The sequence below is a fragment of the Pinus tabuliformis genome, chromosome X (genome assembly GCF_031772625.1).
Source record: "Pinus tabuliformis cultivar Carrire ecotype Pingquan chromosome X, CPIR1, whole genome shotgun sequence".
NCBI lineage: Eukaryota > Viridiplantae > Streptophyta > Pinopsida > Pinales > Pinaceae > Pinus > Pinus tabuliformis.
The window spans coordinates 291650159-291938516 of NC_142308.1; the positions used below are offsets into that span (position 1 = coordinate 291650159).

At 37.6% G+C, this 288358-nt stretch overlaps 1 protein-coding gene across 1 annotated transcript; it reads left to right on the forward strand.

Moving 5' to 3' along the window:
- The first annotated feature begins 272808 nt into the window (after positions 1-272808).
- Positions 272809-274133, forward strand: LOC149139543 (uncharacterized). The gene is made up of 3 exons (XM_089449682.1): positions 272809-273098; positions 273373-273435; positions 273530-274133. The coding sequence occupies exons 1-3, from the start codon at positions 272925-272927 to the stop codon at positions 273941-273943; spliced, it is 651 nt and encodes a 216-aa protein (XP_089305808.1). The 5' UTR covers positions 272809-272924; the 3' UTR covers positions 273944-274133.
- The last annotated feature ends 14225 nt before the right edge of the window (positions 274134-288358 follow it).

A 288358-nucleotide genomic window follows, 5' to 3' on the forward strand; every position in this document is an offset into this window, starting at 1 on the left:
TGCGAAGAAGCGATGCGAAATTCATCGCATCGCATATATTATGAAGCACTCTTAAATGAAAAAACTTAAGGAATCTCCGACGGCCGATATGCGACGTCGCATATCGCAACATCGCATAAGCAACACACAATGATTGGATGACTAATTGCAATTTACGATCTGCGATGTTGCGATCTGCGATGTTGCGATCTGCGATGAATGCGATCATCAATTTCTGCGATGACACATCTTGATGACGCGATCCTCGATACTGCGATGCGAGTCGCAGAAATCACCCATCGCAAAATTTCCTCGGCACAGTATTCAAGGAAAGCTGTCTGTAGACCAAAATTGGGCGCGCGCCTTAAAAGAAATTAATGATTGTACGCCAAAGTATCCAAGAAGGATTGTGTTGTGTTTTTCGAAGAGTCAGTTCGTTATGGGTGTCATGATTATGCATTCATTAGAGCTTAAAGCTTTCATGTCAATCTTTATCATCATTACTCTTTTCCTTTGCGTAAACTGTAAGACAGGAAATAACATAAAGCAATGTGCAGGAAACATCTAAGGAAAAGGGGAAAGCGTCAATGCCCGGAGAACAGAGAAGAGATGCCTTCACAAACGGATGTCGCGTGCAACAGGACCACTGATTCTATAGTATCACTCAAAAGATACTGATGTCAATAGGCCATCCAAAACTCAGAATCAAAGGCGCACAAAAGCAGCATGTTTGCAAAATATCCTGAAGCTTATGCCCGGTAAAGCAAAAAGAAAAAAGGCGCTAAAGAGGGAAAACGCACCAGAAAAGCCTGGAACAAAGAACAGAGGCAGTTTTCAATACAGAAAATTGTTCAGAGAGCAAAGTCCCTAACTTATTCAGTAATTCACAAGGCCAGAAACCGAAATAGCAAAAGCAGAATCAGTTTGAGAGGAATTTGGGTTATTACCAAGTATACACACAGTGAATACACCAAGCCAGAGGAAGATTCTCGAAAATATCTTCTAGTTTGCCAGAAAGTGGTGCCATCGCTTGTTATTTCTATTTTCATAGCTCAAACGAAAGGAGAAGACGACCAGCTTACTCTTCCCAGGCGAATGTTGCATGCTTGCAGCACTAAGGAGCAAATACAGAAACGGTTAGGAATTAGATTCAATTTTTAGAAATAATTTTGCTTTAGTAGAAGGGCGGTCATTTAACACCGTATCCTAAATTTATGTAATTAAGATTAATTAGTTAGCAGTATTTAAACCCTTCTCAGGCATTTGAGAAGGGTCCAGAAATTTGTCAAAAAACTTGTCCTCAGAACATGCACTTTTGCACCCTCGGAGGGGGTTTTTGATGAATGGTTGGATCGAGATTTATCAATGTTTGCATTTGATATCTGCTACTGATGTTGCACTTTTGTACTCTTAGTATATGTTAAAACAAGTAGAGATAAATCGTTGTTGCTTGAAGCTTATGAGTAGGATTAGTCGTAAATGGTACTTTTATCTCTTGACCATTTCTGCTTATATTCTTAAAGTGATATACAGTTTACAGTTGTTTATATGTTACTGCATGAATGTATGGGTTACCATTTGGCACTTCTGTACGGTGGAGTCATTCATTTATGTTTGATATATGAATAACTTATTATGCGATATGTTGTTCACAACTGTTTTGCTTAACTTTTTATGCAAAGTGGTTTATCTTAATTGATTTCTATTCTTATGATAGCTGAATGATCTTTATTACCAGTTATTGTTTGAAATCTCTTTAGATTGCATAACAGAAGAAATGCATCTCGGGTTAGCATAGATTAGATGTGTTCTTTCTCATTAGATTGCAATAGCATAGAGTTAGTTTAGAAGTTTGAATTAAATTAGTTGTAAGTACTCTTAGATCAACATCATCCAACTCTACACACACACACACACCCTTAAATTGGGAAACTAGTCCCATTATCCCCAGTCGGACCCGCTATACCAAACGGATAAGGAGCTGCCAACCAAGGTCCGGATCGGGTGGGTATCCCCCTTGTTTTCGACCCGATTTTCAGGGATTCAACAGGTCCTCGAGTCTTTATTTCCCCTTTAGAGGCTTAGAGTGACTGCTTCTGTTATAAACAAAGAAATGATGCAATACTATAAAAATCCACCCATTCCTGTTTCTTCTAGACTTCAATAGTCTTCGAATATGGTTTGTTCATCCATCGGGTTCACCCTTGGGGTCGCTATCGTAAATCGCAAGTGGCCTGACCTTGTGTTCCCTTTGTATTTTCTAAATACATAAAAAACTTTGAAAATCATTGAAAAATGGCTTTTTGCAGATCTGAAATATTATCTATTTCATTTGGTCTTTATTGCATCGGCACTGCCCAAGGCTCTTTGTATTTCATTATATAACGTAATACATTGAAAATACATTAAAACTGCCCTTCCCGCAAACCTAAAATTTTATGCAAGATTATCTATAATGCTGTCAGGTCTGGTCATCGAGTCGCACCGGGCCAAGTTTAATGCTCCTTAATGTTTCTCCGATAGTAATCTGACGACGCGATGTGTTCCATTGATCTGCATGCACAATTGACTGTCCATGTTTAATCATTGATCGCAATTGCTCATTCCACACTGTCTGTGCGGATTCTTCCACTGATACCTCTGCCAATGCAACCCACTGATAGCGACCCGCTAATCCGATCATCGGCGATTGCTGATCAGTGGTGTCTTGTGCCCAACCTTAAGTTTTCCTCTCCGATCAGCTGAATAAGATTTGCCACTTAGATATGGGCCATTGATCAGCCAGATCTAACGGTTGTGGTGCTTTGACTGTGTAAGCCTACAATTCATGGTTTTTCCCTTTCTTCTTTAGTTTTTTTCTCCCAATAGTGATTTTCCACCCTTCCAAGGGCTCTTGGCATGCAACTGTTGGGATTTTTAAATGATCCTTAGGTGAATTTCGAAGCCTTCAGTCATATTTTGGATCCATTTTTGGACCAAATGCTTCCAAGGCTAACAGTGGCTCCTTCTGGGGATGAAATCCTCCATGTGAGGTTTCAAGAACTACAGAATAATGTCTTTCCTGTAAAAAACAAGATCAAATCTTCCTCCTAGTGTTGCATTTGGCATGGAGTCTATTAAGCATGAAATGAAAACTTGAAAAAACATATTTACAATACCAAGGCTTGAAAGCCTTAATTGAAATAAAGTTTGAAGAACAACCCATTGATTGGGCCATCAAAAACATCATCTCCTTCCTTTAATGCATCCCTTTTGAGAAAACAGTCACCAAACTAATGATTGACCCTTTTTACCTTTCTATCAAAGGTTTCTTTCTCTTTGTCAATGTGCATATCAGCAAACTCATCAAAGACTTGCAAAAGCCTATTAATTTGATCATCTAATTCAAAAACTTTCTAGCATTTGACATTATCAGGCAGCGATGGTCTATATTTCACCTCATCTCTGTATGCTTTCAGCATTAGACATTTTGCTTGGAAGGTTTTGCACACCTACTGAATGATAAGGTTTGCTTCATACTCTGATGTGTCATTTCTGACCTAAAAAGTTAATATAAAAGATGAATCAATGTGTTCCTCTGTGATCTGGCAAACTAGTTCCTTAAGCTAAGTAGAGGCCAACTGAGACTTTTCAATCTAAAGAAAACAAGCTACAAAGTTAGTGTTAACAACATAGATGGGATGATTGGTGGGATTCCTTTCATCATTGATTATATAAGCCAACTGAGCTTCTCTGTATAACCTCCTTATTTCACCTCCAAGAACTGGGATAGTAGCATAAGATAGATCATTTTGCAATGTTCTACCTAATCTCTTGATCTAGCCTATGGAAAGTAACATGCAAAACTTGGGGGGGACATCTGCTACCACAATATCCATCATTATGCTTTTCATGGGCAGCTGAGAAAAAGTGATGGCTAGATCCTTGATTAATCCCACACATTCCACTTTTCTAGAGTCAAAAGAAAATAGGTCATGGAAAGGCTTAGTAATGTCAAGGCCCAATTTATCCATGACAGTGTTGGGCATTAGATTATGGCTAGCTCCTGTGTTGAGAAGGCAATTGTGAAGGATTTTATCATGAATGGATAGAGAAACATAGAATGATGGGGAGCTGTCTTCACAATTTTCAATCATTGGGCTGAGAATAACAACTGGTTGGTCATTTTGCAGATTTACATAGTCAGTGGAGGCTTGGATCGCTTTAGGCTCAAGAGCCTCAAGGATAGATTTCTTGAAGGAATAATTCTTCACTAATTCAATCAGAGCCATAGGCATTCTTAGCTTCTGAATTTCTGATTGAAAGCTAAAATAAGAAGGGGACTTGTCAAGGCCTCTTACCACTATGGCTAGAGCTTTGAGGATGATAGGATCAACTACTAGTTGCTTCTACTTATTAGCTTGTTGTTCTACAAGGATAGTAGCTTTATGAACAGGTGTTTCCTTGACATTGTTCATCTTCGACCTCAGATTATATTTGTGCTGATCTTCAGTTTGCAAAACAGCTTGACCGTCCTACTCTTGGCTAATCTGGTCATTGAATAATGACTTTTCATAGGTAGCTTTGATAAAAAAAGTGGTGTTTCCTTTGTCTTCCATACAATGGATCTCATCATCTTCTTCAAACTGCTCCTCTTCCATGACTACATTTTGGGAAGGGGTCTTCACTCTTTGGTCTTCATTGGCATATTTTCTTCTTTGCAATATCTGCAAATGGTCATTTTCCCTTCTATATGGATTTGGATTTGGACGAGCAAAGGTGTTAGGAACTCTTCCTTTCCCAGAGTGCTGCTCAACCTTTAATTTAGAGATCTTAGAGGCTAATGATTCTATCATCTTGGTCATTTTATTCATCACCGCTTTGTCTCCTTTTATCAACATTTCCCTTGAGCTTTTCTACAGCCATGATGTTTGATTCTACTTCCACGGCTACATCTTGCATATCAGCCAAAGAAGAAAATCACCTCTCCCTCAACAGTAAACAAAATTAAACATCAAAGGCAGTAGCATAAATGAGTCTAGCAGAGGTAGTGGTGGGTTTTGCCTCAGCTGGTATCTTGTTGTACATGTGGTTAAATCTCTTATTAAAATGAGAGAGCAGCTCATCATTTTCCCTCTTTAAGTTCCCAAAATCAGTGTGGTAGTAAACGAGATCCTTCTTATCCCCCCAATGGTTTAGAAATGCATCATCTAAAGCCCCAATATCTGCTATAGATCTTGGGGTCAGTTCTCTGAACCATTTTCTAGCCTCTCCATCTAGGCTTTGGACAAAGACACTCATCCAGACATCATCTTCACTAATGTCTAGGTTATCAACATAGCTATAGAATGACTCAAGATGTTCTTCAGATATAACACCTTTAGTCCCAGTGAACTTAGGCATATACTTTTGATATTCTTCAGTAGGGATGGCATTCAAAGGAGTGGGCAGTATTAGAGGTCCATACCTAGCAACTATGATTCTTTCCATTTTGGTGGGTGTTTGTGGACTTGTCATAGTTGTGGTGGCTATGAGGGTACTCGCAGTCTAAATGATAGAGGGCTAAGGAGTGACTGACAAGACTAAAGGAGTATGATTGATAGGAGGTGAGGTTTCCTTTGGGCTTACAATAAAAGGAAAACCTAAAGAATAAGGAGCTTTATGAATCTCTGAGAGTCTTTCCTCGCTGCTAGTATTAGATGTTATACTCCCAACATGTATTTGTTCTATTACAGACCTTTCTTGAAGAGATATAGAAGATTTTTTAGGTTTACCTGAACCTGATGCTCCTTTATTCAATGCCTTTCCTTCTTTGATGATTTTCTTCAGGGTCAGGTACTGGGTCAGCTTGTGACTTCTGAGGATTTCTTCGAGTATGCCTCACAAACTGATCCAGAACTATGAAGTGGAATTGCCAAGAGTTTTAACCTTTAGTAGAGTCGCTAGATAGATGATTACAACCAAAAAAGTGCCCAGACTTTGTATATCATCAAAGTTGGATTTGTGTCATTTCCTAGGGAAGCTAAGCTTCATTTTCCTCTCCCTGGCAATGGCGCCAATTATGTTATCACTCCAAGACACTCTCCTAGGTTTCATCTCGGAGATGCCTAGTAACATATAATATTTAATATTGTTCTCTGAACTATTGGAATAAATGATGGTTTGGATCAATCCATATAAACATTTAAACTATGTTTTTACTCAATACATGCATGAACACCCTCATCTTACAAGGCTTTAGACTGGTAGTGCTCAATAGTTTGTAGATTCAATGAATAGATGGAGAATACTGACCATACCAGCAGATGCATATATATAATAACACATATGAATGGCTAGCTATAGGAAGTAAAGAAGCTTGCAAATCTAATTTATCAACGCAAAGATAAGATGACAGTTACCTGGCATTAGATATAGAAGAAACATGAACAAACCGTTCAAGTGCAAGCTTAGAACAAAAGAGAAAATGAACATTGAACATATAACAACAAAAGAAGCTTGTATTACTAATGAATGAAGATGAGAAGCTTGAGTATCAAAGTCTCAATATTCTCGAGAAGTCAGACCCTTGTTACATTTAGTTTTCAGCCTTTTATAGGCCTTTTACAATGCTCCTAAGCTCTCAAAGGCTTGGATTCTTAATCTGTATTCTCTGTCTTGTTAACTAATTGATGCCTTGGCTGGGCAAGCATTGATCGGAGGTTTTCTCCTTCTGATAGAGGAATAACCACCTTCAGGTAGTTTGATGCACTGTCTTGGAGCTCTCTCGTGCTAGAGATGCCCCATGATGTTGGTTTTGATGAGTTGAGCTGGGCTGTTGATGCTTCTGTTGTTTTGGGCAAGCTACACTATCTGCTCCATGACCATTCTGTTTGTTTGGACTAGTTGCATGTGCTATGGCTCCATGATCACTTTTTGGCCTCTGTTTTCCCAGAAAACTATCTCTCAAACTATGTTGTGAGGTCGAAAGGGTCCTCGGGACTCTGTTTCCCCTTTAAAGGCTTAGAGTGATTGCTTTCTGTTATAAATAGAAAAATGATGCAATACTGTAAAAATATACCCATTCCTATTTCTTTCTAACTTCAACAGTCCTCAAATATGGTTTATTCATCCATCGACTCCACCCTTGGGATTGCTATCGCGAATCGCATGTGCCCTGACCCTATGTTCCCTTTGTATTTTCTAAATACATAAAAATTTGTGAAAATCATTGAAAATGACTTTCTGCGGATCTGAAATATTATCTATTTTATTTCCGAACCCTTTAAGGTCTGGGTCTTTATCGCATCAGCGCTGCCCAAGGCTCTTTGTATTTTGTTATATAATGAAATACATTGAAAATAAATTAAAACTAGCCTTCCTGCAGACTTGAAATTTTATTCAAGATTATCTATAATGTCGTCAGGTCTAGTCATTAGCTTGCACTGGGCCATGGTTAGTGCTCCTTAATGTTTCTCCGATAGCGATCTAGCGATGTGATGTGCACCATCGATCTGCACACACGATCGATGATAGCCTTTTTTTCATTGATAAACAAGAGAAACCATAAACATACAAAAACCTAACCCTAGGAGATGAAGTGCCAAATGCTTGTGGACTCCATTTGGGTAAGTTGGAACATCAATTCACATGGTCATAACTTTGGCATATGATCTTTGTTTCCCTATCATAATACCTCGTTTTGAGGATCTTAAAGAGTGGGTCCAAAAAAATTGAATATTCTATTTGAAAATTTTCTTGTCTCTCTGTTTTCCCTAAAAATGTATATTAGACCCTCAAAACAGCTATGGAAGTTTAGGACCCTAAAAACCACGAAAAATAGTAAGTTGTGCTACAATTAAGGAAACTGAAAAGAAAAAATGGTGGGGGTCCAATCAGAATAGGCGGGTGGGCACCAATATCCACTTGGATCACTCGGAAATGATCACAAAGCTTCAACTCCTTTTGGTTGTGTGATTTCAATTACAACAATATTTACATGATTATAAATTTGAACGAATTTTCATATTGCAGGCATGCATTTTCTTGAAGTCCATGTTGTGACAAAATTTCATAAGAATGGTGTGCATAATGCACAAAATTCGTCTATATATATGAATTTTCAATAAAAGTATGATTTGAGGAAGTTATAATATAAATCCTAAGACAACACTTTACATTTTTCACTCTATGGCATGCATTTGATCACATTCCCTAATTTCACGTAGAAAACACACAAATTATATTTTTGAGTGTGCATCTTATATTTAAGGAATACATATGTTCTTAAGGAATGCAATACTAATAGCCTATATATCCATTTATCCGTTTATATTAAAATCACCATTTGGACTACATCTCCCTTATGCTAGTGCTCATTTTTAAAGGCCAATTTAAACAAATTGTTTTCATATGACCAACTTTAATAAATTGGCCCTTTCATTTTACAAGGAATCTTTTAGCCTTTATGCATAACAAGATTTTATTTTTCTAAAAATGTCAATATAGGCTTATACATTGGTCTCAAACTACAAATTACACCTTTTTAAACTTGAACAATTCAATTTAAGTAAAAATTGAGACTAGACTATGAATTTTGCTCTAAGGTAGTTTTTCCTTCAAATTCATTTGAAATCTCGAATCGAGGTGCATGAAAGAATCTTCTCTTATTCTTCAATTGCAGTTTAAATTACATAAGTAAATTTACCATATATCTAACTCCATCTTCAAAATTATTAAACATGTCTTTGGAGCTACAAGAAAGGCAAGGGAACATTTTAATTTAGTCGCATAGTATAGTTCTGGCCTTCCAAATTACAAGGGAAACTTTGCCTCTTTTGCAAAGAAACCCATTTTAAGCTTAAAATCGAAAATTAATACTATGAGTAAGTATAATATGATAGTCCAAACTCCAAACATTTTTTACAACTCTAGTATAGGGCATATTACGCCTTGGAGTACTTTTTACAAATAGGGTAAACATTTCTAAGATTTTAGTAGGAATCTCTTGCCTACTTTTGCACAAAATGGTAATTTTATGACTAAAAATACAAAACAAAACATATAATATTATGTAAAATGATTTGGAAAGTAATTTACTATTTCAAACAATTTAATTGACTAGGTTTTGAAAGGTGGGCATGCGTTTTAGTGTAGACTTGTGCCCTTTGGTTTTAGAGATTTTTTTTTAGAATTTATGCACAACAAGAAGGCTTTGGTCTAGAAATGCCAATATAAGTTTATATATAGGTGTGAAATAGAATATTATAGTTTCAGAGGATTGAACAACTGAATTTGGATCAAATTTGTGACTAGGTCATGCATTTTACTCAAAGGCAATATCTCCTTCAAATTTATGTGAACTTACAAATCTAGGTGCATGAAAGCAACTTGTCAGGTTCTTTGATTTCACTTCAAATTGATATGTAAATTTAATATACATACATACATACATACATACATACATATATTAAAACTTTAAAAACAAATTTCTGACCTACAAGGAAGCTAGCGTGTGCATTTTAATTTGGTCACTTAGTATGATTTAGACATTTCAAATTACAAGGAAATTTTTTCCTCTTTTGTAGAATAACCCTTTTTTAAACTTTCAATTGCAAAGTTATCATTGGGAATAGGTATAATATGATAAACCATACCCATATCCTCTTTGTAAATGATGGTTGTATGTGAAAATTCAAAGTTTATAAGAATTCCAAACTTTTAGTTTATGAACTGATGTGATAGAGCTAAAGGGATGTCTTAGAAATAGAATATTCATAATTTAGACATTATTATAAAGATGCATTAAAATATATATATTAAATATTACAGATATTAAATGCTAATGATCACAACAAGTAGCACATATAGGACAAGCATGAGTCAAAACAATATTGATATTCCATTAATTCCTCATAATAGCAAGATATTTACATAACAAAAATCACAATTATAATGTCCATTACAAAGTGTTGAAAAATGAAGTAAGAAAATCCCAATTAGCCTAACTTTAGTCTAACTCAGTTTTTTCTCAGTTAACTAATCAATTAGCCCAAAATAGCTAGTGCATGCAACAAATTCTCGTTCACTGGTTGTGGAGGAGATTCCAAGGCAGTGTAACATTAGTTGTAGACTAGTCTTGAGTGTACAAGTGTTTAATGCAATTATATGATAAACCTCTGGGAATCATGCAATAATTTTGGAGGAAATTCCTAAATAATAGGGGCCTAATTTCCTCAGGAATGGTGCAAGGAAATAGGGGCTGAAGAAGAGCTAGAAATGTACTAAGTGTGGGTTAGAGATTCTTAGTGAGAAGAGAGATAGATGATTCAATTGCAGGTTTTGGTCAATTGAGCAAAGCAAGTGTAATACATCTCTATTCATTAGATTAACGCAAGAAGGAAAAGTGCTTTTATAGAAGATTTCTTTCCGCTAGAAAAATACTATGTGCATGTGTGTTATTTCTCATTGCATGTTTGCGATTGATATTCTAAATTGTGAATTGAATTCTACAGAGAAGTAAAGTAGGTTTGTGTTTGTGATTTGGATTAAATTTCATGAGAAGTTTCAAATATACATCATATTTTCTACATCGTATCAGAGTAGGATTCACATTAGAACAAGGATTTCAGAGTTGTTTCTTAGGAGTTTCAAATTTGCAATTCAATGTAGCAGGATTTCTTGAGAGTTGGGAAGATAACCTTCAATGGGATGATAATAAAGTATGCTTGGGAATCCATATCTAAATTCATTTCATGAAAGGATCACATGGAGGCAGTGTTTGGTGATAATGGCTTGCTAGAATATATCAAGAAAGATCTTCCAAAACCAATATAATCCAATGCACATAACCTAGCCTAATCAATGAAAGATATAGCCAAGGTGAGGAGAATAATATTAGAGGGAGAATGAGACCACATTGCCTTGAATATTCATAGGAAAGAAACTCCTTTCTCAATGTGAAACGTACCAACATAATTGTTTGAGAATAACAATGAGCATAGGAGATTGGAACTCAAGGATAAACTTTGAAATATCAATATGCAAAAGAATGAAACTATCTCACGGTATCTGAGCATTTTTACACAAGTTTGTGATCAACTTGGTGGGGCTGGTGTTAATGTTTTAGAATATGACCTGGTAAGCCTAGCTCTTCTAGGCCTTCCCAAAAGTTGGCATAGCTACCAGGACTCGGTGAATGGGAGGGAGAAATTATGAATTTGGGAATGATTATGATTCAATTTGGTACAAGACAAGATAATGAAGAATGCAAGAGATGGAACCTCATCCAAGGGCAAGGATGAAGAAAATTTTGCATTGGTTGGAAAGGGAAAGAAGGGTAAAAGGAATAAATTTCAAACCAAACTAAAAATTGGCCAAGGGGGAAGAAGAAATATTTGTCCAAAATAAAATGCTTCAATTGGCATGAATTCAGGCACTACGCCACAAAGTTTCCACACAAATATTCGAGTAATAAGACCCCAGGAGGAGTAGCAGGTGAAGCCCTAGCTTCACAGTTCAATATTCACTTCACCCTTATCAAATGCATGACCAAGACAATGATGGGGATCGTGTGGTACTTGGAATGTGGTGCCTCATTCCACATGACATGGCATAGAGAGTTTTTGAGTGACCTGGAGGAGGAATGTCTCCATGTTTGTATTGAGTTAGGGGATGAAGAAAGGTACAATGGTACCGGGATTGGTACAATCACCTTTTAGAGGGAGTCAAGATCCTCTCTTAGGCTCAAGGATCACATGTTTATTATAGGTCTAAAGAATAATCTCATCACTATAGTATTTCTGGAATACCATGACTATGATGTGATCTTTAGCAAATTGGAAGAATTCTTGAGACACATAGAAATGGGATAGGTGAAGCAGATCAATGTTAGTATGAATAATTGGTACAAGTTGGATGTTGAATATTATGCTACATCAAGGAGTAAGGCTGAGAAGGTGAAAATTTGCGATGTCGGTGATCTGTAGCACATAAGATTTGGCCTTTTGCATCATGGCACCCTAAAAATTATGAAACAAAGAAATACTGGTCTCCTTAAAGGAGCATTTGAGTAGTAGGATGTGTGCAAGGTTTGTAACTTAGGGAAGTATGTGAAATCCATATTCCATGATCGAGACAGAAAGGTACATGAAGTCTTGGAAAGAGTCCACTCTGATGTTATTGGACCCTTCTCAAAAGCCTTCATGTACATACATAAGTAATATGTTATATTTGTTTTTTATTTCTCGAGGAAGTGTTGGATGTTATTCATGCAAAAGAAAAATGAGATATTCTTAAAGCTTGTAGAGTTGAAGGGATTGGTTGAGAAAGATACTAGCAAGTTGCTAAAGGCTCTTAGGAATGACAATGGAGGTGAGTATGTTTCAAAAATGAGATATTCTTAAAGCTTGTAGAGTTGAAGGGATTGGTTGAGAAAGATACTGGCAAGAAGCTAAAGGCTCTTAGGAATGACAATGGAGGTGAGTATGTTTCAAATGTCTTAAAGGATTTATGTGCAAAATAATGCATTCAAAGAGAGTTGAAAACACCCCGCAACCTGTAGCATAATGGGGTTGCTCAGATAAAGAACCACAACATTGTTGGAGTCACACGATCTTTGCTACATGACCAGGGTCTACCACTCCATTAGTGAGAAGTGGCATGTAACATAGAAGTCTAATTTTAAAACCAGTGTCCTCATTGGGTTCTTGGTATGATCACACCAGAGGAAGATTTCTTGGGGATAAAGTCAAATGTCTCGCACTTTAGAATTTTGGCACCATTTGTTTACTTCTATGTCCCCAAATATTTGAGGAAGAAGCTTGAGTTGATAGCATATTTGGGACTATTTTTGGTTTACATAGAAACTCCTCAAAAACTATCGTGTGTACTTACCATCCATCAAATTGATAGTTGTGCGAAGGGATGTAAAATTTTATGAGGAGAAAGCAAAATGATGCTATCTTGAGAGGGAGATTCATATATCACCAGAAGAGGATCTCTTAGCTCCAAAGGACGAGCCTTAGGAAGTTGTGAAGTAGCCACAAATTGAGGAGAAGAGAATGGAGACACCCAATCAAGCAGAAACATATATAGAATGGAGAAAACAATCATGGAAGATAATAGACTTGTGCAGGATGCGAGGGTGAATGTGGGAGCTCCATCAAATTTATGTAGACAAAGGACATCACCTAAGTGGTACACTAGCTACATGGCTCTAATGACTGAGCTTATAGAGAATGAGCCATCGTCTTTTGAGGAAGTTGTAGAGAAAATAGTTTAGGTTGATTTAATGGTGTAAGAATATGATTCCATTATAAAAAATAGTATTTGGGAAGTGGTCCCAGGACCAACAGATAAATCGGTTGTGGGTTTGGGTCTTAAAAGTAAAGCATGCAATAGACTAAAGCATAAAAAATTATAAGGCCAAATTTGTGACCAAAGGATTCTCTCAAGTTGTGGGAATTGACTATGAGGAAACCTTTGCTCCTATAGCAAGGTATTCATCCATTAGATCAATTCTTGCACTGGCTATGCAAATGTGGAGGAATATCCACCAGATGGATATAACAAAACCATTCCTCAATGGGGTTATTGAGGAGGAGGTATACATTGAGCAGCCAAAAGGTTTTGGGACATTTGATTAAGAGTCTCATGTGTGAAAACTCAAGTGAGCATTTATAGTCTAAAACAAGCACCCTGTGCTTGGTACACCAAGATTGAAATTTATTTCACTGGTTTGGGATTCACCAAAAGTGAAGTAGATCTGAACCTCTTTCATATCTTGGTAGAAAGTAAATTTATTATAATTATATTATATATTGATGATTTTATTTTAACTGGTGACGAGGATCTCATCAAATCTTGTAAGGAGGAACTTGCAACAAAATTTGAAATGAAAGACATGGGTCTCATGCACTACCTCCTCGAGTGGGAAGTATAGCAAGGTGATGTGGAGCTTTTTTTGTCTCAAGGAAAGTATGCAAATGAGATACTTTAGAGGTTCCACATGGAGATTTATAAACCCATGGAGACACCTCTAGAGAACAATAGGAGGAAGGAGAATGCCACTTTAGGTGAAGAGGTGGATGATACCATTTATCAGCAACTGGTGGTTTCACTAATGTATTTTGTGAACACATGACTAGATAAGTGATATGTAGCCAACCAGCTAAGCCAAGCTATGGTTAGGTCGACCAGATTATTTTGGCTGGTGGCTAAGCATCTTTTACGATACCTCAAAGGCACTACCCAATATGGATTATGGTACAGACAAACAGAGTGAGTGAAGTTGTATCACTTCATAGATGCAAATTGGACAGGGATTTCATCTGACCGAAAGATGACATTAGGTGGATCTAGAAAATCTTGTATATTCACAAGATAATGTAATTTGATAAAGAAAGAGACAAGAATATACTTCTACTCTTTACAGTGGAAGCCCATAAACATCGAGCAAACAATAATCAATAGAGGAAGAGAATCAAAGGCACATAACAAAATAAATATCCAGGGAAAGCCACAGCTCAAAATGCCACTATCTATTTTGTATTAATCAAGAAAAAAAAGATAAAATTACAATACTTGTTCTCTCAAGAACAATCCTACAACTCAACAAATTCAATCTCCAACTCATAAGCAAGCTCAAGGCCAAAGCATAGGCTCTTAACAAGCTCTTCAAGTATCTATTCCAATGTGTAATTCCTATGAGGGATAGCTTGTATTTAAAGGGAAATAAAGCCTCTAAAAATAGTGCAATCCCTCATGGATCAATTCTTGAATGCATGCACTATCAATGCAAATCAAAAAAATATAAACTGTAGATTCACAAACTAGTGTAATTTGCTAAAACAAGAGACAAGAACATACTTCTACTCTTCACAGTGGAAGCCGATAAACATAGACAAAACAATACTAAATAGAGGAAAAGAATCAAAGGAACATAACACAATAAATATCTGGGGAAATCCACAGCTCAAAAATACACTATCTATGTTGTATTAATCCGGAAAATCAAGATGAAATTACAATGCTTGTTCTCTCAAGAACAATCCTAACACTCAACAAATTCAATCTCCAACTCATAAGCAAGCTCAAGGCCAAAGCTTAGCCACTTCACAAGCTCTCCAAGTCTCTATTCCAATGTGTAATTCCTATGAAGGATAGTTTGTATTTAAAGGGAAATAAACCATCTAAAAATAGTGAAATCCCTCAAGGATTAGTTCCTGAATGCATGCACTATTAGTGCAAATTAGAAAAATCTAAAACAAATAGTATGATGTCCCTACACTATAGTCTCAACTGGGTCTTTCTTAGAATATACATGCATGAGTTTCTGATGAGTAAATATTTAGTTAACTACAGTAACACTGGTATAGTTCATTAGTGTCACCATTGACTGTTAACTTAGTATTGGTTCTGTCAATCAATTTGAGAACTAATCTAACTAAACTGACTCATGAAATTGAGTCTTCCATTTTACAACTCACAATTAACTAACATTGGACTCCTACAAAGTAGGGATAACATATACATGACTTACAAAATACTTCCAACTCCAATTTGCTAACTTAAGTATGTTTAATAAAATTAATTTAACTATTTTAAGTTTCTAGGAGAATAGAATTCAAATTTAATTGACAGTTTAATTCAAGGACAAATTAAACTGGAATTTCTTGTTTCCATTTCTCAACACTCCCTCTCAATAAGAAATGGATTATAAACTACCCCGATTCTGTCTCTGTGAAACTCAAATTTACATCTTGACAATGTCTTTGTCAAGATGTCAAAATATTTCTCCTCTGTGGGAATGTAAGCTAACAACATTATCTGACTCAATACACAATCTCTGAGATGATGGTACTGGATATCAATATCCTTAGACCGATGATGAAATACTGGATTTTCAGAGATTTTGATACAACTATTATTATCACAATAAATCACTGTCGGATCCATCTATTGACCAAGCAAACCAACCAAGATCTGCTTCATCTATATAGCCTCACATGCTGCCTTACTTGCAGCCATGTACACTGCCTCTGCGGAACTAAGTGCAACCGATCTTTATTTCTAGTTGTACCAAGAAATTTTCATTGACCCTATACTAAACATCCCTCTTGATGTGCTCTTCCTTTCGGATGGACTCCTTGCCGAATCTGCATTGGTGAAGCCTTGAAGCTTCACTCCCTCTATTTGTTTGTACCATAACCCAAATTGAGTAGTTCCTCTGAGGTATCTCAATACATGCTTTTCCGCCTTCCAATAAAGATTGGTAGGCCTAACCATCGCTTGACAAATTTGGTTAACTACGTAACACATATCCGGTCATGTGCTCACCAAGTACATGAGTGAACCCACAAGCTGCCTGTAAATAGTAGCTTCCACTACTTCCCCTAATGTAGCATCCTCCTTCCTCTAGTTACCACCTAGAGGAGTCTCCATGGCTTTACTGCTCTCCATGCAGAATCTCTTGAGTATTTCATTGGCATACTTACCCTGAGATACCAACAACTCCCCATCTCTGTGCCATACCACCATGCTAAGAAAGTAATGCATGAGCCCCATGTCCTTCATATCAAACTCTCTTGCAAGGTCCTCCTTGCAATATTTGTTGAGCTTCTCATCACTTGTCAGTATGAGATCATCTACATAAAGTACAAAAAATAAACAACTTACCTTCCACCACTATGTGATATAGGTTTGTATTTGCTACACACTTTGTGAAGCCCAGCCCAGTGAAGTAGCTATCTATCCTAGTGTACCAAGCATGGGGTGCTTACTTTAGCCCATACAACACTCTCTTGATTCGGTACACATGCCACTCACGCTCCAAGGTTTCAAAACCTTCTGGCTGCTCTATGTATACCTCTTCCTCAATCATGTCATTGAGGAAGGTAGTCTTCACATCCATCTGATGGATATTCCAACCCATGTGTGCTAATAGTGAAAAAATAGATCTGATTGATGAGTACCTTACAATAGGAGAAAAATTCTCATCAGAGTGAATTCCCTCTACCTATGAAAAGCCACAAGCCACAAATCTGCCCTTTTGCTTCTACACACTACCATATGTAAATTGATTTACCTTGTGAAGTTAATGGGAGGTCACAAATTACTTGTCTTGCGGTCTCAGGACAACATTCTAAACACTGTTTCGAACTATGGAGTTATACTCCACCATTGCATCAACCCAGACCGGCTACTGCACTGCTTTCTGAAAGGAAGATGGCTTTGTCACAACACATGCACCCATAAGTGCCATGTATCCACTGTACCTCTTGATGAGCCTCATCATTGGGTAATTATATGGGCCTTAATTCACCTCCCAGCTTAGTCAAACCAACTATTCTCATAACTTATTGCATACTTTTGATTATATTTTGTTTAAGAGATGAGTTAGAGTTGGATATTTTTCTTTGTGGTCTAATGTGCATTTAATGCAGGGTTAAAGGATAAAAGCAAGGAATTTTGGAAAATGCCATGGTAAAAACTTGAATGGGACAACGGAGATGTATTATAGGATGTAAATCCTCCTCATTTACTACCCCTCCATTTGAGTATTCCTCCATTACCTTGGAGTTCAAACAACGAAATCATGAGGACTAGAAGGCAGCCGAGCAAGTGAAAGACAAAGCACCAATTTATCTCAAGTTTGGGAGCCAAGCCTCCCTAATTTTAAGGACATCATTGGAGACTTTAGATGTATAAGTAGAGAGGCCTAGAACCTCATTAGAATTTAGATTTTTTATTGTAAAACTCTACTCTATTTTTGAGCTACAAGACTTGTGACAGTTTTTAATGTAATCCATTGTTTTGGTAATAAGAATGAGTTTTGTTTTGAGCTAGCATTGAGTTAACACAGAGGGCTGAAGCTCTTCGATTAGGGTCCAACCATAGTAGCCAAGGCTCTTGTTTACTGTACATGTATGCTAGTATAGATTCATAGTTTAATTGTTCATGTGCTTAGTAGATGCATTTCCATTACATCGGTGTAGATTAGATTGGTTTTTTGATAGTTTGCTTCCATTTTTGCCTTCTTTCAATTAGAAGGTTAGCAAGGAGAAAAAGGGATCACCATAAGGTTGTCAGCAGGTGTCTTGCCCTCACTTCCTCCCTCTATGGCCATGACTTGAGGAAGGGACCCTTCAGCAGCCCCAAAAACACATATTTATAGTTCTTGCATGAGATTTGAAGTTTGTTTTCTTCGATTCAGTATTTGGTTCATGTTGCAAGGATTATTTCATTTTCATCTTTTTCCATATCCATTTCTACAATAAGATCTCACTCATGTTTTCATTCCCTTCAGCAACTTTCTTCATGCATAATATAGAAAATTGATTCATGTTTTTCTAGTTTATGAAAATGTTTCCTGTTGTATAGTTCTTGGAAGATGTTTTAAGCAGAGCAGGTACTTCAGGAGGAGTCCCAAAATTCATCACCAGCATCCACCTTCCACTTCATCCACCTTAGCCATCTCCTATTCCACCATCACCCTCACTAGTTTTTTTATCATTTTTCATTAAAATTCCAATAGATACATTGAGTGAATCTAGCCATCTCTTATCTTGGATATTGACTCCTGAGTGCTCCTAGACCTTCTAACACCCCATTCCACTCATCGCCCACCTTTTTGAAGCTTCCCAACACCTCCAACACCTCACAATTATCTCGGCTGTATCCTATAGGTTTCCTGTATTTCCTACAGGATCATCCTGTAGGTTTCTAGTACATCTTGTAGGTTTTCCTGAAACAACTTGTTTTGAGTCTGAACTAATGGGAAGCCTCTAGGAAATCATACAAAGCCTTCTAGGACCCTTCCACACCATCCAACCACTTCATAAACCTTCTATCCATCCTCCATCACCTTCCGTCCACCTATCACATCCACAAGAACAATTAATTTGCATACTTGATTTTGCCGAAAAAAACAAAAAAAAGTGAAAACAGATTTAGTTTAGTTCTTTGCTTACACATTAGTATGGTTTGATGCTCTTTATTTCTGCATCTTAGATAGTAGTATTTTTTTAGTGTTTATTTAACAATTCTGCTTAGCGTAGCTGTTTAAATGGTTAATTAGGATCTAGTGTGATTTGGCATTACATATTGTTTTCTTCACTACTACAGTAGAATAGCTCTCTTAGAGTAGATTTTCTCTTCTTCCATTAAAGAATCAAGCTTCTTCTAACTCTATAGAAGTCTGGATTGAAACCCCTCGGGTCTCTCCTCAGATAAACAGTGAAAACGGGGATGACCTTCACTTTTACTTGTGCATACAACACTATCACCTCCAAGTTTGTATGAACCCCGGGTTGATAAGTAAAGCTAGTTATTGGCACTCATCACTTTTTGGCACCATTGTTGGGGAGGTGTCTGAGTAGAATGTGATTACTGCTTTCTTTTCTTCTATCTCTTGTCTTCAATATTTTGTCGTTAGTTTATTTCTGCAAAGGTAATCTAGATTGCTTCCTTCCTTTCATTTCTCATTATCTGATTTCCTTTCTGCAAGTAGGATTTCAATTCAACAAGTAGCTTTTTCATTCTGTTAGTGATTTTCAATCAATCAACAATTTCATTTCTGCAAGTACTTTCCAGTTTAAAAAATACAAAACCAACCCAAAAACATTTCCTTTCATGCCTTGTAGGAATAGGAACAACTTAGGGAAATTTTTTCCAAATACCCCCGCTACATCCAACAACCAACCTTCTCTCTTTTTCGGTGGCTATGAATTGGAGGGACCTTTAGGTGAGCAACCTGACATATTTGAAGAACCTATGGGGGAAGAAGAAGAAGAGGCACCCATTCCTACTGAACCAATGGCTAAAAACCAAAATGATAGAGGGAATAGAGAGAGAGTTGAGGGTGCCTTCCCCATTAGGGAAACCAACAGGGACAATACGATGAAAAATATTAGCCCCTCTTCCATTCCTCATTTCCATGGCCTAACTATAGAGGACCTCGACACTTTCCTATTTTAGTTTGTTGTTATATGTCAAACCTATGACTATACAGATGATGAGAAAAAGTTAAAACTATTTCCATCTCCCCTCAAAGATGCATCATTGCGCTGGTTCATGGGCTTAGCTGGAGATAGCATCGAAACTTGGGCTTAGATGTAGCGGGCCTTTAACAACAAATATCGGGACTATTGTGGGTTAAAGGATACTAAATAAGAAATTTTCAGGATGGCCATAGGCCAGGATGAATCCTTAGAAGACTACAAAGAAAGATTCCAACTCTGTTACAAAAGGGCCAGGTGCACACTTGACCCTGAGTCACTAAATCTAGTCCTTCTGAGGGGAGTAAGAAAAGATCTTCTGGATACCTTATAATTGTTAGCAGGACGAGGTATCTACCAATTACCCTATCAATATATCAAGATTTTCTTTAGAAACCATTGTATGGCAGCTAGGAAAAAGGGTAGGGGTGGTCAACCTATAGCCAGTACATCATCTTCCAACTCATCTATCAAGGGTGAAATTGGAAATATGTTGGAAGATTTCAAAACTGAGATGTTGCAAACCCTTGCATTGCAAATGGACACCATGAACATGAAAAGGACATAAGAGGAAGCACAGAGATCCTTGGCCACCTTTTGTCCTAGATGCACCAGGAGGCATCCTAGGAGTGAATGTCCATTGAAATGTATTGAAATTTTCTCAGTCCGTGAAGAAAATCACTTCACAGATAAGTGCCCTTCTTTACCCGGACTCAAAGTTGTATATCGAGGAGCTGAAGGGGTCACTGAGAAGCTTTGATACACTAACCAAAGGTGACCTGCTTGGCCTAGACCATACCAATAGGGCATGCAAGGGTCATCCCATGCATATTACAACCCCAACCAAACCACAGTTATACTTTCTTGGAGACCCCCTGCTCATCATTCCTGGTCTACACTCCCTCCTTGGTCCTATGCATCTTAGTATCATTCCCGACTAGATGGCCATGTTGGATTGTGTTATATTCTTTCCATGACTAGCCCACATAGTTAATTGGGGGGTTAGAATGGGGGTGGAGCCTCTCCTTCGTTAAGCCAATTGCGTAGCGAGGGGAGTCACAGGGGGCTTGAGGGGTGTAGGTAAGCCCACTTTATGGGGTCTGGGGCAGCGCCCTAGAAAATTTTGGTTTTGGACCCTATATTAGGTTAGGCGGACCTACCTATGGTTGTGTGCATGATTTTCGCACATGGTTTTCGATGCGATGGTTTTCGGTCCATGGTTTTGGACGTGATGGTTTTTGGTCGATGGTATTGGATGCTTAGGCATGTATAAATATGTATTGTAACATTGAAAGAAATACAATGAAAAATCAAGCTAGTAGTCCCATTTTTGAGATCCAGTAGAAAATCTCTGTGTATATGTGTTTTATGTGTTATGCTCTTGCATTATTTATTTTCTGTGTTTTAGAATTCGTATGCAGGTAATTTTTGTACGGGGTTAAAACCTACATTTGGTATCAAAGCTATTTTGGCTTCAACGGGACGCCTTTGTTGCTGAGCGGTTTCACTTAGGCTTGTGGTAGACCCTGTTCAGTGGGACATCTACGAGATGGATTTTGGTGGTGAAAGAAGATGGCGAGTAGTGGAAAGATAGAGATCGAGAAATTTATTTGTCAGAGTTTTGAGTTGTGGAAACTCAAGATGGAAGATTTATTGGTGGATCAAGATTAATGGATCATGGTAGATCCAGGTACTAAACCAATGGGAGTGTTCGATGAAGAATGGAAGAAGTTGGATTGGAAGGCAAAGAGCACAATACGATTATGTGTCTCAGATTCAGTATTGTTGAATGTATCAGGGGAAGCTACGGCGAAGGCTTTGTGGGACAAGTTAGGGACTCTGTACCAATCTAAGTCTCTGGTGAATAAAATTTTCCTACGGAAAAAGCTGTATAACTTGAGGATGAAAGATGGAGACTCAGTGACAGAGCATCTGAATGCATTTAATACTATGGTAAGTCAGTTATCGTCTGTTGATATCAAAATTTTAGATGAAGATACAAGCATTAGTTTGTTGTGTTCTCTACCAGATTTGTGGGATAGTTTGGTTAATGTAATAGGTAGCTATGCAACTGCCTTACAGTTTGATGAAATAATCTCCTTCTTGTTGACCGAGGAGATGAGACAAAAAAATATGGAGATCCAGAACGGTGATGCCTTTTTTGTACGAAGACGGTCCCAAAATAGAAACAAAAATAAGTCATCGAGTGGGAGTTCTAAATCTAGAGGGAGATCTAAATCTCTAGGAAAACTTGTAAAGGTGGTTTGCTGGAAATGTAGAATGGAAGGGCACTACAAAAGGGACTATAAATCTAAAGCTCCTAACAAAGGAAAGGGATCTGATGATGCTCCTTCTACAGAGGCAAAAACCACCTCAAATGAAGGTGGGGATGTGTACTTGGCTTCTTCAAGTACACATGTAGATCATGAGGCATGGTTGATTGACTCAGGTGCATACTTTCAGTTCACTCCCCATAGAGAGTGGTTCTTCTGTATGAGATATACGATGGTGGTGATGTCTTATTAGGGGATGATAGGAAGGCTAGAATCGTTGGTCGTAGAAAATTAAAGTTGAAGTTGCAAGGTAGAAGGGTTAGAACACTTACGGGTGTTCTATATATTCCTACGTTGGCCAGAAATCTGCTTTCTGTAAGCAAGCTGGATGATGCAGATGTAAAAATAGTGTTTGAGAAGGATACCTGCAAGATGGTTTAGGGAGCCCTGGTATTGATGTGGGGAGTTTGGAATGGAACTTTGTACAAGCTGCAAGGTGGCATTGTTATTGATGGGTGCAACAATTATGTGGTTCCTGAAAGTGGAGCAGAAAATCTAGTGGTATCTGGAGAGAAGACCATGTTGTGGAATCAAAGGCTTGGACATATTGGAAAGAAGGACCTTCCAATACTTCATGGTAAAGGTATGGTAGAAGGTATCAGTAATAGCTCTCTGGATTTTGATTTCTGTGAAAATTGTGTATATGGTAAGTAGAATCAGGTGAGTTTCCCCTCTGGTAGTAAGAGGGGGAAACAAATATTAGAGCTTGTGCACAGTGATGTGTTTGGACCTGTGAAGGTTCCATGACTGGGTAAGTCTATGAATTATGTATTATTTATGGATGACTTCTCAAGGAATACATGGATATATTTCCTTAAGAATAAATCTAAAGTCTTTGACAGGTTTAAAGAATCTAAGGCTCTGTTGGGAAACCAGAAAGAGAAGAACATAAAGGTGTTGAGGACAGATAATGGTGGAGAGTTTTGCACTAAGGAATTTAAAGAATTATGTAAGAAGTGTGGTATAGCACGACAAAAGACTACCCCATATACACCTCAGCAAAATGGAGTTGCATAAAGAATGAACAAGACGTCGATGGAAAGGGAAAGAAGCATGCTTAGTGGTGTCGAGTTAGGATAAGAATTTTGGGCAGAGGCAGTGGAGATAGCATGTTACCTGGTCAACAGATCACCTTCATCAGCGTTGTAAGATAAGACTCCACAAGAGGTATGGACTGGTAAGAAACCCTCTTTTTCACGTCTGAGGGTATTTGGATGTGATGCATATGTACATGTTCCAAAGGTGAAATGAACCAAGTTGGATAATAAATCTAAAAAATGCATATTTATTGGGTATAAGGATGGTTTAAATGGTAATAAGCTTTGGAACCCAGTAACAAGGAAGGTTGTGTACAACCGAGATGTGGTGTTTAGAGAGATGAAAGATGTTATTAAACATGAAGTTCAACCAAAGGAACATGAGAAGATAGAGTTTGAGCTAAGAGAGGAAGAAGCGACCTCTACAGCAAAGGAGGAATCAGAAGATGAAGGGCCACAATCTCCGGGTGTGAAAATTTCAGTTCAAGAAAGAAGGCAGCAAGAAAGGTATAGTCCATCTGCTTTCTGTTCAAATTTTGTTTTATCTATTACTGATGATGATCCCATAATTGTGAAGGAAGTAGTAGATTCAGAGGATGGAGTACTTTGGAAAAAGGCCAAGGTTGATGAAATGGCATCGTTGCACAAAAATGAGGCTTAGGATCTAGTGGAGTTGCCGGCTGGAACGAAACCTGTTGGCAGAAAATAAGTGTTCAAGAAGAAGACAAATCCAGAAGGAAAGGTGGATAAATACAAAACTCGGTTGGTAGCAAAAGGTTATTCCCAGGTGCCAGGAATTGATTTTGGTGATATCTTTTCTCCTGTTGCCAAGGTGACTTCTATTAGTTTACTTTTATCTGTTGTTGCTGCTTTTGATTTTGAGGTAGAACAGATGGATGTGAAGATAGCATTTCCTCATGAGGATCTAGAAGAGGAGATCTACATGAAGCAACCTGAAGGCTTTGCGGTGAAGGGTAAGAAATAACTGGCGTGCAAGTTAAGGAAGTCTCTGTATGGGTAAAACAATCACAAAGGATGTGGTATCAGAAATTTGATACATTTATACAGTGAATTGGCTTCACGAGAAGCAAAGCCAATCACTATGTGTATTTTAAGTTAATTGGTGACCATGTTATTTATCTGGTCTTGTATGTAGATGATATGTTTCTGGTTGGAAATGGCAAAGAAATTATTCAAGACTTGAAGACCCATTTGTCCTCCAAATTCAACATGAAAGATCTTGGTGCTGCAAACTATATTTTGGGAATGGAAATTAAAAGAGATCAGACAAAGAGGAAGCTCTGGTTAAACCAGAGGAATTATGTCAAAACAATATTATAGAGATTTAATATGTAGGATAGTAAATTGGTGAAGGTTCCTATTCCTGTAGGTGTAAAGTTATCTGCTAAACAGTGTCCAAGGACACAAGAAGAGGAAGAGGACATGTCCTGTGTTCCATATGAAAGTGTAGTCAGTAGCCTAATGTATGCGATGGTCTGTACTAGACAAAACATTGCACATGCAGTGGGAGTATTGAGTAGGTTTATGTCAAAACTAGGGAAGAAGCACTGGACAAAAGTGACGCGGGTTTTCAGGTATTTGCATGCCACTAGTGATTATGATTTGTGTTACCAAGGAAGATGAGGATTGGATAAAGTGTTTGATATTCGTGGCTTTGTTGATGCAGCTTGGGCAAGAGATCTGGATCAGAGAAGATCTACAAGTGGGTATGTGTTTAACCTACTTGGAGGTGCAGTCAGTTGGATGAGTAAGAAACAATTTGTAGTGGCACTATAAACTATAGAGGCAGAATACATGGTAGCTACTCATGCAAGCAAGGAAGCAGTTTGGTTGTAGAGATTGTGTTCAAATACGGGGTTAGTATAGGGAGCTATAAGAATAGACTGTGACAGCCAAAGTGCAATTTTCTTAGCAAAGAACCCTACATATCATTCAAAGACAAATCAGATCGATGTTCAGTATCACCTTGTGAGGGATATGATAGAACATAAAAAGGTGTTGCAAGTAAAGGTGGACACTTTGAAGAATACTGCAAATGCATTGACAAAATCAGTGGGTTGTGAGATGTTCTCTTGGTGTAGAGAAATAATGGGCGTTGCAGGGCTGGATAAATGACTAAGCTCTCTTGTGGCCCCCTATCGAAAGAAAACAACAAGTGGGAGAATGTTGGATTGTGTTATATTCTTTCCATGACTAGCCCATGTAGTTAACCATGGGGGTAGAAGGGGGATGGAGCCCCCCCTTTGTTTCACCGATTGCATAGCGAGTGTAGTCACAGGGGGTTTGAGGGGTGCATGTAACTCTACTCTATGGGGTCTAGGGCAGCACCCCAGAAAATTTTGGTTTTGGAACCTATGTGGCAAACCTACCTATGGTTGTGTGCATGATTTTCGCACATGGTTTTGGATGCAATGGTTTTCGGTCCATGGTTTTGGACGTGATGGTTTTCGGTCCATGGTATTGGATACTTCAGCATGTATAAATATGTATTGTAACATTGAAAGGAATATAATGAAAAATCAAGCTAGTAGTCCCGATTTTGGGATCCAGTGGAAAATCTCTGTGTATATGTGTTTTATGTGTTATGCTCTCACATTGTATATTTTTTGTGTTTTAGAATTCATATGCAAGTAATTTCCATATGGGGTTAAAACCTACAGGACAGTCATTTCAACCTTACACTCCACCGCAACCTCAGTGGAATACACCACTCCAGGGGTGGAGGCCCCAATACAACAATGCTCCAGCTCTATTGCCTCCACCACCTACCCAATCACAACTCCTAGACTTTGCTCCACCCAAGCAACCCCAGATGCCTACCCATCCAAATCCGAACCCGAACAATAGGCAGGTTGAACAAGTATATAGTGGAGAAACATGATATCCAGCTTATGCTATAGAAATCAAGGAGATTAACTTGAGAGCTGGGAGATTTCTCCGAGATAACCAATGCTCCCCCTCCACCTAGGGAGGTTGAGGAAGAAAGAGAGGAAAGAAACCTTAAAGTAAATCCACCCTTTCCTGAGAGATTAGCTCGACCACTCTAGCCTACCCCAGAAGAAGCTGAACTTTTGGGAGAATTGAAAAATCTATGTGGAAAGATCCCCCTTCCCTAGTCAATAAAATATGTTCCCATTTACAATAAGTTGATTAATTATAGATGATTCAAGAATCCCGGGAGGTGAAAATGGGATGCCCCTACCATTAATGTCATTGGGCAGTTGTCTGACTTAATGCTGGGGCAGGTAATATGCCCAAAATATTTGGACCCAGGAAGCCCTATAGTAGATTTGTACATCAATGGCACCATTCTCCCACACACTCTAATTGATCTTGGGTCTACCATTAATGTGATGAAAAAGGACACCATGCTCAAGCTCAACCTCCAAGGGTCATTAAGGAAGACCACAATAGTTTTGCACCTAAGGCTAAGCTTACTGGTTATCCTCTCATCCTTGGGAGGCCATGGTTGGCCACAGCTAATGCTTACACTAGCTACAGAGCTCGGAATATGACCGTCAAGAATGGTCATATGACCAAGCATTTAGTCCTATACCCTCCTGCTCAACCTTCTCTAGAGCATGATTTACCTTTATGGTTGGAGGAGGAGAAAGAAGATGAGGTTTATTCTTCCCAACTTTATGCTTTGGAAGCAACCATGGGAAGAGGATAGCAAGATGACGATGACTTGATTGAACACCTTTTCCAAAGTCCAACTCTTGGTTCATTACCATCAGAAGAAGAAGTAAGGGAAACCTAGAAAAATCATCCAATTGACTTATGCTTGGCCAATTCCAACATACTCCATGTTAAAACCATAGAATTCAGCCTAGAGAAAACCTTGAAAATTAATCCATCTCTTTCTATTCTCGAAGAGGAGAAGCTATGCAACATGTCAAAGGAAAACATAAAAGCCTTCACTTGGAGTTGCAAGGAAATGAAGGGAGTACACCCCTTAGTGTGTACTCACCACATATACATCAAAGAAGGTTGCAAGCTAGTCCGACAACCACAAAGGAGGATGAATCCAACTCTTAAATATATAGTCAAAGAAGAACTACAAAAAATTCTAGATGCAAGATTCATTTACCCTATCTCCAACAGTGAGTGCGTCTCCCCTTTAGTGTTAGTTCCCAAGAAAAATGGTAAGTGGTGGATTATTTTCCATTACAGGGAGTTGAAAAAAGCCATAAAGAAGGATCATTTTCCTCTACCCTTCATTGATCAAGTGCTAGACAACCTGGTAGGGAAAAGGTTTTTTTTCCTAGATGGATTTAGTGGGTACAACCGAGTACAAATCTGCCCAGAAGACCAGGATAAGACCACATTCACCTATCATTCGAGTACTTTTGCCTATAGGGTCCTTCCTTTTGGCCTATGCAATGCTCCTTCCACTTTCCAGGGAGAACTCTTGAGTATTTTCACCGATCTAGTCCATGATGTGGTGGAAATTTATATGGATGATTTTACACCTTATGGCTATGATTTTCAAGAAGCCCTGACTAACCTAGGCAAAGTACTACACAAATGCATTGAAATGAACCTGTCTCTCAGTCCTGAAAAATGTGAATTCTTAATGACTAAAGGGACCGTGCTAGGTCATTCAATATCTCAGCAAGGACTGTAGGTGGACCTGAACAAAATAGCCATCATCCAAAGGGTTCCACCTCCTTAAAAGAAGAGAGACGTCAGGAGTTTCTTAGGGTTAGTTGGATACTAGCGAAGGTTCATAAAGGACTTTAGCAAGTCGCCCTCTCCTTTATTTGGGTTTTTCGCCAAAGATTCTAAGTTTATATGGTTAGAAAGCTATCAAGAGGCCTTAGACATTCTAAAGGGTAAGTTAACCACTACACCCTTTCGCTAAGGCCCAAACAAGGCCCTCCCCTTTCATATTCATGATGATGCCTCACACAAATCCATAGGAGCAACCCTCGGTCAGGTAGACGAAAAACTGCCTTATGCCATCTATTTTATCAGTAAGAACTTGTTAAAGGCTGAGCTAAATTATACAGTGACTAAAAAAGAACTCTCGGTTGTTGTGCATTCATTAAAAAAATTTAGGGATTACATTACAAGCTATCAAACATTTGTGCATAATGACCATGTTGCAATAAAATATTTAATGAAAAAACTAGAGGTGTATGCTCAAATTATAAGATGGTTTCTTTTATTACAGTTGTTTGATCTAACCATTGTTGATAAGCATGGTAAGGAAAATGTTGTTACAAACTTTTTATCTAGGGTAAATGTGCCTGCAGGTGAAGAAGGAATGGTGGATGACCAGTTACCAGATGAGCATTTGTTTGGTATTTTAGTTCTCTCTCCATGGTTTGCTGATATAAAAAACTATTTCGTATTAGCACAGTTCCCACCAAACTTGCCCTCCGAAGAAAAGAGAAATATAGTCAGGAAAGGCGCCCCCTTCACCTAGGTTGCAGGCAATATTTTCAAACTTGGCCTAGTTCAAATCTTGAGAAAGTGTGTCAGTGAACAGGAAGTCTTTGACATCCTTTTGACCTGTCGTGATGGACCTTGTGGAGGACACTTTGCAGCAAAGAGGACAACATTCAAAGTGTTACAAGTAGGCTATTATTGGCCCACTCTTCATCAGGATGTGAAAAAGTACCCTAGTTAGTGTGATCGGTGCCAAAGGATGGGAAGGCCTACTCTAAGAGATGAAATACCCCTGTAGCCTCAAGTGACTTTCAAGCCATTTGACAACTGGGGCATGGACTTCATTGGGCCTATCAACCCTCCTTCAAAGCAAAAATAGTACATTATTGTGTGCATTGATTATTTGAATAAGTGGGCTAAAACCAAAGCAATTAAGGCAGCAATAGAAGAAAAGGTGACTGAGTTCCTAAGGGAGAATGTATTCTACAAATTTGGGTACCCTAGAGAGCTAGTCACAGACCAAGGCAGCCAATTTACCTCCAACATGATTGAAAACCTTCTCAGCCATCACAAGATCAAGCATATGACCTCCACTCCCTATCATACAAAAGCTAATGGGCAAGTGGAGGTGATCAACAGGGCACTAAAGGGCATCTTAACCAAGGTAGTGAGCAGTAGCAGGAAGGATTGGGCAGAAAGACTAGTTGAGGCCACCTGGGCCTATAATACCACATGGAAGACAAGCACTGGATTCACACCCTATGAGCTGGTCTATGGGAAAAAGGCCTTCATGTGGATCAAGTTTGAACATAACACATTAAGGATGGTAGCCCTACTATATTTGGATCTCAAAAATGCACAAAAAGATAGGTTGTTCTAATTGAATGGCTTAGATGAATTTAGAATGCAGGTCCTCCTACATACATAGATAGTTCAACTTCAGATGAAGTTCTGGCGTGATAAACATATTAAGGAGAAGCAATTTCAGGAGGGCGATTGGGCACTGTTTTATAATTCTAGGTATAAAGGCTTCATGCAAAAGTTAAGGACAAGATGGCTTGGACCTTATGTTGTGGAAAGATGCAATGATAATGGTTCAGTGAAAATCAAAACTATAGATGAAGAAGCCATTCCTTTGCTTGTTAATGGGCACCTATTGAAAATGTACAAGACACGTTTATCAAAACAAGAGTTCGTTGATAATATCAATAAAGCAGTGATGATGGTGGAGAAAGTTCTAGCTTCTCCCCCATCAAGTCAAAGAAAAAGAAAAAGGAATAAGGACTCTGGTGAAAACCTCCATGAGGCGCCTGAGTCCCATATTTGGGTTTAAAACCTTGTGAGGCAGCCTAATGATGAAAAAAAAAAGAAAAAAAGAGAAAAAATACAAGAAAAAAGAATAAGAAGATCCCTGGGTGAAAATCTTCCTTGAGGCACCCAGGGAAAACAGCTAGGGTGAAAACCTCTCTGAGGCAGCCTAGTTGTTCTTCAAAAAAAAAAAAAGAGAGAGAAAAATATATAATTGTCCTTTGCAGGTGGGCGAGAAATACTGTCAAGGAGTAAAATAAGATCCAAAGGGAACCCTACCTCTTACATATTCATCTCCTCCACTCTTTACCATGCATCCCTCCATCATTTCTATCATTTTTCCACTCCATTTCTTCGATTTATGCAAACACTGTGTTTTCTACAAGATCCCTTGTATTCCTACAAGATCCCGTGAAAACCTACAGAATGATCCTGTAGGAATTACAGTGACCCAAAAAACCTAGAGGAAGAAATTTGAAGGCACATGATAGGTTTTTTAGATCCCTAAAATTCACCCTATGCATGATCTAGCACCTCACCTCATCCACCATCATCATCCCTACACAAACCATTCAAAACAAAAAAATCAGTTTCAACAGTTTCTGCTAGTCTTAAAAAATAAAAAAGGAAAACAGAGAGGAGTAAGAGCATTACCTGAGTATCCTTTGCTATACACACTTCTACTCCTTCTTTCCATTCATTACACCATCCTCCCAGCCCCAATCAGCAACATGATTAAAGAATTCTGAGGGAGAAGTGGCTACAGGACATCCTGTAGGAAATCATGTAGCCACCTATCCCACAGAATGCCATTCACACCAGCAATAGGTCTTCACTAGGATGATCTAGGATCTCCACAATAGCAGCAACATCAGATATTCATCCACAGATACGTACAAAATCAAAGAAACCATTAGCAGACAGAAAGAGGAGGAAGAAGAATGGCATGCAACAAATATACAAAGCAGCACCTCTGGGCTTCGGCAATTGTAGCATAGCATCGAAACCATAGGTAAGTATCCCGCTCGCTCACTCATATGCATCATGTAGTAAAAATTTGTAAGGGTTATGAGATAGTTGGTTTATAAGTGGAAAGGTGGCCAGTTAACTTGGCCACCTTCGTTCATTCATCACATGCAAAACCGAGCGTCCTCTCACAAGTGGCTACAGTCAACTGAAAGACAGAGAAGGAGTAGGACAAAAAAGTAGTTAGACTATAGATCTACGAGGTGGGAGTTGATTATGAGGAGTGGGAAATGATGAGGTGGTAGTGCAGACCAACGGTCCAAAAATGGCAATGTACTTTTGCCGCTAGCACACCACCTCACCTTGAATCACCATAAAGGGAAATAAAACATCATTCCCATGCATTCATGCATTTCACCTCCTCGAAACTCCCACACTCAAGTCCCTCTCATAACCTAGGCCACCCACTGGAAGAAAAGATCCATCGTTCTGCATGGGAATTCCTACAGGATATAGTCTATAGGATACACAGAGACTATCTACAGGATGCATAGAGCCAGTCTATAGGATAGGAAGAGAAGAGTTCAAGAAGGGATATCATGAGAATTTTCCACTACAACCATTCTAAATAGTGAGGCTCTAAAATTTTTGGAAAGATGTGCACCTCAAGGAATTGATACTTGGGTAAATTGGACTCCCAGAGACCAATTTTATCAGAGTGGTTTAGGTATTGATATCTATATCGACAGTATAGCTTAAGAGGGGATTCAAAGACAGGGATGTCGTTGATTTGGAAATCTTTATCAACAAGGGGAAGGTGGTCCAGGTCTAGGTGAGGAGTGGAAATTGGTCTGACATCCATGGAAATTGGGGCAGCCATTCTCAGTTTTTCTAGATTTGAGAATGGGTGAGGTAAATTGTAAGTCTTTTAGGGCAAAGGTGGTTCAATTCTAGGTGGGTTTTATGTTGTCATAGTTTCTCTTTAATTTCAATTAAGAAAACTTAGTGGTTGGTTCGAAAGTTGACATGGTTTTCGATGGATTCTGGCTTAAATACCTGGAATTTGAAGAAAACTGGATCTGAATTGGATAACTAGCAATTGTGAACAGTTGAAAAGGCTACAAGCAGGCTGGAAGGTGATCTGGGAGCTTTGTAGTGTCTTCAGGGTGCAATTGTAGGTGGGTTGGTAGCTTGGAAATTCACAAGCACGTGCATGGAAGTTTATAGTTAAAAAAATGATAAAAACAATAATTTGGTGCTTTTTTGGCTTTATGCGCGAAAGTCAATTTGGCGGGTACAAGTGTACAATGGTCATTTGTTGCATAGCAAGGTGAATAGTGGTTGTTTTGGCATGTAGTGGGCTAGCAGTAAGTGGTTTGTTTCGCACAGCTTTTAGACACTGGGTGGTATTTGGGGGAGGCCGTGGATTCTATTCATTGAGCGCCACGTCGCCTAAGGGGCCTAGCAAAAAATAGCACTTTTCGGGTGGGTAACATTTAGATTTCGAGCGCTTTCGAAATCAACACGTGCCGTCAGATGGGGAGGAGAGAGATCGTGTGGTGGTCAGGCGATGGATTTGCACGGAAGGTAATGGGGGGCTTGGTGGGTGTTTAAGCGCGAAGATTTTATTTTAATGCGAGATTAAGGTTGGGGTTAAGGTATAAGGTAGGATTTAATTGGGTTTTTTAACTAACTTAATCGAGGATCGATTAGTTAGTGGGTGGGGTAGAAACTTTAGTTTATATAATTAAACTAGGGTGGGGTTTAATTAATATTGTGGGAGTTAATATATATACGAGAAATGGGTCTTTATAAGGGATTTAATAAATAAATTAGTAATTTAGTTAAATAAGCAGAAAAGGATCACAATAACACAAATATATGATTTCTCATATTTTAATGATTTCCGATAATCACATAAAGACTTAGGATATGATGTTTTTATGGGTTTTCTATATGAAAATGAGTTATGTGGGGGGAGAAATACTTTTTGTAGGTTAAAGTGATTTAACCTTAGGAAAAGAGTATTATTAAGAAAAACGAATGCATTGAAGGGGGGAATGAATCTTTATGAGGGGATTTTAGTACTTATTGCTTATAAGTCATTGAGTTGAGGGTCTCGTCCCTCCAAAAGTAAGAGAAATGCTCTGATTCTCTTTGACTAAGGTTTTTTAAGTAGTTTGGTCTTTATTATGGGAAATTAGTTAAGTAAAAGGTGAAATGAATGAGGGAAATTAATTAATTGACTTTGATATCCATTTGCATGCTTGAGTGCCCATTCACATTTGAAATACATATTTAAAGATGATAAATGTGCTTTTCCCTAGTCAGTCATCACACTTTTTGCAACCTTTCTTCTACTTACACACCTACTCATCCTACCATTTTTACTTCTCTTTATTAGGGTGCATTTGAGGTAGAAAACCCTTATCAAACATTTTTATTTCTCTTTAGAATAGTAAACTAACTAAATCTAACCTTATTACATCCACGAGCTCAGATTAAACAGTTGAGCTCCTTTTATTTACTCTACCTATCTAATTATCTGCCAAGATTAAACAATTTGGTCAGATATTTATTCTCTATCTATAGACATGAAGTTGAAAACATGAAATAGTCAAGTTTAAACATTTTGACTATCATGAATTGTGGTAAAGATTACAAGCTGCACACAATCATTTATTATGCATGAAAGTAAATAGTAGTGGAATTTTGACTTGCTCACTTTCATGGTCTTTTTTCTTGGGGTTCATATTTTTCATATTTTTTGTCATTTTTGTTCTTTTTGTCCTTTGATTATACTTTCAGGACATACCCTCTTTACATTTTTAAATTTTTTTGAATATGGAAAACATTTGTAGAAAGAAAAGTTATGTACATATTACAGGTTTAATCTCAGTCATTCAAAAATTATGACTCCTATTGGTATAGGAACCTAACAATGGCTCCACTTGCAAGTAGCATTTCCTAGTGAAATGTCAAGAACTTTGTAGACCAATGGCCTTCTGAATTTCTTTGATGTCACTCTACAATTTCATATAAAATAAAAAATGTGAAAGCATAACACATAAAACACATATAGATAGAGATTTTCCCCTGGATCCAAAAACTGGGACTACCAGCTTGATTTTTCATTATGTTCCCTTCAATGTTACAATACATATTTATACATGCCGAAGCATCCAATACCATGGACTGAAAACCATTGCATCCAAAACCGTGGACCGAAAACCATCACGTCCAAAACCATGTGCGAAAATCATGCACAAAACCATAGGTAGGTCTGCCCAACGTAACATAGGGTCCAACCTAACATAGGGTCCAGTTGTGTCTTGTAAATATTTCAAGCACCTGGGGGTGTTGTTGGATTCTCACAGTGTTTGTGGGCTCTCTCTTATTAAACCCTCATATCATCTTGCTGGTGAAGCTTAAGGAGAAAATGAGAGGGTTGACACAATTTTTCAAATGAAGGAGCAACACAGAGTTGACTGTGTATGTAATTCACTTCTCACAGTTGCTCAATTCACTAAATTTTAGAGTATCGCTGGTTGATTTTCTTGTAAAGGGGGATGAAATTTTAGAGCCTACCTATTTAGAATGGTTGAAGTGGCTAATTCCCATGATATCCCTTCTTGAACTCTACTCTTCCTATCCTCTAGACTAGCTCTATGCATCCTGTAGATAGTCTCTATGTATCCTGTAAGAATTCCTGTGCACGCTCTAGTAAGAATTACCATCCAGAACAATGGATATTTTCTTCCGGTGGGTGGCTTGGGTTATGAGAGCTATTTGAGTGTGGGAGTTTCAAGGAGGTGAAATGCATGAATGCATGGGAATGATGTTTTATTTCCCTTTATGGTGATTAGGGGTGAGGTGGTGTTCTGGCAGCAAAGGTACGTTTCCATTTTTGGACCGTTGGTCCCAGCTACAACCTCATCATTTGCCACTCCTCATAATCAAATCCCACCTCGTAGATCCATAGTTTAACCGCTTTTTTTTCCTACTCCTTCTCAGTCTTTGAGTTGACTATAGCCACATGTGAGAGGACACTCGGTTTTGCATGTGTTGAATGAACGAAGGTGGCCAAGTTAACTAGCCACCTTTCCACTTATAAACCAAATATCTAGTAACCCTTAGAAATTTTGACTACATGATGCATATGAGTGAGCAAGCGGGATACTTACCTATGGTTTCGATGCTATGCAACAGTTGTCGAAGCCTAGAGGTGCTGATTTGTATATTTGTTGCATGCCATTCTTCTTCCTCCTCTTTATGTCTGCTAATGGTTTCTTTGATTTTGTAGGTGTTTGCGGATGAGGATCTAATGCTGCTACTGTTGTGGAGCTCCTGGATCATCCTAGTGAAGACCTGTTTCTGGTGTGATTGGCATTTTGTGGGATAGGCTGCTACAGATTGCCTACAGGATGTCCTATAGTTGCTTCTCCCTCAAAATTCTTTAATCATGTTGGTGGCTGGGGCTATGAGGATGGTGTAATGAATGGAAAGAAGGTGTAGAAGTGTGTAGAACAAAGGATACTAAGGTAATGCTCTTACACCTCTATGTTTTCCTTTCTTTTTAAGACTGGCAGAAACCGTTGAAACTGATTTTTTTTTGTTTTGAATGGTGAGTGCAGGGATGATGATGGTGGATGAGGTCAGGTTCTAGATGATGCATAGGGTGAATTTTAGGGATCTAAACAACCTATCATGTGCCTTCGGATTGCTTCCTTTAGGTTTTCTGGGTCACTGTAATTCCTACAGGATCATCCTATAGGTTTTCACGGCATCTTGCAGAAAACAGAGTCTTGGCATAAATCAAAGCAATGGAGTGGAAAAATGATAGAAATGATGGAGGGATGCATGGTAAGGAGTGGAGGAGATGAATATGTGAGAGGTAGGGTTCCTTTTAGATCCTCTTTTGCTCCTTGACTGTCTTTCTCACCCACTTGCAAAGGAAAATTATATATATATATATATATATATATATATATATATATATATATATATTTGAAAAACAACAAGGTCACCTCAGAGAGGTTTTCACCCTAGTTGTTTGCCCTGGGTGCCTCAAGGAAGATTTTCACCCAAGGATCTTAGTATTCTTTTTTCCTTTTATTTTTTCTCTTTTTTTTCTTTCTCATCATTGGGCCGCCTCATGAGGTATTCAACCCAAATATGGGGCTCAGGCACCTCATGGAGGTTTTCACTCGAGTCCTTATTTTTTTTATTTTTTTTTCCAATTGACTTGGTGGGGGAGAAGCTGGAACTTTCTCCACCATCATCACTGTTTTATTGATATTATCAACGAACTCTTGTTTTGATAAAGGTGTCTTGTACATTTTCAATTGATTCCCATTAACAAGCAAAGGAATGGCTTCTTCATCTATAGTTTTGATTTGCACTGAACCATGATCATGGCATCTTCCACAACATAAGGGTCAAGCCATCTTGTCCTTAACTTGCACTTGAAGTCTTTATACCTAGAATCATATAACAATGCCCAATATCCCTCCTGAAATTGCTTCTCCTTAATATGTTTATCATGCCAAAACATCCTCTAAAGTTGAACTATCTATGTATGTAGGAGGGCCTGCATTCTAAATTCATCCAAGCCATTCAATTGGAACAATCTCTCTTTCTGTGCATTTCTAAGATCCAAACCTAGTTGGGATACCATCCTTAATGTGTTATATTCCAACTCAATGGACAACAAGACCTTTTTCCCATAGACCAGCTCATAGGGTGTGAATTTAGTGGTCGTCTTCCATGTGGTATTATAGGCCCAAGTGGCCTCAACTAGTCTTTCTGCCCAATCCTTCCTGTTGCTACTCACTACCTTGGTTAAAATGCCCTTCAGTGCCCTGTTGATCACCTCCACTTGCCCATTAGCTTTTGTATGATACAGTGTGGAGGTCATATTCTTGATCTTGTGAGGTTGAGAAGGTCTTCAATCATGTTGGAGGTAAATTTGCTGGCTTGGTCTGTGACTAGGTCTCTAGGATACCTAAATTTGTAGAATACATTCTCCCTTAGGAACTCAATCATCTTTTCTTCTATTGCTGCCTTAATTTCTTTGGTTTCAGCCCACCTAGTCAAATAATCAATGCACACAATAATGTACTATTTTTGCTTTGAAGGACGGTTGAAAGGCCCAATGAAGTCCATGCCCCACTTATTAAATGGCTCGAAAGTCACTTGAGGCTGTAGGGGCATTTCATCTCTTAGAGTAGGCCCTCCCATCCTTTGGCACCAATCACACTGTTTAGGGTAATTTTTCACATCCTGATGAAGAGTGGGCCAATAATAGCCTACTTGTAACACTTTGAATGTTGTCCTCTTTGCTGCAAAGTGTCCTCCACAAGATCGATCATGACAGGTCAGAGGGATGTCAAAGACTTCCTCTTCCCTGACACACCTTCTCAAGATTTGAACTGGGTGAAGTTTGAAAAGATTGCCCCCAATCTAGGTGAAGGGGGTGCCTTTCTTGACTATCCTTCTCTTTTCTTTGGAGGGAAAGTTTGGTGGGAACTGTGCTGATACCAAATAGTTTGTTATATCAGAAAACCATGGAGAGAGAACTAAAATAGCGAACAAGTGTTTTTCTAGTAACTGGTCATCCATGATTCCTTCTTCACCTGCAGGCACATTTACCATAGACAAAAAGTCTACAACAACATTTTCCTTACCATGCTTATCAACAATGATTAGATCAAATAGCTGTAGTAAAAGCAACCATCTTATAATTCAAGCATACACATCTTGTTTGTTCATTAAATATTTGATTGCAGCATGGTCATTATGCACAAATGTTTGATAGCCTATAATGTAATGCTTGAATTTGTTTAATGAATGCACAGTAGACAAGAGTTCCTTTTCAGTCACTTTATAATTTAGCTCAGCCTTTGACAAGTTCTTATTAATAAAATAGATGGCATAAGGCAGTTTTTCCTCTACCTGACCTAGGGCTGCTCCTGTGGATTTGTGTGAGGCATCAGCATGAATATGAAAGGGGATGTCCCAGTTTGGGCCTCAGAGAGTTGGTGCAGTGGTTAACTTACCCTTTAGGATGTCTAAGGCCACTTGACTTTTTGACCATATAAACTCATAATCTTTGGCCAAAAACCCAAATAAAGGAGAGGAAAACTTGCTAAATTCCTTTATGAAGCTTCGATAGTATCCAACTAACCCTAAGAAACTCCTGGCATCTCTTTGCTTTTAAGGAGGTGGGACCCTTTGGATGATGGCTATTTTGTTCAGGTCCACCTACAGTCCTTGCTGAGATATTGAATGACCTAGCACGGTCCCTTTAGTCATTAAGAATTCACATTTTTCAGGACTGAGAGACAGGTTCATTTCAATGTATTTGTGCAGTGCATTTCCTAGGTTAGTCAGGGCTTCTTGAAAATCACAACCATAAGGTGTAAAATCATCCATATAAATTTCCACTACATCATGGACTAGCTCAGTGAAAATACTCAAGACTAATCCCTAGAAAGTTGAAGGAGCATTGCATAGGCCAGAAGGAAGGACCCTATAGGAAAAAGTGCTAAAAGTATAGGTGAATGTGGTCTTATCCTGGTCTTTTGGGTAGATTTGGATTTGGTTGTACCCAATGAATCCATCTAGGAAAGAAAAAACCTTTTCCCTGCTAGGCTGTCTAGCACTTGATCAATGAAGTGTAAAGGAAAATGATCCTTCTTTGTGGCTTTGTTCAACTACCTGTAATAGAAAAAAATCCTCCACTTACTATTTTTCTTGGGAAGTAACACTAAACGGGAGACCCACTCATTGTCAGAGATAGGGTAAATGAATCCTGCATCTAGCAGTTTTTGCAATTCTTCTTTGACTATATCATTTAGAGTTGGATTCATCCTCCTTTGTGGTTATCAGACTGACTTGCAACCTTCTTTGATGTATATGTGTTGAGTACACACTAAGGGGTGTACTCCCATCATTTCCTTGTAACTCTAGGTGAAGTATTTTATGTTTTCCTTTAACATATTTCATAGCTTCTCCTCTTCGATAACAGAAAGAAATGGATTAATTTTCAAGGTTTTCTTTGGGCTAAGTTCTATGGTTTCGAAATGGAGTGGGTTGGAATTGGCCAAGCATAAGTCAATTGGATGATTGTTCTAGGTTTCCCTTACCTCTTCTTCTAATGGTAATGAACTAGGAATTGGACTTTGGAAAAGCTGTTCAATCAAGTCATCCTCATCTTGCTATCCTCCTCCCATGGTTGCTTCCAAAGCATAAATTTGGGTGGAATAAACCTCATCTTCTTCCTCCTCCTCCAACCAAAAAGGTAAATCATGCTCTAGAGAAGGTTGAGCAGGAGGGTATAGGACTAACTACATGGACATATGCCCATTCTTGATGGTCATATTCCCAGCTCTACAGCTAATATAAGCATCAGCTATGGCCAACCATGGCCTCCCAAGGATGAGAGGATAACGAGTAAGCTTAGCCTTAGGTGCAGAAATGTTGTGTTCTTCCTGAATGACCGTTGGAGGTTGAGCTTGAGCATGGTGTCCTTGGTCATCACATTAATGGAAGATCCAAGATCAGTCAGAGTGTGTGGGACAATGGTGCTATTGATGTGCACATCTAGTACAAGGCTTCTAGGGTCCAAATATTTTGGACATATTACCTACCCTAACATTAAGTTAGACAACTGCCCAATGACATTAATGGTAGGGGCATCCCTTCTTTGCCTCCCTAGATGTGTGAAGAATTTCTCCTTAATCAAATTATTGTAATTGGCAACATCTTTTATTGACTGGAGAAGGGGGATCTTTACACATAGATTTTTCAATTCTCCTAGAGGTTCAGTTTCTTCTGGGTAGGTTGGAGTGGTTGGGCTAATCTCTCAAGAAAGGGTCGATTTAATTTAAGGTTTCTTTCCTAAATTTCTTCCTCAACCTCCTTAGGTGGAGGGGGAGGTTGGTTATCTGGGAGAAATATCCCAGATCTTAGGTTAATCTCCTTGATTTCTACAACATAAGCTGGATATGATGTCTCTCCACTGTATACTTGTTCAGCCTACCTATTATTCAGGTTTGGATTTGGCTAGGTAGGCATCTGGGGTTGCTTGGGTGGAGTGGAGGGTAGGAGATGTGGTTGGGCAGGTGGTGGAGGCAATAGAGCTAGAGCATTGTTGTATTGGGGCCTCCACCCCTAGAGTGGTGTATTCCATTGAGGTTGTGGTGGAGTGTAAGGTTGAAATGACTGGCTTTTAGGTTTTAACCCCATACAGAAATTACCTGCATATGAATTCTAAAACATAGAAAATAAACAATGCGAGAGAATAATAAATAAAACACATATACACAAAGATTTTCCCCTGGATCCCAAAACTGGGACTACCAGCTTGATTTTTCATTATATTCCTTTCAATGTTACAATACATATTTATGCATGCCAAAGCATCCAATACCATGGACCAAAAACCATCACGTCCAAAACCATGTGTGAAAATCATGCACACAACCATAGGTAGGTCCGCCCAACCTAACATAGGGTCCAAAACCAAAATTTTCTGGGGTGCCAACCCAGACCCCATAGAGTGGGGTTACCTACACCCCTTGACTCCCCCTGCTACGCAATCGGTGCAACGAAGGGTGGGCTCCGCCCCACTTCTAACCCCCCCGGTTAACTATGTGGGTTAGTCGTGGAAAGAATATAACACAACCCAACATCCTCACACTTGTTTTTTTCTTTTAACAGAGTCCCACAAGAGAGCTTAGTCATTTATCCAGCCCTGCAATGCCCATTGTTTCTCTACGCTAAGAGAACTTCTCAGAGATCATAGATTTTGTCAATGTATCTGCAATATTCTTCAAAGTGTCCACCTTTACCAGCAACACCTTTTTTTCTTCTATCATATCCCTCACAAAGTGATACTGAACATCAATGTACTTTATCTTTGAATGTTATCTAGGGTTCTTTGCCAAGAAAATTACACTTTGGCTGTCACAGTCTATTCTTATAGCTCCCTGCACTAACCCCATATTTAAACACATTCTCTACAACCAAACTGCTTCCTTGCTTGCTTGAGTGACTGCCATGTATTCTGCCTTTGCAGTTGATAGTGCCACTACATATTGTTTCTTACTCATCCAACTGACTGCACCTCCAAATAGGTTAAACACATACCCACTTGCAGATATTCTCTGATGCAGATCTTCAACCCAGTCTACATCAACAAATCCATGAATATCCAACACTTTGTCCAATCCTGGTCTTCCTTGGTAGCAAAAACCATAATCACTAGTGCCACGCAAATACCTGAAAGCCTTCTTCACTGCTTTCTAATGCTCCTTTCCTGGTTTTGACATAAACTTGCTCAATACTCCCATTGCATGTGTAATATTTGGTCTAGTACAGACCATTGCATACATCAGGCTATCGACTACACTTGCATATGGAACATGGGACATGTCCTCTTCCTCTTCTTGTGTCTTGGGACACTGTTCAGTAGATAACTTTACACCTATAGGAATAGGAACCTTCACTGGTTTACTATCCTTCATATTAAATCTCTCCAATATTGTCTCAACATACATCCTCTGGTTTAACTAGAGATTCCTCTTTGCCCGATCTCTTTTAATTTCCATGCCCAAAATATAGTTTGTAGCACCAAGATCTTTCATGTTGAATTTGGAGGACAATTGGGTCTTCAAATCCTGGATAATTTCTTTGTCATTTCCAACTAGCAACATATCATCCACATACAAGACCAAATAAATAACATGGCCACCAACTAATTTAAAATACACACAGTGTTCTACTTTGCTTCGGGTGAAGCCAAGTCCCCATATAAATGTATCAAATTTCTGATACCACATCCTTGGTGACTGTTTTAACCCATACAAAGACTTCTTTAACTTGTATACCTATTTTTTCTTACCCTTTGTTGGGTTGTGTTATATTCTTTCCACGACTAGCACATGTAGTTAACTGGGGGGTTGGGGGGGAGGCGAAACACCCCCTTTTCTGCACCGATTGTGTAGTGAGGGGGGTCACTGGGAGTTTGAGGTGTACCCATAACCCCACTTTATAAAACTTTGGTTTTGGACCCTATGTTAGGTTGGGCAGACCCACCTATGGTTTTGTGCATGATTTTCGCACATGTTTTTGGACGTGATGGTTTTCGGTCCATGGTATTGGATGCTTCGGCATGTATAAATATGTATTGTAACATTGAAAGGAACATAATGAAAAATCAAGATAGTAGTCCCAGTTTTGGGATCCAGGGGAAAATATCTGTGTATATGTGTTTTATGTGTTCTACTCGCATTATTTATTTTCTGTGTTTTAGAATTCGTATGCAGGTAATTTCTGTACGGGGTTAAAACCTACATCTGGTATCAGAGCAGATTTGGCTTCAAGGGGATGCCTTTGTTTCTGAGGGGTTTCGCTCGCGCCTATGGTAGACCCTGTTCAGTGGGAGATCTGCGAGATCGATTCTAGTGCTGAAAGAAGATGGTGATTGATGGAAAGATAGAGATCCAGAAATTTAATGGTCAGGGTTTTGAGTTGTGGAAACTCAAGATGGAGGATCTGTTGGTGGATAAAGATCATTGGATCGCACTAGATCCAGGCACTAAACCAACGTGAGTGTCCAATGAAGAATGGAAGAAGTTGGATCAGAAAGCAAAGAGCACAATATGATTGTGTGTCTCAGATTCAGTATTGTTGAATGTATCAGGGGAAGCCAGGGCGAAGGCTTTGTGGGACAAGTTAGGGACTTTGTACCAATCTAAGTCTCTGGTGAGTAAACTGTTCCTGCAGAAAAAGCTGTATAACCTGAGGATGAATGATGGAGACTTCACTACAACAAAACCTTGTGATTAGCATCCGTTTCTTCTTCCTATTTTGCGTCTAGAGCCCATTTTTGCTGCTATTTGTGTCCATTTATCAAATATGGTGCAAAACGTGATGCAATGTTTGCACCGATTTTTTCACCAAGTCTTACACCAAGTTTAGCACCAGGTATTGTAATAGGCTTTGCACCAGGTTTTACACCAAGTTTTACGCCAGGTTTTATGCCAAGTTTTGTGCCATCCTTTGCACCATGTTTTGCATCAAGTTTGGCAGCTAATTTTGTTTCACCAAATTTTGTATCCTTTATTGCATCCACTTTTTGCGCCCACACTTGTGTCAACTTTTGCATCATCTCTTGCTTCCTCTTTTGCATCATTTTTTAAATCATTTTTTGTATCCATTTTTACATCATTTTTTGCATCCCCTTTGCATCAAGATTTGCATCAAGTTTTGTGTCTCATATTGCATCTACTTTTTCATCGAATTTTGTTGCATCAACTTTTGCATCCTATTTTTCATCCATTGTTGCACCCATGTTTATGTTCACTTTTGCATCCCTTTTTGCATCTTATTTTTCATCTTCATTTCCTTCTTTTTTTGTATCTATCATTACATCTACTTTTGTTGTAACACTATTTGTGCCATGTTTTGTACTTACTGTTGTACCCACGTTTGCTTCCAATTTTTCATCCATCTTCACATCCACTTTTGCATCACAATATTGCATCTATTTTTGCATCCACTATTGTGTTGGATTTTGCATCTCATTTTGTATCTTCTTTTGCATCTACTTCCATTGCATCCATATTTTTTATCCAATTTTGTTTCTTTTGTTGCACCCATGTTTGCATCCACATTGCATCCCTTATTGCATCTTGTCTTGCATCCAAGTTTGCATCTTTTTTTGTGTTTTTTATTACATCCATTTTCTCATCCACCTTTTTTGTGCCACAATTTGTACCATATCTTGTGCCTATCATTGAAACCCACATTTTCTTCCAATTTTGCATCCACATTTTCATCCTCTTTTGTGTCCAAGTTTGCATCCACATTTTCATCCTCTTTTGTGTCCAAGTTTGCATCAAATATTTTTTTTATGTTTTTTACATCCCATTTTCATCTACGTTTACATCCACTTCTGATGCATCCAATTTTGCATCTAATTTTGTGTCCACTATTTCACCCATGTTTGGTCCATGTTTACATTCATTTTTGAATCCAAGTTTTCCTCCTTTTTACATCCAAGTTTGTGTTTTTTTTTGTTCATTGGTGTATCCACATTTATTTGACAACAATTCATGCTAAGTTTTATGCCTACTATTACACCCATGTTTTCTTCCACTTTTTCATCCATGTTTGCATCGTATTTTGTGTCCAAGTTTGCATCAACTATTGCATCTACTTTTTCATCAACTTTTGTGTCAATTTTTCTATCTTGTTTTTCATCTACTTATGTTGTGTCCACTCTTCATCCAATTTTACGTCTATTGTTGCCCCCAATTTTTTTGACATTTTCATCCATTTTCCAACACTCATATATTTTTTGCATTGATGATATCTCTTATGACATTAACAATTATAAACAACCGATGACAATGTCAATAATTATGATGATGATGATAATGAAGATAATGACAATGACATGAATTGTGATTATTATGATAATCAAAATGATGATAAAGATGATGGGGGTTACAATGACAATGATGATGACGATGCTATTGACCTTGGACAATCCTCCCAATTTTGTAGGTTTTAACCCCATACATAAATTACCTGCATACGAATTCTAAAACACAGAAAATAAACAATGCGAGAGCATAACACATAAAACACATATACATAGAGATTTTCCCCTGGATCCCAAAACTAGGACTACTAGCTTGATTTGTCATTATATTCCTTTCAATGTTATAATACATATTTATACATGCTGAAGCATCCAATACCATGGATCGAAAATCATCGCGTCCAATACCATGGACCGAAAACCATCGCGTCCAAAAACATGTGCAAAAATCATGCACAAAACCATAGGTGGGTTCGCCCATCCTAACATAGGGTCCAAAACCAAAATTATCGGGGGCGCTACTCCGGACCCCATAAAGTGGGGTTACGAGTACGCCTCAAACCCCCTGTGACCCCCCCCCCCCGCTACACAATCGGCGCAACGAAGGGGGGCTCCACCCCCACTCTAACCCCCCAGTTAACTACGTGGGCTAGTCATGGAAAGAATATAACACAACCCAACTTTCTCCCAATACCATGGATTGAAAACCATCGTGTCCAATACCATGGACCAAAAACCATCGCATCCAAAAACATGTGAAAAAATCATGCACAAAACCATGCCGCCCATCCTAACACAGGGTCCAAAACCAAAATTTTCCCGGGCGCTACCTCGGACCCCATAAAGTGGGGTTATGAGTATGCCTCAAACCCCTGTGACCCCCCCCCCCTGATACACAATTGGTGCAACGAAGGGGGGCTCCGCCCCCACTCTAACCCCCCGATTAACTATGTGGGCTAGTCGTGGAAAGAATATAACACAACCCAACATTCTCCCACTTGTTTTTTTCTTTCCACAGGGGGCCACAAGAGAGCTTAGTCATTTTTCTAGCCCTGAAATGCCCATTGTCTCTCTACACCAAGAGAACTTCTTAGAGTTCACAAATTTTGTTAATGCATCTGCAGTATTCTTCAAAGTGTCCACCTTTACCAGCAACACCTTCTTGTCTTCTATCATATCCCTCACAAATTGATACTAAACATCAATGTGATTTGTCTTTGAATGATATGCGGGGTTCTTTGCCAAGAAAATTGCACTTTGGCTGTCATAGTCTATCCTTATAGCTCCCTGTACTAACCCCATACTTTAACACAATCTTTGCAACCAAACTGATTCCTTTCTTTCATGAGTGGCTGCCATGTATTCCGCCTCTGTAGTTGATAGTGCCACTACAGATTATTTCTTACTCATCCAACTGACCGCACCTCCAAATAGGTTAAACACATACCCACTTGTAGATCTTCTCTGATCAAGATCTCTAGCCCAGTCTGCATCAACAAAGCCACAAATATCCAACATTCTGTCCAATCCCGATCTTCCTTGGTAGCACAAACCATAATCACTAGTGCCATGCAAATACCTAAAATCCTGCTTCACTATTCTCCAGTGCTCCTTCCTTGGTTTGACATAAACCTGCTCAATACTCCCACTGCATGTGCAATGTCTGGTCTAGTACAGACCATTGCATACATCAGGCTACCGACTGCACTTGCATAGGGAACATGGGACATGTCCTCTTCCTCTTCTTGTGTCTTGGGACATTGTTCAGCAGATAAACTCACACCTACAGGAATAGGAACCTTCACCGGTTTACTATCCTGCATATTAAACCTCTGCAGTATTGTCTTGACATACTTCCTCTGGTTTAACCAGAGCTTCCTCTTTGCTGATCTCTTTTAATTTCCATTACAAAAATATAGTTTGCAGCACCAAGTTCTTTCATGTCAAATTTGGAGGACAATTGGGTCTTCAAATCCTGGATAATTTCTTTGTCATTTCCAACCAGAAACATATCATCCACATATAAGACCAGATAAATAACACGGTCACCAATTAATTTAAAATACACACAGTGATCTGCTTTGCTTTTGGTGAAGCCAAGTCCCCATATAGATGTATCAAATTTCTGATACCACATCCTTGGTGACTGTTTTAACCCATACAGAGACTTCGTTAACTTTCATACCAGTTCTTTCTTTCCCTTGACCGCAAAGCCTTCAAGTTGCTTCATGTATATTTCCTCTTCCAGATCCCCGTGAAAAAATGTTGTCTTCACATCCATCTGTTGTACCTCAAAATTAAAAGCAGCAACAATAGATAAAAGTAATATAATAGAAGTTACCTTGCCAATAGGAGAAAAAATATCACCAAAATCAATTCCTGGCACCTAGGAATAACCTTTTGCTACGAACTGAGCTTTGTATTTCTCCACGTTTCCTTCTGCATTTGTCTTCTTCTTGAACACCCATTTGATACCAATGGGTTTCCTTCCAGCTGGCAACTCCACCAGATCCAAAGCCTCATTTTTGTGCAAAGATGCCACTTCATCAACCATGGCCTCTTTCCAGAGTTTGCCATCATCTGAATCTACTGCTTCCTTCACAGTTCTAGGATCATTGTCAGTAATAGATAAAGAAAAATTTGAACAGAAAGTAGATGGACTATACCTTTCTGGCTGCCTTCTTTCTCAAACTGATCTTCTCACACCCGGAGTTTATGGCTCTTCATCTTCTGATTCCTCCTCTGCTGTAGAGTCTGATTCTTCCTCCTTAACCTCAAACTCTATCTTCTCAGGTTCCTTTAGTTGGACTTTATGCTTAATAACATCTTTTACCTCTTTGAACACCACATCTCGGTTGTACACAACCTTCTGTGTGACTGGGTTCCAAAGCTTATAACCCTTTAAACCATCCTTATACCCAATAAAGATGCACTTTTTAGATTTACTATCCAACTTGGTTCATTTCTCCTTTGGAACATGTACATATGAATCACATCCAAATACCATCAAATGTGAAAGAGAGGGTTTCTTATGAGTCCATACCTCTTGTGGAGTCTTATCCTCCAACGCTGATGAAGGTGACCTATTGACCAGGTAACATGCAGTATCCACTGCCTCTTCCCAGAATTCCTATCCTAACCCGGCACCACTGAGCATGCTTCTTGCCCTTTCCATCAACGTCTTATTCATTCTTTCTGCAACTCCATTTTGTTGAGGTGTATATGGAGTAGTCTTCTGTTGTGCTATACCACACTTCTTACATAATTCTTCAAATTCCTTGCTACAACACTCTCCACCATTATCTGTCCTTAGCACCATTATCTTCTTCTCTGTCTGATTTTCCACGAGAGCCTTAAATTCTTTAAACCTATCAAAGGCTTTAGATTTCTTCTTAAGGAAATATATCCATGTATTCCTTGAGAAGTCATCTATAAATGATACATAGTACACAGACTTATCCAATGATGTAACCTTCACAGGTCCAACCACATCACTATGCACAAGTTCTAATATATGTTTCGCCCTCTTACTAGTAGAGGGGAAACTCACCCGATTCTTCTTCCCTTATACACAATTTTCACAAAAATCAAAATCTAGAGAGCTATTGCTCATACCTTCTACCATACCTTTACCATGAAGTATTCGAAGGCCCTTCTCTCCAATATGTCCAAGCCTTTGATGCCACAACATGGTCTTCTCTCCAAAGACCACTAGATTTTCTGCTCCACTTTTAGGAACCACAGAACTATTGCACCCATCAATAACAGTGCTACCTTGAAGCTTGTACAGAGTTCCAATTCGAACTCCCCGCATCAATACCAGTGCTCCCTGAACCATTTTGCAGGTATCCTTCTCGAACACTATTTTTACACATGCATCATCCAGCTTGCTTATAGAAATCAGATTTCTGGCCAATGCAGGAATATGCAGAACACCTGGAAGTGTTCTAACCCTTCCACCTTGCAACTTCAACTTTACTTTTCCACGACCAATGATTCTGGCCTTCCTATCATCCCCTAATAAGACATCAACGCCATCGTATTTCTCATACTCGCAGAACCACTCTCTATGGGGAGTGAAGTGAAGGGATGCACCTGAGTCAATCAACCATACCTCATGATCTACATATGTACTTGAAGAAGCCAAGTACACATCCCCACATTCATCTGAGGTGGTTTTTTCCTCTACAGAAGGAGCATCATCAGATCCCTTTCCTTTATCAAGAGCTTTAGATTTACTGTCTCTTTTGTAGTGCCCTTCCTTTCCACATTTCCATCACACCACCTTTACAGGTTTTCCTAGAGATTTAGATCTCCCTCTAGATTTAGATCTCCCACTCGATGACTTATTTTTGTTTCTGTTCTGGGACCGTCCTCGTACAGATAAGGCATCACCATTCTGGCTCTCCATATTTTTCTGTCTCATCTCCTCCGTCAGCAGGGATGAGACTATTTCATCAAACTGCAAGGTAGTTGCATTGCTACCTATTGTAATAACCAAACTACCCCACGAATTTGGTAGGGAACACAACAAACTAATTCACTTATCTTCATCTAAAATTTTAATATCAATAGATTCTAACTAACTTACCACAGTCTTAAATGCATTCAGATGCTCTGTCACCGAGTCTCCATCTTTCATCCTCTGGTTATACAGCTTTTTCCACAGGAACAGTTTATTCACCAGAGACTTAGATTGGTACAAAGTCCCTAACTTGTCCCACAAAGCCTTCAACCCAACAAATTTTTAAATGTTGTCATGGTCATAATCATAATCATTATCTTTGGATTCATCTTCCAAGTCATCATCATTTGATCATCATTATAATTATTTTCATCTTGGTAATCATCAACAAAAATAGTGGCATGAATGATGATTATGATGTTCATGACGAAGTTGACAACAATGATGATGGAAATTACATTATTTATGATGATGGGGATGATGAAAATTATAATGACGATGATAATGGTAGTGATGATGATGATCATCGATCATCTCTAAAAAATAAAGTTGTCATTTCTCTTTTATATATCATGTATCCTAACAACCCTTTTTGAGCACTCATAATATTTTTTGGGTTGACGATATTTCTTGCAACACCTATAATTATGAATAATTGAAGAGAATGTCCATAATGATGATGATGATGACATGAATGGTGATTATGACGATAATGCAATGATGAGATTGATGGTGGTGATGATGGTGATAATGAGGATGACGACACTCCCTCTAAACTAGGGAGGTACTCATAATGAAACAAAAAAGTACTCTCAAGTTGAGATATTGATATAAGAAGGGATCTATATTGATAAGCATCAATGATGATTTACATCATCATAACCAACATTTGTCAAAATAGAAAGGCCTTGACTAACAAGTTCTATCTCTCCATTAGATCATAGCACAATGTTGGGAGGAATAAATTTGGACACCACTGCCTCTTTAGGCACTTACCCCACTAGGATGTTCATCAAACATTTCCTCACATGATCATTTCCTAATCCACTGTCATAATATTTGACACCAGGAAATGTCAATCCTCGTGACTATTCTTATCTTTGATTAATGTACTTGGCTTGTGGCGGTTAGTCCTAGTCAAAGCACAAATTCTCAAAGAATATTGGTCCCAGATGTTTATCTAATCCACCATTCTCCCTACTAGTGTCTTTAGTAGGATTATGAATGTTAGTCTTGAACATAGTACATGTCAAATGGATAATATGGTGTCAACGCTCACTCCCTCTCAACTAGGGAGGAGACATCCACAAGCATAAGTGTTTCTCAAGAATAGCCATCATTTTCATAGAGAATAACATCATTGATTTGTTTTCATCGCAAGACGCCTTTATGATTAAGCATTCATAGATTTGTGGCAAAATATTCCCCCTTTTGTCATTTGTGATGAAATAAAATCAAAAAGTGAAAGCCAAAATCATTAAAGATACACTATAATGATTTATCGAAGTCTAAACTCTAAGGTTGAAGTGAAAATTTATGTAAATATTATATCTATGAGTTGTTCAAAACTTATGAAAACCTTATTCCCTGAGTCCTATATATAAGAAAAATCAATAGAAAGAAAAATAAGGCCTAATGAATGGTAACTTATGTATTCACATCCTCTTTGGAAAACATATGAATATATACACTCCTAGTCACACTTGATCACATGTTTGTGATGGTTAAATCATGAAGTCCTCTTTTACCATTTCATTTTCACTTCATCATTTAAGCACCTAATTGAGGATCTAGGGAATTTTTCTTGCCTAAGGGTTTCATGTGTACTCTTGGTTTACTTATGTCACACTATGGTCAATTATGTGACGAAGTGAAATACTTAAGTTTGTGGAGTTATTAGAACAATGTGTTAATTTAGTCATCACACACACATGTATTACATCTCATTGATCCACATGTGTGGGTTGGAGACTCATTGATTGAGAACTTTAATGGATAATAATTTAGGGCTTTGATGGTATATCTTACATAATCTCTTGGTAAACATTGTGATTCATCATTTCTTTTCCTCGAGAAACTTGATAATATTGAAGTCACTCCCAATAATCCATGGAGATGGGGAGTATAAATTACTTGTGCTAGAAATGGAATTGAGAAATAGAGGTTTTTCATTTGCGATATTGGATAAATAGACATTGGATACATGGTAGTAGTCCTCAATGTCAATTAACTAAAAGTATACTGTCATAATGTCAAAAGAGGTAAACATATTGGTAACCTTGATGTCCTAATCATTCCAAATAATAGTCGTTCCACCAGAGTATATCTAGTCATCAATCACTACTACTTCGAAATTCCTCCCCCATTTGCTAATTATATGAGGTAGAACCTCACTTAATATTTTTATTTCTTATATCAACATTATTGATGGGTGCTTTGTGTACCTTTTTTCTTTTAGGAGTATTTGTTTTCCTTTACTATTGAGGCCCCTCATGTTCTATGAGACTATTTTCATGGAGAATTTACACAGAAAGGAAGTATAATGTGATTAAAAAAAAACATGTTCCAAGATTTAAGTTCTTATACAATGCCACTTCATGACTCCTATATTTCCTTAACCTGGGACTAAATGGTGAACTTGATAGCCTTAAGGGAAATTAACCAATGAAAATATCAAAAAGAGGTGACTTTTGACTTTATCACATACCAGTTAATATACTAAAAAAAATATCCAAAACAATTTCATCAAGAAATGAATCATTACATTCTAAATTACAATCGATAAACTTTTAGGGAAATTTTTGCTAAACCATGTTCAAAAACAACATATTTAATCTTAATATTTAACAATAATATGGACAATAACACATTTTCATAAATTAAATAACATGTTACCAATCCTAGGAAATGTCACTAACATAAAACTAAAAAGCATGCAACTAATGGGAGTGACCACTCAAGGCCACCATAAGACAATTAATCTATTAAGACAAGGATTAATGGGGAAAAAATCTACAAAGGGCAAAGGAAAACCTATTTTAACTTTATTTTTTTATTAGGTGCAAGTTGAACATCTCAAGATATAATGGAGAGTAGAATTAATTTTATTGCATTAAGAAAACCCAAGCACATTTTATAACTTAGCAGGGAAGAGATGTATAATAACCATCTCAGCAACACAACGCATGGCATTAAGTTACTTTTTTATATATAATTTAAACTTATATCATAACATCACAAATTTAGCATGAATGGATGTTTAAAATTCATTTTTATAAAAAGAAAATATAATTTTTGTTATAAAAAAAAACCAAAAACTAAATATATTTTTTTAGAAAATAAAAAAATAATAAACTTAATATATATTAAAAAAGAAAACTAAACTTAAGCAAATAATTTATTTATTTTTTTAATTTAAAATCTTTTTTATAATTTTTTTAAACACTCCCTTCCATTTTAAGAAGCAAAAATAATAATAGAAATAAGGACGGACCAAAAATATTCCTTTCCTTGGTAAGTGTTTCCCACCATTCATTCCACTCACTCGAGTTATTTCACAAAACAGAGATAAGTATTATTTCACACTCTTTTGGCAAAGCCTATTGAGCTTCTCTTATGATATATCTATTCCTTTATGGAGTCCTTGATATATTGATCAACTTTTGATTCCTTGGAGATTAATTAGAGCAAAGAAAACATGGGTACTCTTAATTCCAAGTTCAATGCCTCTAATGGTGGACATGAGGCAAGGGAGGGGTTTCTGTCATGGTCATAGCTCCAATTTCATTGTATCTGATGGTGGACGAGGCAAGGGAGGGGGTTGTGGTTATGGTTGTGGTCGTGGAGTTTTTTCTTTTACATTATATTTAGGAAGTTCACAGAAATTTGAATGGAATCATTGTTGTTATTAGGTATAATGGATTAAGTGTGATAATGGATAAAATGAAGTAATTATTTGTGAACATTTGTTCTTGAACGGACATTTTGATCCATTTTATTATAGAGAAAAGTACATGCATTAAAAACAACTCAATATTTCATGTGACATTCATATTATATGCAAATTATTGTTCATTAAAAACAATTTACTTTTTCATGTGACATTCTCTTTTTGTTAAAATTTATTCTATTTCTAATCTATATTACAATTGTAATTTGAAATAAAGCTTCCAGTAAATATTAATTTACCAATTGTGCATGGAAATCATAAGAAACATTCACAATATAATATGAAGAACAAATGGGTACCTACTTCATATGAATTAAAAAATGCTTCTACTACTTAATGTGAATTACAAGTGTAATATTAGTTGGATCTCCAATATATCTTAACCCATATTTTCATTTCATTTTTAGTACTATTAAATGTTATTATCTCCTACCTCATGTTATTGTTAGCAATGTAATAAAAATATGCATTTTTCTATAGACTTAGTACTAACATGTAATATTGATTTTTTTCCCAGAACGCTACAGGTAATGACCACGAAGATGATGATATAGACTATGTTTAGATTACATCATATACCTGAGATGATGATGATGAGGATGGTGATGGCAGTGGTGATGATTACATGGATGATATTATCATGATGGTCAGGATGATGATCATGGAAATGATCATGAGGATGAGCTTGACTATGATTTTCGTGGTGCTAGCTAGCCATGCGTTATTTTTTATATTTAGTTGGATGTCTTAATATGGTAATCATACATTTCAATTTTAGTTGATTTGAATAATGATGATGATACTATCTGTACTATCTTGTTACCTTATGAATATGTTGAAAAATGTTAACAGTTTTTTTATGAAGAATTATTGTGTATGATGAGATTCCTATTTTTTTATGGATGTTGTGAATTTACCTTAGCATAATGATATCTATGAAACATTTTTATTTGGTAATCATACATTAACTTTTAGTTGATTTGATTAAATATGATGATGATATTATCATTTTTATCTTGTTATTTTATGTATATATTGAAAATTATCAACATTATTTTGATGGAGAATTATTATGTATGATGATATTACTATCATTTGATGGATGTTGTGAATTTTCCTTAGAATAATGGTGTTCATGAAATATTTTGATATGATAATCACACATTTGAATTTTAGTTGATTTGATTAAAGATGATGAGGATATTATTATTATTATCTTGTTACTTTATATATGTGTTGAAACATGTCAATGTTTTTTGATGGGGAATGATTATGTATGATGATATTACTATTTTTGGATGTAATGTTGTGAATTTACCTTGGAATAATGATATCTGCGATAAGTGTTGATTTAGTAGTGATATATGTATATTGAAAATTGTCAATGATTTTTTGATGGAGAATTGTTATATATGATGATACTGCTATATTTTTTATGAATGTTGTCAATTACCCTTAAATTTCTTTACAAATACTAAGTTATCAATTTGAATTGTGATATCTTATTAAATGTGTTATACATGAAAATACCTCCTCATCATCTTGGAGGAGAATACTATGTTGTTGGTTGAAATACCCCTTTCTCCTAAACTATATAAGACTATAATACAAGTTATGTACCATGAGGACCACGTTATCCTAGTCTATAACAAGTTGTCCCCTTCATCTAACTTTTTTTACCAAAATTATCACATTAGAGAAATTTTCAACTCAAAAATCACCACCTAAGAAAAAATTAAGAAACTAATAATATAATGCCATGTAGACAAATTTTTAATATATCATTTTTATTATTCTTTTACCAAAATTACCCAAAGAAATGTCACATTTATCAAAATAATGGTATATGTATTTCATATTTAAATTAATATATTAGCACAAGATTTAATAAAATTTAAATTAAAAAATAAATTAAAATTAAAAAAGAAAATTCAAAATTTAAAGGAAATTTAAATTTAAATTACCCAAATAAACCTCACTTTTATTAAAAATAACTGTCTACATGTATTTTATATTGAAATTAATTTATTACCACAAGATTTAAGAAAATTTAAACTTAAAAGGAAAATTTAAAATATAAATTAAAGTTAAATTTAAATTTAAGTTACTCAAATAAATGCACTTTTATCAAAATAACCATATATTTATATTTCATATTTAAATTAATTTATCAATACAAGATTTAATATAATTTAAATTGAATTTAGGATTTAGGATTTTACATTTAAATTTATTTACTTAGCACACCATGATTTACCCTTCATTGAAAATATTATCTATATTCTAACTTTTTTAGATTAAGATATCAATTTTATTTTTAATATTTAATATAGTTTTGGGTCACTTGGTCACCATTCACAATTAAATTAGGTAAGTTATATTACTAAAAAAAATCCAGTGCCTAGTCACACCTGTATGTCTTTTAAATTTTAAAGGATTTTGATTGGCTTACACATTATGACATGGAAATTCAATGTTAACATTTTAAAATGAAAATTCCGCTAATGCTAAGTCACAAGGAAAAAATCTCAAGCTAACTAGAATTTGACACTCTTGTTCACTTTCAGAAACTCAAATGGCAGAATGTGATCTCTTTATCCTCATCTTTAGATTTTTCCTAAAAAATAAAAGCATACAATAGTGGGAAAGAGCCATAAAGCATGGGGAAGCTTTTTCCTAAGCACAAAAGCATCTAAAAAGTGGAAAATGCCATTTTTATATGAGGAAACATTATTCACCCAAAAGAGTTTGCCAAAATTGAACTAATGAGGAATTTGAGAAATCTTCATAGCCTTCACTTTCCTATATATTGGAGGCTTGGGGAAAGGATGGGAATTCATGTATTGTCACGCTGCTGAGATCTACCTTGAGAGGGAGTGTTTTGGAGCTAGGAGTTGAGGGAGGTGTTGTTGCCCGATGGTTGTAACTTTCCTCCAACTCCTTTATTAATATAGATGAGTGGTTCTTCCTTCCATATGCTACTATTCATTCTTTACTTATCCTATTTAACTAATAAATGTATGGGATTTTGGTTTATATTTATTTATTCCGTAATATTTATATGTTTATGATAGTTTCAATTATCAAGATATTATGTTCTGAAGTTTTCTTTGTTCTTTCTCTTGTGTGTAGAACCAAGATTTGGAGCTAGGTAGGAGGACTTCCCAGCTACACTAAAAACTCCAACAAGACCTACATGCGAGGACTCACATGAATTCATTCTCCTTTTCTTAATCTATACTCTGCATCTTGATCTACTAAGAATCCTAAGCCTTAGAACAACCTTTCTCTTAATCAATCTATCCTAGGTTTCTAAGATAAACTAAGAGGGTTTTATATTCATCTAACTATGCATTAAATCCTACAACAAAATGATATTTAGAAACTATAATATATTTCACTATGTAATAAAATTAGTGAAATGGAAATAAAAGTAAAACTCTAAACAAGAAGCCAAAAGTGGATGTAACCATCGATGTAAAATTGGGAGTAGAATTGGATGTTAAACTAGCCATCAAAACAAGATGCAAATAATGACACAAAAGGGTTTTAAGCTAGAATTAAAAAATGGTGCAAAACTAGACACAAAGAAGGGAACAAAATATGGCATACAAAAAGATACCAAATTTGGTGCAAACAAGGATGCAAAAATGGACACCAAAATGAGGATGCAAAGAATGGTGTAAAATTGAGATGCAAAATTGGGTGCAAAAAGGATGTAAGAAAATACACAAAACAAGATGAAAATGGGACAAAAAAGGGGTGAAACTAAGGATGCCAAAAATGATGCATAACTAAATGAAAATTCAAACTAAAATCTAGGTGCAAAATGAGATGCAAGTGTAGACACAAAATGTGGCAGAAAAAATGATGAAAAGTTGGATGCCAAAATGGATGCAAAATTAGACACCAAAAAGGATGCAAAATTGGACATAAAAAATGGTGAAAATTTGGACAAAAAAGTAGAAAAAATGGTGTGAAAATGGGCATAAAAATGGCTCAAATTTAGATGCAACATTGGATGCAAAATGAGGTGCAACAAATGATTCAAAACTTGATGCAAAAACAAATGCAAATGTAGACCAAAAAAATGGCTCAAAATTGAACGTAACATTAGACACAAAATGAGATTCAAAGGTGGACGCAAGATATGATTTAGCATAGGGTGAAAATTTAGATGCTCAAAAGGATGCAAAATTGGATGCAAGAAATGTTGTTAAAAATGATGCTAAACTGGATGCAACAAATGATGAAAAGTTAGGTGAAAAATAAGATGCAGAAAAGGGAGACAAATGAAACAAAAAAGTGGATGAAAAAAATGGTGCAAAAATGGATGAAAATTTTGGCACTAAATCAGATTCAACATACAGTGCAAAATTAGATGCAAAAAATGGTGTAAAAAAAGGTAGAAAAAATGGCGCAAAAATAGATGTAAAAATAAGTACAAAATTAGAAGCAAAAAATGGCATAAGACTAGATGCAAAAGCTAGCACAAACTGGATGCAAAAAAAAGGCACTAAATCAAATGCAAAAGATTGTGTAAAACTTGATACAAATTACAACCCAAAAATAGAAGCAAAGAATTGCACAAAACATGAAGCAAAAAATGATGCAAAAATAGATGCAAAAAATGGCACAAAACTAGAAGCAAAACCTGTTGTAAAACCAAATGCAAATCTTGGTGCAAACTATGATGCAAAAAATGATGCAGAATTTGGCATAAAAAAAGATGCAAAATTTGGTGCAAAAAAGGACGCTTAAAAATTGTATAATAGAACCAGATTTATTGCTAGGCCACTCATCCCAATGGAAAGAAAAATACACTAAAATCTGGTGCTAAATCTAGCGTAAATTGCTTGTTTTGTTGTAGTGCTTGTTGACAGAGCATTTGAACACATTTAATATGGTGGTAAGTTAGTTAGCATCTATTGATATTAAAATTTCAGATGAAGATAAGTGCATCAGTTTGTTGTTTTCTCTACCAGATTCATGGGATGGTCTGGTTATTTCAATAGGTAGCAATGCAACTTCCTTGTAGTTTGATGAAATAGTCTCAGTCTTGCTGATGGAGGAGATTAGATGGAAAAATATGGAGATTCAGAATGGTGATGCCTTGTTTGTAAGAGGACAGTCTCAGAATAGAAACAAAAATAAGTCATCGAGTGGGAGATCTAAATCTCTAGGAAAACCTGTAAAGTTGGTGTGCTGGAAATGCAGAAAGGAAGGGAACTACAAAAGGGACTATAAATCTAAAGTTCCTGACAAAGGAAAGGGATCTGATGATCCTCCTTCTGCAGAGTCGAAAACCACCTCAGATGAAGTTGGGGATGTGTACTTGGCTTCTTCAAGTACACATGTAGATCACGAGGCATGGTTGATTGACTCAGGTGCATCCTTTCACTTCACTCCCCATAGAGAGTGGTTCTGCGAGTATGAGAAATATGATGGTGGTGATGTCTTCTTGGGGGATGACAGGAAGGCTAGAATCATCGGTTGGAGAAAAGTAAAGTTGAAGTTGCAAGGTGGAATGGTTAGAACACTTCTGGGTGTTCTACATATTCCTGCATTGGCCAGAAATATGATTTCTGTAAGCAAGCTGGATGATGCAGGTGTAAAAACAGTGTTTGAGAAGGATCCCTACAAAATGGTTCAGGGAGCACTGGTATTGATGCGGGGAGTTCGGATTGGAACTCTGTACACGCTACAAGGTAGCACTGTTATTGATGGGTGCAATAGTTCTATGGTTCCTAAAAGTAGAGCAAAAAATCTAGTGGTCTCTGGAGAGAAGACCATGCTGTGGAATCAAAGGCTTGGACATATTGGAGAGAAGGGCCTTCGAATACTTCATGGTAAAGGTGTGGTAGAAGGTATGATTAATAACTCTCTAGATTTTTATTTCTATGAAAATTGTGTATACGGGAAGCCGAATCGGGTGAGTTTCCCCTATGGTGGTAAGAGGGTGAAACATATATTAGAGCTTGTGTATAGTGATGTGTTTGGACCTATGAAGGTTCCATCACTAGGTAAGTCTGTGTACTATGTATCATTTATATATGACATCTCAAGGAATACATGGACATATTTCCTTAAGAAGAAATCTGAAGTCTTTGACAGGTTTAAAGAATTTAAGGCTCTAGTGGAAAGCCAGACAGAGAAGAAGATAAAGGTGCTGAGGACAAATAATGGTGGAGAGTTTTTCTGTAAGGAATTTGAAGAATTCTGCAAGAAGTGTGGTATAGCACATCAGAAGACTACTCCATATACACGTCAGCAAAATGGAGTTGCAGAAAGAATGAACAAGATGTTGATGGAAAGGAAAAGAAGCATGCTCAGGGGTGCCATGTTAGGACAGGAATTCTGGGCAGAGACAGTGGATACTGCATGTTACCTGGTCAACAGGTGACCTTCATCAGCATTGGAGGATAAGACTCCACAAGAGGTATGGATTGGTAAGAAACCCTCTCATTCACATCTGAGGGTATTTGGATGTGATGCATATGTACATATTCCAAAGGAGAAACGAACCAAGTTGGATAGTAAATCTAAAAAGTGCATCTTTATTGGGTATAGGGATGGTTTAAAGGGTTAAAAGCTTTCGAACCCAGTCACATAGAAGGTTGTGTACAACTGAGATGTGGTGTTTAGAGAGGTAAAATATGTTATTAAACATGAAGTCCAACCAAAGGAACCTGAAAAGATAGAGTTTGATCTAAAGGAGGAAGAATCAGACTCTACGGTAGAGGAGGAATCAGAAGATGAAGAGCCACAAAATCCGGCTATGAGAAGATCAGTTCGAGGAAGAAGGCAACCAGAAAGGTATAGTCCATCTGCTTTTTGTTCAAATTTTGCTTTGTCTATTACTGATGATGATCCAAGAACTTGAAGGAAGCAGTGGATTCACTGGATGGAAAACTCTGGAAAGAGGCCATGGTTGATGAAATGGCATTTTTGCACAAAAATGAGGCTTGGGATCTCGTGGAGTTGCTGGCTAGAAGGAAACCCATTGGCAGCAAATGGGTGTTCAAAAAGAAGACAAATGCAAAAGGAAAAGTGGAGAAATACAAAGCTCGATTGGTAGCAAAGGGGTATTCCCAGGTGTTGGGAATTGATTTTGGTGATATTTTTAATCCTGTTGCCATGGTAACTTCTATTAGATTACTTTTATCTGTTGCTGTTGCTTTTGATTTTGAGGTAGAATAGATGAATGTGAAGAAAACATTTCTTCATGGGGATCTGGAAGAGGAGATCTACATGAAGCAACCTGAAGGCTTTGCGGTGAAGGGTAAGAAATAACTGGTATGCAAGTTAAAGAAGTCTCTGTATGGATTAAAACAGTCACCAAGGATGTTGTATCAGAAATTTGACACATTTATATAGGGACTTGGCTTCACCAAAAGCAAAGTAGATCACTGTGTGTATTTTAAATTAATTGGTGACCAGGTTATTTATCTGGTCTTGTATGTGGATGATATGTTGATGATTGGAAATGACAAAGAAATTATACAGGATTTGAAGACCCAATTGTCCTCCAAATTCGACATGAGAGATCTTGGTGCTGCAAACTATATTTTGGGCATGAAAATTAAAAGAGATCAAGCAAAGAGGAAGCTCTGGTTAAACAAGAGGAAGTATGTCAAGACAATATTATAGAGGTTTAATATGTAGGATAGTAAACCAGTGAAGGTTCCTATTCCTGTAAGTGTGAGGTTATCTACTGAACAGTGTCCCAAGACACAAGAATAGGAAGAGGACATGTCTCATGTTCCTTATGCAAGTGCAGTCGGTAGCCTAATTTATGCAATGGTCTGTACTAGACCAGACATTGCACATGCAGTGGGAGTATTGAGTAGGTTTATGTCAAAACTAGGGAAGGAGCACTGGATAGTAGTGAAGCGGGTTTTCAGGTATTTGCGTGGCACTAGTGATTATGGTTTGTGCTACCAAGGAAGACCGGGATTAGATAGAGTGTTGGATATTCGTGGCTTTGTTGATTAAGACCGGGCTGGAGATCTGGATTAGAGAAGATCTACAAGTGGGTATGTGTTTAATCTATTTGGAGGTGCAGTCAGTTGGATGAGTAAGAAACAATATTTAGTGGCACTATCAACTACAGAGGTAGAATACATGGCAGCCACTCATGCAAGCAAGGAAGCAGTTTGGTTGGAAGATTGTGTTCAAGTATGGGGTTAGTATAAGAAGCCATAAGCATAGACTGTGACAGCCAAAGTGCAATTTTCTTGGCAAAGAACCCTGCATATCATTCAAAGAAAAAGCACATTGATGTTCAGTATCACTTTGTGAGGGATATGATAGAAGACAAAAAGGTGTTGCTAGTGAAGGTCGACACTTTGAACAATACTGCAGATGCATTGACAAAATTTGTGAGCTCTGAGAAGTTCTCTTGGTGTAGAGAAATAATGGGCATTTCAGGGCTGGAAAAATGACTAAGCTCTCTTGTGGCCCCCTGTGGAAAGAAAACAACAAGTGGGAGAATGTTGGGTTGTGTTATATTCTTTCCACGACTAGCCCACATAGTTAACCGGGTGGTTAGAGGGGGTGCAGAGCACCCCATTTGTTTCACCGATTGTGTAGCGAGGGGGGGTCACTGGGGGTTTGAAGTGTACTCGTAACCCCACTTTATGGGGTTCAGGGTAGCACCCCAGAAAATTTTGATTTTGGACCCTATGTTAGGTTGGGTGGACCCACCTATGGTTTTGTGCATGATTTTCGTAGATGTTTTTGGATGTGATGGTTTTCAGTCCATGGTATTGGATGCTTCGGAATGTATAAATATGTATTATAACATTGAAAGGAACATAATCAAAAATCACGTTGGTCGTCCCGATTTTAGGATCCAGGGGAAAATATCTGTGTATATGTGTTTTATGTGATCTTCTCCCACATTGTTTATTTTCTGTTTTTTAGAATTTGTATGCAAGTAATTTCTATACGGGGTTAAAACCTACACCCTTCACTGCAAATCCTTCAGGTTGCTTCATGTAGATTTCCTCTTCCAGATCCCTGTGAAGAAATGTTGTCTTCAGATCCATATGTTCTACCTCAAAATAAAAAGTAGCAATAAGAGAGAAAAGTAATCTAATAGAAGCTACGTTGGCAACAGGAGAAAAACATCACCAAAATCAATTCCCGGCACCTAGAAATAAGCTTTTGCTACCAACCGAGCTTTGTATTTCTCCACCTTTCCTTTTTCATTTGTCTTCTTCTTGAACACCCACTTGCTGCCAATGGGTTTCCTTCCCGTTGGAAACTTCACCAGATCCCAAGCCTCATTTTTCTGCAAAGATGTCATTCATCAACCATGGCCTCTTTCTAGAGTTTTCCATCCTCTAAATCTACTGCTTCCTTCATAGTTCTGGGATCATCATCAGAAATAGATAAAGAAAAATTTGAACAGAAAGCAGATGTGTAGGTTTTAACCCCGTACAGAAATTACCTACATACGAATTCTAAAACACAGAAAATAAAGAATGCGAGAGCATAACACATAAAATGCATATACACAGAGATTTCCCCCTAGATCCTAAAATTAAGACTACCAGCTTGAGTTTTCATTATGTTCCTTTCAATGTAACAATACATATTTATACATCCTGAAGCATCCAATAACATGGACCAAAAAACCATCGCGTCCAAAACCATGGACCGAAAACCATCGCGTCCAAAAACATGTGCGAAAATCATGGAAAAACCCATAGTTGGGTCTGCCCAACCTAATATAGGGTCCAAAACCAAAAATTCTAGTGTGTTGCCCTGCACCCCATAAAGTGGGGTTACAGGTACCCCTTAAACCCGCTGTAACCCCTCCTTTAATGCCCAGTTAACTACATGGGCTAGTGGAAAGAATATAACACAACCCAACATTCTCCCACTTGTTGTTTTCTTTCCACAAGGGACCATAAGAGAGCTTAGTCATTTATCCAGCCCTACAACACCCATTGTTTCTCTACACCAATAGAACTTCTCAGAGCTCATAGAATTTGTCAATGCATCTGCAGTGTTCTTCAAAGTGTCCACCTTTACCAACAACACCATTTTGTCTTCTATCATATCCCTCACAAATTGATAGTGAACATCATTGTGCTTTGTCTTTGAATGATATGAAAGGTTCTTTGCTAAGAAAATTGCACTTTAGCTATCACAGTCTATCCTTATAGCTTCCTGTACTAACCCCATACTTGAACACAATATCTGCAACCAAACTGCTTCATTGCTTGCATGAGTGGCTGCCATGTATTCAACCTTTGTAGTTGATAGTGCCACTACAGATTGTTTCTTGCTTATCCAACTGACTGCACTTCCAAATAGGTTAAACACATACTCACTTGTAGATTTTCTCTGATCCAGATCTCCAGCCCAGTCTGCATCAACAAAGACATGAATATCCAACACTTTGTTAAATCCTGGTCTTCCTTGGTAGCACAAAACATAATCACTAGTGCCACACAAATACCTGAAAACCTGCTTCACTGTTGTCCAATGCTCCTTCCCTGGTTTTGACACAAACCTACTCAATACTCCCACTGCATGTGCAATGTCTAGTCTAGTACCGACCATTGCATACATCAGGCTACCGACTGGACTTGCATATCGAACAAGAGACATGTCCTCTTCCTCCTATTGTGTCTTGGGACACTGTTTAGTAGATAAATTCACACCTATAGTTATAGGAACCTTCACTAGTTTACTATCCTACATATTAAACCTCTACAATATTGTCTCGACATACTTCCTCTGGTTTAACCAAAGCTTCCTCTTTGTCTGATCTCTTTTAATTTCCATGCCCAAAATATAGTTTGCAGCACCAAGATCTTTCATGTCGAATTTGGAGGACAATTGGGTCTTGAAATCCTGGATAATTTCTTTCTCATTTCCAACCAGCAACATATCATCCACATACAAGACCAGATAAATAACATGGTCACCAATTAATTTAAAAAACACACAGTGATCTGCTTTGCTTCTAGTGAAGCCAAGGCCCCGTATAAATGTATCAAATTTATGATACCACATCCTTGGTGACTGTTTTAACCCATACAAAGACTTCTTTTACTTGCATACTAGCTCTTTCTTACCCTTCACCGCAAAGCCTTCAGGTTGCTTCATCTATATCTCCTCTTCCAAATCCCTGTGAAGAAATGTTGTCTTCACATCCATTTGTTCTACCTCAAAATCAAAATTAGTAGGAATAGATAAAAGTAATCTAATAGAAGTTACCTTGGAAACAGGAGAAAAAATGTCCCCAAAATCAATTCCCATCACTTGGGAATAACCTTTTGCTACCAACCAAGCTTTGAATTTCTCCACTTTTCCTTCTACATTTGTCTTCTTTTTGAACACCCATTTGCTGCCAATGGGTTTCTTTCTAGCCAGCAACTCCACCAGATCCCAACACTCATTTTTGTGAAAAGATGCCATTTCATCAACCATGGCCTCTTTCCAGATTTTTCCATCCTATGAATCCACTACTTCTTTCACAGTTCTGAATCATCATCAGTAATAGACAAAGAAAAAATTGAACATAAAGCAGATGGACTATACCTTTCTGGCTGCCTTCTTTCTCGAACTGATCTTCTCACAGCCAGAGTTTGTGGCTCTTCATCTTCTGGTTCCTCCTCTATTGCGGAGTTTGATTCTTCCTCCTTTAGATCAAACTCTCTCTTCTTAGGTTCCTTTGGTTGGACTTCATGTTTAATAACTTCTTTCACCTCTCTGAACACCACATCTCAACTGTACACAACCTTCATTGTTACTAGGTTCCAAAGCTTAGAACCCTTTAAACCATCCTTATACCCAATAAAGATGCACTTTTCATATTTACTATCCAACTTGCCTCGTTTCTCCTTTGGAACATGTACATATGCATCACATCCAAATACCCTTAGATGTAAAAGAGAGGGTTTCTTACCAGTTCATACCTATTGTGGAGTCTTATCCTCCAACGCTGAAGAAGGTGACCTGTTGACCAGGTAACATGTACTATCCACTGCCTCTGCCCAGAATTCCTATCCTAACCCAGCACCACTGAGCATGCTTCTTGCCCTTTCCATCAATGTCTTGTTCATTCTTTTTGCAACTCCATTTTGTTGAGGTGTATCTGGAATAGTCTTCTGCCGTGATATGCCACACTTTTTACCGAATTCTTCAAATTTCTTGCTGCAAAACCCTTCCCCATTATCTGTCCTCAGCAACTTTATCTTCTTCTCTGTCTAATTTTCCATGAGAGCCTTAAATTATTTGAATGTTAATTTTAGGTATGTTTTATGCTAGAGTAATTTATTTCAATTTCTTTTCCACATTAGCAATCACATCAGCATAAAGTAAACTGCAGATATAACATAAATATAAATCATAGAAGAGAAGCCAAGACAAGAGGACACATGATGTGGCACTAGCCAGGGACAAACCCTAATGTGAGGAAGCCTTGATCAATTCTTCTCTTATGTTCTTCAAAGTTCAGCAGAGAAAGTGAGAGAGATAGTAGATTTACAATAGAAGTCAATCACTTTGTCTTTTGATATCGGCATGAGATCAGTTGAAGACATATTTCTTCAATTGATACTCTAAGGTGACTTGTTCACCTATCATAGTGCTGCATCTCGTATATTTGTTGCACATTAATGTGCGACACCTTGTTGTACTGTCACATGTGTTGAACCTCGATGAATGAGCTGCTCTCATCTTCATGTTGCTCATCATGTTGCATCTTCCATGGTCTTATTCAACATCAAGCTACCCATGCTCATGATCTCATTCATCATTATGCTGCCCATGCTCATATCATCATGCATCATTATGTTGCCCATGCTCATATCATCATGCATCATTATGTTGCCATGCTCATATCATCATGCTACTTATTATGCTTCCCATGATCTCATACATCATGTTACCTTCCTTCGGAGACAGATGCTCCGGCTATTTCGATAGTTCCCGGTAATTCTAGCTTTTCTGGCAATTTTGGCTTTTCCCGTAGTTCCGACAATTTTGGCATTTTCGGCTTTTCCAACTTTTCTGGCTTTTCGAAATTTTCTGGCTTTTCTAGTATTTCTGGCTTTTCCAGCATTTCCAGCTTTTCTGGCAGTTTCGGTAGTTCCTTCTTTTCTGGCTTTTCCATATTTTCTGGCTTTTCCAATATTTCTGGCTTTTCCTGCATTTCTGCCTTTTCTAGCAATTCCAGCATTTCTAGTAGTTCCGGCTTTTCTGGCAGGTTCGGCTTTTTCCGACAGTTCCAACTTTTCTGGCTTTTTCAGAAGTTCCAGCTTTTCTGGCTTTTCTGGCTATTCCGACTTTTCCGGTAGTTCCGACTTTTCCAGCTTTTTTAGCTTTTTTGACAATTCTGGCTTTTCTGGGTTTTCCGGGAGTTTTTGATAGTTCCGGCTTTTCCATCTTTTCAGGCTATTCCTGTTTTTCCAGCAGTTTTGACTTTTCCAGCTTTTTTGGATTTTCTAGAAGTTCGTTGTTTTCCAGATTTTCTGGCAGTTCCCGGCTTTTCTGGCTTTTCCTTAGGATCTCTCCTCCTACTAAAACCCAAAGAAAAGTAGAGAGAGGAAGAGATCCAAGTGTTTGTAGAAATGACTTGAAGTCCTCTTCTATTTATACTAAAACATAGAGGTTGAAAAGACATGACTGTTGGGCTTCTCAGCCTACATAAGTTGTTGGCCAACTTAACAATTTGTCCATAACATAAATAAATTCATAACTTCATAAATACTTATCGGAATCGAATGGTGTTTAGATCAATCCTACACCTCTCAAGGAGAGGGATCCAATAAGAATATTAGCTGCCATAAATAATATGACCCATGTTAGAGCCTAGATCGACCTCAGGGTAAAGGGATGCAATCTTAGGATAACCACAAACCACGCTTAACCTGGTAGCTAGGCCTACTAGGCCGGGAGAGGGCTCTCTCCTTGTCAATCTCAGTCAATGACTGTAATTACAACTTGAGTTGACTAAATTGAAATTAGATTTTAGGCTAGGTATAGTAGCTCAAGGGTTTTTGGTTGATTTTGATGATTGGTTGTTGGATAAAATGGAGCTGGCAGCTTTGGGTCTGAGAAATCAAATCAGAATTGCAGAGATGTTTCATGGGGCGAGATAGATAAGTGTTTATGCACTTGGAATTTAAAGATATAGTTGATTTAAGATTGCTAAGGGTTGAGAAGGGCATGCAAAGACCATGAATCCTCTTCAGACTGCTAAAAACATTAAAAACTAAATGCATTCCCAAGGCAAAGTACTGTTATCAATGTATTTTTCCTATTTCTCTTGATTCATTTAGTTTACAAGAATGGAAAGATTTTGAAACATATAACACATATTAAGAATAACTTATTACAGAAGAAGAAATAATACAAAAGCACAATATCACAAGAAGCCCACAAAAATAGCTGCAAAACCTAGTTTTATTCCTTGCCAATCTGTTGTAGTGATGTACAATGAAGCTCAAAGCATCCACAAGAGTCCAACATTTTCAAATGATTAAGAAAGTACATAATATAGGCATAAAATCACCTATGCTAGCCATCAGGGATTCAATCCATGAGAAAATGAGTGGTTTCAACCATATCTAAACTAAGAACAGGAATAGAGGCAGTGGAACAGCTTGCCTCTAAAACCATGGAAACTTATTCATTCCACCCCAAACCACTTCAAAATGATGAATTTAGCCCCTAGAGTCATTTTGTAATTATATTTACATCCCATAGCATCAATTACATTCATAAATTTACCTAAAAAGAGACGAAAATTCAAATTAAAAAAAATCTAGGCGAAATTTTGATTTTGGAGTCAAACTGGCAATTTCCATCCAATTCACAGCGCCCCTGATCCAATGCGTAGTTCTTTTTCCAAGCTCATTTTGGGGACCTTCACGATGTCAAAATTGGGTATAGGATAGCTCGTTGTAAATCTTGTCGAGTCTACCTTCTGGAACAACTTGAATTTTTGATTTGGATGTCATTTGCCCCCTCAAAAAGGGAATCTCCCAAGACTGCTTCTTGTGTGTCAAAAAAGTGGCAGAGAGATCATTTTTTGATGGTTTTTGGGCCTTTAGGTGACCAAGATCTGCTCCAAAATTGATGAAACTTTATGGGTTTGCTAGTTTTTTTTTTTTTAATGTTGAATCCAAAAATGCAAACCATTCCTTCAAAAGATGCTCCAGTCAAAAACGCAGCACCAGTGGTGCTACACACCTATTGGGTTTTCCTGTTTTTCTAATTTCAAAATTTGAAAATGACAAAAAATTCTCAAAATTTCCCCAGATTTGGTACAGAGCACCCTCAAGCACTGCTATGATGAGCTAAGGAGGCAACAACAAGAATTTCTAATTTGTTCTTCTCGTTTTGGCTTCTCAAATCTCTCCTCAACATTGCCTTTAGCTTTCTCATTCTTATATTGCATATCTTATTCCTAGTTAAATAGTGATAAGCCATGTGGCGAAGCATTTTCTTCTCTTTATTGGCCTTCTTAAGCAACATTTCAAGGTGAATGTTCACCCTCTCTAACCAATTTTCTCGGTCATTCTCAATTTCTTGCTCAATGGATGTCATCTTGCCCTTTGCTTTCTTTGCTTCTTTTCTTTCTTCCCTAATCATTTGCAATTCCATAATAGCTTGTTTATCAGTTAATTGCTTATTTTCCTACTCAAGGTATTTGATTATCCACTTTGCTCTTTCTAAATTGATTGATAGGGCTTCAATGTCAGCCTCTTTTTCCTTGATGATCAAATCCTTGACACTCCTTAGATTTTGAGCATCGAAGTCCATGACATTCTCCTCTTGAGCCACGTCATGGTCCACCAAGATAAAATCTCTCTCTTGGCCCTCACTAGGATCATCCTCATGCAACTTTTTCTTTCTTTTATCTCTAACCTTCTATTTCTGACCAGCCTGTACCTCGTTAGCTGGAGAAGAAGACAAAGCCCCTTCCACTCTAGCTAGAGATAGCATTTGCTTGTGATTTGTAGATGAAGACGATACCCCTTCCACTCTAGGTGGAGATAGCATTTGCTTGTGATTTGTAGATGAAGGCAAGACCCCTTCCACTCTAGGTGGAGATAGCATTTTCTTATGATCTGTAGATGAAGGCGAGACCCCTTCCACTCCTTGTGGAGATAGTACTCGCTTGGCAGCTGCAAAAAGCCTCCTAGTGCCTCTCTCATAGGTGACAAACACTGGCACTCCCAAAGTTTCAGTTTCTTTGGCTTGTTCATGTCCTGAAGGTTCAGCTTCCTCCTGATGCACTGATGAAAATATTTGAGGACCTTTGAAAACCTCATGAGAAATGAAGGTTTCCCATGGTATATTCAGCTTATTCAATTGATGCAACACAATGATCTTGATCAGAGAGAAGTGGTAAATGTTGTTCATTTGTTGGGGATAAGGCTTTTTCTTGACATAGTGTGCTATCTTTTCAATATTTCGGAACATGAAGAAAGGATGATCCATCATTCTTAGTCTAGTAAAATGCATCAACAACCTAATGTGGTAGGCATACAACCTTGAAAACCTACCTTCACAATTAAAATATTTAATAATGATCTTCATGAGTGGGGAAAACATGTCTGGCAAGAATTTGAATGGAAACACCCTTTTCAGCTTGCTGAGGCATGCAACCTTGATGTAAGGCTCATAAAATTCCCTATCAATGTACTACCATTTGTTCCATTTTTCACTTATGTTTGGGATTCATGCAGCCTCTAAAATGATCGCAACTGACAAAGTGAAAGTGACTCCAGCAAGTTGTACTTCATTATTGTCCAAGTGTGACGCAAATAGCCTTGCTAATTCATGGTGATATTTGACCCTCTCCACCATTTCACAGAACTCATAACAAGACTGATGCTGGAAACATGTGATGGCAAAGGGACAAGCAAGTAGTTCTCTAAGGCTAATGGGCTCCTCCCTAGTTATCTTTCCTCCTTTGTGATGTCTCGTCTATTGCAAGTTTAGTTCCCTAAAACTGTCACTGAAGGTCACTTCCCCCATCTCATAATCTATATTCATTTTCCTATTTGACTGTATATGCTTGTGAGGAAAGAAAGATAATGTAGGTGAATGATGAGTATGAAGATATTTTCAAAAGAAAGGGAATGAGTGAGAGGAAATAGGGATATGAGTGAGATTTGATAGAGTGTAGGGTTTGAGGGAATAGGGTATGAAGGGGATGAATAGGGTTTTGAGAATTGAGGGTATAGGGTTATGTATGTAAGTAGGGTTTTAGGAAAGTGTATATGAGTGAATGGGAATGGGAATAGAAGTGTGTGTAGGGGTTAGGGTTTTAAGCAACAGTCACCAATTATGAAAAAGACAGCTATTAAACAGTGAACTTTTATGGATAAACTTTGCTTTAACAACAGCTAGGGTTTATCCTTTTTACAAATTAGCTCTAAGCACAAAAAGTCTTATGGCAAGAACAGTAGCAACACTTACATGTAGGAGAAGAAATCTTTGCAAATTAGAGGAAATTTGAGCGATTTTTGACCTTGTTTGAGGTTCCTAGCACTGAGTGGGCAGCTTCCAGTAGATGCGCAGTGCACTCCAACAGGTGCGCAACGCCAAATGAATGCGCACCGCCTTTGTTAATTAACACTGCCGGATAGCATCCAATGCGCAGCGCCTCTGTCTTTCTCCAACAACACCTCAACTTGCTTATTTTTGTCAAATGACACCTTAAAATGGCCTTTCGATCTCTCCTTAGCACTTTAGATTTCATTAAACATATTCCACTTTCTAATGTTTGTTTGCTCCTCTGAAATACTCTGTTTTAACTGATTTTTGACTTTTTGCATGTCCACAGGAGGAATGATGCTCTTTCTTTTAACTTTTTTGCAGTGGCAGGAGTTGACCAAGTTGGAAAGTGACCAAGAGCAGCGTGTGAATAGTGTTACATATAGAAACCATAAAACTACATTGAATTACATGAAGTGAAATGATAAAGTACAAATGCTCTGCTCTTTCAACTCAAAACTAGTTTTGACTTTAAAGAGCTTTATTAAGCTTACAAACCAAGAAATTATGATTTTTGGATAACCTTCTCATGTGCCTGCTGATATTTATTTTTCATGGGAATGACCATGGAGAAAAATCCTAAGACCTAGTCAGACTAAAGTCTAATACTGATTTTTTATAAATGAAGTGAACTGGAATGACTATGAATGCTTTAAAAGATATGTGAAATAGATCAACAGGTATATAGCATGAGGGACAAATGAAATAAAACCCTACCATCAGCTGATCCATGACCTAATGGAGTGCAACTCATCAGAATGAAGCACCTAATATGAAATGTAAAAGATAAATTTCATCATTGATGGCAGTGTGAAAACACTGACACTAACATTGGCTCCAATGGGGATGGTAGCTCCTTGGAGGTGCCAAGAACTATAGAGCTCTGGAAAAAGTAGACTAGTGCCTCTTCCATTGGGAAATACGGTCAATACATTTCAAAAAATGAAACTGATACTATTACATTGACCCAAGATTCAAATTGACTCAAGACTCAAACTGACAAACTGAAATTGACAAACTAATACAAAACTCAAACTGATACAAAACTCTCAACTTTATAGCCTTCACCTTAGGCCCCAAGTTGAAATGAATTGCATCTTTTGAAAACTTGCAGTGAAAATAAAACGGTATATACAATGATGGCTTCATGACTTCAGAAATTACCCTAGAAAAAGTAGTGTTAAAGGAGCCTACCGTTAACTGGTCCTCCTGAAAAAAATTGTCCGTCCATCTCTTTGGGCAGGAATGCATTTTTCCCTCTGTATGCAGCAATCCTATATGGTCCCTTCCGCAAGTTTTCAAACTTGCCATGCCTACCTTTGTCCTCTTTCCTCGCATCCCACCGTAACACCACATCATCAAGCTAGAATTTATCTGCTTTAGTTTTGTGATCATAAATATTTTTGATTTTTTCTTGCAATCTGAAAGTATTTTTGAAGACTTCCTCCCTTGTCTGCTATAAATATATCATCTGATTTATTCTTCGTTGAAAATCATCTTCCTCACTACCAGCTTCCTGCAAAAGTTTCACAACCAGGACTTCCAAGGATGCCTGAAAGACTGTATCAATGCCATATACAATTTCAAACAGAGACATACCTATATATTTCTTCTAACGGACTCTGTCTACCCACAAAGCATTGACCAACTTCTTATGCCAGCCTTTCTTGTTTGTTTCCAGCAGCTTCTTTATGATATTCACCAATGATTTATTAGATGATTTGGCCAAACCATTACCTTGTGGGTAATATGTTGTGGGATGACCCAATGTAATATTATATTTGCTGCAAAAATCGATCATCTTCTTGGACTTGAACGAAGATGCATTACCTATTATGATTTTACTAGGACAACCAAAATAAGATAAAATATTTGATTCCAGAAATTGAATGATTACCATGTCAGTTGCCTGCCTGGTTGGGATTGCTTCAATCCACTTCGTAAAATAATCTGTTGCTATTAGGATCCACTTGTGTTGAGCTGAAGATGTTGGATGAATCTCACCAATAAAATCGAGTCCCCAATGTTGAAATGGTGCACTGACTTCAACCGGTTTCAAAGGAAGGGGCAACAACTTTCTTTTCCCTTGAAAGACTTGACACTCATGGCAACTCATGACTATTTTATAGATAGCTGAAAATAAGGTGGGCTAGTACTATCCTGCTCTCAAAATTTTGTTTGCTATTGTCTTCCAAAACAAGTGGCCACCACAATCACCCTTGTGAAAATCACTCATTACCTGCTAGGCTTCATCTTCGATTAAACAATTCAACAAAACACCACCTAGATCCTTCCAATAAAGGGAATTATTCAAAATGCAGAATTTAGCAGCTTTTAGTTTAAGAGTTCTACCTTTATTCTTTGACATTTCCGGAGGTAGAGAAAGGTGCTGAAGTACATAGACAATATCTGAATACCATGGTGACTGCAAGAATATTTCAGACACTTGAATTAGAGAGTTGTCCTCTTCATCTTCAGACATGGCAACAATAAGATTGATATCTAATGCATGCAAATTTGATTCCGCCATCAACCTTGCCAGGCCTTGTCCTTTGATCAGCTTTGTAGGATTGATCTCCAAGTCATATTCTAACATTGTTACGATCCATTTTCCTCGTCTCCCTTCTAGATCAGTTTGTACCAACACATCCTTAACTACTACATTGGGAACATATGCTAGGATATGAGAGTGCAGAATGTACACTCGGAAATCCTTCAAGGCTTTGACAAGAGAAAGATCCTACTTCTCAATTATGTTGTACTTCAAGGATACATCCCTAATAGTTTTACTAAAGAATGCAATGGGATTTTGTACTTGATCTCTCTTTTGCATTAAAACTACTTCCATTGTATGCTCAAATGCAAATGAGAATAAAATGAAATCTTGTGTATAATCTGGAATAATCAAAACTAGAGCTATAGATAAGGCATACTTTACCAAATTAAATGATTTCATGGCTTCCTCCATCCATTTCACCACGGTATCCTTCTTCAACATATTAGTGAGTTCTCTCAAGTGTTCAACAAGATTAGGTACAAATCTTCATAAGAAATTCATCTTACCGTTGAATGCTTGTATTTCCTTTTTGTTTCAGGGAAAATCAATCTGCTAAATTGCTTCTACTCTTGATGAATCAATGTGAATGCCTTCCTTCGAGATGATATGGCCCAACAACTTCCCTTCATCCATAGCAAAAAGACTTTTCTTGGGATTGAGTGATATCCCAAATTTTCTTCATTTCTAAAACAAAATTTTCAAATGGTAAAGATGCTATTCATCAGAATTTGAAAAGATAATCAAATCATCTAGATATATAACTAAAAATACATCTTTTTCATTTGCGAAAGCAATGTCCATGGCACGTTGAAATGTAGCTCCAACATTTTTTAAGCCAAATAATATCTTGGCATAATGGAATGTTCCCCAAGGGGTGGTGAATGCAGTCTTATCATAGTCATATTCATGGACCAAAATTTGATTGTAGCCTGAATATCCATCGAGTAGCGACATACGAGATGCTCCAACCACTCTCTGGAGGATGTGATCCATCTTTGGTAGCAGGTAATTATCTTTCAATGACACCTTATTTAGATTTCTGAAATCAATGCACAATCTCATCTCCCCAGTCTTTTTCCTCATAGGAACAAGATTAGAAATCCAATTAGAAAATCTGATCGAAACAATTATACCAGCCTTGTACAATTGGTTTACATCTTTTTCAATTGAAGTTAGCAACTTGGGATTAATCCTCCTCAGGTTATGATGGAATGGCTTCTAATTTGTCTTAGTAGGGATTGTGTGCTAAATTATGTCTTTGTTATACACGTTTAAATCTGAATAATCCCAAGAAAACACATCAGCAAATTTAGACAATAATTTGACATATTTAGATTTTACCTCGGGGGATAATGACTTTGATAGTTTCACAAACTTGGGCTTCTCGGTTGTTCCAAGATTCACATCCTCAACACCCTTATCTATTGGCACCAAGCTTGGCTTTCTAGCCACATCATCTTGATCGAAGAGTTCTTCTAAGGGAATAATACCTTTAGGAATGACATTGTCCTTAAGCTGCAATACTTCCATTTGATTTACTTCAATTTTCGGTTCATCTTCATCACGATCACGATCTATGGAAGCAACCTTGTATTTGCCTTCATTTTGCAAGAAATCATTAATCTCCTTATCATCCCAAAAGACTTGCCAATACCTTAGATTTTCACGGATGGCTGGATGATGCTTGACATGGATCTCAAACTTATTATTGGAATTCATTGGGATCTTCAAATTACTGCAAGCAGTAGCTAGTGAATCTGCAATTACATTTTGTGCACATGGTACACATGTCAAGGTATAATCTGGAAACATCCTTAGGATATCTAAAACTGCATTATGGTAGGCCCTCATCCATGGATTTTTATCTTGATATTCACCCTTAACTTGCTTGATTATCAACTCTGAATCTTCGTAGACTGATATCCTCTTTGCTTTCAGCTTTTTGAGAATTTTAAACCTACAATCAGCACTTCATATTTGGCTTCATTATTAGAACAATCAAAGGCCAAATTATATGAGCAAATTACTAGGGACCTTTTTGGGCTGAAAAATAGGACTGCAGATCCAAATCCTAATGCCGGCACCATCCTTACCCACAGCTCCATCAAAATCCATGTTCCATAGGCCTGCCTCTTCCTTTAAGTGCTGAAATTCTGTTTCATCTTCTTTCTTACCTTGGCTGGTTTCTTCAATTTGCTTCTTCTCATTACCTTTCTGCTACTGCCGGTATGCAGACTACTTGGAGATACTTGCAAGTTTTTGTCTTTCTTGATCCAAGACTGATATGAAATTCTCTGAAATCTCTAGCAAATCTTCTACTTCAACTAGCTGACTATCAATATCATTCAAGACACTATCTGAATATAATACAAATGATTCTAAATTTGTATGTATAGCATTAATTAGATGATTTAATGGTTTCTCCTTGCTTGTAATCATGTACTTCATTTTCTTCTCCCTATATAATTTTCTCAATTGACCAAACACGGGTATGGTAGCATAGGAGAAATCTAGTTGCAAAGTTCCTTTTAGTTTTGCACCCCATGATCTGGACAAAATCATGACAAACCGTGGTGGGATGTTCGCAACAACCACATCCATGAGAACATTTTTAGCTGAAATCTAATCTAAAGACACCACCATGTCTTTGATAAGACCGATACATCGGACTCTACCGGAATCAAAAGAATAAAGGTCATGATATTTGCAAGTAATGTCAAGGCCCAATTTCTCCATAATGGCTTTTGGCATCAAATTATGGGAGGCTCTGGAATCAAACATGGCATTATGGAGGACATACTCATACAACCTAAGGCTTATATAAAACAGAGGCACTTCACTATCCTCAGACTGACCTTCTAAGGCAGGGCCAAAGATAAGCTCTGGGTGATCATCTTCTACATTGACCATATCAGATAAAGGATCTATGTTCAAAATTTTGGACACTTGGTTTTTATAACTACTACTCTTCATCAATTTAGTCAAAGGAATCAAACCTTTAATTTAGCTATCTCATTCTATAAACTAAAAGCTAAAACTTTATCTACCTCTTTAACTGGAGAGTCCTTCTTTTCAACCTTTTCCTTTGCTGCATTTTTCTGATTAGGCTTCTCATTTGCAGATGGTCCTTTGCTGGAAGTTGGATCAGCGGGCTCCTTTCCCTTCTTCTACCCATTTTAGATGTCAGTCTTGGGCTACAACTCTTTTCTCTTTTGAACAAGGCTAATAGGTACATCTCTACTTCTTAAAGAATATTTTTTTTGCTACGTTGTTAGTGCATTCATATATCCCCTCTGATAATCATCTGATTCATCCTCTAAGACTCCTTCATTTGCTAGTATGAAATCTTCATCTATTTGAACATTTGAAGCCTCTGAATATTCTTCATCTTCCGTGAGAAAAATAGGAAAACCATCAGTAGTAAAGAAATGATTAGCCTCCACCACCAGATCATCATCATCTTCACTTTCCATCCCATGCACATAATTTTGCTACAAAGGTGTTTTGACTTGCTACTGTGATGACTAATCTTGTGCCTTCTGCTCCCTTTGTTTGATCGTGAACTGAGGTTGTTGTTATCCTCAGAAGTTTGGATTTCTGATTGTGTTCTCAGGCTTGTCTGCAATTGTCAATTGATCAAACATCTTCTCAATTTTCTGGAGTATATGATCTGCCTTAACATCTGAAGAAGATGCCTCCTCCTTTATAGTAACCTTCTTTTCAGTCTTCATCCTTGCTCTCTTCGCCAGCAAATTTTCCTCTACACTTACTGCGTTCTTCTGCATATCCTCAAGTGTGGTAGGATCTCTTTCTCTCAACTGATATGCCATATCAGCATCGAAGCCATCAGGAAATTTAATCAATGCCAACCCCATTGGTGGCTTGATATCAGCTGGAATAGCATTATAAACTGTATTGAACCTTACACAATAGTCTTGGACACTTTCACCTACATTCCTTTTTATATTTTCATACTCAAAAAGAATTTTAAGTGGATTTTTCTTTACCTCCCATCGATCCAGAAATTGTTTGTGTAGAACCAGCAAAGTATTGATGAATCCCACTGGTAGTGCTCTAAACCACTTTCAAACCTTGCCTCCAAAACTTTACACAAACAACTGCATGGTCACATTTTCTTCATCTACCTCATGGAGATCATAGAAGTCATTCATCCTATCAACATGCTCCTACACTATGATACCTTGAGTAGCATCAAACAAAGGTATCTTACTTTGGTAATCGGCATGCACAACATCCAAATTCTAAGAAAGGACAAGAGGTGCATATCTAGCAGCCATGGCTTGTGGTGGATTTGAAATTGTTGTTGAAATAACAGAGGGATTTGTGACAACAGGAGGAGTTGATGTCGCGGAAGAGACGAGTATTTGAGGTGTAATAGCAGGCTGTTGAGGGATTGAAGGTATGAACAGAGGTGTCGGATGATTCTCTGAAATATGAGGAAATGATTATGAGGCAAAAGATGTTGAAGCCGAATCAGAGAGTTCAGGAATTCAATAAATGGTGATAGATGACTGAGGAGAGGTTTGAAGCTTACGATTACTTATCAAATTGGCTCGTTGGACTTCAAGCTCATTGAGGAATTCTGGGTCTGCAACTATGTCTAGTAATTCATTGTCTGATGTGGTTCTAAACAAGGATAAACCACATTGTTCGTCAAAAGGAAGATCCTCAAGGTACAACCACTTCACACGACATGAAATAGATCTGAAAACTGGTCTAGGACTTGATAAAATCTCTTGTCTAAGGATCCTAGGAATGGGATTAGGATTTTTGAATATGGGAGGAGGATTGGGATCACGATTGGACCTGGTGTATCTTCTTGAAGCCATTGTGTTCAAAAATTCTCAAAAGTTTGATATTGCTTTACGACTTTACAATTTTCATCCTACTGAATTCTAAACTTATCATCCAAAAGTTCATAACTTCTCGATGGTAGTGGGGTGATTTATCTTTCTTCCCCAGTATAGTTACCACTATGTTAGAGCCTAGATCAACCTCAGGCTAAAGGAAGGAAATCTTAGGATAACCACAAACCACGCTTAACCTGGTAGCTATCCCTACCAAGTCGGGAGAGGGCTCTCTCCTTGTCAATCTCAATAAATATGACTGCAATTATAGCATGAGATGACTGAATTGAAATTAGATTTTAGGATAGGTATAGTAGCTCAAGGGTTTTTGGTTGATTTTGATGATTGGTTGCTGGATCAAATGGAGCAGGAAGATTTGGGTCCGGGAAATCAAATGAGAATTACAGACCTGTTCTGTGGGGCGAGATAGATAAGTTTTTATGCACTTGGAATTTAATGAGATGGTTGATTTAAGATTTTTTAGGGGTTGAGAAGGGCATGCAAAGACCATGAATCCTCTTCAAACTGCTGAAAACATTAAAAACTAAATGCATTCCCAAGGCAAAGCACTGTTATCAATGTATTTTCCCTATTTCTCTTGATTCAATTAGTTTAGAAGAATGGAAAGATTTTGAAACATATAACACATAAGAATAACTTATTATAGAAGAATAAACAATACAAAAACATAGTATCACAAGAATCCCACAAAAATAGATGCAAAACCTGGTTTTATTCCTTGCCAATCTGCTGTAGTGATGTACAATGAAGCTTAAAGCATCCACAAGAGTCCAACCTTTTCAAAGGATTAAGAAAGTACATAATATAGGGATCAAACCACCTATGCTATCCATCAGGGGTCAAATTCATGAGAAAAGGAGTCGTTTCAACCATATCTAAACTAAGAACGGGAATATAGGTAGTTGAACAACTTGCCTCTAAAACCATGGAAACTGATTCATTCCACCCCCAACCACTTCAAAATGATGAATTTACACCCAAGAGTCATTTTTTAATTAGATTTATATCCCATAATATCAATTACATTCACAAATTTACCTAAAAAAGGCCCAAAATTCAAATTACAAAAAATCTAGGCGAAATTTTGATTTTGGAGCCAAACTGGGAATTTCCATCCAATGCGTAGCATCCTTGGTCCAATGCTCATCACTTTTGCCAAGCCAAATTTTTGGACATTCCTGATGTCCAAATTGGGTGTAGAATAGCTCGTTGGAAATCTTGTTGAGTCTACTTTTTGGAACAACTTGAATTTCTAGATTTGGATGTCATTTGCCTCCTCAAAAATGGAATCTCCCAAGACTACGTCCTGTGTGACAAGAAAGTGGTAGAGAGGTCATTTTTTATGGTTTTTTGGACTTACGTGACCAAGATCTGCTCCAAAATTGATGAAAATTTTTGGGTTTTCTTTTTTTCTTTAATGTTGAATCCAAAAATGCAAACCATTCCTTCGAAAGATGCTCCAGCCAAAAGTGCAACGCTAGTGGCGTTGCACACCTATTGGGTTTTCCTGTTTTTCTACTTTCAAAATTTGAAAATGACAAAAAATTCTCAAAATTTCCCCAAATTTGTTACAAAGCACCCTTAAGCACTACTATGATGAGCTAAGGAGGCAACAGAAATAATTTCTAATTTGTTCTTCTCCTTTTCGTTTCTCAAAGCTCTCCTCAACCTTGCTTTAGCTTTCTCATTCTTATATTACATATCATGTTCTAGGTTAAATAGTGATAATCCATGTGGCAAAGCATTTTATTCTCTTTATTGGCCTTCTCAAGCAACTCCTCAAGATGAATGTTCACCCTCTCTAACCAAGTTTCTCAGTCATCCTCAATTTCTTGCTCAATGGAGGTCATCTTGCCCTTTGCTTTCTTTGCCTCTTTTCTTTCTTCCCTAATCATTTGCAATTACATAATATATTGTTTATTAGTTAATTCCTTATTCTCCTGCTCAAGGAATTTGATTATCCAGTTTTCTCTTTCTAAATTGACTGATAGAGCTTGAATGTCAGCCTCTTTTTCCTTGATGATCAAATCCTTGACACTCCTTGGATTTTGAGCATCCAAGTCAATGACATTCTCCTCTTGAGCCACCTCATGGTCCACCAAGACAAAATCTCTCTCTTGCCCCTCACTAGGATCATCCTCATGCACCTTTTTCCTTCCTTTATCTCTTCCCTTCTGTTTCTAACCAACCTGTACCTGCTTAGCTGGAGAAGAAGACAAAGGCCCTTCCACTCTAGGTTGAGATAGCATTTGCCTATGATCTGTAGATGAAGGCGAGACCCCTTCCACTCTAGGTGGAGATAGCATTTGCCTGTGATCTATAGATGAAGGCGAGACCCCTTCCACTCCTTGTGGAGATAGTACTCGCTTAGTAGCTACAAAATCCTCCTAGTGCCTCTCTCATAGGTGACAAACACTAGCACTCCCAAAGTTTCAGTTTCTTTGGCTTGTTCATGTCCTGAAGGTTCAGCTTCCTCCTGATGCACTGATGAAAATATTTGAGGACCTTTGAAAACCTCATGAGAAATGAAGGTTTCCCATGGTATATTCAGCTTATTCAATTGATGCAACACAATGATCTTGATTAGAGAGAAGTGGTAAATGTTGTTCATTTGTTGGGGATAAGGCTTTTTCTTGACATAGTGTGCTATCTTTTCAATATTCCGGAACATGAAGAAAGGAAGATCCATCATTCTTACTCTAGTAAAATGCATCAACAACCTAATGTGGTAGGCATACAACCTTGAAAACCTACCTTCACAAGTAAAATATTTAATGATGATCTTCATGAGTGGGGCAAACCTGTCCTACAAGAATTTGAATGGAAACACCCTTTTCAGCTTGCTGAGGCATGCAGCCTTGATGTAAGGCTCATAAAATTCCCTGTCAATGTATTTCCCTTTGTTCCATTTTTCACCTATGTTTAGGATGCCTGTAGCCTCTGAAATGATGGTAGCTGATAGAGTGAAAGTGACTCTACCAAGTTGTACTTCATTATTGTCCAAGTTGACACAAATAACCTTGCTAATTCATGGTGATATTTGACTCTCTCCACCATTTAACAGAACTCATAACAAGACTGATGCTAGAAACATGTGATGGAAAAGGGAAAAGAAAGTAATTCTCTGAGGCTAATGGGCTCCTCCCTAGTTATCTTTCATCCCTTTTGAGGTCTCCTCTTCTGCAAGTTTAGTTCCCTAGAACTGTCACTGAGCGTCTCTTCCCCAGTCTCATAATCTCTATCCATTTTCTTATTTGACTGTATATCCTTGTGTGGAAAGAAAGATAGTGTAGGTGAATGATGAGTATGAAGAGATTTTCAAAAGAAAGGGAATGAGTGAGAGGAAATAGGGATATGAGTGAGAATTGATAGAGTGTAGGGTTTGAGGGAATAGGGTGTGAAGGGGATGACTAGGGTTTTGAGAATTGATGGTATAGGGTTAGGGTATAGCATTATGTATGTAAGTATGGTTTTAGGGAAGTGTATATGAGTGAATGGGAATGGGAATAGGAAGTGTGTGTAGGGGATAGTGAACTTTTATGGATAAACTTTGCTTTAATAGCAACTAGGGTTTAGCCTTTTCACAAATTAGCTCTAAGCAGAAAAATCTTATGGCAATAACAATAGCAACACTTACATGTAGGAGAAGAAATCTTTGCAAGTTAGAGGAAATTTAAGCGAAATTTGACCTTGTTTGAGGTTCCTAGCACTAAGTGGGTAGCTTCAAATAGATGCGCAGTGCACTCTAACAGTTGCACAGTGCCAAATGAATGTGCGACGCCTTTGTTAATTAACACTACCAGACAACATACAATGTGCAGTGCCAAATGACTGCGCAACGCCTTTGTCTTTCTCCAACAGCACCTCAACTTGATTTTTTCTGTCCAATGACACCTTAAAATCGCCTTTCGATCTCTCCTTAGCACTTTAGATTTCACAATGAGGTGATATGAAATATGAAATGTTTTTTATACCTTTTCAAGCCCTTTGATTTTCATTAAATATATCCCACTTTCTAATGTTTGTTTTCTCCTCTGAAATACTCTATTTTAACTGATTTTTGACTTTTTGCATGTCCACAAGTGGAATGATGCTCTTTTCTTTGACTTTTTTGCAGTGGCAGGAGTTGACCAAGTTGGCAAGTGACCAGGAGCAGCATGTGAATAGTGTTACATATAGAAACCATAAAATTACATTGAATTACATGAAGTGAAATGATAAAATACAAATGCTCTGCTCTTTCAACTCAAAACTAGTTTTGAGTTTAAAGAGCTTTATTAAGCTTACAAACCAAGAAATTATGATTTTTGAATAACCTCCTCATGTGCCTGCTGAAATTTATTTTTCATGTGAATGACCATGGAGAAAAACCCTAAGACCTAGTGAGACTAAAGTCTAATACTGATTTTTTATAAATGAAGTGAACTGGAATGACTATGAATGCCTTAAAAGATATGTGAAATAGATCAGCAGGTATATAGCATGAGGAAAAAATGAAATAAAACCCTACCATTAGTTGATCCATGACCTAATGGAGTGCAGCTCATCAGAATGGGACACCTAATATGAAATGAAAAAGAGAAATTTGACCACTGATGGCACTGTGAAAACACTGACACTAACAACCCACATGGAGTTTCACCCTAGTTGCCAATTTTAACACTCCCTCTCAACTAGGGAGAACTCCATCTGCTGATCCATATGTCCAACTCTACTATCTCTACTATCAGTGCCCTCCACTACTCTTCTTAGCTCTACTATCTCTGCTTAGCTCTTCTATCTCTGCTTTTCTCTCTCAGCTCTGATCTGTTGGCTTTGATTTGCTCTGCTTAGCTCTACTGGCTCTACTCTGCTCTGATAAGCTTTGCTCTTCTCTGCTTATCTCTACTCTACTCTGCTTTGCTCAGCTCTGCTGGCTCTACTCTACTCTGCTCAAGTCTGCTCAGCTCTGTTGGCTCTGCTCTACTCAACTTAGCTCTGTTGAACCATAAAGAAGAAGAATTGATCAAGAATGTGTCATACCATTCTCGACTAACCTGAAGTCAGTCTCAGAGTGTGTACCACTGGTCTTAAACCCGTCCTCAACTAGCCCAAAGTCAGTGTCATAGTAGGTACAATTCCTACCACTAGTCCCAGACCAGTACTCTACTGACTCGAAGTCAGTCTCAGAGTATGTACCACTGGTCCCAGAATAGTCCTCAACCGACCTGAAGTCAGTGTCATAGTGGGTACAACTCCTACCACTGGTCCCAGATCAGTATCATTGATCCCAAATTAATGAAGGTCATCCTAGCGTAGGGTTTATGGTAGATATAGCGATGCATCCATCGGTACTACTATGGTCCCTATCCTCATTTCCCTGCTTATTGATTAGATGAGAGGTACTTCTTCCCATGAGTCCCAGACTACATGGGTAGGATGCCTCGACAGGAGAACTTAATCAATCCTGTCCTCACAGGAGAACTAATCATCCTTCTACACAATCACCATGGAGAACACATCATCCAGGCCTCATAGGAGAACTAATCATCCTGCTACACAATCATCATGGAGAACACATCATCCAGACCTCATAGGAGACCTAATCATCCTACTACATAATCATCATGGAGAAGATATCATCGAGACCTCACAGGAGAATTAATCATCCTGCTACACAATCTTCATGGAGAACACATCATCTAGACGTCATAAGAGAATTAATCATCCTGCTACACAATCGTCATGGATAACACATTATCTAGACCTCACAGGAGAATTAATCATCCTGCTACACAAGATAGCAAATCATCTTGTCCTGCAAGAGAGTGAATCATCTTGTCCCACAACAGAGCGAATCATCTTGTTCACAGGAGAGCGAATCATCTTGTCCATAGGAGAGCAAATCATCCTGTCCCACAAGAGAGAAAATCATCTTGTCCCACAAGAGAGTGAATCATCTTTTCCACATGAGAGCAAATCATCCTGTCCATAGGAGAGAAAATCATCCTGTCCCACAAGAGAGCGAATCATCTTGTCCCACAAGACAGTGAATCATCTTGTCCACAGGAGAGCGAATCATCCTGTCCATAGGAGGGTGAATCATCCTGTCCCAGTGCGCACCACTAGGGTAGCGTGAGTCACCCTGTGGTCATATATTGCTCCAGTAAGAGCCACAAGCCCCTAGAGCTCCCAGAGCTCAATGTATACAACATGTAGGACCCTTGTAGAGGGGTCTCTTGACGATTCCAAGTTATTCAAGAGAATCACAGATTTGATCATTCCCCCGGGGCTTAAACAAAGTGTAGTGACCTGTACATCATCTCATAGCGATGGAGCTTCCTTGCTCATAGACTTACCATATCCTAGATAAGGTGGTATCTCATGTCTATTTGTTGGAGCAATCATTGAATACGGGATTCCTCAATAATCAAATCCCACCTCTGGTTGTCACAGATAATCACAGTGGTACAAACAGCTTACTTGAAGAGCTTCCCCAACCAGGTAGCTTCATACTAGATCATACTCATAGATATGTATTCGGTTATAGCGGTGCTTATAACAACCAACTTCTGCTTCTTGCTCATCCATGATATCGAAGCAGAATCTAAAGAGAAACAACACTAAGAAGTGCTCTAGTGATCCTCCACACTGCCTGCCCAATCAAAATTCGAATAATCATGCAGTTTCATATTTCTGCCAGTGTATTTCAATCCATGAGAGACTATGCCTCGAAGACATCTCAGAATATTCTTGGCACCAATCCAGTGAGATTCAACCAAATATGAGCTCACCATTCTAACCACAAAACATATGTCTGAACGGAAGTTCACTAAGAACATCAATGTGAATGAGTTTATGAGATTTAGAGGCATTTCCCAAATATGTTCCGACATCACTACCATATAACTTCCGAAAGTTAAGATCGTCGAGGTAGTCATAGGCTTACAGTTCACCATTCCACATTTGGAATCCAACTCCCTCTTACTTCTGCAAATGAGAGGGTCTGCACCTGTTAGAAGTAGGTCATCCTCTATCATCCACAACCTTCGGACGGTTTGGATCCATTTCACTCCTAGTGAATCTCAACTTTATTAGGCAGCTATTGATCCTCTCATACTATGCCTATGGTGTTTGGCTTTCAGCCATAGAGGGCTTTATTCCACGTACATATGCGAGATTCCTGATTATCAATGTTAGACCCCTTGGGTTGTTCCAAACCTGTGGGCCTGCTACATGAGGGGAATGGTCCCCTTGTAAGATTTTTGTTTGATACATCTCAGACATGTACTTTCATGCTCCTTTTAAATTCAGGCATCCCTGTCACCATCTAACTCAGAAACCTTCGGTGCTACGTGACAATGGACATGGTCCCCAGTGGACTTCTTGCAATTTGATACAACCTTGAACTCAAAAACATCTTTGAAAATTCTATTTCCAAACACCTACCTTTCCATTGATGAGTGCCACCCTGAAACCTTTGACTTCCATTTCCGAGATGGACACCAGGTTCTTCTTGCAATCAGGTACATAAAAGTGATTCATGGTTCCTTGCTTGCTTTGAAGAGTCGACCATTTCCTTGATGACCTACATTACCTTCGGACACTCCTTCACATAATGGCTGAACTTATTGCAACCAACGCATCCGCCTTTCCTTCCACCCTTAGATCTAAACTTCCCAATGAAGTGATCTTTAGATGGGCCATCAGAAACTTCCACTACGCCATTGTAATAATATGTTTTGCTTCGACTTCACCCTTTGTGAACTTAGAAGAGAGATGTGGAACCCACTGATCCTTTTGTCTTGTCCCTATTTTCTTTGGTGATTGCTCTTTCACTCTTGCTTGGGCACTGTCTTCACCTCAGCTTTGATACCATGTTAATTTTAGGTATGTTCTATGCTAGAACAATTTATTTCAATTTCTTTTCCACATTAGCAATCACATCAGCATAAAGTAAACTGTAGATAGAACATAAATATAAATCGTAGAAGACAAGCCAAGACAAGAGGACATAAGATGTGGTGCTAGCTAGGGACAAACCCCAATGTGGGGAAACCCTTGATCAATTCTTCTTTTATGTTCTTCAAAGTTCAGCAGAGAAAGTGAGAGAGATAGTACATTTAGAATAGAAGTCAATCACTTTGACTTTTGATATTGACATGAGATTAGTTGAAGACATATTACTTCAACTGATTCTCTAAGGTGACTCGCTCACCTATCATAGTCCTGCATCTCAGCTATTTGCTACACATTACCATGTGACACCTTGTTGTACTGCACATGTGTTGAACCTTGATGACTGAGCTGCTTTGATTTTCATGTTGCTCATCATGCTACATGTTCCATGGTCTTATTCATCATCAAGCTGCCCATGCTAATGATCTCATTCATCATTATGCTACCCATGCTCATATCATCATGCATCATTATGCTACCCATGCTCATATCATCATGCATCATTATGCTGCCCATGCTCATATCATCATGCTACTTATTATGCTGCCCATGATCTCGTACATCATGCTGCCTTCCTTCGGAGACAGATGCTCCAGCTGTTTCAGCAGTTCTCGATAGTTCTGGCTTTTCCGGTAGTTCCAGATTTTCCCACAGTTCCGACAGTTCCAGCATTTCCGGCTTTTCTGAATTTTCCAAATTTTTTGGCTTTTCCGGTAGTTCCGACAATTCCGGCTTTTCTGTCTTTTTCAGCTTTTCTGGCTTTTCTGGTATTTCTAGCTTTTCCGGCATTTCCAGCTTTTCCATCATTTCTAGCGTTTCCAGCACTTCTGGCTTTTCTAGCAGTTCTGGCTTTTCAAGGTTTTCTGGCTTTTCTAGCAGTTCCAGCTTTTCTGGCAGTTCCAGCTTTTCTAGCTTTTTCGGATTTTCTGGCAGTTTCGGCTTTTCCGGCTTTTCTGACAGTTCCCGGTAGTTTCGGATTTTCTGTACTTTCTGGCTTTTTGGGTAGTTCGAAATATTCTGACTTTTCCAGTTATTCCAAGTTTTCTGGCAGTTTCGACTTTTCTAGCTTTTTCGACTTTTCCGGCAGTTTCGACTTTTCCAGCTTTTCCAGCAGTTACCGCTTTTTCCGACTTTTCCTTAGCATCTCTCCTCCTACTAAAACCCAAATACAAGTAGAGAGAGGAAGATATCCAAGTGTGTGTGGAAATGACTTGAAGTCGTCTTCTATTTATACTAAAACGTAGATATTGAATAGACATGACTATTGGGCCTCTGAGCCTACATAAGTTGCTGGCCGACTTAACAATTTGTCCATAACATAAATAAATTCATAACTTCATAAATACTTAGTGGAATCGGATGATATTTAGATCAATCCTACACCTTTCAATGAGAGGGATCCAATAAAAATATTAGCTGCCATAAGTAATATGACCCACATGGAGTTTGGACCTAGTTGCCAATTTTAACATTAAACCTGTCAAAGACTTCAGATTTCTTCTTAAGGAAATATGTCCACGTATTCCTTGAGAATTCATCTATAAATGATACATAGTACATAGACTTACCCAGTGATGGAACCTTCATAGGTCCAAACACATCAATGTGCACAAGCTCTAATATCTGTTTCGCCCTCTTACCACCAGAGGGGAAACTCACCCAATTCTACTTCCCATATACACAATTTTCACAGAAATGAAAATCTAGACAGCTATTACTCATACCTTCTACCATATCTTTACCATGAATTATTTGAAGGCCCTTCTCTCCAATATATCCAAGCCTTTGATGGCACAGCATGGTCTTTTCTCCAGAGACCACTAGATTTTCTGCTCCACTTTCAAGAACCACAGAACTGTTGCACCCATCATTAACAACGCTACCTTGTAGCTTGTACAGAGTTCCAATCTAAACTCCCCACCTCAATACCAGTGCTCCCTGAACCATTTTGCAAGTTTACTTCTCGAACACTATTTTTACACCTGCATCATCGAGCTTGCTTACAGAAATTATATTTTTGGCTAATGTAGGAATATGTATAACACCCGGAAGTGTTCTAATGCTACCACCTTGCAACTTCAACTTTACTTTTCCATGACCAACGATTCTAGCCTCCCTGTCATCCCCCAAGAAGAAATCACCACCATCATATTTCTCATACTCACAGAACCACTCTCTATCGGGAGTGAAGTGAAAGGATGCACCTGAGTCAATCAACCATGCCTCATGATCTACATGTGTCCTTGAAGAATCCAAGTACACATCCCCACCTTCATCTGAGGTGGTTTTTGCCTTTGTAGAAGGAGCATTATCAGATCCCTTTCCTTTATCAGGAGCTTTACATTTATAGTCCCTTTTGTGGTGCCCTTCCTTTCCGCATTTCCAACACACCACCTTTACAGGTTTTCCTGGAGATTTAGATCTCCCACTCAATGATATTTTTGTTTCTGTTCTGGGACTGCCCTTTTATATACAAGGAATCACCATTCTGTCTCTCCGTATTTTTCCGTCTCATCTCCTCCGTCAACAAGGGTGAGACTATTTAATCAAACTTCAAGGTAGTTGGATTACTACCTATTGCAATAACCAAACTATCCCATGAATCTGGTAGAGAACACAACAAACTGATGCGCTTATCCTCATCTGAAATTTTAATATCAACAGATAATAACTTACTTTCCACAGTATTAAATGTGTTCAGATGTTCTATCACCGAGTCTCCATCTTTCATCCTCAGGTTATACAACTTTTTCCGTAGGAATAGCTTATTCACCAGAGACCTAGATTGGTACAAAGCCCCTAACTTGTCCCACAAATCCTTCGCTGTAGCTTCCCCTAATACATTCAACAATACTGAATCTAAGACACACAATCTTATTGTGCTCTTTGCTTTCCGATCCAACTTCTTCCATTCTACATCGGACACTCCCATTGGTTTAGTACCCAGATCTACCATGATCCACTGATTTTTATCCACCAACAGATCCTCCATCTTGAGTTTCCACAACTCAAAACTTTGACCATTAAATTTCTCAATCTCTATCTTTCCACTACTCACCATCTTCTTTCACCACCAGAATTGATCTCGTAGATCTCCCACTGAACAGGGTCTACCACAGGCCCAAGCAAAAACCCTCAGCAAAAAAGGTGTCCCCTTGAAGCCAAAAAATCTCGTAGGTTTTGACCCCGTACAGAAATTACCTGCATAGGAATTCTAAAACATAGAAAATAAAAAATGCGAGAGCATAACACATAAAACACATATACACAGAGATTTCCCTTGGATCCGAAAACCAAGACTACCAGCTTGATTTTTCACTATGTTCCTTTCAATGTTACAATACATATTCATACATGTTGAAGCATCCAAGACCATGGATCCAAAAACCATTGCATTCAAAACCATGGACCGAAAACCATCACATCCAAAAACATGTACGAAAATCATGCACAAAACCATAGGCGGGTCCACCCAACCTAACATAAGGTCCAAAACTAAAAATTTCTAGGGCATTGCCCCAGACCCCACAAAGTGAGGTTATGGGTACCCCTCAAACCCCCTGCGACCCCCCCTCTAACCCCCGGTTAACTACGTGGGCTAGTCGTGGAAGGAATACAACACAACCCAACAAGATGGATTATACCTTTCTACATGCCTTCTTTCTCAAACTGATCTTCTCACACCCGGAGTTTGTGGCTCTTCATCTTTTGATTCCTCCTCTACTAAAGAGTCTGATTCTTCCTCCTTAAGCTCAAACTCTACTTCTCAGGTTTCTTTGGTTGGACTTCATTTTTAATAACATCTTTTACCTCTCTGAACACCACATCTTGATTGTACACAACCTTCCTCATTACTGGGTTCCAAAGCTTATAACCCTTTAATCCATCCTTATACCCAATAAAGATGCACTTTTTAGATTTACTATCCAACTTGGTTCGTTTCTCCTTTGGAACATGTACATATGCATCACATCCAAATACCCTCAGATGTGAAAGAGAGGGTTTCTTACCAATCCATACCTCTTGTGGAGTCTTAACCTCCAACACTGATGAAGGTGACCTGTTGACTAGGTAACATGCAGTCTCCACCACCTCTGCCCAAAATTCTTGTCCTAACATGGCACCACTAAGCATGCTTCTTTCCCTTTCCATCAATGTCTTGTTCATTCTTTATGCAACTCCATTTTGCTGAGGTGTATATGGAGTAGTCTTCTGCCATGCTATACCAAACTTCTTACATAATTCTTCAAATTCCTTACTGCAAAACTCTCCACCATTATCTGTCCTTAGCACCTTTATCTTCTTCTATGTCTGGTTTTCCACAAGAGCCTTGAATTCTTTAAATCTATCAAAGAATTCACATTTCTTCTTAAGGAAATATATTCGTGTATTCCTTGAGAAGTCATCTGTAAATGATACATAGTACATAGACTTACCCAGTGATGGAACCTTCACAAGTCCAAACACATCACTGTGCACAAGCTCTAATATCTATTTCACCCTCTTACCACCAGAGGGGAAATTCACCCAATTCTTCTTCCCATGCACACAATTTTCACAGAAATCAAAATCCAGAGAGCTATTACTCATACCTTCTACCATACCTTTACCATGAAGTATTCGAAGGCCCTTCTCTCCAATATGTTCAAGCCTTTCATGCTAGAACATGGTCTTCTCTCCAGAGACAACTAGATTTTCTACTCCACTTTCAGGAACCACAAAATTTTTGCACCCATCAACAACCGTGCTACCTTACAGCTTGTACAGAGTTCCAATCCAATCTCTCCGCATCAATACTAGTTCTCTCCTAACCATTTTGCAGGTATCCTTTTCGAACATTATTTTTACACCTGCATCATCTAACTTTCTTAAAGAAATCAGATTTTTGGACAATGCAGGAATATGCAGAACACCTAGAAGTGTTCTAACCCTTCCACCTTGCAACTTCAACTTTAATTTTCAGCAACCAATGATTCTAGACTTCCTATCATCCCCTAAGAAGACATCACCACCATCATATTTCTCATACTCGTAGAACCACTCTCTATGGGGAGTGAAGTGAAAGGATGCACCTGAGTCAATCAACCATGCCTCATGATCTACATGTGTACATGAAGAAGCCAAGTACACATCCCCACCTTCATCAGAGGTGGTTTTCGCCTCTGCAGAAGGAGCATCATCAAATCCCTTTCATTTGTCGGGATCTTTAGATTTATAGTCCCTTTTGTAGTGCCCTTGCTTTCTTCATTTCTAACACACCACCTATACAGTTTTCCTGGAGATTTAGATCTACCTCTAGATTTAGATCTCCCAATCGATGACCTATTTTTGTTTCTATTCTAGGACCGTCCTTGTATAGAAAAGGCATCACCATTATGGCTGTCCATATTTTCCTTCTCATCTCCTCCATCAGCATGGATGAGACTATTTCATCAAACTACAAGGTAGCTGCATTGCTACCTATTGCAATAACCAGACTATCCCACAAATCTGGTTGAGAACACAACAAACTGATGAACTTATCTTCATCTAAAATTTTAATATCAACAAATAATAATTGAGTTACCACAGTACTAAATGTGTTTAGATGTTTTGTCATCGAGTCTCCATCTTTCATCCTTCGGTTATACATCTTTTTCCGTAGGAACAGTTTATTCACCATAGACTTACATTGGTACAAAGTCCATAACTTGTCCCACAAAGCCTTCATCATAGCTTCCCTTGATGAATTCAACAATACTGAATCCAAGAAAAACAATCGTGCTGTGCCCTTAGCCTTCTGATCCAACTTCTTCCATTCTTCATTAGACACTCCCATTGGTTTTACCTAGATCTACCATGACCCACTGATCTTTATCCACCAACAGATCCTCCATCTTGAGTTTCCAAAACTCAAAAATCTGACCATTAAATTTCTCAATCTCTATTTTTCCACTACTCTCCATCTTCTTTCACCACTAGTATCAATCTCACAGATCTCCCACTGAACAAGGTCTTCCATAGAACCGAACGAAACCCCTCAGCAACAAAGGTGTCCCATTGAAGCCAAAACAACTCTAATACCAAATGTAGGTTTTAACCCCGTACAGAAATTACTTGCATACGAATTCTAAAACATAGAAAATAAACAATGCGAGAGCATAACACATAAAACACATATACACGGAGATTTTCCCCTGGATCCCAAAACCGGGACTACTAGCTTGGTTTTTCATTATGTTCCTTTCAATGTTATAATACATATTTATACATGATGAAGCATCCAATACCATGGACCAAAAACCATCACATCCAAAACCATGTATCGAAAACCATCGCGTCCAAACCATGTGCGAAAATCATGCACAAAACCATAGGTAGGTTTTCCTAACCTAACATTGGGTCCAAAACCAAAATTTTCCAAGGTGCTACCCTGTACCGTATAGAGTGGGGTTACCTGCACCCCTCAAACCCCCTGTGACCCCCCCACTATGCAATCATCACAACGAAGGGAGGGCTCTGGCCCCCCTCTAACCCCCTGGTTAACTACGTGGGCTAGTCATGGAAGGAATATAACACAACCCAACATTTCCCCCTTTTGAAATTTCTGCATTATTTCTATTTATGATAGTAAAATTCTTGAAGCTTAGGGCCTTCACTTCAAGCTTCAAATTCAAAAAGTCATCATCCAGTCCACTCTAGACTTTTTGAAAGTAAAGTATATATACATGATTAGTGAAATTAGTAACTAGGCTCAATATAGTGTTTGAGCATTCGACCATTGACTAGTCCTCCTTCTGCTTCTGTGCCATTCATTTATCTGAGGAAGAAAACATTATTACCTCTAAAAGCATAAATGATATATGTGCCTTTCCATAGGAAATCAAGTTTCCCATGTTTACCTTTATGCTCTCTTCTTGAATCCTATTTTAAAACCTTGTCCCCTAAGTAGAAATCTTCTGCCTTAGTCCTTTTATCAAAACCCTTCTTGATCCTTTCTTGCACAACTTGAGATCTGAAATACACTTCCTCCCTAGTCTACTGTAAATGAATTGTTTAGTTGATTTGGTGTTGCTTTCTTGTTTTGGTCAGGAGTATCAGTGTTCTCTTTACTCCACAAGTTGTACTGTTTATGCACTTTGAAGGTAGAAGAACCATACCCTTGCTTATAATTGAATGATTCTCCGGATTGGGTCTGCAATTGCTGAAGCATATGTATTTCTTGATCATCTTGTGTCAAGAAGACAGTTTCCTCTTCATATAATCCCATTAAGTTAATTTGTGTCTCTTGTTCAGGGTCTTTTGAATGGGATGTTTCAACATATTTTTCTTGAAAAGGAGGCCTAATATTATGATCAGGTCCATTTTTTCTAGTATTTTGATTTTGATTCTTTCTAAAGTTTTGATTTCTCATTCGAGGTGCTTGTGGATTATCCCATTGAGGCTTCCTTTCAATGTTCTCTATCCGATCCATCAGTTTTTCCATTCCTTTGGTTAGGACATCTATTTTAAGGTTAGAGGGTGAGGCTTCATATTTCACTGGTCCTCTCCTTTCATTCCTAACCCTAGCTCTTTTTGTTGGCAAGTTAGCTTCCACACTAACTGCTACACTCTGCATGTCTTCTAAAGTTGGAGGGTTTCTCTCTCTAAGTTGGAATGCCATATCAGTATCAAACCCATCAGGAAACTTTATTAGAGCTAAGTCAGGTGGGGCTCTAAGATTGACTGGTATTGCACTGTATATATTGTTAAATCTGGTACAATAATCCTGGACTCTTTCATTTCGTCCTCTTCTAATGCTCTCGTGTTCTAAAAGAATCTACAAAGGGTTCTTTTTCTTTTCCCATCTATTTAAAAATTGTTGATGAAATACTTCTAAATGATCTATGCTATTAGTAGGCAATGCTCTAAACCATTTCCTAACATCACCAGCTAGAGTCTGAGAAAAAAGTCTCATTCGAACATCTACAATATCAATTTCATGCAATTCAAAGTAATCTGTCATTTTTTTTACATGATGTTGTGTTGTATAAGGTCCTATGCCATCAAATTGGACAATTTTGTTTTGATAGTCTTGTGGCATAGCACCTAGTGGAGTGGGTAACACAAGAAGGGCATATCTATTTGCCATGGCTCTAAGTTGGGTAGGGCTAAGAACTGGAGTTGGGGTACCAGGGGATGATACAGTAGTTGATGGAGAACTAGGAATAATAGGTTCTTGATGGGTAGTGATATGTTGGTAGCGAAGTGAGGGTATGAATGGAGGTGAGGAATGAACTTCAGAGGTGGAGGGGAATAATGGTGAACTAAAGGGAGTTGAAATGTTTCAAAAAGCTCATGGATCTTAAAAGTGGTAAGGGATGACTGAGGGGAATTTAAAATATACTCATCAATTGACTGGTTTCCCTTTTGGACTTCAAGATCTGCAATAAACTTTAGGTCTAGAACTATGTCATCAAGTGCACTTTCAGACCTGGTTCTAAATAGGGAAAGGTCAAATGACTCATCAAAGGGGAGGTCTTCTTAAAAAAACCATTCATTAGGATAGGAATCTTCTTTGATTGAACGTGTTGTACTTACTAAACTTTCTTTTCTTCTGGATCTTCTCGAAATCCGGTTGGGATTATCCACTACTGGGGCAGGGATTGGATCAAGATTGGCCCTAATATAGTGAGGTCTTCCTAAAGCCAAATTTGAAGCATTTTCTAATTATTTTCTTTTTGTAAAATTTTGTAAATAACTTCTAATAACCCTTCAAGAGGCTTGAAATAAAGATTTGAGATTTTCTCAAAGGTTTATTATGACTAAGGATTTGAGTCCCTAGTATGGTCGCCACTATGTTATCACTCAAAAGTTTTCCCTAGAAGTTATCAAAAGAAGAAATAATCCAAGGTAACCACAAACCAATATTCAGACTTAGGTTCTAGCCAACCGAAGTCCAGAGAGGGCTCTCTCTTTATAATTTAACTTTGTTTGGGTGAGGATTTCAGGCTAGTTCTTAGTGTTCATAAGGTTTTGATTTTGGTTGGGTGGTGGAATTCTAGGAATAGATGGATAGAGCTAGTTTCTTCATGCCATTGGGCTATGGAGTCAATAAAAGGATAACATAACTAGATCAAATCATTAAAGGGAATGTTCATAGGGCAGGCTAGCAAAGAAAAAGGCAAATCTTCAAGAGCTGATGGATGGAATGATTCTAACCAGGGTGAAGGGCACTTAAGAATCCTTGGACCAGGATCACAATGAGGAATAGAGGGTGATCATCAATAAAGGGCAATTAAGAATCCTTTGCTACATAGACCAAAAAAGAAACCTACGGAAGCTAAGGAGCAGCTAAGAATTCCCTAGCTAAGATAGTTTAGCAGAAAACATTAAGAATGTAAACAGTCAAGACAGAGTGCATTTAAGCCAGTTCCGAAATATCATTCCTAGTTTAACATTCAGATTTCATAAAACACATATGATTATTAAGAACATAAGGAAAAACAATAATACACATAAGAATACTTATTTGATTTTTTCTTTACACAAGAATCCTAAAAACTATTTGAGCTTTATTCCACGATCTAGCAAGCCAATCCAGTTCTTTGATACAATAGGACTTTGATTTAAGAGAAAAATATACAGAAATGTCTTTGAATCCACACTCAATACTTCGAAACGTGAAAGTATTTATACAAAAAATATTCGCAAAATATCTCATAACAGTTTGAGATTTAATTTAAGGAATCAAAATATCTTCAAGCATGAAGATAGAGACAGATGGAAAACTATATCATGTTGTCCCTTTTATTATTATTGTTCTAGCTGTTGCAGTTGATTTGTAGCCCTTTAAATTGGTTGATATTTGTAGGCTAGAATCATTTTTATCTTTAATCTTTTACTGATACTCTTTAACCTGCTACTCTTTGACCCTGTTGACCTCTCTTTTACCTGTTTTACCTAGCTACCTTCAGATTTACTATGATAACTTATAGTAAATCTATCATTCTATCCACTATTCATCCTTAGGTAACTTTGCTTTTATCATTCTTCAGTATATTTCATTTTCTTCTGTGTACTTAACAAAATTGGGCTTGGTGACAAACAAATGTTTCACCACATTATCTAAAGAGAAAAAGTTTTCGAAAGTGTCATACAGTACTTTCCCTATAGGAAAGGCTTTGATACTTGAAGTACTAGCTTGTTCCTTAGCCAATTTCCTAAGTCTGTTAGTGTAGTCCAATTGGGTCATGAGTTTATCATGGATGACCTTAGGGCTATGTAGACCTTTGTCCCTCAAAATTTGAAATTTGGCCATAAACCTGTTAACGGCCACCTGCATGTTATGGCATTTTTCTTCTATGTTAACCATGAGGCTTCTTTTGGAAAGAAGCTTTTTGACTTCCAGGATGGCTTCACTCCTATCCTCTATACCAAGCTCATTTAGCTCATGTCTATTCTTGCTGTTCAGGAGGTGGATGAGTCGATTGGCATGCTTCGGCATATCATCCAATTCTTACTTTACTTTTTGGATAGCTCCAATAGCTACCTTTACCAGTTCTGTTTGCTCAAATATAACTTGAATTGATGGCCAAATATCATTGATAGAGTCAATGATATTGGCCCAGTTCATTTCTTTGGTCTATCCTAGTGGCTTCGGTAATGTCAAATCTCTCTCTAGGACCTTAATTTTCTCACCCATACTTAGGGCTTTCTATGTTTCTTCTCTTTGTTGAATTTGGGCAATCTTATAGTCAGTTTCTAAGCTTTCCACTTTCTCCTTTAGCCTTTTGAGCTATGTTGCTTGGATGGACATTTCCTCCATGGCTTTTACTAACTCTGTTGTTTTCTCTGTAGATGTACCTGCTACTGTAGACTTAGTTGTGATTGGCAGTGCTATGATAGGTGGAGCTGTTGGTGCCAAAGATGTTGCCAATGTAGAAGGAACTGCAGTTATTACTGTGGGAATGGTAGTTCTAGAAGTTGTTGCCAGGTCACTTTGCTTGGACTGAAATAAGATGTCCAACTATTTCTCTATCTCTTTTAGTTGGTCAATTAGCTTTAGGACCAAGTCCATGAGCTCTTCATGTCATTTTTGTGCCTCCAGGACTTTTGCTATTTGTGGGTGATGTAATAGTGGAATCTTGAGCTGCTTCTTCAAAGCAACTATGTCATCATTCTTCTTCTTTATCAATTTTTCAGTGGCCTTTACATCTTTGGGATTGTGTCCCAATTCAATGACTATGTTGTCTAAGGACTTTAGTATGGTATCTTTGCCCTATGAAGACGCCTTCTCCAATTGGAACTGAGCTGATATGTTATTCAGGGAGTTTTGTAATTGGTGGGTTGTGATGGCTTTCCCTGTCAAGATGGAGTAGATCATCTCCCCTATCTACTTTTTCAGCACAATTTGGTCAATAGGATGTATGTCCTTTGCCAGTAATTTGAAATCTATCTTTTTTAAGTCTACTATTGTTATTGGTTGCTGAGTAGTGGGTTTCATGAAAGTCATTTGCATCTTCCCCTCTTTTACATCATAAGCTGACATAAGCCTTGTCTAATTGGTAGGGGCCATCTTTAAGTACTGTGCATAAGTTTGGGCATTTAGCCTCTCATTTCTGGGTTTTATGTCCATGTATCTTTCTCTGATGTCTTGGTCTCTATTAGTTGGCATCTTGAATGAGGACACTTCAACACTCTGCTACCTTTCCAACATCTAAGTTTGTGATGTGGAAGGTTCTAGTGTGCCCCAAAGGGAGTGGCATGCCTTCTTCCTTCTCTTTCTGTGCTGGTGGTCCCAACTATTTCTTCTATGAATTCCTATTCAAAGATAGGATTTATCCTTTCTCTTTTAAGTAGGTCAGTCTCTGCATAGGCCTGTGATGTTGCTTTACCTGATGCAGTGGCCTCTTCCCTATTCCTTTTGAGGTTTTTCTCATCATTTAGAGGAGTTTACAAGGTTGGGTGAGTACTCATGATGGGCTCTAGTACACCTGTTTGAGTTAGCTCCTCTAATAGTTCTAGTTGTTCTGACTCTTCTTGCAACTGGGATTCTTCTTCTACATGTGATTCACTTTGTGCCTGGGATTCTCCTTGTGGCTGTGATTCTTCTTGGGCTAGAGATTCCCCTAGCACCTACAGGAAAGAACCCTCATCGAGTTGTTTCTCTAGATCAATTAGAGCATTTTCAACATCAACTTCAGTTCTATCCCTGTCCACAAAAGTATTCTCCACCCATTCCAATTTATTTTCATATTTCTCTATTTCATGGATTCAGTGGTGAATGTAGGGAGGCATCTTGTTTTTCTATCTTCTGTGGCAGATGAAGTCCAAGGGATCATATCTCCACATGAAGCTCTATTTTAGGTTAAGCCTCTGAAGGATTTTCTCTGGTTCCTTTCCATCTTCTCAGCTATTACACACAAAGGGGCCTAGTTGATTTTGATTCTGAGCTTGGCCTTCTTTTTGGCTTTGAAAAAATGCACCTCATCTGAATTGATTATTTTCCTGTAGTACTCCAGAGAAAATAAACTCATTGGGAGGTATCTGGGCAGTTTATATGGGGCTAGCTCACAACCATAAATCCTAATCTCAGTGTGCTTTTGGTACAAGTACCAATCCCCCACTTTGTGTTGTTTTGAGAGTTGTAGGATACTCCTTATATCTAAACTGATTCTTGGAGGAGGGCTTCCTACTAGGATTGTCACAATGGGATGTACAAATAGGTCTATGAAATCTGTATATGGATATGGGGAGTCATGCTTATGGATCAAAGGATTCTAGAAAATCACTAACCTAGGGTGACCCTTTGTATCAATATTTTGGAGAGTAAATGGGAACTTTTCAGCTTGGTAGTATAAAAATAGGGCGATACAAGATAGAGGAATATTTAAAGACTCTCTCATTACTCATCTTTAGGAATTGTTCATGCATCCTATCAGCTATAAACTTGGCATAATCATAAATGACAACAGGAGGTTGTCCTGGAGTAAAGATCGACATGAAAGCTAGGATGATTTCATTTATATACTCTCTAGTGGTGTAACCTAAGACACTACAAATCATTGCTACAATGTCCTGACCAAATGGGGAAAATATGGTGGCCACATCTGGAGGAGGATCTTTTGGGATATGCCTTTCCTCCTTGATGAAGGTTTGGAACATCTTAGCAAATTTTACAGTGGCAAGCTTAGGGAAATGGTCTAATAGGTCTCCAATTGAAATAGTGGTTAGATTTTGTACTAGTTGAAGTTGTAACATTTCAATTATTGATTCAGCAGTGATGGTGAAAAGGACAGTCTGGTTTGGGGACATCACTGCTCTTTGACTGGGGATGTAGTTTGCATGGAAATAATGGACACTTTCTGGAAAGATGTGAACCTCAGGGACCAATTTAATCAGAGTGGTTCAGGTATTGATCTCTTTATCAACAGTATAGCTTAAGAGGGGATTCAAGGACAGAGGTGTCCTTGATTTGTAAATCTTTATCAGCAAGGGGAAGGTGGTTCAGGTCCAGGTGAAGAGTGGAAATTGGTCTGACACCCATAGCAAATGGGGCAGCCATTCTCAGTTCTTGTGGATTTGAGAATGGGGGAGGTAGATTGTAAGTATTTTAGGGAAAATGTGGTTTAATTCTAGGTGGGTTTTAAGTTGTCAAAGTTTCCCTTTAATTTCAATTAATAAAACTTTGTGATTGGTTTAGAAATTGACAGGGTTTTCGACGAATTCTAGCTTAAATACCTGAAATTTGAAGAAAATTGGGTCTGAACCGGATAACTGGCAATTATGAATGGTTGAAAAGGCTACAAGCAAGCCAAAAGGTGATCTGGGAGCTTTGTAGCAGTTTGATGGTGCAATTATATGTGGGTTGTCAGCTTGGACATTCACAGGCATGTGCATGGAAGTTTACAGTTAGAAAAAGGATAAAAACAATAATTTGGGGCCTTTTTTGGCTTTATGCATGAAAGTCAATTTGGTGGGTAGTGGTCATTTTTCACATAGCGGGGTGAATAGTGGTTGTTTTGGCGTGTAGGAGGTTGGAGGTAAGTGGTTTGCTTCGCACAACTTTTGGACGTTAGGTGGTATTAGGGGGAGGCCACCCTATTCCATTCATCGAGTGCCACGTCGCCTTAGGGGCCCAGCAGAAAACAACCCTTTTCGAGTGGGTAACGTTCAGATTTTGGGCACTTATAAAATCAACACAAGCCGTGAGATGGGGAGGGGAGAGATCATGTGGTGGTTAGGCAATAGATTTTAACAGAAGGTAATGGGGGGCCTGATGGGTGTTTACACGTGGCGGTTTTATTTTAATGCGAGATTAAAGTGGGGGTGAAGGTATTGGGCGGGATTTAATTGGGTTTTTAACTAAATTAATTAACGATCGATTAGTTAGTGGGTCCGGGGTAGAAACTTTAGTTTATATAATTAAACTAGTGTGGGGTTTAATTAATATTGTGGAAGTTAATATATATGGTAAACATGTTTTTATTAGGGATTTAATAAATAAATTAGTAATTTAGTTAAATAAGAGGAAAAGGGGCACAATATCCCAAATATATGATTTCTCATGTTTTAATGCTTTCCGATAATCACATAAAGACTTAGGATATGGTGTTTCTATGGTTTTTTGATATGAAAATGAGTTATGTGGAGGGAGAAATACTTTTCCTAGGTTAAAGTGATCTAACCTTAGGAAAAGAGTATTATTAGGAAAAACGAATGAACTAAAGGGGAGAATGAATGTTTATGAGGGGGTTTTAGTACTTATTGCTTCTAAGTCATTGAGCTGAGGGCCCAGTCCCTCCAAAAATCATAGAAATTCTCCCCTCCAAAAATCATAGAAATGCTCTGAGCCTCTTTGACTTAGGTTTTTTAAGTACATTGGTCTTTATTATGGGAAATTAGTTAAGTAAAAGGTGAAATTAATGAGGAAAATTAATTAATTGACTTCGATATCCATTTGCATGCTCGAGTGCCCATTCACATTTGAAATACATATTGAAAGATGATAAATGTTCTTTTCCCTAGTCAGTCATCACACTTTCTGCAACCTTTCTTCTACTTACCCACCTACTCATCCTACCATTTTTACTTCTTTTTATTAGGGTGCATTTGAGCTAGCAAACCCTTATCAAATATTTTTCTTTCTGTTTACAATAGTAAACTAACTAAATCTAACCTTATTACATCCAAGGGCTCAGATTAAACAGTTGAGCTCCTTTTATTTACTCTACTTGTCTAATTATCTGCCAAGGTTAAACAGTTTGGTCAGATATTTATTCTGTAGTTATAGACATGAAATTGAAAACATAAAATAGTCAAGTTTAAACATTCTGACTATCATGGATTGTGGTAAAGTTTACAAGTTGCGCACAATCATTTATTATGCATGAAAGTAAATACTAGTGGAATTTTGGCTTGCTCACTTTCATGGTCTTTTTTGGGGCTCATATTTTTCATTTTTTTTTGACCTTTTTGTTATTTTTGTCCTTTGATTATTGTTTAGGACATACCCTCTTTACATTTTTATTTTTTTTGAATATGGAAAACATTTGCAGAAATCAAAGGTATGTACATATTACATGTTTAATCTCAGTCATTCAAAAATTATGACTCCTATTGGTATAGGAACCTAACATTCCATTTACTACATGGAAAATTTTAGGGGTGAATTTTTTCCCTTGGGCAAAATTAAGGGATTTTATATTTTTATTGGGCGAATATTTTGTATCACAGTACATTGTTACAAATCGCTTCAAATTTATGTTATAAAAAAATTAGGTATGGAGGTTAGCGCACTTTATTTTAAGGGAGAGAGTAAAAAAAGTAAATTTAGCCCTTGAAATTAGGAGTTACAACCTTCCATTTGCCCTAATTTTCAAGAATAGGTATTTATGATAGTTATTTCACTCTCCACATTTGGTGTAAAAACAAATTTTTTCTTTCATTTTCCCGTATTTCATGGTATTGCGGTTAATTTCAAGAAAATGACCTTATCTTTTGGAAAAAATGGTCACAAAGGAATAATTCATTTTATTTAAAAATTCAAGTATCTTATTTTCATGTTTATTTAAAGATTGAATAATGTTCTTGCCATATTCCAAGTTTGCATCTATTTAGTCATAATCATATAAAGAAAAATGGAAAACATTTTTTTATATTTACTCCATAAGTCACTTTATATTTATGTGTAAATAAATAAAAATAAAAATAAAGTGGAGTATGGTAAATAAATAAAACATCGTTTTATACTTACTCCAAACGTACGGTAAATAAATATAAATATAAATAAACTAGAGGTATGGTAAACAAATAAAACCTCTCTTTATATTTAGTCCATAACCCTCCTATTTAAGAAGGCTCAAAAAAGAGGTTTTATTTAAGTGAATCCTATGGGCCAAATACCATATTTATAAAAGAGGTATGGTAAATTAATAAAAATATAAATAAACGAGAAGTATGGTAAATAAATAAAACATTTTTTTATGTTTACTCCAGAGGTCACATTATATTTAAGAACACTAAAAAAATATGTTATATTTAAGTGAAGCCTATGGGCCAAATACTGTGGGCCAAATACCATGGGCCAAATTATTATTAATAGCATGCAAAAAAAACATTATTAACCCATTATTAACCCTAATATTAGTATTAATAAAAAAGAAGATGGCACATGGTATTGACCCATCGTATTCACGTCAAATGTAGGCTATTTAAAGGGGGGGAATTAAACCAGCATAGATCCATCTTTACTCTGGATCTACTAAGCCCCGGGAGGGATCAAATATCGTGATATGCAAACTAGCATAGAGTGAAAAAATATTTGATCCTCGGGCTTGGTAGATCAACGGTAAAAATGGATGTTGTAATTTAATGTCACTTAAACATTTTAATTTGGTTAAAATAAAAAAATAAAATAAAAATCAATTATTAATTTTATTAATTTTTATAAATTACTAATAGTAGTTTTTAAGCTCCAGATTTATGATAACCCACCGTATTGACCGATGGTAATATCATGGTATTCATGTGAGCATAGACTATTTAAAGGGGAAATTCTATCAGTGTAGATCCATATTAATTCCGGGTCTACCAAGTGCTGAGAGGGATAAATAGATTTCATCCCTCCAAGAGTGGTAGAAGTGGAGTTAAGATGGATATAGGTTGGTTTTTATGATGATGAAGATATTAAACTAGACATAGGAAATTATATTATAAAAAACATCTTAAGGTGAATGGTTAAAACTGCATTTAGTCACTTCACAAAATTTAGTAAAAAATACCAATATCTCCATTAATATTGGTTTTTCTAACTTAAAAAAAAAATTCAAAACAGTGAAATCTTATCACTCTTTCCGCATCACCCTCGCAGAAGAGAGATAGTCAGTGCCCATATTTCCCACCATTTTTCAAATGTTCTCAATATGATATCTACATGAAAAGGTTAAGGTACTGATGTTGGATTAGTTGTTTCAAAAATATGTTGGTTTGTACAACCTTTCATCTTCTCTGTTATTCTTAATTTGTCATAACGATCTATAAGGATTGGGTCATTGCTTGAAAAATATGCTGGTTTGTACAACCTTACATCTTCTCTATTTTTCATAATTTTTCATAACGATCTGTAGGGGTTAGGCCAGTGCACCATATTGTCCTAAAAGGTGGAGATTGTGCACCAAAAATGAAATTAATCCACATGTTACAATGTTGTTAAAAAATGCAAGACCTATGAAGGTAGTGAATTATGCTAATAATCAATTTAGAATGGGAGAGACGTAATTAAATTTTATTATTTAATTGAAGATTTCCAATTAAAATAATCGTAAATATATATCTATATATTAATATATTGATTGGAAGGCTTCTAACAATGATCACTTCTTTCCATTAGATCCCCTTCAAGACTTTGGGATACCTACTACTTTCTTATATTATATAGTTGGGGCTTGCTACTTGTTGGTGTGTTGAGGTAAACAATATGTGTTTTTTTTATCTCGTAGTCAGAGTTTATGGAATAAGAAATAAATTTGATAACCTGACAAAAGTGGTAAAAAATATGCATTTTTTATCTCGTAGTTGGACTCTATGGAATAAGAAAGAAATTTGATAGCTTCACAAAAGTGGTAGCTTGACAAAAGTGGTAGAGAAAAGATTAATCTCTTCTACCTTGACAGAACTAGTGGTCAAGATCAACACCTACAAGAACTTTGTTGTGGAATATTATCAAAACTAATAGAAGGATATGAAAGAGTGTATAGTGATAACCTTGACAAACATGGCCACTGAAACTTGCAACATTGTTTGTAGGAAGAGAAAATTATGTTTATTTTTTCCAAACATGTATGTTAGTATATTACAGTTTAATGAGTATTTTTTCCTATTATCATATATGGTTTGATGCTTTAAAAAAACATTCGCCAAGACTTCACTTTTTATTATTCAGTGAAAGATTTGCCAAGATCTTACAAGATTTTATAATTCAGTGATAGATTCTGCATGACTTTACAAGATAATATAATCTAGTGAGAGATTCACCAAAAAAATTATATATACATACTATATTATTGATAAAATCGCCTCCCATTCTTCCTATGTATCATGGGGATTCGCCCATTTATTATACATATAAATTTAGGGTGCTTCTTAAAATTTTCCCTGATTTACTAGGCCTCCAGAATCTTGTCACATAAGCATTTATGTTTTCTTCATAAATTCTCTCACCCCACTTAGAGCTACCATAACACCAAGTGAAACCCCCGGTACTTGTTCCCTTGATTATTGTAATGTAATAATGTAATGGCCTAAAGTATGGGACCACCGATTCATGATCTAAGAGGTAGGAGGAAATATGAACCCAAGTGGAATTAATTGGCACGTTAAATTAATTTTATGGTGTAAATTAAGAGAAAGTAAAGGGAAGAGTCCAAGAGGAATATGAAGAGACCCCTAAGGAAATGATAAAAAGGGAAAAACACAAAAATGTGGTGTTCGACCTCTTCTTGGTAGAGCTCATGAGAAAAGTTAGAATAAGGTATGAGATAAGAGAATGGGATTTCCCTAAGAGAAATAATTGTGACTAGAAGAGTAGGAGGAAATGGGATTGAGTGCTTGCTAAGGATTGATAAACCACTCATGGAGTGCTCAATATAATTGATAAACCACACCTCTGTGCTAGCTAGGGATGATAAACCACATGCGAAATGGGTTCTTATTCTGGGATGATAAACCATTCTTAGAGTGCCTGACATAGCTGATAAACAATCTATACCATGGACTCTACAATGCTTGATAAGGCACTCACTATTATAATTTCCTATCCTTTGGATCCTAAATATGGATTTTTGCAAAGGTTTTTGAGAAATAATTCCTCCTTAGATCGTGGATTTGGCTCAAAGATGACTGTTGTAAGTAATCTTAGCAATAATAGGTATATGGTTATGTGGAAAATCAAATTACCATTTTCATTTGCCTTTCATTTATGAATTGTAAATGAAAAAGAAACCTCAGAGTTGATTAAAAAAAATTCTCTATAATTTCTTACATGGTATTTTTTCAAGAGTCTTGCTAGCTAAATTTCTTTGATGTTTTTATGATTCTATTTATGAGTATTTTCCATGCAACTGTGTGAATTTACATCTATAATTTCCACCCCTAGAAATGAAATGATTATAGGCATGTGAGAATGTTGATTCATGTGCCTGTATATATGATTTACATCTATAGTAGGATTGTTAAGAGGGATTCCTTACCATTTTGTGGGAGGTTAATTTCCCAGTGACCTTCTTAGAGCCATATAATTCCTAATTGTATTTATAATTTTCCTACAATTTTTGTTTCTCAAAGGAAACTTTGGATATTAGAGGCAAGCTCAATTTTTTTTCTCGATATTACCTTCAGGTTCGAGGGACTAAATTACTCCAAAAGACTGAATGGATAAGTCCCTAGCATGTATGGGCATGTACCTAAACCATGCCTTGTATACCTATCATTAATAACACAACAATGGTGTTGTTGTAGCAAGCTCAAGAGCAATGGAACCGTGCATCCCTTAGAAGAATCCCAAGGGCAAGAATCATACTTTGTTGCAGGTCCACACACTTGTAGAACTAATGTTGTAGAGCCATGGTTCCAGTCAATCACATATGTTCCATAAGACAAACAGGTCAGAAGCTTTATCTCCTTTCATTAGGCGTTTTACCTTATACATGGTCGTGACACAGTTTATCAGGTTGAGTAAGGGTTGGCCTCGAGGCCAAATCACTAGCTCGTATGACTTTAGGAATTATCCCATATGTTTCTCTCATATGCATTTATCGAATTTTTCTCCTGAATTTCTTTCCCAAATTATTTTCCCGATGCTATTCCCAAGTACGATAGCCTGAAGTTCTCGTTCACAGATGATCACAAGAAGTTTCTCAAGGAAAGAGTTAAGATGTCATGAACAAGGCTAACGTAGAAAGACTACCAGTGGGATGGGCCAATCAGAAGTAAGCAGCATGGTCCCGTGTCACACCTAAGAATAGAGGATCCTCCCTAGATGTATAAAGAGGGGTGCACTAGAAGATCTTCCCCGGATGAATGAAGTAGTTCTACCAGAGGTTATTTCCCCGATGACTAAAGTCGGGTGTACAAAAGGTCGTTCCCTAGAAAAATGAAGGAGGTGCACTAGAGGTTACTCCAAGGATGACTAAAGTGGGGTGCACTAGAGGTTATTCTCTAGATGAATTAAGCAGTTTCACCATAGGTGATTCCTTAGATGAATGAATGTTATGCAACCAACTCACAAAATAGAAGAAATGATAGATCAACAACTTGAGTAATAGCGTCTTTGAGGGGGAAACCTCCTTTACATAACATAAATGAGAAATTATTTGATGATACAAATGACAAGACCTCCTTGATATATATAGGAGTCTAAGGGGTTGCAATATAATTAGAGCTTGCATAACAATCATAACGTAAGGGCACAAAAATAACAATAGTGGGCTTCTATGGGGAAAAACAACAACAATACCTAGGATACACTAGTATGATAGGGATCTAACATGTCCCTCTCCTTCAAAAAAGTGTTGTCCTCAATGGTTGAGAAGTTGTGGATGCCACTGTATAAAATTCGCATCCTCCCATGTCAAATATTTAGCTGGTAATTTCTTCCATTTAATGAGATACTTTGAAATTGATCGATTTTGTAGTTGTGAGGTTCTTGATTCCATGACTGCTTGAGGCTCCAATATGATTTTTCCTTCTTCATCAAGTTCCAGCAATATTGTTTTAGCTAGGAGCTTATCACTAATAACCTTCTTTAAGCATGAAACATGGAAAATTTGGTGTACTCAGGAAGATGTAGGAAACTCCAATTTGTATGTTATAGTACCAATCTTTTGCAACAATTTGTGAGGACCGTAATACGTAGGTGATAATTTATTATCCTTCTTAGCTTGCTTGAGGGAAATTTATTTGTATGGTTGTATCCTTAACAATACCTAGTCACCTAACATCTAAACTTCTTTCATTTTGATGTTGATTTTCCTATTGCTTCATTCGATTCTATGCTAGAGTGAGGTTATCCTTTATGAGTTGGAAAACTTGTTTTTTATGCTCAATGTGATGTACCACTGCTTGAACCTTATAATTTTCTCTTAAAGATGATGTGATGGATGATGTATGATATCCATAAAGTGCCACAAATCAGGTCATTTTTGTTTCAGTGTGGAAGGAAGTGTTATACCACCATTTATTTTGAGGTAACCACTCAAACCATTGTGTTTGTTTATCAAATACAAAGGAACAAAGATATCCTTCCAAACATTTGTTCACTATCTCAGTTTTCCCGTCAAACGGAGAATGATAAGATGATTTGTGAGATAATTGAGTACGAATATAAGAGAATAATTTTGTCCAAACATTTCTAGTGAAAATGGGGTCTCTATCACTTACAACAATCTTTGGGTTTCGTTGTAGAATTTTGAATTCTTTCCATGAATGAAGTAGAAACTGTATTGGCTTTAAAAGGATGTGATAATGCACAAAAGTGTTCATACTTGGTAACTCTATCAACTACCACCATGATGACACTCTTTCCTTCATACTTGGGTAAACCTATGAAAAAATCCATTGATGTCTCCTCCCAACTCTGACTTGGAATGGATAAAGGTTGTAACATACCTGGGGTCTTAATTGTCTCAACTTTATTTTATTGGCAAACGAAACATTCTACCACAAACTATAGAATATTACATTTAAGAACATCCCAAAAAAAATTCCTTCTTAACCTAGTGGAAAGTTTTTAAAAATCTGAAGTGCCCTCCTAAGGGGGAGGTGCGCAATTCCAAACGAATCTTTCGTTTGAGTTGGGATTATTAAAGAGATATAAGGGATCTTTGTATCATAGTGAATCATTTTTCCAGATAAATATAGGATATGTACTAGGATCTTGATGCAATTTTTGACTGAGTATCCACACCTCTTCATAATTATTCCATCCATCCCTTGCTTCAGTTATCTAATCAGGTTAGATAATAGAAATGGCATGCAGAAATGCTTCCACAACCTTATCCTTTCTTGAGAAAGCATTTGCAACAATATTTTTCTTCCATTTTTCATAAATTATTTCAAAGTCATAACCCAACATCTTTGTGGCCCATTTTTTTTGCTCTTATGAACATAATCATTGTTCCAAAAATTATTTAAGACTATCGTGATCTATTTTTATTTTTAAGTGTCTTCCCATTAGGTAAGGTCGCCATTGCTTTAGTGCATGTAGAATTTTCAACATTTCCTTCTCATAAATAGGTTTGTGTAAATACCTTCCCTTGATTGGATGACTTTCAAAATCAATCGGTCTTCCTTCCCATATTAAAATAGCACCAATTCCATTTCCTTAGGAATCACAATTCCACAATAAATGTTTTCGTGAAGTCTAGTGTAGCTAAGGATGATGCTTGCCACATTTCCTTTTTAAGATTTTCAAAGGCCTTAGGTTCTTCTAGACTCCAAGAAAACACATCTTTTTTTAGTAATGTTATTAGAGGAATTTCTACTCTTCGATATTTCTTAACAAACTTGCGATAATACCTTATCAACCCGAGAAATCCTGGAAGATGTTTTAGAGTTTTGGGGATTTTCCATTCCTTAATATCTTTAATTTTGTTAAGGTATACCATAAAACCCTCATGAGATACAATATGACCCAAATATTCCACCTCTTGTACTCTAAAGAAACATTTGGAGTTTTTTGCATATAACTATTTCTCCTCCAATAGTTTGAGCACCCTTTCAAGATGTTGAACATGACTCTTCCAAAAGTTGTAGATTAATATATGTTATAGACATTTTTGGGCACTGCAACCCCAATCATATATGTCCATAAACCAAGGGCTTCTGAGTCCCTAAAAGTGTTGTTTCATTCCCTAAAGGAACAAGGTCAGCTGATTACATCACCTCCCAGAAGTTCTCCATAGAAAACTGCTCAGCACTGGTCAAAACTAGACCATACAGGTTGCTCAGTGCTAAGGGTATGATGCATCTCACTTGCCCAATGTAAAAGGTGCGATGCATACTAGAAAGCCCTTCTGTAGGGTGCGATGGGCGAGAATTGACAAATGGTAGAGATTGTTTGCGAGGTGGATGATCATGGAATCTTCCAAAAATTTCTCCTCTGACACTTGCCTCTCTGAAATCACCCAGGTATGAGTAAGAGATCATCAATCTCCAAGTTGAATGAAGAACTACCAGTGAAAAGACACTAATCAAAAACCCAGAAGCTGACTCACCTCCCTGCAGTCATTTATATATGGATCCCTCATCCCAGAGATCCAGAGGCTGGAATTTTGTATCTTGTAAGGAAGTGTTGTTGGTTTCTTGGTGGAATATCATAGTGTTGGGTCATCTAAGCTTTTCATGAGGTGAAGAAGGGCTTTCATGCTGGGAGGATGATGTTGGGTTAGATCAATGGGTTGTAATCCTCTCTTCTAATCTTTATATCAATAAAGCTATTCAAATTTTCCTCCACATTCTTATATGTTTGAACAACCATCGACATCTAGGACTGTGTCATCTGACACAATAGCGGCAGAACTTCCTGTTGTTATTCCAACAATGTTCGCTGGCGTACCATCTGTCCCAACTAACTCTCAATCAGTATGGTCTGTTCCCATTTGTTCATCTATAATAATATCTGGAATCTCTTATGTTTAGTCTCAGCAAATTGATCCTTCGCAATGTCAATTTGGGCAGTCTGGTCCTCAAAGGCAAATCATTCCTTTGAGCACTGGATTACTGCCGTATGGGGGGCAATATACCCTTTCATTGTCTCCTCCGGGAGAACAAACATATGAGAGTTCACAACAGAATTCAGGTTATGCTAGAATTACATCCATTGGTTGGGTGCCAATACTGTCTCAACAACCATCAGTTGTATACTCAATGCAACAAAGTCTGCCTATGTTAAATATCCCCACTACACTGACTATTGTGATGGTGTCGTAAGTACAAGTGTTGCCTGTTGTATGCCAACCTCAAGTCTCTTAGGTCGCAATTCAACAGCCTCTTGTCTCTACGACGCCACCACAATCATCGATTAGTGGCTCCTTAAATGGAGTGACCCAGGCTCAAACGGATACCATCACCCCTCATCTTGGTCAAACAGCCGGTATTGGAAAATAGCAAATGGTTTCACAACCATGGCTTGTGCAATATCAACAACCGCAATTCCAACAAATTTACCAAGGATTTGAGCACCAAATCTTTGCAAGTAATGGGCAACCGTATATTCAAAATGGTCAACATCAACCATTTCATAGTGGTTATGCCCATCAACCTTACCAAAGTTATCAGCATCAAATGCACTATTCTGATATGAGAAGACCCACTGCTCAGGTAATCTCGTCTTATCCTGGGCATGCTTCGCCGAGCCTGAATCAACAGTTGCCCTTCGTGGCAACTTTAGAATTACCAGATCTAAATCGGCTGACAAACGATCCAATTGCTTGTGCCCCTTGGTGGCCAGCAATTCCGCACAAACTTTCGTCGAATATTCCTCAATTTAATGGAAATCTGGGTGAAGACCCGTCGAATCATGTGATGACCTTTCATCTGTGGTGTTCATCTAACACCCTAAATGATGATTCGATTAGGATTCGTCTTTTTCAGCGAACGTTAACTAGTCTGGCAACAAAATGGTACATCGAATTGCCTAGAGCTTCATTCGATAACTTCAACATGCTAGCCACAACCTTTTTAACCCATTTTCAGTTACCCATAAGGTACGAAACAAGAACAGAGCTTCTTACCAATTTTAAACAGACAACGACCACTCACATATCTGATCATATTCATGAGTGGGAACGTCGTCGTCGAATGGTAAAAACATATGTTATACCTTCTATTATGGAAGATGTGGCAAAGGGAGGAGTCATCACTGAAGAGCAAGTCATTACTCGTGCGCAATATCTAGACTTGATATATACTCAGTCTGGTATGCTCTACGATAAAATCCCTAATGCTCCTAGACCGAAATTCTCCATTACCCCCCCTCCTAAATCAAGCAAAGACTCTCATGCCGACGATGGCATGATAGGTGCGACTAGCATGAAAGCCGTAAAAGCTACATCAAAGAAGGCTCGTATGGTTTCAAGTCAAAATGCAAATGAGGAGCTTCTTGCCTCAGAGGTAAATGCCGTGTCGACTAAAAAAGGAAAATAACCAAAGCAACCAGGGGGCAAGAAGAAAAAGAAAGGGAGGAAGAAAAAATAGGAGTCGTCTCCTGAAAAATCTTCAGCAAACCGTTCTAGAGATAGGAAACCAAGTCATCCATGCTTCATATGTGATGAGGATCATTATACGAAATATTGTCCACATAAAGCCGAGCTTAGAAAATTCTTTAAGAATTCAAAAACCTCAGTAGTATTGACTAATCTGTTTCCGAATCCAGCAACAAATCTGGTTGTTAGTGACAATACTTCCACGTCCCAAGTGCTAATGTTGTCTATTTTGAATCAGAAAAATGATGCTTTGATATCGACAAGGAATAAAGATTACGGGAATCCACAGCTGTCGAAAAACAAGGCTAATGATCAACCTAGTAATTCGATGAAAACTTTGACCGAAGTTGTGCCGCCCATCATTCCTGAACTAACGATAAAGCCATTGAAGGGAGTAGTATAGAAATTGACATTTAAGCCTCGTGCCAGAGCAGCACAACATTATAATATAGTGGAGGATCTGGCCTAATTGCTGTCCGCTATGTTGACACTTGAGGTACTGCAAAATTGCCCCTCCCAAAAGCAGGCTTTATTATCAGCAATAGGTGGGATTGACCCAACGGATTCCAATCTTATGCCCTTAATCATAAAGGATATGACCCTCAGTTACCAGCTCAACTAGCTTTCCTTATTCAAGTGAAAGCCCTCAACAAAATTGTTCATCAAACAATTATTGATGAGTGGGCATCTACATGTATTATGTCAATGAGTTGTTGGAAATCTTTAAGATCTCCACCCTTGTCGTGATCTTCGACGACATTAAAAGCATTTTATGGATGAACATACTCCCCATATGAGATTTTAAGTAACTTTCAAGTCAAACTGGGGGAAAAAGCAGTAGAAATTGATGTTGAAGTGATCGACAGAAACCTCTATTACAACATCCTACTCGGAAGGCCTTGGATATATGCTACCTACCTCAGGAAGATTGCATTTCCCTTCCAAGGAGGTATTACAATCGTTGACCAGCAAACATTTCTCCCCAACAATTCACAAGTTACAGGAGGTGTTCGGATGATCCATGGAAGCCCTCATTCGCTTCAAAATATCTGAGTAGGCCTACTAAAAGACCCTATATTAATGGGGACTTTTTCCCCACCACCTCCAATCAATCTGGTGGAAGTGGCAACAGTAAGAACCTGCAATATGATATCTTCTATTCAAAAGATGTCCAAAAATGATATTAGCATGGACGATCTGCAGGTATTGCCTCCAAGCCCAATAGAAATATTGTAGCAATCAATGTTTTCAGCATGGGAGGCAAACCCAAATCAACGCTCATCAAGCGTTTGGATAGATAGGTATAAGGAATATGGCACCTCTTCAGAGCCTTGGTCAGAAGTACATTCTACAGAAAAAGGAATTGTTCAATTAGTGACGATTGACGGGGAACCATGGGAAGATTACCACCGTCGTTCCCATCTTTCAGATTATAAGGAAGATAGTTCCAGTGAACTTCATCATCCCTCAGTTATTGATTTTCTATCAAATACTATAAACACGGTGGATTCTGAACGAAACTTGTCCAATATTGAAGAGACTATCGCCATAAATATCTCGACCAAAACAGATGTTGTAGAAAATATTCATGTCGGAAAATCTTGTTCTTCTTCAGAACTGGAAATATATTACGCTCTTTTTCGTGAGTTCGAAGATGTCTTTGCTTGGTCATATGATGAAACGTCAAGCATTGACTTGAGCATAGTTGAACACGAAATTAAGATGTATCCAGATGTCAAACTGATACGACAATGGCTACGGTAGATGCACGCCAAGAAAGCCGTTGCCATCGAGGCAGAAGTTGAAAATATTCTCCACGCTGGTTTTATTTACCCGGTTCCTCTAACCGATTGGGTATCGAATATTTTGCCTATAATGAAAAAACAAGGAACGATTAGAGTGTGCATCGATTATAGGGATGTAAATCAAGCTTGTCCGAAAGACAACTACCCTACGCCCTTCATTGACCAAGTAATTGATGAATGTGCCAGATGTGAAATCTTTTCATTTATGGATGGATTTTCCGGGTATAATCAAATTAACATCCGCCCACAGGACCAGTCAAAGACTACATTTATTTGTCCGTGGGGCACATTCGCATATCGCAAGTTACCCTTTGGTTTAGAGAACGCAGGGGCAACAATTTAGAGGGCAATGAATTATGTCTTCCATGACATAAAGAACATCGTTCAACCATATCTCAATGATCTTCTGGCTCATTCGTGAAAGAAAACCGATCATCCGCAGCATTTGAGAGTGATATTTCTACATTGCCGACACTACAAGATACGACTCAATCCACACAAATGTGTGTTTTGTGTCAGTTATGGTCGTTTACTTGGCTTTGTGGTCTCAAAGGACGGGATTCGACTCGACCCATGTAATTTTTAGGCAATCATTGATTTGCCTCCACCTTCAAATTTGCTTCAGATTCAGAAACTCCAAGGGAAAGCAAACTTTCTGAGGAGGTTCATTCCAAATTACACCAAACTTGCTAAAGGTTATACTCGTCTATTGAAAAAAGAAGTAGCCTTCATCTAGGATTAGGTCGCGAAGCTTCCTTTGATGCTTTAAAGGAATCCCTAATAAAAGCATCATTAATGTATGCTCCTGATTATCAAAAAGACTTTAACCTATATCTGGCTGCAGTAGATACAACCATCATAATGGTTTTAGTTCAAGAAGACAATGGAATTGAGCATCCTATATATTATTTGAGTAGAAACTTAAATGATATGGAAAGAAAATACTCCTATGTTGAAAACCTATCTCTCGCAGCTGTTCAAGTGATACAGAGATTTCGACACTATGTCCTCTTTCGAAAAACTACCATTTTGTCAGATTGAAACCCCATGACTTATATATTGTCGCGACAGTTGTTGGGGGGAAAATATTCAAAATAGATAGCAATTTTACAAGAGTTTGATCTGGAATTCATAAAATCCAAATCAAAGAAAGCCCTAGCTTTCACGGAGTTACTATGCGATCTCCCATCGTCATCCAATGATGCAACATCAGAAGAAGCGATCGTGGATGAATCTTTGTTTCTGAGATCTTCAAGCAATTCGTGGTATGGAGAAATAATAATCTATCTCCAAACCCAAACATATAGGTCTAATACCTCCCACTGGGAACAACGACGCATTTGATACCAAGCAAAAGAATACATGATCGTCAGTGATATGCTTTATTGTCGTGCTGTCAATACAGTTCTGCGGAGCTGCCTCACCCATGAGGAGGCTGAAAAAGTTCTAAATGATTGCCATTCAGGCACGTGTGGGGGGCATCAATCTGGCTACGCTACAGTGCAAAAAAATTTACGATCAGGATACTTCTGGCCAACAATGTTCAAAGATTACATAATAGCACTCAGAAGTTGCCATGCCTGTCAAATCTTCGATCGCAAAACCAGAATACCACTTGCACCTCTGCAACCAGTAGCTGTTGTTGGGCCATTCGCCAAATGGGCCATATATTTCATGATATGTAACCCCACATCGGTTGGGGGGCATGGGTATATCATAGTCACAGTAGAATATTTTACCAAATGGGCCGAGGTGATGCCTACATTAAACACCAACGGCTAAACGACTGCCCTCTTCTTTTTCAATCATGTAGTCTCCAGATTCTGCGTTCCACAGGCCATAGTTAAAGATCATGGATCGCATTTTCATAATCACATGATGATTGAGTTGGCTACCAAATTAGGACTGTCCCACAATATCTCTACTCCGTATTATCCGCAAGCTAACGGACAAGTTGAGGCAATCAACAAGGTCCTGAAGCGCATGCTGCAAAGGATGATCGGAGTCCATAAATGGAGTTGGCACCTGATCCTATACTCGGCCTTGTGGGCATACCAGACGTCGGTGAGGAATGCAACTAGGTTTACACCCTTTCAACTAGTGTATGGCCTAGAAGCGATCTTACCAGTTCAGTGCGAAATCTCGTCCCTCAAGCTCGCAGTCGACCTTCTCCCCGAAACTTCAGAAGAGGAGGCTCATTTCTTGGAACTAATCCGATTGGATGAAGCCTATCATGATGTTGCTTTGGCTAATGAAGCCCATAAGAAACGAGTCAAGGCACAGTTTGACAAGAATGTCAAACCCCGTGTCTTCTTAGAAGGTGACCTGGTCTTACTTTACGACTAGGAGTCTGATAAATTGGGAGCAGGTAAGTTCAAATATTTATGGATGGGCCCCTATATTGTTAAGCGTGTACTAGCAAAAGGAGCCTATGAGTTAGTGGATTATGATGGGATTCCACTGGCGCAACCCCGCAACGGGTTGTACCTTAAGCATTACTATGCTTGACTCAAGATAGTAACCCCTATGCTTTTGTTACATTTTTGTTTTCGCTAAGGGTAATTGTTTTGGTTAGGTGATCCACTTTTGCATTTTTTGCAGATGTCGAACCTATTGGAATCATTTTTTGGATATGCCGACAGAGTGAGTCGTAGTTCACGGAATCTATCTTCTACGGCCTGGGACATCTTCGATCCAAGTGACGAGTTAGTGAGTTTCAGAGGAGTATGTATTGGTCGGTCAACGAACAACATTGCTGAATACAGTGCGTTGATAGAGCTCCTCTCTAATGCCATCACACATGGCATACGCCGACTTGTCATCAGGCTAGACTCAAAACTCGTCATTCTACAGCTCACCAGTATCTATTCCGTACGGAATCCAGCTATCTATTGCATGTTCCTAAGAGTCAAGATTTTGGAAAGGTAGTTTGATTCTATTCAATATCAACATATTTCCAAAACTCAAACACATTAATAGACTCATTGGCAAATTATGTGTTAGATAAACATTTGCAACATTTATAAAAGAAGAATTTCATCAATATTTGCATCAAGATCATGTAACTTAACTAAAATAAAACTCCAAAAATAAAAAATATATATATTTAAATGTTTATGGTTTATACATAATGTTCTGTAACAAAGACAAAATCGGTCAAATGACCCAAAACTCAAAATGCTAGGGGGCACCCTAGTCTAATGATGTTGGTGATAATAAGTCACCGCCTATGCAATCATGCGTAAAAGCCTAGTCCATCGACTCGGCACGCCAGTAGTATGTCACTGCAAACTCAGAGGCAGCTCGTCGGTCCTCATGTCTAGAATACCAAGAGTGAGACCTTCGACCTGACCCTGTAATGTTGAAAGAGTCTCAGCCACATCAAGGTCGCGAAGGATAGCCCTCCCCACAACCTCTCCTGCTAGAACGATAGCTGGTGCTCTCGGACATACTGTTGGCCGAACTGGTCCAATATCTGCATGAGCACATGAGTTTTGATTAGTCTTGATAGAAAAAAGCACGAGATCATTATTAAAAACAATAAATAGAGATATGGTTAGAGATTTTACCTATAGCAACCCAATTCTCACTAGCCGGTAGCACCAAATCCAGGTCACCCCGGAAATCCATACCAGCATATGGAAACTTGGAAAAAACCATCTCCTGATGGTTGAACCACTCGAAGAAGGTATCAGAGAAAGAAACCTGGGACTGACTTGCATGTCAGGCCATGAGGTCAACCCATCTCTGCATTCGTGGCTCAGTTGGTGGAGGTAAACCAAGTGAAATGTACTTCAACTACATCAGTGGGATCTTTTCCAAGGCAAAAGCGGTCAAAATAGAACCATAGCCGAAATTCTTGGATCTTCCACTTTTTACCTTGGTCAATTGTTCTTTCATCATAGGGAGTACTACATCACACTAGTTGAACACCTTTGGTTCGAGGAATTCCAAGGCATACTGCATATAGGACCTGTTAGCCACGTGAAGAGCCACACTACCAGCTAGTCTAGAAAAAGTGAAGAGAATGGTCCTCAAGGACTGGTCAGTGACATCTCAGATGTTGATCTTGCCGTCCCTACTCAACTGAGATCCCTCTCTGTAGTACTGGCGAATGTAATCTCTCACGGATTTGCCCCCACGGGCGGAACCTGATAATGAGAGAGGGGCACCACGCCTCGATAAACCGGTCAAAAAATAGATGTCCATGATAGTCAAGGGGAATGATTTTCCTTTGATCTAGAACACCTGGTTGGTAGGATCCCATGCATCAAGGAAATATTGAAACAAGTTTATTTGTTGCCTCATGCTAGAGATGCAGAAAAGCTTGAGCAGGCCACAATTCCGCAATGTAGTTACCGTACCCGGATCATGTAAAGAAACCATGTCCTCTTCTTCATGCTCGTGTTCTCATCATGTAACAACCATTTTGCTCTGATGAACCTTTGCAAAACAATCAAGAGAACAGTCAAGGTCATGATTTGGAAAAAAAAGGGTGAAAATTCCATGAGAAAACAGTGCAAAAGTTTCCGTTCTTGTGCCCATCACACCCCAGCAGTGTACTGGGTGAGATGCATACTGATTGGACAATGGCCAGGCCAATATGCATCACACCTTTCTGTTATCGGGAAATCTAGTGTCTATGCAGAGCTACTAGTCCCACTAAGGCTGGTAGCTACCTTAGAAACAAACAAACTAAAACTACTTTCGTTTTCCTTTATGAGAAATAGATAAGATGGGAATAAAGCAGACCAACCTCTGTCTTGCAATTGGTTCCTTGCTTGATTCCTCTCCCTTTTGATAGATCTTTGCCACTCGCTTCCTTGTCTACCCAGCTTCAAAGAGCACCTATAGAATCAAAGCAGCATAACACTATCCAAGAACATAGATCTATTATCATAAACAATATAGGACCAGATATATATTGACCACACAAATGCATATATCATCAATCATACAAGAATGTGGAGGAAAACTTGAATATCTTTATTGATAACCAAGAAATAGCAAAGAGGATTACAACCAATTGTTCTGACCCAACATCATCCTCTCAGCAAGAAAGCCCTTCTTCACCTCATGAAAAGCTTAGATCACCCAACACTATGATATTGCAACAAGAAACCAGCAGCACTTCCTTACAAGATACAAAATTCCAGCCTCTGGATCTCTGGGATGAGGGATCCATATATAGATGTGTGCAAGGGGGATGAGTCAGCTTTTGAGATTTGATTAGTGTCCTCTCTCTGATAGTTCTTGATTCGACTTGGAGATTGATGATCTCTTACTCATCCCTGGGCGAATTCAGAGAGGCAAGTGTCACAGGAGAAGTTTCTAGAAGATTCCATGATCCTCCACCTCGCAGATTGACCCTGCCATTTGTCCACTCTCGCCCATCACACCCCATAGAAGGGCTTTTCAAGATTCACTGCACGTCCTGTGTGTATTTAAGTGGGATGCAAAGCACTTTGACCATGGAGCAGGTGAGATGGTCCAGTTTTGACCAGTTCTGAGCAGTTTTTCATGGAGAACTTCTGGGAGAAGATGTAATCAGTTGACCTTATTCTTTTAGAGGTTGGAACAACACTTTTAGGGACTTAAGAGCCCTTGGTTTATGGACATTTATGATTGGGGTTGCAGTGCCCAAAAATGTCTATAACATTTTCCCCCTAAAGCATGAGGTCGTTAATCTGTTGATGTCGAGTGAAATGCTTTATCATGAGGATTTGAAGTTCTTTCAAGCTGGAAGGCGACCTGTAATGAGATACAATACAATACATTATCTTCATAATATTTTCATGATCTAGCTGAGGTGGGCATTCCCATGCTTAGCTTTATAAATTCATTTTTCATGTACATAAGACAGACAATCGTCTGAGTGTAGACTAATGATTCTAGTAGAGCCATCATCCCTTGGGATGGATGATTATCTGTGCAGTAATGATGTACATTTGATGTCTTTATTTTCCTGAGTATATATCGGAGCCCAGATGGATGAAACTAGATCCGAGGTCTTCAATCTCGTTCGATCTTCACTCAAAGTACAAGTCGATCCATGTGAGAGATGTTATGGAGTCGAACATGGAAGGACATCACCTGATTACCAGCCAATGATGTAAGCTATTAACAGGCACGAGAGGAATCACCGATAATGATGATGACCCTCAAGTTACTATAGTACAATTCACGTGGTATGAATGAGGGACTTGGCGTTGAACACCATGCAAAATCTTTAGGTCGAAGGCCATTGATGTAAACCTGTCGCTGGAAGTGAGAAACTTGCCATTGAGGCATGCAAGCTTGAAAGTACTGAAAGGGTTGCTCCTAGATCGACTTCTTGGATAATGAGCTGATGTCGACAAGAAGTGATCTGTCATAGGAGGGCTTTAGTGAATCCCACATGAATGACACGGAATGGAGCAAATGATTTTATTGGAGGTGAAAACGATCTGGTGATATAAGGTTCAGGGTGGTGATCATGAAAGAATGGAGCGTAAATGTATTGCAGTGGGTGAGACACAGGTGAATTCTCTGAGCGACATCTCTTGAACATATCAGTGACACTAACATGATGGATTAGTAGCATTAACCCCAAATATGGATGGTGTGACGGAGCCATGGTGATGTGACCAATGAATGGAACAACCCAACCCGACTCGGATGCGGAGTGAAAGTGTCATGTTCAAGAGCGACTTGCTACCGATAAAGTCTCTTCAAGTTTTCTTCCCAATTTTTCCCCAGTCATTTCCGATCAGTACCTCTTTATTTTTGTCAATCTTGAGGAGGATAACATATGCTTGTTCTATAATTTTCCCTTCGGGAAAACCCATCGCTATGTTTTAACAAGCCTAGCAATAGTGAAACTCGTTCTTGTCTGTATGGACAAGTTTGTCGCTATTTCGGTTTTAACGAGTTAAATGACAAGGATAACTCGGTCCTTTTCAATTTTAGAGAGTCTGAAAAAGGGACGTAAAGAAAACTCCAATAATCCTTTTTCGTCATAAAATCCCTTGAGCCCAAAAAAGTATACAACAATACAAAAGGGATGAATTTTCAGTACTTTTAATGAGCCGAACATTACAAGCACTCGATATTTTTGTGTAATAATCCCTCAAGTCCAAAAAGATTAAAATCTAAAGGAGGGATATCACTTCCGGTCCATTTAATGAGCTGGAGAGGCCAATGGCTCGGCAATCTTTTCATATTTTACGAGTGAGTTGAAAAGAGCTTAAAGGAGACTCGTTTTTTGAGGAACAAGTGATAAATTTGGGTAGCAGCTGACTCCAGGTAAGGTTTGGAATTTTCCAATCACGGCAGTGTCACAAGGAAGGTGAACAGGATCACTCTTCGCAGCTGTTCCTCAAAAAGGGTAAACAATCAAATGGAGGTGAATGATCGGCCAATACAGAGTGGAGGTGGTGAGAACACGACCAAGGCTTCAAAGGTTGGTGATAATACATTCACGATGGTTATTTACCAGAAATTGGTTCATTTTCTAATGAGCTTAAACTCTGGGGGAACATTTTCTCATTGCTTATTTTTATTTTTTAACGAGCTTGAATTCCGCGTTAAAACTGCTCGATAAAATGGTCATTGATTGTCTTGATTTTACCATTGACAACTTTGTTCTTTCAAAGGTTGTACTGCCTGCTCAATTGTTTCATCAAACTAGTTAGAAACGAACAATATATGTTTGAAAAATGAGTAAAAACACTAATGTTTTACTTGAATTACGTGAAAAGTAAGTTAAAAGTGCTTTTTACCTCTCATTTTACCATTTCATTTGAACTTTGGTTTGTTGGAGCTTTGGAGATGCTTTCCCCCTTGATTTTCACTAGCTAATTCTGAGAGATTCTGTGGACAATTATTGGCGCCGTCTGGACCAGGTAGGAGCTAAACCTGATCTCTTTAATTTCATCCTTTCCTTTTTGCATTCTGAGCATGTTTTCTAGTTTTTCTGAGCCTCTAGGGTTTGAAAAACTCGTCCTGGCTCCATCGCACCTCTTCTACATCGAAAGGTGTGATGCATGCTAGTTTGGCCATTGGCCATTCAACATGCATCCCACCTAGAACACTGCTGGGGGTGCGATGGGTGCAAAGAGGGCCATTTATGCACAGTTTTTTATGGAAATTTTTACCTGTTTTTCACCAAATCAGGATCTTGACTCTTCTCTTGTTTGTTTCAGAGATTCATTGGAGCAAAATGCCTGTTACATGGCGAGAACGTGAGCATGAAGAAGAGGACATGATTGCTTTACATGATCCGGTTATGGTAAATGCACTGCGGAACTGTGGCCTGTTCAAGTTTTTCTGCATCTCTTGCATGAGGCAACAAATCAACCTGTTGCAATATTTTCTCGATGCATAGGATCCTACCACCTAGGTGTTCCAGATTAGAGGAAAATCTATCCCCTTGACTATCATGGACATCTATTTTTTGACCAGCTTATCGAGGCAGGTTGCCCCTATCTCATTATCAGGTTCGGCTCATGGGGCTGAATATGTGAGAGATTACATTCGCAGGTATTGCAGAGAGGGAGGTATTGCAGAGAGGGATCTCAGCCAAGTAAGGATGGCAATATCATTATCTGAGATGTCACTGACAGGTCCCTGAGGACCATTCTGTTCACTTTTTCTAGGCTGGCTGGTAGTGCAGCACTTCACGTGGTGAACAGGTCTTATATGCAGTACGCCTTGGAATTCCTTGAACCAAAGGTGTTCAACTGGTGTGATATAGTACTCTCTGTGATGAAAGAACAACTGAACAAGGTGAAAAATGGAAGACTGAAGAACTTTGGATATGGTTCTATCTTGACAGTTTTCGCCTTGGAAAAGATCTCGCTGATGCAGCCGCAGTATGTTTCACTTGGATTACCTCCACCGACTGAGCCACGGATGCAGAGATGGGTCGACCTTATATCCAGACATGTTGGTCAGTCCCAGATTTCCTTCTCTGATATCTTTTTCGAGTGGTTAACCTGTCAGGAGATGGTTTTTTCCGAGTATCCATATGCTGGTATGGATTTCCGGGGTGATTCGAATTTGGTACTACCTGCTGGCGAGCAGTGGGGTGTCGTTGGTAAATTCTCTGACCATATATTTGTTTATCATTTCTCTTTATAATTTTCTTGTGCTTTCTTCTATTAGGACTAATCAAAACTCATGTGCTCATGCAGATGTTGGACCATTTCGACCAATATTAAGCCTGAGAGTGCCAGCTGCCGCTCCAGCAGGAGAGGGTGTGGGAAGGGCTATCCTTCGCGACCTTGATGTGGTTGAGACTCTTTCAGCATTGCAGGACCAGGTCGAGGGTCTTACTCTTGGTATTCCAGATGTGAGGACCGACGAGCTGCCCCTGAGGTTGCAGCGACATACTACTGGTGTGCTGAGTCAGTGGACTAGGCTTTTACGCATGATTGCACATGCAGTGACTTGTTATCACCAGCATCATTAGACTAGGGTGCCCCCTAGCATTTTGAGTTTTGGGTCATTTGACCAGTTTTGTCTTGGTTACAGAACATTATGTGTAAACCATAAACAGTTATATATATATATATATATATATATATATATTTTGATTTTCGGAGCTTTATTTCGGTTTAGTTACATGATCCTGATGCAAATGTTGATGAAATGCTTCTTTTTATAAATGTTGCAAATGTCTATCTAACACATAATTAGCCAATGAGTTTGTTAATGTGTTTAAGTTTCTGGAAATATGTTGATATTGAATAAAATCAAATTGCCTTTCCAAAATCTTGACCCTTAGGAACATGCGATAGATAGCTGGATTTTGGACGGTGTAGATACCAGTGAGCTGTAGTATGACGAGTTGTGAGTCTAGCCTGACGGCAAGTTGGCTTATGCCATGTGTGATGGCATGAGAGAGTAGTTCTATCAATGCGCTATATTCAGCGATGTTATTTGTTGACCGACCAATACATACCCCTCTGAAACTTACTAACTCGCCGCTTCGATCAAAAATGGCCCAGGCCGCAGAAGATAGATTCCACGAACTACGACTCGCTCCGTCGGCATATCCAACGAAATATTCCAATGGGTCTGACATCTGCAACAAATGTAAAAAGTGGATTACTTGACCAAAACGATTACTCTTAGCGAAAATAAAAATGTAACAAAAGCATATAGGTTACCACACTGAATCATGTCTAGTAATGCTTAAGGTACAACCTGTTATGGGGTTGCGCCAGTTGAATCCCGTCATAATCCATTAACTCGTAGGCTCCTTTTGCTAACACTCGCTTAACAATATAGGGGCCCATCCATAAAGACTTGAACTTACCTGCTCCCAATTTATCGGATTCCTGGTCATAAAGTAAGACCAAGTCACCTTCTGAGAAGACACGGGATTTGACATTCTTGTCAAACTGTGCCTTGACTCGTTTCTTATGGGCTTTGTTAGCCAAAGCGGCATCACGATGGGTTTCATCCAATCGGATTAGTTCCAAGAAACGAGCCTCCTCTTCCGAAGTTCTGGGGAGAAGGTCGATTGCGAGTTTGAGGGACGAGATTTCACACTGAACTAGTAAGATTGCTTCTAGGCCATACACCAATTGAAAAGGTGTAAACCCGGTTTCATTTCTTACCGATGTTCAGTATGCCCACAAATCTGAGTACAGGATCAGGTGCCAACTCCTTTTGTGGACTCCAATCATCCTTTGCAGCATCTGCTTCAGGACTTTGTTGATTGCTTCATCTTGTCCATTGGCTTGTGGGTAATATGGAGTAGAGCTGTCATGGGACAACCCTAATTTGGCAGCCAATTTGACCATCATGTGATTGTGAAAATGCAATCCATGATCTGTGACTATAGCTTGTGGAACACCGAATTTGGCAACTACATGATTGAAGAAGAAAAGGGCAGTTGTTTCACTAGTGTTATCTAATGTAGGCATCGCCTCGGGCCATTTCGTAAAATAGTCTACGGCGGCTATGATATACCCATGCCCCCTGGTTGAGGTGGGGTTACATGTCATGAAATCAATGCCCCATTTGGCGAATGGCCCAACAACAACTATCGGTTGCAGAGGTGCGCGTGGTTTTCTAGTTTTGCTATCGAAAATTTGACATGCATGGCAACTTCTGACTGCGGTTATGCAATCTTTGAACATTGTTGGCCAGAAGTATCCTACTCATAAACTTGCTTGCGCTGTAGTGTAACCAGATTGATTCCCCCCACATGCACTTGAATGGCAATCATTCAGGACTTTTTCGGCCTCCTCGTGGGTGAGGCACCTCCTCAGAACTGTATCGACACCACGATGGTAGAGTGTATCACCGATGATCATGTAGTCTTTTGATTGGTATCGAATACGTTTTTGTTCCGAGCTAAAGGTATTAGACCTATATTTTTGGGTTTGGAGATAGATGATTATATCTCCATACCACTGATTGCTTGAAGATATCAGAAACAAAGATTCATCCACGATGGTTTCTTTGGATGTTTCATCATTGGACGACGATGGGAGATCGCATCGTAATTCCATGAAGACTAGAGATTTATTTGATTTAGATTTTACGAATTCCAAATCAAACTCTTGAAGAATTGCTATCCATTTTGAATATTTTCCCCCAGCAACTGTCGCGACAATATATAAGTCATGGGGTTGCAATCTGACAAAATGGTAGTTTTTCGAAAGAGGACATAGTGTCGAAATCTCTATATCGCTTGAACAGCTGCGAGAGCCAGCTTTTCAACATAGGAATACTTGCTTTCTGTATCATTTAAGTTCCTACTCAAATAATATATAGGGTGTTCAATTCCGTTGTCTTCTTGAACTAAAACCATTGTGATGGTTGTATCCGCTGCAGCCAGATACAGGTTAAAGTCCTTTTAATAATCAGGAGCGTACATTAATGATGCTTTCATTAGGGATTCTTTTAAAGCATCAAAGGAAGCTTGTGCAACCTGATCCCAGATGGAGGGTACTTCTTTTTTCAATAGACGCGTATAACCTTACAAGTTCGGCATAATTTGGAATGAACCTCCTTAGAAAGTTTGCTTTCCCTTGGAGTTTCTGAATCTGAAGCAAATTTGAAGGTGGAGGCAAATTTATGATTGTCTGAACCTTACATGGGTCGAGACGAATCCTGTCCTTTGAGACTACAAATCCAAGCAAATGACCAGAACTGACACAGAACACACATTTGTGTGGATTGAGTCATATCTTGTAGTGTCGGCAACGTAGAAATATTGCTCTCAAATGTTGCGGATGATCGGTCCGCTTTCGCGAATGAGCCAGAAGGTCGTCAAGAGATGGTTGGACGATATTTTTGATGTCATGGAAGGCATAATTCATTGCCCTCTGAAATGTTTCCCCTGCGTTCTTTAAACGAAAGGGTAATTTGCGATATGCAAATGTGCCCAACGGACAAATAAATGCAGTCTTTGACTGGTCCTGTGGGAGGATATTTATTTGATTATACCCGGAGAATCCATCCATAAATGAAAGGATTTCACATTCGGCGCATTCATCAATTATCTGGTCAATAAAGGGTATAGGGTAGTTGTCTTTCTAACAAGCTTGATTTACATCCCTATAATCGACGCACACTCGAATTGTTCCTTGTTTTTTCATCACAGGAACAATGTTCGATACCAAATCGGTTAGAGGAACTGGGTAAATAAAACCAGCATGGAGAAGTTTCTCAACTTCTGCCTTGATAGCAGCGGCTTTCTTGGGGTGCACCTGCCGTAGCCGTTGTCGTACCGGTTTGACATCTAGATACATCTTGATTTCGTGTTTAACTATACTCGAGTCAATGCCTGGCATTTCATCATATGACCAAGCAAGGACATCTCTGAATTCGTGAAAAAGAGCGTTATATATTTCCAGTTCTGAAGGAGAACAACATTTGCGAACATAAATATTTTCTACAACATCCGTTTTGGTCAAGATATTTATGGCGATAGTCTCTTCAATATTGGACAAGTTTCACTTGGAATCCACTGTGTTTACAGTATTTGATAGGAAATCAAAAACTGAAGGATGATGAAGGTCATCAGGAGTATCCGGAAGATGGGAATGATGGTGGTAATATTCCCATGGCGCCCCTTCAATTATCATTGACTGAATAATTCCTTTGTCGGTGTAATGCACTTGCGACCAAGGATCTGAAGGGGTGCCATATTCCTTAGACCTATCTATCCAAACACTTGATGAGCGTTGATTCAGGTCTACCTCCCATGCCGAAAACATTGATTGCTACAATATTTCTATTGGGCTTGGAGGCAATACCTACGGATGATCCACGTTAATATCATTTTTTGAGATCTTTTGAATCAAAGATATCATATTGTAGGTTCCTACCATCGCCACTTCTGCCAAATTGATTGGAGGCGGGAGGGAAAAAGTCCCCATTAATATAGGGTCTTTTAGTAGGCCTACTCCGATATTTTGAAGCGAATGGGGGCTTCCATGGATCATCGGAATGCTTCCCGTAACTTGGGAAGTATTGGGGAGAAATGTTTGTTGGTCGACAATTGTAATTCCTCCTTGAAAGGGAAATGAAATCTTCCTAAAGTAGGTCGACACAACCGCATCCATAGCATATATCCATGGTCTTCCCAGTAGGATGTTGTAGTCGAGGTTTCCGTCAATTACTTCGACATCTATTTCTACTGTTTTCCCCCCTAGTTCAACTTGCAAGTTACTTAGAATACCATATGGGGTATATGTCTGTCCATCAAATGCTTTTAATGTCATCGAAGATTGTGACAAGGTTGGAGATCTTAAAGTTTTCCAGCAACTCATCGACATAATACATATAGATGCCCCCTCATCAATAATTGTTCGATGAACAGTTTTGTTGAGGCCTTTCACTTGAATGGGGAAAGCTAGTTGAGCTGGTAATCAAGGATCATATCCTTTGTGATTAAAGGACACAAGATTAGAATCCTTTGGGTCTATCCCACCTATAGCTGATAATAAAGCCTGCTTTCGGGATGGGCAATTTTTTAGTACTTCAAGTGTCGACATAGCGGATGGTGATTGGGCCAGATCTTCCACTATGTTATAATGTTGTTCTGCTCTGGCACGAGGATTAAATGTCGACTTATGTACTACTCCCTTTGGCAGTTTTATTGTTAGCTCTGGAATGATGGGCGGCGCAACTTCTGTCGAAGTCGTTGTCGAACTACTAGGTTGATCTTTATCCTTGTTGTTCAACAGCTGTGGATTCCCATAATCTTTATTCCTTGTCAATATCAAAGCATCATTTTGCTGTTTCGGAACCGACAACATCAGTACTTGGGACGGGGAAGCATTTTCACTAGCAACTAGATTTGTTCCTGGATTTGGAAACGGATCAGTCAATACCGTCGAGGTTTTTGAATTCTGAATAATCTTTTAAGCTCAGCTTTATGTGGACAATATCTTGTCCAATGATCCTCATCACATATTAAGCATGGATTTTTTGGTTTCCTATCTCTAGGAGGGTTTGCAGAAGAATTTTCAGGTGATGATTCCTCCTGTTTCTTCTTCTTCCCTTTGTTTTTCTTCTTGCCTGCTGGTTGCTTGGTTTCTTTGCCTTTATCAGTCGAGACGACATTTACTTCCAAGGCGAGAAGTTCTTATTTTTCATTTTGACTGGAAATCTTACGGGCCTTTTTAGTTGTAGCCTTTGTCGATTTCATGTCTATCGTACCAATCACGCCATCACCGGCATGAGAGTCATTTTTCGATTTAGGAGGATGAGGAACGAAAAATTCTGGTCTGGGAGCGTCAGGGATTTTATCGTAGAGCATGCCAGACTGGGTATAAATCAAGTCTAAATATTGCGCACGAGCAATAACTTGCTATTCAGTGACGACTCCTCCTTTCGCCACATCTTTTGTAATGGAAGGTAATAATGACTTAATAAACCATTCAGCTAAAAGCTAATTAGGAACATATGTTTTTACCATTTTACGATGACGTCGCAACTCATGAATATGATCAGATATGTGAGTGGACGTCGTTTGCTTGAAATTGGTAGAAGTTTTGTTCCTGTTTCGTACCTTATCGGTAACTGAAAATGGGTTGAAAAGGTTGTGGCTAGGGCACTAAAGTTGTCAAATGAAGCTCTAGGTAACTCGATATACCAATTTGCTACCAGACCAGTTAACGTCCTCTGAAAAAGGTGAAGCCTAATCAAATCATTGTTTAGGGTATTTGATGAACACCAGAGATGAAATGTCATCACATGATTCAACGAGTCTTCACCCAGATTTCCATTAAATTTAGGAATATCTGATGGAAGTTTATGCAGAATCGCTGGCCACCAAGGGGCGTAAGCAATTGGATCATTCGTTAGCCGATTTAGATCTGGTAACTCTAAAGTTGCCACAAAGGGTAACTATTGATTCAGGTTTGGCGAAGCATACACAGGATAGGATGGAATGGCTTGAGAAGTTGGTCTTTGCATACCAGCATAATGAATTCGATGCTGGTAACTTTGGTAAGGTTGATGTGCATAACCATTGTAAAGTAGTTGATTTTGACCGTGTTGAATATACGACTGCCCACTATTTGCAAAGATTTGTTGCTTAGATCGTTGGTACACTTGTTGGAATTGTGGTTGTTGATATTGCACCAACCATGGTTGTGTAACCATGTGCTATTGTCCAATACTAACCGTTTGACCAAGATGAGGGGTAATTGTACCCGTTTGGGCCTGTGTCATTCCACTAGTTGGCGATTGTGGTTGAGTCGCAGGGACAAGAGGCTGTTGCATTGCAACCTGAGAAACCTGAGGTTGGGATACAATAGGCAATGCTTGTACTTGCGACACCCTCACAATAGCTAGCGTAGTTGGTATATTTGACATAGGTAAACATTGTTGCATCGAATATACAACTCTTGGTTGTTGAGGCAGTATTGGCACCCAACCGCTAGATGTAATTCCAACATAACCTGAATTTTGTTGTGAACTCACGTATGGTTGTCCTCCTGGAGGGGACAATGAAAGGGTATGTTGCCCCCCATATGGCAGTAATCCGGTACTCAAAGGAATTTCTTGTCCTGGAGAACTGGACTGCCCAAATTGACACCCCGAAGGATCAATTTGCTGAGACTCAACATAAGAGTTCCCGGATACTATTCCGGATGAACAAACAGGAACGGACCATATTGTCGAAATAGCCCCTAAGTGGGCCCCTTCTAGCGATTGAGAGCTAGTTGGGACAGATGGTATGCCAACGAACATTGTTGGAGTGACAGCAGGAAGTTCTGTCATCGCTATGTTGGATGACACAGTCCTAGATGTTGACAGTTGTTCAGACATTTCTAGTCTATCCAAAATATTGCCTAGCGATTCTACAAGAGCTTCCGATGACGGTAGACTAATTTCTGATGTACAAGGATATAGAGTGATCTCGATTCCAAATCGCGATGGAGTACTAGATAGAGGATCCTCCAAAATCTCTTCTATAGCAATCAGACTAGGTGGAAGAGGTAGACCGTCAGGTCTGTAAAATATTTCTGGTGTCGAAGAAGGTATAGAATCTGCAGCGACAAATGTTTGGGTAATAACACCTTCCGAATCAGCTGTAGATGGAGTTGGTTCAGTAATACAAGTGTTTACCTTCACACTAGGATCAGTTCTACTGTCCTTTGGTGGTTGCTGAACTTCTTCTGTAAAGGCAGGGATACCAAAAATGTTTGGAGTAACCGGAGTCTCCAATGGTGTTGGAACGCATGTTCTAACTTTACCAGGGGATTTGGAACCGGTTAAACGAGTTCGCTTTGTCCGTAACAGTTTCGACTCTCGAGACAAAGACGGTTGACTCGTAAGCCTCCACGAACAACGAGGTTTCAATTGACTTTCTTCCACGATTGCGAATTACTCGATCAACTAAAAATCAAAGGGGAAGTATGTTTCCGAATTAGATGAATTTTAGATGCTTTGACATAGCTTGTTTTTTCAATTTTTAAGAGTCGAGAAAAAACAAAAGATGACTCTAGTCGCCTTCGATTTTTAATGAGCCTGAAGTGGCAAGTGCTCAGATGGACTTTTTCCTTTAAGGAGTCTGAAAAGGAATGATAGAGACTGCTCTGGAAATCTAGACAGAGGGATTACCAAACCAATCGCAAAACTGTGGAATAGTTTTTACGGTATGGCAGTCAATCTTCCCGAATGTTGTGTTCAGTGCATTACGATCGATAGGGAAGTAGACACGGCTTCCTATGGATAAAGGATAAAGCCTATTGTGGTCTCCCAATATATACTCGACGGTACATGGGAGCATAAGTCTGTACTGGCACTTATCGTCTCAAAGTGGAGGAATCACCCAACCAACAATGAAAACAATAGTTACTAGGCTTTACGATGCTGGAATACGTCTCTAGCCTAGACTTCTAAATGTTGTGCGTTAGGTTCCAAAGCGTTTTTAGATTCATTAAATTTATTTTACAGTTGATCTTGCTTAAGAAATTTTCCTTTCAGATTCACCGCGTGATGTATATGTACAATTCCTAAAATGCAATCTAAGATGATAAACAGTCGTTTAATCTTCTTTTTGCAATGAAAATCCTAGCTACTAAGGAAAGAGAGATGGCGTTCATTCAACATAGAGCAGAGAGCACACACTATATGCACTGTCCTAAATCAAACCAACAAACAGTCTAAATGCAAATGCACATGCATGTATTTGTTTTCAACCTTCTTAATGTGTGAATGATAAAAAGAAAGCTAAGCGCAAATCTAAATTATTTTTCAAAGCGACGTTTACTAACAAGTTTCTTTTCAAGACAAAATGAGGACAATGATGACACTTTGCGACTTGGAATTGAAAACTTGCTTTCCACACTTGAAAAACTACTAATTCAAATAAAATAGAATAGTAACAGTGTAATCGACTATCAATAACAATCATATTCTCTTCTATGACTGAAAACAATACTTGCGACACTTTCAAATCAAGAAACGACAGTACGATTACACTACTTCTTTGTAAAAGTGAACTGAAAATGGCTCAAAATACTAAAAACATTTACAGTCCTTTGCACAATCGAGGCAGAATAATGGCAAGGAAGGGGGTTTCAACAGAGGTGTACTGAATACAGGTAGCAAAACTCTTGAGTAGAGCTAAAAAGAGTGAACACAAAAACCAAAATCTAGGAGCAGGAAAGGCCTTGTCTAATCAGTGCATCTGTAACATAGTGAAAAAGAGATGCAACTCACATACTACACTCAGGAAGTGTGACGCATCTAGAATTCACAGAAGAGATAGTGCGCTGGACCAGGGACAAGACTTTAACTGGGTTCTGGTCACAGTTTGCAGTTTAGTTAAGGGATTTAGGCCGAGAAAGCGGTAATCAGTAAATCAATCACAGGGGTAGATCTAAAGAGGTTACTAGAGCTACCACAAGGGAAATTAGAGAGCTTTTAAATCAATTGTTCAGTTCATAAACAAAACCCAGAGGTAGACTGAAGCAACATTGATCTACTTTGCACTTGCATAGCAAATGTAGTTCGAAGGCTAGCTGGCTTAACTTCAGGCTTTGTCTGTAAGTTTATAAAGCAAACAAATGTAGATAAACAAACAACTTATTCGCTCCCCAGCGGAGTTGCCATTTTTTTATCGCGAAATCTAGTGTCTATGCAGAGCTGCTAGTCCCACTAAGGCTGGTAGCTACCTTAGAAACAAACAAACTAAAACTACTTTCATTTTCCTTTATGAGAAATAGATAAGAGGGGAATAAAGGAGACCAACCTCTGTCTTGCGCTTGGTTCCTTGCCTGATTCCTCTCCCTTTTGATAGATCTTTGCCAGTCGCTTCCTTGTCTACCCAGCTTCAAAGAGCACCTATAGAATCAAAGCAGCATAACACTATCCAAGAACATAGATCTATTATCATAAACAATATAGGACAAGATATATATTGACCACACAAATTCATATATCATCAATCATACAAGAATGTGGAGGAAAACTTGAATAGCTTTATTGATAATCAAGAAATAGGAAAGAGGATTACAACCAATTGTTCTGACCCAGCATCATCCTCTTAGCAATAAAGCCTTTCTTCACCTCATGAAAAGCTTAGATCATCCAACACTATGATATTACAACAAGAAACCAGCAGCACTTCCTTACAAGATACAAAATTCGAGCCTCTGGATCTCTGGGATGAGGGATCCATATATAGATGTTTGCAAGGGGGTGAGTCAGCTTTTGAGATTTGATTAGTGTCCTCTCTCTGATAGTTCTTGATTCCACTTGGATATTGATGATCTCTTACGCATCTGTGGGCGAATGCAGAGAGGCAAGTGTCACAAGAGAAGTTTCTAGAAGATTCCATGATCCTCCACCTTGCAGATTGACCTTGCCATTTTTCCACTCTCACCCATCGCACCCCATAGAAGGGCTTTTCAAGATGCATCGCACCTCCTGTGTGTATTTAGGTGGGTTGCAATGCACTTTGACCATGGAGCAGGTGAGATGGTCCAGTTTTGACTAGTTCTAAGCAATTTTTCATGGAGAACTTCTGGGAGAAGATGTAATCAGTTGACCTTGTTCTTTTATAGGTTGGAACAACACTTTTAGGGACTTAAGAGCCCGTGGTTTATGGAAATTTATGATTGGGGTTGTAGTTCCCAAAAACGTCTATAACATTGTCGATATAGGAAGGGTGCGATGGAGCCAGGGTGAATTTTTCAAACCCTAGAGGCTCAGAAAAACAGGGAAACATGCTCAGAATTCAAAAAGGATGGAATGAAACTAAAGAGCTTAGGTTTAGCTCTCACCTAGTCTAGATGGTGCCGAGAATCATCCACAGAATCTCCTAGAATCATCTAGTGAAAATCAAGGGGGGAAGGCACCTCCAAAGCTCCAACAAACCAAAGTTCAAATGAAATGGTAAAATGAGGGGTAAAAACCACTTTTAAATTACTTTTCATGTATCTCAAGTAAGGTATTAGTGTTTTAACTCATTTTTTTAGCATGTATTGTTCATTTCTAATCAGTTTGATGAAGCAATTGAACAGGCAGTACGACCGCCAAAAGAACAAAGTGTTAGCAGTGAAATCAAATAATCAATGACCATTATCACAAGCAGTTTTTATGTGAAGTTCAAGCTCGTTAAAAATTAAACCTAAGCAATGAGCAAATGTTCCCCCCAAAGTTTAAGCTCATTAAAAAATGAACCAATTTCCAGTAAATAACCGTTGTGAATGCATTATCATCAGCTCTTGAGCCTTGGTCGTGTTCTCATCATCACCTCCACTCTGTTTTAGCCAATCATTCGCCTCCATTTGATGGTTTATCCCTTTTGAGGAACAGATGCGAAGAGTGATTCCGTTAGCCATCGTTGTGACATAGCCGTGATTGGAAAATTCCAAACCTTACCTAGAATTAGCTGCTACCTGAAATTATCACTCGTTCCTCAAAAAACAAGTCTCCTTTAAGCTTTTTTCGTCTGACTCGTAAAATATGAAAAGATTGCTGAGCAGTTGGCCTCTCCAGCTCATTAAATCTACCGGGAGTGTTATCCCTCCTCTATATTTTAATCTTTTTAGACCTGAGGGATTATTACACAAAAAGATCGAGCGCTTGTCTTGTTCGGCTCATTAAAACTATCAAAAATTTATCCCTTTAGTATTATTTTATACTTTTCAGACTTAAGGGATTACATGATGAAAAAGGATCACTGGAGTTTCCTTTCCGTCCCTTTTCAGACTCTCTAAAATTGAAAAAGGACCAAGTTGTCTTTATCGTTAAACTCGTTAAAACCAATAGCGAAAAACTTGTCCATACAAACAAGAACGAGTTTCAATGTCGCTAGGCTCATTAAAACATATCGATGAGTTTTCCTGAAGGGAAAATTATAGAACAAGCATATGTTATCCTCCTCAAGCTTGATAAAAATAAAGAGGTACTGGTCAACAATGACTGCGGAAAAATTGGGAAGAAAACTTGAAGAAACTTTATTTGTAGCAGGTTGCTCTTGAACATGACACTTTCACTCCATCACCATGATTGAGTCGGGTTGGGTTATTCTGTTCACCGGTCATATTACCATTGGTCCACTGTACCATCCATCTTTGGGGTTAACGCTACCAATCCATTTTCAGTGTCACCGATATGTTCAAGAGAAGTTGATCAGAGAATTCACCAGCCCATCTTGTGTCCCATCCGCTGCAATACCTTTCCACTTCATTCTTTCATGACCGCCACCCTGAACCCTATATCATCAGATCGTTTTCACCTCCAAAAGTCATTTGCTCCATTCCGTGTCATAGATGTGGGATTCATTAAAGCCCTCCTACGGCGGGTCACTTGTTGTCGACATCAACTCATTATCCAAGAAATCGACCTAGGAACAACCCTTTCAGTACTTTGAAGCTTGCATGCCTCAATGGAAATTTTCTCACTTTTGGCAACAGGTTTACATCAGTGGCCTTCGACCGAGAGATTTTGCATTGTGGTCGATGCCAAGTCCCATTTTCACACCACACGAATTGTACTATCGTACCTTGATGTTCATAATCATTATCGTTGATTCCTCTCGCACCTGTTAACAGCTTACATCATTGGCTGGTAATCAGGAGATGTCTTTCCATGTTCGACTCCTGACTTCGGGTGAAGATCGGACAAGTTTGATGACCCTGGATCTAGTTTCATCCATCTGGGCTACGATATATTTAGGAAAATAAAGACATCAAATGTACATCATTGCTGCACAAATGATCATCTGAATCAAAGGATGATGGCTCTATCATAATCATCAGTCTGCCACACAGACGGTTGTCTGTCCTATGTACATGAAAATGAATTTATAAAGTTGATCATGGGAATGCCCACCTCAGCTAGATCATGAAAATATTATGAAAATAATGTATTATATTGTATCTTATTACAAGTCGCCTTCCAATTCGAAAAACCTCAAATCCTCATGATAAATCATTTCACCCGACGTCAAAAGATTAATGACCTCATGCTTTAGGGGGCAACTGTTATAGACATTTTTGAGCACTGCAACCCCAATCATATATGTCCATAAACCAAGGGCTTCTAATTCCCTAAAAGTGTTGTTTCATGCCCTAAAGGAACAAGGTCAGCTGATTACATCATCTCCCAGAGGTTCTCCGCAGAAAATTGCTTAAAACTGGTCAAAAATGGACCATACAGGTTGCTCAGTGCTAAGGGTGTGATGCATCTCACCTACCCAGTGTAAAAGGTGTGATGCATACTGGAAATCCCTTCTGTACGGTGCGATGGGAGAGAATGGACAAATGGTAGAGATAATTTGCGAGGTGGATGATCATGGAATCTTCCAGAAACTTCTCCTGTGACACTTGCCTCTCTGAATTCGCCCAGGGATGAGTAAGAGATCGTCAATCTCCAAGTGGAATCAAGAAATATTAGAGAGAAGACACTAATCAAAATCCCAAAAGCTGACTCACCTCCCTGCAATCATCTATATCTAGATCCCTCATCCCAGAGATCCAGAGGCTGGAATTTTGTATCTTGTAAGGAAGTGTTGTTGGTTTCTTGGTGCAATATCATAGTGTTGGGTGATCTAAGCTTTTCATGAGGTGAAGAAGGGTTTTCATGCTGGGAGGATGACGCTGGGTCAGATCAATGGGTTGTAATCCTCTCTTCTAATCTTTATATCAATAAAGCTATTCAAGTTTTCCGCCACATTCTTGTATATATGATAATATATGCATTTGTGTGGTCGATATATAGCTGGTCCTATATTGCTTATGATTGCAGATCTCTGCATTTTGAAGGTATTATGATGCTTTGAATTTAAAAGTACTCTTTGAAGCGGAGTGGTCAAGGGAAAAGCGGCAAAGACCCGTTAGTGAGGAGAAGGAACAAGCAAAGAACTGAGTGAAAGATCAAGGTTGGTATTCTTTGATCCTCTCCTATCTACTTGTCATAAAGGAAAACGAAAGTAACTTTAATCTATTTGTTTCTAAGATAGCTACCCATCTTAGTGGGACTAGCAGCTCTGCATAGACACTAGATTTCTCGATAACAATATATCATCAAAAGATACTACCACAAATTTTCTAAGGAAGGGATTGAAAATGAAATTCATCAAACCTTGAAATGTGGAAGGTGCATTAGTAACCAAAAGGCATGACCAAAATATTCATAATGGCCTTCATGAGTTCTGAATGTTGTTTCCAGAATGTCTTCAGTCTTCATTCTAATTTGATGATACCTTGAATGAATATCTTCTTGTTGAAGTAAATTTCACCACGTAATTCATTCAATAATGATGGGAATGGGAAATTTACCTTTAATAGTGAGATTTTTGAGTTCCCTCTAATCTAGACACAAATGCCATAATCCATCCTTCTTGTGCACCAATACCATCCTCTAGCATTTATGTAAACATACGTTCAATTTCAATCTTTTGGTCATACAGATATCTGTAAGGCCTGGTGTTTTGAGGAACACTTCCTAGAATCATTTGAAGAGCATGATCATAATCATGAATAGGTGGGAGGCCTTTCGAAGTCTCAAATACATTGGAATTATTGTCCAAACCTTTTTAGAGAAATAGAGAAATATATGATTTTGATGTTTGAATATCTAGTGAGCATCACTGCGAAATTATGTGTCATTGTTATTTATTCAAAATCCTTTTCATGCCTCTTAATTTCCTCATAGCTGGTCAATATGCCTTCAAAAAGGATCATTCACATCCTTGAACACGTTTTCATCCTCCCTACAGAAAGCCCTAAGTATTCCTCTCTCAGATCCCTTATTTTCTTCCTGAAAATGCCTCAATGAAGTCATTTTTATGCACCTCACGTCATCGTTGGCCGGAATTGACTACAAAATTGTCCTAATGCACACCTTCATTGGTCACCTACAATTTGCTCATTCTTGGGGGTGTTGTGATTCTAGAAATTTTGGAAAACAAGAAAGAATCCCGAAGCTTCCTCTTCCAAAAGCTTCTAGGATATGTTGTAACTGTTTACCTTGGATAAAAGTCTGGGATCCTATCTTATCCTACCTTGGAATTTTCATCCCTTATCCCTTGAGATCATCCTCCCATCAAGAGTGGATCTCAAGCCTATATTGGTAAAAGGATAATAACTCATGAACTATCTACCTCATCTATATATTTACACCCATCCATAGGAAATGGGTTGGATTTTGGAGATTTATTATACCCTTATGCTGCTAATGTGAAAGATATTATCCCATGCATTAGGGTGATTATTAGTGCACTTTGTGGGAAGGAAAGGCCAAGTCAACTTGGAGGATCTCTTCTACAAAATCAACACCTATTTTTGGTTGTCAATAACTCCATTTCTAGAAATGAAAATACTTCTTTGTTTTCCTATATATGATATTATGATTTCATGTATTTCAATTCCATGTTCATTTATTTAATAAAGTGATTAGATGATGCTACATAAATCTCGTAGATCGTTGGCTTGTATTGTCTCATTGTGCAGGTTCTAGTTATAGAAATGATAGCTAGGATTGGAGCATAAAAGCCAAGGAAGGAGCTAAGCATATGACATATTTCGGGTAGACTTCATCCTTTTATCTATTTACTTTAAGCAAACCATCATATTCTTTGTATTTATGTTTTTCTAGGTTATTTCACTAGGCCCAAGGAAGACACTTCTGTTTGGAGTCATAGATTCCACATAAAAAATTAGTGACCATACTAGGGATAGATGGAATACCTAGGTGGTTTTCTTTTCCCTTAGTTTATATTGTGCTTCTTTCTTTGATCATTATACTTTCACTTAGCCATGATTAGACAAAGGAAGACCTATCATTGAGATTTGATTGCATTTTTTTTATCATAACTTTGCATTTATTGAACAACACACTCTTTCGTCTAGATGAAAAGATTTACACCACTCCCGTGCCTTCTTTGTGCCTATGTTGAATAGCACTGGTGCCTCTTTTGCACATATGTTGGCCCCTGTTCATGCAAAAATTTGATTTTGTTTTGATTTTCTCTTTATCTATCTTTGTTCCAGATGTTCTTCATTGAGTCTTTGAGTTTCTTGTATTAGTCTCTTTCAAGCCTCCATTTGGTTTGCTTTTTTTTTTTAGTGCCTGTGGTAAGGACATTCTTAGATTTTCCTTTTTTCTTATTATTAGGCTGTTAGCAAACTGATTTTGTTTGATAATTGAGTGCTTAAATGAATTGGTGTTTTAGTCATCATTCTGAAAAATTTGATTTTATGAGTGATTAGACATATATCTTAGTTTTAATATGAAAATTAAGTGGAATCCAAAAGAAAAATCTTATGCATCGTTCACTGCATCTATGGTTTTGTGCGTGAAATTGGAATTCCCTATTGTGAAATTGCCTATTTTTTATTTCATTTTTGCAAAAAAAAATTCCTCCTCAATCGCTGGGGTTGGGGGGGGCATGAGTAAATTGTGTATGATTATTAATCACCTCTTAGTGACATCACCTTTTTTATAATATTTTGTTTTGTTCTTTCTTTCTTCTTGTAAAATTTGGATTATATGCATAGATTGATTGTTGAATTTGAAAAGTGACTTTTACATTACAGTTAAAGTCAGTTTGGTTTATTTTCTTCAGTAATCAATTTGAATTCATATCTTCTTTTTAATTTGAAACATTAAAATAAAGTAAAATAAAAATTATTTGCATCACATATAGGGCTTTGATTTTGATTGGAATATTGAGGATATCAATGGATGCATCACTTGTTTGTTGCTTTGTTTAATGATTTCTTCTTCCCCTACATATTTAGGCATTTCACTATTAAAAGGAAAATGAAAGGAGTTATTTTTGTCATATTAGTTGCATCATAGGCATGCTTAGGTGACGTCACATTTTGAGCTTTGAACTAAAATATAATTGAAGATCAACTCTAAAATTCACTCAGTTAACCTAAGGAGCATTTGTAACATTAACACAAACATCTAGAGGTCTAGGCTATAGACGTGTTCCAAAATATTTAAACGTAGGAGATATCATTTTTTATCATTAAAATGTCAGGATGATATTTTTTTCCATGTTTGTAAGTCTATGAGACTGTTCTCCATGTGCCTTCGAGTATATCAAATGGTGCTCCAGCATGACAAGTATATTGGAATGCTTTCATTGAATAGTTATGCATTAGAATCACTACTATATATTGTGCTTCCATGTACCATCGAGTATATTTTGGAAGTCCACCATAGGTAACCGAGTCAACCGCCTTGTAATTTGTGATACACCGAACACAGAATTCGGGGAGATTGCCTGTCCGTCAGTAAATACTTGATTTTCCAATGTGGAGTATTGCGGTTCAGAGTTGCTTAGTAAACCCTTTTTCCTAGTTACCCCTCTTTGTTTGTGTTTGTGTCATTTATTTTTAAAATGAATTAATTGACCACATAACACATCCTCCCTGTGTAACATCTCCTTAATGGATATTATGTTCAGACTAATGACAACAATTCCCGAGTCTACCAATCAACAAAACCCTTGTGATGGGAACCCTAGTCCTTTTCCTTCTTTTTAGAAATATTGGTGCTCCTTATATGGAAATGTTGTCCCTTCCCAGATTTACCATTGGTTTATGAATTTGGTTATTTTCGACCTCTCTATTTCCCAATGTCCAAACACATTCTCACCCAAGTTCTCCTCCACTTGAACAACATCAACCTTAAGATGATCCTAAAATTGACCCTTTTCTTTCTTCTCTTATTTGGTTTTCTTCCTCTTATTTAAATTCACAAAGTTAAACTCCCTTGCATGCTTTGTAAGGGTGATCACCTCCTTAGAGATTGTCTTAGTATAACCAAGGTATTAGAAGTGTGGTCTATAGGCTCACATCAGACCTTGTCATCATCCTCTAGAGATCATGCTGGTGATAAACCATCACATAGTGATAGTAAGGTCCATGGGAAAAAGGGTAAAGGTAAATTTCCATGTATGTTATGTGAAGGGAATCATCCTATTCACCTTTCTCCTTATATGGATGAAGCCTCCAAAGCCTTGGAAAAAACTTACAGCTTCTCTACCTCATCTTCCATCTGCATATTGAAAGATTTATGCTGATCCTCCACTAGTTGATGAAGTGATTGATCAAAAGCCATGTCTAATCATTATCGATCTTTGAACGTGAATCCCATGAGTCTCTTCCTGACTAGCCATTGGTTGAGAAAATGGATGACCTAATTCCACCTTTTGTCGAGCATAGTTTTCCCAAAAAGAGTGAGGATCATATCTCTCAAGTTCTTCTTGTTTCTTCTGGTTCTACTAGTCTATAAGGGGGAATTTATCCTATTCCTAAGAAACCCCTCCAAGAATAGGCCATTACCTTTCATTAGAGTCAACTGATAGGATATCATCTCCCTCCTTGCGTGCCCTTTTAGATCATAGTACATGCTTACAATATGACCATACCTAGAACAATTATAGATGAAGGCGCTTTTGTTAGTATTTTGTCCTCAAATTCATGGAAAGCTTTAGGTTCTCCACAACTTGCACCCATTGCCCAGAATATATTGGCTTTTAATAGAGGAACCAATCAACAATTAGGGATCCTTCCTTAGTTACCTATTACTTTTGAGGAAAGATTATCTATGTCTATGTGATGGTAGTCCAAGGATCTTTGGATTTTAATTTACTACTTGGGTGTGTCTATGTTTATGTCATGCGAGCTCTTACCTCTTCACTCTTTCGTGTGATGTGTTTCCTGCATGAAGGAAGAATTATGACGATAGACCAAATTTCATTTGTTGGTCATAATTTGAATCCCAATGAATCAATTCCCCTAAATGGACCCTATATTCAAGTGGTATCTCCCCTACCATAGGTTAATTATGTGGCAACATGGTCCATATCTGCATATATTGATGATCTAGTAGGTGGTGTAGTGCATCATCTACTGGGGGAATTAGAGTTTGAAATTTCCATTGGATCCTTTGATACCTTCCAAATCATTATTCTCCCATCTAATGAGAACTTATTTGAAGCCATGGTGTCTTGGAGGCCATGATTTTATTCTATAGAAAAGTTAATTTTTTGTGTCGAGCTCATCGAAAAATGAAATTAGGTCCTTGCAGTAGAGTTCTTTGTCTTTTGTCAAGCTCCTTAAAAATTAAATAAGGTTCCCTAAGTAGAGCTCCTTTTCTTGTGTAAATCTCGTTAAAAAATGAAACAGATCCCCTTCCAATTCAAGTCCTTGATTAGATCTCTTAAATTCCCAGTCGAGACTTTCACTTGATATCATAAATGAACCTTCATTCCATCCACTTGCTAGTAACTAGTAGTCTACTTAGGTGAATGCAATGAATCTTGGGGGGCATGTACCTCGAATTGGGTCATTATGTTGGGGGCATTCAGTCTTATTTAAATCAAAGTTTCACATGTTTCAAGCTTCTATGAAAATGAAACCAAGATCAAGTATAGTGTCCACATGTTTCAAGCTTGTGTAACAATGAAACCAATTTCAAGCATAGTTTCCCATGTTTCAAGATTCTATAAAAATGAAACCATTCCCATTTTATCCTACTATAATTGCCATTTTTATCAACTTATTTCTACCAGATGAGACTTTGTCTTTTCATTCCATGATCACCATCTGTCTGGCCGATCATATGCTTTCACTTGTTTTTTTAACCCTTTCTTGAGGAAACGTTGCAATGAGTGGTATTATTAACCAACCCATTGACCTCTACGTGTTTTTAGCAGTTCCATCATGACCAAATCCAGTTGTTATCCTTTTATACCACTCGTTCCTGCATGAGGATTTCTCTTTTACATCTTTTCAGACTCTAAAAATATGAAAATATTCTCAAGCACTTGTCTTTTTGATCTCGTTAAATTAAATGAAAAGATGTCTACTCACTATAAGTTTAACACCCTTTTTGAGACTTAGATAGAATACTTACCAAAAACTAATACCTTAGTCAATCATGGCTAAGAGGTTCTCCTAAGTATCGTTTTCTATCTTTTTTGACTCAAGAGACTATCTAGGAAAAAGGACGTTTGGAGTTTCTTTTTCTCTACTTTCTAAAACTCTCTAAAAATGAAAAAGATGTCAATTTTTAACCTTTTCTAGACTCATAGAAACATCAAGTAATGGTGGACTCATCATTCATAACGAGAACGAACCACTGCTTCTTTGGGTTCTTTAAATATTCTTAGAGGGATTCATCCAAAGGGTGAACTTACAGATCAAGCATATGTTATCCTCCGCAAAATTGTTAAAAAATGAAGAGGTATTAACCAGTATGGTTGGGAAAATTGGGAAAATATGGTACTCCATTTGTTAATGGTGATGAGTCGCTCTTAAACACAACACTCTTCCAGTTCATCTCCGTAGTTGTTGGGTTGCGAAATCGCTTGTCTTTTGGTTTTTCGTACTGTTTCAAAGCCTCAATTTTTAGTTTTGGGTCAATTTTCCAACTCCACTCAATGTCACTGTTGTGTTCAAAAGAATTCATTCAGTCAATATCTACTAAAATACACTTAAGCCTTCATTCCATATCTACGTTTCCCGATCGAGTTCCATATCAACATCATTATGATCATTCTATCTCAAATCATCATACATGTTTTGTGTCGTTGATGTGGGAATACATCAAGGCCCTCCTGCGATGGGTTGCTTCGTGTCAACATCAACTAATTATATAGGAAGTTGACATAGAAATGTTCTCTTGATACCTTGGTTCCTGCATACATCAATGGAAAGTTTCCTCACTCTCGGTGAAAAGTATTCATCATTGGCCTTCGACCAAAATATTCTATGTGGTGTTCAACATCAACTCATTTATTCATGCCATGCAGGCTATAGTGCAGTACCTTGAGGTCCATTAACATCATCGGTGATTTCTCTCACATCTGTTAACAACTTACATCATTGGTCGGTAATTAGATGGTGTATACCTTGTTCGACCTCAACTCATTGATTCACATTATTAAACTCGTACATTGGTTGGTAGTGTGAACAAGATAAAAGACTCTGTATCTAGTTTCATCCATCAGGCCTATGATTTCAGGGGTAATACAAGATCAAAATATATGATGGCTTTGATCATACACACAATCATCCAGTCATGAGTCCACCATTTGTCATATGTGGATGGGTCTTTTGATTAATGTACATTTATTGTTAGATTATTTATTGAATATGGGTATTCCTTCCTCAGCAAATATGTCACAATGTAAGTGTATTGTATCCAATAACGATCTCACCAATTCTTCTTGATACCAACTTTTCACAAAGTAGAGCACTTCAGCCATCAATTGTCATTTCTAACTTTTCGCTTTAGGGGGAAATCTATTATAGGAAATTTTGTTAGATCTGGTCAATAGGCCTCCAAATAGGATCATTCACATCCTTTGAACACTTTTTCATCCTCCCTACACAAATCCATAAGTATGCCTCTCTCACATCCCTGAGTTTCTGTTGGAAACTACCTCATTTTAGTCCTTTTTAGGGCCAACGCACCCTAGACCCTCATTGGCCAGTGTTGACTAGCAGGTTTTCCCACTCTACACCTATGTTGATCACCTACAAGTTTCTCAATCTTGGGTATGCATTAATTCTTGAAATTTGGGAAAACAAAAAAGAATCCCGAAGCTTCCTCGTCTAGAAGCTTCCAGGATTTGTTGTAACTATTTACCTTGGATAAAAGTCTCAAATCCTATCCTATCCAACCTTGGATTTTTCATGCATTATAACTTGAGCTAATCCTCCCATCAAGAGTGTGTCTCAATCCTAGATTGGTAAAAGGACAAGAATTCATGAACTACTTCCCTCATATATATATTTACAACCATCAATAGGCAAAGGGTTGGAATTTTGTTACCAGGAATAGTGTCTATGCAGAACTGCTAATCCCACTAAGGCTGGTAGCTACCTTAGAAACAAGCAAACTAAAACTACATTCGTTTTCCTTTATGAAAGATAGATGAGAGAAGAATAAAGGAGACCAACCTCTGTCTTGTGCTTGGTTCCTTGCTCGATTCCTCTCTCTTCTGATAGTCCTTTGCTACTTGTTTTCATACCCAACTTCACATAATACCTGTAGAATCAAAGCAACATAACACTATATGAGAACATGGATCTATTATCATAAGAAATATAGGATCAGATGTATATTAACCACACAAATGCATAAAACATCAATCACACAAGTGTATGGAGGAAAACTTGAATAGCTTTATTGATAATCAAGAAAGAGCCAAGAGAATTACAACCGATTGTTCTGACCCAGCATCATCCTCTCAGCAAGTAAGCCCTTCTTCACCTCATGAAAAGCTTAGATCACCCAACACTATGATGTCATCTCAAGAAACCAACAACAGTTCCTTACAAGATGCAAAATTCCAGCCTCTGGATCTCTAGGATGAGGGATCCATATATAGATGTCTACAAGGGAGGTGAGTCAGCTTGAGATTTGATTAGTGTCTTCCCTCTGATAGTTCTTGATTCCACTTGGAGATTGATGATCTCTTACTCATCCCTGGTCGAATTCAGAGAGGCAAGTGTCACAGGAGAAGTTTCTGGAAGATTCCATGCTTCTCCACCTTGGGGATAAACCCTGCCATTTGTCCCTTCTCACCCATCGTACCCCATAGAAGGGCTTTTTGAAATGCAACACACCTACTATGTGTATTTAGGTGGGATGCAACTCACTTTATCGATGGAGTAGGTGAAATGGTCCAGTTTTGGCCAGTTCTGAGTAGTTTTTCATGGAGAACTTCTGGGAAATGCTATAATCAGTTGACCTTGTTCTTTTAGGGATTGGAACAACACCTTTAGGGACTTAGGAGCCCTTGGTTTATGGACATTTATTCTTGGGGTTGCAGTGCCAAAAAATGTCTATAACATTTGCCCCCTAAAGCATGAGGTCGTTAATCTTTTGATGTCGGGTGAAATGCTTTATCATGAGGATCCAAAGTTCTTTCAAGCTGGAAGGAGACCTGTAATAAGATACAATACAATACATTATATTCATAATATTTTCATGATCTAGCTGAGGCGGGCATTCCCATGCTCAACTTTATAAATTCATTTTATGTACATAGGACAGACAATCGTCTGAGTGTAGACTGATCATTCTGGTAGAGCCATCATCCCTTAGATTGGATGATTATCTGTGTAGCAATGATGTACATTTGATGTCTTTATTTTCCTGAATATATATCGCAGCCTGGATGGATGAAACTAGATTCGGGGTCTTCAGTCTCATTTGATCTTCACTCAAAGTACAAGTCGATCCATGTGAGAGATGTTCTGGAGTCGAACATGGAAAGACATCGCCTGATTACCAACCAATGATGTAAGTTGTTAACAAGTGGGAGAGGAATCACCGATAATGATAATGATCTTGAAGGTAATGCAGTACAATTCACGTGGTGTGAATAAGGGACTTCACGTCGAACACCACGTAAAATCTTTCGGTCTAAGGCCATTGATGTAAACCTGTCACCGGAAGTGAGAAACTTGCCATTGAAGCATGCAAGCTTCAAAGCACTGAAAGGGTTGTACCTAGATCGACTTCTTGGATAATGAGTTGATGTTGACAAGAAGCGATCCATCATAGGAGGGCCTTAATGAATCCCACATCAGACACGGAACGAAGCAAATGATTTTAATGGAGTTGAAAATGATCTCGTGATATATGGTTTAGGGTGGCGGTCATGAAAGAGTGGAGCGAAAATGTATTATAGTGGGTCAGACATAGGTGAATTCTCTTAGCGACTTCTCTTGAACATATCGGCGACACTGACATGATGGATTGGTAGCATTAACCCCAAATGTGGATGGTGTGATGGAACCATGGTGATGTGACCAGTGAATGGAACAAGCCAACCCGACTTGGATGCGGAGTAAAAGTGTCATGTTCAAGAGCGAATTGCTACCAACAAAGTTTCTTCAAGTTTTCTTCCCAATATTTCCCTAGTCATTGCTGACCAATACCTCTTTATTTTTGTCAAGCTTGAGGAGGATAACATATGCGTGTTCTATAATTTTCCCTTTGGGCAAACCCATCACTATGTTTTAACGAGCCTAGCGATAGTGAAACTCGTTCTTGTCTGTTATGGACAAGTTTGTCGCTATTAGGTTTTAACGAGTTTAATTACAAAGATAACTCAGTCTTTTTCAATTTTTAGAGAGTCTGAAAAGGAACGTAAAGGAAACTCCAATATCCTTTTTCATCATCTAATCCATTAAGTCCGAAAAAGTATAAAATAATACGAAAGGGATGAATTTTCGGTAATTTTAACAAGCCGAACAAGACAAGCGCTCGATCTTTTTGTGTAATAATTCCTCAGGTCCAAAAAGATTAAAATCTAAAGGAGGGATAGCACTTCCGGTCACTTTAACGAGCTGGAGAGGCCAATAGCTCGGCAATCTTTTCATATTTTACGAGTCAGTAGAAAAGAGCTTAAAGGAGACTCGTTTTTGAGGAATGAGTGATAGGTTCGGGTAGCAGCTGATTCCAGGTAAGGTTTGGAATTTTCCAATCACGGCAGTGTCACAAGGATGGCTAACAAGATCACTCTTTGCAGTTGTTCCTCAAAAGGGGTAAACAATCAAGTGGAGGTGAATGATTGGCCAATACAGAGTGGAGGTGATGATGAGAACACGACCAAGGCTTCAAAGGCTGAAGTAATACATTCACGATGGTTATTTACCAGAAATTGGTTCATTTTTTAATGAGCTTAAATGTTGGGGGAAACACTTGCTCATTGCTTATGTTTATTTTTTAACGAGCTTGAATTCCACGATAAAACTACTCGATATAATGGTCATTTCTTGACTTTACCATTAATGACTTTGTTCCTTCAAAGGTTGTGCTGCATGCTCAATTGCTTCATCAAACTAGTTAGAAATGAGCAATATATGTTTGGAAAATGAGTTAAGACACTAATATTTTGCTTGAATTACGTAAAAAGTAATTTAAAAGTGCTTTTACCCTTCATTTTACCATTTCATTTGAACTTTGGCTTGTTGGAGTTTTGGAGGTGCTTTCCCTCTTTGATTTTCACCAGCTGATTCCGGGAGATTCTGTGGACAATTTTTGGCGCCGTCTGGACTAGGTAGGAGCTAAACCTGAGCTCTTTCATTTCATCTTTTCCATTTTTCATTCTGAGCCTGATTTCTGGTTTTTCTGAGCCCCTGGGGTTTGAAAAACTTGCCCTGGCTCCATCGCACCCTTTCTATATCGAAAGGTGCGTTGCATGTTGGTCTACCCACTGGACAGTTAGCATGCAACGTACCCAGAACACTGCTGGAGGTGCGATGGGCGCAAGGAGGGAAATTTGTGCACAGTTTTCAATGGAAATTTTTGCCTGTTTCTCACCAAAACAAGATCTAGCTCCTCTCTTGTTTGCTTTCAGAGATTTATTGGAGCAAAATGACTATCACATGGCGAGAACGTGATCATGAAGAAGAGGACATGCTTGCTTTACATGATCCGGTTACAGTAAACGCACTGTGGAATTGTGGCCTGTTGAAGATTTTCCGCATCTCTAGCATGAGGCAACAAATTAACTTGCTGCAGTATTTGCTCGATGCTTGGGACCCTACCAGCGAGGTGTTCTAGATCAGGGGAAAATCCATCACCTTGACTGTCGTTGACATCTATTTTTTGACCGGCTTATCGAGGCGAGGTGCCCCTATCTCTTTATCAGGTTCGGCCCGTGGAGGCGAATCTGTGAGAGATTACGTTCGTAGGTATTGTAAAGAGGGATCTCAGTCGAGTAAAGACAGCAAGATCATCATCCGAGATGTCACTGGCAGGTCTTTGAGGACCATTCTGTTCACTTTTGGTAGGATGGCTGGTGGTGCGGCTCTTCATGTGGCCAACCGGTCTTATATGCAGTATGCCTTAGAATGTCTCGAACCGAAGGTGTTCAACTGGTGCGATGCAGTACTCCTTGTGATGAAAGAACATTTGACCAAGGTGAAAAACACAAGATTGAATAACTTTGGATATGATTCTATTTTGACCGCCTTCGCCTTGGAAAAGATCCCACTGATGCAGCCGCAGTATATTTCACTTGGTTTACCTCCACCGATTGAACCACGGATGCAGAGATGGGTCGACCATATGTCCAGACATGCTGGTCAGTCTCAGATTTCCTTCTCTGATACCTTCTTCGGGTGGTTCGATCGTCAGGAGATGGTTTTTTCTGAGTATCCATATGCTGGTATGGACTTCCGGGGTGACCCGGATTTGGTACTGCCGGCTGGCGAGCAATGGGGTGCCATTGGTAAATTATTTGACCATTTTTCTGTTTATCATTTCTCTTTATAATTTCCTTGTGCTTTATTCTATCAAGACTAATCAGAACTCATGTGCTCATGCAGATATCGGTCCCATCCGGCCAGTAGTACACCTGAGAGTGCCGGCCGCCGCTCCAGCAGGAGAGGCTGTGGGAAGGGCTATCCTTCGTGACCTTGATGTGGCCGAGACTCTTTCAGCATTACAAGATCAAGTCGAGGGCCTCACTCTCGGTATTCCAGATGTGAGGACTGACGAGCTACCTTTGAGGTTGCAGCGACATACCACTGGCGTGCCAAGTCGATGGACTAGGCTTTTACGCATGATTGCATAGGCGGTGACTTGTTATCACCAGCATCATTAGACTAGGGTGCCCCCTAGAGCTTTGAGTTTTGTGTCATTTGACCAATTTTGTCTTGGTTACAGAACATTATGTGTAAACCATAAACAGTTATATATATATTTTTGATTTTCGGAGTTTTATTTTGGTTAAGTTACATAATCCGAATGCAAATATTGATGAAATGCTTCTTTTTATAAATGTTGCAAATGTCTATCTAACACATAATTTGCCAATGAGTCAGTTAATGTGTTTAAGCTTCTGGAAATATGTTGATATTGAATAAAATCAAATTGCCTTTCCAAAATCTTGACCCTTAGGAACATGCGATAGATAGCTGGATTTCGGATGGAGTAGATACCAGTGAGTTGTAGTATGACGAGCTGTGAGTCTAGCCTGACAACAAGTCAGCGTATGCCATGTGCGATGGCATGAGAGAGAAGTTCTATCAACACGCTATATTCAGCGATGTTATTCATTGAGCGACCAATACATACCCCTCTGAAACTTAATAACTCGTCGCTTGGATCAAAAATGGCCCAGGCTGCAGAAGATAGGTTCCATGAACTACGACTTGCTCCGTCGGCATATCCAACAAAAGGTTGCAATAGGTTCGACATATGTGACAAATGTAAAAAGTGGATTTACTTGACCAAAACGATTACCCTTAGCGAAAACAAAAATGTAACAAAAGCATATAGGTTACCATACTGATTATGCATAGTAACGCTTAAGGTACAACCCATTATGGGGTTGCACCAGTGGAATTCCATCGTAATCCATTAACTCGTAGGCTCCTTTCGCTAATACACGTTTAACAATATAGGGGCCCATCCATAAAGACTTGAATTTACCTGCTCCCAATTTATCGAATTCTTGGTCATAAAGTAAGACTAGGTCACCTTTTGAGAAGACACGGGGTTTGACATTCTTGTCGAACTGCGCCTTGACTCGTTTCTTATGGGCTTCATTATCCAAAGTGGCATCACGACAGGTTTCATCCAATTGGATTAGTTCCAAGAAACGAGCCTCCTCTTCTGAAGTTCCGGGGAGAAGGTCGATTGCGAGTTTGAGGGACGAGATTTCACACTGAACTAGTAAGATTGCTTCTAGGCCATACACCAGTTGGAAGGGTGTAAACTCGGTTGCATTCCTTACCGATGTTCGGTATGCCCACAAGGCTGAGTATAGGATCAGGTTCCAACTCCTTTTGTGGACTCCAATCATCCTTTGCAGCATGCGCTTCAGGACTTTTTTGATTGCTTAAACTTGTCCGTTGGCCTGTGGGTAGTATGGAGTAGAGCTGTCATGAGACAACCCTAATTTGGCAGCTAATTCGGCCATCATGTGATTACGAAAATGTGATCCATGATGTGTGACTATAGCCTGTGGAACGCCGAATCTGGCGACTACATGATTGAAAAAGAAAAGGGCAGTTGTTTCACCAGTGTTATCTAATGTAGGCATCACCTCGGCCCATTTGGTAAAATAGTCCACTGCGACTATGATATACCCATGCCCCCCGGTCGAGGTGGGGTTGCATGTCATGAAATCGATGCCCCATTTGGCGAATGGCCCAACAACAACTATTGGCTGCAGAGGTATGGGTGGTCTTCTGGTTTTGCTGTCAAAAATTTGATAGGCATGGCAACTTCTGACTGCGGTTATGCAATCTTTGAACATTGTTGGCCAGAAGTATCCTGCTTGTAAAAATTTTTGTGCCGTAGCGTAATCAGATTGATGCCCCCCACACGTGCCTGAATGGCAATCATTCAGGAAATTTTTGGCTTCCTCATGGGTGAGGCACCTCCTCAGAACTGTATCGACACCACAACAGTAAAGCGTGTCACCGATGATCATGTAGTCTTTTGATTGGTATCGAATACGTTTTTGTTCGGAGCGGGAGGTATTAGGCCTATATTTTTGGGTTTGGAGATAGATGATTATATCTCCATACCACGGATTGCTTGAAGATATCAGAAACAAAGATTCATCCACGGTTGTTTCTTCAGATGTTTCATCGTTGGACGACGATGGGAGATCGCATAATAATTCTGCGAAAACCAGGGCTTTCTTTGACTTGGATTTTACAAATTCCAAATCAAAATCTTGTAGTATTTCTATCCATTTTGAATATTTTCCCCCCAGCAACTGTCGCGACAATATATAAGTCATGGGGTTGCAATCTGACAGAATGGTAGTTTTTCGAAAGAGGACATAGTGTCGAAATCTCTGTATTGCGTAAACAGCTGCGAGCGCTAGCTTTTCAACATAAGAATATTTGCTTTCTGTATCATTTAAGTTCCTACTTAAATAATATATAGGATGTTCAATTCTATTGTCTTCTTGAACTAAAACCATTGCGATGGTTGTATCCGCTGTAGCTAGATACAAGTTAAAGTCTTTTTGATAATCAGGAGTGTACATTAATGATGCTTTCATTAGGGATTCCTTTAAAGCATCAAAGGAAGCTTGCACGACCTAATCAAAGGAAGGGCACTTCCTTTTTCAATAGATGTGTGTAACCTTTAGCAAGTTCTGCGTAATTTGGAATGAACCTCCTCAGAAAGTTTGCTTTCCCTTGGAGTTTCTGAATCTGAAGCAAATTTGATGGTGGAGGCAAATTTATGATTGCCCGAACCCTGCATGGGTCAAGACGAATCCCATCCTTTGATACTACAAAGCCAAGCAAGCGACCAGCACTTACACAGAACACACATTTGTGTGGATTGAGTCATATCTTGTAGTTTCGGCAACGTAGAAATATCGCTCTTAAATGCTGCAGATGATCAGTCTACTTTCACGAATGAGCCAGAAGGTCGTCGAGATATGGTTGAACGATGTTTTTGATGTCATGGAAGGGATAATTCATTACCCTCTGAAACTTTTCCCCTGCATTCTTTAAACCAAAGGGTAATTTGTGGTATGCGAATGTGCCCCACGAATAAATAAATGCAGTCTTTGACTGGTCCTGTGGGCGGATACTTATTTGATTATACCCGGAGAATCCATCCATGAATGAAGAGATTTCGCATCCAGCACATTCATCAATTATCTGGTCAATAAAGGGTGTAGGGTAGTTGTCTTTTGGACAAGCTTGATTTACATCCCTATAATCGACGCACACTCTAATCGTTCCTTGTTTTTCATAACAGGAACAATGTTCGATACCCAATCGGTTAGAGGAACCAGGTAAATGAATCCAGCATGGAGAAGCTTTTCAACTTCTTCCTTGATGGCAGCGACTTTCTTGGGGTGTACCTGCCATAGTCGTTGTCGTACTGGTTTGACATCTAGATACATCTTAATTTCATGTTCAACTATACTCAAGTCAATGCCTGGAATTTCATCATATGACCAAGCAAAGACATCTCTGAATTCGCAAAAAAGAGCGTTATATATTTCCAGTTCTGAAGGGGAACAACATTTGCCAACATAAATATTCTCTACAACATCTGTTTTGATCGAAATATTTATGGCGATAGTCTCTTCAATGTTGGACAAGTTTCGCTCAGAATCCACCGTGTTTACAGTATTTGATAGGAAATAAAAAATTGAAGGATGATGAAGGTCATCAAGAGTATCTTCTTTACAAGTCAGAAGATGGGAACGATGGTGGTAATCTTCCCATGGTGCCCCTTCAATTACCATTGACTGAACAATTCCTTCGTCGGTGTAATGTACTTGCGACCAAGGATCTGAAGGGGTGCCATATTCCTTAGACCTATCTATCCAAATGCTTGACGAGCATTGATTTGGGTTTTCCTCCCATGATAGAAACATTTATTGCTACAATATTTCCATTTGTCTTGGAGGCAACACCAATCGATGATCCATGTTAATATTGTTTTCTGAGATCTTGTTAATAGAAGATATCATATTGCAGGTTCCTATCGCTGCCACTTCTGCCAGATCGATTGGAGGTGGGAGGGCAAAAGTACCCATTAATATAGGGTCTTTTAGTAGACCTACTCTGATATTTTGAAGCAAATGGGGGCTTCCATGGATCATCGGAATGCTTCCCGTAACTTGGGAACCATTGGGGAGGAAAGTTTGTTGATCGAAGATTGTAATCCCTCCTTGAAAGGGAAATGCAATCTTCCTAAAATAGGTCGACACAACAGCAGCCATAGCATATATCCATGGTCTTCCCAGTAGGATGTTGTAATCGAGGTTTCCGTCGATTACTTTGACATCTATTTGTACTGTTTTAACTCCTAGTTCCACTTGCAAGTTACTTAGAATACCATACAGGGTATACGTTCATCCGTCGAATGCTTTTAATGTTGTTGAAGATCACGACAAGGTTGGAGATCCTAAATTTTTTCAGCAACTCATCGACATTATACATGTAGACGCCCTCTCATCAATAATTGTTTGATGAACAGTTTTGGTGAGGGCTTTCACTTGAATGAGGAAAGCTAGTTGAGCTAGTAACTGAGGATCGTATCCTTTATGATTAAAGGACACAAGATTAGAATCCTTTTGGTCTATCCCACCAATAGCTGATAATAAAGCCTGCTTTTGGGATGGGCAATTTTGCAGTACTTCAAGTGTCGACATAGCGGATGGTGATTGAGCCAAATCTTCCACTATATTATAATGCTGTGCTACTCTAGCACGAGGATTAAATGTCGACTTATGTACTACTCCCTTTGGCGGTTTTATTGTTAGCTTAGGAATGATGGGCGGCACAACTTCTGTCGAAGTTGTTGTCGAACTACTAGGTTGATCTTTATCCTTGTTTTTCGACAGCTGTGGATTCCCGTAATCTTTGTTCCTTGTCGATATCAAAGAATCATTTTGCTATTTGGAAACCGACAACATCAGCACTTTGGATGGGGAAGCATTTCTACTGTCAACCAGATCTGTTCCTGGATTCGGAAATGGATCAGTTAATACTGCCGAGGTTTTTGAATTCTTGATGAATCTTTTAAGCTCAACCTTATGTGGACAATCTCTTGTCCAATGATCATCATCACATATTACGCATGGATTTTTTGGTTTCCTATCTCCAGGAGGGTTTGCAAAAGATTTTTCAGGTGATGATTCCTCTTGTTTCTTCTTCTTCCCTTTGTTTTTCTTCTTGCCTCCTAGTTGCTTGGTTTCTTTGCCTTTATCTGTCAAGACGACATTTACTTCCAAGGCAAGAAGTTCCTCTTTTGCATTTTTACTGGAAATCTTACGGGCTTTTTTAAATGTAGCCTTTGTCGATTTCGTGTCTGTTGTACCAATCACGCCATCGCCGGCATGACATTCATTGTTTGATTTAGCAGGATGGGGGACCGAAAATTCCGGTCTGGGAGCGTTAGGTATTTTATCATAGAGCGTGCCAGACTGAGTGTAAATCAAGTCTAAATATTGTGCACGAGTGATAACTTTCTCTTCGGTGAAAACTCCTCCTTTTGCCACATATTCTGTGATGGAAGGTAACAATGACTTAATAAACCATTCAGCTAAAAGCTGATTAGGAACATACGTTTTTACCATTCTACGACGACGTCGCCACTCATGAATATGATCGGATATGTGAGTTGCCGTTGTTTGTTTGGAATTGGTAAGAAGTTCCATTCCCATTTTGTATCTTATCGGTAACTGAAAATGGGTTAAAAAGGTTGTGGCTAGGGTATTGAAGTTGTCAAATGAAGCTTTGGGTAATTCGATATACCATTTTGCTGCCGGACCAGTTAACGTCCTAAAAAAGGCAAAGCCTAATCGAATCATCGTTTAGGGTGTTTGATGAACACCACAGATGAAAGGTCATCACATGATTCGATGGATCTTCACCCAAATTTCCATTAAATTTAGGAATATCTGACGGAAGTTTATGCGGAATCACTGGCCACCAAGGGGCGCAGGCGATTGGATCATTTGTTAACCGATTTAGATCCAGTAACTCTAAAGTCGCCACGAAGGGTAAATGTTGATTCAGGTTAGGCGAAGCATACCCAGGATAAGATGGAATCGCCTGAGCAGTTGGTCTCTGCATACCAGAATAATGCGTTTGATGCTGGTAACTTTGGTAAGGTTGATGGGCATAACCATTGTAGAATGGTTGATTTTGACCGTTTTGAATATATGGTTGCCCACTATTTGCAAAGATTTGTTGCTTAGATCCTTGGTATACCTGTTGGAATTGCGGTTGTTGGTATTGCACCAGCCATGGTTGCGAAGCCATGGGCTGTTGTCCAATACTGACTGTTTGACCAAGATGAGGGGTAATTGTACCCGTTTGGGCCTGTGCCACTCCACTAGTTGGCGATTGTGGTTGAGTCACAGGGACAATAGGCTGTTGCATTACCACCTAAGAAGCCTAAGGTTGGCATACAACAGGTAGCACTTGTACTTACGACACCGTCACAATAGCTGGCGTAGTCGGTATATTTGACATAGGTAAGCATTGTTGCATCGAATATACAACTCTTGGTTGTTGAGGTAGTATCGACACCCAACCACTAGATGTAATTCCAGCATAACTTGAATTTTGTTGTGAACTCCCATATGGTTGTCCTCCCGGAGGAGACAATGAAAGGGTATATTGCCCCCCATATGGCAGTAATCTGGTACTTAAAGGAATTGTTTGCCCTTGAGGACCGAACTGCACAAATTGACACCCTGAAGGATCAATTTGATGAGACTCAACATAAGAGTTCTTGGATATTATTCCAGATGAACAAACAGGAACGGACCATACTGTCGAAATAGCCCCTGAGTGGGCCCCTTCTAGTGATTGAGAACTAGTTGGGATAGATGGTATACCGGCGAACATTGTTGGAGTGACAGTAGGAAGTTCTGTCGTTGCTGTGTTGGATGACACAGTCCTAGATGTTGACGGTTGTTCAGACATTTCTAGTCTATCCAAAAGATTGCCTAGCGATTCTACAGGAGCTTCCGATGGCGGTAGACTAATTTCTGATGATGAAGGATATAGAGTGATCCCAACTCCAAATTGCGAGGGAGTACTAGATGGAGGATCCTCCACAATCTCTTCTATAGCAATCAGACTACGTGGAAGAGGTAGACCGTTTGGTCCGTAAAATATTTCTGGTGCCAAAGAAGGTATGGAATCTGAAACAACAGATGCTTGGGGAATAACACCCTCCGAATCAATTGTATATGGAACTGGTTCAGTAACACAAGTGTTTACCGTCACACTAGGATCAGTGCTACTGTCCTTCGGTGGCTGCTGAACTTCTTTTGTAAAGGCAGGGATACTAGGAATGTTTGGAGTAATCGGAGTCTCTGATGGTGTTGGAACACTTGTTCTAACTTTACCAGGGGATTTGGAACCGATTAAACGAGTTCGCTTTGTCCGTAACAGTTTCAATTCCGGAGACAAAGACGGTTGAGTCGTAAGCCTCCGTGAATGACGAGGTTTCAATTGACTTTCTTCCACAATTGCAGATTACTCGATCAACTAAAAATCAAGGGGCAGTATGTTTCCGAATTAGATGAATTTTAGATGCTTTGACACAACTTGTTTTTTCAATTTTTAAGAGTCGAGAAAAAACAAAAGATGACTCTAGTCGCCTTTGATTTTTAATGAGCCTAAAGTGACAAGTGCTTAGATGGACATTTTCCGTTAAGGAGTCTGAAAAGGAATGAAAGGGACTGCTCTGGAAATCTAGACAGAGGGATTACCAAACCAATTGCAAAACTGCAGAATACTTTTTACGGTACAACAGTCAATCTTCCCGAATGCTGTGTTCAGTGCATTGCGATCGATAGGAAAGAAGACACGGCTTCCTATGGATAAAGGATAAAGCCTATTGTGGTCTCCCAAAATATACTCGACGGTACATGGGAGCACAAGTCCGTACTGGCACTTATCGTCTCAAAGTGGAGGAATCACCCAACCAACAGTGAAAATAACAATTACTAGGCTTTACGACGCTGGAATACACCTCTAGCCTAGACTTCTAGATGTTGTGCATTAGGTTCCAAAGCGTTTTTAGATTCATTAAATTTATTTTATAGTTGATCTTTCTTAATAAATTTTCCTTTCAGTTTCACCGCGTGATGTAGATGTACAATTCCTAAAATGAAATCTAATATGATAAACAATCGTTTAGTCTTCTTTTTGCAAATGAAAATCCTAGCTACTAAGGAAAGAGAGATGGCGTTCTTTCAACAAAGAGCAAAGAGCACACACTATATGCACTGTCCTAAATCAAACCAACAAACAGTCTAAATGCAAATGCACGTGCATGTATTTGTTTTCAACCTTCTTAATGTGTAAATGATAAAAAGAAAGCTAATGTGCAAATCTAAATTATTTTTCAAAGCGACAATTACTAACAAGCTTCTTTTCAAAACAAAATGAGGACATTGACAACACTTTGCGATATGGAATTGAAAACTTGCTTTCGACACTAGAAAAACTACTAATTCAGATCAAATACAATAGTAACAGGGTAATCGACTATCAAGAGCAATCAGATTCTCTTCTATGACTAAAAACGACACTTGCGACACTTTCAAATCAAGAAACGACAGTACAATTACGCTACTTCTTTGTAAAGGAGAACTGAAAATGACTCAAAAAATACATAAAAGCATTTACAGTTATTTGCACAATGGAGGCAGAATAATAGCAAGGAAAGGGGTTTCAAATAGAGTTGTACTGACTACAGGCAGCAAAACTCCTGAATAGAGCTGAAAAGAGTGAACACAGAAACCAAAATTCAGGAACAAGTCCTTGTCTGATCAGTGCACCTGTAACACAGTGAAATTGAAATGCAATGCACCTATTACACTCGGGAAGTGCACTGCATTTCAAGTTCACAAAACAGACAGTGCGATGGACCAGGGACGAGACTTTGATTGGATTCTGGGTCATAATTTGTAGTTCAGTTCAGGGATTTAGGCCAAGCAAGTGGTAATCAGTAAATCAATCACAGGGGTAGATCTAAGGAGGTTACTAGAGCCACCACGAGGGCAATTAGAAAGCTTGTAAATCAATTGTTTAATTCATAAACAAAACCCAGAGATTGATTGAAGCAACGTTGATCTACTTTGCACGTGCATAGAAAATGCAGTTCGAAGGCTAGCTGGATTGACTTCAGGCTCCGTCTGTAAGTTTATAAAGTAAACAAACGTAGATGAACAAACAATCTACTCGCTCCCCAGCAGAGTCGCCATTTTGTTACCGGGAATAGTGACTATGCAGAACTGCTAATCCCACTAAGGCTGGTAGCTACCTTAGAAACAAACAAACTAAAACTACTTTCATTTTCCTTTATGAAAGATAGATGAGAGAAGAATAAAGGAGACCAACCTCTGTCTTGCGCTTGGTTCCTTGCTCGATTCCTCTCTCTTCTGATAGTCCTTTGCTACTTGTTTTTGTACCCAGCTTCACAGAATACCTATAGAATCAATGCAACATAACACTATACGAGAACATGGATCTATTATCATAAGCAATATAGGATTAGATGTATATTAACCACACAAATGCATAAAACAGCAATCACACAAGTGTATGGAGGAAAAATTGAATAGCTTTATTGATAGTCAAGAAAGAGCCAAGAGAATTACAACCGATTGTTCTAACCCAGCATCATCCTCTCAGCAAGTAAGCCCTTCTTCACCTCATGAAAAGCTTAGATCACCTAACACTATGATGTTGTCTCAAGAAACCAACAACACTTCCTTACAAGATGCAAAATTCCAGCCTCTGGAGCTCTAGGATGAGGGATCCATATATAGATGTCTGCAAGGGAGGTGAGTCAGCTTGAGATTTGATTAGTGTCTGCCCTGTGATAGTTCTTGATTCCACTTGGAGATTGATGATCTCTTACTCAGCCCTGGTCGAATTCAGAGAGGCAAGTGTCACAGGAGAAGTTTCTGGAAGATTCCATGCTTCTCCACCTTGTGGATTTACCCTGCCATTTGTCCCTTCTCGCCCATCGCACCCCATAGAAGGGCTTTTTGAAATGCAACGCACCTAATGTGTGTATTTAGGTGGGATACAATGCATTTTGTCTATGGAGTAGGTGAAATGGTCCAGTTTTGACCAGTTCTGAGTAGTTTTTCATGGAGAACTTCTGGGAGATGCTGTAATCAGTTGACCTTGTTCTTTTAGGGGTTGGAACAACACCTTTAGGGACTTAGGAGCCCTTGGTTTATGGACATTTATGCTTGGGGTTGCAGCACCCAAAAATGTCTATAACAATTTTGGGGATTTATTATACCCTTATGCTGCTTATGTGAGAGATATTATTCCATGAATTAGGGTTATTAGAGGTTCACTTTCTCACAAGGAAAGGAAAAGTCAACTTGGACGAGCTCTTGCACAAGATCAACAATTGTTTTTGGTTGTAACTAACACCATTTCTATTAATGCAATGGGTTCTTTATTTTCCTATATATGATGTTATTCTTGTATTTCAATACCATGTTGATCTATTAAATAAAGTGATTATATGATGCTACATAGATCCCATAGATTGTTGGCTCATGTTGTCTCATTATACAGGTTCTAATTATAGCGATTGGATCTAGGATTGGAGCATACAAGCAAAGGAAGGATCGAAACATATGATGGGTTCTAGGTGGGATTCATCCCGTTATCTATTTACTTTAAGGAAAACATCATCTTCTTTATCTTTCTGTTGTTCTACGTCGGTCCACTAGGCCTAGGAAAGATACTTCTATTCGCAGTCGAAGATTTTGCATAATAATGACATCATAGCTGATTGTGTTCCCTGGTTTCCCTGCAATACCCCTTAATTCAATTTCCTTTCCTTCCCAAAAAAGATAAAGAATATTTCTTAGAAACTAAAAGCTATCATCCCCAAAGATTCTAACCATTAGACTCCTACTACAACATCAATGCCACCCATTATAGTGGAAATAATTGGACTATTCATTACATATTCCCCCGTGGTTAACTTGTTATTATGGCAGTTTCTAGAGAAATTTATAGTTCCTCCATTTGAAACGATCACTTGACACTGTGGTGTTGGATATAAAAAGCAATTCAATTCCTTTGCTATATTATAATGAATAAAATTGTGGGTACTACCCGAATCAATCATCACTATTACCTTTTTCTTGTTGGTATATCCTTCTATCTTGAGAGTATGAGGATTGGTAAATCCCACAAATGATTTACAAGATATGGGAGGATTCATTTCCTCTTTCACTGGGGTTGGTCCCTAGTTTATATCCTCTTCTTTTAGTGTATCTTTTTCCTTTTATTCCTTCTCTTCACAATCTATGTATTATAACTTCTTCTCAGCACACTTATGACCATTAGTGTAATTTATATCACAACTATAACAAATCCCTTTCACTCTTTTTCCCTCCAATTTTTTTTGTGTCAACCATGTAGGTTGTGAAAGCCTAGGAGCAACAACACATCCATCCTTATAGTTGTGAGTTGTAGACTTTCTTGTTGCCATAATTTTTATTCCAACCTTTTTTTTCACCCTGAATTCCTTCTCCAACGAATTAGGTTCCGAAAGGAGAACCTCATGTTAGATGTCATCCTTCAAAGTCCCTATGATGACATCAATCCCATGTTCCTCTAGAATATCAGTTACCTTGATATTCAACATTTGAAGGTCCTCAATGTGCTCCTCCATTAAACAATTTTATTTTAGATTTTTCCATTAGCTAAAGAAGGTGTTTCTCTTTGTATCCTCATAATGTGCTATTATTTCTTCTATAAAAATTGACCACATGACAAGTGGTTTACAAGAACGAAACCATGAATACCAAATATAAATATGCAATGTGTACCTTTCTTGTGTGCTTTCACATCATGTAGATCAAAATATTGCTCCATCTGTAGTATCCATGTTACCAGATCCTTCCCATCAAGCTTCCTCATATCAATCTTTGGAATGTTGTGGGTATTCAATCCAAAGTTAGTCTCTCTAAAATCATGATTAATATTCCTTTTTTTCTCACCATGAGTTTCATGGAATACCTTTTTTCCATTAGTAAGAATTTCTTGTAGAAACTTTCAAACCTTCCTTCAAACCATCCATGTCTTTTTTTAATCCATCCTTCAAACCTTCAATGTCTAATTTTAAACCTTTCTTTAAATCATCCATCTTATCTTCCATTTAAGTTTTGTTTACTCTCCGCAAGAGCGAAATTTGTTGCACTTGGTTATGTAATTTTGATATATCATGTTGTATTTCTTTCTCTTCTTCATGCATCATAGTAGAGCTTTCTGGTGGCTTACTAGGTGTGTCCATTTTTTTGTTTCGAGGAGATTAAGAATCAAACATTTATATATATTGTTCATTATGCCCTTTCAATCACTTCAAACTAATTTTTCAAACAAAATTTATGCAAATTTTTAAAAATTACACACCTTTTTCTTGGTTTCTAGGAGCTCAATATTTAAATTGTTGTATCTCTATAATTTCAAATCTCCAAGGTATGAAATTTTGTCCTTTGGTAGCATTATTATTCTTCTTTCCAACACCACAAGTATGACCAAGATTATATTCTTCAAGAAAATATTATGCCACATATCCCACTATGACCTGATTACAAAGTAGTTTAGTAGATAGAACTTGTACAGTGTGCCACGTGTACCTGTTTTGACATTCAAACCTAAAAATGATACATGAAAAACTACAATTTTTTACATTTTAGTCACTACTTATGAAATTTAAATTCGATGCTTAGAGAAAAATTTAAGGTGATTTTCCTAAGGTCACATGTTTGAGATTGAATTCTGGAGCCTGCAAAAACCCTAACTTATTTGGGCCACATATGAAGAAATATAGAGGACAAATATCTGAAATGTTTATAAGAAGTTCACTAAGATTTCAGATCCATATGGTCGAAATTTTAGCTTATGAAACCCGATATAAAAATTTTTATAGAAAAAATACCAAGATGACCTGTTTGAAGCAATGAAACCTTAGAATCAAAAGATCTGATACTAAACGTTATGCAACCAGCTTAGGAAATAGAAGAAAAGATAGATCAATGACTTGATAAATAGCCTCTTCGAGGGGGAAACCTCCTTTAAGTAACATAAATGAATACTTATTAGATGACACAATTGACAAGACCTCCTTGATATATATAGGAGTATAAGGGGTCATAATATAATTAGAGCCTACATAACAATACTAATGTAAGGGCACAACAATAATGATAGTGGCATTATACGGGGTACAACAATAATAATATGGGGGCTTCATGGGAACAATAATAAAAATAAGGGGGATATACTGATAATAACAATAAGGGGGCTACACTAGTATTATAGGGACCTAACATTGAAGCAGGTTGTGGTAGAGGTTATTCCTTAGAAGAATGAAGAGGGGTGAACTAGATGATATCTCTTGGACAAATGAAGTGGGTGCACTAGAGTAGATTTCTGAGATGACTAAAGTGGGCGTGCTAGGGGTTGTTCCCCAAATGAGTGAAGTGGGATGTACCAAAGGTTATTATATGGATGACTAAAGCAAGGCGTACCAAAGGTTATTCCCTAGATGACTAATGCAGGTATTGCTCAGAGGTATAAGACGAGGTAATGGAACTAAAACCCATGAATGGGTCAGTACCTAATCATTAATTTTCAAGTTTCACTAGGATATTAGCCACATGGAAGCCTGATGATCAAGAGGGTAATGTGGCACTCTCTAACTCACCAAAATTGTAATGTTCACATCTCTTGATTTGAAGTTCAGATTGAGGTAAAATTGTATATCACAGGAATTGTATTTATGATAAAAATGAAATGGTGATGTCAAACCAAGAATCCAAGTTAGTTGAACAAATCAAAATTTTTACACCCCATTTCCATATTGACACCTTGATCCTGGGTCAAGATTGTAACCATCTGCTCTTAACTTGTGATTGGGTAGGATTTGGGAGGGGGTGTGTTACACTCCACACCTAGATAAAAATCTTATGGAATATATCTATATATATATATATATATATATATATATATATATATATATATTCAATTTATAGCCTTAGAGATTCTTTCCACACAATGAAATACTCATTATTTGGATCCCACTAATTAAGTAGTTCTTGTAGCAAATGAAATTGGCCTAACATACTAGGAATCTTGAATAATTTGAAAATGCCATAGAATTTGAGAGCCATTAGTGTTGGAACATGGACCATGGCTTGGATATTATTTTCAAAGTGCTCTCTTTCCCTCCATTCAATCATCATTATAAAAAACCAAAGAAAACATTAAAAAAATTGGTCCATATGAACCCTCATGTCATAATCACACAAACCCCAACTTATTTGGGAAAAATATAAACCAAAAATTTGTATCACAAGATTTTAACAAGATTGTCTACACCAAGCCAAAGTTATCACACAAATTGAACAATCATGATCTGTGTAGAAAACCTAATTTGCATAGACAATCCCTATCAAAACTGTAGAGATGTGAGTCTGCCTGATTAGGACATGGATTTTCCATTAAAAAATAAAATTAAGACACATGATGAGATATCACATAATGAAAAGCATGTTTAGAATAATTACCTGATGAAAATGGGTCACAAAATAGAGTTGTGTATCTCTTATAATCTCCTTCCAAAGCTCGAAGGAGAACTGGTGATTTCTCCTCTCCTGTCTATTTCCTCACTTGAGAATGAAAGAATGAATAATGAAGAGGTATGTCTCTCTTATAAAGTTAGAAGTTATTTTTTATTCCATTATATTTCTAATGACTTTATTTCCAGGAGTGTGGGGATTTTACTATATTATCGTCCCTGGAGTATTTTTTTTTTGTGGTTCCATTATGACAATGGGCCTGAGGTCCGATTTCTCTAAACTTGGAATATAGGTGTATCCCTCATATTAACATTCATGTTGCATTATTTATCATCATTTCCATGTTCATTATGCCTTAGTTCTAACACTATCAGGTTGTGATATTAGCTATCTCTCTTATGCATGTCACAAATTGGAAGTAGAGCTTATCTATACAAGGATGCCATACATTAGCACGTTTTATTTATGTTGGTTTACATTGCATTGTTATTTTCCCTTTTGGAATTCCTCCCCTTGATCCATAATGACTTAGAATTTGAGCCTCGTATTCCTCTTAGTCGTCAATTTCTAGCCTTATGCTTGGAGGATTGCACATTGATATACCTTATGATTGCTACATCTCTTTCACATATTTTATGCATGTTGATAAAACTTGGTTTACCTTTTCCACCATTGTCATCCTTTGCTTGGCCCACTGCCTACTTTCTCTTAGTGTCCTTACCCTTTCTTTGAGGATTCGATACAATGAGTGTTCTTATTCACCAACATCTTTGCCTCTTTATGCTTAGGTCAATTCTATCAACTCAGAACTAGTCGCTACAATTCAATATACTACGCACCCCTTTAGGATGAGCTTCCTTTGTGTACCTCTTATTCTCATTAAACCATGAAAGGCACCAAGTATCCTTTTATCTCTTTTTCGATCTCATTAAAATTGAACAGAAAAGGAAATATCAAGCTTACTTGTCTTCTCTTTCATTCTAATTAATCTATGAAGGAGGTGAAAAAGAGAAAAGGGATTGAAAATCATTCACTTGAGTTATTATTCAAAATGGTAGCATCAGTCGCATCACCCTTGAACATGGAATTTGTTTAAGGCATTTCCTTAGAGTTGGGTTATAACTTTCCCAGGAGTTGTACCATACATAAGAGTATCTTTACTCCTCTGGCTAGTTACTCTTCTAGTCATTATGGAGTGTGCTCAAATGCCTCCTCTATTGTTGGGAAATATCACGTGGTGCTCATTAGTCGGTGCTTACAAGTCACTTTTGTGTGATTCCATTATATGTTCAAGTGGATTCTTAGCTTGTGTCAGCCATCTATAGTTCTTGTTGACGTTTATGTGTTGTGTTATCACTCAGAATTTTCTCAAGGTTAAAGAAAGGAATTTCCGAGATAACCACAAACCTAATCTTTTAGACTTTGGTTCTAGCCAACCCAAGTCCAGAGAGGGCTCTCTCTTTATAATTTAACTTTGTTTTGGGTTGGATTTTAGGCTAGTTCTTAGAGCTCTTGATGTTTTGTTTTGATTGGGTGGTGGAATTAAGAAAATAGATGGGAAGAGAAAGTATTCAGGCCATTGGGCTAAGGAGTCAATCAAAGAGTGGCTTAAGTGGATCTGATGAATCACTAAGGTAAGAGTTCACAAGGTAGGCTAGCACAGCGAAAGCAAATCTGCAGGTTTAAATGGATGGAGTAGTCCTAACCAGGGCAAAGGGAAATGAAGAATCATTAACTGGGATTAAGATGAAGAAAGGAAAGATGATCAGTAGCAAAGGGAAATGAAGAATCGTTTACTATGGACCAAAGTGGGGGGGGGGTAAACTATGGAAGTAAGGGAGCAATTAAGAATTCCCAAACGAAGATAATTTAGTTGAAAACATATAGAAAGTAAACAATTAAAATAGAGAGCACTTAAGGTAATTCTGAGATATTATTCCTTGTTTACTTTTAAGAGTTTATAAGAGACACATATGAATATTCATAACATGAAGAGAAAACAATATTTTAACATAAGAGATGATACTTATTTGTTCAAACTGTGCATAAGAATCCTATGAAATGTCCTCAACTTTATTTCATATCCAGCAAAACTAGTCCAGTCTTGAGTACAATAGCTCCTTGGCTCAATATAAAATATCTATAGAAATTTATTTTAATCCACACCAAAATAATTCAAATGAAGAAGTATTTATACTAATTCTAAATTGAAATATCTTGAAGAAATATCAAGATTGGTTTTACAAATAACTCAAACTATTTTACATTAATAGAACTTAAATAAAGAACATTCAAAAATAATGAATCTATTTGGAACTAATTTTATGGATTTATGGTGACAAATTCAAATTTGATATCAACTCTTAAGTGATGATGAGGCATCCCAGTATCTAACTACTTCCTTCCTTTGTGCATTCTACCCCAGAAATTCTGCAAACTTAGGGTCCAATGATATTCTTGTATATCTCAATCTGAGCTATATATGTAAAAAGTGAAAGAGGTTATTGTAGATAAGAATTATTTTGAGATAAACCTCTATCATTTTCCAAAAATTCAGCTCCAATTGTTCACAATATTATCTCCAAAACTATGTCAAAAACAGGACGTTGCATAAACTAAAACATAGGCTGTAAAGACATGCACTTATCTCACTTTTGGTAATACCTGTGAAAAAATTGAGATATTGTTTTGTATATTAGCCTGTTAGGAACAAAAAACTCCTCCAGTTTCTCACAATACTTCTTGGATTGTCCACAATAGTTTCTGCAAAACTATGACTTAAACAGGAAATTTCTGAAGAATGTGCCATTTCTGCTCCGATTTCATCTTTTAACCTCAAATTTCTTTTAACTATTTTTCACTTTTACTCTAGATTAAGTTTAGTGTTGCTGGTGAACGTTTCTTCATCTCTGTTTAACCCTTACTACATCCAAGTTTACTTTTACTATTTTACTTTTACAGTTCTGTTTTTTCATCTGTCTTCACTTTGACATGAAACTATATGATATGCTTTGTAACTGTCTTCCCTACTATTTATCTTCATGCTAGCTAATTTAATTGACTTGGTCTTCAGTCTGACACGCTTTGATTGTTCTTTACTGTGTCCTTTTACCTTCACTGTATATTTTACTGTTTACTGTGTATTTCAATCAGTGATTTCTTTTGTTCTTGTGTATATCAACATCATGTAGTGGATATAGGTTAAGTCCATGCTTATTGTATTCATCTACCTTGTAACAGTATTGTTTGTTTGGTTGCTCTGTTCTGACTGTCAATGCTTTGTGTAGTTGTCTTCTTCTTTGTTTCCTTGTATAATTGTGTTCATCCTCTGAGCACAAGTTCTAAATGAGGTTTTTTGTTGATTCTTGGAATAAAACAGTTCTATGACTAGTATCAGAACTATTTATCCAAGCTCTGATCTTAGTTTGATAACTTGAAAAAATTCAATATTATTTAAGAGAACACAGGTCTTCATGAATGGTTCTTGATGGCTCTCTGGCACAGGGATGACTAGGAAAGGGGTCGCAATAGAGTTTTGGACAGAAAATAGATGGTGAAATCGTGTTGCAGAGGTTCAAGGAGGCATTGGAAAGTTTCATAGGTTTACACAGTCAAACAGGAGAAAACCTTAAAAACACAGGTTTTCACGTTATAAGGTTTAACGGCCATAATTTAGAAATATGGCACAAAAGTCAATTAAATGGATGGACAGGTGGTTTATCGAAATGGTGGGGAAGCAGTATTGAAAGGGCCATCGCACCGCTTATGAGTCATGGGAGGTTTTGAGGGGAGGCCACCCCATGCCATTCATCAGGTGCCACGTAGCGGCAGGGTGAACAGTGAAACTGCTCACGTCAAGCGGGTAACATTCATCATCGAAGGCCGCCCGATATGAGCGTCAGTCATCTGAACTAAAGGGGTCAGATCATATGGTGGTCAGGGGTGTGATTTGATCGGTGAGTTAATGGAGGGGCCTGATGGGATAACAACTACAGTTTAAGGGAACTTAATGATGTCAGGGATGATTTGATTGGTGGAACAGGTTATTAATTAATCACTATTTGATTAATTAACCTATTTTTGTTTGGTGAAGGGTTATGGCTCTTAACTAGTCGCTGATTGGCTAATTAATCCATTTAATTAATTTACTAATTAAGGTTTATATTTCAAACCTTGGGCAGGATATTATCATATGGGATTTAATAAATATATGGGGAAGCATTATTTTCGAGAATTAAATAGCTATAGTTAAAATTAGGGGTTAATATGAAATGAAAGCGGAAAAATGATTTTTGCACTAAGAATAATGAGTTTAACATTTTTTTTCATGTTTGCACTTGCGCATTATAACTTAGGCTAAATTCTTTTTGTGGGTTTTTTTGAAAAAAGGGTTTTTTTATAGGGGTAAATAACTTTCCCTAAGTAAATGGTGATTCCACCTCAGGAAAGGGGATTTTCCAAATGAAATTAATGAATTATGAAGGGGTGAACATGGGTGAAGGGCTTTTAGTACTTAGATCCTATAAGTTATTGGGCCGAGGGTCTAGTCCCTCCAAAAGTTAGAGAAATGCTCTAAGCCCCTTTAACTTAAGGTTTTAGGTACTTTTGCTTTTACTTGTGGGAAATTAGTAAATTAAGGTGAAATGAATGGGGAAATTAACCATTTGACTTTTTGTAACCACTAAATTTTCATCCATGCTTTAGTAACTTGATGATGAAGCATATGATATGATCTTTAACTAACCATTCATCATAATTCTATAACCATTCAACTACCTACCCATCTACTCATCCTACCATTTTTTCTACTCTTTCTTAGAGTGCACTTAAGCTGGAAAACCCTTATCAAACATTTTTCTTTTATATTACAATAGAAATCCATTGAAATCTATCCTTATTACATCCAAGGGCTCAGATTAAATAGTTGAGCTCCTTTTATTCACTCTACCTATTTACTTATCTGCCAAGATTACACTGTTTGGTCAGATGTTATTCTCTATCTCTAAACATGAAATTCAACACATGGAATAAACAAGATTAAATTGTTCGATTACCATGGATTGTGGCATAAATAACAAGTTTCACCCAATCATTATTATGCATAAAAATAAATGGTAGTGGCAATTGTACTTGCACACTTTCATGGTCTTTTTTTTCTTGGGGTTCATTTTTTATCTTTTTGGACCTTTTTCATTCTTTCTGTCCTTTGTTTTTTCTTTTAGGACATACCCTCTTTACATATTTTATTTTTTTTTATTTTTTTTTTTAATATGGAAAACATTTCCAAAAAGCAAAGGTATGTACATATTACAAGTTTAAATCTCAACCATTCATAATTATGACTCCTATTGGTATAGGAACCTAGCATGTTGGACATTATTGTGTCTATTGTACTTCTTGACTTCATGGTTCCATTCATTCATATAATCTCTTTGTTTGTTCCATGTTGATTGAGTGGTGATACATCACGACCCTCGATCGTTGAATATTCCCCTATTCACTTAAGCTCATTTTAGAGGGGAAATTTCTAGGAACCAATAGTACCTTGGAGGTTGTACACATTAGTGGTAGGTTTCCTCATGATCAACAATGGGTTTACCACATTGAATATTCATCATTCGAGGCCATAAGTGTTCAATGTCAGCTCATTTATTCACACTTAGTGGATTATGCTAGGTACCTTGGGGTCCACTTTCATCATGGGTGGGTCCCCTCATGTCTATCAATAATACACCTCATTCTCCAGTAATCAAGAAGTTTCTACCATGCTCTACATCAACACATTTATTCACATGTTGTAGATTCATACTGTCTAGTCAATTTAATGTCTTAAATTGCTCTACATAAATTATCAATCCGGGTATCGTAAACTGATGAAGTGTGGTGCACTATATGTGCTTAGTTAACCTTTCTCTTACTTCGTCGTTTTATAGTTTATGTTTTTTTTGGGGTTTTGTTCTTGTTGCTTTTCTAAAGTGTTTAATGCAACTTAAAACAACTAGTTCAATCGAAATAAAATGCAATAATCAAATAATGAGAGAATGACTATGAGACCCAGTATCCTTGCTGCTTCAGCAAAAGGACAAGATGATTCTATCACGTCATTAGTTCATTAAAAGGCTATGTGCATCACTAATCTACAATCAACTTGAAAGCAATTTATGTACAACTAATATACATGGTGAAATAAAATGCAAAAATAAAATGACAACTATACAAGGCAGGGGCCCCCTACTACCTATGAAATCAAATGCTTAAAGGAAAATAAAGACATCAAATAAAGGACTAATGACATCGGCCCAGTATCTCTGCTGCTGATTAAAATGAAAATGAAAACTTAATCTAAGCAATATGAAATCTAAGTGACACTACATAAAGGAGACAAATCACACTACTTTAACCTTTTCTTAACCTTTTTGCCTTTCAGCTAGATTTATCATGTGAGAACAGTTATGAACAAGTCAGCAATGTGAGTCTTAAAGCAAACTAAACCAAGTTGTACTAAGTTATATTTTGGCTCCAATAAAGTTATTTGATTATGGAAAAAGAACCATCAATAGATGAACAACTTGATATCTAAGAGCAGAAAGTAAAGTGCAAGTTAAAGAAATGATACTAATGAAAATCAAACTACAGAAAAATAAAGGTCAGCAACATAGACAAGATGATCACACATGCCACTAGTCATGAAGTCAAAGCAAAATTAAACACACTTGCATGAATTAAAATTTCATGAATGAAAAATCTAATCTACCTTACATTCTACAAAGCAATATTTACAAAATGAAATCTACTCTACCTTACATCCTAATATGCTCCATGACATCTACTTCACATCTCCTTCCATGTTGAGAACATCAAAGCTTTATTCAATTTCTTCAAAAGTGCAAAGTACAACAAAGCTCTCCAAAGCTTTCAAAAGCCATCAAGGAAGAACTAGGGACTAAAAGACTAAAAAATGACTAAGAAAAGACTAGCAAATGAAGGAGAGAGATCTCCTATTTATACAAAAAGATGAGAGCCATCTCATTAATGAGAATCCATGAATCTCTCCCTCTACCTCTAGAGTCCTAATCAAAATAGGAACTGATAAGACACATGTCTTCTTAGAGTTACAATACAATTAGGAGATGTGACACATATCCTCATGATCCCATGATTCTTTCCAACCAAATTCGAATTTGGCCTTAGAGTGCCACATAAGGGTCTTCTAGAAGCCTCCTTTCAACCTACACATGTCAACAATCTCAACCCATTTGTTAGGTATAAGCATATGCACATTATTTTCTAATGTTTAACCACAAATTCACTTAAAAGGCTTAGAAATAATAAATATTGGAAAAACATAAAGGTGGCCCAATGATAATGAAAGTGGGATGAATGTGGTGACATAGTAGTGAAATGGAGGTGAAATGGAGGTGATATAATGGACATAATAGTGAAAGTGTAATGGAAATGAATGACAATTTCAAGACTCAACATACCCCCCAACTGAAGCTATTGCATGTCCTCATGCAATATATATTACATTAACTCTTTTGATCCTTGAGCTTTGGCTTAACTTTGCATGATATCATTTGATAACTTCATATTTCTGCAAAGTGTTTTACTTGAATTGCAACATGGTTGGTTCTTGTGTTACAACCATTTTTTTTCTTTGTTGTTGCCTTCTACTTTGATCTTTGAACTTTGCATAATGATATTTTGATTATTGTTGCAAAGTATATCTTTATTGGATTGCATGATGGTTGGTTCTTGTGTGACAACCATGATTTTGTTTGTATCTGATTTATCCTTTAAGCACTTTTTCAAAAGCCATTTTATGCTCATAATAGCAATGTAATAATTAATATATGTTGGAAGTATGTGAGCTCTTGAATATGATATGGACATGGCAAGATATGAATATGAATGTATCCCCCCCCCAACTGATGGTATTGGCAATTTTATGAGATGAGGAAGAGAAATGTTTTTCCAAAAATTATCATTCTAGCTTTTTATGGAATTCTATGGTCAAAAGTTAGAAAATGACGTACCTTCACTTACTCTTTGGAATGGATGAGTTGTATGTGTGGTGGCTGAAAAATTCTGATCATATTCTTCTTCAAGTGGCTGAACGAGAGGAGTCATGGATAGAAAGATAAGATGACTTTTTATTGCTTCTACTAAAACTTGCTGAATCTGCTCCAAAATGCTGAAAATAATAGTCTTCATGTCTTCAAAACTCATTGGCACAATTCCTACTATGTGAAAAGATGTTCTGATGTCGAACATAGTAGGAAATTGTTGGCTTAGTGGCCATTAATGGATGCCACTAGTCAACACGAGAACTCTCACCATTGATGACAATGAGAGTCAAGATGCCCAAACACATCTTGCTAGGTACGAATGAATTTGCTGATGTCGAGTCACCTAGAAGATCTAACGAACAAGGGACATTAATGTATTCCCATTGTTTGTCAGCATGAGGACTTTCCATTAAGGCATGCAAGCCTCAAGGTGTTTTTACAAAGAACTTAGACTCAAAGGACTATGGACTCAATAATTTGCATTAAAGCAGGGCTTATTTGCGGAATGAAAAATGACAAGGAATGGAAGATGAAAATGGAAAATGGCAATGGAGAACAGAAATGGCAATGGCAATAAGCATGTGAATGAGCCTCTTGCTTTTATTTCTGGGTTATGAATGGACAAAAAGAGATGGAAAGTGTATGTGAATGTAAGTGGAAAGTATGGAGTGGAATAAGGTGAATGGTTTATTATGAAGTATGGATGTGATGGATGGATGTGATGGAGACAATAGTATCTGAAAGTTTTTCAAGTGTTTGGATCTGATTTTGCATCAACATATTTCCTCTTTGTTGCTGATCATCCTTTTATGAAACAAATTGGTCTCTTAGAGAGACACCATTCTCTTGTAGTCATTTGTCCTTCCTCCTGAAACCTGAAAAAAAAAAAAAAAATACTTATTCTGCAATGGAATGTAAGATTATCAAAGGAGAGAGGTGATCAATCTCTCTAGCTATGATATTTACACACAAAACTAAGAATTTGTATTAATGAAACAAGTTCTCAAAGGAAAAATCAAAAGAATTTATACATGCTTTGGAATTGGTGCCCAAGTTGAATGTTGCTTCTTTTTAGCAATTTATTTCATTATTTTCCATTTCAAACTCTAATGATAGATTTCTCATTGTATAGATCTTGTTGAGATCTTTCCAATGATAGTTAAATCATCAAAATCTGATTTTGTATGAAAAAGTTAGGCTGATTTGAACAATGAGGTTTTTCTGGCTGCGGAATTGGAGAACAGCTGCGGAATTGGACTTTAGCTGCGGAATGTGCACAGTTCTGTAGCTAAAAATCTTGGATACAAAGTTAGCCATTCATCTTTCATCATCAGTCCAAAATTAATCAATACCTTCAGAAAAGTGAGAAAATAACTTGTTCATTTCATTGATTCAAGATTATTATTTTTTTCTTGACATGCAGCGACTCAGTGTGGCGACTCAGTGTGGCGACTCAGTGTGGCGACTTAGTGATAACACACAATTTGACTTCCCTTTGACCGGGGTCTTTTTCATCAAATTTGACCGAATGAATAGGACACCATCCATGTACCAACATTCCCCCAGCTACCCATGTGACTTGTTTTGCTTGATGACACCTGCAGCCTAGAGTTTAACAAAACAGCTGCAGAATCCGGGATTGGCTGCGGAAACCCTGTGTGAGCTGCGGAAAGTGGGGCTGGCTGCAAAAACGTTGTGTGAGCTGCAGAAAGTGGCTAAAATAGAGTGTAGAAAGTACTGTGAAATGGAGTGGCTGTGTGCGTGGAAGAGGAAAAAAAAATGTGCCCCTTCAAGACAACTAACTTAACTAGTGCAATTCACGGTTCAGCTCTGCCAAGCTTTGTTTGGAAAACTGCCATGTTTTGTTGAGTCTTCAATCTTGGAACCTTCAACTCCTTTGTACCCGATAAACAGCTTGTACCAGGAACTTCTGAGGCCTTAGTGGTTTTGGCATCCATCGGCAAGCTACTGCAACAAGTTGGTTCTTCTTTCGCTTGTAGTAATGATCTTGTACCATGTCATTGGATGGTGATTGGCTGCCTTCACCGATAGACGTTGTTGAACTATGAAATTTACACGTTTGAGCTGCAATTAACTGATTTGACTTTCACTTCAAATAAATCACTTGAGTTTGACGAATTTTCAGCAAAGCATGTGAGGTGTATGGTATGGGTAGAGTAATGGCGGGAACCTTCCAGATCGGATGACTGTGTACACATCTCATCAAACAGTTGCGGATATTACGGTCACGTCTCAAGAGTACAACGAATAAGACTATAATTAGGCTTGAATAACAGCACATAGATGACTCCTATTTGGATTTCTCCTCCTCAGACACGCGGAACACATTCAAACTATCTGTTAATTAACTTAATTTCCGTATTTATTCACGCGGCGGCAAAAAAGAGGCTCCAAAGAACCGAATATTTCTCCCATACCACTACGAATTTCCTCAAACGGTTTCTGGGTTATCTAATTAACCCACTGGGCAAAAAAACCCATGTTTTAGTTTTTTGAAATTCGTCTCCATTTGGGCAAATTGAACGTTTGAAGTTTGACGTTTTTTCTGTGTTTACGCATTTTTCCTGAGTTTTATTGTTCTCACTGTTTTGCCTTTTATGAATTTGCATTCTCATACATGTCAAGCTCTCATTGTGTTTCCTGTAGCTTGTAAAAATATCTTATGGTAAGGCTTTTGACAATGGTGATTCTATCTGTTCTCCCATATGCCCACCAACACACCGCCTTGCAACCAGTTCTCGACAAGATGGATGATGAAATCCACAACTTCCATCAATTTCTTCAATAATCTATTTTTTTCTGGTTTCAATGCGAGTTCTCAACTGGAGGCAGTCTAAAACCATTGCACTTTTGTTTTCATTTGTGACCAGAAGGTAGGCCCCTCTTCATAAACTAGTTTGCAATTGAGGGAAAACTCCATGGTGACACCCATGTGGCTTGGACAGCACACTATTTAATTTTTTGTAGCAGTATTCTATAGCAATATGTCCTTAATTCTGCTGCAACTCTTTTGCTTGCACGAATTCCTGTAGCATATAAGGCTCCCCAAGCCTGGACATTGGGTAATTAGAGAAGGGCAGTGGGATTTCTTCTCATTGGTGAGGTCTATGCACATTCGAATGAAGAAAATAAAATTCTGTTTTGCAAACAAGTTATCAGATTTGACCTTACAACACTACTCTCAATTTTTTTCATTCTTTAAGAAGAAGAGCGAATTCCTCAAAAGAGTCCAAGTACTTGCCTGTTAAGCGTCTGTTGTTTACAAGAGACATGAAAACAACTAAAGGAGACGTAATGCTTTTGCAGGTTCGTTTTAAGGCCAAAGCTTGATCAGGGAGGCAGATTTTTTATTGAAGCCATAGCGAAAACTAGGAATGGAGATAGCCATAGATTGTGTTTCTTCTCTTCTCCTTTTTTTTTTTTTTTTTTTTTTTTTTTCTTGAATCAATTGAAGTGATGAAGTTTATTTTGTCTCCTATTTTTTTTTTAACAATTCTTTTTCTGATCCTCCAGATCACACAAAGTGCAGGAGGAGAGCATACTCAAGAATTATTATTTTTTCTTTTTTTTTACTTAACAATCCTTTTTCTGATCCTCTAGATCACACAAAGTGCAAGAGGAGAGCATACTCAAGAATTATTAACCTTTTTTTCAGATGTAATAAATAAGGTCTCCTAATTACACTTCCCCGGCAACGGAGCCAAAATGTCTAGTCAATTTAATGTCTTAAATTGCTCTACATAAATTATCAATCTGGATATCGTAAACTGATGAAGTGTGGTGCACTATATGTGCTTAGTTAACCTTTCTCTTACTTCGTCGTTTTATAGTTTATGTTGTTTTTGGGGTTTTGTTCTTGTTGCTTTTCTAAAGTGTTTAATGCAACTTAAAACAACTAGTTCAATCGAAATAAAATGCAATAATCAAATAAGGAGAGAATGACTATGAGACCCAGTATCCTTGCTGCTTCAGCAAAAGGACAAGATGATTCTATCACGTCATTAGTTCATTAAAAGGCTATGTGCATCACTAATCTACAATCAACTTGAAAGCAATTTATGTACAGCTAATATACATGGTGAAATAAAATGCAAAAATAAAATGACAATTATACAAGGCAGGGGCCCCCTACTACCTATGAAATCAAATGCTTAAAGGAAAATAAAGACATCAAATAAAGGACTAATGACATTGGCCCAGTATCTCTGTTGCTGATTAAAATGAAAATGAAAACTTAATCTAAGCAATATGAAATCTAAGTGACACTACATAAAGGAGACAAATCACACTACTTTAACCTTTTCTTAACCTTTTTGCCTTTCAGCTAGATTTATCATGTGAGAACAGTTATGAACAAGTCGGCAATGTGAGTCTTAAAGCAAACTAAACCAAGTTGTACTAAGTGATATTTTGGCTCCAATAAAGTTATTTGATTATGGAAAAAGAACCATCAATAGATGAACAACTTGATATTAAAGAGAAGAAAGTAAAGTGCAAGTTAAAGAAATGATACTAATGAAAATCAAACTACAGAAAAATAAAGGTCAGCAACATAGACAAGATGATCACACATGCCACTAGTCATGAAGTCAAAGCAAAATTAAACACACTTGCATGAATTAAAATTGCATGAATGAAAAATCTAATCTACCTTACATTCTACAAAGCAATATTTACAAAATGAAATCTACTCTACCTTACATCCTAATATGCTCCATGACATCTACTTCACATCTCCTTCCATGTTGAGAACATCAAAGCTTTATTCAATTTCTTCAAAAGTGTAAAGTACAACAAAGCTCTCCAAAGCTTTCAAAAGCCATCAAGGAAGAACTAGGGACTAAAAGACTAAAAAAGGACTAAGAAAAGACTAGCAAATGAAGGAGAGAGATCTCCTATTTATACAAAAATATGAGAGACATCTCATTAATGAGAATCCATGAATCTCTCCCTCTACCTCTAGAGTCCTAATCAAAATAGGAACTGATAAGACACATGTCTTCTTAGAGTTACAATACAATTAGGAGATGTGATACATATCTTCATGATCCCATGATTCTTTCCAACCAAATTCGAATTTGGCCTTAGAGTGCCACATAAGGGTCTTCTAGAAGCCTCCTTTCAACCTACACATGTCAACAATCTCAACCCATTTGTTAGGTATAAGCATATGCACATTATTTTCTAATGTTTAACTACAAATTCACTTAAAAGGCTTAGAAATAATAAATATTGGAAAAACATAAAGGTGGCCCAATGATAATGAAAGTGGGATGAATGTGGTGACATAGTAGTGAAATGGAGGTGAAATGGAGGTGATATAATGGACATAATAGTGAAAGTGTAATGGAAATGAATGAAAATTTCAAGACTCAACACATACCATTAGGATTGTCCAGATGATCATGGAATAGGGACATTTCACTCTTATATGGAATCCTTCCCAAGTTTTATTGGAGTTATGTATCATCTCTGTACTTTGAAGACTACTCTGGCGAACCTTTCTTCTATGTTCCCATAATCCTATTGATATATGTTGTGAAATAGATCCACAGTTTATTTGCTAGTGGCTATGGTCTTTTTGATTTGTCACATGGATCCACTATGTATTATTTTTGGCCATGTTCTAGCATTTCATGTCATCGATCGAAAGATCATAATTGGAAGGGATGTTCATTTTCTTTTTATGGCCAAGAATGGGTATGCCTAACTCGGGGATGTTATTAGTAGGGCTGAAACTTTACAACTTGAGTTCCCGTGATCCGACTTTGTAGTACTGGTGTCTTCCTCCCTTTTTAAGCTCTAATTGTTTATCATAATGCATTTCTACCATTAGTTACTCTTCTAACCTCATGTATTACAAGGGGGGTCTATTATCATCCTATTTATCCACATATGAGTCAACTAGATTTTCATTTGTACTATTGACCTTGATGCATAGCCTATATCTTTGACTTTGACATTTTTTTAGCATTTACACTAGATAGTCTTGTAAATATTCCATAATTGCCCTAACTCTAGGTACACAAGAAAAATAATTTAGGTTGAGTGAGTCCTTCTAAACCAACATATATCTTGGGCCTTCTAGAGTTGCTTATTCCCAAGGAAATTAGATCGATGGGTCAACTTTATGTCTTGGTAGGGGAAAATTGTTGTGAAATTTTACCAAATTATCTTCCCCAGAAGTGTCTAGATTCATTCTCTCACGAAAACCTATATATTATTGTCATTTTAAAGGGTTAGACTAGTTAGAATATGAGATATAGTGTTGATATTAGAGTTATAAATATTTTCTCTTGTCGGATACTAGAGGAGGCTGTCATGCTAGGTTGAAGGAGAGGCTCTTCATGTGTTATTGAGCTATATTAATTAATTATTCTATTTTATTATAATGAAATATTGATTCCCTTTCCTTTATATCATTGCTATTCATGTTATTGACATGATGCTCATGTAATTTTTATGACTGAATTAACAATCATAATCATGCTAACATAATCTTTTAGAAAATTATTTAGTGTTGTTTGTTGGTTGTTTATGTGCAAGATCTCATATTGGGGTTTAGAGGCTAGGAGATTCGGAATCCACCAAGTTGGTTGCATCAAATGACTCTTATGTCTCCAATTGAAAGGTGCAACATCCCTTCCTTTTCTTGTTCTTTGTTAGGATTTGCATGATCGGGAATTTATTTGAGATCTCTTGCATTTCAGACTTCACATGCATCTATCTAATGATCCCTGGGAAAGGATCACTAAGCAAAAATTCCTTGTGGCCATGTGAATTCAGCCACAACAATATTTAGATAATTATAGATTTGACTATTACGTCAATAGCATGCATTTTTATATTGTAGGCATGCACTTTCTTAAATTCTATGTTGCCACGAAAATTTATAAGCACAGTGTGCATAATGTGCAAAATTCACCTAAATATATGAGATTTCCCTAAAATTATGATTTCAGGAAGTTGTGATATAAATCCTAAGAGAACACTTACATTTTTCCCTCTAGGGCCTTCATTGTACCAATTCCATAATTTCATGCAAAAAAACAAATAAATTCTATTTTTTGAGCATTCATTTTATATTTAAGGAATACATATCTTTTCTTAAGGAATGTATTACTCCATAGCATATATATCCATTTATAACATTATATTAAAATCACCATTAGGACATGCACCATTAGGAGTGAATCTCCCATACGCTAGTGCTAATTTGTAGAAGGCCAATTTAAATAAATTTCTTTCATATGACCAACTTTAAGAAATTGGCCCCTTAATTTTACAAGGAATCATTTAGCCTTTATGCATAGTAATAATTTTTTTTCTAAAAAGAATAATGTAGGGTTAATATTGGTCTCAAATATAAAATTACAACTTTTTAATGCCAAAACATTCGATTTGGATAAAAATTGAGACTAGACTATGCATTTTTCTCTAAGGTAGTTTTTCCTTGAAATTCATTTGAAATGCCCAACCTAAGTGCATGAAAGAAACTTCTCTTATTCTTCAATTTCACTTTAAATTACATAAGTAAATTTACCATATATATAGCTCCATCTCATAGTTAATTTGACATTTTTTTGGAGCTACAAGAAAGGTAGGGGGGCACATTTAATTTAGTTAGTATAGTTTTGACCTTCCAAATTATAAGGAAAACTTTGCCTCTTTTGCAAAGGAACCACTTTTAAGCTTACAACTGCAAATTAACAGTATGAGTAGGTATAATATGATAATCTAAAACCCATGTTTTTTTACAACTCTTATATAAGGCATATTACACCTTGGCATACATTTCACAAATAAGATGAACATGTCTAGGATTTTAGTAGGCATTACTTCCCTCTTTTTGCACAACATAGTAATTTTATGACTACAAATGAAAAATTAAATATATAGTATTGCGTAAAATGGTATGAAAATTAATTTATTATTTTAAAGAATTTAATTGACTAATCTTTGAGAGGTGGGGACACATTTTAGTGTAGCCTAGTCTTCCCTTTGGTTTTAAAGGATTTATTTTAGTATTTACGCACAACAAATCTAGAAATTCCAATATAAGGTTATATATAGGTGTGAAATAAAAAAGTATAGTTTCAGAGAATTGAACCACTGAATTTTGGTCAAAATTGAGATTAGCTCGTGCACTTTACTCTAACTAAATATTTCCTTCAAATTTACATGAACTTACAAATCTGGCTGCATGAAGCAATTTCTCTTGTTCTTTGATTTCACCTTAAATGCATAACTAAATTTAAAATATGTATATGTACATACTTACTTACTTTTATATATATATATATATATATATATAAAAGAAGCTATATCTAGGTTTGTAATAAAATATTAGAGTTTCAGAGAATTGAACCACTAAATTTAGGTTAAAATTGACACTAGCTTATGCATTTTGCTCTAAAGAAATCTTTCCTTCAAATTTACACGAACATACAGATCTAGGTGCATGAAGAAAATTCTCATGTTTTTTTATTGCACTTTAAATGCATAAGTAAATTTAATATATATATATATATATATATATATATATATATATATATATATAAAATTTAACATATATATGTAATCATAATTATTTATTTATATATATATATATAAAATTAAAACAAAACATTTTTTTTTACCTAGAGGGAAGCTAGGGTGTGCATTTTAATTTGGTCACTTAGTACAATTTTGACATTCCAAATTACAAGAAATTTTTTTTCCTCTTTTGCACAACAGCACTTTTATAAAGTTTCAGTTTCAAAGTTAATATTGTGAATAGGTACAATGTGATAAAACACACCCATATCATCTTTGTAACTCATGGTTATATGTGAAAAAATAAAGTTTATAATAATTTCAAACATTTAGGTTATGAACTCATGTGACAGAGATAAACAAATGTCTTATAAATAGAAAATTAATAATTTAGACATTATTATAAACATGTATTAAAAATATTTTAAGTATTACAGATCTTAGACACTCATGATCACACCAACTATCACATATAAGAAAGGTATGAGTCAAAAAAATATTGATATTCCATTAATTCCTCGTAATAGTAAGATACTTAAATGAAAAAAATCGCAATTATGATGTCCATTACAAAGTTCAACATAGTGTAAGATGTATTCTATATCTTTCTACTTTTCTGAAATTCCTCATAATGTATCTCTAATAAGACTTTCACTTCCTATCTCTTTTCTTGAGCTACACTATTATTATGCTTACTTGAATATGCACTCAACCATGTTCGTGCCATTCAATGACATCAAATTATATTAAAAATTGTTTTTTGTCTAGTTATGGCTTCAAATTGTATGTTGGTATAGAAGTAGCTTAATTGGTGCAAGGTGGTTCCAAGCAGGGTAGTGCACCAAATGGTATGGTGGAAGATATGGGGTGTGGTATGGATATGAACTACTAGGACAAGAGAGAACAAAGGAAGTGAAATAAATTTTGATGAGGTGTTGGTGAATAGGAACTTGAAGCGGAGAATTAGCTTGGAATAGGTAGAATTAATTCAGCCAATACTATAGGCTCAATATGAGTTATCATGCAAATAAATACCATGATATATATATTACATGGATTAATATCAATTAATTACCTGTTTTCCTAACCAATCTAAATTAAGAGAGTTGACGCAACAACAAATTGATGGAGGAACATTATTAAGTCATGGACTTAAGCATCTTAATACCTTAACCTAGTCGATTTCTTAACTATGGGTGGCACTAATCAGGACTGGCCATCATATGACTTGATTGGTCATATAAAATAAATTGGAAATGTATATCCACTCATGCTATAATATAATCTTACTGTATCATGATGATGACTTTCCATCATCCTTGGAGGCTAAGATATGAAATAGATCTGAATTTAAAGATTTTGAAACATATCTCTCATTTCCTACTTTTACCTTACTATATTTTTACTTAGTATACATCTTTCTCCTATATTTCCTATATTTTTACTTGGTATACATCTTCCCCTTGCAATGACCTACAATTATTAAGTATGGAATTTGTATCATCATGTTGTAGATTAGCTTCACATTCTCTCTTTCTAATTTCTGTTTGTAAACCACTTAAACACTCCCACTTTATACTAAAATTAGTGTATAAGCATATTATCTTATCCTCTATGTCTATAACTTGTATCTTACCTTATATGTTTATAATTTGTATCTTATCTATTTTGAATTTCATTTTTTTTCCATCCATTTCATACAAGTGAACGTACAACATCAACTATGTATTTGACATATGATGAACATTACATGTTGTTAAGAATACAATGAATGTTGAGGCACCATGGATAAAATAATAACAACACATCAAAATTGTAAAATATTAGTTATATAATAACCTCAAAAAACAAAAAGGTTGTCATAGAATAATTTCCCTAGTGATTATCCTCCCATGCCCAAGCTTTATGTTTATTTTAATATCTTTGATTTTTTTTTCTAGTGAGTTACTTATTGATGGTGTTGGACCCAACAACATGTTAGGTGATCTACCCGATAAGAAGTCCCAATTATACCTCAGACCATTTGATGTAGGAGTCCTAGCAATGGGTCGTACTGTAATGCCTTGAGTACGATTTCGCACAGAGACAAGTAAGATGACCCTATTGGTAGCAAGGGTGTGATAGTTGAAGTAAGTCAAGGAAGCTGCATGAGAAGTTCTAACACAAAGAGGGTGAGGTGCGTGTGCCCCTTGGAAACCTGTAATAGTACTTGGCTTGGAAGGGAACACACGAGAAAAGATGCATCACTAGTTGGAAAGCAAGATAGCTGGAAATACAAAGTGATGTTCAAACCAACAGCACATCTACAACAACATTCATACAATTCCATACAAAATAGTTCATACACAAATGCATAAGTTAAATAGCATACATTGCTACAACAACCAAAATAGTCCAACTACAATGAAAACATATGCAACCTGTTGGCTCCATTATATTAAGAAGTGTAAGTTCCAGTCATACAATACATCCATGTACCCTTGATAGACCTAATAGTGGAACGTTACAACCACAACTGCCTACTACTCCAAAGAGATATACTAGATCTGCACAATGGAGAAGCCAAGGCTAGTTACAATACTATCCAAGCTTTCTCTAAGATACTCCTATCAAAAGCTTGGTTGAACAAAAGCCTTTACAATGAGTTATGAGGGACTATTTATAGAAAAGGGTGGGGTGACCCTTGAACTTCCCCTTTATGACAGTTCACCTACCCTCATGAATCTTCATCTACTCTATGACTGTTACATCCAACTATCGACACTTGACTTACACTTGAAAAGACATTACATTACAAGGCACATGTACCCATGTGAGACAAAATGGCTTGCCATGCTAGACATCACTATGAATCAGACAACTATTGGAAAACCAACTCTTCAACATCTTCATTGTGGTCAATAGTAGCGAACTGATGCTAAGATCGGTAGTTCGCGATGATGTCTGTGTGCTCCAAGGTGACATCTTTCTGGAACCTGACTCTTGTCTCCATAGCATGTGTATACACTGCTCAGGCTCCTCTTTCCAACTCATCTGAAAGCATGCACATCATTGTCTTCAACGTGAACAAACCATCAACATACTTGTGCATGGTGTCTGCACTGATTGGCAAGTCTGGGCTGGTGGCTATGCGCATCAACTCATCAAAGTACGAGTCAAGCTCTAGTCATACCTGTGCCTTTGTCTTCACCTTGGTGAGAGTCCCAATAGATGGGATTGCATGTGCATGCACCACAACATCCATACTCTTGAATACACATGCATGGGAATCATGTAGACTAATGATGAGCTGTAGGAGCTCTTCATAGTTCTGGATCTAACTCTGGATATGTGCCTTCACCTCGACCGCTTTGGGATTCATCATCTTAGGAAAGTGAAGAATACTGCCTTGTATCTCATTGTCCATGTTTGCATGTAATCAAGAACAGCATGGACATTCACAAAGATAAGTGCTCTTCTAGCACATTGATGTTGACATCTTTTGAGATGGATGACTACCTTATGTACGATACAAAACTTGGACAACAACACCTGCATGACTGTGTCAAGGGAAAATAATTCATCCAATATTTCCTTCTTCAGTTCTACTTGGGTGGATGGTATAACCAACTCTCCTCCTTGCTTGACCGTCTAAAGCTCCTTAGCCATTCGCTCATTCTCAGCTATCAGAAAGTGAACACTTGAGCTAGTGGCTTCGACATATGCTCTGGTAGCATCGGCCAAGGCTAATGGATGTTTGTGCACATCAGACACGACCACTCATTCCTCAACTTGTGCAGGAGATGTATGATCATATGGAGTTGAAACTCTGCGAGACTGTACAACTCTATGTTGAGACTCGTCGAATGAGATGTTGTGCATCCCTCCTTCTAGATGATCTCCAAGGATCTCAGTGTCTCCTTAGTCACTGGGGACTTTCTCCTCTTCTGAATGTAGTGAAGTTGGTAAGTGGACCTCTTGATGATGAGGCATGAGGTCAATATCTTGTTCTAGCTCTTGTCACTCCATATCCGTATCGATTTATTCAAGTTCTTTCTCTATCTCCCAAGCGAAGTCTTGCTTGTACGATCGTTCACCCTATCTACCTGATGCCAGCTATTCTAATGAGTCCACTACCTATACAGGCATTGTTTCACTGGTTTTCCCATTTTTTCCCCCTGTTGTACCTATTTGTTCTGTGCTTCCCTCTCCTATTTTCACAAATCATGTTCCTTCTAGAGTTACTCCTTCAACTCATGCAACTCCTTCTCTATTTCCTCCATTCTCTTCTTCTCTCTCTCCCTTTACGCAATTCGCTTGTCACACTATTGCCTCTTTTTTTGTATAGACATAGTTTCTTTCTCCACAAGTGGGTCTACTCAAAACTTGTAGCTTTGCTCTTCCTCAATGTGATCGACAATATTCCTCTTGCCCTTGTCATGCTATGTTCTCTTCTACTGCTTCTGGTGCTCTCTGGGATGTTGTGTCATGTTGATTTTCTAACCACTCGACAACAAATCCGACCTGCTAATTGGGTTTGGAGAAACTGTAGCAATATCTCGATGGGTCCTCCTCTGCCTAATGAAATGCCCTGTGGATCCAGTTGAACTATACTCTCGTGTAGTGATATTTTACAAGGCAATGTGGGTCATACAGATTGTAACTCCGGAGGTCGAATGGATATTTCTTCATCAATTCTAGTTCGACATCCTCATGATTGAAACTCTGTATCTCCTATAATGCAATGCGCAACAAAAGAGTAGGCCAAGGTGTCTTCTTCTTTTGGTTCAACCTAGCTGTCAATCCTGTGGAGATGTGATATGCTAATTCCTACATGACAATTACGTCCAAGGAAAACTTTGATAGAACATGCAGAGGCTTCTCCACACTATGCATCCATATGAAGGTGTCAGAGGCGTACCAATCAACTATGTCTATCAGTGCCTCCATTTCTGCCTTCGACATGCAGAGTGGATCCTGTTTGAAAATCATCTTCTAAACTTGGGTGACAAAATGATCCGACAACCGTGTGATAACTCCTTTGAAGCTGCATTCGGACAACACCTTGCAATAACTGTTCACATCAGTCTTTATCGGTGACCATGCCCACTTCAAGCACAAGATATAGGTGGACATGTAGATTTATGCTTACATGCCTTCGAGCAACTGTCGAGCCCTTGTTGCCTACTCATTTAGCTGACAAATCAACATGCCAGACCGGTTACATTGTTTTCCTTCTCTGGCCAATTGGTCCAGCGCGATCACCCATCTCTATGGGAAAGTTTATGTGCTTTCCTGGCCATAAAGTCGATATGAAAAGATGAGCAAGTATTGATACCATTTTCGCAGTATCTTCTTTTTGTAGATCTGGTTGGGTGTCATCCTGAATCTAGCCAACTCCTTCACCAAGTTCTTCAAGATTTCTCTGGAGTTGGAACTGCTACTGGGTATGTTGAAGGGAGTCTCCATGATGGTCATGGGCTCTGACATATGATACATCTCGTCATAATCCTATGCCTTGAAGGTTGTAATCTTCATCCCGTTGACACTGCTCAAAGTGATTGTCTCGGGATCTTTATGCAAGATGATCTAGTTTATCATGTCTACGCATGGGAACATAGGGTATTTGCATGAAATCCAGTACAAGTCAGACTTGTGAATGTTCACATATACATGGAGGTCTTCGAGGTCTTCCCCAAATGTGTATGCAAATGCATCATTGACCTCTTGCCATTTCAACTTGATGTCCTTGTCTAGAAACATCTTGGTATCTTCATAGATTGGTAGACTTGAGGACACTCACTCAATTATTGCTCTAGTTGCACTTTTGTCAATGTCCTTTGATCCTGCTCTCTTGGAGAGGCCATTTATCCTATAATGCTAAGAGGCAGAAGAACACCTGAAATATCTGGACGGTCGAGACAAAGTGACATTCATGGAAAGAAATATGTTAGAAAAAACAAAGAAAACTTGAGGAATGACTTAGCACATACCTGAGGATTGACTTGCACGGATTGCACAATTTATTTTGGGACATTGCGAGACTATCTGCCAGACTTGCGCAAAAATATGTCTGGGTTGTCTGGGGAGACTGACTAGCTTGTCAATTTGCGCAATGCACAATCCAGGCTGACTGTTGACTATTGGAATTGTGTAATGTGAAATTCCAACTGGCAATGACTACAGGCTCAGTGACTGCATTGCGGAATTTTCTGAGCCAGTAGTCATTGTCCCTCAGAATTACGCAAAGCAAACCTGGAGGACATGCACTAGGCATAAATGTGGATTTCCTGAGAGGAATACAGAGCCTTCCCTCTCTGGATTGTGCAATGTTTTCTTGGTGAGTTAGAGTTTGGGCCCTGGCTTCTTAGACCCGCTAACGCGAAACTGAAAGAAAATGTGAAATTAAATGCATGGCAATACTAAGTGTAAGCAAAATTGATTGATTGTGCATGCAAACATTAAATGAAAGATTCAGAAAATAGAACAACATGCATGTGGGTGAAGCGAGCTACCAAATCAATGAACGTTTGTGCGAAATAGTTTCATGCATGCGACAATAGTGAGATGCCATAGAAAACTAAAATGGTGCTATTAAGTGCTATTATGCATGTAAACAATAGAAAACATTCAAAGAAATCAAGCAAACAATAGTCACACAAGAGAAAACACAAAAAGCGATAGAAATGCTGAAAAGGACAAGTTGAGACCATTTACCCATGAATATCTGAGTTGGATGTGTCGAAGAGTCCTAGATGTGTTGTGGGATGTCAGAGTTCCAATATTTATGTGAAGAAATGAGCTCTAAAGAATCAAATAAAAAACTTTGAAGCTCATGATGCACATCCACAAATATAGGAAAAGATGACACTTGGAGGAAATATTCTAAAACAATCTTTGCATGTAACCTCTAGTTGCTAAAAATAGCTCCCTAAATCATGGGATACCTTTGGATGTTGCATTTTTCTATTCCGAGAAAAGGCAAGTCATGCATGCAAGTCAAGTTTCCTTGGTCCTGGGTGGAACTGGTCAACCCAACTACACATGTAAGAGCTCACTCAACTGCTGGAAAAAATGCGCGATTCGGGAAGGGAGCTGGGCTAGCTGTCCATAATATTTGTGCAATTTCTGAGCAGAGCTGCTAATTGCTAGGCAGGATTGTGAAAATTTTGGGCTGAGCAGCCTTGCTATGACGAATTGCACATTTTTCTGGATAAATCCTGACTAGGATATTTGTGCAATTCTAGAGCCTAGTAGGTTGTGAGATAGAATTGCACAATTTCTAGAGGGAAGGCTGGTTTCCCTCTAGAATTACGCAAATTCTTGAGGGATTTTCTCAGCCTCTAGCTGGACCAAGTCTGGGAGAACAACCTATGAGGAGAGTGCAACAAGCTTTGATGGACAGGTTGTCTTTCTGCAAAAAATAATTAAAGCTTGTGTAGTTGACGAAGCATGACATGTTGTTGTGAAAGTTTGGTAGGGAGGCCCCAAAACGAAGCTAAGGAAAACGTTTAGAGAGTGGTTATTGCCGCTTCAACATTACTACAAGAAAATAATTCCATAACATCACAACTAAGATATGCCTCGCAAAATATATAATCATACAAAATTGGTAGAACATAAAATGAACCTATGATACATTTCATGTGAACCATGTCCCTGTAGTCATTGAAGAAAAAACAATACATGAACCTAAAGATAGTGATGCATAAAACACGCCTAGAAATGGAGATAAATGAGTGGAAAATGTTATAAAGAATGATCCATACTACCAATATAGACTTCAACGAGCTTGAATTCCTTGTATTTGCAACTTTGTCACCACTATTGTTCGGACAACCTATAAATTCATGAAGATGTGTTACAAAAAAAACTGACATGTCAATCTAGGTTCTAATACATTTGTAAGAACCTTTGATTTACTTTCCATGTAAATAAAATAAGACCAAGGCCATGGGATATTTATTGCAAGTTGAATGGTGGGAAAACATTATAGTGGGCATCACCTAGGGATTAATTAATGGCTATGGAAATTGGCAGGGGAAAAGAGGAAATAAATGAAATTTAATTAGAGAAATAAGAAAAATAGGAGAAAAGGAAGGTGAAGAGACACAAATTTGCATGCAAGATAAATTAGAGGAAATTGAATGAAATTGAAAAAAAGGAGACATCAATGATAGAAAGCCACTAGAGAATCAGTTGCCAGCTTTCGCCAATTTTTAGTTGAGCACACTCTCATTCTCTCATACTCTTGCACACTTAGATAATTATTGGAGCATCCTTGGAGAATTATAGAATTCACTTTGTTTTGAGAAATAAAGAAAAGGAAAGAAGTGGAGTACAAGGGGGACAGTGGGATCAACAACTACAGTCGGGATACTTTGCAAGTAACAGGTTGCATGTGCGATTTCCTTGTTGTTTTTTATTGCATCATATATGCTTTTGGTTCAATGGTTATTTGTTTTCACTGGCATGGAGATTTATTTGACCATGGTTTCAACCTTTCCTTACCATTTCTTGGATAGTTGTTGTGTTATATGTCTCCAAAATTTTTTTCTGATTGGTTCTGAGGTTCCCTATGTTTGTGGGTTCAAATAAATACTTTGGAGCCTTGAGACAACTTGGGTTGAGTTACTATTTCTTGGAGCCTACGGGTTGGGACAAATGCTCTGGATCCTTGGTGGTTGAGTTACTAGTTCCTGGAGCCACGGGTTGGAACAAATTATCTAGAGAACAAATTTAGATGTGGGTTGAGTTACTAGTTCTTGTAGCCTATACAACTTGGGTAGAGATCGATCTGATTGATGTTAGTGATTTGTGGAACATATAGGTGATATTGTTGTGGTTAATGGTTGAGGTGGTTTGGCCTCTAGAAGGCCTAGTTGGTTTTGTTTTGGTTTAACCCTTATGATCTGACATTAATGCTTGGAATATGGAACATGGGTAATTGGATGAAAGAGAGATTTGGTTCAGCCCAATCTATGGTTAGGTAGTACGTGGAAGTCTCTCACTTGATTGGATTTTTCATGTGTTATTATGAGATATTTTCATATTATGATATATGAGCATTTGTATTGATTATGATGGTGATTTTATGGCTGATTTTCCATGTTTTATGTTCTAGTTCTTTGATGGTTATATGTTGGTTATATGATGTAGTCTATCTATGGATCTTGTTATGTTTTGATAAGTTATTGAATGGTTGATGAATGCATGGGATAACAAGTCTGATTATAGCTACTTAGAGAGTGCTTGGAGCCTTCTTAGTGATTCCTAGATGAAGTTCAGATCCTTATGATCATATATGCATTCATGACCGAAAAATTTCATGTTTACATTATGTTTCATGAAATGTCTATCATGTATTGGATATGAGTAGGTAAACTTATTTCTTGAGTTTTGATTCGTTGGCCTTATAATCATTTTTTAAGGCTTCTAGAACGTTACAAGCCATTTTGAGCAGTGGGTTAGAGGCTAGCCTAAAAAGGTGGTGTTATCACCAAGAAATTGATCATCTAGCCTAATTTACTATATGGATCGAAGTAAACCATGTAAAGCCAATTTTACCATAGAAAAATTGCTTTCACTGTGAGAAATTACTTAATAAACCACCTCTGTTAAGTAATTTATAGTTAAACCCATGGAGGATAATTAAATAAATCACTATTTATTTGATTTATTTGATTTTCTTCTAGGAATAACTAATTTAACCATTGTTTTATTATTATTCCTTGTCAGATTTGACGCAACCATGAAAAATAAATAGATAAACCATTAATTATCTTATTTTTCTCTAGGAATAATTAATTAATCACTAATTAATTAATTAAAATTGACTAAATCCCCTAGGAATATTTAAATAAATCCTTGTTTGTTTATTATTCCTTAACTAATTCCTTGAGATAATAAATAAATCATTTATTTTTTTATTATTTCTAAATAAAAGCTTAAATACTTTTTCCCTCCTAAACAAATATAATAAAATATTCCAAGTGGTTATTCCAAGAATGGGATCAATAATATTTTATTATTGCTCATTATTTTGTTATAAATAGAAGGGTTTTACATTCATTATTCACTTTTGATCATTCCCGTTGTTGCACTCATTGTTATAACTCTGATTATTTTCATTGTCCCACGCCATATTTTTGCTGGGTTTATACATTATAGAGGAGAGAGACTCTATACAAGCTGAAGATGTTTGAGGATAGCCAAGAACCCATCCCATAGATGGGGTCTAGTAATATTTATTTGTTCCCTTCACAAGTGTTATAATAAAACTATTCTTTGTGTACATGGTTTCCATTGGATAATTGGAGTTATTACTCTTTCTTTTTGTTGTTTAACTATGATTGTGGCATACATCCAAACTTTGGAAGGTTTTGTTTTTATCAGTTGCAACAGATCTACAATGTTTAGCAACAATTTATATTGTTGATATTGTTTGTCATCCACAATCTTAAGTGGGTTCTTTTCATACATCTTTGAGAATAAAACACTACAACAAAATTGGCGACTCCGCTAGGTTTTATACTTTAGATCCATAAACCTAGGTGACCTTTGGCTTTTAGCTTAGGTTTTCTTCTTTTTTCAATTCTTTTAATGATTCCTAGTTTTTTACACCTAGATATGTTAAATTTCTAACTTCCACAATCTTTCTCATCTTTTCAGCAGGTCACAGGAACTAGCCGCGACAAAGGTGACACTTATTTCTGAGATTTGTCGATCACGATCCACGAAGTATAAATCTCACCTTTTGGCCCAAAAAGTATGATCTGGAGACCATAACTCACTAAACAACCCAAAAAGAACGATCCCTACAGAGAAACAGGTCAGTACCTACGATTTCTGGGTTTTAGGGTTTTTCTTAGATATGTTTCTAGGTTTTGCAGAGAGGTGTTTGCTAGGTTTTCTGACCTATGTCTCATCTTTCTTAGGCCTTGATCCACTCTGATTTACTCGTTGAAGTCGAATTTAGCCTCCCTTAGGGCTTCTAGTATGTTTCCACCTTTCTATGTGGAGTTTAGCTAAGTGAGTAGTTTCAGTTTCTGTAGTGCTTTCAACCACAATTTTCATATTTGTACCCTTTTGTTTCAGATTTTTCAAGATAGGTTGTTACCATCCATAGCTTCGCATTTAAACTTGTTTGGTCATTTGTCTTAGGGTCCCATTGGTTTCCCTAGGTGTTTCACCCATATCCCTATCTTTTTACAGTGATATTCCTCTCTAGTTTTTTTTGTTGCTGTGCCACCTTCCAGAAACTTAGTGTCACTTGATCCGAGTCACACTGACTTTTAGATATCTTGATCGTTTTAGTGTATTTTCCATTTATCTAGCCACCAAGAAGTACAATGTTTGTAAACCCAGTTTGGGTGCGGTTTAGTTAATTGTTTTGATGTTCATTTTCTGTTATTAATTCCAGTTTATTTTTAGCAAGCCTTTTTCTTTTTACAAACACAATCTGGGCTTAATCAATTAATACACTTGCACACACAAGCATACCTTAAGCAAAGGGCACTTGGTTTACATCGCCAAGCGAAGATAATAAATTTGTCTCACCTCACCAAGACAAAGCCATATTGTTGATCTCCCTTTACCATTTCTATGTCATGTGTGTCTTACCAGCATTGCACCACCAAGACATTTGTCGCGGAGACTATTAGTTTTTCACCCCTAGCTTCTCCTTGGGAATATTACCCCTCCCCATCAGGTTCAATTTCGTATCCTTCCGAGTCCCCATACCAACTCTTTTCCTGGTTCTTTTGATTCCTTATTTGATTATGAGCCTTCTTCACCACATATCGTCGCCATATCTAGACCCACAAATGGTGCAAGAATCTAACTTAGTGTTGGCTCCAGTTCTATACTAGTGGTCACATCAAGTGGAACAGTCTCACAAACTGTTCCGGTAGTCCCCATGCTCCCCTATATGGTTAGGTTAAGTCTACCCGATTTTAACTGGTTGATAAACAACCCCATACACCGTGATGTTGGTTGGCCCTCTATGCTGACTAAGCTTCCCTCTGACATCCCAAATATTGAGGGTAATTCTAGAGAGGATCCTACCAACCATGTTCGATCCTTCCACGTGTGGTGTTTGTCCAACTCCATAACCGATGACTCCATTCATTTTTGGCTCTTTTAATGCACACTTATTAGAGACGCTGAAAAATGGTATGTAGACCAACCATCCATATCTCCTTCCATTTTCACGATGCTTGCTAAAGCATTCCTTTCATATTTCCAGTTACCTCTCCTGTACGACACTGGTATAAAGCTATTGAACACATTCTATTAGTGCTCCACCACTCGACTTTCTGACCATATTCAATATTGGCGTCAATGGAGGAGCACATGTCATGCCCCACCTTTCGAAGACCGTGTCTATCTAGATTGGTTTCTTAGTAGCCTTTTATCTCTCATTGGAAAAGTTGTTGCATCCAATTTTCCTCAAAACGATGAAGAAGATCTCCAAATTGCTCTGAGATATGATCTGATTTATGTGCAATCTGGTTATGTCTATATCGTCATTCCATACCTCGCTCTTCCTAGAAGTGCCAATCCACTAGGAGCGTCTCATGCCACCGACGATAATGTTGGTTCCCTTTCACACTCTTCACCATATACTCAGCAAAGCTCTGGCTACCCATAGGGGGGCACCAGTTCCTCCAACACTTATGCCCTTCCTGCTAGTAAGATGTTTCCAAGGCCACAACCCATCTACCAAACTATTGCTCCTCCTTATGCACAACCTAGTGATCCAGCCCCTCAAGAATTAACGTCGCAGCCTCCCATGCATCCTCATCCCTACCAACCACCATGCCCTCAGGGTCAAGTGTTTGCATATCAGAGTGCGACCCATCCCAAAAATTTAAAGACAAAGAATAAGGGGAATGGTAACCAGGGTAACTAGGGTAATTAATATAATTAACCTAGTGAACCCTAGGGGAACCAACCTAACACCAACAACTAGCAACAGGGTAGCCAACCCAAGAAAAACAAGGTGATTCGTATGAACAAGCCTTGACATTATGGTGTAGATGGCCATTATGCACATGAGTGTCGTCTCTTACCCCAGATGCGCCAAATGTGGGAAGCTCAAGAAACTTCTAGAGGTCAATAGTCACCTCAGAATCTTGTGCCATCTCAATCGCCAGTGCTCATAAATCCTTTCACTCACCAAGGATTTGTTTCTGGTCAGCCTCTACTAGGCCAAGCAACCCATGCTCCCCAACCTTCTAGTCTTGGTAACTACCAGATCCTTATGATGAACTCTGATGAGGTTAACCCCTCTGATATCAACCTACAAACTCAGTCGCGTCAATATGACAAGCCATCAACTTTGTTCGCCACTGAGTCCAAAACTAAAGCATCCACTCAGCCTCCTATGACACCAAATGGTCCGTTACAGATCCCTCAACCCAAAATTGAGGCCATTCTGAAGATCCCAAAGGGACCATTATGCTGTAATGTGGATTCTAACTGAGTTGCCCATACATACAGTATAGTAGACAACTCGGAACAATCACCTGTTGCCATGTCGACACTGGAAGTCCTCCAGTCGTGTCCATCTCAAAAGAAATCTCTACTAACTGCCTTGGGTGTAGTAGATCCTTCTAATAATCATTTGATTGTCCTCACTATTGATACATCAAAACATCCCCCATTGTCTTCATTTGTTGCTTTCTAAATATCAGTGTGAGTCCGTAATGCCAACATCTCCCAATGCATTATTGACGAAGGAGCATCCACCTGTGTGATGTATGCTGCTATTTGGAAACAACTTAGGTCACCTAAGTTGTCCCCCTTCACCATCACTTTGTGTACTTGGGATGGACACTCCTCCTAACCCCTTCACATGTACCACAACTGTCTAGTGACCATTGTAGGAAGGACTATCCATGCCAACATTGAAGTCATTGATGCCCCTTGGGATTACCACATTCTCTTAGGTCGTAGTTACACATATGCCATGTCAGATGTCACATCTACAGTGTTCCACAAGATGTTCTTCCCCCATGAAGGGAAGATCCTTACCATTGACTTGTTGACTTATTTCAAGCCGACATCCATGACCTCCCCAAAGTCCATTATCTCATCAATTTTTGACAAGCAATTGTCAACTCCTTCCACTAGTGTCTCACCTGACATCTATAAATATTCCTCATTGTTGGGTGATTTCCCTGGTCCTCACCCTCCCATTTTAGAGCCTAAATCTATGAGTGTTTACATCTTACAAACATCATAGGCTGCCCTTAAGCAGTTTGGTACACATGACCAACAACCAGCTCCTTAGAACCCTCCTGTTGCCCCTCTAGCTGAGGCCTCTAGATCCACCCCCTAGGACCTCCTACATTTGTGGGTGCCTCTTCTATGTTTCCACCAAGAACTGTTCCTTCAAATCTCAACCATCTAGGAGTTATTCCACTGGGACATTACCCTGTAGGCCAGATACCTTTCTTATTCCCCCCTCTGGGAGTATTTTTTGTCCTTGTCATGGCTTTGTTGGTCCTTCCTCACATGACTCTGGGGATCCCAGTATGGTACATCAATCCCCCTGCAAACATTTTTCCTGGTCAGTGAAGACCTTATCACACTTTGACCCTAGTTCAACTGGTCCCCATGACCCCTGCCATTGCTTCAGTTCCATTAGAACCTCAACAAGAGCCATCTCTTATTGCGAAAGAATATAGCTAGGGGGGGAAAGCTAAGAGGAAAGAACGTAAGGACAAGGCTCCCCAAGATCGTCCAGCTCCTAAGGCCCTAAAGCCGACACCCCATGCACTTTGTATAAAGTTGTTGGGCATGCCGCCAATGATTGTCCCGAAATTCCTCAACCCAAACCTTTGTTTCATGAAGTGTTCCCTTAGTCTAATATCCCTAAAGTGCATGTTAACTTACTGAGACCAACTAAGAAACTCAAAACGATGCACACAAATCACCCTTGTTTCTTGTGTGATCATCATGGTAAATATTCCCATTATTTCCCTTGTCTCGATGAATTTCACGACTCCCTTCAAGCACTTCGTGAATATGAGGCCATTGGTAGTGGATCATCTACTCCTCTACTCATGGATTCTAGTACCACTAGTCAACTAGAATAGGGGGACTTTGGACCCACCATACTAATCCCTCCCCATGATGTCGAGATGACAGACACCACAAGCCATATTCTTTACCTGCTGTCATCCTTGACTTCCTCGCAGGTGAACCTTTTTGAGGTTTCTGCGTGCACTTCTATCGAACCTCTTTTCATAGAATCATAAGTCTCAACATCTGTAGATCCTCTATCTACTAGCTCGTCATCTACAATTCTAGATGATGCGTATGTGAACCTTCTTTCTAAGGTTGATGCACCAGGTAATGTCACCACATCATGTAGTCAGTCTTCCTCCCATCTGCCCATCTCCCAGTCTGATAAGGACACCATGGAAGCTATGTATACCCCTGATTACCCCTACACTTAATTAAGGGGGAATTTATTCAGAGGGTTTTGAAGGCCATTTCCTTCCTAATTCTCCCAATGTGCTCTACCTCAAGAAATTCCACTCATAGCACATCCATTTGATTTGCGTGTCTTTATTTCTGCCATGAAGGTAGGTAGATTGCATCATCTCATCTGTTGTGTTTTACACCTTTCAAATGGATCCATCATCCACACTCTATATCGGTCATGTCATTGGTGCGAGGCACTTCTCCTAGAATCTAGCCTCAGCAACTTGGGCCATGATTACCACCTTGCATATGTTAGCCTTTTTGAATGACGTATGCATTTGAATTGCCACCAATATCTAAGTTGAATATGATGCAATGATAGGTTTGTTAGTTGATGCCCTTGCTCATCGCATCCTTAATCTTCATGTTCGTTTAGATTCTTGGCTACTTGTCGTGCAATTGCATGGTGTGTATCATGTGCATAACCAAGTCCTATTTAGAAAATATCTATGAGTTAAGCTGTTGGCACATGAATTTGAAACCATTACATTTGGTCATGTGCCTAGAGCCCAAAATTACTACATAGATACCATTGCAAACAACATTCTACATTGGCATTTATCACATGTATACCTTAGAAGAAAAAACAAATGGTGAACCATCATCGTCATATAAAATGCATAATCATATTATGTATCATGGAAGTGTTTGGAGCCATAGCTCTAAATACATCTGACATGGCGATAAGATGTTACAAAAATCAAAATCAAAGGGACCCACATGTCCCTATATCTAGTCATTATTCAGCGGGTCTCATGCCAAAGGCTCTGCTCCACCTGCATGTAGATCATGTACTGCCTCACCACCCATCACAATGGGCCACATGATAACTCGTCACTCTGAGGTCAAGCTAGTGCACTCATATGTGTACCGATCCTCTAAGTCATGTCATATGCACTCTAAAACACTAGTCAATAATACATCAAACCTATGATGAAAATCAGCAAGCAACGTAGTGTCCTCTGGACCCTGTTGCTTTGATGGTGTACCCTGATCTGTAGCCCCAGGCACTATGGCTCAGCCTAGATATCCTCTCTATTTTACGAGTGCTATGTATTCATACAACATATGTCACACTCAGTACCATATACATGTGATAGAAATGTAAAATACACCATAAGAATATCAACTTAATACTTACTGTCTGGTCCCCATGCTTGCCGAGGTGGAAGTGGCAAGTCAAGATCTCCCTGATAGTACATCCCACTATAGGGGTAATCGTCAATGTAAAGGGGCATATGATTTGAATATGTGAAAAAATCAGGTCAGAACACCCGTCTGACTCCCCCTCCTCCTCTCCGTAGTAGCTGCCCCCAGTAGCACATCCTGGGCTCCCGTGTGCCCCTATCTTGGATCTGTACATGATGATGGAAAGTGGGTATCTTCTTAAACAGGAACGCACATAATATTGTACCAAAAGCACAGTCATGGTTCACCTGCCTCCTGCAAAGACTCAACTGTTGTTTCACCGACGACAAAATCATCTGGGCCCACCCATACTATGTCTTGGCTAAAACACTCTCAACCAACATCACCTGCCTAGTAATGATGTGGTAGAATGCCTCACTTCCCAAGACACGTAGCATAGCTATGGAAATAGCTTGTGTCTCTAGCCTCTCTAAATTAACAAGTAGGATAGTCATGCCCTTGACACGAACACCCTGTCGACAATGGTGCTCCACAAACTTAGTAATTTTCCTCCCACAAGGTAACACCGGATGAATATCCCACACCACTCCAAGATGAGGCAATCCAGTCAAGAAGTAAATATCCTATAATTTGAACTCGATCTTGTGCCCCTGCAAGATAAAGACTTGCTAGTCTAGATCCAAATAACTCGCAATTCTTGATATGAAGGGCTCACCTGCCATCACCAATGCGTTCTATACCATCTTGAGAATCCCATAACGAGCCAATGCCCCTTCAACCACCTGATCCCCCTGGATCTTGAACTAAAGAGTATCCAATTCGTGTTCATGCTAGTTGATTTTCAACTCTGCCATGCCTGCAAAACAGAACCTGTCTTGTCACTTTAGAGAAGAAAACAATGGTCTACTCTGATCAACCTACACCCCCCACCAGGTTGGCAGACCAACCCCCTCTTTAGCCCCAAATAATAGTTTTCAGCACAGAAAGTGAGAGCTCGAAGGTTTCTAGCTCTTTCCTGCGAGCCAAATCACACTTCTACACCCAAAAAGTGCAATACGACCATGAGGAAGAGAAAGGGTCTCTGAAGGAGCTGTTAGGTACCAAAAATCAAGAAATAAACCACTGAAATTGAAGAGATGAGTAAGGCCACCTACCTGGAAGTCGTAAAACCTGATTCCGATGGTCAATTTGTCTGCTACAATCTCCACAAGGTTTAGGACCTTTTCCTCCTCTCCAAATTCACCACATCTCACTTAGCAAATGAATCCAAATTGGAGGGAAAATGTTATTTCATATAAAAATCCCTAATTTTTCTATTGCTCATTGCGACTAGACCATAGGTCAGTTTGATGAACCATTAGTACCATTGGAAATCTCTCATTAGGCTCTATAATGGGTCTTCCTCATCTTTTGGTGATTTGACACTTCACGGGGAAGCCTTTTTTCCAAGAAAGGTCACTTGGTCGCCTCTCAAAATCTAATTCCGTCATAAAGTGACACTTGTAATTTGAGGTTCACCTCGTCTTAATACTTGTTGTACCATATGTCAAATTTTGTCATGAGTAACCATCATTTACTCATGTTTTGATGATCCCCACCAGGCCTAGTCTGTGTGGCAGCGTCATCGAGTCACCCTTGTTCAGAGCATTTGCGATGAGTCACCCTTGCATTCTTAGAGTTTATTTCATGTCGCATGATAGCATGTCACAATATTCCATCCATATTTACCTACCATTCATCCTGTGTTTCTGATTTCGGCCTCCAATCATACTATCCCCATCCACTCCGCAATTGAGTTAGCTGCTGCCAGGTCAACCATGCACTTTATTCTTTGACAAGGGTCATCATATGTTTGTTCCTCAGTCCCACATTTCCCCATTATCCCTGGTGTCAGTCCATCAGTCACATTACTATTTTCCCTCGTGCTTTAGTTGAGGATCCACGTTGCCTCATCTATCATGGGCCCTATTTTGTCAACATTAGCTCATTTATTCTAGAAGAATGGTCTAGAGGGCAGTGTATCTTAGTTCCATCTTCCAATCTTGTTCATTGCCTCAAACCGAGTAGAGGGACACATTATTTCCCTTTGACTTTGTTGTTTCATGTTCATGATTCATACACTTGATGGTACAGTGATGTAGCAGATTGTACCAGCAATTCCCAGGTGTGTGTGAGATGTTTCAAACCTCATGAAGGTGTGGCCCTTCAAGCAGCCCCCCACTTGCTTAGATGCATACCTACTATGCTACAACCTCAAATGCAGTTCCACAGTGTCGATGGGTTTGGTTCCTACCGATCGCAGTATCCCTAGCATGCACGTCTCCTCCAGATGATCCATTCAATTTTGCAAAGCCCTTCCTTGTTCAACAGGCCTTCTTCAGTTGTTCTACCCTCCCTCCCACCCATTTTTTATGAAAGGGGCTTTGTATCTCGTGTACTAAGTTATTATTGTATTCAGTCTTGTCTCATATGTTTTCCAGGTGCATTATGTATATGGGACACGTTGTATTCTTTTCTGGCCCTCTTATGCCTGCATGTCATGTACCATTCAGCATGTACTTCATTGCTCAGTTTTATATTTCTCGACAAACCATTATATTTGTACTAAGTTATCTCGGTGGGTATGGGTATTCCTCCCCCACTTCATTGAGGTTCGGTACCACAACATAAAGGAGACTTTCATTAGTCTTACCTCCTCTGTCCCTATCCTCTTACAATTCAACTTTATTGGTCTCTTTCTCTCTCTCTCTGACACCCCTGTGTTTTCTAAGTGATTTTGTCTTTACAACATACTTTGTTCATACGTTTTTCTAGTAACACTCATACATTGGGGGTCAATTTGTTATCACGAAAAAAATGATCATCTAGCGTAATTTACTAGATGGATCAAAGTACACCATGTAAAGCCACTTTTACCATAGTAAAATTACATTCACTCTGAGAAATTACTTAATAAACCACTTCTTTTAAGTAATTTATAGTTAAACACATGAAGAATAATTAAATAAATCACTGTTTGTTTGATTTTCTTTTAGGAATAATTAATTTATCCATTTTTTTATTATTATTCGTTGTCATATTTGACCCAATCATGAAAAATAAGATAAATCATTAATTATCTTATTTTTCTCCAAGAATAATTAATTAATCACTAATTAATTATTATTCTTTGTCAAATTTGACTAATTCCTTTAGAAATAATTAAATAAATCCTTATTTGTTTATTATTCCTTAACTAATTCATTGAGATAATAAATATAATAAAACATTCCAAGTTGTTATTCCAAGAATGGGATCAATAATATTTTATTATTGCTCATTATTTGAGGATAACTCAATATTTTGTTATAAATAGAAGGGTTTTCTATTCATTATTCGCTTTTGATTATTCTCATTGCTACACTCAATGTTGTAACTCTGATTATTTTCATTGTTGCACACCATATTTTTGTTGGGTTTATACATTATAGAGGAGAGAGACTCTATACAAGATGAAGACGTTTGAGGGTAGCCAAGAACCCATCCCATACAGGGGGAATGGTAAGATTTATTTCTCCCCTTCACAGGTGTTATGATAAAACTATTCTTTTTATATTTGGTTTCCATTGGATGATTGGAGTTATTACTCTTTCTTTTTGTTGTTTAACTATGATTGTGGCATAGGTCTGGACTTTGACAGGTTTTGTTTCTATCAGTCACTGCAGATCTACAATGTTTAGCGGCCATTTATATTGTTAAGATTGTTTGTCATCAACAATCGTTACTGGGTTCTTTTCGTACATATTTGAGAATAAAACACTACAACAGGTGGCTCAGATCTTGAAACCACTAGCACTGAATTGGATTTTTTGTGCCATAAACGCATGGAGGCAAGCCTATGCATGTGGTTGGGACCTAATAACTGGACTAATATTGTGTTGTGTGTGTAGTTGGGGAGTTTCCCTTGTGAAAAGAGCTCCAAGTCAGGGATTGTCCATCTGGAATGGTTTGCAGGCTCTTGAGTGGTCTGTAGTCCCTGAGGGCAGTCTATAAGTTATTTGTGTGTCCGCCACACTTCCATAACTTGATCTTGGAGGTTAGGTCATATCATAGTGATGCAGGAGCATCAAGGCCAATTTTCATTTTTTCAATGTGTAATAAAGGGGGGTGTGACATTTTAATTGTTTTATTAATTAATTTGTTATTTTCAAATAAAATAGGAGATAAATTATAAAAGTGAGGATTTTGTAAATTAAAAGGATATGAGAGAAAATAGAATTAGGTAGAAATTTTAGGAAGGAGAAATGCTATGTACGGGACTTAGTTGAGTCCACACCTAAAATCTATTTAAATTAGATTTAGTTGCAAAACTTTAGGGATAAATCTAGATTTTAGGGGTGTTGAGTTATTTAAAGAGATTTGAGTCTAAATTGGTTTAATTAATTTGTATAAATTATCAAGCCTCAAAGGCGTTGAGAGGAGTTAGTAGAGAGGATTTGGTGTGGAGCGAAAGCTCGAATGGGTGTGTGGGGCTTGGAGTGATGTGAGAATTTAGATTAAATGGGTGAACTGTATTATATGTGTAACATAGATTATTTTCTTATGTAAGTGGCTCAAGGCGAGATCTGTTCCTTTATATGCCATGAATAAAACTGATGTTATGCGTATCAACGTATGATGAGTGTAATGCTGGATGTGTTGTTTTCTTTGTACAGTGGTTGAAGTCGTTACGACTTGAATGTTTATTTAATCTGTAATATTTCTGTGTTTATTGCAAACCTGGCGCTGTCGAATTGTGTGAATTGGGGAATTCATGAACACAAAGAAATTGTGAAGTAAATCCTTATCGAATTCCTGGAACGGAATTAAAGGATATATTGTTTGATTGCATGAGTAATCGGGTTTGTGTGTAAATTATTGCATCGGAACGAGGAAAGATTGCTATCACACCATATTGCTATAAACTCGGACGTGAAGCACTATCAACTGTGTCGGGTCCAATAATCCATCGGATCAGATTGATTGTGTTTAAAATCGTATTGCACAGAGAATCATTCCATATCACTATAAATCGGACGCAAATTGCTATAAGTCAGGTTGGAAATCAAGTCGGATCCGGGAACTTCGGATCGGAGCAGTGGAGAATTACATCGGCGTTGTGAAATTGGCGTAGGTCAGAATTTGAATCGCTTTAAACAGTTATTGATATCATATCGGTGCGCCTTGGAGTATAGAGGTTGCATTGGGCCGGAATGGTGAAATCGGGCGATAGTTAAGTGGCATTCAATCCTAATGATTGAGACCGCCGATTGATATTATGTCAGTGCAGATCGAAGTTGGAGCGCATTGCAGTTGAGAAGGTGTAGTAATACGTATCAAATCGTGGTTAAACGCCCAAATTCTTGTGGCATATCGTAATACAACAATTGGCAAATCGATTCGGCATCGAATAAATGAAATCTGGGTTGCTGCAATTTATGTATATATGGTTTGAAAGCGTTTAACATTGTTTTAATGATAAAGAACCAAGATATTATATTCCGATAATCACATATCGGAAAGGAAGGACGGATGAAGACTCGAGGGGAAGCCGGTAGCCAATAATGATAAAAGTGGTTCTTATTGAATGTGCCAAGACTGTATCCAAGTGGAGAAAGGTATTATTTGCGCGATTTTCTTTTGGAAATGTTGTTGTTTTTCTGAATGTAGAAATCAGAGCAGAGGATGAGCACAAAACTAATATAGAGGAAAGTCGGGTTCGAAATTAGAGAAGGTAAGTAAATGCTAGTTTCAAAATCTGGGTTAAAAAGATAAGGGCACACATATACGTTTGAAACCTTGGTTCAATTAATAATGGGAGCGAAATGGATCTATGTATCGAAGCATTGTGAATAAGGTGGGAGAGAAATTGAATTGTGTGGCATTCATGTGGAGGAATTGAAATGTTGGGTTCTATAAAAGCACCATGTGTATTTATGGATTTCAAATCATGAAATAGATGTTATTAGCTTCCGAGGGAATGGCATTGTGAACATAGATTAAAGAGCTTGCGTGTGGAAAAGATAGTGTATGAAATTGCCAGCAATTTGAACTTTATGTGGACAGTTTTGATGTATTTGTTGATGGAATGAGTAGAGTGTGATTCTGGTATCGCAGGGGTGTCTCTGCATCACATAGTGACACTTGTATCATGTTTATTTCTAGTGAGCTTGCAGAAATGGGTAAATGTGGGGTGAGGCATTACAACATTATGACACAAGCAATGTCAGGAATTCAACATTATATCATAATAATCATAACATAAACATATATTGCAATCCCTAATGATGATCATCTAAGGAACAATTGGGATTTTTAGATCCTACCTCATTAGTGTCATTCAAACTTCTTTGGATGCCCATATGCATTATTACCATACTCAAATACTTCTTTTCAATTCGACACTATAGTTACAACTTTCAACATACAAACATCCCTCTAGTGGGTAGTTTGTTCTTCCATCCAATACATGGGTCAGCCTTGGCCTAGGATCAACCTAATTATAAAAAAAAATAAAAATTATTTTAATATACATAAAAATATTAAAATATGATTAAAAAAAAAAGCTATCTAAAAAACAAAGCTAACTAGCTTCCACTACCTTAAATGCAACATACATATTTTCTATTAATATATTTATTGATTCTATTAATAAAGATTCCCACTACAACATACATATTTTCTAATAATATATTTATTGATTCTATTAATAAACATTTTATTGAAATGAATTATTAAAAGAATTTTCTAATAATATATTTATTGATTCTATTAATAAACGTTTTATTGAAATGAATTATTAAAAGATAAAAATCTGTAATTAAAAAATACAATAAAATTAATTTTAAAACATTTTATGATACATATTAAAATAAAAACTCAAATTCAATCGATTACCACCATTGATTTTAACCATACAAGTTATTTAGTTATGGTCTCAATTGAGCCATTTAAATATTGTCCACGACCACATCGACATCACTATGATCAAATTTTCCATTCATCCATTGAATAAATAAAGCTAGTCTTACTTCCCATTACGGTAAATACAAGGTATATATTTTGTAATAGTATACTTAATAATTATATTGACAAACATTTTATTGATATTTTGATGAAATTAATTTACAAATCTTAAACTAACTGCAGGGTCAAATTCAATTGGTTACATCCATTGATTTTAATTTTACAAATTAGTTACTGATCCAATTATTTATGATCTCGACTGAATCATTTGAGGAATGTCGACGGTCACATATTATAATAAGGATTATCAAATTTTCCATCTTATCTAGATTTTTCTTTCCAAAACTCGTAAAACATATTTAAAAGAAAAAAGCATGAACTTCTTCTTTCTTTAGGGGAACTCTCGATACGATAGAAAGTGCTTCATTACTATTAAAAAAAAGGTTACCTGGGAATACAGAAGATTACATTTTAAGAGTACAAGCCAACTCATAAAATAGCTCAAGATGAACAATTGAAATATATAGGTTATGTGATTATAATATCTGTGAGCGTTTATAGTTATGTGATTATAATATTTATGAGCGTTTATAGTTGCACATATCAAGAACTGCAATGCTTTAAAATTTATTCAAGGGTTTATATAGAAAGACAATCCACAACCAAAATATTTAATATGTGGAGTTGTTAATTAAATATTTATCACTACAAAGAACTTTAGAGTTATATATGTAACAATATATATATTACTTTATATATCTCACCCAAAACCAAATGTTTATTTGACCTTTCTCAAATTATGAACACACAAAAAACATACATATGGCCAATAGGTTATCTAAGTTATATATGCATGTAGGTTCTTAAAGTTGTGTAGGATACACTATATATATGCAACTTTATACATTTTGTACGGTTTACAATTTTATCTTGTCTTCACAATGACATAAACCTTTTACGAGCCATATGCGTACATTGACATATAAAGTTTGAACATTGTATTTTACAAATTGCAAGCCTATAATATTTAACAAGCTACATGATTGTGGATATTTTGTAAACCCTAACTACTATATATTAGGGCCATTTATGCCCAAAATTTAGTAACGGTTTGACAGATACAATGGTTTGTGACAATAAAGATGCATGCGTGTGTTACAAAAGACTAAGTAGTCGACTTTATATGATAAGTTTATGTAATATTTAGAAATGATATTGAAAATATAACTTAGGGAATTATGACCATGTTTGGTTTTATTTATTAATACTTGATGAAAATGGATTATGGATGTTATTGAAACTCTCTGTCTACGTGTACCTATTATGAAAACAAAATCGGTTTATTTCTACATAGTAGCTAAACTAGAATACTTTTCCATGTAAGCATCGTAAATAATATAGGATTACTGCATTTTATTCATGTTTAATGAGTGATGTTGCAGAACCTTAAGTTTTCTTAATATTTAACTAGTAAAACGAATTATGGTAATGTAAGTTACAAGAATTATAACTACATCATATACCTAAGTGTGTTTCTAACAATTTGTCATGCTTACATTATAAGTCATAACATACCAACATCATCCATTCATGACGGATTATCATTTATTAAAGATAGTTTACCCCTGAAGGCCACTAATACGGATAAGAAAAACTCAATTAATATTTACATCATTATAGATGTATTATGTGAACAACTTTGCATGGTAATGTAAGTTACAAGAATTATAACTACACCATATACCTAAGCGTGTTTCTAACAACTTGTCATGCTTACATTTGGATTTATTAAAGTCACAACATACCAACATCATCATCTAATGACGGATTATCATTTATTAAACATATTGTACCCTTGAAGGCCACTGATACGGATAAGAAAAACTCAATTAGTATTTACATCATTATAGATGTATTATGTGAACAACATGCATTTTTATATTACTAACATGCATTTTCTTCAAGGCTCTATTTTCATGAAATTCCATAAGCATTGTGTGCACAATGTGAAAAATTATTCTAAATATATGAATTTTTCCTAAAATTATCACTTTAGGAAGTTATAATAGAAATCCTAACACAATTCTTGCATTTCTCACCCTAGGCCATTCATTATACAATGTACGCTGGTCTCATAGAGAAAACACATAATTTCTATTTTTGAGTATGCATCTTCTTTTTAACAAATATCTATGATGTCTTCCAGAGTATTACTCAATAACATATATATCCATCATCCCATTATACACAAATCACCATTGGGAGTGCATCTCCCTTATGCTGGTGCATATTTTTGCAACGCCCATTTAAAAAAAATTCCTTCATCTGGCCAACTTTAATAAATTGGCCCTTTGAAAAATTTAACCTTTATTCTTAGTGAGAAGAATGTGTCTAAAAGTTTAATTATAGGGATAAATATTGGTGTCACATTATATTAATTAGACCTTTGTGAAGTTGAACCATTTAATTGGGGTAAAAATTGAAACTAGACTATGGTTTTCCTCTAAGAAAGTTTTGTTTTCAAGTTTGTTTGAAGTCCCAAATCTAGGTGCATGAAAGAAACTTATCCTCTTCTTTAGTAGCACTTAAATGAAATAGGTAAATTTATCATATATTTATCTCTATCTTGAAACTTATTAAACAAGTTTCTGGAGCTACAAAAAAGGTAGGGGGTGCATTTTAATTTGGTCACTTAGTAGAGTTTTGATCTTCCAAATTACAAGGAATACTTTGCATCTTTTTTAGAGAAGCCCTTTCTATGATTTCAATTACATAATTAACTCTTTCAATAGGTATAATATGATAAAACAAACCCCAAACAACTTTTAGAACTCATATATAAGGCATATTAAATGTTGGCTTCGTATTCAAAAATAGATTAAGCATTTCTAGGATTTTACTAGGTATCTCCTGCCTATTTTTGCACATTATAGTTATTTTATGTCTCCAAATGAGAAATTAAATGTCTAGTAATAATAATAATAGTAATCCAATTCTAAGGTAATGGTTGTTAGAGCCTAAATCTACCTCAGGCTAAGAAAGGTAGGATCCAGGGCCAACATCAAACCGCGCTTAACCTGGTAGCTAGCCCTACCAGGTTGGGAGAGGGCTCTGTCCTGGTGAATCTCAGCAAAATATAATCACTAAAGGCTTGAGATGACTAATATAACTACTGATCTTAGGCTAAGTATGTGTGCAAAAGAGTTTGACTAAATAAAATGATGTTTTTGCTGGCTCAAATGGAAAAGCAGATTTTAGGTGCGGGGAATGAGGCTTAGCTTTGCAGAAATCTCAATGGGGCAAGGTAGGCAACTGATTTTGGCACTTCAAATCGAATGAGGTGGAGGGATTAGACAGGTGAGGAGTTGAAGAGGGCAAGGGAAGTCATGGATCCTCTCCAAACAGCTAAAAACATCAAGATACTAAAGCAAACCTCAAGTAGAGCACTGCAGTTTCAATGGATTCTACTTACACTCTTGTTTGATTTAGTTAGGAAGAAACAAGATAGATAATGTCATACATAACAGATAAGTGAATTCACAATTACAAAGAAAAGCACTGTACCAAAACAAATTCCACAAGGATCCCAAAGAGTGTTGTAAACCCTGGTCTCAATTCCTTAGCCAAAATGATGATATTAGTGTACAATGAAGCTCTTTGCTTTCTCAAGAGTCCAACCATGCTAATGACTGAAAAAAAACATAATATAGACAAACCATAGCTCATCCTAGCCTCTATGGGTCGAGCTCACATGTTTAGGAGCTGTTTCAACTAATTCTAAACTGAGGACTAGAAATCAGGAAGTGGAACAGCATGCCTCTAAAAACAAGGGAACTGATTCATTCAGTTTCAAACAACTTTTTAACAGATGAATCTACCTCCATAAGTGAAAATTTGACATATTTATATCATGACACATCAATTTATATTAAATTATATCACAAATTTGACACTAAGCAGGTGAAAAAGTCAAACTGGCAAAAGCTAGGTGAAAAACGGAGCATTCCTGGTCAAACTGGTCCAAATTTCCTCTATGTGCTATGCCAAATTCTCTATGCATAGCGCCTGTTTGGAGCCACTTTTGGAGGTCTTCCCAGTATAAAAATTCACTCCAAGTGTGCTTATTGGAAAGGTTTGCATGTCTACTTTACAACCCAAGTGGAATTTTTCAATTTGGCCTCCATTTGCCCCTCCAAAATTCAATTCTCCCAACATTGCTTCCTGTGTGTCAAAATAGGGGCAGTGAGGTCATTTTTTGAGTGTTTTTTGACCTTTTTGAGGGCTCATAACCTGTCCAAAATTCTTGGCCATTGGTAGGCAAGCATATTTTCTCATGCAAAATTGCTGAGTTTTTTTCATTTGGAGGCTCATATCAAAAGCGAACGCCAGGTGGCACGACGCATAAAGTAGAAAATCCTGTTTTTTGTGCCAAAAATTCCAAAAATGCAAAAATTTCCCCAAATTCTTTGAAATTTGGGCTGAGTTTTCTTCATCAAGCATTGTGTTGGGCCAAGGAAGCCTCAGCCAATATCTAAATTCCTTCATGCTCCTTTTTCCTCCTTGATGCTCTCTTCAATTTTTCCTTCAAGCTCCTGATTCTAACTTGGCACACCATATTCCTTGAAAAATAATGATATGCCATGTTTCTCAACATATTATTCTCATTGATGGCTTTCTCTAACCTCCTCTCCAAGTGGATATTGGCTCTTTCAAGCCATGACTCCCGATCAACATTGACCTCCTGCTCAAGTGAAGTGAACTCCAGCCTCCTCCTTTGGGCAGCTTGGCGATTCTCCTGAATGTTTTGCAACTCCATAATCGCTTGCTGATCTTCACGCTGCTTATTTATTTGCTCCAAGTACTGTATTGTCCATTTAGCTCTCTCTAAGTTGAGGGACAAGGCATTGACGTCCGCCTGGTGCTCTTGAATGACTTCTTTGAGATTTGTGCTTTATGGGCCCATATCAGTAACATCACCCTCAATGAGAATGAAATCAGTCTCACGCTCACCTAATGGTCCTTCATCCTATAATAGCCTCTTGCCTTTGTCCTGAACCTGTTGTGCTGATGGTAGAAGCAATACCCCTTCCACCCCAAACGAAGATAATACTCACTTGGCTGCTGCGAACAACCATCTAGTGCCCTTCTGATAAGTGATAAACACCGGCATACTAGCGGTTTGTGTCTCATGACCCTCATGCTAATATGAAGGTCCACCTGTCTCATGTACAGTCTCTAAAGGTCCCTGAGGAGCTGTGAAAAACTGACGAGAAATGTAGTCCTCCCAAGTGATGCCCTGTAAGCCAAGCTAATGGATGACTACAACTTTAATGAGAGCAAAATGATATATATTGTTGAACTGCTGCGGAAGAGTCTTGTGTTGTACTAGGGTGGTCATCTTCTCAATGTTTTGGCACATGAAGTAGGGGAGGTTCATCATCCTCACCCTGGTAAAATGCATCAACAGCCTGATATGATAATCATATAAACAGGAAAACCGGCCCTCACAGCTGAAATACTTCATTATCAATTTCAGCAAAGGAGCATAAGAATCTTTGAGGTACTGGAAAGGAAACACTCTACTGACTTGTCTTAAATAATCGGGCTTGATGTATGGTTCATAATGCTACCTGTCAATTTGTTGCCTCTTGTTCCATTGCTCTCCAATGTTAGGAATACTGGTTGGTAGTGAAATAGATTCTGGTGTTAATGTGAATGTGACACCAACTAGAGTGGCTTGAACATCATGTAAATGAAGCTCAAACAAACGAGCCAACTCATGATGAAACTGAATTCTAGCAACCATCTCACAAAATTCATAGCAGGACTAGTGTTGGAAACAAGTGATGGCAAGAGGGCAAGCCTGTAACTCAATAAGAGTGGTTGGTTCTTCTCGAATATGTTTGCCACCTCTATGAGGCCTCCTGGGTGCATGTACCTCTGTAGGTAAGTCACTATGTGTCTCTTCTTGATAAGCATATGAGGGATCAGATTCCATCTCTAGTAGGTGGATGAGCTATCTTGATGAGAGGTAGGTGCTTTATGATTTTTTTTTACTTCGGCCACCAAGGGAAAAGTGATATGAGGGACTGTATAAGGAGGGAAAAATGAGGGATTTTACGGACTATTGGGATAGGGTTTAGTTAGGGAAACAGGGGATTAGGGAATAGTTTAGGAGTTTTGAGTATAGCTCTGGTGTTTGGGAATTATATTTGGGATTTTGGGAAAAATAGGAGTGGGGATAGTGATATATGATTTTGTTTTGGGAATATGGGAATTAGGTAATAGGGGAATACAGTAGGAAAATAAGTGAGGGATTGGAAAGATGAGGGAATGACTTGGCAGCCAAAACAATAGTACAAACACTAGGCACTGTTTCCTTTGAAATATGCAAGAGGTAGGGTTTAGTTTTTTTTTCACACAACCACCATAAGACAACCACCATAAACAACCACCAAAAATTGGATGAAAACCAGTGATAGAGGCTCAACCTACTTGCACAAATGAAGATCTAAGCATTTTGGGACAATTTGGGGTGAGTTGTTGCAAAATTTGAGCTTGGCAGCTCTATGTGTCGCGCATCAAACCCAACGCACCATGCGTTGTGTGTGTGTCATGCTCATGTAAATTTTAACTGGAAATCACAACCCTATGCACCGCACCTGCTATGTGCGCCACGCCACTTGCCCAGTGCGCCATGCCTCTGATTTTGGGCAGATTTCTCCAACTTTGTCTTACTTGCTCACCAACACGGCCTTCCTTTGCCCAACTTTGTCTTTGAAATGCAAATGAATCTTTCAATGGAATAAATAACTTATATAGAAGGAGCTTTTACTTTTTTTGTTTATAAAACCCACTTTACAATGTATGGGAAAATGACTTTAGTTTTCAAACTCTGTTTTTGAGCTTTTTCACTTTCTTTGAGCTTGTGATGAACTGAATGACCTATGTCTTGTTTTCTTTGCAGGGGGTTGGAGCTACTGAGGCCAAGAAAAGTGACCAGGGTTTTAGGTGAAGTAATTTACATATGAAGGAAATAAAATTACATGAATTTGTACAATAAAATCTAAAAATGCCCCGTTTTTCCTCAAAACAGAGTTTTGAGGAAAAACACTTCTATGAACACTTGATTATGAAATTTATGATGTTGGAACCTCCTCATGTGCCTGTTGGTTATTATTGGACTTTTTGAAACCCTTTTTGATGAAACCCTAATGAAGCCCTAGATGTAAGTGACAATGAAACCCTAGAAAAGACTTATGCAATCTTTGAGACAAAAAGGTGACTACATACAATTTTTGATGAATAGACATGAGCCAGCTGGTAAATGACATGAGGGAAACTGTAGGAGAAGCCACTGTCGTAAGATGATGCATGCACCTAATGGAGTGCAGCTGACTGGGCAGGACACCAAATATGCAATGCAACAAGAGGATTTGATCTTTGATGGAGGGCTGAAGATACCGACACTAACAATGGCCAAGCTAGACACCAAATTGGTTTATGAAACCCCCTTGGTTGTGGGACAAAGGAACCACCTCTACGTGATGATCTAATTGTTAAAGTTGACAAAAGCATACATACTCTACCCCCCTCTTGATTTGAACCAGTGACCTCTTAAGATGAAACACATGTCTTAATCATTAATCCCACTCAGGTATTATGTAAAGTTATATGAAGAATGATTTACTATTTTAAACACTCAAATTGAATGTGTTTTGATAGGTGGGCATGTCCTTTAGTGTAGCCTAGCATGTGTTGGATTTCCACTATCTTGGGTCTAGGTTAGAATCATAAAATAGTTGACGCTACCAAACCAAGAATCTCAACCATAACTACTTTGCACAGCAAGAAATATGAAGCAGTAAATCACATATGCACAAGTATACTCAACTAAGAAAAAAATCAACGTAAAATTTGAAATGAGAACTCATAGAATTACCTGTTTTTTTTTAAGTAGCGAAAAAATCATTCGATTTTGAAAAATGTTGATTCAGAATACAACTTTTTTATTTGAAGCATATTTTAGACACTTTAAATTCTCTTATAATGTTTTTTTTTAAATGTTAATGATTTTCACGCTGATTTTGAAAAGTGTTGATGAGGCATCAACCCCTAAAATTTTCTTATGAACATTGTTTTTAAAATGTTAATGATTTTCATGTTGATTTTGAAAAGTGTTGATGAGGCATGAACCCCCTTTTTAAAACGCTTATTTTTTACACCTTAAATGTTCTAATGTGTTAGGTGAATAATTTTTACAAATTTTGGTAATTTTCATATGGATTTTGAAAAGCATCAACATTGTTTTTCAATGCCTATTTTTGATACTTTAAAATCAGCTATCAAATTGAAAAATAATGAGATTAGTTTGAAAAAAAACAAAAAAAAAAAAGAAAAAACAAAAACAAAAACCAAAACATAAAATATTAAGAAATAAAAACTAAAACAAACAAACAAAAAATTAAAAATTAATAACAAAGAAAAATATATATAAAAATATAATCAAATTAAAAACATGGAAAACAAAATAAAAATATATATAAAAATGAAAAAAGAAAAAAAAAAACACATAAAATTGTAAAAAGAAAACAAAATTAACTTCAAGTTTTTAAAAATTATATCTATATCTATATATATATATATATATATATATATATATATATATATATATATATATATATAAAACAAAAACTATTTCTAAAATAAACAAAAAATAACTAATAAAATCATAAAAATAAAAATAAAAATAAAAATAACCGTAAAAAAAATTAGAAATTAAATATTGAAACCTATTTAAAAAATCATAAATAGTTGATAAAACATAACCCTTAAAAAAATAAAACAAATAAAAAACTAAAAAAACGCCCCCCCACACACATGGCAGTCCTCTGGGCATAGAGGCCCGATTCTGAGAATCAGGCCTCCACCCTCGCACCCCGTGTGCAGCCCATCCTATCCCACCCCTGCGGGTCTGTTGGGCCATGAGGGTGGGGCATGAGGGCATTGTGTGCAGCGCTTCACCCCCCACCCCCACGACCCAAAGAGCCCCAAGTGGTGGAGGCCTGATTCTCCACCCCCTATAACCCATTGGGTAGTATGGTTGCGGCCATGGCAAGCCATTCTTTTAAATATTTATGATTTTTAGTTTTTTGTTTTTCTTTTTTAATTATCTTGTATCATTTTCTTTGTTATGTTTTTTTAGTTTATTTTAGTAATAATTTTTTGTATTTTTTTATATTTTTTTTTACTCGTTTGTGTTTTTTATATAATCTTTAAAATATATAACATTTTTAAGATTTTTTCAAGTTTTTTTTTTTTTTTTTTTTTACATTGTTATATTTTGTTTTTTGGGTCATTTTTTATATATATATTTTATTTTATTTGTCATGTTTTTAATTTGATTATATTTTAATATATATTTTTCTTTGTTATTTTTTTTTTTTAAATTTTGTTTGTTTTAGTTTTCAGTTTTCTCAATATTTTAATTTTTGATTTTGTTATTTTTGAAAGTCGTGTTTTTTTTAATGTTTTAATATATCTTTTTATTTACTTGTTATTAATTTTTTAAACTTGTTGTGTTTGCTTTGGTTTTTTATTTTTTTCAATGCTTTAATTTTAATTTTCTTTTGTATTTTTCATTTTTATTTATTTATTACATTGTTCGATTTTTTTTTTTTTCCTCATCTGTGTTAGTCCTCATCTAGCAACCCGATCCCATTATGTGTCAATTTGATCATTGATTTTAAAGTTTTCGTTATAATGTATCGAGTCTAACCCCACAATCTGTCAAGTTAATGGTTGATATTTAAGCTTTCACTAGAATGGGTAAGTTCGACTACACTTCTTGTCAATTTGATCATTTATTTTTAATTTTTTTATGCAATCTATCAAGTTGTCTTATTGTAAGATTTTGAAGTTGTTATAGTTTTAGCATTTGCAAAAAAAAATACTCTTCTTATAATGACTCTTTCATTTAGGTATTCACTTAAAAAAAATTAGTCATAGAAAATTCTCATGGTGCCATGGTCAAAATATGTTGAAAAGTTAAGGTTATTTGTAGTCATGATCTTTGGTGTTAATTCCATTGTTGAAAATTTGTAAAAATTTTAAGGGTTTTCTTAGACATGACATTTTATCCTTAACGTCATTGCAAAAAAATGTTAAAAATGTACCCAAAAAAAAAAAAGGTTTTTATTGGTTCTTAATACCATGTTTAAAAAGGGTTGAAAAAAAAACTTTATTCCAGTATCAACATTTTTCATTTTTGAGTTTTTTCCATGTTTTTTGGGGGTTTTTTGGCTAGAGTTATTGTTTTGAATTTACAATTCCCGTTTCAAAGTTTACATTGTTAAAATTGTACAATAATGGACATCCCAATCTTTGTTACATTAAACCAATTTTGAATAATACAACAGTCTATTGTATACAAGATACAATGACAAACATGTTGCATAGACTCTACGTTGTATCTTGTGCGGCCGGTCCTTCACTTTTGTACTGCTTACTAGCTGCCCCTTAGTCCTTCAAAGGAAAACACATTGAGACTCGAGGACGGCTACCACATAACTCTATTTTAAGTCACTTCAGTTGCATGTACATGGGCTGATCCAATCTTCTCTCTAGGCTAGCCAATACAATCTGCCTTCTAGTAGCCTCTTTTGCTCATCAAGGAGCTACTGATAAGGCTCCAAAAATCACCCAATCTTCAGCTTTTCTTCATCACTTTAAGGTAGCTTGTCTAGGGCTACTTTTGACGTCCACACACTACCCTCCAATAGTCCAAAGATTCCCAATGTGTTAGGTTCCCACCCTAACCCCCTTATTTATGTAATAGGATGGAGTCATAGTTATAGTTAAGTAAAGAGTCAATAAAGCCCATATTAATAATTGTAAGTGGTTAACCTACATTTAATGAGGGGAGCACAGTTAGTTGCAAATGGGCCATGGTATTAGATAGATGGTATTAATAAGAACCATGGTATTGCATGTATGAATCCAATATAAAGGATAGAGACTCCCTTTGATGAGCATGGTGTCTTATTTTGTAATCGAGCTCAGCTCTATTGGAGGTTTCCCCCTCGAAGAGGCAAGCGAACAATGCTTTTTGAATAATAAAATACTTGTTGTTATTGTTCATTGTTCTATGTTCTGGGTATATTTCTTCACATATTGGGTATTCTGTTATCCTCTTGCAGGTTAAGAGCATACCATGTGGTATCAGAGCGCTTTCCAGGGCCTGTGGGATCTCCAATTTTTAGCAAAAAAAAAATTTGGCTAGAGAAATGTTCCGGCGTCTTTAAACCATGGGATCTGTTGTTGAGTGCATAAAACTGCAAATTTGGGGAGGCATGCACGTAGGAAATACAAGAGGTGCTCATGCTTGTTGGACTCCCTTGTAACCCTTCTGGGTACCCCTTAGAGTAGTAGCGCATTAGACACAACCGCGCATGGACTGTCTTCCAGGTACCCTTTGGATATATCAGAAGCCCCCTAGCTCCCTTGGTAACCTTGCCATAGATAACCTGTCGGTTGTCTTGCTACTACAGTACACTAAGAATAGCACTTGGAGAGATTACTCGTGTGTACGATAGGGTAATCGAGTTGTATGGCTAAGGGTACGGTTGATCCTCCTTGGTTAGTGCCCTCAAAAACTGGGTCGAGTACTATTGTCAAACCCTTATGTATATTGTGATTTATAGCACCTGACACTCCTGGAGACCATAGTTCCTTGATCTATCTCTGGATCACGCATAATCCTTGGCAGATTAGATCTCGCAAGTGGGGTTTTTGTCGCTACAACAGCAATCAGTTTTGCCATTCAGATCTATTAGATCACCCATTCAGATCTCTCAGATCCATTAGATCCACAGTAGCAATCAGTTCCATCATTCAAATATCTCAAATCCATCAGATCCACCATCCAGATCTGAGTAGTTGTGTGGGTTCCAATACTTGGGCATGATTTTCGTAGGACTTTTGGCCGCATAAACATTTCTGGAATTCGGCTACTACAGTATTCCTAAGCAAGGAGAAAAACTCCGTTCATAGTAAAAAAAAAAAGAAAAAGAAAAAAAGATTCAGAGACCCCCCAGGGTGCTTATTGGTGACTTAGCCCATAAGAATCAGGACGACGAGTTGAGCAAGGTGGTATAATTCAATTGTTAGTGCCAAAAAATTCAGGCAGTCGCAAATTTCAAGTACATCGCCTCGGTGCATGGTACAAACTAGCACAAAGAAATGGCGAATGAGAGGATGGAAAACCTTGAATCGGCCTTGAAAGACGTAGTGTCATAGCTGAAGGAACTAAATGCAACACTCTCTAAGGGCAAGAAGGAGGCACGTGAGGAGGCATATATTGGCACTGAAAACAGTGAGGGTGAGTCTAGCCAATCTCTTCATCTCTTTGGAAGCCACCAACAATCCCATCCGCGACCACCCAAGCTGCACATGTATAAATTTGATGGCTCTCACCCAGCAAAATGGATAGCACAAATGGAGCAATATTTCAATCTAAATTACATCCTGGATAATGCCACTCAGCTTAGTGTGGGTATCATGTACTTGGACAATGAAACATGGAAATGGTGGCAATGGCATCAACGTTGCTATGGAAGGCCCCTGACTTGGGAGACATTAAAAAAATCTCTTATGGATCGCTTTGACCATGACTTTACCTTTTTGGGTTGTCTCACTAAGCTCCGAAAGACAGGAACAGTGGATGAATATATTACAGCCTTTGAAGCCTTAGCTTTCTGCACTGGAGGTCTACAAGATGAGTTCTACATGAAATGTTTTGTCAGTGGTGTTAAAGAAGCCATACAAACCCACGTCCAACTACACCACCCTAGCTCATGGTTGCAGGCTTGCAGGATAGCTCATGAAGTAGAACGTGTGTTAGTGGCCCTGTCCAATCGCCCAAATTTCACCACCAAGGGTCGCCCCCCACAGGCTCAAAGCACTACCCAAACATTCAAGGTCCAAAAGGTTTCAGCTATAGAAAGAGTGGAAAGAAGAAAGCAGGGATTTTGTTACTACTGTGATGAAAAATACTCCCCCGGGCATAAATTCAAGGAGCCCAAATTCTTTCAAATTGATTCTACTGATCACAGTTCATTAGAGGAAGCCACACCACTTGAGGAACTAGAGGAGAAAGAAGAGGACAACCAATAGGACAATGTACCTAAAGAACCAGTTATCTCGCTGCATGCTTTGGTAGGGATTTCTTCGCCTCAAACTCTCAAAATCAGAGGTTTTATTAAGCATTGCTTAGTAGTAGTCTTGATTGATAGTGGAAGTACACATAATTTTATCCATCAAAGAGTTGTGGAAGCAGTGCATTGTTTTGTATGAGTAGCTTCTGACTTCCAAGTCCAAATTCCTGATGGGGGAATAATGAAATGTGAAGGCCGCTATGAAAATGTCAAACTTCAAATGGGGGATTATCAATTAAAGACCCACATCTCTGCCATACACATGGGAGGGTGCGACATTGTCCTGGGTGCTGAATGGCTGCACACACTTGGCCCAATCACAATGGATTTTCATGAGTTATATATGAGCTTTACGCAGAACAACCACACACATACCCTCCGCGGACTCTAGGCAGGAGCTCCCTCTATCATCAGCTCACATCAAATGAAAAAATTGTTAAAAAGGGCCACCATGGAGTTATGGCTCAATTTAACGCCATCCAAGCCTTTGAACCCAATTCTCTTCAGATTCATCCTGAGATGCAACATATCTTAAATAACCATCTGCCAGTCTTTGACAAGCCTCATGAGCTTCCACCCTTGGGAGGGGAACATGATCATAGCATCACTTTGGTCCCAGGGGCCCAACCACCAAATGTGCACCCATATAGATATCCGTTTTCCCAAAAGAATGAAATAGAAAAAATAATCAAGGAACTTTTGGAAGCACGCATCATTCGTCCTAGCATTAGTCCTTATCCATCACCGGTGGTCATGGTGCTCAAGAAAGATGGGGAATGGCATATGCATTCAGACTTCAAGACCCTTAATAAGTTGACTGTCAAAGATAAATTTCCTATCCCAGTTGTCGATGATTTGCTCGATGAACTAAATGGGGCTCAATTCTTCACTAAGCTTGATCTTCACTCAGGCTACCAACAAATTCGCATGAAAGAAGTCGACATTCCAAAGACTGCTTTCCGAACTCATGAAGGCCATTATGAGTTCTTGGTCATGCCATTCGGTCTTTGGAATGCCCCATCAACTTTTTAGAGCCTTATGAACCACTTGCTCAAACCATATCTCAGAAAATTTGTCCTTGTTTTCTTTAATGACATCCTAATCTATAGTCGCACTTGGGTCGCACATCTTCAGAATGTAGATATGCTCTTGCAGCTGCTCCGTAAGCATAAATTATTTGTCGAGATGTCCAAGTTTTCTTTTGGCATGGAAGAAGTTGAGTATTTGGGCCACATTATGGGGCGTGAAGGTGTCAGGGTGGACCCTAAAAAGATCCAAGCAATGCAGGATTGGCATCAACCGAAGACCTTGAAGAGCCTGAGAGGATTTTTGGGTCTCACAGGCTATTATTGCAAATTTGTCCACAATTATGGTCGCATTGCAAGGCCCCTCCCTCAACTCGTCAAGAAAAATTAACTCCTCTGGAATGATGAAGCATGACAGGCCTTTACAGCTCTAAAAAATGCCATGTGTTCCACTCCAGTATTAGCACTACCCGACTTCACCAAATCTTTTGTCATTGAATGTGATGCTTCGAGTACAGGTATTAGGGTGGTCTTAATGCCAGAAGCTCGACCATTGGCCTTCATGAGCCAACAACTAAGTGGGAAGAATCTAGGACAATCTACCTAGGAGAACGAGCTGATGGCCATCTTACATGCAGTAGATACCTGGCGACCATACTTATTGGGGCGACGTTTCCAAATCCACACAGACCATCAAACCCTCAAATATTTTTTGGAGCAATGCCTATCCTCACCACAAAAAAATAAACGGCTCACCAAAATCCCGTGATATGATTATGAGATAATTTACAAGAAAGGGCACGAAAATATTGTAGCAGATGCATTATCCTGCCAATTTGAGGAGGAAAGTACCCTGCTCGCAATTTCCCTTCCCATTCCAGAATGGATTGAAGAGGCTTGGAAGGAATGGTTTTCACATCCCTATCTCTCCCAACTCATTACTTAATTGCAGGCAGATCCAAATTCCGCAGAGGGCTACTCGTGGCACGATGAGATTCTTCACTACAAGGACAGAGTTGTAATATCACCAACATCCACCCTCAAAAGCCATATTTTGATAGAGTTGCACTCATCTTCCACTGTAGGACATTTAGGCTTTCAGAAGACGTCTGCTCACACTCGAAGATCATTTTTTTGGATAGGCATGTCAAAGGACATTCTTACTTTTGTAGCTGAATGCGACGTCTGTGAGTTCCACAAAGGAGAAATAGTCAAATCACCAGGCACATTATATCCATTGCCCATCCCGGCATCAATATGGACAGAGATTTCTATGGATTTCATTACGGGTCTTCCAAAGTTAGGAAAAAACTTAGTCATCATGGTGGTTGTGGACAGACTTTCTAAGTATGCTCATTTTTGTACCCTACCCCACCCTTTTACACCGACTTTGGTTTCTCAATGTTTCATGGATCAGATCTTCAAATTGCATGGCATGCCCACTTCCATTGTGTCTGATCGTGACTGGATCTTCGCCAGTAACTTTTGGCAAGAACTCTTTTGGCTACAAGGTACCCAACTACAACTCAATACTTCTTATCATCCACAAACTGAAGCAGTCAATAAATGTCTTGAAACCTACCTTAGGTGTTTCACTTCAAAAAAGAAACATCTCTCGGTACAGTGGTTACCTCTAGCTGAATGGTGGTATAACACCAACTATCATGCCACCACCAAAATGAATCCATATGAAGTAGTTTATGGTCAACTCCCTCCTTCCCCTACTTCTTATATGAAGGGGTGGTTGAAGGTACAAGCAATAGATCAACTCCTACAAAACCACACAACCATGCTGGCCCATCTTCGAGAGAATCTTCATCAAGCTCAAAACTGCATGAAGTAACAGGCAGATCAAGATTTCTCAGAATGCCAATTTCAAGAAGGGGATCGGGTATTTTTGAGGCTACAACCATATAAGCAAACATCACTAAAAGACAAGGGTTGTCAGAAACTATCTCCAAAATTCTACGGACCGTATCAAGTACTTCAGTGCATTGGAGAAGTTGCCTACAAGTTGGCTTTGCCACCCACTGCAAAAATCCATCCAGTTTTCCATGTCTCATGCCTTAAGAAAGTGATTGGGAACAATTGTAGAATTCAAACCAATCTACCTGAACTGGATGAAGAAGGGTCAATCTAGCTCCAACCTGAATAGGTCCTGGACACACGAGAATAGCATCTACGTGGCTGCATGATCAAGGAATTCCTTGTCAAGTGGAAAGACACCACTTCGGAAGATGCAACCTGGGAACCCGCCACTATTCTTCAGCAGTTTCTGTAGCTTCAGCCTTGAGGACAAGGCTATTATTATGGGGGAGGGCATGTTAGGGTCCCACCCTAACCCCTTTATTTATGTAATAGGATCGATTCATAGTTATAGTTAAGTAAAGAGTCAATAAAGCCCATATTAATAATTGTAAGTGGTTAACCCGCACTTAATGACGAGACCAGAGTTAGTTGAAAATGGGCCATGGTATTAGATAGATGGTATTAATAAGAACCATGGTATTGCCCCATGGTATTGCATGTATGAATCCTATATAAAGGATAGAGACTCCCTTCGAGAAGCATCATGTCTTATTTTGTAATCAAGCTCAACTCTAATGGAGGTTTCCCCCTCGAAGAGGCAAGTGAACATTTTTTTCTGAATAATAAAATACTTGCTATTATTGCTCATTGTTCTATTTTCGGGTATATTTCTTTGCATATTGGGTATTCTGGTATCATCTTATAGGTTAAGAGCATAACACAATGCTTGACTATGAAATATGATCCTAATTGAAGTCTTCATTCCACCCAAGTTAACTTCAATTCACAGCTTCCATAGGCTGCTAAAGAAACTGATCCAAATCTGGTCATAATCTTTATCCCAACATAAGACAATACTACTCCATGTCTATTGTTTTCTTGTTGTTGTATCTGTGAGTGGTTAGGTTATCATAGCATGTTGTACCAACACTTAATCAAGAACCTAAGCTTCATTCAATCACTGTGATACCACCTCACAGGATAATTCCTTCTTTATGATGTTGATCTGGGCATGTATGAGCCCTCAAACAACCTTCCACAACACTTAGCTGTGGTGTTATGGACTGCAGCCTAACACATAGTCATCCCATAGCTTACGACCATCATAAAGCTAGTTTCTTGTCCCATAAATGATTCCCCAACACACCTTCCTTTATCCTTACCTAACTTGACAATCCCTCTTTCCCACGTTGATGTGTCCTCTACCTCTGGCCCAATCTAAGGTAAGAAATTAGAGTTTTGTTTCTCCTCCAACGAGCTCTTGTGTTGCACTTTTTGTATGATTAATTTCCCTCCACAACACCTTTTATTTATACACTAAAATAAGGGCTCCTCCAACATCATTCTAGGGCTTAACAAGCTGTCACAAGCCTAAATAACATTATGCTAACCTTGACACTGCTTGTGCAAATCCACACTTTGACTTCAAAAATTCATATCTCCATTTCTACAACTTAGAATCAGATGAATCTTGTTATATTATATTCATCTCGTTGAGAGATATCATCCTCATCCATCACATTTCGAAATGTGCTCATGGTTTTGGCCCAAATCCTGATGGGTACAAAACCCCTACCTTGGGTTCCAATGTGATAAGTGAATCTTGTGGCACCTTGTCCTCCAATCTCTTAGCCCTAGGGCTTGGAGTACCTCCCAAGCTACTCAAAAATCAACACTCCCTCTTAGTGAGGGAATTACTTCCAAGACTAGGAAGTAGCTCATCACCGTCATCACTGCTCACAACACTTTCCCAACTCTTGGCACTCACAATTGTAGTAATCCATATTCTTTGAACTATGCCTCCCTTGGAAGTGTCACTGTCATTACTGTAAGCATCCTGCTTCTTCTTCTCATCCTGTAATGTCTTTCACTCTCTCCATGATTCCTTATTGGAATCTATATGAGCACCCTTCTTCCCCACTAACCACATGCTCTTCTTGGATGACAAAGTATCCCTCTGAATTTAGAATCTCCCTTTAGAACTCGACTCCCTCTAAGTGTCTAGAATATTGACCTTCTTGGGAAGGTGAACCTTCTTCTTGCGAGCTTGTGCCTACTCATATGAAGCCTACACCTACACCTAATTATGTGGAACTTGCACCTGCTCCACCTGCTTCTCATGATATATAAGCTTGTCTGTTATCCTATATAGACCATGCTCTCTAAATCCAAGCACATTACCATTGGAGCTACATCCTCTAGGCCTGAGTCTTGCCTTCTTATCCCAGAAGAAGACAAAAAACCACTTCTTCTTGATCATCGAGACAAAAGTCATACTATATCTAAGCCCCAGTAAAAATAGTACATCCTGGACCTACGTCACGCGTCCTATCTCCATCCTAAATGGCACAACTCTCAATCCTAAGATCTCCTTCTAACTCTTTTCGGCCAATGCCATGTGAAAATTCGTGCCACATTCAGCTAGAGTCTCAAAAACCTCCTATGACCCTATCATATGTTTCATCACACCACTGTAATTTAATTAGCTTTAAAGTACTTGCATAAATTACCGACCAGAGCTAGTAAGATGAGAGGTGTAAGTGCACTGTATCTACTAGAAGTCCTTGGTTATTCACACCTCTAATTTAAAATGAGTTGTTGAAATATAGATTCTAAATTAAGTTATTGGAATGCACATGAGTAGCACAGTTATTCCTACAAATTAAAATGATCACACTCTTTTATGAAAGACTACTTATGGAAAATGTCACACTCTACTTCAAAAGAAACTTTCACAACTCTACATAAAAGTAAATCAACCCCATACCTATGAAAATTAATTTTACTCTTATAAAAATTATATTTGATTATGAAATCCACACATCTTATGAAATCTCAAACTTGTAAAATGAAATTTAACTCATAAAACACACACACACTCTTTCTCTACTATCTACCCAAATTATGCTTTGAAAGAAACTCAATTCTCTAAAGGAATCGAATCATCTAGCATAATAACACACTCTTGCATGAAAATCCAAAATGAATTGAAAATATATTCTCACTTGCTCGAAATCATAAATCACCCTTACCTAAATAAAACCTGTAATCAAATCCTTTGTTTTAAAGAATTACAATTTTAATCTAAATCTAAACTCTCATTGTTGTTATTGTTACTCATAAAACACACACACACTCTTTCTCTACTATCTACCCAAATTATGCTTTTAAAGAAACTCAATTCTCTAAAGGAATCAAATCATCTAGCATAATAACACACTCTTGCATGAAAATCCAAAATGAATTGAAAATATATTCTCACTTGCTCAAAATCATAAATCACCCTTACCTAAAATAAAACCTGTAATCAAATCATTTATTTTAAAGAATTACAATTTTAATCTAAATCTAAACTCTCATTGTTGTTATTGTTACTCATTAGACTCAATTCATGTGCTCATGAATCAATAAAGAAAATTAGTTAATAAGACAATCCACTGTTGCTATTTAACTCAAAAATAAACAAAAGTAAATATTCTATGGGACGCATCCATAAAATAAACTTATGAAATGAAATAAGGAAATTCTACTTAAAAACATAAAAGAACCTTACTACTTGATAGGGCCCTCCACAAGCATATGGTCACGAGATCCAATTGAACACTCAACCACGCATCGAAATAAGAAGGGTTCTTTATAACTGAATTGAAAACAGAGTTTTAATTCTCACTGTCACATAATAAAAAAAATGTGTTTATGTTTTCTTATGAAGGCTTTTTATAAAGCATGTATCATTAAATGTTCATAACTTCATGCCTATCTTCATTTAACAAAATATTAAAATTAACTATGAAATATATCACAATGAGATTCGCTAACAAATTTCTATTAACAAAGAAAATCGTTGGGTGTATATATCATTTCTCACTTGCCTGTTATAGCTGACAAAGTTGACTTTTTCCTTTGACCACATAACTGAAAGCTTCCTTTGTCGATCTGGTTCATGAAGGTAGGAGGGAATCCTTGAGTGCATTGATTTCCACCTTTCCATATACTTTGCTCTCCAACTGGCACCTTAGAACCTATGAAACAATGGACTTAGCTGTTGAATCAGACATTAGCTACAGAATCATCCCAATCTAGTAGCTAAAACAAATATCACACTAATAATAAAGAAAATTATTAACTTATGAAATACAAGACTTTCATATACCTGCCATACCATAGATTCTGTAATTTGTTACCCATTGAGTGACTATAATGATAAAAAAGGAGTGAAATAGCTAGAAAAAGGGTGTAAAAAGGAAGAAATTATGAGGTTCGGCATTCGCCCACACGGAGGTCATTGCATGTTCTCATTGTTATAGAAATTTTTTGGCACTACAACCCCAAGCATAAATGTCCATAAACCAAGGGCTCCTAAGTCCCTAAAGGTGTTGTTCCAACCCCTAAAAGAGCAAGGTCAACTGATTACAACATCTCCCAGAAGTTCTCCATGAAAAACTACTCAGAACTGGTCAAAACTGGACCATTTCACCTACTCCATAGGAAAAGTGTGTTGCATCCCACCTAAATACACACAATAGGTGCGTTGCATTTCAAAAAGCCCTTCTATGGGGTGTGATGGGCGAGAAGGGACAAATGTCAGGGTCAATCTGCAAGGTGGAGAAGCATGGAATCTTCCAGAAACTTCTCCTGTGATACTTGCCTCTCTGAATTCGACCAGGGATGAGTAAGAGATCATCAATCTCCAAGTGGAATAAAGAACTATCAGAGGGAAGACACTAATCAAATCTCAAGCTCACTCACCTCCCTTGCAGACATCTATATATGGATCCCTCATCCCAGAGATCCAGAGGCTGGAATTTTGCATCTTGTAAGGAAGTGTTGTTGGTTTCTTGAGACAACATCATAGTGTTGGGTGATCTAAGCTTTTCATGAGGTGAAGAAGGGCTTACTTGCTGAGAGGATGATGTTGGGTCAGAACAATCAATTGTAATTCTCTTGGCTCTTTCTTGATTATCAATAAAGCTATTCAAGTTTTCCTCCATACACTTGTGTGATTGATGTTTTATGCATTTGTGTGGTTAATATACATCTGATCCTATATTTCCTATGATAATAGATCCATGTTCTCGTATAGTGTTATGCTGCTTTGATTCTACAGGTATTCTGTGAAGCTAGGTATGAAAACAAGTAGCAAAGGACTATCAGAAGAGAGAGGAATCAAGAAAGGAAGCAAGCGCAAGACAAAGGTTGGTCTCCTTTATTCTTCTCTCATATATCTTTCATAAAGGAAAACAAATGGAGTTTTAGTTTGTTTGTTTCTAAGGTAGCTACTAGCCTTAGTGGGATTAGCAATTCTGTATAGACAATTCCCGGTAACAAAATGGTGACTCCGCTGGGGAGCGAGTAGATTGTTTGTTCATCTACATTTGTTTACTTTATAAACTTACAGACGGGGCCTGAAGTCAAGCCAGCTAGCCTTCGAAATGCATTTGCTATGCAAGTGCAAAGTAGATCAATGCTACTTCAGTCAATCTCTGGGTTTTGTTTATGAATTAAACAATTGATTTACAAGCTTTCTAATTGCCTTCGTGGTGGCTCTAGTAACCTCCTTAGATCTACCACTATGATTGGTTTACTGATTACCACTTGCTTGGCCTAAATCCCTGAACTGAACTGCAAACTGTGACCCGGAATCCAATCAAAGTCTCATCCCTGGTCCAGCGCACTGTATGTTCTGTGAACTTCAAATGCAATGCACTTCTCGAGTGTAGTAGGTGCGTTGCATTTCAGCTTCACTGTGTTACAGGTGCGCTGATCAGACAAGGCCTTGTTCCTAAATTTTGGTTTCTGTGTTCACTCTTTTCAGCTCTATTCAGGAGTTTTGCTGCCTGTAGTTAGTACACCTCTGTTTGAAACCCCTTTCCTTGATTTTATTCCACCTCCATTGTGCAAAGAACTGTAAATGTTTTTATGTATTTTTGAGTCATTTTCAGTTCTCCTTTACAAATAAGTAGCGTAATTGTACTGTCGTTTCGTGATTTGAAAGTGTCGCAAGTGTCGTTTCAGTCATAGAAGAGAATCTGATTGTTCTTGATAGTCGATTACCCTATTACTATTGTATTTGATCTAAACTAGTAGTTTTTCTAGTGTCGAAAGCAAGTTTTCAATTCCAAATCGCAAAGTGTTGTCAATGTCCTCATTTTGTTTTGAAAAGAAGCTTGTTAGTAATTGTTGCTTTGAAAAATAATTCAGATTTGCGCATTAGCTTTATTTTTATCATTTACACATTAAGAAGGCTGAAAACAAATACATGCACGTGCATTTGCATTTAGACTGTTTGTTGGTTTGATTTAGGACAGTGCATATAGTGTGTGCTCTTTGCTCTTTGTTGAAAGAACTCCATCTCTCTTTCCTTAGTAGCTAGGATTTTCATTTGCAAAAAGAAGACTAAAACACTGTTTATCATCTTAGATTGCATTTTAGGAATTGTACATCTACATCACACGGTGAACCTGAAAGGCAAATTCCTTAAGCAAGATCAACTATAAAATAAATTTAATGAATCTAAAAACACTTTGGAACCTAACGCACAACATCTAGAAGTCTAGGCTAGAGATGTATTCCGGCGTCGTAAAGCCTGGTAACTATTGTTTTCACTGTTGGTTGGGTGATTCCTCCACTTTGAGACGATAAGTGCTAGTACGGACTTGTGCTCCCACGTATCGTCGAGTATATTTTGGGAGACCACAATAGGCTTAATCCTTTATCCATAGGAAGCCGTGTCTGCCGCCCTACTGATCGCAATGCACTGAACACAGCATTCGGGAAGATTGACTGCCGTACCGTAAAAAGTATTCTGCAGTTTTGCGATTGGTTTGGTAATCCCTCTGTCTAGATTTCCAGAGTAGTCCCTTTTGTTCCTTTTCAGACTCCTTAACGGAAAAGGTCCATCTGAGCACTTGTCACTTCAGGCTCATTAAAAATCGAAGGCGACTAGAGTCATCTTTTGTTTTTTTCTCAACTCTTAAAAATTGAAAAAACAAGTTGTGTCAAAGCGTCTAAAATTTATTTTAAACAGAATAATTATCACCTTTCCTACATTGGTCTTAGGTTGAGGAAAATGGAGTCCACCAACCAAGGAATTCCCCTTGGAGGAAATCCTAGTCCCTTCTCCTCTTGCGGAGATGTTGGTGCACCCCATATGGCCACATTGTTGCTTCCAGGATTGACAATCAGCTTGCCTGTATGGCTCTTCTCAACCTCCGTCATTCAGAACACCGTGATTCCTGAACAATCGAGTCAACAACTAAACGATACCAGAGTTACCCCCCAACCCTCTACTTCATCCAATCCTTCCTCTCCTCCTTCCTCTTCGCTTGATGATGCTGGTAAAGCCAAAAATCAAGTACGTGAGAAGAAGAAGGAAAAGAAGAAGAAAGAGAAGAAGAAGAGGGTTGGGTGGTAACTCTGGTATCGTTTAGTTGTTGACTCGATTGTTCAGGAATCATGGTGTTCTGAATGACGGAGGTTGAGAAGAGCCATACAGGCAAGCCAATTGTCAATCTTGGAAGCGACAATGTGGCCATATGGGGTGCACCAACATCTCCACAAGAGGAGAAGGGACTAGGATTTCCTCCAAGGGGAATTCCTTGGTTGGTGGACTCCATTTTCCTCAACTTAAGACCAACGTAGGAAATGTGATAATTATTCTGTTTAAAATAAATTTTAGACGCTTTGACGGAACTTGTTTTTCAATTTTTAAGAGTTGAGAAAAAACAAAAGATGACTCTAGTCGCCTTCGATTTTTAATGAGCCTAAAGTGACAAGTGCTCAGATGGACCTTTTCCGTTAAGGAGTCTGAAAAGGAATTAAATGGATTGCTCTGGAAATCTAGATAGAGGGATTACCAAACCAATCGCAAAACTGTAGAATACTTTTTACGGTACGGCAATCAATCTTCCCGAATGACGTGTTTAGTGCATTACGATCGATAAGGCGGCAGACACGGCTTCCTATGGATAAAGGATTAAGCCTATTGTGGTCTCCCAAAATATACTCAACGGTATGTGGGAGCACAAGTCCGTACTGCCACTTATCGTCTCAAAGTGGAGGAATCACCCAACCAACAGTGAAAACAACAGTTACCAGGCTTTACGACGCCAGAATACATCTCTAGCCTAGACTTCAAGATGTTGTGCATTAGGTTCCAAAGCGTTTTTAGATTCATTAAATTTATTTTATAGTTGATCTTGCTTAAGAAATTTTCCTTTCAGGTTCACCGCGTGATGTAGATGTACAATTCCTAAAATGCATTGTACACTATAGCATCATCGAAGGTGACTAGAGTCATCTTTTGTTTTTTCTCGACTCTTAAAATTTGAAAAAACAAGTTGTGTCAAAGCATCTAAAATTTATTTTAAACGGAATAATTATCACCGTTCCTACGTTGGTCTTAGGTTGAGGAAAATGGAGTCCACCAACCAAGGAATTCCCCTTGGAGGAAATCCTAGTCCCTTCTCCTCTTGGGGAGATGTTGGTGCACCCCATATGGCCACATTGTCGCTTCCAGGATTGACAATCGGCTTGCCTATATGGCTCTTCTCAACCTCTGTCGTTCAAAACACCGTGATTCCTGAACAATCGAGTCAGCAACTAAACAATACCAGAGTTACCCCCCAACCCTCTACTTCGTCCAATCCTTCCTCTCCTCCTTCCTCTTTGCTTGATGAAGCTGGTAAAGCGAAAAATCAAGTACCTGAGAAGAAGAAGGAAAAGAAGAAGAAAGAGATGAAGAAGAAGGAGCCAAAGGCGAAAAGGGGCAACCAAGTGTCGTCTAGCAAAAATCCACACACTGCACCGACCAGGCCTAGATTGCCATATGTCATTTGCAAAGGAGACCACTATCATCGAGATTGTCCTTGCATCCCTCAGATCTTAAGGGACTGGTCTCCTCATTTGCCCGGTGTCGTCAACCTCTGACGATCATGTTGAAAGTACACCATCAACTAGTGAAAGTGAAGCCCCTGGACAAAAAGGAAAATGTAAATTTACTTGTAAACTGTGTGAAGGTGATCATGTCGTCCACCATTGTCCCTTATTAGATGAGGCTTAAAGAGTTTTGGATGACCGTCCGGTTTCACCGTTACGGCTCCCTCTTGGATATAAGAAACTCTTGCCGAGTCCATCACTTGTTGAAAATCCGGCTGACACGCCCTTGTGGTCGGCTGAAGCGTCTATCATTGGAGATAAACCATCTGAATCCATACCAGACGAAATTCAAAAGGTCGAGGTGGCAGTTGACCCGGTCATGCCTTCAGAGGATCAATCTTCAGATGATACAGTCACCGAAGGGAACAAGAACGACACCGTTTAAATTCTCTTCATGAACACAGACTCCGATGAATATGGGGGCAGTCTACCCATTCCTTTACCATAGGAAGGAAATTTGTTAGAGTCATACCCGGCCGTCTATTCGGTCCCACCTCCAAGCAACCTGGTTGTTTCCTTTGACTGGAATCTACTAGGCAGACCCCGTTTACCGGCTAGTGTACCATTCCGAATCATCGCTCAAGTATATAGAATGGTTATGATCGGTACCATCATAGATGAAGGGGCTTCTGTGAGTATCCTTTCCTCAACTGCTTAGAAAGCGCTTGGTTCGCCATCGCTTTTGCCTGAAATGAGAAATCTAATAGGCTTTGACAAAGGAACCAGTGGACCGTTAGGGATCCTTCCCGTTGTGCCCATAACATTGAGAGGGAAAACCGTTCACATGAACATAATGGTAGTCCAGGGACCCCTGGATTATAATCTACTCCTTGGAGGAGACTATATTTATTGCATGGCAGCCATTGTCTCCTCACTCTTTAGAGTAATGTGTTTTCCGCACGAAGGAAGAGTGGTCAAGCTCGTAGACCAACTTTCATTCCCCAGTTCATGCATAGCAAATAGTCATATACCATCCCTGAATGGTCTTTTTACACAAGGAATGTCTCATCAATCCCCAGTTCATCCTCCTGATGAGCGCGAGTGATACGGAGGGCATGACTGAGACCCAGGGGGCATGCACCCTAGCCTGTTTCGACAGGAAAACTTCAGGTATAGGGTAGGTTTCCACGAAGGATATCTGACTAGTCTGACACTCCCGTCCGTTTAGGAAAAGGGGATTAGACTAGAATAAGATTCCCTCATCAAAGTTATGTGAGTGGAGGCGTCTGCGCCACTCACCTTTATCTATTTCGGTAGACATTGCCGAAGAAATGTTTTGTTTATGACACAAATAGAACAGTCTTTGGTAACCTGAAAAGGGTAGGCCTTTCTCGATAAAACAAATGTTTTGTCTGCAAATTGAGGGGTAACCTGAAAAGGTAGGCCTTTCCCGATAAAACAAATGTTTTGTCTGCAAATTGAGGGGTAACCTTGAAACTCTATTTCACTATAACTAGGGGCATGCAAACCTTTTGGCGTGCAAGCGAAGAGCGATCATTTATTTTTTAAATTTGTAGGTCCTCTAACCCTGTAAACTCGTAGGATTGGTCGTTTCCTAACTTGCATAAAGAAAGGATGTGGGGCAAAGCTTTGAAATAATGCCGTTTTTATATATGAGACATCCTTATCACGCGACTAGATTAATCGAGCAGTTTTATCGCGGAATTTAAGCTCGTTAAAAAATAAACATAAACCATGAGCAAGTGTTTCCCCCAGCATTTAAGCTCATTAAAAAATGAACCAATTTCCGGTAAATAACCATCGTGAATGTAGTACTTCAGCCTTTAAAGCCTTGGTCATGTTCTCATTATCACCTCCACTCTGTATTGGCCGATCATTCACCTCCACTTGATTGTTTACCCCTTTTGAGGAATAGCTGCGAAGAGTGATCCTATTAGCCATCCTTGTAACACTGCTATGATTGGAAAATTCCAAACCTTACCTGGAATCAGCTACTACCCGAATTTATCACTCGTTCCTCAAAGACGAGTCTCCTTTAAGCTCTTTTCAACTGACTCGTAAAATATGAAAAGATTGCCGTGCCACTGGCCTCTCCAGCTCGTTAAAATGACCGGAAGTGCTATCCCTCCTTCAGATTTTAATCTTTTTGGACCTGAGGGATTATTACACAAAACGATCGAGTGCTTGTTCGGCTCGTTAAAAGTACCGAAAATTCATCCCTTCTGTATTATTTTATACTTTTTCGGACTTAAGGGATTAGATGACGAAAAAGGATTTTGGAGTTTCCTTTACGTTCCTTTTCAGACTCTCTAAAATTGAAAAGGACCGAGTTATCTTTGTCGTTAAACTCGTTAAAACCTAATAGCAACAAACTTGTCCATGACAGACAAGAACGAGTTTCACTATCACTAGGCTCGTTAAAACATAGCGATGGGTTTTCCCGAAGGGAAAATTATAGAACAAGCATATGTTATCCTCCTCAGGATTTACAAAAATAAAGAGGTACTGGTCAGCAATGACTGGGGAAAAATTGGGAAGAAAACTTGAAGAAACTTTGTTGGTAGCAAGCCGCTCTTGAACATGACACTTTCACTTCGCATCCGAGTTGGGTTGGGTTGTTCCATTCACTGGTCACATCACCATGGTTCCATCAAACCATCCACATTTGGGGTTAATGCTACCAATCCATCATGTCAGTGTCGCCAATATGTTCAAGAGAAGTCACTCAGAGAATTCACCTGTGTCTCACCCACTATAATACATTTTCGCTCCATTCTTTCATGACCGCCACCCTGAGCCATATATCACCAAATTGTTTTCACCTCCATTAAAATCATTTGCTTCATTCCATGTCATTGATGTGGGATTCACTAAGGCCCTCCTATGATAGATCGCTTCTTGTCGACATCAGCGCATTATCCAAGAAGTCGATCTAGGAACAACCCTTTTAGTACTTTGAAGCTTGCATGCCTCAATGGCAAGTTTCTCACTTCCGGCGATAGGTTTACATCAATGGCCTTCGACCGAAAGATTTTACGTGGTGTTCGATGCCAAGTCCCTTATTAAAACCACGTGAATTGTACTGTAGTACCTTGAGGATCATTATCATTAGCGGTGATTCCTCTCGCGCCTGTTAACAACGTACATCATTGGTTGGTAATCAGGCGATGTATTTCCATTTTCGACTCCAGAACATCTCTCACATGGATCGACTTGTACTTTGAGTGAAGATCGAACGAGATTGAAGACCCCGGATCTAGTTTCATCCATCTAGGCTGCGATATATATTCAGGAAAATAAAGACATCAAATGTACATCGTTGCTGCACAGATAATCATCCAATCTAAGGGATGATGGCTCTACCAGAATCATCAGTATACACTTAGACGATTGTCTGTCCTATGTACATGAAAATGAATTTATAAAGCTGAGCATGGGAATGCCCGCCTCAGCTAGATCATGAAAATATTATGAAGATAATGTATTGTACTGTATCTTATTACAGGTCTCCTTCCAGCTTGAAAGAACTTCAGATCCTCATGATAAAGCATTTCACCCGACATCAAAAGATTAACGACCTCATGCTTTAGGGGGCAACTGTTATAGACATTTTTTGGCACTACAATCCCAAGCATAAATGTCCATAAGCCAAGGGCTCCTAAGTCCCTAAAGGTCTTGTTCCAACCCCTAAAAGAACAAGGTCAACTGATTACAGCATCTCCCAGAAGTTGTCCATGAAAAACTACTCAGAACTGGTCAAAACTGGACCATTTCACCTGCTCCATAGGAAAAGTGCATTGCATCCCACCTAAATACACACACTAGGTGCGTTGCATTTCAAAAATCCCTTCTATGGGGTGCGATGGGCGAGAAGGGACAAATGGAAGGGTCAATCCGCAAGGTGGAGAAGCATGGAATCTTCCAGAAACTTCTCCTGTGACACTTTCCTCTCTGAATTCGACCAAGGATGAGTAAGAGATCATCAATCTCCAAGTGGAATCAAGAACTATCAGAGGGAAGACACTAATCAAATCTCAAGCTCACTCACCTCCCTTGCAGACATCTATGTATGGATCCCTCATCCCAGAGATCCAGAGGCTAGAATTTTGCATCTTGTAAGGAAGTGTTGTTGGTTTCTTGAGACAACATCATAGTGTTGGGTGATCTAAGCTTTTCATGAGGTGAAGAAGGGCTTACTTGCTGAGAGGATCATGCTAGGTCAGAACAATCGGTTGTAATTCTCTTGGCTCTTTCTTGATTATCAATAAAGCTATTCAAGTTTTCCTCCATACACTTGTGTGATTGATGTTTTATGCATTTGTGTGGTTTATATACATCTGATCCTATATTGCTTATGATAATAGATCCATGTTCTCATATAGTGTTATGTTGCTTTGATTCTACAGATATTCTGTGAAGCTGGGTACGAAAACAAGTAGCAAAAGACTATCAGAAGAGAGACGAATCGAGCAAGGAACCAAGCACAAGACAGAGGTTGGTCTCCTTTATTCTTCTCTCATCTATCTTTCATAAAGGAAAATGAAAGTAGTTTTAGTTTGTTTGTTTCTAAGGTAGCTACCAGCCTTAGTGGGATTAGCAGTTCTGCATAGACACTATTCCCGGTAACACTCATGCTAAAATCCTAAAATGATAGTCTTTCTCTGTCACTACACTTCTTCAAAATGTTGAGCTAGATCTTCCAACTTTGTTTTCTTTATCCTATTCTTAGCAATTTCCATCCTGGGCTTATTCATCTAAATTTTGTACTTCAAACTTATAACCTTCCTCTTAAGAGACTTGTTCTTCTCTAACTTTTTGATCTTTTCATACCATAAGCCTAGATGCAATAGAATGTTATTATTTTTGGTTCTTTGAATTTCATTTTTCACCTTTAATGTCTCATGTTCTTGTTTCAGATGTTTATTTTGTGTCTCTAATTCAAAAATTTCTTGCTTCAAATTATTCACAATTAGAGGCTCTTATGGACTATCAAATTGAGTTTCGTTTCCTTGAATTGAAGAAGAAGATACTTTTCTCTATCATTTTTCTCTAGAGACTCAAAAAAGTCATATATCTCCTACTATATTGGGACAATATATGGTGTTCTTATCACTTGATTAGAAATTGGTGATGACAGTGGTGATAAAATTGGTGATGGAACCCTTGTTTCCTCTTCCTCTTCCAAATTAACAAACCCCATGAATTGTTGAAATGACTCCTTTACCATTTTTTTAAGTCTTGAGCTTCTCCCTATGGTAGATGAGAGAGGAGTTTTTTTTAGTTTTCTTTCATTATGTAGTGGCCTTTTTTGTTTCCTCTATTTTCTCCTTGGGTGTATTTTCTTCTTTTCCACTGACTTTCTTTCTTCTAATAGTTTTGTTCGTTAGATCTTCTAAAACATTTGCGAGAGGAATTTTATCTTCTCAATGCTGCTCTGGTTCAGGTGGGTTATCAGTAGGGTTTTCAGACAATTTTCTTTGACTTCTCTTTATCTTATTGCTACTTGTTTCTCCTTGTTCAACTTCTCTAAAATGATTTCTAATTAGGGAATTCTACCAGTTGTAGAGCTATAAAAAGGGTCTCTTTCACCTCTAATTACCTCACATTAATATGTCAATCCGGGAATGTTTGGTTATTTCAAAGAGTGACTCAATCCAAGGCTATTTGTCAGAGTAATGCAAGTAGTACAGCGTCCTACAAAATACAAGAGTAAACTAATGCTTGTCTATAACTAAGTTCCTTCAAATGACTAAAGCACACACTCTCAAAATATCAGTCAAGGGTCCGACAGCAGTAGTCCATCCCTTTGGAAAGTGATGGAAAAGGAAACTAGAGCATGGATCACGGGTCCGGGAGTAGGGCAGTAAATGCAGAGGCTCACTACAGCCACAGATCATCTCTCACACCAAATGCTAGTAAATGAAACAGCGAATAGAAATGGAACGGCAAATAGGAAATTAAACAGTAAATCTAGAAAGGAACAACAATGCTTAAAATGGAACAACAATTCTGAAATGGAACCGCAATCACTAAAACTAAACCTCGCGAGTAACAATCACACTTTATACTATCAACTCAAAAGCTCTTATCGTAATCAAAACTCCAATCTTTCATTCTCAAAGCAAATCACACAATCCACTAAAGGAACAGCAATAATTCTCAATTATGGAACAGCATGTGAAAGTCATACACACAACATTCTAAGAAAGTAATCTGAGTTTAATCCCAATCATCAACATGAATTATAACTGTGTTTCCAAATGGAACATCATGAACTCTGAATCATAAAGAACACTCCTTTCAGATAATTACCTTAACACACATACTTAGCATAGAAGCTTCATAACACAAGGATAACACTGTTCAATTGAATCCAATAAGATTTCATCCACTCTGAAAGTATTGATAATATAGTGCAGAGTCAATGGAAAGAACATTAATGAACGAATCTTAGCAGAGCATGTAATGTAACTTATAAAGCATATCAGATTACCAACTAGTGATGATAAGCAAACCATGCAGAAATCAATCATAGTGATACAGAAGCAAGTGTCCTCCGGGGCCGGACCCTTAGCCTCAAGGGTACACCGCTTTAAGCGAATCCAGACGTGAAGATGAGATAATCACCAAGTTTATATTAATGCATAAAACAGAAAGTACAATGAGCCAAGTTCAACGAAACTCGATGATCAAAGTTAAGTCTTTGACAAAAAGTTACATAAAAGCCTCCCCCCAGACTAACAGTGTCGCCCCTTTATATAAGGATAACGGCAGAGATGTCTATGTGGTAAGATAAATAAAGCAGCGATCCCTCAGGATCGAAGATCCTGAGGGATTCGCAAAACTTTTAATCCCTAATCACTTCTTTCTCTTCCGCCGAGCTGGTGCCTTTTCCTCATTTTTCGGACCGGTTTGCTTCAGCTTGCTTTGCCTTGTATGCACTCGGTCCTTCGTCAAAAGGACAGTAGTTACCCTATTCTTATCTTCTGCTTTGGAACAGCAGCTCCTCGTTTCTACCCTTTCCTGCACAGGAAAATGACAATTATCAGCGGATAAGTCTTTGCATACTAATTCCACGTATTCTACCACAATTCACTAATTTTTTCCTCATTCATGATGTGGAAGATTCATAAGTCCTATTGAAAAGCCACTAAAATGATCATTAAAAACATACCTTTTTAGTACTCCACACACCCCCCTGCTTACCCTGTTTCATGCCCTCATGAAAACGTTGTAGTTGACATGTAAAGCAGTGAGAGAGTAGGCTGGAGAAGGAATCTCATGTGGAGGCCTACAGCCATGGTGAGTGACTAGGTAGTCAAAGAACTGGCCTGTTTGAACCTCAGGCATCTCATATATGGCTTGATATCTGGGTGCAGGGTGCCAGATAATTGGACTGCGGAATCTATATCCTAACCAAGATGGCCCTGCCCTCAAAATGCTTTCGCCATAGAGGTTCAAACGATTGGCGGCTAACTGAAAATTCTCATACTTAAATGGCTCCCTGAGCTGGATGTTTGGATTAGAGGTTCGGTACCAGAATTTGGCTGCATCAATGGCGAGGTCTTTGATAGAAAGAAAATATTCTAAACTTTGTCGAATGAGTGTCTCGTGCATGGGTCCTAATCTTTCAATGACACTCGGAGTTCTCATAAGGTTTCTATGTGCTCTCCATAGCTGTGTTGGGTCCCTAGGCTCAACCCTTACCCATAGGTCTAGGCCATTTTCCTGTCTCTGAAAAGTGTTATAGGCTTTGAGCCATTTAATTTGATTGACCCCGAATGAGATGAATGCTTGCAATTGAATGTCCCCAACAAAAGGGCCAAGGTTCAGTTCAGTTTCCTGATCGAGCATGAGGTTATGCAAATAGAATTCACATAGCAATCTCTGAACCTTCACTCCATAATGTTTACAACAATCTATAAAGTTGTTGACAGTATTAATTTGTATTGGGGCACCTGCTTTAACAACCTTTATCTTTAATTGCAAGTATCGCTCCAATAAAAACAAAGCATAGTTTTTGGCAAGGGCCTTACATGCTAAAACGTCATTGTATAAAGAACACAAGGTATCCATCTGTTTGATAACAACATCTAACCTACGGGTTACCTTTGCAACTTTCTCCTGTTCCTTTTGCCACCCTTCAAAGGCCTGGCTTTCAGATTGATTAACATTCCGTAGTTGCTGTTGGAGTTCTTTATACTTCTCACGAGGGACCGTCTGCTCTCTAAGCCTCTCCATCTCTTGCTGAGCCTCTTTCAATCCTTTGTGCAGAGTCCTTGTCTTTGGATCTCTTTTCCATGCATCAGTGGAGGCCGGGAGTTTTACCTGAACTTTCTTATTTCGTTGCTTTGAGTTCAGAACCCTTATCACCCCTGAGGGTGGTGCCTCTGTTTGAATCTCCTTGTTGTCTTTTTCTATTTTAACACGAATACCAGCTGGCAGCTGTTCCTTTTCAAATGGAACAGCAGTCTATCCCTCAGCGTTATTTGGAATAGTAGCTGGGCCTTCAGCTTGATTTGGAATGTCAGTTGGGCCTTTGGCTTCATTTGGAACAACAGTTGGATTTTGGGCAGGGTTTTGATCAACAGAGCGATTTTTAGTCCTCCGCCATTTTATCCTGCGGTTTCTTACTGCAGTGGTCATCTTTTTCTTACTGGCGGTCTTCCTTGTCCTCTGCCTTGCTTTCAGAATCCTGATCTGCTGGTGGAGCTGGGCTATTATGCTCAATAAACTCCGCTGTTCCTTTCGTAATTCTCTAATTTCCAACATTTTGTTAGAAGGAACAGCATGCTTTTTGCTGTGTTCTGGGCCTTGACTAGTCCCTAGATTTTTCTCCTGGGGTACTTCTTCACTATGTTGTGCTGGCTGTTCCGGGGTAAGAACCCTAGCTGATTCCATGGCTTCGCTTTCTATTCTCACTTCTTCTGGAATTTGTTTTGGTGCTGTGGGAATAGATTGTTCCCTCTCAGTATCTCCTATCTCTTTTTCATCATGAACGGGCAGATTTCCTTCCTCTGCCTCTTCTGCATGTGGTTTTTCAGGTGCATCTTCTTCCTGGGGTTTGTCGCGGAGGTATCGTGGAGTGGAAGGTTGGCCATGCTCACCCATATTGGCCAAGATTACGGCCAATTCCTCTTCTCCCACTGGGTCCTGTGGTGGGCTACCTCCTTGCTATCCCATTTCCTCCTCCTGCCTGGATTGTCCATCTTCTGCCTCAGGATGCTCAATTTCTATTTCAGGGTTTTCGGCTTCTATCTCAGGGTGTTCAACTTCTGTCTTAGGGGGCTTGGCTTCTGTCTCAGGGTGTTCAACTTCTGTCTCAGGGGGCTCGGCTACTTCATCATTTTCTTCTTCGGATCGCTTAGCCTTCTCGGCCTCCCCTTCCTTTTCTCCTTCAACTTGTTCTTCTTCTATCTCTGGTCGTGTGGGTTGTTCATCCTCAAATACCACTAGCTGGCTAGTGCTTTCCTGGAGTTTTTCCATCCTTCCTCTTATTCGGGCTAACCGGACTGATTTTCTGCGTTTCTCTGGCTGTTCCGGTGTCTCAGTGTCATGCTTCCGTTTTGCTAACTCCTGGCGGGTTTCTGGTCATTCGGATGTGCTTGCAACAGGTCTTTGTTTTCTTAATACTCTGCGTTTTTCCGGTCGTTCTGGTGTGCTTAGAGTATGTTTACGTTTTGGGGAAGGTGCTGTCGCTCTCCCCTCGATTATTGCAATTAATTCTTTCCAGCTGCTTTGCTGCTGGGTGAGACTATGACTAACTATTAGTCGGATTAATCCATGGTGGCTAGCAACTGATTCTACATGCTGTGCCTTTTTCAGGCTTCGTGCGGTATCATGGAGTAAAGAATTCAAAAGTGCAAGAAGGTTTACAGAGCATTTTTGTTTTAAAACAGCTAAGAGTTTAAGGTGTCGTGGCCTTACCACGTCTTTTCTCCCCTCGCAGGTGATGTAGCTTTGCACTGTTCTTGCTAGTTCCGCCTAGCGTTCTCCTAGCGTTGCTGGCAGGACTCCCTTCCCTTTAACTATTAAGCTTTGGCCTTCGTCCTGGAAAATTTCCATGATCTTCTGGAGTCTTTCCTTCTTCAATATCCATACGGGTCCGGTGGCTGGTAGACCCGAGACCTCGGCAATTATATCGTCGGTGACTGCTATTTGCTTCCCCCGCACCATGGAGTGATCCTCCTGCAGATTCTGCAGAAATTCCATTGCTACTATTTCATTGGACTCCTTCAGGCGACTGAGATAAGTCAGCCAACCTGCTCTTTTAAGGATCTCCCGAGCAGCAGTGGAGACTGTCAGCTTTTGTGGTTCACTTCGAACTGCCCTGCCTCCCATGGTTTCACTGTGAATTCACAATGGAACAGCAGCCGCGTATGCTGTTTGAAACACAGAGAGAGTAGTAATCGTCAGATTTGGAAAAAACACAGAGTATGCAACAGAAATGAGTTATGAATAGCAACTTGTATATGAAAAATAGATATGTCATGCCGTTAAACCGTGCCATTTCTTAGTATGCTATCTTTCCCGAATAATGAGCTGACACATAACCCGGGGAATCATGAGGTGAACCCCCCCCCCCCCACGCAATGCGATAGGCTACTCCAGCCGTCAAAGAAAGGATCGGCACCCCGATTTATAACCAAGTCATAAAGGAACATCACGTTTTGATTTTCTGTTGTTCCTTTTCAAAAGGAACAGCACGTTTGGATTTTCTGTTGTTCCTTCTCAAAAGGAATAGCACGTTTTGATTTTCTGCTATTCATTTTCAAAAGGAATAGCACGTTTGGATTTTCTGCTGTTCGTTTTCAAAAGGAACAGCACGTTTGGATTTTCTGCTGTTCCTTTTCAAAAGGAACAACACATTTTGATTTCTACTGTTCCTTTTCAAAAGGAACAGCACATTTTGATTTTTGTTGTTCCTTTTTCAAAAGGAACGGCATTGCTGTGTTCTGCTGTTTCTTTTTCAAAGGAACAACATTTGCGCTTTTTGAACTCATCCTCCTTTATTCATCTAGTATACTTCTTCTCTCTTTGTGACACAACTAACCTCTTGCTGGTCTAAGTAAGGATGCTTCTTGCCCCTATTCTTTCAAAGTCTTTTAGAGACAAGCAATGCACTTATGCAATGAACCCAAATCACAACACACTGAAATCAAGAAATTATAGATCGCTATCTTTATAAGGCTATGTATTGGTAAGAGGACAGAAGGAATGATGTACTTATATTTTGCTATCATTGTCTTACTAATCTTGCCCTGATTGGTTATCTTTTATCATGCCATTCTTTTCTTTGATCCCGGAACGTTTGGTTATTTCAAAGAGTGACTCAATCCGAGGCTATTTGTCAGAGTAATGCAAGTAGTACAACTTCCTACAAATACAAGAGTAAACTGATGCTTGTATATAACTAAGTTCCTTGAAATGACTAAAGCACACACTCTCAAAATATCAGTCAAGGGTCCGACAACAGTAGTCCATCCCTTTGGAAACTGATGGAACAGGAAACTAGAGCATGGATCACGGGTCTGGGAGTAGGGCAGTAAATGCAGAGGCTCACTACAGCCACAGATCGTCTCTCACACCAAATGCTAGTAAATGAAACGACAGATAGAAATGGAACGGCAAATAGGAAATTAAACAGTAAATCTAGAAAGGAACAGCAATGCTTAAAATGGAACAGCAATTCTGAAATGGAACAGCAATCACTAAAACTAAACCTCGCGAGTAACAATCACACTTTATACTATCAACTCAAAAGCTCTTATCGTAATCAAAACTCCAATCTTTCATTCTCAAAGCAAATCACACAATCCACTAAAGGAACAACAATAATTCTCAATTATGGAACAGCATGTGAAAGTCATACACACAACATTCTAAGAAAGTAATCTGAATTTAATCCCAATCATCAATAGGAATTATAACTGTGTTTCCAAATGGAACAGCATGAACTCTGAATCATAAAGAACACTCCTTTCATATAATTACCTTAACACACATACTTAGCATAGAAGCTTCATAACACAAGGATAACACTGTTCAGTTGAATCCAATAAGATTTCATCCACTCTGAAAGTATTGATAATATAATGCAGAGTCAATGGAAAGAACATTAATGAATGAATCTTAGCAAAGCATGTAATGTAACTTATAAAGCATATCAAATTACCAACTAGTGATGATAAGCAAACTACGCAGAAATCAAATCGTAGTGATACAGAAGCAAGCGTTTTCCGGGGCCGTCCCTTAGCCTCAAGGGTACATCGCTTTAAGCTAATCCAGATGTGAAGATGAGATAATCACCAAGTTTATATTAATGCATAAAACAGAAAGTACAATGATCCAAGTTCAACGAAACTCGATGACCAAAGTTAAGTCTTTGACAAAAAGTTACATAAAAGCCTCCCCCCAGACTAACAGTGTCGCCCCTTTATATAAGGATAACGGCGGAGATGTCTAAGTGGTAATATAAATAAAGCAGCGATCCCTCAGGATCAAAGATCCTGAGGGATTCGCAAAACTGTTAATCCCTAATCACTTCTTTCTCTTTCGTCGAGCTGGTGCCTTTTCCTCCTTTTCCAGACCGGTTTGCTTCAGCTTGCTTTGTCTTGTATGCACTCGGTCCTTCGTCAAAGGGACAGCAGTTACCCTGTTCTTATCTTCTTCTTTGGAACAGCAGCTCCTCATTTCTACCCTTTCCTGCACAGGAAAATGACAATTATCAGCGGATAAGTCTTTGCATACTAATTCCACGTATTCTACCACAATTCACTATTGTTTTCCTCATTCATGATGTGAAAGATTCATAAGTCCTATTGAAAAGCCACTAAAATGATCATTAAAAACATACCTTTTTAGTACTCCACACCAGTTATCTCCTAGACTCTCTAGATGGGCTTCAATAATCATATTTACAAGGCCATGATTATATAGAGTGTTTTCAATGGACTAGATTTTTCTTTGTGTATTTCCAGACATCTTCCTCGAGCTATTAAGTAGAAAATAAGGTAAATTGATTTCATTTCCTTCAGGAAAGTGCATCACTAAACAAAGATGGTTATTGAACATAGTACCAAATCTACCCTGAAAAGTAATGAACTTCTAAATAACTAATAGTGAATTCTTCCATTTACCATTTAGATATGTGCTCAAAATACCCTTTTTAAAAACAATATTATCCATACCTAGATTCTTTAGAAACGCCTTTCATTCATTCCCTTCAATACCCTTGTCTTTTAATGACTTTTCGCCAATTCTATGCAATCCATTCACCTTGGCCATGAAGGACTTTGTCATGACAATTTTGATGTCCAAAATTTTTTCTTCAGTTCCATCAAAGGCCCAAGAAAAATGTTTGGTTACCTCTTTGTCATTGCCATCAAATTTTTCTATAAAACCTAGCCATTGCACTTGCTATAGCATTTGCTTGACTTGCGAGTAGCCTTATATAAATTTATTTATGTTTGGCTCTACCCAAAATATGATTCCCATGTTGGCAAAGTCTCACTTCACAATTGCTTCTTTGACATGGTATTAGGTTCACAAATATGAGTATGTACAATAGAGTGAAATGGAAAATGGAGATGAGTGAAACGACTCAAGAAAGTGAGTAAAATAGCTCTTGAGAAACAAAGTATAATGGAGACAAGCAAGCAGAATTATCAATGAAGTAGTTTAGAAAATGAAGTGTTTCCGTGATGATGAGAGGAAAATGGGCTTCTCGGGCTAACCTCATTGATATGACATGATATTTATAACTCAGCCCGAAGCTGGAGCAATAATCATTATTTTGAATGGTGGTACAACATCTATATTATTTCATAATGTAATGGGTTTACCTTTATTATTAAATCCAATATTTATGTAGCTTCAAACTTCTGATTCTAATACTTGATTTTTCTTGTGAAGTTGTCCACACATGCTTCCACTGTGGAATTGATCATTTCCTTCTGCTAAAATATTTAATCATTCCATTCGGTGATTCTTGTCAATATTAACTGCAACATTTCATCAAAGCTGCAGATTCTCCGCAATTGTATAGCTACTTATTTTGAAAAGAAAAAGAGGGACATAAAGAAAATGGGAATTAGAATAAGACTGAGAACGAAAATTTAGGGTGCCAAAATTACTTCGTTTTCATCCTAGATTTTTTGTATAAACATGTCAACGGAGTCGGTTTTCATGTTTATACAATTTTATTATACTTTTTATTTTTATTATTGATTATTTTTATTATTATTATTATTATTTTTTAAGAAAACAAAAATATTTACATATCAAGTTGAGGAGGAAGGAAAATCCTTCCTAATCATCTTCAAAACAATATTATCTTGTAGAGTTTTAAAAAATTCTTCCTTTTTCAATGGCTTGTGGTAAATTCTCAATCGGTTACCATTTACAAGGAAGGTCACTATTTCTTCATCAATGGTTCTAATCCTCACTGCGCCATTATCAAATATAGTTTCAATCTCAACTGCCCAAGCCAATGAGTTTTAATTTTTCCTTGAAAATATTTAAACTTTGAGTCAAAAAGTAATGCCCAATCTCCTGGGTGAAATTTTCTTTCCTTTATGTACTTGTCATGCTACCTGAATCTTTGTTTTTGATCTATGATAGTTCTTTGAATAACATCCTGTCGTATCTCATATAGTTCATTCAGTTGCTCCATTCCTTGTTTCTGTGCTTCATATAGATCAAGACCTAATTTGACTAATGTCTTGAAGGTATTTGCCTAGAACTCAATTAGAAATAAGACTTTCTTCCCATAAACAAGTGCATAGGGAGTATGTCCTGTAGGGTTTCTACATGTGGTAGGGTATACTCGTGCATCGACTCGGTAAGAATTGCTTTACTTTATTAGTGGATTCCACCTACCAATTTTCCTGTGGATGATATGGAGTGGACTTTCGATGTTTGATTTTATATCCCTCAATTATATTTTGTACCAACCTGGATGTATATTGAGTTCCTTGATCTATCACAATATCCCTTGGGACACCAAAATGAGTAAAAATATCCTATAAAAAAATGAAACTACAACATTTTTTATACAAAATAAAAGTGTTTTATCTTCTACCCATTTTGTAACATAATCAGCGCAAGGAAGAATGTACTTTTTTTGTCTGGATGGTGGATTAATTGGACAAACAAAATCTAGAGCCCATTTCTCAAAAGGTTCAATGAGTACCTGAGGTTGCAGAGGAATTTCATTTGAAGGAACAGGTTTCCCCATTCTCTAACAACTATCACATCTCTTTACATATTCTTTGGCATCCTTGAAAAGAGAAGGCCAATAATATCCTAAGAGAAGGAATTTGTAAGCAGTTATTTTGTCAACAAAGTGTCCTCCACATGGCTCATCATGTCAAGCTTTTAGTATTTCTGGTACTTCATCTTCTCTGACATATCTTTGAATAATCTGATCTAGCCTTGTTTTGTACAATTCTCCATTTATCCATGAGTAAGATGCACTAATTTGAATTACCTTTCTTTTTCTCGAGGAGGAAAATATAATGGTAACTTCCCTATAGCCAAATAGTTAGCAATATCTGAAAACCAAGGAGATTTAATAAATACTGCAAAAATATATTAATCAAGAAAATTATCTTCTACAACTATATCATTATTATCACTTTGAATCCTAGATAGAAAGTTGGCAACTGTATTTTATTTTCTAGCTCGATCTAAAGTAGTGATGTTAAATTCTTACAACAACAACAACCATCTTGTAACTCTGCCATTGGTGATAGGTTTATTCATTAAGTACCTAATAGTAGAATGATTTGTATGTATAAAGGTCTTAGAGCCAATGATGTAATCTTTGAATTTGTTTATGACATGGACAACAACTAAAAACTCCTTTTCTGTTACAGTATAGTTTCATTCTGTAGTAGTCAAATTTTAACTAGTATAGTAAATAGCATACGCAGTTAAATATTTTGTCCTAGTACAACTCCTAATGTTGTATCTGAAAAATCTGTTCAAATTTGAAATGGTAATTTCCAATTTGGCACTCTTAGAATGGGCACTTCAGAAATCTTTTCTTTCAATGTTTCAAAATATTTTCGGCAATCACAGCTCCAATGGAATTCACAATCTTTTGTGATCAATTTGAAAAGTGGAGATGCAATTTTTGTAAAGTTTTCTATGAATATTATATAGTAACCAATAAAACCCAGCAAACTTCTATCATCCCCTTGACAAGTTGGAATTGACAATTTAGAAATAACTTCTACTTTAGATGTGTCCACTCTAATTCCATTCCTTAAAATATGGTTTCCTAAAACAATCCCCTCGGCAAATATCATAAAACATTTTTCATGGCTTAATGAGAGATTCAGTGCCTTACATCTAATGAGAACTTTTTCCAAATTTTTAAGAGGTTCTTCAAAATAATTTCCATAAACCGTAAAATCATCCATGTAAACTTCCAGAGAATCATAAAATAGATTAGAAACACTTCCTGAAACTGCCCTCTGGAATGTTACAGGTTCATTACACAACCCAAAAGGAAGTAATTGGTAGGCATAGGCTCCCCATGGATAGGTAAAAGTGGATTTATATTAACCTTCTGGAGCTACCTAGATCTTCTTATATCCACTAAAACCATCTAGAAATGAGAAATATTTTTTTCCTAACAATGTGTCTAAGACGTGATCTATGAAAGGAAGTGGAAAATTGTCTTTTAAGGTATCTTTATTCAATTCCCTATATTCAATGCATACTCTCCATTTTACATTCTTTTTATAAAAAAATATCAATGGTGAAACCCACTAGCTACCCTATATTGGATAAATGAAATTCACATTAACAATTTTTTTAATTCATCTTTAACAGTTTATCTCAAATTTGGATTTCTTCATCTCTCAAGATGTCAGATTGGTTTAGCATTTTCTTCAATGTAAATATTATGTATACAAATATTAGGATCAATTCCTTTCATGTCAATATATTCCCATGCATAAGAAGAGGAATATTCTTGTAACATCTTTAGTAACTCTTTCTTTTGAAATTCTTCCATATTATTATTGATATTCAAGGTTTTTTCTGGGAAAATTTATATTAGAGAATTGCCAAATTTTTCCATAGAATGTAAAGATAATTGACGAGATAATAAATATTGAATATGTCATTGTTCTTGAAAACTTTGATTAGATTCACAATATGAGGAAGACTCATTATTTTCCATTAAATTCAAAATCTGATCTTCTTCGTCTATTTGTGAAGTAACAACTATTGGTCGTATACCAATATCGACATCTATCCATTCTTCACTTTATACTTCTATTGTTGTTTTTGTAGGAAGATACAATGTGAATTTGTTTGTTGAACTTCCATTAGAAATAAACATATCACCATATCTACCATTTATAAAAGCATAAGTTATAGATAACCATGGTCTTCCTAGAATCAATGGATGTCCTCCTAAATTAGTCTTGGGTGTTAGAATCATAAAATCAACAGGATACTCCCAAGAATCTAAGGATACAAATATGTCTTCTAATACACCATCATGTTTAATAACATAAATGTCTACTAATTGCAATAATGTAGGTGTATATTGAAGACTAGGAAGTTTCAATTGATTCATAGTTTGTTTACTGATGATGTTTATAGCTACTCCTAAATCAATCAATTTATTTGGAATTTCAATACCATTGACACATGTTTTCACAATGGTACTTCCTAGTTCAAGGTATTTCTTAATTGTTGTTTTTCCGATCATGATATCTGCAATTTTTCCAACTAACCAAATTCTTTTGATTTCTTTTCTCTTTCTTCCTAGTCCTTTAATACTCAACTCCCTAATTTCCTTTGCAAAAATTGGTATTTCCTTAATGTCTTGTAGCAAAGGAATTTGTATACAAGCATTCTTTAGATCATCTAACATATCATAACTAGGCAATAAATTTTGTTTTTGTACCCCTTCATCAATTTTTAATCTTTGAGGAAAAGGTGATTTTGAAACAGATACTAAAGGTTGTTCCATCATAAGAGTTGGAATGTGTAGGGGTGACTTGTTCTTGAAGTTTTTCATTGAGAGGATCTTCTTTTTCAGAGGCATTTTTTTTTCTAGATTCTTGAATAACAATTTTTGGGGAATTCTTTTCCAATACTCTATGAGATCTAAGTTGGACATTGCTAAGATCTAGTGGATTTATCATGTAAGTTTAGAAATTTCATCCTTCCATAATGTAAACAAGTTGTGCATCTTTATTATTATTTGGATTTTAAAGTGGTTGAGTAGGAAATTGATTTGGTGTTTGTGGAAATGGTAATGAAATTTGTGGATTTGGATTCTGAGGTTGAGTTGGTTAAAGATGTTGAGGAAAATACTGTGGTGGAAAAATAGGATAAGGTTGTTGATATTAAGGATATTGAGGATATTTATGGTAAGAATTTTTCCATCCTTGTGCCCAAGGTTGAGGCCAATATTTCCAAGGCATGGGTGCAATTGATTTGAAATGATCATATGTTAAAACTAATGTAGAATTCATTATGCCATTAACAAATAGAATGTTAACTGAAAGTGCTGAAAACGTGAGAACTGCTAGATAATAGGACTGTACGACAGATGAGAAAACATAAATAAGATGAAAAACAGTAATGAAAACAACAAATACATCACGTTACCAGACAACAAGATTTATTACGCAGTTCGTCCTTGATGGACTACATCCTCAGGTCCACTTTGAAGATGGGCAACTGCTTTATTAGGATTGAAACCAAGGAGGTTGATTACACAGCACTTTGACCAATATGAATGCACACATACACACTTTTAGTCATTGTCTTAAGAAAAATCTTTGAACTAGATTTCCAACGCCTATCCTGGTTTACAATTCTGACTCCTAATGCCCCTGTTACACTGAAAACAAAATCAACTATATCCTCCAGGATCTGCACTCTAAAACTCAAAATCACTAATGTCTTCCTCATGAACAAAAAGGTGTATTTAAAGGTTTGCAGATACATTTGAGAGCTTCTTAGCCAATATTGGAATCAATGCAGCATGATGGTCTCTGTTGAATCACTAGGAAACACCTAGGGATAAAGTTACAAGGTCATCACATTAGTTTTTAATGCCAAAACATAACAAAACCCATAAATAATCTTTCTATTAAAGAAAATCCATAAACGGTTTGCTGACTAGGCAGAGTGTTGGGTGTGGAGCTTGATTATCTTCTGTATTCAAAGGTATCGCCACATTGGACCCCAGTTCATAATGGGGTGGCAACACCACCCGTAAAATATTCGCTGCAAGGGGGGTCTAGGGGGGGTTGGGGGGATTGGGGGTAGCGCCCTTGAAGCTAAAAATAGATGTAAAATTTCCTTGTAAAATGTTCTAATTTCGTAGTCAATCTGGGCTGTACATTAGGTGGAGATTTGATGGTAGAAGTTATGTTTAATTCTGGGTTTTTTTCCCTAGAAGGCAATCCCTCGCTATATATGAGGGAATTGTATTGTGTCTATGTAGATCTGTATTCTGAGTGAGGAAGAGAGAGGAGATTGAGAGTGAAGAGGGAATTACAATGGATCTATTGTAGGTTGTATCTCTTCAGTTTGCTAGATAATATAAAAGGAAGGATTGGCTATTTCTCCATGGACGTAGCCCAAACTAGGTGAACCACGTATATTTGTGTCTCTCTTGTTTTATGCATTTTCCGTGTTTATATTTCTGCAATATTTTATGTGTTCCATTGCTCTATAATGTATAATTTTCTAACACGGAGAAGGGCAGCTATTACATGTGACCAGCTGCAAGCTACCACCTTCACGCTTACCCCCGACGATTACGGTTATGGTGCTGTGATCCTGGCATTCCCAATAGAGAGTTGTTCACATGCCACTGGTTAATGTCTCTACACGGTTAGTCCCTGTTATGGTAAACCCCGATGACGTATCCCCTGCCACTCACATGTCACACGGTTAGCTCAAACATTTCCCCTATGGTCAGGCCAGATAGTTTTATAAACCCTGACGGCTAGTCACATCCAATCACATGCGTTGCCATGGTCTCCATACTTGCACGGTTAGTCTTTCAGTTTTGACTGATATTATGTTTTATAATGTTTTGCATTGGTTTTTCAAAGGTCAAAAGTTTGTTTATAACATATATTTTATGTATTTTAATGTATTTAGCATTGTAATATGGTTCAATAGGTTTAGACTTAGTGTTATGCATTTGATACATAGTTTTGGAATGTAACATCATCCATTAGATTTTTGTAACACAGGTTTAGGTATAGGTTAATGGGTTTAGGATTAGGTTTGGATTAGGTTTTGATGTTTTCCTCCATAGATTTTAGGGCTAGGGTTTAGTCCAGTTTTTAGTCTTACATTAAGAAAAACCTTTTACATCAAATTTTCACAAAGTGATATTTGCAACAATCATAACATGATCACAACAACCAGACCCTGTAAATGGATGACAAACCATATCCTGGCGGACTGATGACAACCAACATGTCGACAACCAGGTTCCAAACCATATCAACTAAACACCATGAAAACCATAGACATCAACTGAACAATAAAAAACATTGTCGAAACTGAATGACACCAGACTGAATGCTGACGATGAAACTGAAACTGTGTAGCTAATCTGATGAGATCCTCCTAGATCAACAATCTAATTTTTTTGTGATGGTTGTGAAAATGCTTGAGCGTTAAATCCATAAGTCATATTTGGTTGTGAATTTTTCCATGGTCTCTTAGTAATAAAACATAGGGGATCTATCTGATTTGGTATCATTTCCTCTTGATAAACTACTTTAAGACATGGTATTGAAGGAAACTATTTTGTATCATGATTTTCCACACATATAACAGAGGTTTCTACACTTTTTAAATCAAGAGGGAATTCTCTCAGATCATGTTTCTTTCTACATTTGGGAAAAAATATTGACAATGTAACATTTTGATCATTTTCCTTGCTTTTGACTTGAAGCGTATCTATTTGTTTACTAAGACTTCCCAAAATGTCTATTTTTAAGTTGTCAAGAGAATTGCCTAATTCAACCCTACTTATATTCCTAGTGGTAGAAGTTCTAGCTACAGATTTATTAATTCTAGACATGAGAAGATCTGTTGGATTTTTCCTAGTTCTTGCCTTACCTCCTGAAATGTTTATGCACAACTCACAAATGTTTGCAAATGATAACTGAGAAATATCTCCCTTGCACATCAAATTGAGGAGATCAATCCACTCATCTCTGTTGGATTTTAATAAGAGATATTTCAAAGTTTCTTCATCTAGTTCATGCATTTTAGCCCTTTTAACATTATAAGCAAATCATTCAATGAAATATTCAAGATTTTCATCTTCTTTCTACATCACTTTAAAGACGTCATCCTTAATATTGTGGGGCATACAATAATCCTTATATTTCTCTAGGAATATAGTTTTCATATCTTCACATGTTCTTATAGAATGTGTTCCTAAGACCATGAACCATTTTAATGTTGCATCCTTAAGAGTTTCCAGAAGCAATTTTAGCTTTCGAGGGTCAAGAAAATAATCATAAGATCTACACAAGACTTCAAACTAAAATAGAAATGTTTGACGATCCTCACGTCTTAATCCATGAAAGTTTGGAAGGATGGAGGGTGAGATGTTTTTAATTTTAGTTGTTGTATATTCATTGAGGATAGGAAATCCAAAGGGTTTTGGATCTCCCCTACCTCCACCTCCCCCTGTTCCTCCACCTCAATTTTGTCCTTTTCCTCCTCCAATCCTAGGTTCTTCACTATTAACATTATGTACTTCCCCTTCCCCTTCTACAACCATTGTATATTCTTCGGAACTAATAGAGGGTTCCAAAATTGGGTTTTCTAGTTCTTCTTCTAGCTCTTCTAGTTCTGGTTCTTCTATCAATCGTAAATTAAAATACATTTCTTCCTCTTCTTCTTCTCTAGGGATCTATAGCTCTTGTCCTAGAAGTATTTCTCCAGTTGAATATAAGGAAACTACTCCTTCTGTTGGGGATGTAGGATATTCTTCTTCTATTACTGCTTCGGCTGATGTGGTTGGTGAATCTCTAGGTTGGATTTCAGATCTAATTACCTCTGGAAGTTTATGCTTTCCTGCAAATGATGGAATATGAGTTTGAGTGGGTGATTTGGCACTACGAGGTCGTGGTTGGGTGAGTGATGTTGTTGGAATTAAAATTTTACCTCTTCTTACAAATCTACTTGTACAATCCATTTCTATGCATATCATTTTTTTATAATAATAAAAGAAAGACTCCTATTTACACTTCCCAACAACGACGTCGAAATGTTTTGCAATTTAATTAACTTTAAATTACTTGCATAAATTATTGACCAAATCTAGTAAGGTGATGAAGTGTAAGTGAGTTGTATGTGCTAGAAGTCCTTGGTTATTTACACCTCTAAATTAAATTGATTTATCGAAATATTCTAAATTAATTTATTGGAATGCACATAAGCAGAGAAATTATTCCTAGAAAATAAAATGATCACATTCTTTTAGCAAAGTCTACTTATGGAAAAACTCACACTCTACATCAAAGGAAACTTTTACAACTCTACATAAAAGTAAATCAATCCCACACCTATGAAAATTAATGACGTTCCTATAAAAATTATATCTAATTATGAAATCCACACAAGTTATGAGAATCTCAAACTTGTAAAATGAAATTTAACTCATAAAAACACGACACTCTTTCTCTCCTATACGTATGAATTATGCTTTGAAATAAACTCAGTTCTTTGAAGCAATCGAATCATCTATCATAATAACACACTCATGCATGAAAACACAAAATGAATTGAAAATATATTCTCACTTGGTCAAAATCATAAATCACTCTTGCTTGATGTAAAACCTGTAATCAAATCCTCTGTTTTTAAGAATTACAATTTTATTCTGAATCCAAAATCTCACTATTGTTATTGTTACTCATTAAACTCAATTCATGTCCTCGTGAATCCATAAAGAAATCTAGTTAAGAAGACAATCACACTGCTACTATTTAACTCAAAAATCAACAAAAGAAAATGCTCTATAAGATGCATCCAGAAAATAAGATTATGAAATGAAATAAGGAAATTTTACTTAAAAACATAAAAGAACCTTACTACTTGAGGGGGGCCTCTACAAGCAGATGGTCACGACATCCAATTAAACAATCAACCATGCATCAAAATAACAAGGATTCTTTATAACTAAATTGAAAACATATTTTTGATTCTCACTATCGCATCATAAAATCACCATGTTTATGTTTTCTTACAAAGCCTTTTTATAAAGACTGTATCATTAAATGTTCAAAGATTAATGCCTAGCTTTGCTTAAAAAAAATACTAAAACTAACTATGAAATATATCATAATTAAATTCGCTAACGATTTGCTATTAACAAAGGAAATCATTAGGTGCATATATCATTCCTCGCTCGCCTGTTATAGCTAACAGAGTTGACTGTTGCCTTTGACCACGTAGCTGGAAGCTTCCTTTCTCGATCTGGTTCAGAATGGTAGGAGGGAATCCTTGAGCACATTGATTTCCACCCTTCCATATACTTCACTCTCCATCCAGCACCTTAGAACCTATGAAACAATGGACTTGGCTACAGAATCAGACACTAACTACAAAATCATCCCTATCCAGTAGCTAAAACAAATATTAGACTAATAATAAAGAACATTATTAACTTATGAAATACAAGACTTTCATATACCTGTCATGCCATAAATTCTGTAATTTGTTTCCCATTGAGTGATTATGATGATAAAAATGGAGTGAAATAGGTGGAAAAAGGGTGTCAAAAGAAACAATTATGAGGCCCAACACTTGTACCTTGTCCTCTAAAGCCTACACCAGCACCTGATATTCTAGAACCTGCACCTGCTCCACTTGCTTCCCATGATCTATAGGTTTTTCTGTCATCCTATATATACCATGATTTCTATCTCCAACCATGTCCCCATTGGAGCTAGATCCTCTGGGCCTGAGTCTTTCCTTCTGATCTTGGAACAAGACCTTAAACCCCTTCTTCTCGATCATCGAGATAGAAATCATATTATATCTGAGACATGGTACAAAGAGTACATCCTGGACCTACATCACTCCTCCCATATCCATCTTGAATGGTACAACCCTCGATCCTCATATCTCCTTCTAACTATTTTCACCCAACACCATGTGCAACTTTGAGTCCCATTCAGATAGAGTCTCAAAATCCTCCTTTGACCCTGTCATATTTTTTACCGCACCACTGTCCACGTAGCATCCATCCACATTTATAGTACCTTACAATAAATGAGAGCACATGGCAACCTCCTCCTCCTCCAATCTCTTAGTAAGATCATCTATCTTTGTAAAAGTGGAAACATCGATGACCTACTTTCCTTTCTTCTTCCCATGATCTCCCTTCTTCTTCATCAGACATCTCGACGAAAAATGACCCATCTGGCCACAATTGAAACACATGACTTTACTCAAGTCCATCTTTTGCTTACCCTTCGTTTGCACTGCAAGTGCCATGTCATCATCCAAAGTCTTCTTCTTTCAATGAAGATCCTCATCTCACAACTATTCCTAAATGAAATCATCCTACAACCTATTCTAGTCCGGAAATGATTCCTCTGATGAAGGGTTTTCATTCCTCGGTGAACCCTTTTAAGGAAATCCTCACCATATCTCCATCTAAAATAGTCACACTGGCAATATAAATCTCATACTTGACCTGAGACAATCTCATCATATACAAATTCAAGCCTTCAACCTTTATCATCTTGGTTGACTTCAACTTATCCTCCAATACCAATACATTGTTTGCAATCTTATTTTGGAACAAATTCTGAACAACCATCCACATCTCATGTGTAGTGTTCTTCTTGGACAAATGAGGTATTAAGGAATCCTTCACACCATCAAGGATGATCAATCTCACCCTTGTATCAAAATCCTCATACACTCCTTTGGGTCTGTCAAGTTCTTTATGGCTTTCTCGGAAAAATCCCAGATCCTATTGACCTCCAAGACCAACTTGATCCTTTTGTTCCATTGTCTATAGTTAGAAAACCCGTCCAAACTTTCCTCATACCCGCTACCAGGTTGCAACTTCAGCGTTATCACCTACTGTGTGACCAACTCCCTCTTAAGTTATACTTTGATATGCACAACTTTGATTCAATGACTTCCAAGGTATCTAAGACATGCTCTGATGCCATGTTGAATTTCCATGTTCTTGGGTCTACGTTAGAATCCTAAAATATTTGATGCTACAAAAACAAGAATCTCAGGCATAACTACTTTGCATAGTGAAAATATAAAGCAGTAAATCACATATGCACAAGTATACACAATTTTTAACAAAATTGTACAATAATGTACAACCCAATCTTCGTTATATTAAAACAAATCTAAATAATTAAATAGTCTATGGTATACAAGATACAATGGCAAACATGTTGTGCAGAATCTATGCCATATCGAGTCCTCTCCGTCCTTCACTTTTGTACTGCTCACTAGCTACCACTTAGTCCTTCAAAGGAAAGCAAATTGAGACTCTAGGAGGGCTACCAACTAATGTTGCTACAAGTCACTTTTGCTGCATGTACATGGGTTGATCAATCTCCTTTCTAGGTTGTCCAATACCTGAACTCCAATCTTCCTTATAATAGCCTATTTTTTCCATCAAAGAGCTACTCATAAGGCTCCAAACCTCACCCAATATTCAGCTCTTCTTCATCACTTCAAGGCAGTTTGTCTAGGGCTACTTTGGACATCCACACATTATTACGTCCCTATAATACTAGTGATTCTCCCATTTCTATTGTCGTTGTATCCCTTATTGTTATTGTTATGCCCCTATTGTCCCCATATTATTGTTGTTGTGCCCCATAGAATCCCTTGATTATTATTTTTGTGCCTTGATATTATTATTGTTAGACCAGCATGGTAATATTGTGACCCCTTAGTCTCCTATATATAGAAAGGAGGTTTTTACATTTGAAGCATCCAAGAATTGTTCATTTGTGTAATGTAAAGGAGGTTGCCCCCTCGAAGAGGCTTATCTCTAAGGTGTTGATCTGTCTTTACTATCTTTTTGTGAGCTGGTTTCATAACATTTGGTATCAAAGAGTTGGATTCTATGGTTTTGCTACTCCAAATAGGTCATCATGGAATTTTCTCTATAACTTTATTTCTGCGACGTTTCAAAAGTGAAAAAAAAGACCATTTGAGACAAAATCTTGCTAAACCTCGGGTCCAAATTTCATATCTTGTCTCGCTATTTTTCGGAGATATGATCTGAGGAAGTTAGGGATTTTGAAATCTCCATAATCTCATCTAAAACAGGGCATCGTAGAATTGACGCTATAACGACTTCCCTACAAAGTTTCAAAATCTAAGAACAAAACCCATTTGAGGAGAAATCAGTCTGAACTGTGGCTCTGAATTTCAGATCTTGTCTCGAAATATTTTTAGAGATATAATTAGAGGAAGTTAGGGTTATTGGAGACCCCCGAATTACATTCCAAATAGGTCACCTTGGGAAAATCTTCATAACATTCTCTTCCAGCATCAGATTGAGTTTTCGTAGGAAGTTACAGAAATAGGACAAACTGTAGCTTTTTGGGTACCATTTTTAGATCCTAAGGTTGAAACAGTGACCCGCATCATGTCATACAAGTTTACTCTATTGAACGAGTCTATACTCAGGTCAATGTGGGAGATTTTGCATAACTCTTCATTAGAGAATCCAATCTTGATTAGACTTGCGGAGTTAGAAATATTACTTAGAGGGTTACTACAGGAATACATTTCGGACCTTGGAGATCTAAAATTACATAAATACATTAGATTCAATATCGAGCTCCTACAAAGAGAAAAAAGGTGTGTAGTTCTTTTTACAAATTTTTTGCATAAGCTTGGTTTGAAAAAATAGTTTGAAGGAATACAAAGGGCATAGTGAAGCATTATTATCGGTAATTGATGCCCCAAAGAAACAAAATGGAAACACCTAGTAAGAAACCTGAAAGCTCTAGCATGACTCATGAAGAAGAGGAAGAAATGCAACATGATATATCAAAATTTAAAGACCAAGTGCAACAAATGTCACTCACACAAAAAGTAACAAAATGTAAGATGGATGGTTTAAGCAAAGATGTAGAAGCTAAGATGGATGGTTTATATAGAGGCATGGAAGCTAAGATGGATGGTTTAAAAAAAGACGTAGAAGCTAAGATGAAATGCGTGGAAGCTACGATAGAAGGCATGGAAGCTAACGTGGACAATTTGAAGACAAATTTGAAGACAGAATTAAAGACAGGCATGGAAGATTTGAAGACATATTTGAAGACAGATTTGACAAAGTTTCTACAAGAAATGCTTACTAATGGCGAAAGGGTAGTAATGGAAACTCATGATTAGAACAAAATAAATGTTAATCATGATTTCATAGACTCTAACAGTGGATCGAAGAACCACCATGTTCCAAGGATCGATATGAGGAAGTTTGATGGCGAGGATCCCAGAACATGGATACTACAAATGGAGCAATTTTTTGATCTCCATAATGTGCAAAACACATAGAAGGTATGCATTGCAACTTTATATTTGGAACCAAATCAGTTTGTATGGTATCGATGGCTTTGCTCTCATAAACAAATTGTCACTTGGGCTATTTTTATGGATGAAATGATAGCACATTATGAGGATACAAAAAGCAACACCTTTTATAGCCAATTGATAATTCTCAAACAAAAGGGTTCAATGATGGATCACATTGAGGATTTCAAAAATTGAATAAAAGGGTTAAAGATATTCCAGAGGAGCATAAGATTGATGTTTTCATAGGGACTTTAAAAGATAACATCCAACATGAGGTTCGACTTTGGGAACTAGATTCATTGGAGAAGGCATTCAGGTTGGCAAGAAAAATGGAAAGAAAAATTATGGCAACAAATAAGCCTACCACTAACAATCATAAATATGGACGTGTTACTACCCCTAGCCATCCATAACCTACAAGGTTGACACCACAAAAATTGGAAGAAAAAAGAGCAAAAGGGCTTTGTTACAGTTGTGATAGTAAATACACTAAAGGTCATAAGTGTGCCGAGAATAAATTATTTTACATAGATTGTGAAGAGGAGGAAGAAAAGGAACAAGAAACATCAAAATAACAGGATATACACCAAGAACAAACCTTTGAAAAAGAAGAAATTATTCCAACCATATCTTGTAATGCATTGGCTAGAATTACCACTCCTCAAGCTATCAAGATAGAAGGGCATATCAAGAAGAAAAAGGTAATAGTGTTGATTGATTCAGGATGTACCAATAATTTTATTCAGTGTATGATAGCCAGGGAATTGAATTGTTTCCTATATCCAGCACCAGAGTGTCAAGTGATGGTTGCAAGTGGAGGAACCATAAATTTCTCAAGAAAGTGCCATAATATCAAACTATTTATGGGAGAATATGTATTTAATAACCCAATGCTTTCCATTCCAATGGGTTGTGCTAATGTTGTACTAGGAGTCCAATGGCTACAATCCTTGGGTACAATAGCTTTTAATTTTCAAGAAATTTTCATGAAATTCTCTTCAGAAGGAAAGGAAGTTGAATTAAGGGGTATCACAGGGAAACCGAGAAATATAATCAGCTCTAAGGGAATGATAAGCTTCTAAAGAAATAACAACGAGGCATAACTGCACAATTATGTTCACTAGAGGTTCCCACATCGAAATCCTCCATCTCTCCAGATCTACAAAAAGTCTTGGACAATCATTCCAAGGTATTTGAGACTCCCAAATGCCTCCGACCTATTTGTGATCAGGATCATGCTATTTATTTGATTCCAAGAAGTGTTCCTCCAAACATCAGTACTTACAGATATCCCTATGTCCAAAAGAGTGAAATTGAACGTATGGTTGCAGAAATTCTAGAGGTTGGTATAATTCAACATAGTCAAAGTTCTTACTCTACTCCAGTAGTATTGGTTCACAAGAAGGATGGATCATGGCGCATGTGTCTAGATTATAGGGAGCTAAACAAGCTCACTATTAAAGATAAGTTTCCCATTCCTATGATTGATGAATTATTGGATGAATTGAATGGATCAATTTACTTCACCAAGTTAGATCTTCATTCAGGATATCATCAAATCAGAATGAAGACTAAAGACATTCCAAAAACAACATTTAGAACTCATGAGGGTCATTATGACTTTTTGGTCATGCCTTTTGGCCTTACTAATGCACCTTCTACATTTCAAGGTTTGATGAATTCATTTTTCAAACCCTTCCTTACAAAATTTGTGTTAGTATTTTTTGATGATATACTAATCTATAGCAAATCTTGGAAGCATCATGTCGAACATGTTGACATGGTGCTCAAACTGTTGAAGGAGAAGCAATTATATGCAAAAATCTCCAAATGTTTCTTTGGAGTACAAAAGGTGGAATATCTGGATCATATTATATCTCATGAAGGTGTTAAGGTAGACCCTAGCAAAATTAAAACAATTAAGGAATGGAAAATCCCCACATCCATAAAACATCTACAAGGATTACTCAGGTTGACAGGGTATTATCGCAAGTTTGTTAAGAATTATGGGAGAACAGTAGCACCTCTAACAACATTATTGAAGAAAGATGCATTTCAATGGACTCCAGAAGCAACGAAGGCCTTTGAACATATTAAAGAGGCAATGTGCCAAGCACCAGTCTTAGCTACACCAGACTTCACAAAAACATTTATTGTGGAATGTGATGCCTCAAGGAATGGAATTGGTGTTGTTTTAATACAAGAAGAAAGACCCATTACTTATGAAAGTTGTCCAATCAAAGGAAAGTATTTACACAAAGCTATTTATGAGAATGAAATGCTAGCAATACTACATGCACTTAAGAAATGGTGACCCTACCTAATGGGAAGAGACTTCAAGGTAAAAATAGATCATGATTGTCTTAAATACTTTTTAGAACAAGGATTATCTTTAGAAGAGCAACAAAAATGGGTCACAAAGATGTTGGGTTATGACTTTGAAATCGTCTAAAAAAAGGGAAGCAAAATGTCATGGCAGATGCACTCTTAAGAAAGGATGAGGATGTGGAAGCATTTCTTTGTGCCATTTCTATTATCCAACCAGATTGGATAAACAAAGAAAGGTATCAATGGAAGAATGACAAAGAAGTGTGGGCACTTATTCAAAAGATACAACAACATCCCAGTACATCTGATACATTTAGCTAGAAAAATGATTCGTTATGGTACACCTATTGGTTATACCTATGTAAGAGTTCCAACTCAAACAAAATATTCTTAGGGAATTGCACACCTTTCCCTTAGGAGGGCACTCGGGAATTCTAAAAACCTACCACAGGGTTAAGAAGGATTTTGTTTTTTGGATGGGCTTAAATCAGATATTAAAAAGTTTGTGATGGAATATTTGGTTTGCCAACAAAATAAAGTTGAAATAATTAATACCCTTGGACTATTACAACCTTTATCCATTACAAGCCAAAGTTTGGATGAGGTTTCAATGGATTTTATCACAGGTTTACCCAAGTCTTAAGGAAAGAGTGTTATCGTGGTGGTAGTTGACAAACTTATCAAGTATGCACACTTTTGTGCATTATCTCATCCATTTAAAGCGAGTACAATTTCTATTGCATTTATGGAAACAATACAAAAGCTACATGGAAACCCAAAGATTATTCTAAGTGACAGAGATCCATTTTCACTGGAAACTTTTGGACAAAATTATTTTCTTGTCTTCGTACTCAGTTAGCTCATTGCTCATCTTATCATCATCAATCTGATGGGAAAACTGAGATAGTAAAAAATGTTTGGAAGGATATCTTTGTTTCTTTGTATCTAATAAACAGACATAATGGACCAAAGGGTTTCCTCTGGCTGAATGGTGGTATAACACTTCCTTCCATATTGCAACAAAAATGACCCCATTTATGGCACTTTATGGATATGATCCACCATCCATCACATCATATTCAAGAGAAAATTATAAGGTTCAAGCAGTGGAAGATCACATCGAGCATCAACAACAAGCTCTCCAAATCTTAAAGGATAACCTCATCTTGGCACATAATAGAATGAAATAGTAGGAAGATCAATATTGTAGCAAAAGAAGTTTTGATGTAGGTGATTGGGCATTCCTATGGCTACAACCATATAAACAAATGTCCCTCGAGCAAGCTAAGAAGGATAATAAATTATCACCACAGTATTATGGTCCATACAAGGTGTTGCAAAAGATAAGTACTATGGCATAGAAATTGGAGCTTCTTGCATCTTCTCGAGTGCACCCATTTTTCTATGCTTCATGCTTAAAGAAGGTTATAGGTGACAAGCTTCTAGTTCAAACAATATTGCCAGAACTTGATGAGGAAGGAAACATCATATTGGAACCTGAAGAAGTCAAAGAAACAAGAACTCGATAGCTACAAAATCAATCAATTTTAGAGTATCTCATCAAGTGGAAGGACTTACCCATTGAAGATTTCACATGGGAGGATGAGAATTTTATACAGAAGAATCCAAAACTACTCAAGCGTTGAGGACAACACTTTTTTGAAGGAGAGGGGCAAGTTGTGTCCCTATAATACTAGTGATCCACCCATTACTATTGTCATTGTATCCCTTATTGTTATTGTTGTGCCCCTATTGTCCCCATATTGTTATTATTGTGCCCCATGGAATCCCTCTATTGTTATTTTTGTGCCTTTATATTATTATTGTTAGGTCGGCTTGGCTATATTGTGACCCCTTAGACTCCTATATATAGAAAGGAAGTTTTTTCATTTGAATCATTCAAGAATTGTTCATTTGTGTAATGTGAAGGAGTTTGCGCCCTCAAAGAGGCTTATTTCTAAGGCGTTGATCTATCTATTCTATCCTTTTGTGAGCTGGTTTGATAACACACACTGCCCTCCACTAGTCCAAAGATGCCCAATACTTCATTGTGAAATCTGCTCCTAATTGAATTCTTCTTTCGACCCAAGCCAACTTCAATTCATGGCTTCCACGGGCTACTAAATAAACCGATCCAAATCTCGTCACAATCCTTGACCCAACATAAGATAGTGCTGCTCCAAGTTTGTTATTTTCTTGCTATTGTAACTGTGCCTGGTTAGGGAATCATAGCATGTTGCACCAATCCTTAACCAAGCACCTAAATAGATTTGAATCACTACAACATTACCTCACTGGACAACTCCTTCTCTATGTTGTTGAGATGGGCATGTATGAGCTCTCAAATAATCATACGCAACCCTTATATGTGTTGTTATGACCTATGGCCTAACACACAATCATCTCGTAGCTTACAACAATCATAAAACTAGTTCCTTGTCTTTTAAATGATGCACCAATAGACCTACCTTTATCCTTACCTAACTCGACCTCCCTGCAAGTGTGAACAGACCTCAACATAGTGCTCAAAAATCTCCTACGCTGCCTCTTTCCCATGTTGAAGTGCCCTCTACCTGTAGCCCAATCTAAGGTAATAAATCTGAGTTCATTTTCTCCTCCAACAAGTTGTTGTGTTGCACTTGTTAGATGATTAATTTGCCTCTGTTAGGATATTCTGACACATAGGAAATAGTTAAGTATAGCTTGGTCTAGTATAGAGTTAGGTAAAGTGTGTTTCTTTACTATGTACTTTTTGTAACTTACAATCCGACGGTCACAATATGTAGTGATCCAACGGTTCATTCTCTCCTCGGTATTACCGACACTTGATCCGTGGCTTAACACCCGATTGGTCCATGATCTCTATTTAAAGAGCATGGAGGGTCATTTGTAGGTTAACTGTTCATGAGAGAAGCTTATGTAAAATTTCATTCTTTTATTAATAAATTGCCTGAAGTGGCCTCGTTGGCTCAGGCCGTGGACTGTTTCCCTCTTTGAGGGTTTTAACCACGTCAAAAGTACTAGTGTATTGATCTGTGATCTGTTTGTGAGCAGTGTCCTTTGGTGTTCTTTCTGAGGAACTTACCCTGTAAATTCCTACATGGTATCAGAGCTATTTGAGGGCCACGTCCATTGGTGATCCAAATCTGAAGCCGGTAGAACTGCATCCGACTGTCGTTTCCTAGATCTACTATTTTTTACTACTTTCGGGTCGAGAGGACTGCTCTATTGTGTTGGGAGCATCTGTTCCAGTGTGGAACCCCTTTCGTTTCATGCGAAAAGGTTTCTGGTAGCCCTAGCTACGTCATTTTTAAGATCTAGAGGTATACAGTGTTTATTTGCAGTTTACAGTTATTTTATCTCTGTTTATTTCGGTTTCGGTTTATTCAGCCTTTTTTTATTACCGGATCTATACCTTTCATTTCTGCGTATGCTCTTTGCCTCGTGACTCTGTACGATTTGGGAAAATCAGAAACAGAAAGGAAGGATTTTTCTCATGCGTATTCTCTTTTCTGCTGCGCCTTAGTGTGATCTCGGAAAATCAGAAACATTGAGGAAAATATTTAGTTTCCGGCTAAAGATAACTTCAAGCCGCAAGGTTCATTTTTTTTTTTTGTATGTCCGTGTTGTGTTTTGTGTTTTTTGTTTTGTAAGGAAAAAGAGTTTTCTCAAAGCAAGCACACAACCCAAAGCTTCAACCTCTCTCTCTCTCTCTCTCTCTCTCTCTCTCTCTCTCATTTATGAGAGTAGAGGTCTTGAGTTCAAGTCTCCTTTTTGTGGGGGTGGATTTTTCATTTCTGCATATTCCTGCACTTCGTCGGCATCTCCATCAAATTTTCTTCAAAAAGCCATAACTTCTTCATCCGGAAGTCGTTTTCAGAACCGTTTTTTTGAAACAGCCTAGTTTTTCGAGGTCTTTCCATTGGAACACTTAGTTTCAGCATCTATAGCTTCAGTTCTGTTAAAATGGAAAGTCCATGCCAAGTTATTCTTGACAGCACCAACTACTTCTAATGGTGGTCCTACATTGTGGATTTACTTAGAAGTAAAGGTCTCTACAGAATAGCCTCAGGCCAAGAAACCAAACCAAAAGATGAAGATAAGGTAGGTAAATGGGAAAATAGGCAAGGTCAAGCACATGGGATGATAGGGATGTCTATTTCTCCAGATCTTAGATTCCATATTGCAGAACTTGATACTCCTGATGAAGCATTGAAACAGATTACTAAAGTTTTTGGAATAAAAAATGAACTTAGAGCCCATCAACTTGAAAATGAGTTGCTTACATTGGACCCCAAATATTTTTCTTGCATTGAAGATTTTTTGTCCAAGTTCAAGACCCTTAGACTTCTCTTGGAAGGTGTTAAGGTTAAGAAAGAAGATAGTAACCTTATCTATTCCATTCTTACTAAGTTGGGACCAGCCTAGTCTGTGTTTGTTTCCACCTTCCATTCTACAAGAGAAGCCTTCATTTCTCAAGGACAAGACTACAAGTCCCCTTCCTTTGATTCTTTTTGTGATTCTTTAATAAGAGAACAAGAAAAAATCTTACACCTTGGTCTTCTTAATCTTGGAAACTCTTCCAAGAAAGCGTTAGCCGCCCAGCAGCAACCAAATCCAAAGAATCCTAATAAGTTGTATCCTAAAAGGAATGGTCCTAAACCAAACAAGGGTCCTAAGCAATCTCAGCCTCAAAATGAAAAATCATTTCAATAAAATGATAAGACAAATAAAATCAAAGGGAAGAAGATTGATAGACATTGCAACTTTTGTAATCTAGATGGCCACTTAGAATCCAAATGCTTTAAGAAGATGGAAGCCTTGGAAGCAGCAATGAAGAAGCATAACATCCATTTGGAGCACTCTTCAACTTCAACTTCATCTTCAGGAATGGCACTTTCTGCGTGTGGTTGTGAAGCATCTTGGTCTAGCTATGCACTAAATATATCTTCTTCTTCTCATTCTCATGAGCGGCTCATTGATTCTAGAGCTTCTTATCACATGGCCAAAAACAAAGCCATGTTTTCTTCTTTAAATTATTGTAACACCAAAAATATATATGTTGGTGACGATAGATCTCTTAGTGTTGTAGGGACTGGAACTGTTCATATAGACAATGGTCAATTTAATGATGTATTATGTGTTCTAACCTTATCCTGCAACCTTCTATCTATATATCAGATAACTCATTCATGTGAAGGTAAAATCGTTGAATTTTCACCTCACGATGTTGTAATTAAGGACCTAAGAGATCCTAGACAGATTTTATCTACTGGCATTGCTGATGATTCTACAAGGTTGTATAAGTTTCACAACTTTGGGTCATCAAATCTTCCCTCAGTATTTGTTGCTCATAACGATGAAGTGAGAAAACTTTGGCATGAGCGATTTGGTCACTTAAACTATCGCTCCCTTCAGAATCTATGTAAAGAAAATATGGTGACAGGTCTTCCAATGGTATCTTGCAGAGATGGTGTTTGTTCCAGATGTGTACTCGGAAAACATCATCGGGATAGTTTTGAAAAACGTGCCTCTTGGCACGCCTTAGCCCCTTTACAGCTCGTGCATAGTGATTTATGTGGTCCACTTCCAGTTGTTTCATTCTCTAGCTACAAGTATTTCTTAACTTTCATTGATGATTTCTCCAGACGCACTTGGGTATACTTCTCAAAACTCAAGAGTGAAGTATTTAACATGTTCTTGGCCTTTAAGGCCTTTGTTGAAAAACAATCTGGACATCAAATTCTTAAGCTAAGATCTGATAATGACGGAGAATATGTTAACAACAAATTCATCAACTTTTCCACTGAGAATGGAATTCAAATGCAACATACTGTTCCATATACTCCACAACAAAATGGTGCAGCTGAAAGGAAGAATCACACCTTAAAGGAAATGGCTAATTGTATGATTCAATCTAAAGGACTTAGTCTTAATTATTGGGCAGAAGCAATTAACTGTGCAAATTACATAATAAATCGCACTCCTAGTAAGGTTTTAAAGAATATCTCTCCAGAAGAAGCATGGAGCTCAATTAAACCAGATGTAAGTCACTTTCGTGCTTTTGGAAGTGAAGCATGGGCCCATATTCCAGATGAGAAACATAAAGCTTTAGAACCTAAGAGTGCAAACTGTATTTTTGTTGGATATTCTGAAGATGTCAAAGGATATAGACTTATTCCACTTAAGTCCAAAAATGTTATCATTAGAAGAGATGTAAAGTTTGCTGAAAATATATCGGCCTACGAGCCTAGCTCGGCGGATGTGCCACCTCTCCCTATCTCTTCTACTTTTGAAAATATTTCTTCTTCAGATGATGAAAGCGAGGATGAAAATCCTCCCCCACCTTCTCAAGATCCTCCTTCAGCTCTGCAGCTTCCAAAATGGGTCCGTGCTACTCGGGATGCAGAAGGTGATCTTGCCGGTGATCCTACAGATCAGCGATGTACACGTTCTCAGTTTCATAGAGCCTCTTTTTTACTGGCTCAAGCTTCAGTGAATTATGATCCTGACACCTTTGCAGAAGCTTCAGGCCATCCAGATTGGGAAGCAGCTATGAATGAAGAATATCATTCATTATTGGCAATTGATACATGGGATCTTGTTCCTCTACCAAAGGGACGAAAACTTGTTAGATGCAAATGGGTTTACAAAACCAAGTATGGACCAGATGGGAAAGTTGATAAACATAAAGCTCGTCCTGTTACTAAGGGTTTTTCACAAGTTGAAGGCATTGACTACACTGAAACCTTATCCCCTGTTTCCAAAATGAACTCTATCCACCTTTTTCTTTCCCTTGCTGCCTCTTTCAAATGGGAAGTCCATCAGATGGATGTTAAATCTGCCTTCTTGCATGGGGACTTGCATGAAGAAATCTATATGGAACAACCTATTGGCTTTATACAAATAGACTCCAGCCTTGTATGTCGGCTTAAGAAATACCTTTATGGTCTCAAGCAAGCTCCTCGAGCTTCGTATGCCAAAATGGATAACTTTCTTTTAGAAAATGGCTTTTATAGGTGTCATTCTCACAATACTGTCTACACCAAGAAAGTGGGCAAGTCTCTTATCATTATTGTTCTTTATGTTGGTGATCTTAGCCTAACTAGTAGTGATCCCAACCTTATAAACCATGTGAAGTCTAGCCTTAAAAGGAAGTTTGAAATGAAAGAGTTAGGACACTTACATTATTTTCTTGGTCTTCAAGTCTTGTAGTCCAAGGAAGGTATTTCCCTTTCCCAGTCCAAGTATGCATGTGATATTCTATGCCATTTTCACATGGAAGACTGTAAGCCAACCCCTTCTCCCTTTCAGTCTCGAGTCAAACTTTCAGTCACTTGTACTTCTCCTGAAGTTGATGCTACCTTATACCATCAACTTGTAGGAAAACTTTTGTATCTAACCCATGCTCGTCCTGACCTTTCCTTTGCTGTTGGCCTTGTTGCTTGGTTTATGCAAAACCCACATGAAAGTCATTAGAACGAAACTAAAAGAATACTTCGTTATGTTCAAGGTACAGTTCAGTTTGGGATTCATTACAGTGCCGAAGCATCTCCTCTATTGGTTGGTTTCACTGGTTCCGATTGGGCTGGTGACCCTGATGATCGGAAGTCTACTACAGGTTATGTGTTCACTCTTGCTTCAGGACCTATTACATGGGCTTTCAAGAAACAAGGTTCCATTTCTCTTTCTTCAGCAGAAGCAGAGTATCGTGGTGTTGTAGAAGCCAGTAAGGAAGCCTTGTGGCTTTGTCAGATCGTATCAGAGTTTGGCTTTCAGCAGCAGCATCCGACTACACTTTGGTGTGATAATCAAAGTGCCATTCAACTATGCAAAGTTCCAGTCCAACATTAGCGCAACAAACACATTGAACTACACATGCACTTCATCAGAAAGCTCATTCACGACCATGTTCTTGAAGTGCAATATTGTTCAACATATGATCAAGTTGCAGACATCTTTACAAAGGCTCTCACAGAGGCGAAGTTCACTAAACTTCGATTTATGGTTGGAGTTCAGGAAATTGTCACTAAGGGGGGATAGGCTCTAGTGCCTCCTTCCTTCTCCTATTGTGTCATATTTGTAAATCCTTCAATCCTATCCCAATTTGTTCTTAAGTGGGGATGTTAGGATATTTTGACACATAGGAAATAGTTAAGTATAACTTGGTCTAGTATAGAGTTAGGTAAAGTGTGTTTCTTTACTATGTACATTTTGTAACTTATAATCCGTCGGTCATGATATGTAGTGATTTGATGGTTCATTCTCTCCTCGGTATTACCGAGACTTGATCCGTGGGTTAACACCCGATTGGTCCATGATCTGTATTTAAAGAGCATGGAGGGTCATTTGTAGGTTAACTATTCATGAGAGAAGCCTATGTGAAATTCCATTCTTTTATTAATAAATTTCCTGAAGTGGCCGCATTGGCTCAAGCCGTGGACTGTTTCCCTCCTTGAGGGTTTTAACCACGTCAAAAGTACTGGTGTATTGATCTATGATCTGTTTGTGAGCAGTGTCCTTTGGTGTTCTATCTGAGGAACTTACCCTATAAATTCCTACAGCCTCCACAACAGCTTCTATTTATACACCGAAAGAAGGGCTCCTCCAATGTCATTATAGGGATTGAAAAGTTGTCACAAGCATAAATAACATTAGGCCAACCTTAAAACTTTTTGTACAAACCCACACTTTGACTTCAAATATTCATATCTCCATTTCTACAGCTCGGAATCAGATGATTCTTATTGTGTTAGATCCATCTCGTTAAGAGCTATAATCCTCATCAATTACATGTCTAAATGTGCTCATGGTCTTGGCCCAAATCTTGATGGGTGAAAAATGCTACCTTGGGTTCCAAGCCCACCAGTGACTCTTGTGGTGCTTTTTCCTCCAATCCCCGAACCCTAGCGCTTGGATTACCTCCTAAGCTACTAAATAATCAACAACATGACCTTTGGTTTTGCAAGGAAATGTTTAGCAATTATGCACAATAGGGTGGGATTTGTCTGGAAAGGCCAATATAAGGTTATATCTAGGTGTGAAAACACAAATTATAGATTCATGAAGTTTAACCATTTAATATGGGTCAATATTGAGATTAGGGAATGCATTTTACTCTAAGGAAAATTTTCTTTCAAATTTACATGAAATTCCAAATATAGGTGCATGAAAGCAACATATCATATTCTTTGATTGCACTTGAAATGGTATAGGTAAATGTAACATATATCTCTCTCCATACTACAACTTAACCAAAAAATAAAAATAAAAAGTGAACCTAAAAGGAAGTTAGGGAGGGCATTTTAATTTTGCCACTTAATACAGTTTTGACCTTCAAAATTACAAGACAATTTTTTCCTATTTTGCATGACCCTTTTTATACTTCAAATTGCAAAATTGACACTTGAAATAGGTATGGTATGAAAAAAATTCCCCTATCATATTTGTAAATTATGGTTTTTTACGCAGGACCAATTTTAATAGGAATATCAAACCTTTAGGTTGTGAACTCATGTGATAGAGCTAAAGGGATGTCTTAGGAATAAAATATTCATAATCTAGATATTATTATGAATACATATTAGATAAACATTAAATATTTCATATCTTAAACACCGAGGATCACAACAAATATTACAGATAAGACAAGTATGATTCAAAACAATATTGTTCTTGCATTAAATCCTTATAATAGTAAGATATTTACATGAAAAACATCACAATTATAATAGTTGTTATAAAATTGGGTAGAGTGTAATATGTATTGAACATGTTTCTTCTCTCAGAATATTCCTACTAAGTTATCTCTAACAAGACTCTCCTTTCCTACCTCTTCTCTTAGTCTAGACTCTTATTTTTCTTACTTGAGGCCCACTCTTCCTTGTTGGTGACATTCAACCACCCAATTGATACTCAGAAATGTGTCTTCTGTAGGCATTAACTTCACAGTTTAGGGTCATATAAAAGAAACTTACTCGATACAAGGTGGTTCAAAACATGGTATTGCACCAAATGGTCTAATCAAAGATCTTACGTGTGGTATGGATATGCACTGTTAGGAAAGAAGAGAACATAGGAAGTGATATTTAATGCTTGATGATTTTTTGGGAAGTAGGAACTTGAAGTAGAGGATTACGTTGGAATAAATATAATTAATACAACCAAGAATATATATTCACCTTGAGTTATCATACAAGACAAAAACCATGATATATATCCTATACTTGGATAAAACTCCATCAATTCCCTTTTGGCCCAACCAATCTCACTTCAAGAAGTTTATGTAACATCAAATTGATGGAGGACCCTTATATTTCCATAAACTAGTTTAGCTTTATATCTTGAACCATTCAGGTTGATAACTCTAAGCCACACTAGTCAAGGCCAACCATCATATGACTTCATTAGTTGTATAAACTAAATTCGTAGTAGAAATCCTCTCATGCTAATAAATAGACTTATTGGATCATGACAATTGCTTTTCATCAGCCTTAAACACCCAAATATCAAACATATATGAATTTGATAGACTATGAGACATATTTCTCATGGCTTATTTTCACTTTAGATTTCCTATATCTGCCTATAGTTTAAATCTTACTTGTAGAGTGACCTCTAACTATAAAGTATTGAACTTGTCTCCTCATGTTGTAGATTAGATTCATATTCTTTCTTTCAACATTCTATTTTTATGAAAACCACCTATGCACTCCAACTTTGTACTGATATTGATGTACAACCATATTATCTTATCTTATATTTCTTTAATTTGTATTATATTTTATCTATTTGTAATTTTTATCTTATTTACTTGTAACTTTTATCTTTCCTATCCATCCATTGTTTACCATTTCCGTTTCACGCAAGCCAACCTACAACACTAAAAGTGTGTTGGAAGTCCGATTAACATTAGATAATGTAAGAAATCGAATGAATGTTGGGGCACTAATGATAAAAAAAATAACAAAAATATGATAATTATTTATCAATGTTTGAAGATACAATCAATTTTATCTATATCATCAAAACTACCCATAAATTTATGCAACATATGTAGTAGTGTGCATAAGAATACTAACAAAAATGATCACACAATTACCATACCCCACATTGTTCTTCATAGTTAGTCTAGTGGACACAAAATGAATGTAGTTGTATGCTCTAATAAAAAATGCACCACCTTGGTCTAACCTATTGCTGCAACAACTATGGTTGACACATAATATCATTAAATTAGCTCACATTGTTACTCTATAAATGCATAAAAGGTTTGAAACTTTCCGTGAAGAAATTTTGCAGAAAAGGTTACATACAAAGGAATTATTGTATATGTTTATGACAATATACTTTTAATCCCATGCATTCTATGAAAATCATCAAGTTAAAACAGATCTCTAACATCACATCAATGGCTTTCATATAGATATTAATGGAACCATAAAGGTTTAGCACATCCTCATAGCTTTTTATGGCTACAAGGTGCTCTAGACATGGAAAATTTGAATTTGGAAGACCCCATCGAAATAGCTTATGCCAATGATTTCTTTGGTAAATATGTAATGAATTGTAATTTCAAAATGACCATGATATGAATGTGCACATGCACTGCTCCATTAAGGATGACCCTTGTTTAAGAAATACAATGTAACTTCTCCTTCAAACCCACTTAAGGACTGCAAAAAGTCACTTAATTGAGTTCAACGCCATGTAAAATGTGTTGATGCTACATGTCTCGATAAGAAAGGATCCAAGCTTGAATACATGCATAAATTCCCATCGAACTTATGTACTAATTTAACTCTATCTATTGATCATACTAACCAAAAAAAATTATCAACTTGCCCTCATTGGTAACCATTTAAACATCCATAATCATGGCATATCTATGATATGATGAGAAACTATGGATCACCAACCTATCCTCTCTTCTCATCCAATTTTAAAATACATTTCCAAATGTGTCTCTAAGGTAGAGGGAAGGTCAAATTGCTATCATCATATGTTGACTAGAATAACATATACATCGAAACGAAAACCCCACCTTCAACTTCATATAGGCACTTACACATAAAGGCTATTGTTCGCAAAGATATAAGTTCCCAAGAAACATGTCATATGTCGCATAAGCTATCCCTTGTCACATGTAGCTATTTGTTCATCATGCTAAATGTTAGCTGACACATATTCCATTAACTCTTAAAGGATACACATTATTGTAATCTGGGTGTTACTTCATTCACGACTATTACAGTCTCCTTCATTGATTTTATCCCCTCCCTCTCATTAAAACTATAAAATATTATTCATATACTCACCATCAAAATAATGAGATAGAACCAGGTTCGCAATGATTATCTTCATTTAGCCATGCTTTAGAGTTATTCCTACACCCTACACTAGATTCTAATAACTTTGAACACTTTTGTTAGAAAACAAAGCTAATCTCTCTTCCCATTTTTCCCATTCATCTATTAGAAAGCAAAACTAGTCTCACTTCCTATTACATTGAATGTAACATACATATTTCGTGATAGTATATTTATTAATTATGTTGATAAACATTCTATTAGAAAATCAAATTTTTAATGACAAAATTAATAAAAATACTTTTATTGTATATTAAAATTAAAGCTAAAATTCAATGTGTTACTAGAAAGCAAAACTAGTCTCACTTCCCATTACATTAAATTTAATATATATATTTCAGTCTCACCTCCGATTACATTAAATTTAATATATATATTTTATGATATTATATTCTATTAATTCCATGTATAAATATTCTATTAGAAAATAGTGTTAGAAAATCAAATTTTTAATTAAAAAAGTTGATACAATTATTTTTAAAATGTTTTTATTGTATATTAAAATTAAAGCTAAATTGAATCAAATACTATAAAGCAAAACTAATCTCACTTCCTGTAACATATATATTTTATGATAGTATATTTATTAATTCTATTGATAAACATTCTATTAGAGAGTGTTAAAAAACCAAATTTTTAATTAAAAATTTGATAAAATTATTTTTAAAATGCTTTTATTGTATATTAAAATTAAAGCTAAAATTCAATCCATTACAACCGCTAGTTTAAACTTTCAAAATTAGTTATTAAACTAATTATTTATAATCTCAATTGAGCCATTTGAAGAATGTCCACTACCTCATATCATAATGGGGACAATCAAATTTTCTATCTCACTTAGAATTTTCTTTCCGACCCTCTTAAAACATATTAAGAAAAACATAGAGTTTAGATGTGATAGAAAGTTCTTCATTGCTCTAGAGAGGGTTACCTCGGAACATAACAGTGATGTGAGCTATTCTTTTTATATTATACTATTTTTTAATTAAAAAAAATACAAAAACAAAAAACATATATGATAACTGTTTAAAAGTGCAATATGATAGGAAATTTCTAGGTAATCCCGAAGAGTTGTTTTGGAATGTATTATAAATATTCTATAATATATTAAAATAATGATAATTTTGGGAAAATAAAAAGTTTGTTAAAGTTATAAAATTATATATTTTATTTAAAATTATAATTTATTAAAAAACCTAGTAAAAAAAATATTTATATTTTATTTATAATTAAATTATTTAATTATAAGATCAGGGCAAGATATGAAATGCTATTATTTGTAAATTCCAGCTCAACATTTAAATTTCATTGACAGATGGTTAAACAACGTAAGGCTTAGATTAAAATATTGGGGATTCGCGGACTCTTATTATTTTATTAGTAATATTGGTTGGAATTTTTAAATACAATCTACCTGTCAAATTGGATGGTTATAATCCATTTCTAGACGTTTGAAAGATAGGGAAAGATTTTACCCGAACATTTTTCACGGAGAGTGAAAGATTTTACCCGTAGTATTCTCCGGATAGCAATTTGTTTCATCTGTTCGATTTAGGGCAATTTACTGACCAAATCCCTAGAGAGACTTCTGTTTCCCTTCTAAAATAGGACCGTAGTTCAGCACGTATGTGTCATAATTGGCACCGAACCGGTCTACAAATGGCAAATAAATTGGTGGTCAACCAAATAGCAAATAAATAAATGTGTACGCGTATCATAGCGGTGGAAAGTCGCGTTTAATTCGTTGTTGAACAACGAATGTAGTCAAACTGACCAGATATTTTTAGAAAAGTGTCGCACTGGACAAACTAATCCAGGAAAACTTACGAAAGGTTCTTTCTACAAGTGTCACATTTGAACGTGGAAAGTATTCAGAGATCTGGGTTTTCAGATCTCTGCACAACACACACTATCCCATTTCCAAATTGCCTGTCATTGGCAGGCCGGGACAGTAGCAGCAGGGATGGTGCATTCTCAGAACGGTGCAATGTCAAGGGTTTCCTTTGGGGTTTATAAACCTAGAGCAGGCTGTCACACGGATGATGTGGTGGCTCAGATGCTGCGAACGGCCGCCTCCATTGAAAAGCGTAGCACGAATATTAACATCACCATCCTCAGGTGTATTCGTGGGGATTGGGTATGCAATTTTTCTGGTTTTTATAACATTTTACATTTTTAGGTTAAAGGCGTTTGTAAGAGGAGTAATTATGTTTAAGCATTTCAGGATTACTTATTAGATATTTTGATGGTTAAGCCAACGGGATTACTTATTAAATATTTTGATGGCTAAGCCAGCAAATGTGATTCGTCTTCAGAATAAGAATAGAAATTTAACATTGGCAATATCCAACTTATCAGTTACCTAAACTTATATTGCCAATTGATCGGTTTCGTAAACTCATTCATCGCAGGTTGCTGCAGTCGCTGAGAGCAAGGCCACAGAAGATGCCAATCCATGGTTAAATCTTCCGGAGGTAAGCAATTAATGAAATATAACATTCCTGTTCATTGCTTCCATGTAGATTTGATGTCCTGTTTATTCTAGGGTTAATGGTTTATTGGTTGCAGGCTGCAACATTCACCAAGGGTTTATCTTCGGTTATTCAAACGGTGGACGCTGGCTGGTTTGAATTGGCGTGTGAAGAGGGCAAAGAGGGGTTCTCATTTGGGCAAAAGCGTGTGGGAGACGTAGTTAGCGTGCGGAGAATATATTCAGAAGGGAAAAACCAGGACAAATTGGCTTACTGTTGTCTTGCCGTATTGAAATCCTACTTCACAAACACAAAGGGATTGCAATCCTACAGATACTATACATCGTTGGATGGAAAGAGTATAATCGGGCTGGGGAATTGGGAAAGTGAGGATTTAGCATTCAACAAGGAGAATCGTTGCACTGGGGAAACATTTTTGAAGAGTCTAGGAGCGAAGAAGCTCAGGTATGATGTGTGCCGAGTGGTGTATGCCACTGATTTAAACGAATAAGGAGATCAAGTGATCATTTCTGGTTCTCAGTACGCAAATGGAGTCAGGTAGCGGAGGATATTTTCTCATTTGCCCTTGTGATTTTTGTGGTCGGCGAACTTTAGGTCCAGATCAGATCTTGATTGGAGGGGGCCATATCCAGCTTTTCCGACTACCATATTCTGACAGATACTTGTATCTACCAGAACTAGTTTAAGAGGAGAAGATTCTTTGAGATCCACATAACAATAGAAGCAGTAAAGTCATTCTCATAACCTAAATGTCTCATTTTGAATGGAGGATCTCTCTTGAAGACACTGATCTCAAAACCATGTCCACTGTAGGTTTGGGTTTTAGGGTAGAAATCTCATTTTCTGTCACTGTGCTGCTATATGTTTGTTATATCCCAAAAAGACAATGCAGTGAATTTGCTATAGAATATCCGAAAATTACATGATATTTGTTTAAGATTGATTAGGAAATTTGATTTTGGCTGCTTGGGTGAGTTTGGACAGCTGGATGTTCATAAAAGTTTAAATTAATTTAATATGAAATTTAGATATAAGCTTTTATATAAGTTTTTTGGATTAATTATATGGTTAGGAATTTGGATTATTAACTCAAATTCTTAACAATGTGATTAATCCTAAAGACTGATATCTAAATCATAAAAGTCTTAGATCTGACATTAATATGCAATTATAAGACTTTATATATATGTATACATATTATTTATAGTAAGTAATGTAGAATGAAAACTATGTTAAATGTGATTGTATTTTTTTAGGGTTAATTAAAGCCAGTTGTTTTTAGTGAGATCTTTTGGAAGTTTTTCTGGTTGGTTTTGCGATTTAATTTCTCTAAAATCCCACGGGAATTTATTGAAATCACAAGTTTGATGGGTAACCCTTGCATAATCAAAGTGCCCTAGGAGTTTTTGATGGTGCTTAATCCATATATACAATCAAAAACCTAGTCTAAATAACACAAATCAAGATTTCACCTCAAAAAATCAAGATTTCACCTCAAAATTTTCCACGGGAAAGTCTCTAAAGTCGCACTAAAGACAACTTCAAATTAAAAAGGAAACATATTGTTTTAATGCGTTATATTAAAATTTTATATATTTGTTTAATTTTGTTATTTAGATTAAACTAAAATTTAATATTTATAATATTTAAATAAATTTTATAGGTTTTTTTTTTTTAATTTACAAAAATAATGTTATTGAATTGAGACTTCTGTGATCCATATCAATTTGTAGAGGAATCTTCGGTGAAAATCCCATAGAAAAACTTTTGTCGACGCGTTTTGAACCAGCCAGTGTGGTTCATCGTCCTGACGATGAACCACACTGGCTGGTTCGAAACGCGTCGACAAAAGTTTTTCTATGTGATTTTCGCCGAAGATTCCTCTACAAAAAAAAAATAATGTTTATAAATAAGGTTTATCACGAAATCACATTTCAAGCATGTCCTAATTTCTCTAAAATCAGGCAAGAATTTCAAGTTTGATGGGTAACCCTTGCATAATCGAAGTGCCCTACGGGTTTTTCAGGTGTTGAATCCATATATACAATAAAAAGGTAGCCTTTTTGACAAGGCTCATCGTCAACCTAGTACAACCACATTAAAAATATTAATATGGATGATATAGGTGAAGACTTCATAAATATAACAAAAAGACTATTGCAAGGCCAAAAATAACTTATCAATGTGCACATTTACCTATTAACCATGTACAAAAAGTTTATGGGTCAAATTTAACTTGAAAAAAAAAAATTACACATCGTATTGTAAAATAGACCATGTTGCTAAATAAAATTTTCTTATATATAAATGAATGTTATAATTAATATTGATAAACTTATTATGGAGGTACTTATTAGAATTGGAATAATCTCAAATCCCTAGGAAATTGGTAAATTGGTGGGCGGGGAGCCACGTGGAAAGAATGTAATTTTTTAAATTTATTAAAAGTAATGGACCATTTTGGTCAATAAAATTTGCTTATATATAAATGAATGTTATAAATAATAATGGGAAAGTTATCATGGAGGAGCTTATTAGAATTGGAATAATATCAAATCCGTAGGAAATTGGCACTTGGTACAAATCTAAATTTTTAAATTTATTAAAATTCAATTCAACCTAACACCCTATACCACACTACAACCTTTGATAATCATTCAGACTAAGCATATACTAAGCACATTCCCTTGAGAATGAATCAGGGTCATCAATAAAATGAAATAAAAATCAACAAACCCTCATCCACCAATTTGAAATGAGAAGCGTTTGGCAATTACATGGAAGAGATGTCGTAACATAATTTTGTCTTATCTTATTATGTAAACAAAAATAATAAAATAAATAGAAAAATATTAATTATTAATAATTAAATCATTCTAAATCCATCTTAACTTATCTATCAAAGGTAGAGAGGGATCAAATATCTTGACATGCAAGCATATTTTAGACTGAATTATTTTTTTACCTTTCTCCCCATCTTGTAGATCTCGAGTCAAGATGAATCTAGGCTAGTTTATAGAAATCAAATCTTCCTAGATCCATCAATCTCCAAGAGGGATGAATCGTCTTGAGAGATATGATCTCTCTCAACACTTGATAGATCTAGAGTTAAGATGGATCTAGGTTGGTTATTAAGGAGATCAGGGTTGAAAAAATAATGATAAGAACTATACATAAATATAGATATATAATAAGTAAAGAAAAATTAGAGTATAAATATCTTACTATCTTTTACCTTTTCGTCCTTGCCTATTCAAAGAACTATAACAATCACCTCTCACTCAAGGTCTCTCGATTGTACATTAAATGTCCATTAGTTTGTTGTGATTTTGTAACTTTAACCAATGTTTCTGGAAAATATCTAATATTTCCATTTTTTATTTTCCATTAGTAGAATGAGCCTTGATGTAACATAATTCCCTTAAGGTCAATTTAATTTTGGTATTTGTTAGTACCTCACAAATAATTTTAAAACGAAAAAAAAATACTAATTTTCTAAATGGTCATTCCGTTGGTGAGTGCATCACAATAACACTAGTAGCCTGAAATTGCTAGTGCTCTTCCCAAGTCGTTTACATAGGCAAGAGGGGGGTAGGGTAGGGGAGTGGGAGGTGGGCGATGGGGCATCAGTTACCCTACTTTATATTATTTCATTTTAATTTTTTTACCTCTTATTTTATTTTGTCTCATTATCTAACTTTATAAAGCCCATTTGTTTTTCCTTTCATTGAAAAAAAGAAATCGGAAATTCTTGTACATTATTTACCCAAGATTAATTACAAAAAAATAAATTTGATTTCATTAGCATTAGTCTTAGTATTAAACATAATTTATTTATATATCATCAATATTATATATTTATTTTAACATCATATTTGTCCTAACGATGAAGCATAGTAGTGTTTATTTTTTTATAGCTTGGGAGGTACCGCAAGCCCTAGGGTTCGAGGTTTGGAAGTTGGAGCACGGCAATAGGGCATTGTGGGCTTCGAACCTAAAGTGTGTGCTTTGCACCCAAACATGTAGCAATGAATCCATGAGGCCTATTGGACATGTGATGGATAAAGATGATAGAGGACGTTGAGACAAGTCAAGCGTAATGAAAATCATCAAATTTTGGGTTTTTTCTTGTGGAGATATTAATTTTTGAAGTTGTGGAATGGGCTTGGTGAAGGTTGGCCTAATGGTTGAACACCTTATGACAACTACAAAATCCCTCTTGGACGTTTTGTTCAAGCAACATGTGAGGATATACATACAATACATGTGTGAGGCTAAAAACACTCATCCAAATGTGCATCAACTCATAGATTACTCATCTCATGCAGTCAAGCTCTAGGAGGAGGAAGACAAATTTGTTTTAGGGCATGTGTTTGGTTGTTTTTGTGTCTATTTCAGGTTTGAGATAGAGCAAGAGAGGGCCAATTTCCTTTAGGAAATTTCTAGCAGCTTATGCATGGTTTTGAGGGCAGCTTTCTTTGTTTTACTAGGATACAACCCTAAACATTAGGTGGAGACTTGGCAACAATCCTATAGGTGGAGTTTGTGAGGATTGTAGTCCTTAACAAGCTGGAACAGGTAACCAAAAGGAGTAAAAAAGGACGCAAGGTCTTGTGGGAGAGAGGTCGTAGCCTGTAAGTGACTATTGGAGTTGTTTAGTGGGCTACAACAACTACCGTTAGGTGCCCTAATTAGTAAGGAGCTAGACGAGCATCCACAACCAGATGTATGTAGTGAAGTAGTGAGTTTATGTTGAGTTAATTACTAGTTGGGTGGTGTTCTATTGTGGACAGAGTATTGGGCACGTTTGGATTGTTGGAGGGCAACGTGTTGGCCTACAAAATAGCCTTAGAGCAGCAAACAAGAAGGACTTTAGAGTGTTGCGTGATTGGGTGAAGGTTTGATATCTTATGTGACACCTTGAATGACTAAGGTGAGCAGTAAGAGAGGAAGTTTGGAGCTCAGGTTTGTCCATTCAAAGGAGAATTTTATGAAAACCCATGTTGAGAAGAGACCTCCAACAGTGATAGGTGGAAATCCTCCTGCCCTATGTTAGCTTTCATATAGCTATAATGGAAGGCTATAATGGGAAGAAGACCTTGAATAACTGAGGAGAAGCATTGGGAAAATCGAGTTGTTCACAAACGAAGTTGTGAACAACTCAAATAGAGTCTCGATGTGTTGATGTATATTTGGACTTATGATCAGTGCGAGAGTAGGTGGAGTCGTGTTTAATGGCCAAATGGTCTTGGTTCATTGACAGAGGTAAAGTTGTGATTGTTGCAGATTGGGAGCGACACACTGACAGGATGAGATACGACATATAGGCTGTGATTGTGCACTAGAGCAACCAGATTGTCATTGTATCTTGTATCTTATACTAGTAATGTTTGAGGTCCATTATCCCTAGTACAAGAGCCCTAGAAAGTTGTACTATATGTTGATAATATAATGACGTTGTGTTACATATATTGTTCTTATTACTCCTATTGTGCATGTGACTGATTTACTGCATTATATTTTTTTACTATGCAAAGTAACTTCATTGTGATTCTTTGTTTGGTAACGTTAGTGATCTAAGATTCTATCCTAGCTAGTAGGATCATGGAAATTCAACATGGTATCAGAGCATGTCTAAGATACTTTGAGGGATAGTGAATCATGCTGTGCACATCAAAGTATAACTTAAGAGGGATTTGGTCACATTGTAGGTAAAGGGATCACTACAAGGTCGAAGTTGTAGGTTGGCCTTCAGTATGAAGACAGGTTGGAAGGGTTGTCTAGCTATAGTCCATGGAAGGGAAGGATCAATTTGGTCTCACAAGTCAACAAGATTTGGGAGTTTGTCAAGAAATAAATCAAGAAGGCAACTAACCCTAAGGAGATGGAAGTGTACAAGGACTTGGATACGAAGGTGACATTGATCATCATAGATGGTGTAACGACCCCCCCAGAAACTCATTTATCTGAGAAGAATAATGAAAATGAAATGTGAATGGCTCTTCAGAATTTGTCCCAGAATAAGAATGACAACCAAGTATTGGTATTGGAGGATAAGGTGAAGTCCACCAAGATGATGGAAGGTGAATGTAATAGCCCTCGTGAAAATTGCGTGTAATAAAAGTTAATAAAGGAAAAATAAGACCATGGTCAAGGGACATGTATTCCAAGCTGAATGTCGGGCAAAGATATCCTAGTGGGTATGATTGGATGTGTTTAGGGCTAAAATAAATTGGCAAAGGAAAATGCATTAAAAGGAATAAAAGGAATTTTCGGCACATTTATTTATTAAAATAAAGGAAATTAGGAGAAAATCAAGGTGAAAGGTCGTAGGTTGCATGTGAGGAGGAAATTTAATTAAGGGAAACAATGGAAAATGAAGAAAATGACAATGGAATCATTCTTGTCATGTATCACAAGATTTTTTAGTCATTCATGTTCTGTCTTGTATGCTAGATCTATAGATTGCATTGATGCCAACTATTTGACACAATGTTAGTCCCAGTTGGTGATGCTTGGGCGTAGTCCTAAAGTTGATTTTTTTGTTTATTAGTCTTATCATCATGTATTTGATGGATTTTGGAAGTTACTACAAGTTTTGGGCAGTGGACGAAAATATGCGTCAGAAAAGTGCCTTAAATTCAGTGGATGTTGGCACAGGTATACTGGGAAAAGTCCCTGGACACAAGCATGTAGGCCTATGGGATCCTCGATAGGTCCTTGGATCCTGGCATGCCCATAGAATGAGAGCATCCAGAGGTCAAGAGGTCTAAAAACTCAGTGGGACCTAGGGTAAAGGTTCCTGAGTGGTTGTGATGCCTCATAGGAGAGTTGTGGTTGATGTGGAAGGTATGGTTGATGTTTTTCCATCAATTCCATTTCCTTAAGGTCATCAATGCAGTTAAATCATATCATACTAGCCTCTCATCAAAATTTTACCTAGGTTGGCTAGTTACTTGGGTAGATTTGGGAGGAGGGTGGTTATAGTGAAAGAGTGACTTCGTATCTGGTGAGGTTATCTCAAGTTAAGTATGAGCTTGATACTGTCAGTTTGATTATTTCAGATTTTGATATGGTGAGGATTTCTTTGAAAGGGTTCATCGAGGAATGGAAGCCCTTTACCAAGGGGATCGTCGGTAAGGAGAAGTTACCAGTTTGGAATAAGATATGGGATGACTTCATTCAAGAAGAGTAGTGAGATGAGGATCTTCATCTAAAGAAGAAGGCTTCAAAATATAATGTGGCACTTGTAGCACGAATGAAAGGCAAGTAGAGGAAAGACTTGTGTAATATTAATTGTTTGAATTGTTGCAAGATAGATGATCTTTCATTGAGATATCTGATGAATAAGAAGATGGGAGATGATGAGAGGAAGAAAGTGAAGCAGGTCACTAGTGTTGCCACTTCTGTTGAGATAGATTCTCTCACCAAGAGATTGGAAGAGGGGAAATTTACCTTAATATCTCATTTCTCCCATGGTACCATTGATGAAGTTGCATGGTATGTGGATGTTGATGCGTAAAAAATATGATAGGGCCACAAGAGTTGATCGAGACTCTAATTGAGTGGGACTCGAAGTTACACATGGTGTTGAGCGACAAGATCTCGAAGGATATCCGAGAAGTGAGAGTTCTGCCATTCAAAATGGAGTCAAGATAGGTGATTCATGTTTAAGATGTACTATTTGTACCTGGACTCAGTTATAACGCGATATATGTCTCAACATTCAAGTAGAAGGGGTTCGAGGTCTTGTTGTAGAGTAGGAAGGTAATACTCAGTCCCATAGGCTCTATCTCCATAGGTGTGGTAATTAGCATTAGAGAGCATGGTCTATATAGGTTGAGATGTAAGAGTATAGATCATGGGAAGAAGTAGGTAGACCAGGTGCAAGTTCTAGGGAAGCAGGTGTAGGTGCAGGCTTCATAAGAGGAGGTATAGGTTCGAGAGAAGAAGGTCTATATTCCAAAGGCTTGGACGGAGTCGAGCTATAGAGAGATTTTATAGGTTTAGAGGGAGACATTGCAACCCAAGAGGAGCATGTGGTCTGTATGGAGAAAAGATGCTCCTACAACTACCAAGAAGGAATCATGGAGAGAGTGGAAGAAATTTCAGGAGAAGAAGAAGAAGTAGGATGCTTCAATTGACAACGAGACTTCCAAGAAAGGCATAGTTCACAATACAGGGATAGCTGTAGTTGTGAGCGCCAGGAGCTGGGTAAGTGTTGCGAGCAGTGATAATGATGATGAGTTGCTTCCTAGTATTGAAAGTACCTCCCTCGATAAGAGGAGTGTTGATTTTTTGATAGCTTGGGAGGTACACCAAGCCCTAGGGTTTGGGGTTTGGAGGTTGGATCGCCACAATAGGCCATTGTGGGCTTGGAACCTAAGGTGTGGGCTTTGCACCCAAGAATGTGGTTGCGAATCCATGAGGCTTATTAGACATGTGATGGATGGAGATGATAGAGGACGTTAAGAAAAATCCAACACAATGAAAATCATCAAATTCTAAGTTGTACTTGTGGAGATATTAATTCTTAAATTTCTACAATAGGCTTGGTGAAGGTCAGCCTAGTGGTTGGAGACCTTATGACAACTAGACAAGCCCTCATGTGTGTTCTGTTGGACCCACATGTGAGGACATAAATATAACAGATGTGTGAGGCTAAAACACTCATCCAAATGTGCATCAACAAAATATATTACTCATTTGAAGTAGCTGAGCTCTAGGAGGAGGAAGACAAATCTATTTTAGGGCTTTTTTTGGTTGATTTTGTATGTATTCTAGGTCTGAGATAGGGCAGGAGAGGGTCGTTTTCCTTAAGGAAATTTCTGATAGCTTGCACATGGATTTTGAAGGCATACTTTCTCATTTTTACTAGGCCACAACCCTATTGTTCAAGTGTATACCTAGTCGCAGTCTTATATGTGGATTTTGTGAGGGTTGTAGTCCATAACAAGCTAGAATAGGCAGCCAAAAGGAGCAACGAAGGATAGAAGGGACTTTTGGGAGAGAGTTCATAGCCTCTAAGTGACTAGTCGAGTTTTTTAGTGGGCCACAACAACTATTGTTAGGTTCCTAACCAAAAACCAGCTACAAAAACATGCACAACCAGAGGTATGTAGTGAAGTAATGAGTTTATGTTTAGTTGATTTATAGTTGGGTGGTGTCCTAGTGTGGGAAGAGTATTAGGCACCTTTGTATTTTTTTAGGAAAACATGTTGGTGTCCAAAGTAGCCTAGAGCAGCAAAGAAGAAGGATTTTGGGCTGTTGCATGATTGAGTGAGGGTTTGATATCCTATGTGACACCTTGATGGAGTAAGGTGAACACTAGCAGAGGCAATTTGGAGTTTAGGTTTAGCCAGTTAGAGGAGCAATTTATGACAACCTATGTTCATTGTTGAGAAGTCACTTGCATCAATGATAGGTGGTAGCCCTCTTGCCCTATACTAGCCTTCATATAGTAGCAATGGATGGCTATAGTGGGAAGAAGTCCCTAAGTAGCTAAGGAGAAGTAGTGAGCAAAGGGATTTGTTCACAAACAGAGTTGTAAACAACTCAAACAAAGTCTCGATCTATTGATGTGTAGATGGAATTACAATCAGCGTGAGAATAGGTGGAGCCATGTTCAATGACCAGTGGGACTTGGTTAATTAGTAGAGGCAGAGTTGTAATTATTGCAGATTGGGAGAGAAGGTATGATAGGATGAGATATGACATAGAGGTTGTGATTGTGCACTAGATGAGTGAGATTTTCATTATATCTTGTATCTTGTACTAGTGATGTATGAGTGCCATTATGCCTAGTACATGAACTCTAGACAGATGTAATATATGTTGATAATATAATGATGTTGGGTTACATATATTGTTGTTATTGTTCCTATTGTGCACATGATTGATTTAATGCATTATATTTTTCCGCTGTGTAAAGTAGGTTTATTTTGATTCTTGGTTTGGTAGAATCAGTGATCTAAGACTTTATCCTAGACATTAGGATCCACCCAGGATCATGGAAATTCAACAAGTATTTGGTTAAAAATATAGACCAATATGAATTAATTATGTGATTAATCCATAAAACAATCTCATGAACATTATAGTAACACTTCACAATCAACAGTCATCACCTTCAATAGTATCAAGAATAACACCACCCTATTGGGCATGGAATCCATGGATGACTTGACAAATGCTTCTAATCTTCCACTCAATTAAATCATTTATTATGTTTTATTAACAACCTTTGTCAATAGCACAACTAGATTAATAATCAATTCAAGCATAAGACCTACACTCCAATTTGAAATGATGAATTAAAAATTCTACATGACATGCGTAAATGTGATACAACATGATTCGTGCATTTAACTCTCTACAGTGGTAGTAAGAATTAATGAATTCAACGTCACTCAATCCTTAAATCAATATCAAGGGAATTACTTTTTACTAGTTTGCATGGAATATTTATTCCTTTTTCACCTTCAAACAAAAACCTAATTACGACACAAACAATTTTAATGAACATCCTAAAACATAACACCTTCAATGACATGAGATGAAATTATTTGAAATAATAATTGATTCCAAATATTCCATTAATAAAATAGTTGGAATGCAGATACTTAAAATTTTACAATTAGAAAAACAACAATAGATATAATAGACAGTAGATATATCCAGAACTCATGGTTACATATTCACATTATCTTCCACCAAGATTTGTATATAAAAATTTATTGACTTCTTATTATTAAAGTTGTTATCAAATTTCCCGTACAATAGACATCCATTGTTACTGATGTAAATGCAAAAGAAGTTTGGATTGATAACATCAATCAATACTTTATACATGCCATGTATTAGTGGCATGGCTTGAAAAGCAGTGGCGATATTGTATTTGACACAACTTATGATTGGACATTCAAATCATCCCTTTTGCTTCACAACCATTTGTCATCTCTGTGTGCAGAAGGAGGATCATGTGGAACAAACTTCCGAACCTCTCACACAACACTTCATAATCAACATTCACCACCTATAATACAAACTATAATAAAAACTATTTATACATAAAAACAAACCATACAAAGCTGTTCATACATTCAAAAATTCATTAAAATTTAAATCCCTTTATATATTCAAAATTCCATTAAACTTTGAATTCTTTGTACATTTAAAATTCCATAATAACATAACATGAAACCACAATATGATAATAAAACTATGTATACATTGAAAATTCCATAATAAAATAACATAAAACCACAATATCATAGTAATCTATAAACAACACAAAATCAAATTTTGCTAAAAATTATAATAGAAATTATAGATCCATTAATTATATAATATCTTTCAGTTCCCAAAAATAGTTAGATGTCATATCCTTGAATTGCCAAAAAGGAGTTAGAAAAGAAACTAATTTTTTGCAATTTTTTCTATGCATATACTCCTTATCCCCAATTTGAAAATTCACCGAGTACATCTAGACTTTTTGATTCCTTGATCCCCAATTTTAAAATTGAGTTGAGAATTGCAATTTTTGTCATACGAAACTTGCAATTGCTAAATTTAACCTTAAGGAAAAATAACACTTTATATGGATGGAAAATCAAAATCAATGAAAATACCAATCAATTTTGTATACACGGTGTGCTTACCTTTTCACTTCTACAGTGAATATGGCATATCAATATAGCAAGGCATGACATCACCAACAATAGTCATAAATAATTTTTTGTCCTTATCATGTGAACAAATATAACCAGGCAAGATGGATTGGAACTGAGTCAGAATGACACGAAGGCACAGTGGCATATAATGTGGAGGAATATACAAAAAATAGAAATGTGATGGAGTAAAAAAATTATTGGGTGTTATCATGTGTGGTTTAGACAAACCTTAAAACAATCAGCTGAGGTGGTATCGAGTATTGGGAAAAAATGGTTTTACCTGACATATTTATAACCCGATATCAAATGAGATGAAATTGCATAAGCAACATTAGTGTGGGCCAATCCATGTATCAGGTGGCTTGGTGTAGTTAACCCCCCCTCTATTTCATGACATGATATATATTACTCATCATGATTTTGTTGGACTAGGTGGGTTACACCAGTTCGTAGGAGAAAACATTGTTTTCACTTCTTATTAATTTTATTTTCTTAATTTTAGTAATGCACCATAGGTAACACCTTAATTGTTTGTTTAAAAAATAAATAAAACTATTTTGAGAACACAACATTCACGTGGAACCTTTTTTATCAACATGTAGATTTACAAAAAGCGTTAATAGGAAAAGAAATCTCCAAATAGCAAAAATAAGCAGAGGCCAAAAAGCCAAAGGGTTGGTATGTTCTAAATTTGCTCCTCTCAAAAGAATAGGAAGAGGAGATAGTGGAGAATCATATAAATGTGGAGGTTCAGGAACAAGAAGGCACACCAAAAACATAGGGGAACAACAAGAAAGAACAATGGTCCAAATTCAGTGAAATTCTGAAAACACAAAGGATATAGTGAAAAAATGGGTGAATTACCCCCAAAATCAAAGGTGGGTGGAGTAAAACTATCTCTCATATCTAAGAGTTTGGATTAAGAAAAAAGGCCTCTTTGAAGGCGAATGAAAATCATTTAGCAATTGTAACTGCGACTCCTTCACAAGGAGTCTAGCAAAAAGTTGAGAAGTAAACTATAAAGGGGTATGCTAAGTGTTATTTTTACACTTAGATCTAATATTTTTAGCTTCAAATTTTCTTTTCCAGTTCCATTGTAGCTTTAAGCTCAACTTGTTGCAAGATTTTCAACCATCATGATTGAAAGCTTTCGAACACCTACAATATGTAATTTTGTGCCTAATTTTTTTTTTGTGTATGTTTGGTAGTAGTTTCTTTGTCTATTAATCATATATAGGCAGGTAACAAAAATTATGTCTAGTGGCCTCAACCTGGCTAAGGGAAACTAGGTATGTTGGCCACTGATCAACATCATATGCCGTCCAAAATTTAAACAGTTTCTGAATATCCATCCGTGTTAAATAAGTTATTGTATCTATTATATGTTTAATCATTATACTATCAAAGTAAATGTTATATGACCAAATCATTGTAGTAACAAAAAATGCATTACTTCCTATCTTATCTTCATTCAGTCATCTGATGATTCAATGGGAGTCGGGTCCTTAGCACTCGACCCAGGAATTTCATTCTACAACAAGCTTTGAATTTTTTTCTCCATTCGTGCTAAGTGAACATTCTCATGATATTGTTGAACCCGTACAACCTAAATCTCCCTCTGAATATCCTTCAAGCTTGGCCCCTCTTGATGTGTTTGCTATGGTTCCTCCATATTCATATTTTTTGTCATGGCCCTAGCCAATAGGTTCTTCATCACCTACTAAAGCTGGACTGTTTGTTTGAATATTGTTTGTCGGTTGCAGGTGTATATTAGATCAATGAGAAAGGAATCCCATTCCTCCATTGGAAGCGGCTCTACCACTTCCTTTCCATTGAACTCTGCCTCCCATGTTGAAATTATGGCCTTAACCTGTGCTGGAGTTCCCCCATGGTATGCGTGAATGAGGTTCTACATGTTTTCTCCTCCAATTTTCCTACCCCTTTTCCATTGTTTCTTGTTGGTCGAGGCCATTGGTGTTTCCTTTTTGCTGTCTGTCTATTTGCAAGCACGACGACCACCTCTTCTTCACAGGTATTCTTCAACCTTCACCATTTTTCTTTCACTCAGAGTTTCTTCCAGCCACAACCACTCACATTTGATTTCCTTGTCCTGGTGCAGGAGTGTCGAAGTTAGAAGCGGAGGAAAATTAAATAAACATGTAAGAGTAGCAGAAGAAAAAACATTGAAACCAAACCAAATGTCATTGTTGGCTTCTAGCCATTCCATGTGAAGCACCATTAAAGTGTCTTGATTCCAAGTTTGAGATATATGACCTAAATACCCCCCAATCCCTTCATGACTTTCCTTCCTCCTTACTGTAATCAGATGTAAGTGATTTTCATCTCTCTTCTTCTTAATTCCCCCCTTGGTGTAACTTGCTTGCTGGTTTCCCATCTTAGGCTCAACGAACACCAATTTGACAGACAAGTAGGTTTTGGGATGGACAGGAAAAGGGATGTAAGTGGTTGAGCATCGGTGATTGAAACTACCCTGTAACCTGAATTTGACTGAATTAGCTGAGGGAATGGTGAAGGAAATACCTAGGACCTCCCCCCGGTTAGTCATTCGACCCTATATCCTGCCATGTCTCTGATTCCATGGAATTAAGAATGCTAAGTAATAATTAACAGCTGCACCAAGGTTCGACTCCCCTAATTCCCCGCTATTTCCCCTATGCTCCAAAGGTTTACCGGGAATCCAAGCTATGGCTAGTTGGTAAGAATTTCCAAGTTTGTGGTGCCCCGACACCCTATTCCTAATGCACAGTTTCTTAAATTCACCCAAGAACCAAACAAAGACAGGGTAGAAAATCATGCCAACATTGTGGATCACATACCCCTTGTTCATTCCTCTCTAGCTATGAGATTTCCCAGGTGACAGCAAGCCCTCATGAGAGCCTCGACCCCTTCTTAGTCCTAGACACCTGGTTTTAACAAGAGCGGGAGAAAAGTTCATGACCCAAGAGCCAACAATCGCCCCTAACCCTTCATGGATCCCAATTTTCCCCAATAGTTACCATATAATGTAGAAATTAAAATATCAGACATCTACAATACAGAACTGAACCAAATTTATTCAGAAACATTCGAAACCACCACCATTCGTTGCTAAACCAGCCTCCATATCAAGACTAAGATGGGCCCGAATTACATACAATTTTCATTCCCAGGCATTGGTGGCAGCAATCCCTCCTCGTGCAGGCAAGTTCCTCCACCCAACTTCCAGTCTTGTC

What these genes read in the sequence shown, in the direction of transcription:
- LOC149139543 (XM_089449682.1), top strand. Translation starts at nt 272,925, where the DNA reads ATGGTGCATTCTCAGAACGGTGCAATGTCAAGGGTTTCCTTTGGGGTT. An exon ending in GGTGTATTCGTGGGGATTGG is followed by an intron (nt 273,099 to 273,372) that starts GTATGCAATTTT and finishes CATTCATCGCAG; the next exon opens with GTTGCTGCAGTCGCTGAGAG. An exon ending in CATGGTTAAATCTTCCGGAG is followed by an intron (nt 273,436 to 273,529) that starts GTAAGCAATTAA and finishes TATTGGTTGCAG; the next exon opens with GCTGCAACATTCACCAAGGG.